Source organism: Ammospiza nelsoni, chromosome 3 (assembly GCF_027579445.1).
Source record: "Ammospiza nelsoni isolate bAmmNel1 chromosome 3, bAmmNel1.pri, whole genome shotgun sequence".
In the NCBI taxonomy this organism is placed as follows: domain Eukaryota; kingdom Metazoa; phylum Chordata; class Aves; order Passeriformes; family Passerellidae; genus Ammospiza; species Ammospiza nelsoni.
Window position 1 is genome coordinate 101548973 of NC_080635.1, and position 274973 is coordinate 101823945.

The following is a 274973-nucleotide window of genomic DNA, read 5'->3' on the forward strand; positions in this document are numbered from 1 at the left end:
AACTAGGAGTTTATGGCATTTGTATATTTTTGAACATTTAAAGGTAAGGATTTTGTACAGTAATGATTAATACCTAAACATAAATATTCTCCTACATTATATACTAGTTTTCCTTTGTACATGCGGGGGAAAAAAAGTATTTTCAACAAACATGGCACATGCTATATGCAGTTCCTCCTCAGTAGCTTGGCTACAATTACAATAGTTTGCATGAAGAGGATAAAAGCAAGACTTTGTGGCGAGTGGGCGACAGTCCATGAGCACAGTCTGAAGATGGAAGAAAGTGGAGAGAGGGAGCTGATTCCTCCTCCAGGGTTCAAGATGCTGATCTACTTGAGTGCCTCAAAAAACCACCAGCGCACACCTCTAGTGTAAACGTTAGCACAGAAGAACACATTATCACTTAGTGCTTCTGAGAAGCTGCTCTTCCCCACACTTTTTTTTTTTTTTTTTAAACAGGTGTGAACAGCTGGTCATTTTTTTTTCAGCGAGAACAAACAATATCAGCCAATAAAGCACATGGCAGTTGTCGTCGATAAAGCCACACAACCTGGCACACGTAGGGCAAAGAACCACAAAATAAAAACTCAGTACACTTAGAATAGTAATAATTATTAAAAAAAGCATTAGGAGGTTGTTCTTCTGTCTACACTGTACATACAGATGTTATGCTTGGAAAGCTGCTGTCTCACACAGTCATAACATGAGTCAACATTAAGATACAAGTCCAATACAGTTACAACTAAGCCAATTCACTGAGTAGTCTCCTTTGAGACAGCGCTCTTTTAGCTGCAGTTTGTGCTGAGGGCAATGCTGCAGGATGAGAGGATCCTGGAACACAACAATTTGATGGGTAAGTGACCAAATTGGGTGTTGGCAAACGTATGTTTTGCTCTTAGAGGATACAGTGCTAGCTGGACTTCCGTAAGGAAGCCAAAGTCAACAACTAGGGGTATGATCCTGCAACTCTGCCTACCTAGGCAGGGTCAGTAACTTCACCAGACCCAGCTCTGCAACTTGGGTCTGGTGGGGAGAACAGGTAATGTCTGAGGACAGCTGAGGTCAGGCTCTGGGGACTAGCCGGAGCAGCAGTTGCTTCCATGAGTAAAGGATGCAGAGTGGGGCTGGAGAAAAAGCCCCCAGGTATATTGACGTGATCTCTGTTTGCTTTACTTCGTGGAACATTTGATGAATTGATCCAGTTGTCAAATACACTTTTCTCTAAAGAGTGAAATATACTTTCCCCTATAAGACTCCAAAAGCATCATTAACAGCACTTAAACTTGGTTTGTGAAACAGAAAGAAGTCTAAATATAAAAATAATTCAAGCAGATTCTCTTTACAAATTGTATAGTGAATTCAGTATTTGGCAAGACTGTTTTTACTACATAATGAGCTCCTGAGTGTTTGTCTATTAGATAAAAATTTTCTATTTCCTTTAAGCCATAAAGCAAAGAAAACCATATACTCAAGTTATTCTGAAGTCATGACTTCATTTATGAAAAGAGGTTTGACCAGAAACTCAGTGCAAGTGGCAAAGTTGACCATTACTGTACAGTATCTGCAAGAAAATAAAATAACTCCACATTGCTCAAGTGGCACGAAATGGCTGTGCCAAAAAAAATTGTCTATAATAAAATCTCAAATAAGTTTCCGACATTAAAGTTTTATAAATAAGTACAAATTGAATGCTATTGCTGAACTGCGAACTGAGGAAAAAATTATCGTGTAACAAGTTACCAAACTAGTTCTAGCATCAAAGACAAAAAGGAATGTTGGAACTTGTTTGTACAATAGAAATGAAAGCTTCCAGTTTGTAGGATGAGAAAATTGAGGCATGCAGGGACTCTTGCATATGGATATATATATTTTATATATATTATATATAATATGTACAGTTTAGCTATAAAACTTTGATGTGTAAAGAAGCTGTCTTCAATGAAAAATTGAACATTCAGAGGAAATTCCTGAGTTAGGGTTTTGTGACATGGGCCACTGAGAAAAAAGCTGCGGTTGGGTCCTCAGAGGTGTTATGTCCATCCCTGTTAAGATTGAAATAACATACAAAAACAGACAGTGTTGCCACTGCTTCGTTCCCTGCCTGAGCAAGGGATAGCACCATTGTGAAGAGAACTCCTGCTTGTAGAGAGGAGGGAATACTTAAAAACAGTATTGCTGCTAAGACCACTGTAGTGTGCACCAAATACGTTCTTCTAGACAACAAATGAACACTGCCACTGGCTGACTGAAGAACACCTGACCAGGTGTAACGTTAAGGTTACGAGTCACTAGGTGTAATCTTTCCTGGGTTGTTCATCTGTTGTACATTTATCAGTCATTTCCTGACAGAAGTCTACCGTGACCGTTTGGCTGCTCTGCTCAGGTGGAAGCTCTCTCTCGGGGTAAGTACCTGCGTCGGCTCCATCCAACCCCGCGCCAGCCGAACAATTCTCCGAGATGTTGTTGGGCAGCCAGGGCGCTCCCAGCTGCACCGAGCCTTGCTCCGAGCAGCACTGCATGCTCTCCCCGACGCACTGGGAGCTCACCAGGCTCTGCTCCACACCGGCTGGGGCGGGGCTGATGGTGGTGACCGGCTGTAGATCCATGGGTCTGAGAACGGGGCAGTATCGGTGGAGGGCTTGGATCTGTTCCGGGCTCTGCATGTCTCTACACACTTCTTGGGAAAGACACGAGAAGTTGTCTAGCAATTCTCCCATGCTCGCTTTCAACTGGTTCCTTTCTGAGAGCAATTTCTCTTTCTCACACACCTGAAAAAGAAAGAAGGCATCTTAGACTGAGGAAGGGACATCCACTGCCTGCGCACTTTGGGCATATATGTGTGTCATTCACATTCTCTGAAAAATCCCTTTGCCCAGGATTTTTCTCCTGGGAAGCTGAGAAGCCTCAGCGAAAAAGGAAAACAATTCTTATCGCATTTGCTTCTCCTGTGCTTTGCTCGTCTGGAATGTGTTTGGAGATTGTTTACCCACAGGTGATTGTTTTATTGGATTCTGGCATGAGCTGTTTTGTCTCATTGGCCAATCAGTGCCAAGCTGTGTCAGGACTCTGGAGAGAGTCACGAGTTTTCATTATTATCTTTTCAGCATTGTGTACGTATCCTTTCTGTATTCTTTAGTACTGTTTAGTATAGTATTCTTTCATATAATATAGTATCGTAAAATAATGAATTAGCCTTCTGAGAACATGGAGACAGATTCATCATTCCTCTCTGCCACGAGGGTCCTTGCAACTACAATACATATGCAGCAGTACCCAAGAACACAAATGTGTCACACCTGTTTTCATATGGCCAGAGGAAAAGTCACAAAGACATCAAGTATTTGACCACCATGGCCTGTGTGGACAGGAATTTGGGAAACATCTGGAGAAAAACATTTGAACTGGAAGAGGACAGAATCCCAAGTTATTCTCACAGAACTGTTCCCTTTATAAAATAAGGCTGCCCGACAGATGATATAAAAGAACTCTGAACAAAACATTTTGAGGGAGAAGTGCCATTTCCCATCTAATCAGCAAGAAAACAGGTTAATTCCTGAAGTGAGGATGAGCTGCTGGTGTTTGGTTTGCCCTTGAACTGTCAGGTTGGCTGCTTAGGCTGGGTGCACCCCCTGGAGCTCCATTATCACTGAGAGAGGTGAGTTTATTCAGAAGAGAGGATCTAAGTGTGCTCTGTGGCCTGCACCATGGCTTGTTTTCTTATGTTCTGGTGCTTAATGGTTTGGGCTTGATCTAACAGAGATATTTTTATGAACCCAGCCTAGGGTTTCACCTCTAAAAAACGGTGTTGATTCAGTGTAGACTGGCTGGGATGGTCCTGCTGCACCTCCTGTCTCAGGCAGGTGGGCACACAGCTCAAGAGAGAAGATGAGATTTTGTAGAGTACCAGAACTATTTCCAGAGCTGAGCTGGCCCCAAAAGCAGCGCAGCCACGTATCTCACCTAGTAACACTGCTAAACCCAAGATGTCTCAGCATCTGAGGTGTGAAAGCTCCACAACTCAGATAATCCAGCTATGGGTGGTTGTTGACAGCTGATAGTATTGCCCTGGGTGCAGAGCCCACACTGGAAGCATACAGCTGTGTGAATGTGAAAGAGAGCAGTACACATGAAAAGAACTAACTGCTAAAATATTGATAAATCTATCAAGAAAGCACAAAAATAATAAAAAAATAAACAGATGCTCAAGTACATCTTGAGATGATGAATTATGGAGAAGAATATGCTGCGAGTTTGCAGGGAAAAAAGGGAATGTGAGTGGGTAGATGAATGAGTGAGAGAAAGCAGGCAAAAAAAATTACCTATCAAACTCTGAGGATACAACCATTTCACTCACTGTCTGCTGTGAAACCATCTGTGTCAAGAAGATGGGTGACTTACAGTAACTACAGGGGGAAAAGGGGTCTTTCATGAACAAGACCCAGCCAAATGAAAAACCCTTAAACCACAGCACCATTATGTAATTCATGAGACTGGAAGCTGCTGATCACAAAGTGGACAGAAGAAAACAAATCCAGTGTCCTATATTTTTGCATGGGGGATCAGCCTGCTCTTGTGCCTGCAAGATTTATTTCTTGAAGAATGTCCAACCTTCCTGAACTCCTCTCTTCAGTACTGCCTCCTAAGGGATTTTCCCAACCAGTCTTCTAAACAGGCCAAAGTCTGCATTCTGGAAATCCAAGGTGGCAGCTCTACTGACCCTCCTATTTAATTCTCCAGCAACCAAAAACTCCATCATTTTATGATCACTGTGCCCAAGAAGGCATCCAGCCATCACTTCACCCACCAGCCTTTCACTATTTGCAAACATGTCCAGTGGGGTGTCTTCCCTACTTGGCTCACTCACTGCATATTGCCACATAATCAAGTCCCTTTTGCTAAATAGAAATGTCAACTTGTTTTTGGGAAGAATCCTGCACCTCAAATGGTTTTTGATTCCTCAAATTGAGCATGGATCAAGCCCACAAGGCCACTCATATGCCCTTCATTAATTCCCCTGAGATGCGTGTTTGTGCTGGGCAGAGGACTTAAAATTTTTATTTTGTCTGTCTGCAGTTTACTATATCAGACAATAATGGCAATGTCACAGGATTGCACGAAATCAATTAACTCAAACCAATTTTCAAGTGAAGGCTACAGCTATAAGGCTGAATCACCCTGGCTGCTAGTCCAGCCCTCAGAGCGCTGCTCCTGAGGCTCTGGAGAGCGAGAGACAGGAACTCCTCCCCACCACCAGCTCAGTGCAGAGCGACAGGCACGTGCAGCCAAGACTGAATCTGCTTCTTCTGACAGCCTGATGAGGATCCATCCACTCTTTCACTGTGCAGAACCTCTGAGTCACCCTGTACACACTGTGTGTTATACTCAGTGCAGGAAGCAGTTGCTCACTATTTTGTTTATCTTTGTTGTGTTGTTTGTTTTGCATCAGTGCAGCACTACTCTGAACAATGTTTTGATTTTTCTTTTTTTTTCCCCCCAGGGCTTCAGCAGCACGGCATCTGAAGGCTTCACAAGCCTTGATGATTTAAGCCTCCCAACCAGCTTGTGAGGTCAGTGTCACCTCCCTGTTACAGACGGGAAGCAGACAGGCACAGGCAGCAAGTGAGTAACCCAAAGTCTTGTGGCTTTCTGCCATTTGTGAGGTGATGGTAACTCAGCTTCTTCAACAGATCCCTGCCTCTTTCACACGATGTTTCCTACAGCTTGAGCAGAGAACAAAGCAAAATGAAACAACAAACCCCACCTGAAGTGTCCATACCATGACTGAAAGTGAGAGGAATCTTCTGAGCAGCCCCTTGGCCTCAGTCCAGTCACCTCCCTCCCTTACATGAAAATGTGATGACACTGTCTACTGGGCATTCTGCTCATCAGTGTACAAACTGACTGAACCCCCTGAAGTCTGGACTGGAATTGCTGCTGGTGCAGGCTACAGTGTGAGGGTGAGCTGGGCTGCAGCAAAGGTACAGAACTCACCAACTTGCGGATTTCACATTCCAGGTTCTGAATGCAGTCCAGTTTCCTCTTGCGGCAGCGCTGGGCTGCGATGCGGTTCTTGCTGCGCCGGCGGACATCGTGGATGAACTCGAGCTGCTCTGAGGTTAGCTTGTGCATCTTTATCATCATCTGGAAATCATTCCTTGGAAGATCTGTGATTTGATCAACAGGAAAAGGAAGTTTCACCTAAAACAAACACAAGACAAGAGCAAAGAGTCATATTTTGCTTGCTCAATGCAAGCTGAAAAACAGTGAGCGGAAGGACGATTTTCTCTGCTGCCACCCCCTCAATAAACAACAAACCAAGTTTTACATTGAGCAAGTTCTTCCCTTGTGGCACATTGTGGAGGTCCAGATGGTAAGGATAAGACGACAATCATACTTAAATCAGCAACACATATGAATCCCAGATAAAAATTTCATCTTCCTACAAAGCCTTAATAAATGATCTCATTGCATTAATATAAGGTTCTGTCCACTCAGAGACACGGCCTTTTGGAAAGAGTGAAGTACCTTGCTGCTATTATATTCAAACTAGTTTCAAGGAAAGGGCTATTACCACAGCAGGAAATGTGCATCTGCTTGGACTGCAGGACTGAAAGTTTGATTAAGTATGAGATTAAAAATATAACCTGACACCTCAAGTGGATGAAAAATAATGTATTGCAATTAGGAAAGGTCACCTAATCAGCATTTCAACTGAACAATACACTGTGTAAGAAGAAAGGGTCAGAGGAGTGTGATGCAACACATCCTATCTTGCTAAAATATACACATTTAAAAATAAACCCATATATATTGTTCACACTCTAATATCCTTGCAGACTAAAGAACACTGAAATTTTATTTCTTGAAAAGGTCATGGTGGGACTTCAGGAATCCTAGCAATTACGCATTAAAGCAGAGCAAAACACAAAGCTCCCAGCAGTCTGAAGCAATGAACACACACTGTGTCAAAAGCTTAAGAAGGGTGGATGTGCTCAAAGGCTTTTAGGTTTTTTAGCCCAAAATCTATCAGTTTGCTCAAATCAAAGTAGCACCTCCCTTTAGAAACCTCTCTTCACTTAAAGCCTCAGACTGATAACTGTTAAAAAACTGATGTTCTTTGGCCAACTGTTGTATTTGGTGGCCAGATAAGAGTCAGCTGACAAAGCTGAAGGAGATGCAGAGTAATTTGATTGACCCCTTCTTTTTCTGAGTCATACTCAAACTGCCCAAAAGATGGCAGTAAATATTTACGTTTCTGTCCCTGTTTGGTACAATCTAACCTCTGGAACAAGGAGACTATTCTGCACACAGGCTATCAAAGAAGGTAAGTTGCTCCAGCCAAATGAAAGATATGTGCTGAAAACACTCCTTTGATATTTAAAACATGCATTGTCTTCAAATGGTACTCTTAAAAAATATTTGGAAATAAAGCAACAACATGGATTATAAGTTATCTTCTTCAGAGAGCTGAGTTGTTTGAGCAGAACAGTTTGCTGAGGACACACCAACACCAACACAGAGCAGGGGCCTCTGGCATTGACAGCCATGGACCATCAACCAGGCACCTGAACCTGCAGTAAGCAGCTCCTCACCTTGTTCAGGGGTGTTCTTGGCTGTTTTCTTGTACCCTTCTAACACTGTTCTGTGCAAACACCTACCACATTCTTTCAGATGGCTTCATGCCCTGAATGTTCATTCATGTCCCTCTGCCCCACGTGTCCAGGCACTGCTTCATAACACACTACTTGACAGGTCAATTTAAAGCAGCAAGGAATGCCAAACACTTGCTAGTACACACAAAGGCTGACCTGGGGCACAGGGATGTGAACTACCTTGTTTACAGACTGCCAGTTAATGGCATGAAACATGTTTGATTTCCCCTCCCGAGCCTTTGGATGGTTAACATAAACTCAGTGTCACCTGTTTTTTTTCTCAAGCTTCTACCAGGGTCTGAAAATGAAAAAAGCCAGTGCTTTCCTTTGAAAGACACCACAGTTTCACTGCAAAACCAGCCCTTTCATGTTCACAGTTTTTCCTTATTTTCTTAAGACCAAAATGGAAAGCAATGTTAACTTTATTTCTCCCTACCTCTCCCTTTCCAAACATATTTACTTGCAAGGAGGAGATGTGCTTGCAGCTGGAATGGGAATGAAAGAGAAGCAATTTAAATATGTCAGGGAGAAGTTGCTGAAGGGAAATGGGAAAATAAATAAAAAAAGATTCGTTAAAAAAAAAGAGATTGAAAATAAAACCATCTACACAGCAGATCAGAGACTGCTATCAGTAATCCCAGCATAATCCCACTCCTGTCACAGGCAGCACTGCACAGGATTAAAAATGTGAAAGGGAAAGTGGAAGTGAGTCAGACTCATTTCCTTCACCATTCACAGCATTTTTATTGCCTGTCTCCCTCTTCGAAATCAGCCGTCAACTGAAAAAAAAAATAAATACCAACCCACCAAGCTTTTGGCACGGCCACAGTGAATAACTGCACCGGGGCGTTGCTGCAGTGAGAGGCTAAAGTGTTTTACATCTGCACAGGGCAGGACTCTCAGCTGCTATTTACCATAACAGTGTGGTGAGTCATTTTGCTAGAGCCTGCAACTGTGCAGTGGGTGGGATCCATCTGACTCACCCAGAGCTGCCTGAAATGATGGGCTGGAACTACCTAATGTCCTGCTCCCTTCAGATGGCAATGCTGCACGGCTTCTCCCTCCTTCTGGCTGCAGAAGGAGTGGATTTAAGATTCAGAAAAGATTCTGCATCTTACAGCATCTATGAGAGGTGAGATAAAATTACCTGACGTGTCTGAAAAAGGCAGTTAATTTTTTCTAAAATATGAAAAAACCCCACGAGTTTGCTTTCTTGTAAAGTTTTCTTTCTAATTACTATGTTTTTTTGGTTCAAACTATTTCAAATTAAAAATGTAAGTGGGATCCCTGCTCCTTCCAGGAGTTACTCCAGCCAGAGCTAACCTCACAGAGCTCCAAAATCTTTCCTTATCTGCACAATTACTCTTTCCCTGCATTCTTACACCAGCAGCACACGCTTGCTTTCCATTACACAACAAATAAACTGGCACCTTCTACCACCACTGCAGACTCTACTGCCCCAACTTTGCCAATCTACTCTTGGGAAAAAGGAAATCTGGTTAGGATTTTGTGGCATCCCCCCCCCCCCCCCCCCCCCCCCCCCTTATTAGCATTAGGATGCCAGTGTAAATGTCAATGCTTTGAAGGGCTAAGTCAGAGCAGTGATGTAGGCAGAGAGGGAAAGTGACTGACTCAGCACATGGAATGCCCATATATAACCAATTAATTCCTTCAAGCTTCACTAGTTAGTGCCAGCTTGGATCCTATGCCAGTTACTGCTGTTCTGCTCATCTATTGCACCAGTCATTCCTGCTGCCCTCCCCTCTCTCTTTTTTACCTGGAATAAAGGAAAGAACCAAGGACCTGTATTCATTCCCATTAAAACATAAAATGTCAACTCTTTCGAATTTATCCTATGGGTAACCTTAGGTTCTTCATTCTTTCTTTATATCTTAATTAAGACATCATCTCACTCTAGCCAAGCGTTAGTAAAGATAATGAACTTACCAAGTGCCACATCACAGTAACTTAAAGGACAAATACATAATCCATAAGAAAAAGCAACCATTATGTAGTGGGCATGGGAAGGTGGAACTCACTGTAACAGTTGGTCAGGTGCTCCAGAGCTGTAAGAAAATATCCTGCTGCCTTAGTGCCCTCACATCCTGAAAGCCTCTGACACTCACACTTGGAAGGCTCTCAGGACCCACCCAAGCAATCCAGCCCAGGGGCTCAATCATATTAATGCCTTTTTTTTTAAATGCAGAAATGAGTACTTGGCTTCACACAAGAGAGTCCAAGGCATTAATGTTGTGTTTTCAAGTATCTTCCTTAGCATGCAAGTCTGTCTTCCACACACACTCCGGAAGAAATTCATTCCAGGACAGGAGCTGAGGGACGTCCACCTCTGATAGGGGCTGAATTGTCTACAGGGTATTTCAGGCACCACTTGTGGTCCTGCAGACTAGGGACCTATTCCTGTCCTGATCTCACCTGGACAGAGGCTATCTAAGAAGCACAAAGGTAATAGGCCATACTTTGTGTAAGGGATAGCCAAGATATATTTTCTCATCCTGCTGTCTCCTGGCACAGGTAAAGCCTTCAAAATACCTCCTTTTCCAGGTGTCAACTATACCAAGATGGCAGAGGACTGCAAAAGGGGAATAATGAGCCCAGGCAGTAAAGATCTACCATTGTGTCAACAAACCAGGGTCTAAATTGTCTGTCCCACTTCAGATCAGCAGGTTGCACTGCAGTGTGCTCCATCTGACACAAGACAGCTGATAGCCTGGGGTCCACTCCAGCCTCACCTTGTGAGGGCCATGAGAGGTGTTTGGGTCAGCAAGTGCTGCCTGAGAGGGCTCTGCTGTGGAGGCAGCCTGGGTAACCTTTTGATTTGCTACCTGCCTCACAATAGTGGAGGACCAGGCTAATCCCATCTCCCAGTAATCAAGAGATGTGGATGGGATTCTCATCCTTTAGCTCATGATTTAGACTTGTACTCAAACCACACACTGCTGGTACTTAGAATGCTGGGCTGACCTCTTCCCATTGACTGCTTGCAGTGTCCCCAGCTTCCAGCCCTTCAAAAGCACAACAGTGTGATACTCCTGCCCTTTAACAGGCTTCTCTGAGACCAGGGATAGCACAGAAACACTGATGGAAGCCACAGGTGCACTTAAGAATGGAAGGTCAGGCAGTGAAATGACAGGGGGTAAAGTACAGTATTTCTCTGAAAGAGTTGTTTTTGCAGCTCAAGAACTGGAATCCTTCAAGAGCTTGTGCAAGGTCTACAGAGCAGAGTATAAAAGAATTGGTTGTAGGGCTCCACAAAATAACATAGTGTTTAAAAGGACCCTCCTGACATTTCAAACTCTCAGTGTTGCTGTAATCCAGCAATTCTTTGCTACCGGTATGAAGACCACTCCTACTGAAGAGAGGAAAGAAAACAAAACTTCCATGAAGTTTATCTTACAAGACCAATGTTTGACAAGACACCATTTAAAAAGACATTGAGAAACAATTCCCAGTGCTCTGCTGATGCCATCCTAGTCAGGAAAACATCTATCAGATATCAATCTGGACACTAATTTTTCTCATTTTCAAATTTGCAAACCTAGCAAAATCAGGAAGGCTGGGCTGAGTGATCATCACATTCTGGGGAGGTATCACATATCACAGCAAGTTAAAGCCTTCACACGTATTTTTCTTGGTTGCCCTTCTTTCCATGTAACATTCTTCACTGAGTAGGAATATTAAGCAGTGAAGCAGTCTCAGATGAGGTAACTCAGCATAGTTACAGTAGATTTCCGGTAGAGCAGCTTTGGTTTAACTCCTCTTTTCTGGGGCTCTGACTTGCAGTATTTTGCTAAGCACCAGCAGATAACAGAGAAAGGGTGGCTGCCTGTCACTTAACATGGAGGGGTTTCGACTCTTGCTGAAAGTTATTTACCAACAATATCCTCAAAGGTCTAATTGCATTAGCTTTCCCTTTATGAAAATTTCCTTTGAAAAGTGAGTCACTAACCCAGGCGGGAAATTCTTTTGAAATACAGATGAGGAGACATTGAATGCAACTCTCTAGACAGTAATAGCTCTTGGAAAACTCCACCTCTTACCTCCTCTTACCCTTGTTTATTTTTTTCCTCAGAAAACTCACTTATCATATTAGACTGAGCTGAGATTCCTTTTTAACTGGTTTAGTAGTACAATATTTTTTACAAATTTTCTAGCAGATAAAAATTCCAAAGTACTTGCTGAAGAAAAGGAATACCAAGTAAAGTAGGTAGTGCAGAAGTTTCTGTTCCTTAAGTAGGTTAACAGATTGACAGACTACTTCCTTCTCAACAATTCATTATTTCAGGGCTTATTGTTTTGTTGTTGCTATTTTAATCAGGATTGTCAGAACCTGCCTATAAGCACTGAGCTTTAAGTCTTCTCTCTAGTGTTATATCTCAGCAATTGATTTTTCACAACCTGGGGAGACCTGAGAGAACTGAGTGAAAAGAACAACATAAACTATTAAATATTTCTGTGAAGTCCCAATAACTGAAGTTACAGCCCTGTTCCTGCAACTCTGTACCATGGGTACACCCTACACTGCACTTGCTGCTTCTGTCAGGAAGCCTTTGTAACAAAGGGAGATTGCAGAAGAGCCTTGGTGGCTCCAGGAAGGGAAGCAATAAGCAAGGACATCCTGGAGAAGATTTACCAGTGGTGTTCCAAGGACTGCCACCTCCTCTGACAGCTGTGACTGCCTTCTGCAGCCCCAATAGGATGGAGGCTCATCACAAGGTGGGGTCACCTTCACCCACGTGGCATCATGCTGAGCCCTAGCACCCCACTTCTGGCACCAAACTACTTTGGCCATGTGCTCCAGAAGGGCAGCTGTCTGTGGGAAAGCAGAATGCCTGAAAAAAGCACAGAGAAGCCTCTCACCTACTTCTCACACAATCAATACCCCAGCAAATGTTTTGCGACATCAATTCTGGAAGCACAGCACTCTGCGAGCCAAATTAAGACCAACTAGGTCCAAATTCCAGGGGAACTGAGCAGGCCCCTGAGATAACTGATGGTCAGAGTCCACCAGGCTTATTCCCATCAGGCCATCCCATTCCAATAAAAGCTGACCTGCAGCAGAGGAACCTGCATGGCCACTCTCCAGAAGGTCAAGCATGTCACCCCCAGATATCTTATCAGGTGCTTTTTGAATAGAAGCCCAGAAAACACTGTGTGTTCTGATATGGAGGGGGAAAGGGCCCTGTCTGAGAAGTCACCAGGACAGGAAGGGCAAAACAACAATTTCAGGAATGGAGAAAGATTCCCATGCAGCTTGCAGGGAGGTGAAGAACAGAGCTGTGCATTTCAGACATTTGTGAGTCTCTCCTGCTGTTTCAATCACAGCCAAACAGCTGAAAGCAGGTAGAGCAACTTATACAAGTTCCTGCTGCTTATTTTCTACTGTCTAGTTTACGATACCCTTTACTGAGGTTTCCACAGCAGCAGATCTTACATGATGCACACCCTAAGTCACTGTATTAATACAGCATTGTTTAATGAGGCTGCAAAGTCTGCTCTTGTATTGGTAACAACCTTCAAAAGATTAATTTTTAAACAAAATTTCTACCAAAGCAGTGGTGTGATCTGTTTACCCTTGGCTTGTTCAGGATAGTGCAGTGCAACCTCACGGAGCATTAATTTCCTCACCACATTTTTAATGCCCAGCAGCCCTAATCAAAATACCATGGGAAAAAAAAAAAAAAAAAGCCTTATCAGCAGTCCCAGGGAGAAAACTTGCTCAGCACAGTTCAGAAAATCTTCCCCAGAGGAAACCAGCAGCAAAACCAGGAGTGGAGCAAACCTTTCCTAGCACTGTCTCAGAGGCAGATGTCTGCCTGCCAGCAGCACACCCAGCCAGCCTCGCCATAGCTGCTTGCTCCTTGTGTCCCTCCTCTCATCCATGCTCTCCTGCACATATGCACACACCTTTTTCTAGGAAACTACCACCAGTCCCCTGTAAGCTTCTAATTTCACTCTTCCAGGCTCATTTTTGCTGCAGCATATTTCCACACAATTAGGTAATTATGACAGCTAATTAATTATCAAATCTCAAAAGGCGAACCTCTGCCCTCTGCGCTGCCTCATGCTGAGCAAGCAGCACACGTGGGTGGAAATGGATGCTCCCTGGTCCCTGCTGCCCTCTGTCCCTTGTAAAGGCAGGAATTCACTGAGTAACCCAGCTATGGCCTGGGCTGCTGTAGGGCTTCCCAAATGGGATCTCCTGCACACTATCCCAGACAGCTTCCCAAAGAGATTCCTCTGCCTTCTGCATCATGCCCATGAGGACGAAGAACTGTCCTCCCAGAATCATTGGTCCAGTGTGACCAGAGTTTAGGACACCAGAGGCTCCCCTGGCTCTTCAGCCCTTTCTGAAAGCTAAGCAGCCAACTAAAGGAAGCACCCACATCTGTCTGAAAAATAAAGCCTGGGATGTAGCTGGAATAAAGATTGAGCAATAAAGTTCACTCTTTTCATCCTCACTCCATAACTAAGCCCACATGGTTCTGAACTGGGTGCTCTCAACATATGAACCCTCCTCTCAGCATACGAGCACTTGTTGCTCCCCACACTGAAGCAAAAGCTCTCAGTGGAGTTTTTCAGCATTACTAGAGGAACCTGGTACCTGATTTCACCCAGATGTTCTCTAGGTCATGCAGATTCCTAAGGAAATTCTGTGAATAAACATCCAATCCTTTCCACTTTCTGAGCTACACAACACATCTCCTTGATTTAAGCCTGCCCTCAAAGTAGTGACTTCACACAGTTTATTTGGTCATGGTTAGCCAATTATTACTGCAGCATCTTCAGCTGACCCACCTGCAGTTTTAGAGAGGGCCCCTCTTTCTCCTCCCTCTTTTAGGAGAACTACATGGAAATTGACAGCTTGCTCTTCAGCCCCAAATCATTCTCTTGTCATTGCCCTAACAATCCTGGAAATTAAAGGATAACTTCTCTCTGAAAACATTTGTGCCATGGCTGCTAGAGCTCCGAACAAAATGTTACAGGCAGGGAACATGATCTCAAGTTGTCACATAATAGAGGCAAAACCCAGGACCTGAATGTGCAGCACACACACACATAGACACACACACAGACAGACACGTGCAAAGATGACTTGAATGCCATTCTCTCAACACAAGGTGGTCAGCTATACAATTGTTTGAGTAATTTCACAACTCTGCTGGCAGCATGCAGCCTGGGTCTTCAAGCAAGCTGCCCAACCCTTGGTGTCAGGAAAGGAACAGCTTGAGGTTTCTCAAACAAACCCGCAGCAATAACAAGTGGAGCTGGAACCACCTCAGCAAATTAGGAATAAGGAGCAGTGCTTTGTGCCACAGAAGTGGGTGAGGGAGGGAGGAAGTCAGGAACCTGCTGGCAGACTCCTAAGCACATCAATGCACTCTCATCATTCAGCAGTTTGCTGTTTTCCTATACCCAAGTTTATACAAGTGCTGAACACTTCAGAGATCAAGCAGACCTACTAATGTGAAGTCAACCGTGTGCACTCAGCTGATGAGGGAATAACCAGAAGTTACTCTTTGCCCCTACAAACAAAGAAAGTGCTGGGGAAATGCAAAGTCGTTTGAGAGAATCAAGGAGAGATTAATTGGGTCACAACAACTGTGATAGATGTACTTATCTTAAATCCCTACCTCATGCCCTCTGTCTTGCACAGGACATGATTCACTGTCTGCTTCTGAGAATGACCCAGACTCATCGCTGGAGTTTGTTCCATAGGATGGCTCACATTTAATCTGGGCTCGGACCGGGTTGTACAATCCATCGCCCACCACGCCGGGCTCCTGGTGCTCGGGCGCCAGGAACCGGGGGCCTTGGGAGCACGGGGAAGAGGAGAGCTCGCAGAGGCGCAGGCTGCAGGGAGAGCCGCCGCTGCCGTCCTCCGCGTACGAGTAGGAGGAGCACGAGCTGGAGGTCCTGGTTCTGGTTTCCAGAGGAGGAGAGCGAGGGCAAACTTTAATTGGCACCGGACAGCTGGTGTTGGGCCGCATCCGTCCCGGCAGGTGATCGGCTGTGAGTGCGCTGTGCGAATAGGTCTGGGAGCTGGGGAGGGACTGGCTGCCGCCAGCCCACAGACCCTTTGGCACAGTCTCAGTGAGGTCTTTGTCCAAGCTGCTCACACCAGAATATGAATGCACCGAAGTGTTTACTTGGTCACAAGCATTTGAAGAGAATATAACGCTCCTCCTGTCCAGTTCCCCTTCTTGCTTACAGAGAGTTTCAAAGCCGGGCCCCCTGAGTGGTGATCCCACTGTGAAGTTGGAAGCATCCTTCTGCATGGCATGGGACTGTCCATAGTTCCCTGTGAAAGGGACATAATCAGTTTTGTGGTCACCCTGAGTTGTCCCTTTTTCAAAAGGGCATGCTGGACTCCTGCCAAAGTGCTGTTGGGAAGTGCTGGGGAAGCCAACCAAATCTATGCTTTTTGTTCTGTTGAAGAAAGACCGCAAGCAAGAAGGAGAAGACCCACTTTTTGGCCTGTCGACACAAGTGAGGCTTGGCTGTTTCCTGTCCATTTCAACATCCCCTTCTTTATCCCTGATGTCAGGTTCGTCTCCAGACAGGCAAAGTGTGATGCTTTCTTCATCGTTCTCTTCATTCTGAGGCTCACTTTTTATCTGCCCCATAGCAAGTCCTGATTTGAGGCCATTTCCAGAGCTCTCTTCACTGAATGTGCTTGCAAAACCTGAGGTACTGATGTGTGATGTGTTGTAGACATTCTTGGTACAAGCAAGCTGGTATTTCTTGTATCTGGGGTACCGTGTTACTGCATCTTTATCCAAATTGTCCTTGCTATCTCTCAGCATGTCAGAGTCAGGCAGCATCCCTTCGCCTTTGTCCGCTCCAGCAACAGTGGTTTCAAAATTGAAGGGTTCTTGGTGCATCCTCTCCCTCGGGCAAGATATTTTTGACGTCTCCGATTCCATCGTCTCCTCCTCGTCTCCATCGGAGTTCTCCTCATCGTGCATGCGCTGGCAGGCGGTATCTTTTTTGCACAGGAACAGGCCATCTTCGTTGTTCAGCAGCTGTGTCTGAAGGAAGCTGAAGCAGGAGTCCTCCAGGTTGTGCATGCGCAGGAACTCGGCGCAGTGGATGACCTCCTGGATGTTTTCTCTGCTGAGTAACAGCTTAGCAGTGTAGGCGAACTGTAACAATGGACCAAATCCCCTGACAGTGACCTGCAAAAATAGAGAGGAAAATTGCCGGTGTTACCATCAGCTCTTGCTATCATCCCAAGTCCTTCATCATGTGGTTAGATAAACTAACAGATCTGGCATTCAGAAATAAATACTGCCCAGCAGCAGCTGCTCTTCTGTCACACCTGCAGTGATGCTACATCCCAGAACAAGCACTGCTCCCTTTGTGGGCCTCCTGTACATCATTGTACTGGTTGAACTGAGACAGTTTTTCCCAAGTATCTTGAAGACCTGTGAACTAAGTCTCTGGCCTAATAAAAGGTTGACAAAACTAGCCTGGACACTGCTAAGTCTTACATGGATTTCATTTTTACTGTGCTACAGCCCCCAACCATGAAAGCACCAATTTAATTTTGATTCTTCTGCTCTGATGGAAGGTTCAATGAACACGTTTCAAGCTTAAGATACCACTTATCCAAAAAGTGTTTTGATAAGGAAACACTTATTATTACAGCAAAATTCAACAGAAAATCTTTCTTCCTCTTTCAAAAGCAAACAATTTCCTTTTTTTCTTCTAAATTTTTTGCAAGCCATTGCTGAATACATGATAGGTAAGTACAGACTGCATAACTTTCCTCTATCCCATGGAGATTATTCCCCTCATACTTTTCCAAATTTTAGTGAGCCTGAGGTACAGCTAACAGAAAAGAAATTAATATTTATAGTTTAAATGGTAGAAATTATTCTGAGTCCCACCTCAGTACTTAATTTCCCACCATTTTCTTTGTAGAAAGAGTAAAAACTGTTTCCAGGAGAGTGATCTCCAGACAACTGTTCCAGGTCTGACTTATGCACTGCTACTCATCTTTTCTTTCCATACCATCTGTGTTTAACATTAATTTATGATATATTAAAAAATACACACTTCCCCCCCCACCATTTTTTATGGTTGTATCTTTACATACAGCTATCAAATAAGTTGCTAAGTCACATAGTGAACTCTAGATACTGTCTATTTTTGACAAAAATACTCTGACTGCCACCACTATCTTCTCTTACATTTTTTTCTCCCAATGGGTATGAAACAAAAGGATTGGAAATATTATTCTTCATGAAGCAGCAAAAGGCTGCTTCAGAACCACAACCCATCATCAAGGATTAAGGTTTCTGCACAAGAAAATTCAGTGCTTTGGCTACAAGTTTGAGATTTGGAAGACCACAACTTAATTTCCCACTGCACCAACCACCTACTACATGACGCTGGTAAGTCCCTTCAGTCTCAATTCCCTGAGACTGAAGTTCTTGCCTTTCTTGCAAGTAGCACTCATTTATCTGAGTTCCCTGTGCTTTGCATACCAGGCAAAGGCCTCTAGATGGGATTCAGCACAGCCAACACCTGCATGCCTGTGTGAGGTTGGGATGCACAGCCTGCAACCTCCTTCTGGATGCAGATGTCTCTGGTAGGCATCCCCAGCTCAGTTCCTTTGTTTAAAACAAATAAGAAGGGGAAGCACTGCTGTCTCAATTTTTCTTTCTTTTTTTTTTTTTTTTTGCAAAATGGCCTAAAGACAGAAGGGGAACATAGAAAGTAGACCAGGTTCCTTCTCTAGGCTGTGAGGATTGAAACTCCCATTTCCCAGCTCCTCAGAAGGGTATATTTGGGATGGTATAGGATACCCTGAAGGTGAGCTGCTTTTTACTATTCTTCCAATTGAATTAATGCCACCGAGCAAAGAAGCTGCTCAAAAGGCTGGTGGACTATCAGGCCATGAATTTGCAAAGGTCTAATTCGTGATTAGAGTGTATCTGAGTGAATAATTTGGTTCATCTCAATGAAAAGCCTATAAAGCCCCTATACTGCCTCAAGACCAGCGGCAGAGTCCACAGATTTTTACAGAAAATCCTGACTTCCACAAACAAGCCTTTGTTATTCATAGATCTGTACTTATGATGGCAGACTATGAAGACACCACAAGTGGTGCAGATTGTCATGGGGAGAAAAATATTTTAAAACACCTCTAAAATTGCTTCCAATAGCTATTCCATCCATAATAGTACTGCTCTATCTGCTATTTTAAGAAGCAGTGCATTTTCATGCACATACTTACACACTTGCACATTCCTGTCTAACAATACGCCTCTGGTACGGAATTGCCAAGATTTACAGCTGGCTATTAAACCAATCTCTGCTTTATCAGTGTTACACTTTCTGCCTATTTGTTAGATTATCAGCTCACTAAAGGCCTATCTGCATTTTATCTATGCAGCATGATTAACAAAATTGCTCGGGAACTTAATGAGCTACTCGCAGGCTGATGGTAAGATCTTCATTGTGGGGGCTTACATATTGCTGCATATCTTGTGAGCTCGGCAGCAGCGTAGGTCTGCAGGGACCGTGGAGCACAAACACAGCTCTCCTGGCAGTGGTGCCACTCGGCCACTAGGTGGAATGGCTGGAAAGCAAATTAGAATAATTTTCTGTGCTGGGCCAGGGTTCCACCTGCCTGCCTGCCGCCCCAGCACAGGCACTGTGCACAGCCTCGGGCTGACTCCCACAGCCCCACAGCAAGGCTGTCTCCCACGCTGACACAGCTTTTGCTCCAGGTAAAGCAGCACGATAACAAACAGCAGCAAGGCAGCTGGTGGAGATGCTCTGCGCCGGATGCGTCGGAAGCAGAGCACGAGACTGTGCCGCGGGCTCCCCACGGTGCCCAGCAGATGCCTCCTGTGAAGGATGATGAAAACTCCGAGCAAATGTGTGCCTTGACTTCCTTTGGAGATACTACCCACTGACACAACCTTCACTCTCACAATCCTCAGATCCAAAGGGGGGAAGTTTCTTTTCAAGCACCCGGCACTTGTCATTGCCCTCAGGCAGAAATCTCTCTAGTGCCAATTCTTGAAACTGCACAAACAATAACTTTGGAAACAAACGGGTGCAAAGCTTGCTGCCAAGTGTGAAAGCCAGCGCAAGCTCTGCCGCCTGAAGCTGTCTAAATATTGATTCGGCTCCCGTGGCAGGTTCCCTGCCTCGGCCCCACCAGTTTTGGGACTGCTTGCATCTGATGCATTCTGGCAGGAAGGCTGGAATCGAGCCACTGGAGCGTGACTATGAACACTGCACACTGGGAAAGAAAAGCCTTTGAAGCTGCATGTACTACCACCACACAGGCACTTCTCTAGGAAGAGATAAGGACAGTCTTTTAAAATCATTTGATCTGACTGATGCATCCCAGTGAAAAAATTTAGTGAAAACAAGTTGATCTACGTTTGCAGAAGGAAAGAGATAATTTCTCTGCTATAACAGTCTTCATTTACACGTGAGAGAGGCCTTTGTTAGAGGGGTAAACCCATACCAGCAACAATCCCAGGTTTTTTTTTTCTTTATTGAAAATAAGATGTCCAAGAGTTGTTTGCTTTTAAGCCTTATTTTCTGTATAAATTAATGTTTAAGCAGGCAGGTCAGTTTGTGGGAACCTCCACCAGGCACCCTCTCCAAGCTCATATGCCGAGTCACTACTTTCCTGCCTTTTAATCCTTTGCCTTATTCCAATTTCTTTTCATTTCTATTGTTTAAATGGAATTGACTGGCTACTAGAAAATCAGACAGGGAAAAGGTAAAGCATACATATAAAACAACGCTCACACAGAGAGAAAAGCAAAGATCCTAGCTTCTTGGAGGCTTGATTTCTTTCCCTTATGTTTACTTGTTTGTTTCCCTTATGTGCACTTGCAGCATGCCAAACAGCTCACCCAGACTAAGGATAAAGCACTTTATTTGTCTTGCTTCTGTCCCCAGCTGGACTTGTATGCATTAGAACTGTCTAAAGCACAGAGGACACGGGTAATGCAGCCCTGCCTAAGGCACCTGGCACACCTCCTTGCTCTACAGCAATCCAAGAGACCAAGCCCACGTGCAGCTCCTGGCTCTGCTGTGCTGCCACAGGTACACTGGGCTCAGTGTGCAGCAGGGAGGTCTGAGTCAATTCAGCATTGTGGTGATAACAAGGCTGACCACTGTTAAGGTGAGAGAAAACAACTTCTCCTGCCCTTTGTCTGCGTCTTGTCTTTCAGACTGAGCTGGGGGACGTGTTTTGTATGGCCATGCCCTTGTGACTGTGTGCTATTGAGGAACAGGCTGGAAACAATGCAATGATATGATCACCATCAAGAGATGTTAATCAGCATTAGCCATATTGAATTTACTGGCAAAACACAGACAGCAGCCCTGCAGAAAACAAGCACGCAAAGTCTATTTTAGTTGAGTTTGACATTGCTTTTCTCCTCACAGAGTCCCGGGGAGTGCGATGCTCTGGTTAGTCCTAATTGATTTAAGTGACCAGACTTCCACTACTTCCTTTGGGAGATCATTGCCAGACTCTACTTAAAACCTCCTCGTGAGGAAATATTTCCCTTATTTTCCTCCATCAGCTCTCATTGCATTTCCTTGATGCATTCCGGGTAATGCTTTTTCCTTTTGGAGAAACATCTGTATTGTTGTTAGACTCTCTGCCTTCCTTCCTTTCTTCACTGGTCATTAATGAAAAGCTGGCTAATTCAAGGAAAAGAGTATTGATCACTGTCGGATGGGAGAATAAGAAGCTGAGAGGACAGTCAGCAATAAATGCTAGTAAAGGAGGCAGCATTACAGGTGCAAATAGAGCATTTTTAGAAAAGCATTCTTCTAAATGTTCTGGGCCCGTACTATTCTAAAATTAGGAGGAGGGTTAGCTCACTTTCACATTGGGAACACCATCTTTTTGTAAGGGACTTCTAGGTCAGAAATTCTATTTTAAACCTATCTGTACACACACAGGCACCGTGGGAGACGCAGCGCTGTGGGTGAACTGGCTCTGGCTCCCTGCTGTATCCGTGCCCTCCGTGAGGGCTGATCAGGAATACCATGGAGGCCTCTGTGCTGCTCTGAACACACGGGACGTGGCCTGGGAGCACACATGGAGCGCTGACATTTCTGCCGATGGGCCGGGCGCGCTGTGCGCCGCAGAGTTCATCAGTGCACGCTCATTAGCGAGCTGCCCAGACTTCTAGATGTCTCAAAATCCCAGACAAATAGACAAAATCCTCCAATTCTGCACAGACAGTGTTTCTTATGGGGGGTGGGAAGGAAGGTTATTTCCAAAGGAAACAGGGATGTCTGGTAACCCCGCTTGGAATGGCATCTGTATGAAAAGCTGCATCTGGAGCAGGGAAGGTCAACCCCTGCGAAATGCCAGCAAAGTCTGACTTCAGTTTAAAGAGGGGAAAAGTGATTAAGGGCAAGAAAAGATCACTGTAAACATGTAGGAATGTAAACTTGGCAAGGCAGTATCTAAAATGGAGCAAGGGAATGTTTACAGTAATCTGATGCAGACTAACATCAAGAACAGAGAAGAACTGTCTGGTTTGCTATGGGGCGCTATTGGCATTTGCAGCAAAAAGAAATTAAAATGTAGGGATTTTTTCCCCTGACTCTTAACCTAACAGTCAATTCAGAGCGGTCTTGGAAGGCTTTCCAGGGAAGATGATGGATACTTTATGTCTGGGTCCTGCAAAGGAAAACTAACAAAGCGCAACCTTGTTCTGGAGAGCTGGGCTTTAATATAGTAGACTTTTCCAGGGCTAATTTCTGTGTTAATGAGGGCACAGTGCCAATGATCTGCTAGGAAAGAGCAATAAAGTTCAACAGCAAATGCACATGCAATTGTTCCTTTCCAAATAAAGCATACCTGGGGCACATGCAAAGAACAAGCTCATTGGTGGTGGCGTGAGAGGGCAGAGCCCTCTCCTCCCCTCCAGGGATACAATGAAACCTGCAGAACATTAGTTGCTAAATCCTACTGAACTGGGGGTAATTTGGGTGGTGAGACCTTCAGACCCACTGAGAATGCACAAGTCCCGACAGAGCAGCGGAGGCGCATGTTATTATCTTTACACATTGGAGTAGACTTGTTAAAACTCAATAGGAGCACTCATAGATTTGCTGTGGAGCATGCAAGCTGCTTGTAGGTTAATGGTTTATATTTTTAGTATTTTGATTTTCAGGTTAAATTCATCAGCAGGCACCTAAGAACATTTAGAAACCCCTCATCTCTAATTTCCAATCATCAATTCAATTAAGCCATTTTGTGGGGAAGGAAGAAAAGAAGATTGAATCAAACCTCACATGCTGAATATCAATTCTCAAACCAAGTATTAAAACAACTGGATAGAAAAATAGCAGAAATGTGACTGTTTCTTGCAGAACTCCAAATGAACCAGTTATTCACATATTGTTTCATATCAGGTCTGCTGTGGTACCTGTTTTACTGGCCTTTCAGCATTGTGCTGCAGTCCCAAGGCACGTGTAGAGCTTTTTAATCCATCTCAGCCCTGACGTTGTCTAATATGCCCAAGCATGTAGCCAACAAACCACCAACTTCTCACTGAGCCAGCGGGTTCCCAGCACTACAAGTTATATAATCAAACACATGCTAGAAAAATAGGAGATAAGATTAGTGACAGTTAACTGCTGCTATTTTTTTCCACAGCCTGAAGAAGGTCTCTGGGATTAAATATTAACTCTAATCTTATTTGCTAAAATTAGCACACAGTGTATTCTTTTTGTTCTACAGCCAATTGCAAGTATAGCACAGAAGTTATTTTCAGGGGGTAATCTGATAACCAAAATCAGTCACCAAAGCTGTTATTCCATTAAGAATTAAGAGACTTCCTGGTTATTTACTTGGTTATTTTTACCTGGGATGGTGAAGCCTGGATTTTTCCTAGCTTGAGCCTATTTGGTTTTGGAAAACTCTCTGAAAGATTTAAGTATATTACTAGGCTCAAATAGGTCAGTCACATGTGCAAAACCAACGGTGTTAAGACATCACGGTTTGTTCCTATATATGCACACAGGCAGGAATTGTTTTGAAACCATGATCCTTTTACATAAGGTGGGAACATGCAGGAGGCAGGAAAAAATCAGAAAGAGACGATAAACTGCAGAGTACTTTTGTAAGGCAATGCCACACTGGTATTGCATTTCCCGTCTTTAATTTAACAGCAATTAAATGTTCTGTCACCAGCAGGTTGCAGATGTATTTCCCTTATTTATTTGCTCATATGGCAGTGGAGCTCCTAAAATGAGTGATTACTCTTTAAAAATTCCACTTGGGTGAGAAGCTGGTTTTTTTGTCTTATGTAAGCTTTTAAACAACAAAGGAATGTACAAGATGCTGATGGAGAAGTTCAATAAAAAGAGGCCTTTGTTTTCACTCTAAAAACATTTTTAAAATTAAGTAAATACCCTGCCAGCCCCAGTTTTACATTCTGCCTCCTCTGGTAGGGCATACAAATTTTGTGCAGAAGAGTGACAGTGACAGCATGGCCTCTCCCACACCACATTGCAGGGCTGGGAGGCCACCACACCATCACCTTGCATTCTCTGAGCACGAACACACGCCAGGGGAACAGAGAAACTGGACACACAGCTCCTTTCTTTAGGAGGCCCATTACCCAATTATTAATATCAAAAGTCCCCCTGGAAAAACTGCCACCCGCAAAGCCACACCCTGAGCGGTCTAAGGGGTATCCTGGTGTCTTTCCAGCGCATCCTCCACTACAGCCTCTTGAGGCTGTCGGACTGAGAGCTTTAAGAAGATGCTTAACTGCCCTTAATGGTACTTTTACAGAAGATGCCACACTGGAAGTGCTTGTCCAAATTGCAATTTTGTGCTTTCCAAAGAAAAAACCCAACAAGTGCCACCCTCAGCCTACCCCGCTGAAATCCCAGCTGTTGGCCAGACAACAAATTTACACTAGAAGCCCTGACTGTGTGAGAGTAGAGTGAAACCAAGTGACTCTCTGGCGTAATGAACACATCCCGGGGCAGCACGAGCCCTTCAAAGAGCCTCCTCCCTCAGCACCCAAGAGGGAAGGAGAGACCCACATCCCTCAGTGCCCGCAGAGCATCCCAGTGTGACCGCAGGTGTGACTGCAGGAGGGGAGGTGGGGAGGAAGGAGCAGTCATTCAGCTAGGCTTGCCTGGAGGATGGGGAGCAATAATGGCAGACTGTGTCCAGGGCTCCACTGTGAGCAGTGCGTCAGCGCTGACGGCGGGGCCAGCGGCTCCGCATTGATCACCGGGCACAAGGATGGCGTCAGCAGCCACGGGATCAATGATCACATCACTGGCTATGTCAGCACTCGGCCACACACGGCTCATGGGTGCACTGCAAGAGCTGAGGCACCCACACTTAGGTTTGACTGACTCTCTGTGGCTGTAGCCCCAGCTTTGAAGCACTCTCAAAAACCCCAGTCCTTAAGTCACAGGCTAGTAATGCCAGAGGAACCAAAGGGGAAGAGAGAATCAGAAGATGTCTACGAAATTAAAAAAATAACCTAGAGCGTAGTAAAAGTAAAAATAATCTCTGATCCAACTGCAATGCTTATTTTAATCCACAACTTCTAGCTTTATTTTCTCGCAGAGTTACTGAAGCCAAATTGAAATTCCTTCAACCTTTCAAAAGCGAGACTGGTTTCAAATCAATGAAAAGAATTTACTTTTGGAAATTGTGACAGTATCCCTGCACATTTTCTGCATCTCTGAAAATTCTGAGGAAAAGGCAATTTGTTGCATTTGCCACACCTTTCAAAATATATACTGTTTATTGAGAAGGAAGGTAGAAATCATAGGCATAAGCTGCAGACACATCTCAGTGCAGGAAGCAGCAGACAACAAAGATCAATAAATACACTTGCAAAACAGAAAGGCTATAGGATGGGAAGATACAGTGCTCTTCCATAGCAGGGATGCACTGCCTGCATCACATCTACTCCAAACATCAGTCACTGCCAGATGTACCCATTGGGCAGCCCTAGGTCTTACCATTATTCACAGCAGTCTTCTGAGCAAAAGGGGACATTTGCCTGCATGGCTGCTCCTCTGGCCACAGAGAAACTCAGTCACGAGAAGTTGGGCAGCTCAGGAAGGCAGCTCTGTGCTGCACCTCTCTCTGCCACCTCAGAGCAGCACAACACCTTCAGCAAAACAGCTCTTGGACTGGAGGGGGAAACTTCTTAAACCCCTGCAAGCAAACCTGCCACATGACACTGCCAGAGCCCTTATTTTAAAATCTCACTCAGTAACCTGTTTTGAAGTCAAATACCATTTTATTATTTTTTCCTAACTAATTCTGGTGGCTTGGGGTATGTTGTTGATGTCAGGGGTTGTCCACAGCATAACAAGAACACAGAAAACTCCAAGTTATGGCCAAGAGAGTGTCTGCAGGCAAGCCTAGGAGAAAAGGCTCTGGGAGGAGGATTTTGGGGCTGCTAAGGTGAGACTCTGAGTGAAGGTGCTAAAAAGAAAATTAGAGATGAAGATGTTTCAAAGAACAGTCTCTCTAAAGGCACAATGTGGCCACAATGTTACTCAATCAACAAAGCACCCATAAAAAACAGCGGCACTAAGCAGCAGTTTAAACACCCAGACACGGACTGGAAGAGAAAGCAAAGGGAAACATGGCTGTGACACCTGGCTGTTTCAAATACTTTTGTGTTTTCCAGTGCAAGGAGCATCTTAAGAAACCTGGAACACAGTAACAAAGGATGACACAAGAAGGTGGCTCAGCAGAAATGCTGCCTTTGCTCCCTGGGTGCCTGTACAGGCCATACTGAAACCAGTGGGGAAGAAACAAGCAGAAATGAACAGATTTTAACCGAAAAGCATCATCAGAATTAAAGTGCAACTGTAATTTAAAATTAAAATTAGTCCCACATTTTTGCAAAAGGAAAATGAAACTGACCCCAAGATTAAAAAAGAAAGAAAAACAAGAGGAAGTGTTAGCAGTAAGGGGGGTGAGGAAGGAGTGGGAAAGCTTTCACAGAATATAAATTGTGAGAGGAGTCTGTGAAAGATCTGTTTAAGTGCATAACATGAGCCAAAGTGGGTAGAAAAAGGGAAAACAAAAGCAGTTTCAGAACTTTCAGAATAAAGAAAGAATCCTAGAAGCCTCCAAATTACATTAGGAAATATCAAAATAGTCAGAAAATAAAGATGCATGTAGAATTTTGCTAATTCAGAGGGGTGCTTAGAGGAGTGGTTCAGAGTTTCTGAAGCTGTAATTGATTTACAAGTAAGCACAACAACACTGAAAAAATACCAAGACTTGTAAATTCACCAAGGCTCCTCTTTCCCAGGCATGGCAGAATGTATTTATGCACATGAACTACGTAATAGCATATTAAATACACAGTGCATTAAATACATTGTAATTACTTCATAAAAACAAGGAGTACTTCACAGCAAGCCACCTCACTGCAAGCCCTCCGATTACACTCCATGCAGTGCAGGAGAGGAGGAAGCAGGCTCTGTCAGACATGATTTAAAATCTGCAAGGTTGCACTCTGAGGAGGAGAACTAAGTGGGAAGACAAAGGAGCTGGAGCAGAAGCAGGCTCAGCAGAGGGGCTGGGTAACACCCAGAGCAGCTCAGGGATGCTCCAAACCACAGGGCTGACGACACCCGTGCTTCTGGCATTCCTGTCACCCTGTGCTGGCACAGCACAGCAGGTAAAATCACTGGCATCCTTACACTGGGGCAGCAGACAGTGCTGCCCAGCAAATACCATCACATTTTAAATCCAGAGATGCTCTTGCCAGGTTGTGGATGGAAATTAATGTAAAAGGCTTTACTATTGCACTTCATGAGGTAACCAAGCAATCACACCTATTAATTGGTAGGCTGAAACCCTGTAAAACTGACCCAGCTTCCTATTTTTAAAAGAAAACCTGCCAAACGCTGCATTTGTTCCAGTTTTCCTTCTCCTCCCCTGACTTGCTGTTTAATTTCTGGTATTTGGATGTGCAATTCTTCTGCCATCACCTTGTTTTTGTTCTTGCACGGCTACAACAGATCTGAGGATTACAGTGGCTTTTGTTCCACTGCTTGGAACATTTCATCAATGACCTGCAATGCTGCTCAGCTCAGCAATGCAGATTTGCAAGGAGAACCAGCCACTGCTGAGCTGGCAAAGTTGGTTCCCTCCCATCCTCCACGAGGAGCAGTTAACTCTTCTCTCAGTGGCTCAAAAGGTTAACTAGGCTCTGTAAATCCCATCTGAAAAAAATTGTAGGTATTTGCCTTCTTGCTGAGATTTCATGTCTGCCATGAGTAAAAGGTAAATGGCTCTTTTAGTCCCTAAAGGAGTGCAGGCTTAGCAGGAGTGACCCATAGTGAAGAGGTCAAAGGCAGGGAAAGGTGGGAAGGTTGGGCAACAGCATCCCAGTGCAGCCATGACCTTGTGCCCAGCTCTGGGCTGTCCCCAAGGAAATGGCTTTCCCCTTTCTGCTTCATATATGATATTTTTAAGATCTACCCAGAAATTAAAGAGTAGAAAATGCCATGTACCCTAGAAGCCCCAGAAAGACTTCACACAGAAAAATGATGGCATTTCCAGCTTGACTTCCTCAGAGGGTAGAAGGTGGGACTTTACAGCTATTTGTGTGTGTGGATGTGACTGCATATGCTCACGTGCACCCACGCATGCTAGTGTGAGAAAGAAACTAGATAACGTGAACGTGTGTGAAAGGGATTGAATTAGCCCCATCTGCTCCGAAAAGATCGTTTTCTCTTTGGATTTCTATTACTATTGTATCATTGCCACACTGGAGTGATTCTAAAAGGCTACAGCTCTGGCAGCCAGCATCATTACAGCTGCTCAGATTATTAACAGCATAAATAAACTCTCAGAGACACTACTAAGAAAATATTAACTACAATTATCACTGTCTGATAAAATAATGAACAGCTAAGCATTACTTTGCTGCTTCAGTCACCAGCGAGTATTTATGTGTGCTGTGAGCAATGAAAACCAGTTTATGTGCACACTGAAGCACTCTGGAATTGGTTCTTCCTACTTTATTTTGTTTTACTTATATTTTTCTAAAGATCAAGCAGCACAGGCTGAAGCTCTGTATTTGCAGAATTCAGTGTACCCTGCCTCCTCTCCCGCTGTATATAATCCTATTAATTCCAAGTGAACAGAAAGCCACGCCTGTAGCCATGCACATGTCTGTTGGAGGAGGGAGATGGGCAGTGTGCAAGCTACCAGCAGCAACTCTGAAACCTCTTGATGGATTTTTACTCTTGGGCCTTCCTGGCTTTTTCCCTAGATGAGGAGCAAGGGCCCACATGACATCAATGCCGTGTTTGCTGCATGGATACTCCTTGCCTTCACCTTTTCCACTGGCCTGCACCACTTTGGCTTTGTGAGCTTGTTTTTCCTCTCATTTCTCAGTGACATTCTAAAGTCATGTTCTTTCTTGAGTGCACTGGGGAGATTTGGTTGGTTACTAATTAATATAAATTATTAATTCCCTGCAAGCACTGGGGAAAAAAGTTCCTAATCGCATAGAGAGCAGGACGTGGGAGCAGGAGCCTCTCGTGCCATGTCCCCAGGCTGGGCTCCAGCCCCAGCAACCCCCTCCTCAGCAGCCATCTCATCTTCACTGGCTGCTGGAGTTCACCACAAAGAGGAGAAAGCAGCTGCCTGGCCCTGAAGCCACTCCCTGCGGGGCAGACACGGTGCTGAAGCTCCAGCCCGGATTGATGGCTCTCAAAGCCCCAGGCAGGAGAGGCTGCCCTCCCTCCCTCCCTCCCTCCCTCCCTCCCTCCCTCCCTCCCTCCCCCTGCCGAGGGGACCCTGTGGGTCAGTGCCCACCCTGCCCTCCCACACCTCCCATGTGTTCCCAGGAAAGGAGGGTGATGCTGGCAGGGTGACACAGGAAGAACAGGCTCCTTACTGAGCTGAACATGCACACTGGGACCTTTCTGCCTGAGCAGGGGAGGCTGGTCCAGAGTGAGAGCATCTGTCAGACCCCTGGGGAAAGGGCCACATCCCTGCCAGGTATGGAGGAAAATTAGAAAGACGCTGGAGAGGGCAGCTGCTACTAAATACAGGTAGAAAGGAAGGCAAAACCACAATGCTGAGTGAGAGAAAAGAGACAGGGGCATTTTCTAAAACAGCTTCCCTCAATCTAAGCCAAAAAAATCATACACTGTATATTTAGTGTTTTTATCCCACTGCCTTTTTTGATCGTTTCTGCAGCATCTCATGCCCCCTGTCTGGTCTCTTTTTTTCCTCTGCAAGCCTTTTGTTCCACAACCCCCCCTCCAGTGCTTACTGCCGGCTTCCAGCAGCCACAGCAGGAGCACCTTTCCATTTGTGCACCCTGGGGCTCTGCCTGCCTGCACTGGTACAACAGTGACAGGTGAAGAAAAAGTGGGGTGCAGAGGCAGGAGGAAACATCTTTAAGTGTCCCCCTGTGCCAGCTGTAAGGGAAGGAAGGACAGCAAGGAGGAGGTGACCTTCTCCCTCCACAGAAACCACTGTGAGAATGAACCTCTGCTCCTGGGAGGGGAAGAGTGGAGCCACAACCCTCCTCACTGTTTTCTCTCCAGCATCCTCCCTCCTTCATTCTCAGCAATTGGCCTCTTCTGGCCACCGAAGCAGGTTAGCTGCGGCTTGGCCTGAATAAGTGACCTACATTAATTTTTCCTCTGCAATTAAAGTTGTTTTTTCTGTGAAACAATTTGCAAGAACTTTGGGAAAGAAAACAATTTATTGTTCCATACATGTTTTCAAATAATAAATTGTTCTCTTCAAATGAACTTTGTCCCCCTAAAAGCTTTTTCCCCCTCTATGGAAGGTAAAACACAGAGAATGGTAAAGGATTTGTTGAAGAAGAACCGAAGTTCATTTTAAATCAGTGTACCATGTACAAATGCTGTCTTACAAATAGGATTATTTAATTTAAACCTTAGATCTGTCAAGTTCCATTACTTCAAATGGAGCCTGTCATTTCTTGACTTCATTATAAATCAGGATTATATTACAATTTATGTTAGGTAAAGTCTCTGCTTCCACAGGAGATGGGGAAAAAAAAATTACACAGCAGTCAGTAAATAGAGCAAAGTCACCGTGCTGCTCTTGAAAGGCAAAAAGTCATCTTGCTAAATGAGGGTCCGAGCTGTCCTGTACCAAGACTGTTCCTAATAAATAAAAGACCTCTGGGAAAAGTGCTGAGCATACGCTGGATCTATTTTCAGCTTGCATCAGCAGCTGCTGCCCCTGGGATCGCATCTTTGCTCATACCCTACACCATATGTAATCACTCCAGCGCTGCAACCAGTAAGATAATGAAAGAGCATGGCATAAATCTATACTTGAGTGGAATGCTAAATGAGAAAAATAATACAAAAAAGGGGGAAATAAACCACATTTTCAAGTCATTAGGAAGAAAGACTTTGACATATGAAGTGTTGCAACCATTAATAGCACTTATCATATAGAGTGGAGACAAAGAGACAAATTAATCAAACTGACAGAACTGGGACATTTTATGCTAATGCAGGCTCCTGGGTTTTCGTTTGTATTCCTCTGTGTCTGGAAAACTGATACCATTACAGGGCAGGAAATTGCATGAATAACATGCAACAGATCATAAAAATTCGCACACCAAGTGCAGAAACACTGCCAAAAGCACTGTAAAAACAAGGCTAGAGACCTCAACAGAGGAGCTCCCAACAGCTAATGAATGCAAATAAGTACAGGAATATTTCCCATCCATGCATAACAATGAGACATAGGCTGTAACTCCAGAGTCTCCAATAGTGTAGGTAAAATAAAGCCTGGAGAGCAAACATGTAGAGAGCTGGGGGAACTGCTGGCCAAGCCAGGGTCTGAATGTGTTTGCAGTATTGCAGCCAGCAGTTCAAAGCCACCGGGGAACTGGCACAGCCAAGTGTCGCTTCTGTCTGAAAGTACTGCTATGTTAGGTTTAATTTAATATTTCAGGTACAAGAGACAGGGAAGGAGGATGTGAGAGGAAACAGAACAGTCACAAAACACCACATAATCACACAAACCAAAATCCCCCTGCCCCAGTGCAAATGCACTGCACACTGTAAAACCCCCACAGCAAAGACATTTAAAACACAGAATGTGCTTGCTGTCCAAAGTCACAGCCATGGTGTAAGGGGCAGGAAATGGTAAGAACTACAGGAATGCTGGGCAGGGCATGGTGTAATGCAGGATCTTGCCAAGGTTGGCTCATTTGCTGTTGAGGCTTCTCAAGGACCTTTAAAAGCCCCTGGCAAAACAGAGCACTGCTGAAGTGCAGAGAACTCATCAGCCATATAAACTCCAAAGAACAAATGCTTTCACTTGACAGCCAGCCATTTCTCATTGTTGTTTTCTAAAAATGTGATGTTTCCCCCCTGTAGGGTAGCTACTGCACAAACCTAAAGCAAGGAACAACTCTGGGGGGTAACAGCAGTAAAGCTGATACCTTTTGGAGCTGAGTCATTTCCAGCAGTGCTCTCACCTTCCCCAGAATAGAATGATATGCAGCTGATAGGATTGAGCAAGAGCATTTCTGTGCCAATACCATGTGCATAAAGAGGGTATGGAAATGCCAGCCTGCCCAGGGGCTGCTGCCTTCCCAGGTCCTTCCCACATTTGGTGCAGGAGAAGCCCATATTCAGAGGTGGCAGGGCAGCAGCTGGCTCACCTCAGCAGGGATGGGCGTGGGGAGCACACCAGGCAGAGCCCAGCTCTCCATCACTCTCCAGCAGATCAGTGTGGTAGTGTCACAGAGTTTTAGCCACGTGAACAGGGTTTATCCCCAAAACTCCTTCTTTCCCTTTGGTCCCTGCTAGAGTCCTAACAGAGTACTTGGTATTGTAACAAAAAAAGGGCATGCACACACCAAAGCAAGCTACTCCAAAAGCTTTCTGAGGACAATGACAGAGTAACCTCTGTTCTAATGGGAGAAATCAGAAACAGGCATTCATCTTGCAAATACACATCCATCTGACAGATGGACAAGAGTTGCAATCTGCAAATGGAATTACTTTCTCCCTTTTATGTAAAAAAAAATGATAGCACAGACAACTAATTACAGAAAGGCCTCATGAAACCCTTGGCTTTAAGAAAATAGTAGTGTTGGAATGAATTGGTCAAATAGTTACAACCACTTCTATTTCTTCTGATTTTTACAATAGAAAAGACACCTTTGGAGTCTCTTAAGAACACATAGACACCTGACCATTTTCTTTACCCAAATCAGAGCAGTTTGGGAAAAGAAAAGCCTAGATATGAGTAAAATATCCATTCCTGAAAGAGAATAGAGAGGTCTTTACTACCACCTCATCATTCAGCCAAGAGGTTGAAAGCACAAGTGACAAATTACCATAAATTCTCACAGCCTTTTAGCTAAGCAATTCCTCTGCAGAAAAACAGTTATAAAACCAAAATTTAACTTGGACAAATAATTCAGATTAAAACCGTACCTGATAACTAAAATGAGAGTGCAAGAGCAGATGATACAAACAGTCTGGTTCTCCAAGGCTGGGATTGACCTGAAACCCTCTGCAGAGCAGTTTATGTGTGCAGTGCCTGTGTGCCCCACAGAGCTGCTTGCAGAGGTCCAGTGCAGCTCCTGCTAGGATCACCATGGCTGTGTGACAAAGGTGGTGGTGTCTTCACCACCAGCTGAAGACAAAGGCCAGAAATGTAATCACATGCTTGTCTTTAAAAATTTACTTATGTATGCCCTCTCAACTGTTTTCCAATTGGAGAGCTCATGCATAATAGTGAGATAGAACTCCTAAGAGAAGGATTAGGCTCATCTTTAAAAAGGAAGCAAAACTAAACCAAGCCTGAGGTAGCCCTTACTGGGTGTTCTTCTCAGTCCTCCAACTGCAAGATACACTGGAGACAGGGAAAAAAGCAATGGAAGTCAGTGATTTAAAGGCTTCTGCCACTACTGAAAGCAATGATTTTTGCTTTTTGAATGCAGTGATGACTTTGTACATGTGAACAAGTTTCTTTGTAGAATGCCCCAGTGCTTCTGTATCTCAGGGACATCTCTCCATTCTTCACTTCCTTGGACAATGGTACAGATATTATGTGACCTCAATGGCTACTGCTTATATAAACTGGGCAAAAATGACAAGGAGAGATGGCTCTTGCAAAAGACAGGCAACTCTTCAGTTTTTGTGCCTTGCATTTGACAAATCAATTCCAACATTTAAAACATACCCATTAAAATGTGGTTTGATGTGTTCAGTCTCCTGAAAACTAGCAAAATCAAGGAATAGACAGAAACTTCTTGATTTGTTTTTATGTATAAACAAAAGTGCCATATGCAGAAAGCCATCCATGGTACAACAAGAAAATCTGTAGTCAGACAAAGATAAGGCTAAAAAATAGTTGAATTCAACACGCAGATTGAATGGCTCAGACCTATCCACCTCAAGTCCAGCTTCCCCTTCCAGAAACAGAAAGAAGCACTCGTCCTCTATGGAGATCAGAAGGGAAGTTGTCAGGTTTTGTCTCTCCACAGCTTTTTCCTGTCTTGAAAGTTTACTGGCTCCAACATTGTCCTTTGAAGGAAACAGGAAACAACTCAAACTTACTCTGTTTTTACTTGACCAGGAATCCTCTGACAGGCAAATTTTCTCTGAAGGCTGCCTGTGTATCTGAGGAAAGAGGTGGCTAGGCACGCTGTACTACTGCTCTGTGGTCAGAGATGGAAAGATATTTTGCTTTCAGAGTTGTTTAAGACTTGTTTCTTATTAGCTGCAGGCCCTTGAAACAGAGAACCACAGGTCTGAATTTCAAAGGTGAGTGAAAACCCAAGACATTTCTCAGAAGCAAAAGTTTTCTTTACACAGTCAGAAATGTAGTCTCAGCCTCCTAGATGACAGTCTCAAAAATCCAGCACCACTTGATCAAACAGATTTTTTCCAGAAACTAAGAACTGTACTGGTAAAGTCTGAATAGGCAATTCTTTTTTCTTTTGATCTACTTTCTAAAACTTGAAACATTAACACAGACTGCACTCCCATCCATTCTGGGAACCTAAAGTAGGAGGTATACGCAGAGGTGTGGGAATTTGGTCCTATCACAACTCAAAGCAAGCAAATTTCAAGCAGAGCATTACCATGTGTTTCATGTGCAATACACTGGATGCCCACATGTCTTTGAACTGTTCAGGTCCCTTTCTGGGCCAATTAATTTATTTAGATGGTCTCCTTTCTCTTTCACTATCTCCATAAACCCACCTGAGCCCTGTCTTTGGGAAGTACATCTGACACTGCAGGAACAGAAGGAAGCCCTGAGAACACTACAGCACCCATGAATCCATCCTGGCTCACCCTTGCCAAATCTCTCTGCCATCCTTACAGTAAGTCTGTACACTTCCATTTTTCTGAAGTGTTGCTCTGAAATGATGAGCAGCTGCTGCAGGGAATGATGTGGACCAGGTGCAATATAAACTCAACTAAATATGGTTCCTTCAGCACTAAAAGAAAGATGGCCTGTTTCTGGTGTCCTGAAAACCTACAGCTCCCATTTGCCAAGAATGATCAGCTCTCTTTGGAAGAGATTAAGTCTTGCTAGGAACCTGCTTGTCTGTTGTTTGGGATATAAGGGATGGTCAGCAACTGCTGTCACTTGAGCAAAATTTCCTAATTAAGCATCCTCAAAGTGCTCCTGGTCTCCTGGTGAGGGACAGGAAGCCTGTAGCAATTCACAGGCTCATCCTGATCTGCCCCATGCCTCCAACCCTACTTTCCTCTTGGATGTGTAGTTTCAGCAGCTGTGGTCAATGGCAGCACACAGGAGCTCAGGAGTGATGCGGGAAGAACGGGCAGGGAACACAGAGCAGACCCCATCTGTCACTCAGGACCAGTCACCCAGGTAAGGTGAGCACCTCCATCCTGCCCTGATCAGCCTGAGAAATGCTGCAGCTAGTCCAACAAGCTCCAGTGCCTTGTACAGAGGGAAGAAAATGAGACTGGAACTGGCTGAGGGCTGATAAGCTGGAAGCTCTGGGTGAGGTGTGTGGGCTGCTCTGGGATCAGCAGCTGTGCCAGCTGTGGGTCGCTCTGATCACCTCCACGTGAGGTAATGTGAACCAGAGCATTTAGAGAGAGGTAAACATTGCTGAGTGGTTCACACAAGGTGATTTAATCATCACTGACCCAATGCACAGACCTGTGCTGTAATTCCCATCTGATGCATCAACTTCCACTCCAGCATGTGCAGAGAGGTGATGACAGTATTTTATCTGGTCACAAGAGGCCTCAGAAATCTACTGCTGAAGGTTTTATATTGCCATTATTTAGCTTCAGAGCTGATACCTCTCAATTCCAGCTGTTTGGTGACACCTTGTTTATATCTTGGTGTTACTGAAAGTTTTAGTATTGCAGTTTTCTGCCATTCTCAGTTCACCTATGGTTATTTTGACTGTGGACCCCCAGAAAGGAGAATGGTACCATTTAACTTCCAAGTCAACTTTCTCCACAATGTCTTTTAAAGTCTTCTAAACTAAAAAAAAAAAAAAACAAACAAACAAAACAACAACAACAAAACCCCAAAACAAACAAAAAAAACCCATCTACTTTTGTGTGCAAGGAAACAGACACAGTTAAATGCACACTTTAATGCCATCAACTGTTAGAAGGTCAGATTAAGCAAAGAGAGAGACAGAAAGGTTGATTAGCAAATCTGATGTATCCTCTTTTAGGATGCTGAAGTGCACTGATCTACACCAGTACTGAGCACCAAATTTCTTAAAGGGGTGTCCAAATTTTGTCACTCTCAAAGGCCATTTGCCTTACAGTTATGAAACAATGTGCAGTCAAACACATATCATTGAAGAGTTTGTTGCTAAAAACCCATGCCAAATTTTTCAGTTTATTTTAATCTGGCTTCAAAACAATTGCCAGTGGCTTCTCTGGATATCTTTTCCCAGTAATTTACAACATGCTTACTAGAGAGATGCCTGATATTTCTTTTCATTTAAGTCTTCAAACAGCCAAACAAACCTTCTCTCAAGAGCTTTCAGAGAAAGTAAAACTCACTTTTTTAAACAAACCAAGCCTGGGCTAGATCTGTAGTTTGACCAGCTACAGCTGCTCCTATTTATTTATTTTATTAAAGTAAATAAAGTACCCAAGGACAAAGCTTTTAGCAGTGTTAGACTGCACTGGGACTCAGAGGTGTTTGCTGGCTGTCCCTTGTCAAAATGGGACAGATGAAAATTCATTACAGCACAAAAATCCTGGAATAAACCAGACATTTTGCTCTTCAGAGCTTGCATCAAATTCAACAGAACGTTTGTGTCTACTTCTTCCTCTAAAAAAATCCAACTCTGCAAAACTCACAAAAAACATCTAATTCCCAAATTCTAGTATGATTCAATTGCCTTCTGCTCACCTAAACCCCATACTTCACTTCCAAATTGAACCATACTTCTTAGGTTTAATGTTTGTTGACTGTTGCAATGCATAATTTGAATACGTAGTATATTCCATCCCATAACATGCTCAATTTCATTAGTAGCTGAGAAAAACAGTCAGTCTGACAATATTCACCAGGGAATCCTTGTCAGAAAGTGCTGTATGAAGATTAAAATCTCATTTTTTGGGGGTCTTGGGAACAAAACTTGGTACTGTAATCAGAAAGTATCTTACAGGTTGTGGTGTCTGATGTTGTGAAGCTGCCAGGTGTCTTCACTGGACCTTACCTATCAGTTCAGTCAAATGCCCAGCTCGTATTTTGGGACTCTAAGAGAGCAGATACCTGGTTTGAAGTCTTTAATGAAATTGAAAGGGGTTTTTATGTAAGAGAGAAAGCAAAGGTAAGAGAATTTAAATGGAGGGGGAGGAGAAGGAGAAATCTTTCAGTCTGCAGGGCCTGAAAGAGTGCTCAGAGCTGAGGCACAGTCATGGCTCAGCCATCTCATTTTCATTCATATATATTTGAACACAGCAAGCAAAAACGAAAAACCCAAACAAACAAACAAAACCAATCCACCTCCTGTTATGCATTCTTATTGCTTCTTCTCGTGCCCTTAACATAGGATTTACTATTCAAGCTATCTTTTACATTTTAGACCATGTTTGTTATATTTGATCAAGAAAGCTTCCACACTGCAAACTGCCTTTTCACTAGCAAGTGCAATCACAGTCCATCAGCCCAACTGACAGGATAGGGATAAAATGTTTCTAAAATACTGGAATATTCAGGGCAGTTAGAAAGGAAGGATAGGCCTGGTAGGTCCTGGGAAAATGTTAAGGTAAGCCCTAGGAAAATGTTAGGTTTTACTTGTATAATCATTTAATGACTATGATAAATTTTATGATTGTTAGATGTGATGATTGTTTGGTAACTGGATATAATTATTGTTTAATCGTAACAAGAATCATGAGAAACAATGTTGGGGAGTTTGATGAAAATTACAAACATCCATGCTTGGATGAAATCAATGTATACAATAGAACAAGATAAGTTTAATAATTTATATGTAGTTGTATAATGATAAAGGTATAAAAACAAGTTCATCCCAAACCCGTCTTGGAGTCAGATTTGGAACCCAGAGCTGTTCAATAAAAGCACCTGCCTATAATTATTCCATGATTATGTTTCCCTGAACACTAACACAACTGAACAGGAATGGGAGGCAGGAGTCTAACAGGGGCAAAAAAATTGAGTGCAGTTATTGCAATGGTGAATTTTGTTCTGTGCATTCATCTCCCAATCCCCCTCCACAGTACACTTTCATATGCCTGCTGGAATACATAAATAAATTGTACAGCTACTGCCAAAGGGAGGGAAAGGAGTTATTGCAAGATTTTCTCTACTTAACATGCATGTATACATGACTTCTGTTTTGCTTTTTGAAGCCTAAGCTCTCACCACAACATAGATGTATTTTGCTTTCCTCCACCTGAGAAGATCAGAGAATGTTATGAATAGCAAGACAGCCCTCATCAGAAAATAATGGAAGTTACACTATGCAGAATGAAAAGTATGTGGCTAGTTTCTTCATCACACTTGAAGCATGAAAAATCAAGCAGTGCTGGAAGCTTTTGCTCAAGTGCCGCACATCTTGAGCATCTCATTTCTGTTTTATTGCTCACCTACCAGAAACAAAGTACATCGTTTGCACCTTGCACTGTGCTACATAAGCAACATACATAAAACACCAGCCAATTCTGTCTCATAGTTTCTCCTGAATTGGAGTCCTGTCATGTCAGACTTCAAAGAGTACCCAAATGCTCAGTTTTACTCTCAGTACAGAGCTGCAGCCTCCAGCCATCCCTCTGTGCGGTCTGTGTCGGCACTGTGGGTCAGCATGAAAAATAACACATTCCCTGGGAGGAATTTCACAAACCAAAGACCCAAGCTTCTATCCATATGAACTGATTAAAGTGGCATTACTGAGGTAAGGTTGAAGCATAAGTGAGTTTGAAGCCTGATGGAGATAACCCTTTGCCACCACAAAAAGCTCTGCAGATGAAGGGAATAATGGCTTTCAGGTTCTTGCCACCTCCTGAGACAAAGCAGGAATAATTTCGGCCAGTGCTGCAATCCGTGAGGAACATCAATGGCCAATACAGTAATGTAAAGAGAAAGCCACATTACTGCTTTCCATTCTCTGAGAGCTAACCTTAGCTACTCCTAATATATCTCCAGGGTGCCAACGAAAAAGGGTCTTTTGTTGTTCCCTACTGTGTTAAACATCCCTCCAGCTGGGAAATAAACTTCTCGCCCTCTTGCTCCTCTCTTCCACATTTATCACCTCTTTCACTCTATGCTCCTGTGCAGAGCACTCTCAGCTCAGTCCCTACACTCTTCAAAGATATTATATTTATACATACAAAGAATACAAAGAAAGGAAAAAGACAAAGTAAGAGAACAGTGTTTATTTCTAGAGAGATTAAAAGGAATAGTAAGTGCCTTTAGCCAGCAGGGTATTCAATAGTTGACCTCCTGCATCCTGCCTTTGATTTTCTCCTCATCACAATCATCTCTCGTTGGCTAATTCCCAGCATTTTTCCCTCAGGCTGGCAGGTTGGCATGGATGGTTAGCAGCTGCCAGTATTTCTCCTCCCTGTCAGCTACGAGCCATGCTAATGTTAGATGCCTGGCTCAGTCCCACCCAGAGTGCTGCTGCCTGCCTTTGCCTTCCAACACACTCAGCTTTTGCCAGCCTTGAATCCCAAATATGAGGTCCTGTCCTGCCTTTCTCCCTGCAAAGCTTAACCCACCGTGTGAGGGAGTCAACGAAGAAGCAGATGACTATTTTTTTAAATAGTAAAAATGACTATTTTTTAAAAATTTCACAGGACTAGACCCTGTGGGGAAAAGGCAGGTTTTGCACCAACGAAGGAGAGAGAATGCGGAGGAATTCAGCCTTTACATCTATTCTTTTAACAGCAAAGGAAAGAGCGGTGTGGACAAATCCCACAGCCTCATCCTAAAAGAGATGCTGCTTCCTTTTGCGCCTTGGAAGACTTGGACACCACAGACAGCTCAGTTTAATCGTTTTGGAAGAAAACTTTCCCAGCAGACAGCTCATTGCACTAAAAAAGGTCACCACTCTGAAACAGATTCAAGAAATTTGAGGGCTACAGGTAAAACGAACCAACCTACTGGGGAAGCAAGTTTCTAAAAGAACACAAAGGCTGGTATCAGACCAGTGCTAAAGAAAGCTTGGTCTGCTGTTTCAGAAAACCTTTGTTTAGCTTCATCTGAGAGGAAGGCATTTGGCGCTCTCATGGATGGTGAAAATTTCTTTCAAGTGTAATTTCCCAAATCAAAAAAATGCAAGCAACATTGAGAATCTCTTTCTAACCTACAGGAATCAAATGCCACTGGGGACTTTTACTTGTTGCTGTTTCTATTTCTGCCTTTTCACCATTTAACTGCACCCACAGCTCACAAAAGTGAATAAGGTGTTTGCACACAAGATGCTCCCTTATCCAGTGCCCAGCTTTCACCTTGCCCATCCAGACTTGCTGTGCACTTCCATTAGCAGAGTTAGGCAGGTAATAATAGCAAATAAAAAGCCCATTTGATGAAGCACTGGCTCCTTCTCAAGTAAAGTTGAGTACCACTACAGCATGAATGACTCAATCATCTACTCGAGAGCTATTACTTGCAGTGATGAAGCAATGTTAATTGGATAAAGGCCTGCTGCCAGCTAATATTGGCATGACCTACAATACCCCTGGCTGACAGCCGTGTCTCTCTCCATCACACCTTTTTTTGTAATCTGGATGGGAAGTGGAAACCATTAAAAAACCTTGTAAGTGCCATTTAACTTCTTATCATAAATTAAAAACTTAATTAAGTGCCTTGTTAGAGGAAGGAAGACCAGTTTTTGTGATTAAATAAAACAAAACAACAGTTAGGGGTATGGAGTGAATAACCAACTTTACAGCTTCAAACTCAGTTCTTTGAAAGTACTAATTCTGGGTTGCTTTTAACAGCACCTGCTAGAGGAAAGCTGCATTAATTGCTGAAAAACACCCCGGGTAAGGTTCCAGTTGTTTGGCAAAACTGAAAATGAAGAAAAAAGCATAGAAGTTAAGAGCTAATGGGTCTGTCTTTTATTAGCTGTAGGCAGCTGAAACACTCCATTTCTCTAACTTGCTCTGAGGGCTGATAGTTCACACACCATGGCCACATCTGAGCTCTCGCTATTATGCAGCTGTTCTGCGCAGCTTGTCTACACACTGAAATATGTTGCCTTAACAAAAGGTGTGGTACAAAATCAAATTACCAAGGCCAGCACAAAAGGGTTTATGGAAACTCTTCAATCAGTGCAGAATTAGCTCCATACTGACTTTGTTTAAGTTGATTAAGGAAAGGTTTGAACTGAGGCCAGTTAAGACATGCTTGAACTAAACTGAAATGTCTAACACAAGGTTTTGCAGTGGTTTGAAACCCTCTAAATCCAACTAGTCCCAATTCTGTGTGTGCACAATGTCTCCCTACTGAAATGACTGGTGTATTGTAAAGACTGCTCTTGCTTGTAACTGGATATAAACAAGAAATAATGTGAAAAACATCTGTTCCCTGTTTAGCTAGACAACAGTTAACAATGTCTGGATGCCAGATTAACAAAATGACCCCAACATGCTATGAAGTAAAAAAAGTCTGCAGTTTAGACTTCAGAGGCGGATTTACTGCTTTGAATAATCAGAAGTAAGTTCTTTTCTTTGATGTTAAGCTTCCTCACACCAACATAACATGAACGTAAAAGCTTTATATATAAAGCTTTATTCAGCTCCAACACCAAACCTTTGACAAATGATAGTAACAACAATGCCCTTTCTCCACAACGTACTTCAGCAGTTTTTAAACTATACTCAGATTTAAAATACAGTGTTTGTGTGGCTGATTTAAAAATAGCTCTGTAAATTTATGAACAATTGTTACCTTTGGAGAAGTTTTGAATAGTGAAGACTACATTTAAAAATTCTTTTCAGTATCTGTTTTTCTGTATTCTACACCAACATAAATTGTCTCTAAGCATAAAAAGTAATTGTTCAGGATATTCACATTCAGCTTTTGTTTAAAATTTTTTCGCTGGAGGAATAACCCCCTACATGACAGAATAAGTCAGTTTTCACAGATACCTAAAGAGTACCACTGCTGCCAGAGTTCTGCAGACCACAGACTGAAAACAGTAGCCTTGGGAAGCATCCTTAGCTTGTGAACCAAAGATGACCCTGCTAGCTTCTTTAAATGCCATATAACTCTTTCCTCTGCCTTATCAGCTTTTACAAACCAGGAGTGTTTCAGTTCCTCTTGCAGGAGCTCCGATGCTGTTGGAGGCACTTCCCATATCTCTGCACAGGCACTATCAAAGCGCCCAGCGCTGAGAAGCTGACCAGCACCAGAAGCAGGGACGTGCATCTTAGCCAAGGAGTAACTGAGAAATAGTGAGATGCATCAGGCTGCTCTCCTTGTGAGTGACTAGCTTTTGTGAGGAAATTATTTAGCTGACCACCTCACACACAGCTACCTCAGAAAAGTAGCCATAAGAAAACTAAGATTCAATGTGTTTAGCAGCAATTAATTTGCATGTGGAAAATAAAATATCTGTACAAGTAAACATTGGTAACTCATTATCTCTTTTAATAGGCCAAGAGAGTTCTTTTCCAGGATGAGAAAGTCAAAGCCCTCATGCTCTAGTAGCTCTTTTAGTAGCTCTTCTGCTACTAATAGAAGCATGTAGCAAAGTAGCAGTGTTGGTCTTGGATAAGGCATGACGATTTCAAAGTTCTTGGAAAAACCTTAAGAACTAGGTTCACTACTTCTGCATCTCCATGAGCTTCACTGGAGCCATAAGAGCAGCCACTGTAAACCTAAGTCACAAAAATTTTTTGATCTTTCATTGAGATACATTCTAAAATGTAAAACTCTAATACTTCATTTATTTGAAGATGATTCACTTAAATAGAAATGATTTATGGTTGAACTGGAGGATTTTTTTCTTAGACAGCATCTCATATAAAACACATACAAAGACAAACCTTTGTATTTTAAGTCTTTAGTGTCATATTAACATAGGACTGGGTGACCAAGTGCAAGTACATCATGACCCCTCCACTGGCCTGCAGCTCAGCACCTTACTGCTGCTGGCATTAGAAATCTTCTAATTTCCAATCTACTTTTACTGAAAGCTGGTTGAAAACCAATCAGTGCTTGAGCCAACAGTGTCTTTTGGCATTGGAGAGAAATTCCTGCTCTCGGCTGTTTCAGCTCCTCCGTCTAACTAGAGCTGCAGCACATCTCAGTTGTCACACCAACAGTATGAGCCTGCCATGGTCCTTTCTTCTCCTCCTTTAGGCCAGGCTCATTGTTCTGAACATCTCAGTCACTCTTCTATGTGCTTATTTGAATGTCAATTACTTTTCTTTATGTAATAGGATCTGAATTATACACAAGAGGTTTCACTAAGACTTCATAGAAGAGCACTGCAATTTCACACTTCTGCACCCTTGGGCATGCTTTGTCCCTTCTCTGCTCCTACCCTTGCTTGTGTCAAGAAAGCCATGCAACTGACTGTGACTCGATTCTTCCACTGGAAATTATTAGTGGACACTGCAGAATCAAAGTGTGCATCCTAGCGGGTCCTCTAAACTCCTATGCAAAATGTCTGGGTGGAATGTCTTCATGAGTAATACTCAGTGTCAGGACTCATGAAGTCACAGCCAGTGACCTACTTCTAATGCTCTCCAACTTGTGCTGTGACAATATTACAACGCTGCTGAAGTCTCTGGAGAACTAAACCAGAGGGGGAAAAATGATGTGTGACATTTTGGGACCTGTCATCATTTAAAAACACACCATGACTCCTCAAGGGCGTTAAGCAAAAGATGGTGAAAAACCTTCCATATGCCAGAGCACCTTCCCACTGAGTGACTGCTGTGCTGTGCCCTGGGTACATTGACACTCTCCCCATGCCACCCTTCCCAGCTGGAGACACTGGGCAGGCAGTGCCAAGGCAGCAGAGATGCACCTCCCCTCTGTGGGCAGCAAAGCCACCAGCGTGCCCTACGGTAGCTGTGCCGTCACAGCTCTACGGCTGTGAGGAAATTACAGTGGGGGTGGAAGCCAGCCAGTGAGATTCTGTGATAAAATAAAGTAAACTTTCCAGTGAGGTAGGTGTTTTCTACGTCCCTGGGTTTCCTGCTGTGGGAGCTACGCTGCATGACAAAACCTCTGCTCTCTGACAGACTGAGTTCATGGTTTCTTGGGGGAAAACACGGTTAAATCCCAAACTCTTTATGAGGGGAGCTGTGAGGAAGCCAGACTGAATGAGGAGCAGGAAAGGGGAAAGAAGTGGAATAAAGCTATGAGCTGCCAGAGAGGGGTGGACAGCAATGAAACTCCCAACAACATGACAGCTCAAATGATTTTTCAACAATAACCTGCCATGTAGCTGTCACATCACTCCTTTCAAATTTCCTGTCTAGAAGAGCAGAGGAATATAAGGGTCTTCATACTGCCCTGAATGAGGCTACGTAATGAAATGTTTGGGAGCAATTCCTTCAGCAGCAGCGACAAAAGCGAGATGAAGCATCCTAAAGCTTTGCCTCCATAAGGCTGGCATGGTGTGAACATGTCCATCCTTCAGTGATTTGCAACCCACCCAAACACAAACAGCACATCCTGAGCCGTGCTGGGACAGCCACTGACACCTGTGCCCCCCTCCCTTTGCCACCCCAGCAGACCACAGAGGTTTTCCTCCCCAGGAGGGAGGAAGGGGTACCCTGTTACGGTGGGGGCACGGTGCCCATACTGTACCTCTTCTGGCAGGCTGACCACCAGGTCATTTTCCGTCTGCCCAACCAAGGCCTGCAAGAAGTACTCGCTGCAGGCAGCCAGCACAGCCCGGTGGGCGCGGAACTCCTTCCCCTCCACGATCAGCGTCACGTCACAGAGAATGTCCTGCTTCCGCTGGTCATTTAAGCAGAGGAGAATATTGGTACAGTGCACCGTTGACTCATACACATACATGGGGGAGTCAGTCTTCTCATCCACAGACATGCCGTTCACACCCTGCAGGGCACAAGGGAGAAGAAAGCACAAACAAGGTGGTGAGGAGCAGCACGGTCCCTGGGTGGATACGCTATGGGGAGATTCAGCTCAAGATCTGTAAACCTCAAGACCACAGCCAAGCAGCCCATTAATGCTTAAATCCAAGAATGTTCCTAGGGAAGCATACAATGAATGATACTGGTTTGATGCCACTGGATTTCACCCTGTCATGCTTGGATTACCTACTTGCTCCACCAACTTCCCCCTTCAAAACCAAAATAGGGTTTAGACAGACTGAAAAGTGCTTTTCTTCAACCACCTACTATGCATCTCCAATTTCCAGTTTAGTAATGGCAATAACATGGGGACATTGGAAATTTTAGAAGATTTTAGAAAAAAGCTAGAGTGACTGTTGGGTTTTCTAATGGTGAAAAAAAGGGCTTGGTGCTTGCTTCTGATATTTCCAGATCAAAGGGAAAAACCCCTCAAACCCCCAGGTCTATTCTCCAGCAGACAGACAGCACTACACAGTCACACTGAAGACCTCAGCTCAAGTAAAAGGTAAGGTGGAACTGTACCTGACAAAGACAAGCCACTAACTACAGCAACTTACTTTCTCAATCACAATTTTAAGCCTTAAGAGGGAGAGAAAGATATTTAGCAGCTTCAGAAGAAATCTGTTTCCATGTATGGCTAAAGCAACATGCCTTCATCAGTGGCTTAATGCCATTTAAGAAGAGTAGATCTTCCCAAATTCCAGACCCACAGACCCAAAAAATCCCTTCACCTGAATGGATGTGCAGCCCCAGGCAGCCCATGGGTGCTGAGGCTGCTCCTGCTGAGGCTCTTCTGACTGAAGAGCAGAGGTTGGAATGATGTCAGACACCCATTACACACCCATTGCTACTGTCTGAGGCAGGGAAATTCTCTGCCTGATGTTCCGCAGTTTCTGACACATGTAGAACTGGCAAAGCCTCTGAACATGGAGACTGGATTTGCAGTGGTGATGGTGGAGGGAAACAGCTCTCCCCAATACCTCACACTGCATGAACCCCCTTTGCACTTGATATACTGAATTAATTAATTTACTAAAAACTTCTTCCCCAGCATTGGACCGAATCCTTTTTGCATTATTTTCCCATTTCAACTTCTCTGAGTAGGAAGGTGTAAAAGCCTGTGACTGAGCAGACTATATATCCCAAACCAAACCCACTTGTTTTCAGGCTTATATGGGGAAAAGGATTATTGGTATGTATTACTCTACCTACTGCTGAAGGGAAAGTTGTGCAAGTGCACAAACTTGCAGCATTTTAAAGGAATTATTTTTCCTTATTTAGAATAACAACTGCCTTCTGAGAGGTAAAATTCAGAGGCATCAAGGGCTAAGGGTAAGATGATGGTATTCTGGTAGAGTATTGCTGCACTGTAAATACATGACTATTGTATCAAGTGAAAGCAAAATTCCTCCTCTGCTACTTTTTCATGTGGATTGTTGCAGCATTCTCCTCTGCTAGTGCAATATACAGGCACATCACTAGACACAACATGACTTCAAACTATTTCTCTTGCTGTGAGTTCAAACTAGGTTATCATTTTCCTACAGTGCCACTTGAAAGACACTAATCATCCAGACAAGAATGGATTTAAGAGGACAGACTTGTTACTTATATTGACTAAACTTCTCAATGGTGACTTCATCTTCCCACCTTTACATGAGTATTTTTAAGCCATCGGCTATGATGACTCTGTACAGAATAGGTATTTTTGCCAACAGAGCAAAGCTGTAATATTACTGGAAGTCTTAATGGAATGCTTACAGATTTTCTTTTACTGGCATTTTCAATCTTTATGCTGACTCATGCTACACTTTTGAGCACTCAGCTGAAATGCTTACGTGAACAGAAAAAAACCCACAACCAACGAACACAGATTAGTCCTTCAACAACTTAACATGTAGAGAGAAGATACATAGCTGCTAATTGATCTGCATACAGGCAGGGGAAGGAGACACTTTGGGGGGTGAGTTATACCAGCTGGATTTCTTAACTAGAAATAATAAAAAAAATTTCTCTGTATAAATTGAGACTAATGAGAAGAATTGACAGCAATCATGCTATTAGCACTTCACCAAGGTAAAAGAGAAAATGACACTTAGCTCATCTCACTCACAGCTTTCTGTATAACTAAACTCTGATGCTAACGATAGCACTATAATGATGTTCTAAGTGGTCACTCTTGCGTGCTATGAAATGAAAGAGTTTACAAGAACAATCTAGTGGGAAAACCTGAGAGTTGCACATGACAATGCAAAGGGGAAAGCAGTAAGTTTTTTTCCCCCCTTTATTTTCCAGGCATGTCTTATGCCTGTAATATCTCAGATGATGAAAAAAAAGGACAAGAAACCCGACACCTGGCAGATAATGAACAGCACATCAATTATATTTTCAGTGCCTTAGAAAAAACCCACCAAACCCCAGCTAGCCTGAAATTGCAATCCTCTCTTACAGTAATAGTGCAATTTGTGTGAATCAAACCCCAAATTACTTAGTTACTAATTAGTAATTTCTCACTTTTTAACTACAGCTCTCATCAAGTGTATTTTTTTTTTAAATTGCTGCATGTGCTGTGAAGTGCTGAAAATATCATGGTGTATTTCCCCACTGGTAAGCAAGTCTGTCTCCTCTGCTAGGAAACCTGAGCAGTGCAGTCCTGAGGTGCTGGGGCTGCAAATGGCACCTGTGCTCCCAGGAAGGACCTGCACCCCGTTGCCCACATCATCATACTTTCCCAAGGCTGCTGCTGTGACTCCAGGGGCTTCCTGAAGGTGGATCCATGCCAATCACCTTCCCACAGCCCCTGAGAATCCACATGGATGCCCTGTCTGGCAGCTGTGACCTCAGCCTTCCACAGACTTCCCCCTGCCCGTGCCCCTGGCTGCTCTAGGAAGCGCCCGAGTCCTGCATTGCGCACAGGGAAACCGGGGCTGGGCTATGGCTCAGGACCACCTATTTATCAGCTTTTAATGCTTCAACTCCAGTGATTTACAGTTTTTCCTTTTCCACAGTCTGCCATCGACCACATGACCTCCAGACGTGAGGTGTTTCCTCTCCAAGAGGGCTTTATCCTGCAGGAAAGGTGCAAGATGGTGAAACCCCTCACTGGGAAGTATATTGTTCATTTTCACAGGGAAAGGGTTTAGAGGGCAAAGAGAAAAGGTCACTGTAGGACTTTGGCATGTAGTAGCACGAAAATTAGAAGAATTAAACTCTTTTTTTTCCTCTATCCTTGGAATAAAAAGACCCAGGGATCTGGTATTATCTCTGAACTCTGAGGCAAGCTCGGCTGCAAGCCTTTTACACAGTGTTAATTCAAACTGCATCATTTTTTGCTGAATTCAGTATTATGCTGAGTTTGCAGAACCTTATTCATGGAAATCATTGCTACACACTTCGTATTTCTTCAAACTGAAAAGGGAATGTCTTAGCAAGCCTTTCTCTGGCTCAAAAGAACATGCTGTGCATTTGTTTGCATATAGGTCACCATGCTGCCAGAAAAAGCCTCTATGAAACAAAAGTTTCCAGAAACTGGCATGAACTATTGTGGGCAAGGAAAGCACCATTGAAACTGAGCCAAAAAAAGTTGCTGGTAAAGGCCAGCCACTGCAGTGAAGTGAAATAAAAGGTTGCTTACAAGTTCCTTCCATGGTGATGGGTGGAAGATCCCACCAAACTCTTCAGCATGGAGGAAGCCTACAAAACCTCAGGAGACTAAAAATGTTGCTCACGGAACATCCAAATCACTCTGGTTTGCAGCACATTGTCTGTACTGGCTGGTGCTCATCTAAAACTCTCCAGGAACTCATAAACACTTTGACTGAGCTGCTACCAAAAATACATTACCTATCACAAAAAACCAGTTCCTGCCTCACAAGACTGGAGCACAGGCAATGTGGTGTCTGTTTCTAAAGAGAAACAGGAGGAGAGAGAAAATCTTATCAAGACACACCAGAAAGTCCTGCATAAGAACTGGGCTAATTATGTGAAAAGGTAAATCTCTATCATGGCAGAGCTACAGAGCACTTAACCAGGCAAATTATCATCGTGACAAAGCAGCATGGCTTCTGCAAGGGGAAGTCATGTCTCTGATGGGCTCTATTAGAATTCCTGAAGTGCATCAAATTAGCAGTGAGGAACACTGGTACATGTAATTAGTGTTGACTTTCAGAAATTCTTTGACAAATTTCTTTAGAAATGCTGTTAGAGAAATTCAGTTGCCATAAACTGAGAAATTGCATCAGACTGGAAATAACTTAGGATAAACTGTATTCAACAGAGGAGGAATGCAGGGACAATTTTCAGCATATTAGCAGTGGAATTTCTTCAGAAACTGGCTCACATCTGGCTGTGGTCATGCTGCTCAACGTGTCCAAGCTTCTCTGCTCTCTGGAGCTACAGCAAGGTTGGGCACACTTAACTCTAGGATGGCAGACTGCCTGGATGTACATACAGGGTCCCCCTGCAAGGTCCATGACATGATCGAGCCAGACTCTGGGAACAATTTGAAACAACAGAGGTTTAGATTGAACAAGGAAAAACTGAGGAACAAGTTGCCTGGAGAGGCTGTGATACCTGACCATTGAAATAAACCAAAATAGTACCCCATCCTCATAGCAGGATGGTTGCTTAGTTTTTCCTTGAGAGATTTCACAGTCACTGCAATAAAGCATATGTACAACTGACCACTGCTGAATGTTACTGGGCAAAGAATTCACTCCATATGTAAAAGCATTAGTTACTCCTAATAAAAATATCTGGAGCCACATTACTGAGAGTACAATCTTACATGGGATGAATATTTACATGATGCAGCGTGTATATTCCACTGCCCAATATTCCACAGACAATATTCCACTGTCCAACAACAAATGTCCTTGTATTATCCATCCTTCCTGACCTACTAACCACTGCCAAACCCCAAATCTACTGCTTCCTAGACCTCTGCATCCCGGTCCCCAGCTGTGGGAGACAGCAATGGACATGCTGCCTGGTGTTCCCCTTTCTCAAACAGGAACTGAAGTTGTGTGGGGACCAAGTTGTTGAAGGCAAGCAGTAGAGAACATCTGTCCAAAGATTACATGTGGTGGGTGTCACTGACACCAGGAACTCCCACAACCCAGTGGCTCCGGCAGAGCAGCTGGTTTAGGACATGAGAAGCCATACAATGCTAAATTCAACTCATAAATAGGTGCATAAACTGCAGCAGAAGTGTCTTTGTAGTCTGTCCGTGGTAAACCACCAGCAAGGATGGGGGAAAAGAGGGACCTAAAGGCATCATCTCGTCTGCCTCCTTGTACCCTAAGCAATGTAAACAGGACATCACATCTATAACAGTGCACAGAGGACTCCCAACAACTTCACTGCAAAGGTCTAAAAAGGTTTATCAGTTTCTCCTCATTATGCCTGTAATGCTACATTTTAATACAGAAGCCAACATATAACACTGTGATTCCTCATTTAGGAATTGCAGTGCCTGACCTGGTGTAAAATGAACCACAGGTTTTTCTTGGAAGCATAAGCTGGAGATCACATTTTATGTCCTGCTATGCAAGGCAACTCCCAACTTTCCCCTTATTGTGTTAAGAGAGGATCAATACTGAACTGAGAGTATTTTTAGTTCCAGTTCACATTCTCTCAATCAGCTCCACTAACAGCAGAAGAATCTAAGGAACAGTTTCAAGTGGCCAACTTGAACACATCTAAGGCTCTTTGGTCAGTAGTAGCTGGAGTCTGCATTACAGATTTGCGCGTAAATGTCTCACAGTATTTCTGTTCAATGAGATTCAGGCAGAGAATGTGAAAAAATGCTCTTCTGTTCTGACATTTTCTATTGTTTTTTTTTTTCCTCCTAACAATTTAGCAAAAGGTACTCAGAAAAAAATGGGGAGAATGATGATAAAATAATGAAAAAAAGTTGAGAGCAGCTTGTACTTCTGACAATTGGCAGCAGAAGCACATCAGACTTGACAGTTTTTAGGAATAAACATGCACTGTTTTTAAGTGGCAAGTGGGAGGAAAATAATTTTCCAGGCTTCCTTCCACATCTCCTAATATTTTTTCTATGAAAAGACTCGTTCTGTGTAATCAACACTTTGTTTTTAAAGAAAGTTATCAATAACTGACACTTCAGAGCTCCTAAAATGACCATGCTTATAATTGGTTATTACGATCTCTCAATTATAGCTATAACAACAAAGGATATGATTATATTGTCACTGCTTTTCTTTAAAAAGAAACTATTGAAAGGCCTAATGATTAATTCACCATTTTTGAGAGCTCATTGTAATGACAGCAGACTATATACAAAGGTCTCTTCAGTGAGCCCATTATTCAATTAATAAATGCTGAATACTGAGCAGTCATAGTCATATGAAACTCCCAAGAATTGTGTGAATTTTTAACCAATTAATTATCAATTACAACATCATAAAACACCAGCACAAAAATAGAAACAACGAAATTTAATTATAGATTATTCTTCTTAGTTGCCGCAAATACTACACAAGACTGATTTTGATTAATAATTCATACAGCAATAAAGTATCAGGAAAGATAATTATACTGTGCCACAATTCTCACACTGATTTCTGTAATTACAGATTACAACAGTGTTAGCAATTTAAAAAGGTTAGGGAGCAGTAGTAATTTGCTATGTCATCCTTAGCAATATTAATGTCTTCTTCTCTGAGCACCCCAGATAATTGAAAATAGACTTGTGGGCCGCCAGGCTACATGGACTTCCTCCTGCCAAACACAGTGTGGGTGCCAGGGCCATTAGCAAGATTGTCTTAAGAGATGAACTTTACAAATTGACCAGGTAGCTTCTGCTGTAAAGCACAATGTACATGGACAACTGGAAAAGACACAGCAGAGCATTCCTGGCCAGCAGCTGCAGATATGCTGCTCCCGAGAGTGATGGCTGGTGCTCCTGACCGTAGTGCCTTGAAGAAGGACCTTCCCTGGACTGTGAGTGGGAAGGGGAACAGCTAAGGGACCCAGGGAGAATTTAACCATGGGCCTTCGAGACAGGCAGGTCTGGCTGGGCACACAGCAGGGCCCTGCAGATGTTTGCTAACGTCTCCCAAAGGCAAGAATTCCTGTTGCTGAGGAGGCTGCACGGCTCCAACCCACTGAGCGTCCACAGCCCAGGGAGCACCCTTGGAATTGCGGAACAGCAGAACAGCAAGTGGTTCAAGGAACACAAACTGGTCCTCCATGGGTTACACCACAGGCAGTGGGCAGAAGCATCAGTGCCTGAGCTGGCTGCAGGGCGGGGCCATGAGCCCCATTTCTCTATGGCAAGCTTCACATGGGTTCCAAATGGAGATGAGAATACTGGATACTCCTTCCTTAGCTAAACTGACAGGAACAGGGATGTATCCTGCAGACTGTGGAATGGCTGTTTTTGAACAGCTCAATTATCATCACAGTGCAGAGGCTTTGATGTTGAAATTAAGTCCCACTGCAAAGTCACTCACTGCTTTTCTAACACTAGACTTAGACCCTACAGCACAACTGGATAGATACTGCGGGAAAAAAACCAAAAAACAAACTAACAAAAAAAACCCCTAAAAAACAAAAAAAAAAAAAAAAAAAAACAAACCCAAAAGAGAGAGTCTGATCCTGCAGACCTTTAAACAGAATTGCTGAATATGACTTTAATCTGTAGCATTTTTATTCACAATGGTTTTGCTATTGGTAGAATGCACACATGAGCAAAAGTGTACCACAGCTTCATGTCTACACTGAATCTTTTTTTTTTTAAGTACTGTCAGGATGCCTGTAGTCTCCATGATGAATGCTTATTTAAACCCCAGGTGTCTACTCTAAAGAAATTGTGCTTCAGGTTGTTCAGAGATTGGTACCATAAGGAGTCAGGGATTCCCAGTGGAGGTTGCTTTGATGAGTCCAAACAGATTTATGTTCCATATAGAGATAAAACCTATTTCTCGACTTCAGAGGGTTGTGTTGCTATCGTTTCTTGAGAGAGTAACCCAGACGAACAAGGTAATGAGAGCTCACATTCTTTAGGGACCTTAGTTAACACGCAAATAATGTTTACACACAGTATATGCATTGACCTATACATTCTATACAGGCCTACTAGGCAAAGTATACACATGAATGTTTTTATGACTCAGTAAAAATTATATAATTATACTACTAATTTTCATACACTGAGTGAGTCAGGCTTAATTTAACATGAATTTTCAATGTTCTGTAAATAAACTGATGATGCCCTCAGGAAAGAGGCACGATAGATGTGTGGGGGAATGGTTTGGGTTGGAAGGGACCTTAAAAATCATCTAGTTACAATTCCTCTGCTGTTGGCAGGGATATCTGCCACATAGACCAGGTAGGAAAACAGGAGGAACAACACAAAAACAGTCCACTATCCTTATTTCTCAGAACCTGCTTGACTGACATATATGAACATGGAAAGCAAGAAACACAGAACTCTTTCTGGATAAAATCTCCTCTCACAGCTTTCACATTGCTCTTTACAGTAGCTGGCCACGGTGAAGGGGACTGGAACTAAGTCTGCTACTCAAAATAGCTTATTCAAAGCAGAATGGGGAATGCCCAACACTGAAACACTGCCAGGAAACCGCCAAGCACAACAAACAACACATTATGTTCTTCTGAGGTAGTCAATGGTTTCAGGACCTTGGTAAGACGTAACCTTTTGGATTGTTGTTGGGTGAGCTGGATTGCCAGATTAAAGAATCTGAGAGAGAAAAATGAAACAGTGGTTTGTTTTTATTTTGCCTTCCAGCATGGTAAGCTCTCTGAAAAAGTTTAAGGTCTCCACACAAACAGGGGCTGGAAATTCTGGCAAATGCCCACTGCTTTTCTTGCTTTAAATGAGTATTTGGGGGTTTTGCTTGAGGAGTGATACAGTGTTATGGCTTCCCCCTTTTCCCTAAACCTTTAAGTAATTTATGTGTACTGGTGTGAGCATGTGTGTACATATAAGTATAACTCACACTGCAGAAATGCCCTCTGAAATGATGGAAGTGCAGAAGTACAAATGGTTTGTCAAATATCCAGGTCACTTGCCAGTATGACAGTCTCTCAGGATAGTAAAGAAGGTGCTTCTGTATTTGACATCTCTTTTGCTAACATGACTGAGAACAAAGACACAGCTGATATTGCCCTAATGCCACCAAAGTTTGGAAACTACAAATTATGAACAACAGCACTGTGCAGCTCCTTTCAGCAGCCTTTGAATGTCAAAGATTACGCTAACAAGTTGTTTGTATAAAAATTATTAATTTCTTTTATGTTCTATTCTCAAGCTTAAAGTGGAATTCAGTGCTGAAGCTCTGTACTTTAAATTTTGGTTGCTATAAAATGAGTATTGTTTTCACTTTTTAAAAAAAGAAAAAATTAAAAACCAAAAAACAATCACAAAAAAAAATCCACAAATAAGCAAACAGGAAAGTTCTCTCAAATTTTTTTCCTTTTCTTCACTAAGCTGTACTAATGACTGCTTTTCCAGTCTAGTTGCAGAACCAGTGGAAGCAGTTCTATCTGCCTGAGAGGCTATAGCCAAGACCACTGTGAACACCTTTGACTACACAAATTGCAGTGGCTGGGAAAGCAACCCAACCCCATTTTCTCCTGTCATACTGCACAGTTGTTATGGGAAAAATCTGCTCTCTTTGTTTTATCCCCTAAAATGCAAGCTTTTCATCTTTGCTGCAAGTTAGCAGGTGGTCAAAACATCCTTCATCCTTCCTTGGGACACAAACTGGCATGTCCTTTGGAACGTGTCTGTGGTGATTAATGCGTGGAGAGCAGGGAAGCATGCAGTAGGTCACTGGGTTAAATTTGGGACAGACTTGTGTAGGGTGTTAACTTTGCACCTTCTGCTCTCAGGAAAGAATACAGGTGCTCCTTCTCCTAAGAACGGGCCACTGTCTGTCTGTGCAGCATTTTCCACAACCAAAGGGATATCAACTATGATGTTCTCCCTTGAAAACTGAATGAAAAAATGTTTCTTTACAGTAGATCATAGATTTTTGACTAATCTATAACAAAGTAACTAAACAAATAAATAGATTCTAATGACTACTGCATTTGGATCCACAGATTTACACTGAATCTTGGAAGTACAATCAATATACGCAAAAACCCCCTATTTTAACGTTTTTATAATGATCAAGTGATCAGAAGATGACTGAAATGACTATTTAGAAACTCAGAGCAAGTGCCAAGGGGATACCTGGATTACACCAATGCGGTTTTGATCCTGCAAAGATCTGAGAATCACTGTTTTGTTATCAGAAGGTTTAAGCAGGAGTTGCAAGCTTTCCCACTATTCTCAGAGTCTGACATATACCTAGGTGCCTACTTTAAGTCCCTTTATCCATGGACTGGCCCCGAGTCTGGAACTTGACTGCCTTTCCTGCTGTAGACAATAAATCATCCCATGGAGGAAGGTGCATGGAAAGCAATCAATTCTGCTGCCAACAGCTACCAGACTACAGCCAAGGTAAGGAGAGGATGTGAGACAAAAATGGACACTTGGACACAGTGCAAGCAACTGCAGTCTGAAGGAGCCCAGAGAAAAAGAAAAGGTTTGATGTATTTGGGTACTCGTTCTGAGGGTACGTAAAGCCAACATTGCATCTGATCTGTAGCTTCTTATAGGACTGCAAAATGAGCAGAAGGCAAACACAAGCTTTCCTTCTCCTGCAAGATCCAGAGGAGCTTATGAAATCTTCTTTGCCATGGTAAAGAACGAGGGATTAGAGCTACAAAGACTGCTATATGAAGAACTTGGATTTTATCTGTGTTTGAGAATACTTGCATTATTTGTTGAGCTTTTCATGAAGCTTTTTGAAGCTCGTTTTTTTCTTTGCCCCCTCAGAACTACAATGTACTCAAGCACACTTAAAGCTGCAAAAGCCATCAAATCAAATGAAATCAAATCAAATCAAATAGGAGATTAACACCCCAAACCCAAAACTAAGCCACACTTTATCCCAGGGAAACAGAGTGGCTTGATTATTTCTGTTTGAAACTCTGTCATGGGAGTTTTAATCTCTGGGCATTCCTTATATGGTTCACAAACCCGAAAGGCAGAAAGGACCACCTACTCTGGCCTCCTAAAGGCAAATCAACAGCTGCTTTTATCACACAGACGTGCAATCCTGACAGAGCAAAGAAATCCAGTGAGTTTTTTTGCCAGGCTCTCTCTTCAACTGTAACTGGAATTATCTGTACCTTTCACCTCCAAGTTCTCTCTTGACAGATTCTGAAATAGTTGTTCCACTATTTTACCCTGGACTGACGTCAAGTTAAACCAGCCATCAGTTCTCTGGGACATCCCTTTTATCTTTGTGAAATATCGGAAATACAGTTGGCAGCCCTCCAATTTTCTGGAATTTCCCATTTCCCAAGATTTATTATAAATTACCAGCCACTTAACAGAGCTTTTCAGCTACTTCCTTTAAAATTCCTGGATGTAAAAGTTAGTAGGATATGAAAATGTTTAATTTCAACCACTCTTGCCTCCCAGATCCTCCTTTGTTGCTGCAAACTTTCTCTTCTTTCCATATTACTGCACAGGATGGACACATCCTCTTCCACAGTTTCAAATACAAAAACCACCCGGGGAACACTTCTGCCTTTTCTATTTTCGCTTTTTGGGTATTAAACTAATAAATGTTTTATCACTACTAGTATTTCTTCATTTAACCAGAATGGCTTCTCATTAGAGTAACTTTTTTGTTATTGATGGCAGTGTAAAATCCTAATTTTGAGAGCTGGCAGAAAATTCTTCAACAATTCCCAGTGCGTTCAACGCTTTTTACTTTAAATGCAATGTTATGCCAACACAACAGATTCTAACTTTGGAAAGCATCTTTTCCAATTCTGAGTACAGCGCATGCATAAATTCATAATCTCCTAGTAGACGATGTACTCTGATTGCACAAGGTCACTGTATGGGATTTGAGATCCCATGATTCATGTTATTTAAGACTGTCCACAAATAGTAATGTCTGAAAAACTGCTTCCCTTCTTGCTTCATTTTCTCATGCAACAAGTCACAAACCTGTATTTTCCAGTCCATTTCTAAGAGGACCACTCCAACGGAGTGGAGTGGACCACTCCACTCTGAAAATCTTTTGGATTCCTGCTCATGTACCACTCTCTCCAGTGACTCTCTCATAATGCTAGAAACCTGGCTAATAAAATGTCAAACAAAGTGATTCTTGTGCAATCCTTATGGTTTAGACTTACATACACTGGTTTAGAGTTACACCAGACTTATGTAAGGCTGGTTTATGTGGTTGGGTATTCACTGCTGTCACTCTCTCCCTCTATGGTTATTTACAGCCCTTGTCTGCTCATTTATCTTCAAGGGCAATGTAATGTAGGTAGAGAAAGAGGCCACCAAAACCAGACATTCCCCACAGTCTCTGCAGACCATAGCTCAGAAACCACAAAATCCCAAGCCTTGTCCACCCTCAGCGGCATGGCGAGTGCCACCTTCTCCCTTTCCTCTCCATTCACGAGGGGACAGACACTCCAGGACACCTTGGCTGTACCATATCTGAGGACAACACAAAAGGAATTAGTGAGATCCTTGCCTGCATAGTGGCAATCACCACTGCCACACTACCTTCAGGACCATGGCAGGTTTGCTCAGGGCTGTGTTTTGGCAGCTGTGACCTGTGGAAGCTTTGCCTGGCTGATGAAATGTACACCCAAACCTACAGTCTGGACAATCTTTAAGAGAGAATGTTTTCTTTTTTACAGAGAAGAAAAAAGTCTGTATGATTTTTCTGATATGAATTGAGAAGCTATATTCTCCACAGATCTTGGAGACATGCAATTAAAGACTGTCAAATTTGCATGCATGCAGGATTCAATTGAAGGCTGAGCAGGCGATGTTATAACATTTCTCACTTGACTTGACAACCTTATATTCTTTTAACAGCTTTTGTGCATAATTTCCTTGCTTTAAACAAACTGAAGGTGCCACTGTGTAACCTGACCCCTGAGCTCACGAGGGTGAGGATGAGGGTAGGAGCCAGGAGATTCCTGCTTCCCAAGCAGAACTGGCTGACCATCACTGGTCTGCAAAATCCCACCCGAGCAATTTGCAACACCACACCAAACACAGACGATGGAGCAAGAAGAGCACAGGTCCCATTGTTTTGTTAGAAACCTAACCTTTGAGAAGAACTGAGCAGAAGCCACTAGCTGCCCTGGAATTCCCTTAGCAAAATTTCTGGTTAGTCAGCTGTATTTCCAGCAATGGCTGCAATGTCTCCCCCAGCCCACTCTCCAGCTGAGATCTCATGATTTTGCTCCACAGCATGAGGGCACCAGAGCTTTAGAAGAGCTCAAAAAATGCTGAACGTTGGGAAATCAACACATAATTTCAAGCTTTATTTTTCTTTTTCTTTCCCCCTCAGCTGAAACACTTTGGTGGTGGTTTTCCAGCAACTGTCTGGGAGAACATCACAGCAAGAAAACTGTGACTCTGTGCACCTCAAGTCTGGAAAACCTACTATGGTTCAAAATAGGACTTCATAGAGTGAAATTTCATAGAGTGAAATTGCAAGACACAAGGCAGCCAGTCCTGTTTCTGCTGCACACGTAGAGTAAGAGGCATCAGGAGGTCTTCATGCAACAAGACACAGCTGACACATTCCAGCACTTACTTTTGAGGGTGTTGAGTGCCATTAATCTATGCCCTTTAATTAGATTTGAGATCTCTTGCAACAAGCAGGATCAAGCCATAAAAGCATGAGGACAAGGAGATTATACTACAGATTAATAATTATATAGTATAGACAATCCAGGATAAAATAAAACTCTCTTGCTCCACTGGAGACTGGCATGTTTATGTATAAAGCGGGAGATCTATAAAGCTCATTGATTAGTATTTCAAATGAAACTAATCTAAAAGCATTACAAATTATTAACTGAAATATGTAATACAAACAGTGTGCTAGGAAACAATCAATACTTCTCTGTGCCTGCAAACCCCTACAGCAATTTTTGTGCTAAAAAGGAGACCAGCCTACATGGCAAACTCTAGTGCTTGCCAGGGAGTTTGTCTCATGTAAAAGAGAACAGTCCTCAATGTAAAAGCAAGCATGCTTTTTTTCTTACTTCTTCCCCCTCAACTTCTGCCTATCCTAAATGTACCTAACCTATACTGCAGACTGCAATAAAAAAATAAATTAATTAGAAAATCACTCCAAAGTCTTTCTAACTAAATCAATGAAGTTTGTTTCTTGGACTGTCGTAAGAATGCAAACATTTTTATGCAGGACCCAATCCAGTCTTTTTAGACAAACTTGACCACATAGAGACATAGCTTCAGGAAAGGAAGAGACAATTTTGAGCTATCAGACTAAATGAAGATTTTGCCATTATGATGATTGGAGTCTTGTAGGCTCAGTTAATTCATATTTATCAGAGGTCAAGATCAGGTAAGTCTATCCACAGATTCATGCCATTACCTCAAGAATTTAAAGTGCGAGTAAGACACAGTTTGATTATATGCCCAAGGGAATGTTAAAATGCTTTAAATAAATACCTGTTGCTTGATGAAATACAGGACAGCCACCACTGGATTATGAATGGTATGATGCTATTCCATCACAGCATTCCCTTCTCACATACAGTGTCTTAAAAGCAGACACATAGGTGCGTGTGCCTACAGTAATATATTTATATATAACCATACATCTATATGTACATATATATCCCCACATGTATACATATATCTATATACATGCACACACATATGCACAATGTTTAATTACTATCTCTTAAAAATATGCATTATTGTCTTTCTGTGTCTCATGTAATCTGGCACAAGTTTTTCAAACATTTAAAAATTACATGTCTCTTAATTAAGAGTCCTATCAACAGAGCAACCCATCCTTATATGAAGGAAGAAATGCTCCTTTTACTGTAGAAGTTAGGTGTCTCAGTATTATTTGTGGCCATTATTCCACACATCTCTCACCTGAAGTACATATGCACACATGCATTCTTCTCTGCTACATGTGGCAAGAATTTTTCCAGAAAGAGCAAGAGAAACAGGTGAAATTAAAATCCTGAAAAAGATGTTTGTGCCAATGTTTTTAGTAATAATAGAAGAGAGATGTGAAAAAAAACCCCCAAAACGGGAAAATCCAGAGGGAATGGTGAAAAGCTGAAAGCATGGGGAAGAGCCAGGAGCAACATCCACAAGGACACTTAGAATCGTGTTATTATGGATGTGTGGAAGGGTTCAAGAAAAAAGGAGGGAAAGGACCAGGGTTACCTTGGAGACAGAGGCTGCTGAAGAGGCTAGGGGCTCAATGGATCAAGAGCTGCTCGGAAGGAAAGGCGGAGGAGGGATGGCTGGAGAAGCTTCCAGGGAGAAAGGTCTGTAGTTAGGGGGCAGGAACCCAGTCCCAGCTCCATTGCTTCCAGAGAGGCAGAGGGGCTGGAGTAAGAACAGGGAAATGAATTGTGAGAAAGAGTGGCTATTGTCCACTGTTTTCAGTGAGCAAAAAGAAATTGAAGAAGCTGAAGAAAAAGCATCGCATACTACAGCGAGTATGTATGGCTGTTGGGAGGGAGCAGAAAAGAGGGCACAGGCAGCAGAGAGAGATGTTTCACTGCCCAGAACAGAGAAGGGAATGACTGCCAAGGAGCTTGAAAGAGCAGTGGGAATGAAGGCAATGCCGAGAAAGAAGATTCGCAGAAATTGTCTGTCCTCCCTCTGGGAGGTGGGATGATGCTGGGAGGTGAGGAGAGAGAAAAGTCACAGGCACTCAGAGAAGCAAACAGGGAGAAGTGTCAGAGTGGAGAAGAGATGAGAGGGGAGAGGTAATCACTGGTGAGAGGCTAGAGAGTGGGTGAGGACATGGTGCCAAGAGATGATAATCCAGCTGATTAGAGCATTAGGCACAAGAGATGTCAAGCAAAAAGGCAGAGAACAGAAGAGGCTATGGATGTGGCAAGAAGATCCTGAGCTTAAAATAAAACTGTCAAGCAGTCCAAATACACCAGCCATGCACTTCCCCTCTGCCTGCCCCCTCTCTCCATTGCACCATCAGGGATCAACTACCTTACTACTGCAGGGAACAAACAAAAATACAACTGCCCTCAGGCTGATCCTGAAGGAACAACAGAATAGGAATGAGGAGAAATAAAAGCAGGCTGGCAGTAGCTGCCCGTGGATAAAAAGGAGACCTTTAGCACAGCTGTGTGGCTGTATTTGATTTACGAGGGCTTCTTCATGCAAAACGAGGCAGAGCAGTGTAAATGGCTTTCTAAAGAAAGCCTGGTGAATAGCAATTCCTGCACATCAGAAAGAAAGGAAACGAGGATGTCCTGGGCCAGACCGGGATGGCTCGGGAGCTGGGGCTCCTGGCTCAGCACTCAGCACAAAGGCACTGGCACCTAGCTGTGCCCAGGCTGGAACAGCTACACCCTGCAGTGCCAGGACTCAGCTACCGAGCCCCCAGCACTTCCTTAGGCAGCTCTCACCATTCTGATTGGAGTGTGACATCCCTTTGTAACAAAGAGGCTCGGCTCCTCAGGAACAGGACTACCAAGCACTGTAAAAATCTGCTCTTTCTGACAAAGATGTCCACTTCCAATTTAAGGAACAAAACACAGTAGTCTGGATTGCACACCACATTTTAGTAAATGTTCTTTTGTAGTAGAAAGTAATTAATCTTGTGTTAGAGCCCAAGAAAGTGCCTATGAGTCTCTGAACTTGCAAACAGCTGGAAAATGCCTACTTAGGCTAGTGCGCACATCTTTGAGTAATTCCTATTTGCTAATTATCCTTTCAGAAGCTGCCAACAGCTATTCTAACATTTTGCTAACCAGGGAGGGATATCACATCTCCTAATAATGTGAACTAATAACAGGATGGTGGTGAAAAAATGGGATAAAAATCAGGTAGTTGAGAAAGAAATTAAAACTAATTGATTTGCATCAAAAAAATCCACAGTATGTAAACACCATTTCAGAAACAAAGAACATGGCTGGAAAACAAGTAAACAAAAGTGAAACCAGCATTTGCAGAAGTTGTCATAGTATATTCCTTGTCTTGGTGACAGATGAGATGAGACTTAAGCCCAGGACCCCTTACAAATGAGACTTGCTAGTACTCCAATAACCCACTGCAACTAAAGCAACATTCCCCTCTGCAACACAACAGATGTGATTCAAACTGGCAAGCCATGGCACATAAAAGCACAATGCCCTCCCCTGCTCAGCACAGTTTTTTGCAATATTCATTGCAGGGGCCCAGAGGGAATTCCAGCTCACGGTGTGCAGAAAGCTCACTGATGCTCCTGCACAGCAGAGCACAGCAGACCCCCCCATGGCTGAAGGGGCACCAAAGGGCAGCAAGCAGGGCTGCTGGAGGAACCACCTCGAGATGGAGCTGTCAATGAGCCAATGGGGCTCCCTTGGGCCTGTGTGGAGGTGGGGGGAGGCAGAGGAGGAAAATCAAAGAGGTTCCTTTAGACATGTGTGTGCACATTTAACTGCAGCAAGCTAATGCAGCATTTGCAATAGGAATGTCTGCTCTGAAAATGGCAAAGGCAAGTTATTACCAGGATGAACATCCTTATTCAGCATCTCAGGGGAAGCTCTGGCCACTTTCAATCAAATGCTTTTTCTTGGAATGCTGTTAAGCTGTGGTCATCAATCCTATTTAAGGAATGGGAGGAATGGCTTCATATCACCGCTTTCCCTCCTCACTTGATGTGACATAAAATAGCAGCACATTAGCACAGGCGAGAGAAACGGAGCTTGGCTGATAATGGCCGCACTCATGTGTTTATTAAGCAGCCCAGGGAAGGAGGCACCAGGTGCAGCAGGCACAGCTCCTTCATTGAATGAGCTGCCTAGAGCAGCAGCTTCCTGCTACAAAGAGGTTTCCTTGAAATCCCTCCAGAACCACTCTGTAACCAAAGTGTAAAAGCAGCCACTTGCTGCGCTCTGATTGCACACTTGAACTTTTCGAGAAGGTTGTGCGTATTTACCGTCGATCTTCAGCTCTGTGTTGCCAACTGGCTTGCAGTGGAAAGGCCACAAAATCTGATGGTGGCACTTGCCTGACCCACACACTGCCCTGCCCCTACAGCTCAGAAAGGCACGAAGGGACATGCAGCACCACCCTCATGTGCTCGTGGGCCACAGACAAATCCCCTGGTTTAGGAGCTTGTGCTGCCACTGCTGGGGCAGTAAGAAGAAATTATTCCCCTGACTTGGCTGCTAAACCAATTACCATCAATAGATTGGTAAAATCTATTAAAGGACAAGGTGATTTTCCTGATCATTACAGCCTAGACAGGAGCTGGAATTTGGCTCACATTGGTTGTTCAAATGCTTCACTACTGGGCACTGCTAGAGGGTTTAGCATCACTGCCTTCATTATCTCTCCCTGGCTTCATCGTGTCTGTGCTGTGTACACATAAGGACACATGGACCACGAGACTCCCAGTGAACTCTTGTAATACCAGCTGTCAGCAGCCGCCTCAGAGTCAAGAAAAACATGCTCGTGTCTATAAACATGGCAAAACTAATTATCCCAAGAAGAGTTCCCCTTCCTCTTAAAATTAGCAGTGTATACAGTCAGATAGCTCAGTGTAAACACATCACTCTGAATTTCACCAGCTTCACTATCTAGCAAGGAAAAGTATGAATCCTGTAGGAAGTCTCTGCCATAACAGATACTAACTTTGATATGTGAAGAGTTTTATTGTAGTGCTTCTATAAGAGTGAAAAGCGAGAGAAAACATCTGAAGCCTAAAAACAGCAACACACCTAAGGTTACTAGAGAACTGTTAAATGAGTATCCCTGTGAGAAATGGAGAGGATAGCTAAAGCTACTCCTGTGACTAAGGCAGTGGACAAGATCCAGTGAAGAGTAGTCCAGGAGAGAAAAGAGGGAAGTAGTCATTAGATAGGACATCCCAAGTTTGAGAATAGGAAGGTTTTCCAGAAAAGCTGCTCTAGGTAGTTTAAGAATCATTTTTAAAATACAGGACAAGGAAGAGCCCCCAGGACCAGCCATAGCCTGAGGACTATGTAAGCCACACCTGTCAAGCCAAAAGAGCTCAGAGGGTTTGAAGTAAGGATTCATTCTTCATTCATTTCAATTCTTGTGGGTATTTATAAATCTTATCTAGTTGTTCCTTTTTCCAGAGACAAAAGAAAAGTACTACATTCAGTTAAGTATGCCTGTTCCTCAGAGCAGTGAACAGGACATCTCCTGCAGTGCCCAGAGGTGCTGCACAGCTCAGCCATAGCAGGATAATGGGATGCATACACCCTTGTATTTAATGAAGGACCCTGAACAAAAGAGATGTCTTCCAGTGACCACTGCAAGATTGGAGAGCCCTCTAGCATGAAATAGGAGGGTGGAAGGAAGGGGCTGAATGAATCATGAGCAAGGAAAAAAGAGTTGTGGCACACCCCCACATTTTTCCATTTCAGGTCCGTAAAATTCAGCTACATCAAGGTGATGCTACTGGCACCACTACTCAGAGAGACAGAGCAAGCAAGTCTGAATCAATCAGAATCTGCCTAAGAATTGAGCAAAACCCAGCAGCACAACACACCATGGAAAAGTTGTAATCATTTACACAGGAATAATAAAGCAACCTTACCCTGAGCAAAGGAACCATCAGGAAAACCTTGCCCAGTGCAGCTCCTGAGAGAAAAGGTCAAGAGAAACACAGCCAGATTTCTGAGCAGAAAGTCCACTCGTCTTGCAAACCCTTTCCATGTCCTTGGGTGCAAAGGCACTGCAAGCTTCTGCAGAGGCAGCCTGCCCTGGAGCCCCACTGGAGCAGAGGGGGGGACATGACAAGTGCCACAGGCCAGTCTTTCAAGCACTTAACCAACGTGAAGCGACAGCCTCAAACGCTCGTGCAACAACGAAGCATCAGCAGAAGCCAAATGGAGATGAACAGAAACATGCTCTCGTATCCACAGCCATCTGTCCCTCTTCGCTCGTTGTTTTACAAATTGACCTACTGTTCCAAATCCCAGATTTTCAGAAATAGCTCTGGCTGAAGGTATTACCAGGAAAAACGATCAGCGTCAGCTAACCAGTGTAACAGAGGAATTCTTTCCAGGCGGCTGAGGCAGTGATGACAGAAGCTGGAAAACCAAAATCGCAGAGAGGGGGAAGCACTGGCCATTCAGATACATAGGCAAGGAGCAGCAGGAGCAGTGCTTGACAGTTCAAGTGATGTTCTCTTCTGCCAAAAGCTAATGAGAAGCTTAACAAAGACCTTTTCTGTTTTCTGGTGCAAATGATGCATTTCAGAGAACAATCAACCACACTGGCCTTGGAGTAAAGGAGACCAAAAAACCAAGGAGATTCCTAAAATCTATTACTGTACCAAATAAACAGCTAGCATTTTCCCATGGACTGAAAATCCCTTCAACTATTCCCAAACAATTATGGCCTCCCCACTCTGAAAAAAGATAAATTTATTCTCCAATATAATTTTTAATATCCTAAGTAGGCTGGGTAATGATAACCCTGTTAATTTAATATCCTCAGAGATATTTACCATTTCTCCCTGTAAGGGTTTTCTGCAAAGCACTCATCCTCATAATTTTTCAGTCTTTTGAGCCCTTTATTTCCTATTAACTTGGGATGTCTGTACTGGCCTGACCAGTTTTATTATGTGCTTTCACCAGTGGCAAGTGAATGACCCCCTTACATGGCTTTTGGGGGGATTTCCCCCCAGCACTGCCAAAGGAGCCACGACTTGCCACGTGTCCTCCCCCACCTCAGCACTCCCTCTCCCTTTGGTATGGGGAAAGATGAAAACTTGAAAACGCAACAGATGGTCTGAAATCCTCTTCCTGTGAAATCCATCACTACGGCAGCAAGCCTAGGCAATATTTCAAATATTTCCGCATGTGCCAACAGCGGTATCCATGACTGGGGATGATGAGGAGACTGCCTGTGAAACTCCCCCATAGACACTGTTTGCAACAGCCTAGTCCTCTTGTTGAAGGCTCTCTTCCCTACTCTAAATCCAATGAGAAAACTAATCTTCTCCAGATTTAAAGCTGACAGGTGGTACATGCATAATTAAAGATGACCTAACAGAGAATGCTCTCATTTCTGGCATATTATCAGACACTTAAGCAAAGCAATTATCAGTAGGCAATCTTTTCTGTCAACAGAGATTGGATGAAACATTTTGCCAGTCAGGAAGATACTGTAATGATGATACATATGTATTTGCAGATACTCCAGCAATATAATATAGACTTAAATCTCTCCCGTCTCAGACAAATGTCTTCATCACCTGTGGAGGATCACAGTAACGTCTTCTCACATTTTCATGCTCTGCTTTGCTATTTTCCACAGACTCACAAGACAAAATACATAGACTCCACCTTGCTCCTACTCATGTCAACCCTTCCATTGAATCCATCTGCACTACAAGTCCTGCCATTCCTCTCTACCTAGGGAGGGACAATCTTACTGTCCTCTCGAGCTCCTGCACTTTTTCCACTTGCACTACTTGGCAGATGGCTGATCAGTGGGCCAGGAAACCTTGCCCTTCTGCCTTTCTTACCCCCCAAAAAGCAAGCAAACCCCAGAAAATGTGTCCTCCCCCTTTCTTTCTCAAACACAAACAAAAACTCAGCTCCTCCAACAGAACCCAACCAAGCCTCTCCCGAACACCTCCTTCTTCATCCACAGGTAGCAGTCACCTGTGGCACATCAGGAGCTGAGCATTATATTGCTCTTTTACTCCTTGTCACAGCTTTTGTGACATGAACACCTGCAGGGAAGAATTAGGGACCTCACAGATCTCAATGGATTGTTCCTGTTGTGAACAACCATGTCTTACTCAGGACCACAAGCTGAGCATCTTCACCTTGGGAGCTGTGACAGCGGAAGAGATGAGTGGCCTTGATCTCCTTAGCTTATAGAGGGGGCAAACACAAGCAGAGATCAGTTGGGAATTTTATGTGGAATCAACCCAAAAACCTATACTAGAACTAGGAATATCTTCCCTGCTTTTTGGTTAACAAGCAGATGGTATGGTCTCCCAAAATAGCAGTGTCACCCATGTAGCTTGAAAGAAGAAGAAACTTTTTAACCTAAACTCTTAAAATGCTTCCTTCAAGCAGTGTTTTGCGATGAATCCAGAGAGTGTTCTGTGTCTTTTTTTTTTTTCCCTTCCTGAACAGGGATTTAAAAAAAAGAATATTTTGTGGATGAAAGACAGGGAGAACAAGAAACAATTAGGAAAAGGAAAGCCTAAAAAGGGTAGTGGTTTTCTTAATTTTGGGAAAATTAGGGCTGTGAGAAAAGTATTAGAAACCGCAATTACATACACACATGGGATTGCATTTTACCTTATGAAAGAGCTGCTCTTAGGGTATAAAATTGCTTTAATATTGCACTACGACAAACGTTTTTTTAAAAAAGGCTTGTGATAATGGATTTTCAAAGCAAAAGTAAAGCTGCTTTTCCCTGAGAACAGGGCTTTAGAGAAGGGAAACTTCACAATGCCAGTGGTGTGCGTTTTGCTGCATTTCACAAGATCTCTCATAATTTAAATTCTGATGTATTTATGTCATACATGGATAAATGATCTTATTGTTCAGAACATGTCTTTATATGAACATCTCTGCTGTTAAAACTAGCATTATTTAGCTGCTTTTTTTTTTCTCTCTCCTTACCAAGAACAAAAGTGTCTTTTATTGCAGTTTTGTGAACTTCATGCAAATGGCAGTTTTTACACATCAATCGTCAGTTTAATAACACTAATGATAAGAGGAGAATTGAAAATAATAGTCTGATTTTTTGGCAAGCAAATCAGAATTTATAGAGAAGAATCTACAATGTCAAACTTTATAGCCCTGTGTTATCAAAAGCACGAGGAGTGAGAATGAAGATTAAACCACTGACTCGTTAGCAAGCTACACTTACTAAACCGCAGCTTTCCTGCACCTAGAGTGATTATTTAGAAATCCACTGTACAAGATAAGAAGAGATAGTGATAGTCTTCTGGGACCACAGGGAGCCATTTACACAACAAAATTCATTTGCCAGGGGATACCGATCTGACTGAGCAGGCTCAATATCTCTCTCAGTTAAAGCAATACTGGTTAGTCTCCCACTCTTCCCTAAGGCACAGTTTGGTCATTCCTTCTCCTGCTTCAGCCCACTCTTGCAATCACACAACTTTGCAGCATTTAAATTCCAGTTTTGCACCTATCACTCCCCCGAGTGGCCCTGGTGACTTCACAGGTGCTGGTTATAGGCATTCGTGCTGCAGGACCAAGCATGGGAAGGGCAAAATGGCTTCATATGAGTAGTTAGAGCTGTGAGAATTAATGGACTTTCTGTGGATTAATGGATGACTACAGAGAACCGCATTTTGAAAACACAGCTTGATCATGACCAGAGAAATGACACTAAATAGAAGAAAAAAGCATTTGCTTTCCCAACATGCAAAAAACCAGATGTGTCAAAATGCCAGCTTTTGACACAAAATACCACAGGGGAAGTGAGTGACAGCAGATTTTTACTCCTACTATGAACAGGTGCTCAAGCAGGCATAGTTGTTTCCCCTGACAATGATGGTCTAAGGACAAACTTTACACCTCTAATATCTGAAATCCCTTTTTTATCCAGACAGGCAGACAGAGTCCTACACTCCAACCCAGTTGTAATGCAGGAGGTATAGATAGAAATTGCACTTTGCTTCCTCCCACTCACCTCTGGCCATGATCAGGACCCACCAATAGAGTAAATTGCTCTACTATTGAATCCCATCCCACACAGGGCAACTTCTTTTCCACAGATGCCTGACTGCTTTTCCACACAGCCTGTGGGTTTGATGCTTTGGTTTCCAGCTACAGACTGTAGGGGCTGAAGTCTTCCCATGGGAGCATTTGAACTGCTCCCTTCCTAGAGTCAGCACCCTTCAGTTTGGCCATATTTCCTGGTTAATGCTCCCACAACTTGAATCACCATTCCCATGAGGAGAAGCCTGTTCTATGGACTGCTAAAACTGTGCTGCATGTCCATCTTCCTGCCTTGTGTGGGCTTTGCCAAAAATCAACTTTTGGAAAGGAGGAACGGAGCCTGCTCCCTTATCATTACTTATAGCATGTACTTTCAGTGTTGTTTTTTATGAGTAGACAAGTGGGAAAGTACATTTTTAAGAAGGACAAAGACTGCTGAAGTTTTACAAGAAGCCCCAAGATAAGCAGAGCTTATTATGTACCACAGAATGAAATGCAGCATCTTCGGGGAACAGATGTTTAATCATCAAGCAGCAGTTTGGGAGAACTGTGGGAGCTGAGCTGTCTCACCCATGAGCAAATTAGGAAATTACAGGAGCTTGTAGGTGTTGTCTGTGTGTGAGGTCAGAGACAGAGAAGCAGTTAAACCCATCTCTAAGGTACTGTCCCTGTGCGGGTGGATGCAGTAGGTTGTGACAGAGAGCAAAATTGTGAGAAATAACTATTCTGCTCAACACCATCCCTGTGGCTGGGACTGGCCTTAGCACTGGGGTTTGGTGGGCAAAAAGCAGAACATTGTGAGGAGCACACTGTGTTACATTAGTGCATACAGGCTGAAAGGGTGAGTCGGGATTTTTGCTGCATTGTCACCATGACATCACACTCCTACCTGCTCACATCATGGACCTCACCACGCCTCTAAAGGAGACCTTAAAGTTTGTGTCCCATGACCTGCTGCTCCTCACCACAGTCCAGCCCCTCACTGCTACTGAGAACAATAACAACCCATCTCTCTCCACAAATCTATGCTAGAATTACCCCACAGGCAAAAGCCAGGCCAAAAAGGAAGTCCTCAGTGAAACGAAGCAATGCATTCAAAAACACTGCTTCAGCTGGGAACACATGACTAGATTTTTCTCACGTCCGAAGAAGTCCAAATCCTAATGAAAAAATGGGAGCTGTGCATGCTCGCACCTTTTGCTGCAGGCTGGTGTCCACTCCAAGCACCACCTCAAAAAACACTTTTGCTTCATCTATACATTTGTAATTTAACCAAAAAAGAAATTTAAACAGCATCTGAAAAGCTTTGCATGGTAAACATCAGGAAAAAACTGCTTTCCAAGCCTGCAGCCAGTTGTTCTATAATATCTTCTGCTTTGTGCTGACAACCTTTTTTCCCTCCAATCATTCAGACACAATGCCTTCAGGTCTGTCTAAGTAATGTAATTTACTGGAGTGGAATTCCCTTGATACCTTCTGCAGCACTCAGTGACAGTATCATTTATACTCTACACTGTCATGCCATGACACTGATACATTGGCTTTCATCCCTCATTCAGCACAGAGGGTGCAATTTCACCTTCCATTGTGCCCTTCTGCAGACTGTGCGTACAAATTCCCTCCATTCATCCCTAATTACAAACCTCTGCTGAAATACTCTCATTAGATTTATATTTCTCACTCCAAAGTGTCAATCTTATTTCAAAATTCCAATTTTCTGAGAGATCCATCCATTAGCAGCAACCTCCAAAGCATTCCTTAGCTGAGTGCATTAAAAGTGAAGCTGGCAGAGCAGAGACGCACTTAAAATACACCATTACAGCAAATCTCCATTGCTAATGTTTCTGCATTATTTGAGCACTGTGATAAGCAGCCTGTGACTGGCCAGCCCTGCTCCTCCAGCAGTGATGGACAGAAGCCACCAGTCAACTTCTGTGTCCAGCTCTGCTCCCACTGTGAGGCTGCACCACATCCCAAAGCATCTGCTGCTGTCACTGTCTCACAGTATAGCATGAGGTGGCTGTTCAAGGGACTCCAGATGATGAGAGCCACAGAAAGAGTTTATGACAACTGTAAAAACGCCTGACTACAGCTTGTTTTCTGTGGTAAAGTTACAAAAAAAAAAAAAGCCAAAAACAAGCTGGGGGTTTCCCAAGGTAGCAGTTCTGCTCTACAACCCAAGAGGTTGTTAGAGCTCTTTAGCTGAAAATCACAACCACATTGTTTGTGTCACTTGCACTAATCCTAATTTAGTGGCTATATGCAGGACTGTTCCCTTCAAACTGTGTACAGAACAGATAACATCACAGATTCCCCAGAGCACCTCTACAAGTAGTTAAAAAAATCAAAAAGAGATCCTACTACCTCTTCAAGAGAGAGGCAAACACCTTAAAAACCTCATCACCATACAAGGGAAAAAATGAAGAGCACAGCAGTGGGTACTGATGGTTGCACAATGCACCCAATGTGCCATCTCTATAAATAGCCTGTGTGGTGATACCCCTGGAAGAGCCCAGCGTGTCTCATCCCGCTGGAAAGAGCAGCAGCAGCAATCGGCGCGGGAGTGCCGCTGCCACATGACGCACACGGTGCACTCTCTCCTGTCATTATCTTCAAAGCCATCAGGCTTGAACTTACCTGCAGCAGGCACAGCAGTAGAAAGAGAAGGGTGGGTGGGGAGAAAAAAACCACCTCTACAACTGTACTGAAAAAGGGAAAATTCCACAGCAGAATATTACAGCAAATGATTACGCCCCTTGTCGGCATCTGGGCACCTACAGGACTAAGACATGCAGGTGATTGTAACAGAGGTAATTCCCTGCAGCAACCACTGTGGGGGAAACTAATTATTGCTGAAGTTTTGCCCGTTCCCATCTTGAATACTTGAAGTCTTGATTACTGCCTCAGCTCTCTTGCTATTTGTACTTCGTATCAGGGCAAGAGCCGGTTCAATGAGCAGGCACAAATGCAAAAGCAGAAAGGAGCATTTCAGCAAAAAGGCAAAAGTAAGGTAGCAATGACAGGCACTGAGCTCTCTTAGGAGGAGAGGGAGGACTACACCAAGCTAATTTAAAGGGATTTCATATTGTCTAATGAAAGACTCACCATTGACAGCGTGACTAGTCCATGGAACAAGCGCGTTGTACCTCTAAGTGCCCCCAGCACCTCACATCCTCCGCACCACGTGGTGTTAGTCAGAGTGAAAACCTATTGTCTTATACAGCCCAGTTCTCAAGACCAACACCTCTGCTGCCCTGCAAAGCCTGGCAAAGCTGGGAAGGTCACAAAGTGACAAGAAAGCAGAGATGCTTAAGCTGCCACACAGCAGAGAGCAAGTTTTTAACCTCTACCTTGGGTCCTGCAGCTCTTGAATGGATGCTCTCTCCTCTCATCCATCAAGAATGACATCAGACCGAGAAGCCTGACATGCACAGGCACACTCATTCTCTGGAAATGCCACAGCAACTAATGAGCAAAGCTGGGACAGCACCAAAGCTGACACCATGAAGCTACAAATTTCCCTGCATATACTGACATCTCTCTTGAATATTTCTCTTGACCACGAGCTGACATATCAATCAATGTGGTCAGAACACTTTAGTATTCAAGATACCACAACTGGTTTAGTGGATTCCTAACCAGTGCAACTACCTGGAAAAGCATCACATAGTGTATTTCAACAGTCATCCTTAAAAAGCAAACCAAAAGGATTTTATCTGCCAAAAGTTAACCCTGAAAATTTGTTTCTCAAGCTCAGCAGATTTATATAGATTTCCTTTTTTTTTCCCTCTGCTTTGCTTTTTCTTTGCCAGAAGATGAAGTTCTGGATCAACAATTCAAGGTACACCACTGAAGTTTTGAAAGTTTTGGCTTTAAAGATCTTTCAGTCCTCTCCAAAGCTGCTTTTTCCAGACAGCAGAACAATTCTGCTTCCAAAATTCTTTCATCACCACCTTTAACTTATGTACTAAGCCTAACTACTTTTTCTTTTTTTATCCAGTAAGAAGTTGATGAATTAACACAGCCAGACCACACCACAAGTAAGCTCTGAGTCTCCCTCCAATACAGACCCATTTACAAGCATTAAAACCTAGGACTCACCCACCAGACAGAGCTGAAGCTGCAGGCAAGCCAGTCATCAGATCTCAGACAAATATTATGCTTGCTCCACAAATGCTGAAGCATTTGAATCTTATTTTTAGTCGTACACAAAGGGCAATAAACGGAAAATCTTATTGTAACCACTGCTTTTTCGTGGCCACCCACACTTCCAACACCTACAGCAAAAGTATATAAATGTAGAAGCCCCAAAACTCATGGCTCATCTGAACAAGGAATGCAAACTAGCTAATTGCTGTTACTTTTTTTCCAGTTTATATCTAGAGTGCCATTATATTCTGTGAAACACTGAAGACAACTTTTCACATGCTGTGCCTATCTACTGTCCAGGATTCTGCTGTATTTTCATACATTTTTCCCAGTACCAGTGTCCCTGGTAAAGCCTTTCTCTAAGCTAGCTGACCACTGACTAATTTTCAAATGATGAAGTAGAGAAGGTGCTTCCCCCTAACTCTCAGTTTCTTCCCACACTGCCCAAAATACTGAGGTACAAGGAGTTAATGCTTCACTTACCTGTGAGAAATTATGCTGAATACTCTACCCAGAAACTGGCAATTAAAAAGAAAAAAATCCCTTCACACTCATAACAGTAGAAGAACTTCAAACAAATTGCTGTCAAGGATGATTTCATTGTGTTTAAATCCACTTTGCTCCAAGTCGCTTTGCAAATTACTCTCTAATTTTGTACCTAAAACTCTCAGGTCTACTGCGATGCCAGTTTACTCTCCTGTGTGTCCTGTGCCTGATTCTTTCCATTTACAGAAAGTAACACAAGCATAAACCTGATTATCATCTGAAAACCCACAGAAAACGAATTCAACTAACTGAGTCAAAAAGAAATAAAGGAAAAAAGGTCCATCTTAAGACCAGACCCAATACGAGGGTGATGCCATGTCTGGAGATATTGAGAGTGAGCAATCTCGTGCCATTAATCATCTTGCTGTCGCGGAAAGTGCAGGTTATTATAGCGAGAGAACGATCCAATACAGCGCTTTTACGTCTCTGCTCTTTGTACATTGTAACAGGATGCATGTCCCACCAGCTAGCAATCAATACTGAACGAAATGATCGAAGACAAAGTGCTGGCTCCGGAAAAATGCACCTTTACCGGTTTTTGCTCATCAATTGCCTGCTAGACCCAATGCACACCAGCTTCCTGCAGCTCCCGACAAGGCTGGGGCAGAGCCGCTGCTCCCCAGGCACGCCGCTGCAGTCAGGTGCGCGCTTTTCTGTCCAGGATTCAGGTCGCAGGACCTGTGTGCCGAACGCCGCAGGAGCGCGGGTATCTAAGCATTATGAAAATAAATGGGTCATACACCACTGAGCTAACAACCACACCACCCCCAAGCCGGGCACTGAATGACTGTGCAGGGCTCTGCCAGAGGGAGAGGAGAGGTTGAGCCAGCAGTGAAAACAAAACTGATGTGGTGAGATGGATTTTACTTTTCACTGGTTTAGGTTACAGAGAAAGTTGGTCTGGCTGCCACGGTCTCTCAGGCTTTTCTGTAAAAAACCAAAAAAAATGCAATGTACAGGCTGGTAAGATGACCTGTGGAGATGGGCTGGCATCTCAGCCCGCCGGGAAAGGGGAAGTGCCTCTGGCCCTGGGTGGAGGGAGGGCTGTGACTCAGTCCCTCGGGCTGACACACCACACACACCCGCGCTGTCACCTGCCACAGCAAAAAATAAAAGTCCTTGCCACAACACGGCGGCCACGCGGGGAACGCCGAGTAAACAGATCAATGATGCTGCGCGCCCACGCAGCCCGTGGCACTGCTGGGGTGACGAACAAACAAACCTGTGGTCAATGCCAGCGAGGCGAGAGGTGCCGGAGGAACTTGGGTTCGGGTGGCACACTACACTGCAACAAACCCTGCTGTCCTGTGCTGCTGTTAGCAGCTGAACACGAGCAGAGCGCTCCTCCTGGCCACACAGCCCGCGGTCACCGTGTGTGCTGGGATGGGGATGCCTCCAGCACCGGGGTCTTGGGCAGAAACCTCCAGGAAGGGACCCTGGCTCACCACCCACACGTGTGGCACCCTGCCTGAAGCCACACCAGCACCGTTCAGGACATATATTTGTCCAGATACATATTTTATTTAAAAAATCATTTACTTATATATATACCAATGTGTTTGTATCAAAAGCTGTCCCTGGCCACCAGCCTGGCTGAGGCACAGAGGCACTGACAGTGCTGAGAAGCACCTGATCACATTGAGGGACTGACACAGAGCTGCTGGCAGTGGTCAATGGACAGGATGCCATGGGAGGTTTTGAAGGTCCCTGAGGCAAGAGACACTCCATGCACTGGTGGCATGAGGTACACAGTCCTGATATGCCACTACTGTAAAATGAGTAAGAAAGTGGCTCTGCCCCTATGAAAACAGCACTCCAACAGGAAAACATACCAGAAAAATCATGAAACGTAGACATGGCCACATCTCTCATCCAGTAAGATAAACCTGCCAATGTAGTCAGGTATGGTCTTGGCACTTGAGAAGAGGGTTTGCTACTGATGGATAGGAGTGTTTGGTAAGTCAATGTACAAAGTGATACAATTTTGCCTTCAGAAATCTGCTTATCTTCTGAATTCTGTCAAGTTATCTGGCCTTTAAGAGTAGATTAAAAAAAATTACATTTTTCCCAGGCTGTGGTGGTAGGCGGGTGACAGACATTAAACTACCAATATCTGCATATTTAAAATTTTACATTATTTACATCTGCCTAGAGATGGACATAGTATAGATTTCAAGAAATCTTTAAATTTTTTTTTAAATACTCTGAAGAATTCATACCTAGCAAATATGAAATTTTTGGACAGAACTTTCTGAGTTTTGGGTTGCCTTATTTTTTTTATCCTGTTTAAACCACTTATAGGCCCTTGCTGAATTCACAACATTGGATAAGCAGTACCAATCTGGCCTTTTTATGAGCTGCAGAAGGACATTGATTGGGATGCTATTTTTGCTGCTTTTAAAGGAAATCCCACAGGGGCAAAACAAAATGAGAAATGTGAGCAGAGTATGGTCACTGCTAGGAAGAGTCACCTGCCTCTGCTTGGTTGCCAGCAGCCCTGCCCCAGCAGCTGCTCCAAGACACAGCTCTGTACATTCTCTGCCATTAGTGGCTGTTTGGGATAACAAATGGAGAGAGCCTCTCAGCAGAGAGCACAGCTTCTCCCCGACTGCTGTACTCCCACATTACAGTGCACTCAGTCTAACCTGCCCAGGATTCATTCCCAGAGAACCTGGAGAAATGGGGTTTTCTTTACTACCCTGGCACACGCACCATAACAGGGTTTTGCAATGTGCTCTGTCAGAACAAGCAAGTTCTGCTTTGAACTCACACATCACTAAGTACTATTTTTATGGAGATTTTATCCATCAGCATCCTAGTAGTATTATAGAAACAAAATAATAAATGGAAGGGGGGAAAGGCATACTTATTTATCCCACTGCACCCTGGGAAAAATAAGAAGAATGCAGTTGTTACAGCTGGGTCAACCTTGTGCAACTGCTCTTTCCAGCAGGGCTAATTAACAAGTGAAAGTCTGCTTCTTTCTATGGAAATTGCTATAATGAGGTAATTGTTACTAGCAGAGTCTGTCATCAAAATCAGCCAGACAATGGGAAATAGAGAAATCAAATAAGCAACGGGCAGCTTGCCCTCATGTCTACCTGCGCCGGTGTGGATCTGCACACACAACGGGTGCAACCCCAGCCAACAGCTGTGAGGTGATGCATGGGTTTTCTAGGGGATGGAGTACACACCATGTTTTAAAAATGATGCTGAGCAGAAGCACATAACCACAGTTAAAAGAGAAGAAAGAAAGGAAGAAAAAGGAAAGGTACATATTTGATGACAGCTCCTATATCGTCATACTGGTTTTCAAGTTAATTTGGTCCCCAGATCTGATTTTGTTCCTCAAAAGGAGACATCTGATTATTTGTAGCACAACAAAAAGCAAGACTAAACTTCCCATGCACTTATTGGAATGAGAGAGGTTTGGTCTTTCCCATTTCTGTCTGCTTTTTCAAGTCCCCCAACAAGGATGATATTTTTGAAGTTAGTTCCTCTGGAAGTGCTTTAAATAGTGAATTTGCAAGATGCCTAATGATAAGTTTTTCAAACATCATGAGAAAATCCTGCAAAAAATTGTGAATAAGGCTTCCAAACCTCATGGGAATAGTGCTAAGTAGGACTAATGAAAAACAAGCTTTTTCTGCCTGCCTAGCTGTTACAACTCATATTTTCAAGTCTTCTTCCCTTAAGACAAGCACTAAAAACAAATTTCAAGCCAGATCCAAAATTTTCCTGTAGTCAGACAATTCTTGCTAAGGGGGATTTGATTAATAACTGCACCAGAGAATGCCAGACCCTCAAGGAAATGGCAACACTCTCCCTTTTTTGGAAAACAAAATCAGACTCACACCTTGTAAGGCCTCTTTGACAGTGAATTCTGTTACTACCCAGACTTTCTCCACTGCCTATGACTTCACCATTGTTTTTGCTGATACTCATCACACTAGAAAAAAAAATTCCTCTCTTTAAAAACTGAATTTCCATATGCATTAAAGAACACAATCCTCCTTCTGCAGTAGACTTTTCTTTTTTTAGTAAATCTTTTAGTGTCACATAAGCAAATAAAGTACTTCAAATAAAGATATATTTCTAATGTAAATACTTTGGTTCCAAAACATTCATTTTTTTAGAAGTAGCATTACATACAGATCAGTTCCACATACTAAAAATGGTATTAGTTAGCATTCAAGAAAAACTGACCAGTAAGGAGTGGTCTACTTCACTGACCTGTTCTGACTAAACTGCATCATATGCATTTGTTACTGCAGTGAACAAACAAGGGTGGTAATGTGCACAGTGCCACACTGTGAACCACAGTTTTGTATTACCTCCTTTGGCCAAGCTGCTCTATAACACCATCCCAAAGATAAAAACCTCTTAACCACAAAGAAATTTGGTTTTGTTTTAAAAATTAATGAAATTAAGTTGTGCTCAAGCCTGTTCCCAAACTTGTCAGCTCTGGGGTGCCCCACCCTCCATAGAGCACAGATCATCACATCCATGACATCCTTGTAGTGGTCCAGAAGCTTCTTCTAGCTCAGAAACCAGAATTAGGGTTAGAACTGCTGACAAACTGCAAAGGGTCAAACCAATTTCTCCCCACTGATTCTATGCCAGGCTGTGCTATGGAATGTTTCAGCAGAAGACTCAGGCATTGTGGATTGTGGCATCAGGGATTGAATATGTGCACAGGATCATAAGCTGCTCCCCATCTTGGGTGAAATACCAAAGCACAACAAGCACAGGGAACTACTGCTCCAGCTGAGAAGGTAGGAAGGGATCTGCAGTCCCCTCAATCTGTCCCTAGGAGATCTATGCACAACTTTCTTTACCCTCCTACAGTCAGGTGGAGCACTGATCCACCTGGAAGGAGCAGGAGGTAGCAATGAAGACACTTCTGACGCTTACAGAGCCTTTTGGGGCAGCAGGCTGAAGGATGAAGCAGCACCAGGGCTCCTCCAAGGGAAACACTCCAGGAAAGCAAAAGGAGAAGCATATGGATTCCATTATGGGAGAAATAGAAGCGTGCCTGCAGTCCTGTAGGGCAGGTGATGGCCTCCAAAGTGACGTGGAGCACGTGCAGCTTGGCAGGGTACACCAAGGTAAGTGTGCACACACACAGCCCGTTGCAGAGAAAAACAAAGCACAGAGCAGTGGGGGAACAGAGCTATTTTAGGCACTTCTCGCTACGGTTTACCGTAGTAACAGAACACTTAGAAAAGCCGTCAAAATGACAATCACTATTTAGGTTAAAAAAGCAAGTAACTACTTCAATAACAATTTATTCACCACCTAATGTTTGCAGTTGAATTACAGCTTTTACGGTGTTTTTCTAAAGTGTGATATTTACTGCCTCTACCTTGCCTTCCCAAGATTTTTTTTTTCATTTTTTCTTTAAATAGAAAGGAATTGGAATCACGACTTACATGTAACTTTTCTAGGTTCTGTGCTGGCTAAAATGTTCTCACGATGCAGGGAACAGGATCAATGGAGAAATTAAGAGGCTGCAGCAATCCATTAAGAAGTGACCCTCCAAAGTTCTGTGGGGCAGTGTTCTGGCAACTCAGCTGGAGCAACCTAAAATAAAATAAAGGCACGATTTAAAAAAAAATCAAGCACTGAAACTTTACAAACACCTCTTTGTTTTTTCCCTCTGATTCTAAAAAACACACTGGGGCATCTTTTTTCTTTAATATAGAAGGTCTTTATGCCAAACATGACAATTACTTTATGTCCATTTCACACTTTGTCAAAGATTTAACCTGTAGATACCTTCCTACAAAGATCATGTTTTCCTTTCAGTCATACACTATGAGGCCCCTGAAAAGAATTCTAAACAGATAAGCTAACACATAAAATAACTAATAATCACATTTCTGAGATTATTCTGCCACATCACACGACAGGTACGTGCATTGTTACACATACACACTAAGGAATTCTTTACTGTGATGGTGGCGAGGCACTGGAGCAGGTTGCACAGAGAAGCTGTGGATGCTCCATCCCTGGAAGTGCTCTAGGCCAAGGTTGGATTGGGCTTTGAGTGACCTGGTCTAGTGATAGCTGTCCCTGCCCATGGCAGATGGGTTGGAACCAGATAAAAAGCTGAACCTAAATCACCCTGTGGTTCTATGAAACTGCACATCACACCAGAAAGGAGTTATCACAAAACCAGCAAATTTATTTAGTAGGCTTTAAATAATAATTAATACTGGCTTTTGTCAAAGCTTAGCATTGATTTTATCAAGGAATTTAGGTTAGGAACACAACATTTGTTCCTTTGTTTCTCCTTTACTCTGGCAAGCTTCAGAGAAGAAACACCATCAGCCTAATTTGGTACCCCTGGGTTGATGCAATGTGTGTCATAATCCTGCAGCCACCCTAAAGCAAAGCTACCTGTCATTCCAGTCCATGTCAAAAGAAAACTGGAGAGAGAATGAAATGTTCATCTGCCCACAGAAAATTCACTGTGCTGTCACCTCTGTGCAAGGGGCCCAGGGCTCAGTCCCTGGAGGGGAGGCACTCTGGGATGGGGAAGGCTGGTGAGAGCAGGGCTGGGGCCAGGGGGCTGGAGCAGGGGGGGTGAACCCCCAGCAGCCAATCCCAGCATCATCACATAGCCCAGACCCCACAGTGAGCACAATCCCAATCCCAGAAAAGGCTTCCCCCATCTCTCAAGGAAGCAGTCACACTCTGAAGTGGTTGAGGAGGAAATACTTGTAGAAGGAGAAGTAATTAGCTTTAAGCTATAGGGGTTCTCAAGTTGAGGTTTTCAAGTTGCCAGCACCCAACACTTTACTGTTTTCCTGGAAGAAAAGATTGGAATGGTTAACTACTATTTACTTGAGTGAAGTTGGCAACTGGGAGTGGAAAGGAAGATTGTTTTCTTTTGAACAGAAGGGGACAGCAGCAGTACAAGCAGTGGCATGTATCTGTCTTCACAGGATCACTGCAAAGGCTGTGTCTGCAGGATTACCACAAACCAAAGCTAGTTAAAGGGGGAGGTGAGGCAGAGGAAAATAAACCCCTAAAGTTTAGATCTTTTAAAAAACTACTCTTATTTTTTAAAAACATGCAAAATTAACTCTTCAGTAAAAAACCCTAGTTTCTCAAGAGATGTCTGCTATGTCTATTTATTATGACTAATGCCTGTTGATGACTCCATAAAAAAGTGGGGGAAAAAAAATGCAGTGTAAATGAGAGAGATTTGGTGGTTATTTTTCTAAGTATGCTGTTCCTGATAAAAAAAGTTCAAGAATTTCTGAGCAGTGACCCTATTGCATTTTACTCCAAGCCTTGTGGAGAATTGATTCACTAGTGGAAAGCAGGTTATTTCCTCTGGATGGCACCCTTCTAGATGGTTTACCAACAGATGTTCAAACTCTTGCTACCTTTAAGGATTACCTAATTAGGTACTTGAAAAGAATCATGAGGCTGTGCTAGGAACACAATGCTTGTGTCTCTTTAGTTTCCTCCAATTGGGCATAACATTCATTGACAGACTGTAAGAGTACCAAATATTTATGGTCACAAATATACATTATTTAAATTGCCGATAAACCTAAAAATATAAACTCTAAATCTGTTCAGTCATAAATCACTGGTAGAACAAAAATAACTGTCACTTACTCAATGGCCAAAGGACTAAAGCCAGGGAAGCCTCTGTGTTTTTAAGGATAACTTAGTTTCCTGGGCAAAAATTGCACGTGCCATGGTGTATTAGACGAAAAAAGAGAATAAACACAAGTTGGGAATAGGGAAACAAGAGAAAAAAAAAGGGCCACAGGGGGTGGGGGGAGAAAGAAGACTTTCAGCACCACTGAAGCTTTTCTGAGAAGGTCTGATTGATGTTCACTGCTGTAGAAAGCATGAGGCTGCATCCCAAACATTTCATTCCCTTCTGCAAATGTCTCACTCCATACCTCTCCCCATGTTCCCCAGATATTCTTGCCCTATGCAGGATGATCCAGCCAGCATCAGGTTTTACACATGATCTAAAAGACTAAAGCAGGAATCTCTCTGCCCAGGGGTCAGCTTAGGGTAGAATGAAACTTGACCCCCGCCTATGCTCAGCACGAGGGCTCCTTCATGCTTTGCATCCGACAAAAGGCTTCTCCTGAAACAGGCAAAGTATTAAAGGCAAAGCTGCTACTACAGCTGCAAACCTACAGGAATACATAAAAACTGAGCTCTAATGAAGAGCCAACAGTACACCTACTGAAGAGGAATTTCAGCAGTTTAACAGGCTGATCAGCCAGGCTTACAGCATTGGAAGAGCCGGATCTTAGGCAGGGTAAGATGTACTCTCTGCTCCAAGGCTTGCTCACATCAAGGTCTCAGCTCTCAGCACAGACCTGCACATGTGGGCCATCAGTTAACAGGGTCATGAGAGGCCACAAAATCACTGTCCTACACCAGCTTGAAGAACCAGCTCCTGCAGTCTTGGAGGTTGCAAAAAAACCTTATATTTATTCTAAAAAGAAGCATCCACCCTAAGAGCTTGAAAAGAAATCTAGAAAAATAACAATACTTCCAACTGGCCTTTGTAAATCTGCTTGATTTTTAAAAAAACTTATATTATTTAACAGCCTCTTGTACATTTTTTGAACCAGGTTACCTTCTTTCTCCCTCCTTCTGATGGCTTCCAATACCACCTGGCAGCTGAAATTAGCACTGAGGAATGCAAATGTAAAGGAAGACACACCAGACACTCTAACTGGCAGAAGAACGCATGAAGTTGAAAAACCATTTGCCTCAATAAAACACCTTCCAGTTTGGATTTCTGTTATACAGAGAGAATGTTCAAAGGAGAGGTTTTGTTTTCAACCAGGCTTTAATGCTTAAAAGGAGAAAAAGTGGCAACTACTTCTGTTTGCAACAAACCAAGAAAGGTGAATTAAGGAGGGCATGATGAATGAATCTGGGTATTACTCCACTTATCATGAAAGGTGTTTCAAACACAGAAAATTGTGTAGTTGTACCCAAAAACACTGGAGATGTTGGATGGGCCATGAGGGAAGTGAGCAACAAGTACACAAATGCAACAAATACACAGTGGGTTGTTTATCCTGATGTTCAGCATAGGCGGGTAAAATGAGGGCTAAGTAAAATGACCCACACAAGGAGACCAGTTGGTGAGCTTTTCTCAGATGTGGACAGGAGAAAAAAACATTTAAGGAAGGCTGAGCACCTGTGAGCTGGGAGCAGTGAGCACAGGTGTGCAAACAGAGCTGGTGTTTTCTGAAGCAGTATCTCACCTGGTGGGGTGCAATGATGCTACTTACACAAATATGTACAGAAATCGATCCCAGTGAAGTCAAGGATCCTGCTTTGTTACATGCAATACCATCACAGACCAGCAAATGGGTTTCCCTTACATTTTGTGTGTGATTTCTGTCTGGTTGAAGTAACTTCATGGGAACATTTGTAGCTTGAAGGGTCGCCTGAGGCTGAGAAGGCATTTGCAGTGCTCCTGACATCTAATGCCTGATGTCTCACTGAAATCTGTGAATTAAACCCAAGATGATATCGATACCTATGTCACAAAAGAGACATGGTCTGCTTCACCCTCAGTGCACCTAATTTCCTCATAATAACCTGTGGAGTTCTTCCAAAGGGAAAGAACATGCCCATCTATCACTCCTGCTTGTTCCCACATGCACTGTTTAACCAGAAGCAGCCAAAACAGGAGCCAGAAGGGCACAGCAGCTTCTTTCCCAGTGCCCAGAGATGGGATGCAGAAAACCAACAAAAGCAAGGAAGTGTGGACCACAAACAGGGAGGTACCCACCCATCCAGGGCTGTGAGCACCAGCTCTGCAGTGTGCCCCTGTCTGGGTGAGCTGTGTCAGCAGTCAGAGAAGATGAGATTGAGCTATTCCCTCAGATAATGGCAAAACAGTGTCAGGAACCACCCTAGCTGGAAACTGTGGCCCAAGTCACCAGGAGAACCCTCCAGAAAACCATTGCTGGCTGACTGGCTGCAGGGGAAGGCAGCTGCTGCTGCCCTGGAGGGCTCCAGAGTCTGAAAACTGGATTTTCACCAGCTACACATAACAAAACCAACCAGGCTTAAACAGAAAACCTCCAGAGAAGCTGGGGAATGTGCATAGGGAGAATTTTCCACCCTTCCTTGTCCTCTGGTTGCACTTAGGTCTGTGACACATCAAGCAGGCAGGGCTAGAAGGCATAAGGATGCAGTTCAAGACTACTGCCACAGGAACTTGTAAATCTTTTAATGTAAAACCCAAGTGATTTTCTCATTGGAATATACTTGACTTAAAGCCACCATCAAAAATATTTTATCTTGGGGTTATGACTCATGAAAGAATGGCTAGGTGTGAAAGGAAAGTTAATATATTTTGTGAGAAAAACCCCCTCCCCAGCAACCTTATCAGATGACATGAGTTGAATATTTATGTCCTATGCAGTAAAACCAATAGACAGCAAAAGCCACAGCCTAATACTTTGTGTCAGATCTGATGAAAATTCAGACACCTAGCTTATTTCCCCTTAAGGGTTGGAAATTATGGTTAACACATATACAAACAGGAGAAAATGAGATGGTTGAGTGATGAGGATGAAACTGCTGTCCCTGAGTCTGGCATGTTGGAAGATGACACTGAACTAGCCAGTGCTGGTTCTCTTGGATGAGAATGCTTCCAGGTCATCATGAAGTGACACAGCTCACTGGGTTAATGCTCCAAGGCTCCTGACCCAACAGATGTGACCCACAAAAACACACCCCTGCCATGCCAAAAAGATGTTTCCATGTTGAATGATTATCACAGTCAGACTCTTACTGCTGTTTTCTTTTAAAAATTGCAAATTGAGAAAACAGTTAACATAGAGAACGAAAGAACAGGCCACAGTCAACCACAAAAACTTCCCATAAGGTTCAGCATGTGGGAAACAGATAAGTAAATGCTGCAAAAGATGAACAATATTTAAGTATTAACACAAATGTTTGTTTTGGGGAGGTTTATCTGGCATCTCTACCGGTTTTCTTCCAAGCTCTAATACAAAAATAACTACGTCTCACTGCAACTGGGAAGAGATGGCAGCAGCTCAACATTGCTCCCTTTTTTCCCTCTGTACTCAGAAAAAAACCCCAACTGCCTTACAGTGTCACAAACTAATTTTAAGGTGATTTAGGATGAAGTCAGCCATATATTAGCAAGTTCAGAAAGTTCAGTCAGTGGTCTCATTTTCATCATCCTGTCAAATGAGGAGACATACATGTGCAACATAAGGGCAGGAGAAACAGCTTTTTCTCCAGCTGTACAGGTGGTCCCCCATGTTACAGCATGAAGTGAGGAAATTATCCTTTAGCTTATGTAAATTCTGGATGCAGTAGTTGCTCACCAAGCTATGAAGAGGGAGCCCATGTTGATGGATGTGCACATCTTGCCTGTGCAAGCTATGGCTGAAAGTGAGCAAATGCTCCATCTCCCATGAAGGAGCTGCCTCTCATCTTCTCTGTCTCCACCCCTCACTCCAAACAGGAGAAAGTCAAAAGACATGAAATTGCTTTGTGGGTGATCTTCAGTGGATGTTTAAAATATAAAAAAGAGAAAAGGAGAATGGTGATGGGAAAGTGGTTCAAAAATATGTTCCCTCTTGGGTGAACTCAGGTCTTTTTAACAAGAAAAGCCAGGGAGGCCATGCACAGTAATGCTGAGAAAAAGGAAATGGTACTTCATTTTAGCCAGAGTCATAAATCTTACCAGCGAGCCTCTAACGGCAAAACGGCGAGCAGGGGAATTTTTATACAGAGATAATTAGTTGCGAGCTGATATCAGCTTTACTGTGTTGTGCACTCTGTGTGTGCAACATGTTCTCAACCTGCAAAACCCCACACGAGGCTCTGGCAGCCCTGCTGCTGCTGGCTTTGCCAGAAGGCATGCAGCTGGAACTCCCAGAAACCCTTAGGAAAAAAAAGGTGAAGATGGAAATGGGTATTTTTGCTCCAGAGAAATCTTGTCTGTAGCCCAGAATGATTCTTCCAATGGGGAAAATGCACCATGTTTATAAAACCACATCCCTCCGCTACAGGGCAGATGGACCAACAGGACACCTTGTGCCATCATTAACACCCTTGTCTTCTGGGATACAGATACCACTCAGATCCTGCAGAGTAGGCAGATGGGTCAGGGAAAAGGTTTATCCATTGAAGGGAGAAGCAAAATGTGGTTGAAGGAAATTTATCAGCCAGATAAAAACAGCTGTGAAGATGCCTCACAAGCACCAAAGTCAACGGACATTCCCTGCACCTGTGCTGGGAACAGCCCATCCGCCCATGCTTGTTCCTCGACATCTTGCTCTGTTTCAGAGACCAGCCAGGGACTTGCACTGGTGATTGACACAATCAAAGACTCTAGCAGTCAGCTGTGCTAGTAGTCAGACCACACTTCCAGCCAAAGAGAAGCCACTTTTCAGTTTCTAGATGATAGGGAGTCCAGGAGACATGCCAGCAGCATGCCAGGTGTGCTAGGTGCCAGTGAGCATCCTAGCTCCTGTGAAGCTACTTTAGAGGGCACCAATTTGGTCTAGATGAGGGAGACTGGAAACCTTCATCCCCAAAAGATGCCCAAGTTAGGAAACAGCCCAGAAAGGACAGCAGCCTGCAAAGGGACAGCTGAATGAGAAAAGAGAGCCCACCCCAGCTGCACAAGGAGCTTTGAGGCTAATGGTCCCCACACGTTACCTTGGTGCTCCCTACTTACCTTCTGCCCATTCCCTATTTTCTTTTTCATCTTCAACCTAGTGCAACAGGACAGATACACCTATTGCTCAATCACACTCCTCTGCTGGCCCAAAATGGCTGGAGGCAGGTGGGGCTGGGGGCAAAGCAATTTTGTCTGCATGGGGTTAAAGCAGCATGTCTTTTGTCAAAGGCTCAGTTTGCCTGCAACCCTATGTTAAACTGAAAGACCAATCTGTATTTACTCTGCTAAACTACAATTATGGGGTTTTTTTAATCATTCAGCCTAATGGTACACAGCTGTCACAAGAATCTTTGAACACATCACTGGCTCTCTTTGATCTGATTAACCAGATAAGGAACCACAGCCAAAAGATTTGAAAGGATGAATCCAAATTTCAAACTCTCAGCTGAGCAAAGAATTTCATTCAAAGGAATGTGCAAAATAAGGAGGGAGGAGGTTCACAATGCAAATGAAGGTTTTATTTACTACTGATATAAGCAGGTGAAATACTCTCCATTGCACGGTTAAAGAATAAATGGACCCTAGCCTCAAAGTGGTGTTGACAGGTGTTACATCTGCCACACTAATCTGTGTTGATGTCAATATTTGTATCATCTTTTTTCCAGACTTAAAATGAGGGGCTTTCTTCCACAGGGATGCTTTTTACACTGAAGAAGCCTCTCTGTGATATTGAAGAGCTCAAAGGGCATGGCCCCTTCACCCAAACTGCTTCTGTTCAGCATGTTTCTTCAGATAGCATAGTATTTATTTTTTTTTAATTCAAGACAGATTTATTTGCTTTTATTTCTAGCATAATGTTTACTATTACAATCAGAACATTCTGTAATCTCATCTAAATGTTTTATTATTAATTGCTGCACCCCACACTCCACCCTTAATAACTATCCTCGGGAGAGGTAAACACTTCAACACAACTTACTCTAGTTAAATCCATAAATATGCATTATTTATTTATTTAGGTAAACAGTAATTAAGAAAAATCACCAAACCGCCTGCTCTTTGAAACGAGCTCTACTTTACCAGCCTTGCCGTGGGAATTGCAAGTCCCTTAAACACATCTATTACTTTGTCCTTCTCCACCATGACTTACATTGATGGGCCTCAGACCACACTGCACGTGCCAGAAAAGCAGTCAGTCCCTACGCTGCCTGAGGCTGAGTGACAAGTCCAAAGCTTCCAGCAAGCATAAGCAAGAGGTACCAAGATGTCAGTAGAGAAGAAAGGTGCAAGATGAGGAAAAGAATATTGCTATCTATGACTCAATATGCTGATTTTTAAAATTTTTTGCAGCAACACAACCACTACTAACATGAAAACGCTCGTGACCCCCTTCTGTCCTCTCCCTACAGATGGAGGGCTGTGTCCTGAGAGAGGGGCCTGTGACCACCAAAGCCTCTCCATGCTAAGCTGGGTAGCAGCCAGCCCCAAACTGAGGAGATTTTTGTGCCAGAACAGTCAGCCTCGTGTGCTATATATATAGATACATAAATACATATATATGTATGTACACACACAACTTGAGCATTGGGTAGTAAGTAGCTGAGTGACTTCACTCAATTCCCCTGGTTTTCTTCCTCAGTGTTACATTAACTCAAATATTAAAACATCCCATCCTGACTTACATTTCCACCAAATTGCACCACAAGCATGACAGAATATGGCAGCGCCAGAGGCAATGAAGTCACTAACAGGACACTCAATTTTTTAAACCAAAAAAGTCAGGCACACCAAAATTGTCCTCACATGGTTCGTTATCCAGCTCAAGGATCACACCAGCACTACAAGAGAGGAATCGAAATGTATCCCAAAGACAAAGGGATTTTCACAGATCTAAAATTATTAGGTAAATAGATAAAACTGCGGTTGGGGCTTTGTTTCAGTTTTCAAAGCTAATTTCCGGCCACCGTTCAGAGAAATGCTTTACATTTCCATTTCTGACTCACCCGCTTTAACAAGCGCACTCGCTGGAATTACTAAGCATGGGATCTCATCAAAACATTTCACTTTCTGAATCAAAGTGCTTTTCAATTTTACTGATGTGAACTTATCTATAAAATTTACCATGGTAACAACACTGGCGATGTGCAGGTATGAGTGCACAATGCGATGTGTCAGAGGACCCTTCTCCCACCGGGCATCCCACCAAGGTACAGGAATGCCTCCCAAATTCTGCCCAGCCACTCAGAGCACGCTGACACCAGTCTCTCACATCCCCTTCACAAAGTGATACACACTCCCAGAGACACATTTAAACATCAGGTATGAATGAAAAGCATTCCTGAAAAGAATCTGTTATGAAACCGAAAATCGGAGATCGCCGCAATGCTGTGCCTAAGTTGAGTCATCAGTTCCCTTTACAGCCTAATAATTGACACTGCCTTGATCAGAATGACTGATCCAAATGTTGCTTTGTGTTTGTGTGTTTTTGTTGGGTTTTTTTTAATTAAAAAAAAGATTTCTTATGTAAACAAGCCGTCTGTCATCTTGCAGGAGTGTTTGTATTCTTCAGATCATGGGAAACATCTGTCAAAACCAGATTTTGCTCTCCTCAATCAACTTGATACAGTCTTAATCAGACTGTACTACAAAGAACTGGTCTTGTTACAGAAATATACCCTGCCAATTCTCAGTGGAAGTGCTGATTTTATTTCACTTTCTTGGGATTAAATGCTGCAAATACTATTAAAAGAATTCCCTCCTTCCCTGCGGGATCTCTCCCCCAAAGGAAATCCTGAATTTACTTGCTGGTTTTCTCCTCTTTGTGCATGTTTCCAAAATTAACTACCTTCCAGGAAGACACAGATAGGAGAGGAATCAAGGTACAGTGAAACTTCAGAGCATGCTGATTTCCCACCTTTTGACATGGGTAATTGGATAACGGAGTGATTCCCCCTCTGATGCTGGCAACAAATAAACACTCCCACGCGTCTGCATCCCGCAGGTCACACCTCCCCTGAATGATTCATTAGGTATTTTCACATCTTCTACATAGGGAAACATCAAGTGGGGTTGCAACTGCCTCTAGCGGTGTTTTCTGAAGACAAGGTGACACAAAACAGAGTGGTTGCTACTACCAGGATAAGGGTGATGTTAGACAGACATACTCTGAGTCCCCTGCCAGGGAATCTGCCTGGGAATAGCAAAATCATTACTACAAAAGAAAAAGAAGCCAATTAGAGAAACAATGTGAGACTGAAACAGAAAGAGCAGACTACTCCATTAGCAAGTAAATGAAGAGGAGATGACTGGAGCAGGAGGACCAGGATCAATGGGTACCAGCCAGGTGTCTTAGCTGGGGCTGTATGCAGAGCCCTGTTAAATGGACCAATAATTTATAGATTAAGGGGACAGTACTGGAAACCTTCAATAGTATATACATGGTCTTAATTAGAAGAATGCCCTTGGAAGGGTGAGAAATTATTGGTCATGTCTATATTAGCTTTTACCCTTACACCTAAACTACTCCACTGGAACCATGTTGCTGATGTGACGTCCAATTTTTGTTTTTTATCTGGCAGTAACTCCAGCCCAGTGCTGCAGACTGAGCACCTACCAGCAGCTGGAGTATATCACCAGCACTGCTGGAGGCACAGCTCTCAGCATCTATCAGTAACTCATGGATTACACATCATGCCACTAATTCTTAAATACAAGGCATGAGATAGGAGGAGAACCTTGGTATGCTTTGGAGAAGATGGAGAAGGACCCATCTAAACACTGGGTATTGAGAGTAATACAACAGCAGATTTTAAAACAAGAAGACAGACAAAATCCAAAGCTGTGGAGGAGAAGAAATGAAAAAACAAATGGCATGAAAAGGGAAAAGGAAACAATCTGCTGGCTGTAGATGATGTTAGATTTTATTTCCCTAACTGTGGTAGATAGTTGGACATGAAACTAATATCATAAATATCTGCAAACATCGTACTCTTCTGAATGGAGTGGAACTTGATTTAAATGAAAGCCTAGCTTTTAAAAAAAATCTTTAGGCAAGCAATTTCTTTGAAGTAAGAAATTACTGCATAGCTAGACTTATGAAACAAACCTATGACAATACTAAACAAGATGATATCTCAACCATGCTTGACAAATAATGTCCAGAAGCATACAGATTCAGCTCTGCTCAGCACAGAATCCAATGAGTATCATTAACCTTGCAACATCTTGGGGAATCTTGTATTTTTCTGAACAACACTTTTATCAACTTCAGCTATTTTAGAGAGAAATGGACTGTCACACTCCCCAAATGTAGGTGAAATATTATTTTGGCCAAATTTGAGAGGAGACTGGACTTACCACTGGTTTCATCTGCCTGACCTAAGAAAACATGTTTTCAACTATAACTTTCATAAACTCTTTGAAGTTTCATTTTACTACTCTAAGGTCCAAGGGTGGCAATATGAAGACAGAGGAAGCAGAAAAAAAATGGATAGGAATGAAAAGCACTTTGGGCTGTCAAGCCAGCAAATGTAAGAAGTGTATTTGGCTTTGTGAGAGCATTGCCAATACTAACAAACCATTTGCCGTCTGCTGCTGCATACCAGCAGGTTGTGCACAAGCTAACATTAATACTTTGATGCATGCAAAGCAGACACATTTTGAAGTGGCCCTGTAATTGTTTTTAAGTCAATTTTGTATCAAATCTTGAGTGTCTCGATTAAAAAATAAAGGCGTGGGAAACAAAGTGAAATAGGGTTTATCACCTCATAAAGTTAACCAAAACAGCAAAGACTGTGTTCAAATGTCTATCTAGTTCTCCCTGACAGCTCAACTCAAACTGAAACCTTAGGCATGACATGAATTTCTTCTTCAGTTTCATGTCACCTGAAAACAGAAGTTCAACATCAGTATTTTAACCATCCAGTTAACGATCACCCAAAGCAGTAGTAAGAACCAGGAACCATTAGGCCACAAGCAGTGCCAACTCCATAACCAGAAAAAAAAATTATTTTCTTTTCAATCTGTCTGCTCTTAAAATGTGACTGCAGCAGCTTCAGGGACATCCTGCATGGTCCATTCTCACTGCTTGTTCCTGTGTAAGAAAGATGTCCTCTGAGTTCAGTAATTACAGGTTAACTTTGTCAGGCTGAAAGAGCCTCTTTCTACAGTTCTGATGGCTTTTGGAGATGGAGGTCTTTTTTGTTTTGTTTTTAACTTGTACAATTAAACCTACCTGTTCTGCCATTATTGTCTTGTTTTATTACTCCTCATAGTCCTGGCATTTCCCTAAAATGATGTAAAAAGCAGGCAGTTGCACAGAGAATGATTAGTACAGCATGTGCTGTAGCAAGCAATATTATGTATTTTATTGCTCATGAAGTCAGAGTACCGGAACCAGCCAAATCTGTTACTTTGGTCTGAAAGTATATTTTTCCTTTCCTGCTTGCAACAGGGTAATTAATAACTGAGAGAAATAATGAAGAAAATAAGCAGGAAGTTAGGTAAGCACTCCTAATTACACAACCTTATGTTTGGACCAAAGATTGATGTTTGGGATGTCTCTCTACAAGAGAATAACAAAGTTTGCACCTCATGTGTGTCACAAGGACGCTTGACACACCGCCTGCTCCGCCATAATCCCAAATTATTCACTACCTGTGCCAGTGTCCTGATCCCACTAAAAAGTCTGTACTTTTCCCTAAAGCTCTGCAAGTGAAAAATTAAACCTAATGCTTTCCCATTTATTCAGAGTGGCTGATGAAAAGCTCATTAATACTTGGGCAAAAAGGCTCTCTACAATTGCAGCACCCAGTCATAAAGCCAATGCATGAGGGCCAGCGAATGTTTCCAGGTAGAAATTGGCTTTACACAGGTTCCTACTTGGTAAATAGTGAGAGGAAATACTGAATAAATACTCATTCTCCCTTATTTATTTCTACACTGGGTGAGCCAAGACAAAAGGATGTTTAGGCACTGAGCTGATTTCAGGCCTTGTCCTCTGTGGATAACTTTGCCTGCAATGTTATAGGGCTTTTTATCTCACATACCTAATGGATCCTATTATCATCACCATCATAATGAAACCAGACATTGCTTACTTCCTGCTCCCCCAGCCTGACTCTGGCCAGGCACACAGAAATAAGAGCTCACTGAAGAAGTCCACCCATCATTTCACCTGCTTGGCTTCACCTCCCCATGCCAACTGATGTCACCTTAAGCTGTTCCCACCAATGGGCAGGTCATGCAGCAGTATAACCCAACCCATAAGGACCAGAAGACATTCAGCACACCTTGTTCACAGGAAAGGCACAAAACAATCCCCAGGTGTTTCTGTAATTCCTGTTGCTCTCAGCACAATTAGATTTTATTGAACTGTAATCCTAGATAAGTGCATTGAATCTTACAGCTGAAGTCAATTACACTGCGTTAAATAGCCTTCCTGATTTGCAAGATGAAGATCACTTCTGTATAAAACTAAATTAGCTCAATAACTCATTATTTGTAGCTTGGGTGAGGGTTTGAAACAGCAATGGACAACTAAGCAGTTGCTGCATTTTCAGGCACTAGTCCTTTAGAGCTGCAAGCAAACTGAATTTCCAGTTTCACTAGTTAGGAAAAGGAACAAGCACTGCAGGCACAGCGAGGATGTCTAGTGTCCACAGCACTACATCTTAAATCATCCATGTTTTCTCATGGCAAGGGACTCTGAGCTGACCAGCCTTGGATGGCACAAGACATTGGTTTTCATGTACTGAGAACTTAAAAGTTCAACAATCAACCCAAAGGAGATAAAAGGGCACATCGAAAGGAGTGTGACTTGTCATTTCTGATTCCTTACTCAGAATTAGCATCAGCACTGAGTGAGAGGATATAAAAACCCCTTAAATTAATATTTTTGCTTAGCAGGGTCTGAGTGGAGGAGCTGAGGGGCTGAGGGCCAGTGGTGGTGATGGGCCGTGTGGGCATTCTTAGCAGCCACACTGTGCCAGTGCACACCTTGGCAGGAGTCCGTGAGTGTGACATTCCCCTGGCTCACACCACCTTCCTCAGCTGCTAGGCTCACTTTTGGTACCCCTCCAACCAGCCCCAAGCACTCTTCGGTTTCTTTCTTACAAACAACCATATTTCCATGTTAGGAGATCTCCATGTAAGCTGGGAGATGACAGAAGCTGTGTTTCTGATCCCATTGGGTTGTGCTGGGTGCGCGCATTGAGCAGACAGGAGTGATTCAAAGACATAAGCTGACAGACTGAGAGGAGAAAGGTGAGAGACAGGGAATATTCCAAATGCCTGCTGCTGCACTGGGGCAGCCAAACTCCACAAAAAAAGTAGGCCTGAACGACTAGGAAAGAAGAAAATCAGCCCTTTTGAGATCTGGAAATAATTTCCTTTAGTCTTTAACACAGAAATGTGAGCAGCATGGTGACCATCTATCCCCTGTGAGGAAGCACCATCCCTTTTGCTCTGGTCTCCAGGGTGGCTCTTCCCATCGCAACATCCACATCTTTCAGCAACATCAGTAGGCTTTGTCCTCACAATGAACATGAAGAAGATGATCTCCACTGCAAAATGAGGAAGTCAGTCATGGGGCAGATGAAGGAGGTTGCCTGAGAACACACAGGAAACCTGTGACTGAGGCAGGGAACTGAACCCAGACCATGAGTTCCAGTTGGGTGCCCAGTCCAAGCTGGGTGGCTGACAGATCACCTCTTCTTCTGGGGCCTTGAAATTTAAGTTTGGTGGGTTTTACAATGAACTTATTTTTTTATTTATTTTGTCTAGTCACTACGTTTCATTACACTCACTTCTGCTTTGTGAAGGCTTTTGATCCTGCTTCTTTTCTGTTCTGGCTTAAAAAACCAACACAATGGAACATCAAACAGAATTTATCCTTCACAGTTTGGTCTCCTCCCCTACCAACATCACTCTCCCTAGTGCTCAGTGCTAAGCATCCTCTCCCTAGCGCTCAGTGTTGTGTCCTTTGTGCACCCTGTGCTCATGACTGTGGCTTCATCAAAACCCACCAGTGATATTTAGAAGGTGATTCTTCTTTGTAGCTTCACAGAGTTACAGCAACTGCTTATTTGAACAGCAGTGCTGTGAGGCAGCAGAGCAGATCTGGTGGGAAAACCAGAGAAAAGAGATGCACAAAAGGTAAGTTCCAAAGTGAATGTTCTGACACTGCTATGCATCATGTCGACATGAGCAATCATCTGAAGAACAGCTACCAGTAAGCCACAGCATCAGACTGCCTAGGATGTTTTACTGGCTTGACTAATGAATCACTGGGAAAATGTGAGCCATGTGCTCACTGCCAGGGTAGCTGTCACGGTGGGTGAAAACAATGACTCTTTCACTATCACCGTGCCTTGTGGATTAATTGATATTTTAACATTTTTAAAGATCTTTCTGTGTAAAGCACATAATGTGCACTTCTAAGACAAAATCCTTTGGTATTATACTATTTGCAAGGAGGTGCAACGAGTCAAACCACTTTTTCATGAAATAATTCACACTGGCTGAATCCCCTCACAGAATGTCTCAAGATCTTGAAAAGGAAAAAATAACTAATTTCCACATGTGTAATACCTCACACAGTGAGAAAGAAAAAGACTTCACATTTTTGTGAGAAAATGTTGCAAAACCACAAACTTTTGAAAGTGCCCAATATGCTATTTTCAGCTCATCTGGATGCAGCCCAAACTATCCACAGCTAACCAAGGTGCATCTGAAGACTGTAATCATTCCGCTCCCACCACAGGCTTTTTGTGCCCACTGTGCATCCAAGGCTGTCAGGCCCTACAAAATAACATAGGACTTTTATGCTTAAAGCAGCCAAGCAGCTGCAAAAATAACTCTGTAAAAATATTGAATACTTCGTCCCACTCAGCAGCTGGAAAAACAATTACTGACTGAAAAATTCAGTGTTTGATATTACTTAATAGTTGGGGAAAAACTATTTGTGAATCATAATTAACATTTATTTAACTATTTAAAAGCATGCATCTACTGTTTGAGGCTTCACAGAGAGCAAATATGTGGCCTTCTGGCACCATTAAACAGACTAATACAGTTAAACTGGAAGGACATGAGGCAGAAAACCACACTGGAATAGCCAATCCTTCAAGGAACTGGTGTAACTGAGATTGCCTCAGCATGCAGGCTGCAACACCAGGTTTGAACCAAATCAGTAGCAACTACCCTGGGGTAAATGAAATGAATGCACAGCTCTAGCTCCTGGTGCCAGAGCAATGCAAACATCACGACATAAACTGGACTAAAATCCATTACTAGCAGTGACAGAGAAGCTGTTCCCCTTGAAACAGCTTCAGGGGTTTATGGGCACCTCCATGGTGGCATCAGCCCAAGTGACAGTGGGGCTTTCTGTGAACAAGTGCAGCAGAGCCTGTGAGAAAGAATGAGAAGTGCTCATCTTCATGAGCAATGAAACAGGTGAGAGCTCTGGAGCACAAGCCTGATGAGCTAAGGGAGCTGGGTTTGTTCAGCCTGGAGAAAAGAAGGCTCAGGGAGGACCTTACGGCTTTCTACAATTGCCTGAAAGGAGGCTGTAGCCAGGTGGGGCTTGGTCTCTTCTCCCAAGTGATAAGATAGCCTCAAGTTGCTCCAGGAGAGATTTGCATTGGATATTAGGAAAAATTTCTTCACATAAAGGAATTGCCAAGCATTGAACAGGCAGCCCAGGGAAGTGGCTGGGTCCCCACTTCTGGAAGTATTTAAAAGCCATGTAGATGTGGCACTTAGGGATATGGCTTAGTGGTAGACTTGCCAGTGCTGGGTTAGCAGTTGGACTTGAGGATCTTGAAGGTACTTTTCAACCTAAACTCTGCTTGTATGATTCTTAATGATCTTTTAGTTCCATGAAAGCAATGGTGGCTTAGGTCAGGATATAAGTTCCAGAAGCAGACAAACCATTAACTGGCTGCTAAAAACAAACATTAGGCCTTGTTTGAAATTTCTAATTGGGAAACTGTTTGACTTTGGACTTTTCAGAGCCCTAATTTCCCCCAAACAATTCCCCCACTTGTTGTCTACACATTTGCCATAGCTAAAATGTCCCATCACTGACAGTAACCAGTCCTTTTTTCATCTCATTCAACTTCACCCATGCAGAATTGGGCTGAGTGCCTCATGGGTCCAGCAATCATGGAACAAGAACAAAACAGCAGTTACTGTATCTGGTAGATAATTGCAGGCAGAGCCAAGCCAAAGATTCCTGTCCAGCACAACCTCACCTAGAGAGTGATCCAGGTGTGTCAGTTACTGTACAGAGTAAAGATTCACAAAAAAGAAACCTACAGCAAAAAAACTGACTCAACTGCTCAACTGCTGTGTTTGAAGGACTTGGTGACAGGATTAACATTAAAAAAACCCAAAAAATTTATACCTAGTATATGTACAGCAGATTTCACCTGCGGGGAATATTCTGCAAGGTGCTGAGGAATGTGAGCAGCCTGTATAATAAATATGCTTAACTAAGTCATTTGAACTCTAAGTCACCAATTCTCCCACTACTGCTCTCTCAAGCAACTGCGTTATCAGAGGCCATTTCAAGGGAAATGCACTTATGTCAGAAATACTTCTCATATCATACTTCGCATAACCTGCAGCACCAGAAAAATGAAGACAATATAAAAAGAAATAAAAATTACAAAATTCTGGGTTACAAACATCCCTGAATGGATTATGCTTTCAAAATAAACAGTACAGATAGCACAATAAGGTTTTTGGTGTACCTATCAAAGTTTTCTAGGATGATGTTATCATTCTCAATGCAAACATGTTCTCAATGCCATATACAATGCAATTGGCTTGTGATCTGAAGTAGGGCCATTTTCATTGGGACTCACTCATCACCTAGGATGATCTAAAAAATTGTTGTGGATCCCTTTCAACTCAGGATATTCTATGATTCCATGATCAAAGAAGATGTAGCTGACCAAATTCACCTCTATTCACAGCCTGCTGAGGTTCCCTAGCAATGCCCCTTGCATGGCCAAATGGACAAAGCACTGCACTTTTTGGATCAGACAGGGCATCTATTCATGGATCATTTCAGACTGAGTTAGGCAGATCACAGTTTATGAAAACATCCACAAAAATTCACTCTAGCAGGGCTATACCAGCACAGCTAAAAGGCTGAAGTACAGGCTGGAATGAACACTCAAAAAACATGTATGTCATAGAGTTAATAACAAAATAGATCAGGATGTATTTGGCCAACTTCCTTTCTAGGCTTCTGTGTAGCTGTCTGCTCTCAGAAGTGTTCAGGTACTTTGCTGGGGAGGTCTAGAGCAAGAGAGCAAAAAGCCTTGAAAGGCCTTTGGCTTTATGCTATGCACACATATGGGGGTGCTCCAGCTCCCACATGCATTGTTAGTGTCTCACTAGATATTAGAATAAAATTGTGAAATTATAAGAAACAACCAGAACATCTCAAAATCACCCCAAAACTGAAGAAACCATTTGATGATGCTTTTGTAAAAACACTTACAACGTAGTCCTGGAAGTGATTTCCAAGCAAGCCAACTGCTGCTCTAGACAATTTACTGGATGGTGTGGCTCAGCTCTTTCATACAGGCAGCACTTACAGTTGTATCTAGAAAAGGAAATACAACCAAAATTCTTTATGAGCAAATACACAAACAAAGTCATCTTTCTCTTTAAAACCATGACCAGGTTAAAACTAGCTTTAGCAGGTCTCAACAGTTCTTGGGCCAAGCTTCACATGTGCTGCCTGCTCACAGGAGCAAGCCCCAGGGTGCAGCCAAAGCACCCTATGCTGTATAAGCCAAGAGCAACTGTGCCTGAGAAAAAACCCCGCACTGAGCGCATCAAAGCGGCAAACAAACGCGCCCAGCTGTTTTTCTCATCTAGTTCTACTTAAAACACTCGCAGGAAATGCAAGATGAATTAGTACCAAAAAATGTAGGTGATTTCAGTAAGGCCAGGAATTCCAGGCACCAACTTCTATTTTCTCTCTCTTGAGTGGGTGTTCACTTGTAAATTGTAGACATGTTAGCAATTCAACGACTGAGCGAATTAACATTCAGCTTAACAGTCATTGTTAGGTTGGGAGGTTATTACTGCTTGTTCTGCTAAAGTGACAGGTTAAAATACATTTGTATCTGAAAGTTGTTTTCTACAATACATATTCCCTGTCTTTTCACACCAAATAATTTTCTTCCATCATGTCAACTCCTATTGTATGAACCATCACTGGCAGCTCCACCACAGCAGCTGAGATAGGCAAGGAGAAACAGCAAGGGGACAGGTGAGCAGGAGAGAGCACTTGGCCCCCACCATTTCTCTTTGGGCTGCCATATTAATTTTTTTCCAGGCATTTTACATGATTGATTTGAGACTTCTCAGCAAAAGAGCACACTTGCATGTTCTGCTTTTAAAGCAAACAAGCAAAGGCAAAACCCAAGAGCAAAGAGAGGGCTCTACTTCACCAAGCCATGAGCCTGATAAGGCTGCTTGCTATCAGGCACTGCTTGGGCACAGAATGGAAAGTTGTCATTTCCCAGCCTTGTAGGTGATTACTATTAATGGAAAAAGACAAGTTTTCAAGGTTGAGTTGACATACCACTACATGTTGAATTTTTGCAGACTCAGATCCATTTTGTACTAGTAAACGAGGAGCTTGTATCCTTCCCTCTGTGCTTTTTTTTTTTTTTTAGGGTAGCTCACAAGCTGCTGACAACTCACACTGTACTAGGAGCTGTTCACACTGCACAAAGTGTTTACCACTCACAAGTGATGCTAAAAATTAATTTACAGTACCGCTACAGCAAGCTTTGACAAATTGTCATGTGTTGACACAGTCATAAGTTGTTGGTTAAAAAAAGTAACACTTCCCTCTTCTGCCACTTCATGTTTGAGACCAGGGATGGGCACATTATGCAAAGTTTGAGGGTTTGTAAGCTTCACAAATGTTTGGGCTTCACAAAACAAGCTTGGTTGTGAAAGTTTTTTCTCTTACAGTTAGGCATGTGTTTATTGCCAAAAAGACTCTAGTAAGAAAAAAAAACCCCTTTCCCATCTACCAAGATCTGTGTGTTGTGCAAAACTAGAAGAAAAGGCTGTAAAATAAATAACCTTGCAGGATACTTGTTCTAGATAAGATCACAGCAGTGACAAATAGCCTGTATCAACTCCTCAGAGCTGCAGACACCACCCTCCTGCTGTAGAAAGGAAGGAAAAAAATACAGCTACAAGTAAGAGTTTTAATTGTTCTCAGCTGTCACACAATGTTATCTTAAGTGAACGCATTTATTTCGCGATTCTCATTTGTACCTCTATAAGGAAAAGAAAGAACTCCAGCAGTGGCATTCATCAGACAAGGTCCAAATTGATTTCCATGTACTCAAGAAAGGTGTTAGTCAGCACTCATGTCCACCACAGGCAGCTCTTAAATTTTAACTCCTTCTCTTCTTCCTCAGGACAGGACAAATAACCTATCTAGTTTACACTCTGGAATCAGTAATGGACACAAAGTTGTAGTCAGCTGAGGTGAGCAGAGCTTCAGTGGCGATGCAAACTTGAACCACAAACTAGCTTAAATTCAGGAAAAGAAACAAAGCCAAGCAAAATGAGCACTCACAGCACCTGCCAAATGGGCTTAATGAGGAGCCCTTAAAAGCCACTGCTTCATGTTGTGCACAGGACATCCAGTCCTCCAGCAGCTCTCCCTGAGATCACCAAATCTCAGAGCACGGACCACACAAGAATGCAGAGTAAATTCATTCAGAATGTTAGCTGGGCAATACAAGGAATTAATTTTCTATTTTTCCCCCCCTTAACACTTGTACAAAATAGTGCTTTGAGTGTTCAGAAGTCCTGAGGGGGGGGCAACATTTTACCTTTGTAGAAGCTGCCCTATGCCTGCATCAGTGCAAGAATGACTCACCTAATTTCTCTACAAAATTCATAACATGTTACTTCAACCAAGAAGAGCTCCTGCAAAACATTAGGGAGGGATGAAATTTCATACAGACTCTTCATTTCACACACCCTGCATAGAATTTCTTCACCATGATAGATGACATACTCTTAGACAGATTTAAGCAAAGCAAAGGACATTTCCACTGTTATAGTCAGGATGGACGTTGCCTTGTGCTGTTGACTGAAATGAAATCATCCATGCCTAATCAGTGTAGATTGATCTACATTCATAAAAGCACTTAAGTGGAAACTCCCACCTTCCTCCCCTAAGTAACAAAAATTTATAAATATTTTCAATGCATCATATTAAATGCATTATTTCACTGGATTCTGTCCAAGAGTCAACAGGGCTGAAATAAAGGCAATTCAACTATTAAGTCAAAAACTTCAGCTGATGAGTTACCTAGGAAGTAAAAACAATTCTCCTCCACCTTGGAAGAAAACTAATAAAATCTTAAGTTTTACTGTAAGTTATCTCAACTGCCAAAGTATGATTTCTCCTGTACCTTTTTACTTTGCTGTATAGAAGGGAACAAACAACTTAAATTCCCTGAGTTCTTACTTTGGGATGGAAAAAGCCCAGGACACCAAAGCCACTAATCTAATTAAGAATACTATGAAGGAAAAGGTGGGACTTGGGTACTATGAAGGAAAAGGCGGGACTTGGGTTTTTCTGAAGCATTTTTTGTTTGGTTTTGTTGGTTTGTTTCGGGGATGCGATTGAAGAGTGTGAAGAAACCACCCCAAGCAGAAGAGCCGTTCCCGCCAAGTCCCTTACGCGAGTTTGAGCTTGCTGTACCCAACACAGGCCAGTGCAGGAAGGTTCAGCTTTGGGGAAATGCAGACCCAGGATCTCCTGAGGCCTCTCTGCATCACACCTCGCTGCTCTGCCCTCCAGTGTCATCACAGGGGGGATTGCAGTCTTGGCTGATCCTGCAGCCACACTCCCTCAGAACTGCTACATGCAGGGCATCAGGAGAAAGCCATAAAGGGGACATTCATCCCAGCAAGCCATTACCAAGGTTTCCAAAGCAAAAGGGAACATATGAAGGTGTCCTGCTCTTTGATGATGCATGCACACAGCTGAAGGGGTAAATTAATATACTGAATAAATATACCAAATATGCACTGGTAGTCACTGCTTGTATGGGATGTAGACTGTGAAACAATCTCCCCTGGCTAGAAATTAAAAAGAGAAGGAGGATTTCAGCTTTCTTATTCCATGGGAACTGCTTTTCCAACAAGTGAGACAGGACACTAGCCCAAAGGCAAGTGGCAGCAGTGACTGCCTACACCATGGGCAATCTCCCTGTCTCTGTTCTACACCTGTCTTCACTGCAAAGGTCACCATGTCACCTCTGTCACACAGAGCTCTGCCACCCATGAGCAACAGGGAAGCAGCTTAACTGGCCAGCCTGGCAGGAGCTCCTGTGAGCATTTGGGGGTGGGAGGAAACCTCCCAGCTCTCCACTTGGTGCTTCCAGGTCTTAAACCTTAAGAGAAGATCAAATTGCCTTGAACTAAAAGGATTTCAGTATTGGAATACTGGAGGTCTTTAAAGACATGTAGATATGGCACTTAGGGACATGGTTTTGGGCTGGACTTGGCAGTCCTAGGCTGAAGGTTGGACTTGGTGATCTTTGTAGAAAAAGATGCTGTTTCCTTCCTGACTCTCTATCCCCAGTGCAGGAGGGAGCAAAGGGAAGCAGTATCTCTGTAAGCATGAAACAGCGGGAAAAACCATCAGATCTTTGCCTTCACCTGGAGCACACCTTGCACTTCCAGCCCTTTCAAGCAGAGGAAACTTGGTGGCCCTGTGGAGAGTGTAATGACTTGGAAGCCAGCATCTGTGTCATGCACAGATCCCTCAGGAGGCAGATTGGGAACTGCCTGCCCCCCACAAGTGTACTCACACACGTGTACATGGGCACTCCTCTCCTTTGTCTGTTTTTTAAACTGCATACACTAGTGTATTCTTCACTACTTTCTCAGCATGACATCCATTGCATGGTATGTAACAATCAATGCCAACATTACCTATAGCACAGAAACATGTAATTCACTGAAACAGGACTTTCTTCTTCCCCAGCTTCTCACAGCCAGTTCTGTTATATAAATGCATCTGACTTCTTGCTTGATTTGGATCTATTCAGATCAAACCTTTACTAAAGGCAGAAGCATATTGTTTTTAACAAATATATTCCCATCCTCCCCAATCAAATCTCTACTTCTAGGTGAGACAGTGTCATCCAACTTTTATTGTAGTGTACTTCTTCTAAGGAAATGAACTTAAAAATTCAGTTAAATGGTAGTGTACAGCTAAAGGGCTATTTTATCCATCACATGGCAAAACTCATTCTCTGTACAGCATCTGTATAAAAATCCATAAGATTCTCTCAATATTTTTGAGCCACCTCAGGCCAGAAAGGTAACTAGGTAATGAAGAAAATAATGTCAAGTTTTATGAGATCTTTAGTAAAAAGGCTTAAATTGAGCCATGATGGCTAATACAGTCTGAAATCCTCCTCTATATATTCCACACAGCAGCATCTTGTCGGTGCAACCTAGTTAAAAGTCAGGAGAAGGAGACAGCTGAAAACCATGTGTGACCTTCTGATCCACAAACATTTCCACAGCAGAAATCCCTGCAGGAAAGGTACAAGTCAAAGGAGTTAACTAGTAGTGTACAGTCCACCTTCAATACCTGCTGATAGTGACAACTCAACGAAAAGATGAGCATATTCCGTGTCTTCTGAGGCAATTATTCTTTATGAGGTATTCAAGGAGCCACAACCCCATTTATATACACTTCGCTGCTTCACCCAAAATTACAAAAGCATCCCAGTTTCAGGAGTTGCTGTGCTGAAGTTAAGACATGTTCAAGGTTCTCTCTGTAGCAATGTGGACACCAACACTGGCAACGTAAAGACTAAAAAGGCACGTGGGTATAGGCAAAAATTTCATTCAGTACAAAGAAAAGCAAAGCTAGGACAGAAGGATCCTAAATTAATCCAGTTTCTGTCTTCCCACTGACTTCCCTCACCATTGGAAAGACTTTGGTTTGGATTTTAGTCAAGTCTGGTTTACAGTGCTCAACTTTGTGTGTCATAAAAAAACACCAACCCTTGCTGGAACGTCTTACTCATTACACAGCCCTGCAAAAATTATTAGCTATGATACAAGGCATTTCCCTTTGGGGACCAGAAAGGGTGAAGAAAGGGGATGTAGAGTGACAGCTTGTGGTTTCTTATGCAGCAGAAAAAAAAAAAAAAAAAAAAAAAAAAAAAAGGCAAGAGGAATACAGGATATAATGTGTTTACATTTGTCAAAACAAGTTTCCTGGAGACATGGAGGGTCCACGCTGCTGAGCTGTCACTTCTGCTTGAAACTGCTGCCTCATGCTATCGGGAGGTCAGTCACTGACCTACTTTCTGATAGGACTGAATTCATTTGCTACTTCTGTACACAAACCTTTTTTTATTTTTTTTTAAGGAATACTTAACAAACCCAGAAAAAGCTGCCTTTTATCCAACTTGGAGCTTCAACTGGTGCTGTGCAAGGCTATTACATACCCTGGCATAGGGCCCAGTGTGCTTGGGCTGCTTATTCTTTTGGAAAAATCTGTACAGAGTATTTTAATGAGTTGACACTGCAAATAACGTCTTTCCTTTTTGAACTCCCACACTACACTAATACCAGCGATTTAACCCACTACACACAATAAGGTAGGCCAGCACTCAAATAGGCTGTGCTTTGTCTAGGCTGCTCTTGAAATAGATGCCTACCACTACAGGATTAGCTCCCCAAATAGACAGATGCATGGCACAATACACTTACAGGATTAAAACATAAAGTTATTTATAGAAAACAAGATGAGTAGGTGAAACTTATGAACTAAACACCTACCAATCCAATCATGCCCTGCACAGAGCCAGCTAACCAGTGCTAACCAGGAGATGCTGGTATGCTAGGAGCCCTTAAACTAAAAAGCATTCTGCTCAGAAAGTGAAGAGGCAGAAGTAGTAGCAAAAGACATGCCACCTACTTCTGCTCTTTGCTTAATGACCACCTACATGCACATAATGTCACTACCCAAACTCCTTCATTAAAATAAATCCATAGTGCAGGGTTTTTCACACATCTTTCAACTACCTGGACCACTGAAGTGCTAGAAGTCAGCTCTTGAAATCATCCTTAACAATGCCATCCATTGAAAGCTTCATTGCTTGGGTGGACTGCTCTTCCCAGGTCTCTTGTGGGTAGCAGCACTGCTGTTTGGACACAGGACAGCCAGGTACCAATCCGTGAGAGCAGGGCCATTCCATGTTAAGGCTCTGCACTAACATTTGGAAGATGAGACCTCTTCAGCAACTTGGTCTCATATGCTCACCTCACCCTCCATCTGCCAAGCAAAGATAAGGATCTTCTCCAAATGCTTGGCTTGCTTAGTACCAAAACATCGTGGGTGAGACTCACACTTTCCTTTGCATTTCCCCAGGGCCCAATCTAATAATAGAGGAGGTAGTACTGCCTACCGTAATACAAGACGACTATCAGCATCACAACAGATTTATGATCACTCCAGTTCCTGGACTTGATTAGGTTCATGTTGCCAAAGATAACTATGCCAAACCTAGCGCTTGCAACTGCAAATGCATTCCTGTCAACCTTTTTAGCTTTCATCTGTGCATATTTACAAGCCCTGAATCTGAAGTTCAAATAAATCCAGCAATTCACTCAAACCCACCAGGATTTGAAAACATTAGGGAAGTGTCAAGATGTCATTGAGCTTGTTCTGCAGAAAAGAGTGCTTTATAGTTTCAGAAAGAAATAGACAAGGGAGCTATTTAACGAGATGGTGGCATATTGAAACATGGATAGATAAGTAATTAATAGCTACCTTCTCTAAGTGAAAACTTTTCTGAGTGAAAAATCAGCTTATATGAAAAACTACAACTCAACTGCTGCCATTTTTGGATGGATAAGAACTGTCATGCATGTTAGCATCTTCATTACCATGAAGGATTTTACTCCTTTAAGCAATTCACAAAGAGTTTCACACAGAACAGCATGTGGGAAGCAAGGAACTAACAGAAGGAGACACCAAAGAAATGTTGATATTTGCAACTAGAATTCTAATGAAAAATGTTATCAGGGATACATGAACACAGGAGAGAACCTCTACCATGAGAAGCTGAAGCTTTAGTCCCTTAAAATCAAGACTAACTACACTACACAGCGTAGGTGCTATTATTAGAGTACAAAATATTGGCCAAATAATCTTTTCATGTTGGTAGTTCACAATATTTAATTATTTCAAAAGTCAAATATTCAAGCAGCAGATCACCTAGTTAAGAACTCTCTTAACCCTGATGTGCAGGTTTCTTTAGCAAATTTCTATACAGCTTCAAGTGGAACATATGGCACCTTAAAGTAAACAAACAGGAGAGGGAAAAATAGTCATGCTTCAAGAAATAGGAAGTATAAACCTATTAATTAAGCATTTAATTCCTTTTATCCCTCATGTCTGTCTTCACAGGCTCTCTCGGCAATCAACCAATTTTGGGATTCACTGCTGTCATGCCAATTGTGGCAGTACTTCAACTAAAAAGGCACTGTCAAACAAAATGAAATTTCCCTTCAGCTTGTTCCCACACTGGCTCTGTGTAAAACACACACACTGCCTGGCGAGGGGAGTGGGGCTGAGGCTTCATCTGCCCTACTTCCAGAACTGCAGCCCCGCCCCAGCTGGCAATGGCACAACTGAATCACACCAATGGTCGAGACTTTGTGCTATAGAAACTACCTCACATCCTCCTATACAACACATAAATAGAACCCAGTGGTGCATTTTTGTCCAGCTCAGTGGTGGATTTGGCAGTGTTAGGTTAAAAGTTGGACTCGATGATCGTAAAGGTCTTTTCCAACCTAAACAGTTCTATGACTCTTTTCCAACCTGCACATGCCTTGGACTGAGGCATAATATAAACATGAAAAAATTTCCCAGCATTTCACTGTTACAGCTCAGCCTCTCACTGGAATCCATGGACATCATCCCCTGTACTTCACCCAGCGATGCTGCGCACAGAGCACAAGGAAGGATGTGGCAGACAGATTCCCTGCTGTGAAGGAGAATATACATCTCTCTGATTCTGAAAACAAAACAGTTTGTTTTCACAGTGGTCCTGTGTTCCTGTGGGAACTGATGTTGGCAGAGATCAAATTCTAGGTCTGGGCTTATATGGCTTTGAAATATAGAAGGATAGTTACTGACAATGAGCTGTGCATTTGTATCTGCTGACTTGGGCAAAGAGGGCACTACTGATGTCCTGACTGTAAATTGCATTTAAAATGCATGTTTGGCTGCCTCACCTGAACTATCCCTGCTTTCTGTCCTTAGTATGCTCTGGCCTGGCAGCTGATACTCCCAAGCAGCTTGTGGCAGTGGCCATCTGAAGCCAGTGACCCAGGCTACTGGCTCCTGGGGCAGGGACTGTCACCCTGCTGTCACCCAGCACACTGCACAGCAGGGCCCTGACTCACCCAGCCCCTGAGCACCACTGCAGCATAAATGAGGGTAACCTAAATGCCAACGAAGGGCAGATGCTCAGCCCTGCAACAAGAGCACACTTTACTGCAAACACCTTGTATCCCAGGGCTTAAAATAGAAATCTCTGTGACAAAAACTTCACAACATGAAACTCTGTATTAAAAAACCAGCAAGCTGCACTGTTTGGCATCTTGTATTCCAACCCTTGTGAGAAGTCCAAATAGCTCAAATACAAATCTGTAACATTGCTCTCTGAGTAGCAGCTATTTTAAACCAATTTTGGCAGACACTAAGAGTCGTAAGCAGGGTGCCAGCTGCATGGTTCCTTGAGTCCTTCTCCTGGAGCCATCCAGCCAGCAGCAGTGACAGAATACCCTCCTGCTCTGCTAAGGAAGCTCTGACACCTTCACCTTCCTTCCAAATGTGCCAGGTTCCTGCAGCAAGGAGAGCTTGCTTTCACTGCTCCAAGGATAGAGGAATATCACCAATAAAAATCAGAATCTTCCAAGTTTCCAAAGTTCCCTTTCCATAAAACAAGGCTTAAAAAGAGAATAGACAATGAGCCACACAACATTTTTACAGGCACTCATTTGAGATGACCCACATAATTAATTCACTTGACCATTTCGCATTTCCTAAGTTATAGCAACAAGCAGTACAAAAGCTTTTACAATCATGAACAATTTTTGCTTTATGTATAAAAGTGCCTAGTGTAGTTTGTCATTTACCAGCAAAAATTAACATCTCCACACAATACACGGACCATGATATTAATTTACAGATACCTGAGCATCAAACACTTGCTGATCCTGGTAATTTCCCTGCACATCTTTACCCTTCACAGCAGCCTCCTGTGAAATCTCTGTGTTCCCTAGCTTTCCAAGCACCAGAAACCCAGAAGTGTGGCTGGTACACAACTTGCCATTTGGTAGTTTCCTTTCCCTGGATCTCCAGGCTACACAAAGATCCCATCCCCGACTCCTATCTGGCACTTCATGATGGGAGGCTAAGATTATGCTTTGTTACCCCACAGCACAAGTTACAGTGCATTAAACTAAATATAACAAAATATAAGGAAAAATAAGGAAAGGTCTATAATAAGTAGATTCCACTTTTTCAATGCACACCACAGAAGCACACATATCCACAAAAGGGATTAGGTACTATGTCCTTGTTGGATGGAGGGAGGTGGAGAGGTCAAGCCAGAAAACCTGAGAAGTAAAAGCAGAATTATTCAACATAGTGATGGCACTGCAGAAAGAAGGAATTTTTATTTTTGCACAACTGCAGCAAGGCCTGCAGGGACAGGGGGAAGTGGAGGGGGTGGGAAGGGATGATGTTCAAACAGCAGTGCTGGCAGAGCATGAGGTCAGTGAAAGGAGGTCATGTCATTCCAGCAGAAAACCCTGCTGGAATTATCCTACTGGGCAAGAATGATCATACTCACAGAAAGACTGCAATGTGCAGTCTTGGTCAAACCAAGTAACCCAGGGCTCCAGCTATGGAAAAACAAATCTTAGGAAGCAAGGCCATTCCCAACAAACTGGACACAAACAGACTGCAGCTGCTGAAACACATAACTGCAGTGACATATTATTAGAACACATTTTTATGCTTACTAAGACAACAACAAACCCAAGCCTGAAGTTGTATTTTGGGCACACTAGCTCAAACTATCTTTAGACAGGAAAAGAGTGTGTGTGTACAGATGTTCCAGCAGGCACGGAGACCACAGAGCTGGAAACAGCACTCGCTCACTTCCGAACCTTATAAAAATCGTCTGTTGCAAATAAGGGTGGGGATAAATACACCAGGCAATGTGAAACAAAATAAAAACAAAAAGCAGGCAAGAAGCCAGTCGTTGGTCAGGGATTGGTGAGGCATAGTGGCTCCATGCCTTCTCCAGCTTTACTTCTCCCAACAGATGTTTCCAGGTGTTATCCCCTCCTGCAGTCCCCCTGCTGTTTCACTTTTCCAGCCAGCTCTTTCATCCAGCTTTCTATCTCACTTTCACAGCTGCTCTCTTGGAAGCATGATTGAAGCTATAAATTCACGTCCACACATCTGTAATAAAAATAGTTTTTGTAAAAGCTATTCTTCTTCCCTATCGATGGCGACACAGATGATACAGAATCGCTGGCAATTCAGGGGCCTCACTGCAGCTTGAATCACTGATCAAGACAGGGAGCGATCCTCTGTCCCACAAGGAAATAGTAATAATGAAATGTTATATATATATATATATATATATATATCTTGGAATTACTTCTATTTGTGAAGAACTGAAAGATACAAGAAATGGCTTCAAAGCTCTTTTTCCATGGAACACCTGTTATTTTTTAAGTAAAACATAATTATCACCTGGTTCCAGAAAACACAACTACATGCCTTCTCCTTTGCCCTCTTGGATGTAAGGAAATCCCTAGGGCCACAACTGAAGCAAGCAATGCTTTCAAGGTCTCTAAAATGATTCAAGTGAGCCAACAGAAGTCTCTGCTCACCTCATAAGCTCCACATCTTTCCTGATCTTCAGCCTGTGGCAAAGCACAAATACGAAAGCTTGTGCTTTGGGCATGACAAAGAAGTGACCATTCCTCCAAGCACTGCTTGTACAAGAAAACTGATTTGCATGGAGGCACATCTCATTTGGGTTCAATTTGTCTTTATGGCAAATAAATCAGCCATGGGCAAGCATTGGGTTAATACTGACAGGGCAAATTCCAGGCATGAAGCCCTAGGAGAAAAACCATAGTTTTGGGTGATGGAGATTGGCCACCAGCCTGCTGTTGGTAGGGTAATGGAGGAGCCAAATAAAGAAACACAAAATTGCACCGACAGGAGCAAAAAGAGATTGCAAAGAGACTGATTAAAAAACCAAGAAAGAGCTAAAGCAGGGAAGTTTGACAAACAGGGACAGTGCTTGTGGAAGGAGCTGACGTGGCATTTCTATAACAAGGGCAGAGGAGCAGGAGCAGAGTTCAGCACTGGACTGGAAAGGACTGGTCCATCCCAGTGACTGCCTCTGCCTCCAGGAGAGGCTGGGAGCTCTCCTAAGCCCCTTGGCTCTATGTGTGAGCAGCACCAGAGGGCTCTGCCTGCAATGGGTGTGCCAAGCCACTGCTACTACAGCGGGACAGCAGCTTCCCAACATGTAAGGGGATGCTCATGATTCCAGAGCTGCAGGGGTATTTGCTGCAATTTTTGTTAGGGTTTTCATAGTTAGCTAAGCCACTATTGTTTTTTATTGAAATTCACACATGCACACAGATCTGAGAGAAGGGGGGTGAAAACAGAAGCTGAATTTAAAGTTCAGCTTCTTTTAACTTAATTTGTTAGCAGGTTCATCATCTTTTTTGACAGAATAATCTTTCCATGGTGAATTATTTTCACTGGAGAAAAAGAGGAGACCAACAAATTGCTGGATAAAATTTGTGCTTTAAATAATAAAGCAATTAATGGCATTTTAGCAAGCACACATTCTTCTCTCCAGAAATAAAATCCCTATTTCATCTCATCTAAATTGCTTGGTCAGCTTCAAATAAGTGCAATATAAATCTCCTTCCCATACTGCTGCTGTTATCTGTGATAAAGGGAAGAGACAGAAGGTAATCCTGTGTTCTGTATTCACTGACACATCATTTTCATGCTACACTACACTGTAATTTATTTCTAATGGGATAAACCTCTTGTAGTCTTCCTGCATTGTTCAGCCACACACACATCCCCAACTGGTACCAAGATTGTAGGACTGGCAGGTGCAACACACAGGGACCCTGCTTGGTGGATTTAGGATGTCTGCTGCACATTTCAGCAAAGCTACAGCTGTGAAAATAAACAGAGAGACTGTATAATTAAGGTACGCTTTTATTCCTTCCCACCCACTGCCTCCTGCAAGCAAGGCAGTCAAAGAGTATGACACTTTTCAGTACTTGCAATTTCCAAGTAAACTTTTCATTTTTTTATCTAATCAGTTTGAGATGATGCAAAAAGACATGTGGAGTTGTGAGAGATTAAAGGACATAGAAACCAGTTGAAAGTGAGAAGTCCTTATGGTCTTAGCCACAGCAGAGGTATAGTTTCATACAAAGGAAAATATCTTTGATGCTCTTTCTCCTGTCCTCATCAAGAGGAATACAAGAAGTAAGTGAACCAATGTATGAAAATCAAGCAGGGGCCACGAAAAGCTACAGTTTTGTTTACAATATTTTCATATCATTTTACAGAAGATAAAATCTATAGCTCAAGGCTTATAAAAACTTTCTTCAAATTAGAAGTTTGAACTGAATATCTAGTTATTCCTGATGCAATCCTGAAAAGGATCGGTGCAAACAGAAGGCTAACTATGATATTCCTGCAGAAATTAATATATTTTAGAGAATATCCCCATTAATTTGTACAACACTTTTTTCTGTCAAAATGTGCAAGACCACCACAGATACTTAAGCTTCTGCCAGTTAATAAACACTATTATCAAGCATCATGAGTTAAAGAGACAAGAATCTCAGTTTTACCATGCTTTTCACACCCACCTCTCCAGCTCTGCTGATAGCTACACTCAGATACAGAGGACATCTTACAAAGTAAAATATTGTCTAATTTGCTGTCTACTATCTGGCTACTTCTAGGGCTCAATCACTCCAGCTGCTTACAAAAGGATTAATTCCTCTGATTCAGATGCAAGGTAGCAACTTTTAGCTGTGACAGTCAGCTCTGCAGATTCCCTTTACTGTCCATGCAAAGTGACAGTCCCTTCCAGGGCACAAGTCCCACCACTGCAGGTACCATCTCTGAGGTGGTGAATGAACCCCTGGCTGCCTCGGGAAGGGGCTGAGAGCTCCACTGTGGCCACCTGCACATGGACAAACCCCAGCTCAAAGGGGCCTGGCATCAGGAGTCTGATCTCCTGGGCACAGGTCACTCACAGCAGTGCTTCAGCTGCTGCTTTGCCATCTCCAGCTGGACTGGGGTCCCCAGTGCACCCCAAGAGGGAGGGTGACAGCAACAGCCAGTCTGCAGAGAACAGGGAGGAGAAATACAACACCAGGCACCAGCAGCAGGGCTGCAGCTGCTTTATATTGCTTCTTGCTGCAGATTAGGAATGTTAGCTCTGGTTTACCAACAATTCATGCTTCAAAAATTTGATAAAATACCCCAAAGGCTAATTCCTCCTGAACTCTATCCCTGCTGCCACAATCCATTTGTATTATGACTTTGTTCTGGAGACGTATCTGCAGCCACTTATGTGAGGGGCTCAAATGACCTGATCCAGCCCAGCCTGGGCAGGCAGTGCTGCCCACATCCACACTGGGTCACACTGGGTGAAGGCAAGTGGTCCCAATGAGGCTGGCTACTACTTTAGCAGGGACTCCAGCTGAGATCCTGCGAGTGAAGCTCCCTGCAGAAACCACCAAGCAGCCTTGCCAGATGCTCCTGGGGCTCCACAGAGCACTGGCCAAGGAAGCCCTTGGGCAATCAGATCTGCTCCCACAGCAAGGCCCAAGCTCTGGCAACAGATCTCTGCTGCATCCCAACCTACCTACAGGGTTTGCTGCCAGTCTGATGTCTGCTGATGTCAAAATTTCAAATACAGCAGATCCTGTGCTCATTTAGGTTTTACTCATCTGAAACTCCCTATGCAATCCAGATGAGCTCCTTGGCATGGATAGCAGCTGCCCTTACTGTCTACAGCCTCACTTAGGAGTCTATTTTCAAAAGGGAGCAGAATAATTTTAGATAGACTGCCTTTCACTGTGGTTGGAAAGGAGATGCTTGATCAGGCTCCCAAGGTCATACCCTGCTTTCTGAGCATCTCTGGGGAGAGATGGCAGCATAACTCATACCACCAGCTCAGGAAAGCACTGTGGGTGTCTACTGAGCTGCTTGTGTTGCCTACCAGTTCTCAAAGGCAAAATACATGGCTTAGCTCCCCTTTGCAAACAGGTGACTTTGTACTTTGTCACCTGGCTACAGACACAGAAAGATGGCACCATGTGAAGCGTGCAGGTGTGTCTGCACCTACTGCCACAGCTCACCCTGTTGCTGCAGAGGGGGGCAGCTGCATGAAACAGAGTAGGCTAAAAGCAAACCCTCAAAAGAGATGCTTGGTCCCAGATTTGTAGTGTCCAGGAGCCACAGCTATCCTACAAGTCTACAGGGGAAGAACCAAAAGGGCTAAACCTGGCTGGATACCATCTGGTTGTGGTAAATGGCAATAAATGCCTTTGAGGCATATGCAAGTAAAAAAACAAGCTTAAATATGGGAGAAAGACATTGGGATTCTCACTCCAAACACAGCAGAAAGCTTTGGTTTGGGTGCTAGAACAGTCTCCCTAGGCACTGGGCTTGGATCTTCTCACCTCAACCTTTCAAAGCCAGGCTGAATGAGAAAGAGTAAGAGCTTGGCTGGAAAAGCAAGAGCAGATGACAGAATCAGTCAGAATCTTTACTGCCTTAAATTTTTAACTCTCTGAAAAATCAGCTTCTTATCCAATAGGCAGGTGACACCACCACTAGGAATTTGATGGCTGTGCCCCAGCGTAGATGTCAAAAGAGAAGCAGCAGAAGGGAGGTAGCACAACTGGCCTAGCAAGAGGGGTGCAAACTGCTTCAGCCCTGCCACACAAGGTGCTAAGATGCAGTGATAAAAGCAAGAGGAATTAATAGGGTCTGGTAATTTTTCTAAGAAAGCAGGGTTTGCATACAGGAACCAGAATTATAAAGAACAAATAATTGAAGAATCTATTTGTACTATTGATTAAAAAACAGCATGGCATGTTATTTTTGTCCCTATGTTCTACAAACTGGACTAAAATTGCGGAATCTAAACATTTTTTTTACTATAGTAACAGCCATAATCTAAAACATCAGCTGAACTAATCTCACAAAATTGTATTAAGTATAATATACAAGCACTTTGTATGTACAGTACAAAGCTTAGGGATATCCTTCACCTCTGAAGACAATTTGTAGCTACACTTACACCATGTAAATACTTATTTATAAATAAAGCTAGAAGCAACTTCTTTATTCTCAATGCAGTGTGTGAAACACGTGGGGTTTTTCCACTTCCACAGAAACTTACTACAGTTACTAGCCCCTCAGGACAGCTTGTGAAACTAGAAAAAGTGGTGTACTGTCCACTGCTTCTAATTAAAATCTTACAGTACTGTGGTCAGAGAGCTCTGGAGAACTGGTGGGGTCGCGTGATTTCCTTGAGGTCAGACAGCAAAAGCACACTAGACCAGGGATGACAGATTTCTTGGCTTGTCCATGCAATGCAGCCCTCTGCAGCCTGAGCCAGCAATGCCGTCACTGGAAGCTCTGGTTCCTCTCAGTAACCTAACTTTAAATAGTCTGGATCTTTAAAGGAGAAAATCCCACATAAGCACACCCTCCCTCCCACCATTCCCCCGAGGTACCAAGAGTAACTTTTTCCCCTAAAGCCTTCTTGCACCTGCAGATGTTGCTCTGGGAGCCAATGTGGCTCCAAAGTCTGTGCCAATCCTCAGCCACTCTCTGCAGTTTTTCTGTATCGCTGAGTGCCAGTAAGTGTTCACAACACTCCAAGCAATATCTGGTCTGACCATTTGTATGTTCCTCCAGCTGCTTGGGAGCCCATCTGCTCAGTCAGCATTGCTGGCTCCACTCACTGCACACGACCCAGTGTTTCCATTGCTTACCCTGGAGAACTTGGGGGACACACTGGTGAGAAAGTGGCAGATCTTTGCATTTGTGACACATTCACTCCATCTGTTACCTAGTATTTTCCCCAGGTATTTACATCTGGAGGCATGAGACGTCTTTGCCTCTGGTGAGTTTCCAATACTCACATCCACATGTTAAGATGGAAATAACATCTGAGTGGAAGACTCCTAGTTTGGTCTTTACATTTGTATTTTCAATGACTAATTTTGTTTAAGTTGGTAAACGCAGCTGTTGCCTTGCCAGTTGGTGACATTTCCTTTTGGACTTCCCCCCTGGTTGGTGTGTCTCTGCCAAGACATGTAAATTGATTCATTCCTTCTATTTCTCTGCCTTTTTATACAATGCTTCAGTAGGAATTTGCAAAAGATCTCTTGAGATTTGTTTCCTTAAATAATTATTAGCCCTGCAATGCCAGACAGTCTTTTCTTACATGATTTTTGAACCGCCACTTAAGCTCCCATGCTCAGGATGCTGGATCTAACTGATGTAACAGCTCACTACACTACATCCAGCTGCACTTTTTCTTATGGTGACTTGGCCATGTCACTGTCCACTCAACTGCAACCTTTAAGTGGTGACAGAATGCACACTGGTTTTACAGCAGCATTATCCATGATGAACCACTCATGCAGCTCCCTACTTGCTTCAATGGTTTGAGCTTGTCAGTGACTTCACAGCCATTATAAATACATACAGGAAAATAAAAGATTAGTCTCCTGAGAAAGGTAATAAACATATTCTCACCAAGAGCTCCAAACAAACAACCACATCAAACTGGCAGGTGATCTGCCTCAAGCCAGGAAGGAGGAGGCTATCCAAAATCTGGATAGCAGAGGCCATCCAAAAACCTGGCCATTGCTTTATCTTCCTGATTGAAATGTCTGAGCTGCAGCTGTAAGAGAAAGAAATTAGAACCTCTGTTCTTCATTTTTGTTTGGATTTTTTCATTTTTGATGCTTGTATCAGTGAAAGGAACAGAACTTCTCTTCAACTTTTGCAATCACTTGCATCACCTTTCTGAAATACTTTATCTGAAATGCAATTTCTTTGTATCAGTTGGATTATGTTAATTTTTTTTATATTCCTGTATTTCTTGACGAACTCAGCAACTACTCATTCAACCATTTTTCAGCAATGATTGCTACCTCCAGCTACTCCAAATTGTGGTTTCAGATAGCTTTTCACATCTGCCTTTGTGCTATGAGACAGCATCTCTACTTTGGGATTTTCAGTTCCTTTGGCAAAGTCACAGTGCTCCTCCCACCACCACCATCTTTCTCCTGTCAATAAATAGCTTTCACTTGCTAACCTCAGACAGGCCTATTGGCTGGTAGAACCTGGCCTGTTGAGCAAAGGGAATAGCTTTTTCAGGAGCTATACCAGCTTCTTGAGCAATGCTATCTTCCTATTTGTCTTGAGTCCTCTATTCTTGTTCTGACACTGATTTTGCTGGATGCATTCAAATGTCCAATGTTGGTTTTGGTATTTGCATCCTTGGAAAGTCCACTACCTGGGATTGCTCAGCTGCAAACCAGTTACATTTTTAACAACATATGGCATGTTCACTTAAGTAGTAATACTAATTTACTAATTCTTCTTACTAATTCTCCTGTAATTTTTTTAAATTTATTTTTTGTACTGTCACAAAAAAATAATCACTTCTATTGCATGCTAAGATGTGCTGAAGATAAACACTGTATTTGTCCAATATACTCAGACCACAACAATTCCACCAACTGCTGTGGGGACACCTCTACACTATGTCCAGGCATCACCAAGGGCACAAAGAGCAGGCAGACTTCTGCCAGGCCCCACATGATTGCTTTGGAGACAGACGATGACATTTGGCCATTAATTCCTCTGTTTTGTCACTGGCCCTAACCCCAAGAAAGAAGTCTCCCTTTTAGTAAGCAGATGTCAGCTAAGGAATTTGGTCCAAATCTGCTGACAGCTCTTATCTCATCGCAGTAGTTGTCTGTTGGTAACACTGTGTAATTGTCATTTCATGTACTGTGTTTGAAATCTAGTTCAGAGCAATCGACCACTAATTGGTTCCCAGTCTACAAGCTATTTTTCTGCTGTGGAAGTCATAATTAATGCTACTCCCTCTGAGTTATCCTCATCATGCTTCATGAATATATTATAGCTTTGTTTTCATTCTTAAGATTGCTCTTCATCAATTCCTGGTCACAGACAGTTTGCTTACTCAAAGGATTTTACTTCATTCCTCCATTTCCTTCACCTGCATTTCTTTTGTTGTTGCAGCCTTTATTTCACTGTTCCAGAAACCTACTTTCTGTGGTTAGGTTTTTTTCCAAACCTTTCCCTAAAGAACTCTTCAGAAGCTTGCCTGGCTCACAGCTTTCACCAAAGCAGGTCACAGCATTTCACCTCAGACAGAATCTGCCATTTACCTGGCAAGAACTTTGCTGGAACAGCTACCTTGCCATCTTCCTATGACTTGCCTCTTTTCCAAGGACAAATTCTTTGCCTGTAGCTGAAGCCCAAACACAGTGTTGTATCCTGCTTTTCATCACAACCATGATGTTTGACCCATTCAGTTTGGGCCATGAGACTCTAAAATCTTGCCCACAGCAAGGTCAGTTGAAGCCTTGATTTGGCCTCTGGGTTCAGGTGGTAGCCATGCACTGCCAGCTGCTAAAGAAGCACAGCAGTTTTCCTGTCACCTACATTCTACTTGATAAGGATGCTGTGTGATAAAAAGATTCCGGATACTCTCATTTTACAGTAACAGCAGCCATTTCAATACCTGCCTTAAAAAAGAAACCACATCTTACATCTCAGAAATGGCTGTGTTCTGTCTCCAGAGCTGATGTAAACTGTTCATACCTTCTTCTGCATGGCAGTGCCTCTCTCCCTCACACCCAGCACACTAATAGGTTAGTAGTTATCACCACCTGAATCTTACGCAGGTTCACATTAGGACTCCCTAAATATGGTGAAACACAGAAACTTCACACCTACCAGAGCCCAAGAGAAATTTTTTTTTTTTTTTTTTTTTTTTTTTTTTTGGCTACTGAACTAGCTCATATTCTTCCACACTTACGGTACTATTTGGTTCAGCAGATGGAGAATTAAAAGAATTTTGCCAATCATTTTTACTGCCTTGCATGAGAGATGTAGCTACACTTTAGCCCCATGTGACACAGTAATTTTGAACCTGACTTTGGTACAGTTTGGGTACCCTAAACTGTAAGGCAAGAGCAGACTTTGCACTCAAATGGTCAAGCCCCAGACCTGAAATAGTAACATTCAAAAGTCAGGTTTGAGGGAGAGCCAAAATGGGCCAGCAGTGTTGAAAAGAACAGCTGCTCATCCTTGCAAAAAGCCTGGTCTTTCAGGGAGACACATTCTACAGAGAGGAAGGAAATTTAACCCAGGGGCCAGTACCTGGGACCTGCTAAATCACTTTTCCACAGCAAAACTGTAGTGGGTAACTATTGACCAAATGAGAGATGAAGAAGCCAAATGAGGATGTTAGGGACTGCTCTGAAAATCTACAGGATGGACAATGGATTAGGTCAGTGCATGGAGGTCATCTGCACTGAGGCTGTCATCTTTGGCACCAGCCAAATGGGGTGGGAGCTGGGGATGGGGAGAGGGAAGAACGAAAAACTGCGGTTTGGGGTAAAATAGAGTTTTCTGGTTAAAGAATGAGACCAAAAAATGCTATTTCTGAGATATGGGGAAGTGAGTGGCAGTCTTTTAATCATAACATGAGACAGAAACAGGGAAGACAAAGAAGGTATGTTCAGAAGAACATAAAAACCAGAGATGTCTTAATGGTATTTGCAGATAACAAGCTCTCAAGTAGTATAAATACAGTCTGAGCAAGTGTAACTAATATATAGCGCGCTTTAAAAAAGACAAAGCATCTGCATTTTACCTCTTCATGTTTAACACACTGTAATAAACAAACAGCTATGGAAAGCAAACAACAAGGGACCTGGGCTGTGTTAAAAACTTTCTTGTATAACCCCAAGCAACTACTTTGTGCTTCAGCTTATATACACATAAAAGCTGTATATACTACAATTAGTGTCTGTAAGGTGATTTTAATTAAAATTTGGTGGTTGAAGTACTGTTTCACTGTATAACTTCGAGAAAAAATATGCAATTTTTGCCATCTATGGTTATCTGGTACATAATTTCTCCCTAGAAAATACACTTTTTTTGAAAGTACAAAGCATAAAAAAATGACTTGTGTTTCTGAAACAGAAAGAGGCTGGAATCCACTTGTTCAAATCCAGACTTTAAAATGACATAAGTGACACCCCAAGACAGCCTGGGCCATCACATTGTGGAGTTACCTCCTGTTGAGAAAGAGTGACCAGCAGGATGATACAGGACATGGCTGGTACCTGTCTGCACTAACTCCCTACACCAAGTGTCCAGGAAAGAACTTCCAGTGTAGTTTTTTACAAGCCAAAGGCAGGTGTCTGAGTATATACAGGTGTGTGAAAAATCTGTGGCTAGTTGGTCTCAAAGGAAGCAAGGAGAAATCTGAAGGAAGACTGAAATGACTCTTTCAGATTCCCAAGAGGACAGCTAGCTTCTGTTGCCCCAAGTAATGACAATATTGCTTCATTTGCTTTGATTATGAATTTCAGTTTTGTGATACCTGATTTTCTTTGCTTAGCCTCCTAATGGCTAGACAACAATTCTGTGCATGACTGCAGCAGTTTTGTTTCTATATCCTGATAATTACACCTCTTTGATGGAGTGTGTTTTAATAATATTTGTAGATAAGCGGAGCTGCCGTCAAACCCATCAAGACTGGGTTTGTTCTCAGCTTTTGATTTTATTAAGTGCAGGCATGGAAAGGCAAGAACTGAAGCATCAGCTCAAACAGGAATGAGCTCCAATCCCTGTTCCCAAAAGCCAGAATTTTGAGACATGTGACAACCCCAGGGAGCACACAGGGCCACCTTCACCTTAGTTAAACTCCTCCACCTCTGTAACTCTCTTGTAATCCATTTTAGCACCTGTTGAGCAGGCAGAAGAAGAGATACTTGGGGAAAGAATGCCAAGGGAAGACTTCCTTGCAGAACATTTTTGTTTCGTTGTTCATTAGCAGGTAGGCGACAGCCGTACATATCAACGTGGGTGAGCACATGGGGCTTTCATGGAAGACAGAGCGCCAACGTGAAATCCCAGGAGACTCATCTCACTTACGAGACGCCCACGTGCACACCACAATCACAGCTGCACCAGCTACAGTCGGCTTGGAGCCTCTGCTCCCAAGATGCTGGTTAAAGATATCCTAAATTGCAATGCCATCTCCCATTATCCCAACTCCTCTGTCAGCAGACTCAAAATCAGGATCCTTTATAATAATGGAGAGGTTTACCAACACATTTACCACTAATATCATCTGCCAGGAAAGAACTTTTCATCACCTGTTTTAAAATATATATTAGTCTGATCACTTATTCCTAATCAACTTCATAAAACAACAGCACTGAAGATCAGCTGTACAGGAGCTCCTGATGTTTGTAATTTGCTTACAGGACCCAAATTTAAGACACAGCATCACTGCATTTAGAAATCTCACATCAAGGTTTCCAGTAGCTTCAACATTTCCCATTTCATTAAATGAAAGAAGGGGTGGAGAAAGGAGGAAACCGTATTTCTGCTCCACTTACTTGACAAATGCAAGAAACTGCATATAGATCAACTGACACAACCTCTCTGAATCTTGCTGAAACACACAAACAAAGCAAGATCAACCCAAGCAACTAGAATTTGCTGCTATGGTTTGGGAAAATGGTTTAAAACTCACAAGGTTTTGGATACCTAGGTTGAATGCTTCCAAATGAATAACTGTGCACAAGCACACAGTGAACAGCAGATTTCAGAATTCAGTGCCTATCAATCTTACCACTTCAGTGGTAATCAACAGATTATCTTGGTATGACAATTTAGCTACAAGTCTCAGCCTGGAAGCACTTCCCTCCCCCCTACACCTAAATCACAGTCAGAAACGCTCCAAAGGAGATTAGGGAGACGACTTTGCCAAGCACAAAACGCTGACCTAAACGTGTTCCTGTTTAAGTAGGTGGAGGTTCTAAATTTGACTGAAATGGCAATGATAAGTCCAGCCCTTTTGTGTCTTTCAAGATTTGTATAAGCTTTTAAAGCCTCTCATTTCTTTTAAAGCAGGTTTTACTATGCCTAGAAATATTTTCTGCTCTTAGCCTTTTTGCTATAAACATACTGGCAAACTGCACATAACATATTCGGCTGAATCTAGAGAAATGACAGAGTTTGTGCTTCACCTGCTACATCTGAAAAAAGCAACAGCTGCAGGTGATGCTCTGGCTTGTGCCAGCACTTGGTAGCAGTGTTCTAGTGTACAAGAGGGAGGGCTGCTTCATCCATGCTTCATCCATGTGCTCTGTAAGCTTTTACACTGTAAGCAAGGAGATCCCAAAATATAGGCTGCAGCATTTCTTATTTTCATCCATACAACACTGTTCAACCAAAGGGATTTACATTTACATGGATTAGTGAAGGGCAAAATTGGCCTATTTTAGTCATTGTAAAATGACATTAAGATTATAACCCATCTCACACTCCCAAGATTAATTACTTCCCCACTCAATATTTCAAAAGGTTCCTTCCGTCTAACAGTCATGCCAAATGAAAATAAAATAGTGGGGACATTTTCCTTTTTTATTTTTGTCTTTAGACACGACATATTTTAAAACTGAAATAATTATTTGTTTAATTTTCTTTAAAGAATTAAAAAGGAGCACAGGTTATGATGCTTGGTTAGAAACATCAGACAGTGGCTGCTGACAACTCGCTGAACCCTGAACTGTGACATCACAGCTGGTCACAATGTAATTCTTTTTGGAAGATGGAGCTCTCTTACACACCAGTGAGGTTGCTGTTCCCCCCCACCCAGCTGCTCCTGAGATTCTCACACGTGAATAACTGCGCCTGTATGGGAACATTCAGAGAAAATGTCACAAAGGTTTTGAAATGATAACCAGAAAACACACTGTGGTATTAGTTCTGTTTAACTTTATAAGAGCTTGAATTTTACTTTTATTAGCTTCTGCAAGGCTGAATTTCCCAGAATGATGTAACTGCTGTCTCAAAATAATCTGAAAATGTTTTTTTCTGTCCTCACACTACAGCTCTGCATCTCCCCTCTGCTGAGCTATGTCTAGAATAGCTTATCTGAGATCAACTCACACATTGGTTTCTAAGGGACACAAACATAAAACAGGCTGAAGGATACCTAGGATGACGCAGAGAAACGTGTTTTGCACACACAGGGACACAAGCACTGTGGCATCATGTCAGGAATCCTCGGCCACCAAGGGACAGTGGCAGCGGCCTGCCCGCACGCTCCGCAAGGCAACCGCGCCCAGCCCGGCCTGCGGCTGCAGAGCTCCATCCTGGCTGCTGACAAACAAAGGAGCTACCTGCTGTTAGTCCTCTGGAGAGTGCTAAAGGCAACAAGTTCTTAACACAGAGCCCGTGAGGACACTTGCTCAAATATCCAGCCTCAAGTGCTGGTCGGGGGCTGCACCTGAGGCTGTGACAAAACCCACGGCAACTCAGGCTGAGGGGGTCCCGGTCCATACACAGCATTGTGATCCCAGGGGGGCACCTCTGACAGCATCCCGAGCTGGGCTCCCAGGAGCTGTAAACCTAAACATGGCATTTTCCCCAGGCAGGCAGTTTATTCTGGCTACTTTGCTTGAAGCTGTTTGCACCCATCCCTCCATCAGCAAATGCAGGGGCTGGTTTACAGCCCCTGTCCTGAGAACTGCATCTCCACAGGGCTGCATGTGTGCACGACAGTTTAAGCACTTTGGGACTGCTCACAGTGAAATGCATAAAATGCTAATGTATTACTAGACTCCTACAATATTTTTAAATAGCATCTCTGGTATATAGAACTATTTTACAAGCAAGTCAGTGTTCCATGACACCAAAGATTTTTATTTTATCTTTTAAAGTTTAAATATCAGTGAAAAGTGGGTGTTGATAGGATCTGCCAGCAGCACAAACAAAATGTACGAATCCAGACTAGAAATGAAACGATGTCTCCACAACAGGGAAAGTAAGGCAGCACAACAGAAAAATATTCTACAACACGCAGCACCTTGAAAGTATTGAACAAGCAAGTAGAACAAAGATTTCAAAGCACATTTGGACATGTGCTTCTTCAAGCAACATGTCAAAACCACTACCTTCTCCTCCCCTTCTTCTTGACAGATGGTCTGACTGGGCCCAAGGCCACACCACCAAGCTGTGATCTTGGCAAAACCCACCAGGTAAATAAGGCTGGGCACAAAGTACAACTGGATGGGAGGCATGTGAGTGCTGAAGGATGAGATCCTGGTGATTCAGGCAGCAGCACAAGCTCATCTGAAACAATGCTCCGGCACAGTGCCAAGAGTGCTCTAGAGGTAAACACTACTTAGCGAGGGCTGTGTCCATCTCCAGTTGAGGAGCTGTTTAAAAGGTTAAACACTTCAAGTTTCCTGGGCAAATCCCAACTATCCTTATTTTATTTCAAGCTACTACAAAAAAAAAAAAAAAAAAAAAAAAAAAAAAAAAACCACACCAAAATCTCAACAATTATTGATTTTTGCTTTCTCCTGTGCTGCTAGAGTGGTGTGAAGATGCAAGAAAACACTACCATGCTGTTTTGCAAGACAGGATGTGCTTCGTGTGTTCCAAACCATCTCTATATGGGCTTTGTAAGATCAGCTGATTCCCTCTGAGCAAAAAACCACCGAGGAGATGCCAAGTCACATTGTTTAGGCAATTTTTTTTTGTTAATTGTTGTGCAATGGAACCATCTGCCTGAGTACCAATCAGTAATCAAAGCCAACCACGGCCAGATGAAAAATCCCTCTGCTTCTGCAGGTTTGAATGTCAAATTACCAGTACCATTCAAATTCTGATTTGTTTTTAACTTCTGATCAAAGCTAACATAGCTGGGAAGACAATGTTTTCCACACTCCACCTTCCCCCCTCCTCACTGCTCTGAAATCATCTGTCTCAAAGCCAGAAGTCTAAATGGAGTGTAGGGCAAGTTCAAAACAGGGAGGGTTGCTGGGAGTCTACTGCCAATTCCACTCTGCAGTCACAGCTTGCTCCCACAGCTCCATTAGCTGCCTGCAATCAAGGGCAGACAACTCAGCCCTGCTTGCTGTCCAGGTTTAATAGGTTCAGCTAGTTAATGAGCAATGGCTAGATTGCATTCCAAGACTTCACAACATTTGCAAAGCAATTAAGTGTACACTTTTTGGGCCCCTCCAAGAGAACTGCCTTGCTCGGCTGAGAGGATAACTGGAAGGCACAATTTTCAAAACAGAATAGTTTGACACAATGGGAAACTGTCAGAAAATTCACCTTCTCCAAGTATCATGCTGAATGCATCGTTCCTTTTCCACAAACCTCTCAAGAGCTCACTTACCTGTACACCCCTGGATTACAGATTGCTCTTGCTAAATGAAACCAAGAGCTGTAAGCCAGCTGGAGGCTGGAAGCATCTCAGTGCATGTTCAGTGCTGACAAAGCAGGCTAAGGAGCCATTGAGTCAACAAAGCAGATCTTTAATCTGAAAGCCACTGCAAAGGAAGGGGTACTTTTCACATGTATACCTTTTACACATATTCCCACCAGAGAACTGGAAGGCTCCTTGCAAACAACAGCACATTTATACCTAGATTTACAAAGCTCAGAAGCTAAGTGACTTGAGCCCTCAGGCATTCCTCACAAAAGCCGGACCATGTCCTTAGAGAACGAAGCTACCTCAGAAGGCAGAACTGGGGGAAAAGCAAACATTTCTATTTGACTCACACATGCATTCACCCCCTGCACTCTAGCACTACTGTTCTAACATATGTACTGCTGCAGTGCCCCTCCTGCATGATTGTGTGTTTTTAAACTCTCACATCCAAGGCAAAGATCCTTTCGTTTGTTACAGGGAGGCAACTTCTCTGGCAGTACAGAGGATCCTCAGCCTTAAATGGCTGATTCACAGTTGGGCCAAAGTTGGATCTTCCAGGGACTCTGAAAGGACAACTTCTACAGCTGCAGGCTGTCTTTCCCATGCTCTTCAGCTGAACCTGAGGGAGAAATGAGTCCTGCTGGCAAGGACCTGTCTAAAAGATATGCTACTTCTACATTACACCAAGTGTTGCGAGCCATGACCACTAAGCAAGTTAGCAGATGGCAGCCACACTGAGAGAGCATCCTCCTCTTCACGTGTGAGACTTACAAAAGTCTGGATACTTACTGGTTTATAACATCTTTACTAAAAAGGAAAGAAAAACAAGAAAATCTCCAAACACTCAAGGTCCCTTCACAATCCATTTCTGCAAAATCAGAAATCAGATTCCATTTCTCTGAGCACATCCACTATCTAAACTGGAGATAAGTTTCAGGAGTAAGAAATCCCCCCCTTACTCATTCACCAAAAGAACTCTTTGCTGAACTTTCAAAAAGACTTCTGCAACAACACAAGACTGGTCTTTTTACCTAAAAGGCAAAACCTTGGTATGGAAAAGAAGCACAGCTGAAGTGTTATATAATTTTTTTCTTCTATTATTCTCCATTTCCTTTGCACATGCCAGTCAAAACTATAAAATACTTGTGGGAGAAATGCAGAAGGCATGGCTTCACATTCCAGAAGATCCATTTCCATGTGCTGCATACGAGCCAGTCGACCACCCAGGAAAGCCAGGCAAACACACTTTGGCCCACCAGTGCTGCAGTTGCTGACGAGCAGCCCTTCTCTATCACGGCTTTGCCCTGTATTTCCTATGAGAAAGAAGCATCAAGCCTGGGGCTGCATCACCTCTAAATCTGCCCTGAAACAGTACTGACAAGCGGACCAGCACTTTCTCCTCTTGAGAAGTGGTGCCAAGTGCTAAATATTTTTAATAAACTGGCCACAAAAAAGGAAATAAAAAAGGACAGAAGCCTGTCATACTATCACCTGCTTATTTGTCAAATCCTTCCATCCTATCCCTTTGCCCTCCATCACAGCACTTTCAGTCCAGTTTTGTTAGAGAAATGAGAGCAAGGTTGAGTCATATGTAGTTTTGAGAAAAGGTATGACCAGCTATTTTCTCTTCCTAAGAACCCTGGACAATGTTACTTTCTTTTCATACATCAATCACAGAAAGGATTGGTAACTGTTTCAGAGTCACTAAAAATTAATCAGTCCCTGAGAGGCCAAGCTGGTTGAGCAACTGCTGGCAGGAGCAACAGAAGTAGGCATGACTTGCCTTTAACAAAGCATAAGGCATTTGGTTTTAGTTAAAGGGGTAAAGGGTACTAAAACTTGGCCAAGTATTTATTTATTGGACCAGAGTGCCTGCAGCAAGAGAGGAGGGTGAGATGGTGTAAAGTTTTTGTAATCCCAACCTTGGAAGAGAGGCAATTGAACTCTGGTTTCACTGTTGGAATAAGACAGCACTGAAAATCTTTGGTATGTGCTGTAGAAATGATGATTTATAGAAGCAATAGGGTGTCAGTGTGTGTGTAAAACCAAAAAAGATCTAAAAGCTCTAAAAGCCCTAAAGCTTTCCCAAGACAATACCTTTTCTTTAACCTGCTGGCCATAACTTTCTGCCAGTTCAAGACAGTCAGGAGCATGAGGAAGCAATAAGCCACCAGTGAGATTGTTGCTTTGCAGAATGATGCTTTCAGTTCAGCAGTGGGGAATGCTGACTGGGCATCACTGAAGCATAGCCTTGGATCTCTGCAGCATTAAACAAATAAATTAAATAAAAATTACAAGTATTAATGGAGCTTTATGCTGTCCTGACCCAAATGTACACTCAATGGTATGGCTTCTTGATAATACTTCAGTATGGGCTATTATGTGGTAGATGTGAATTTTTTGGCCCTCAGTGATGTCCCCCCACTTGGTGTGAGAGTAACATAACAGGGGTGGGCAATGAGAGACCCCCAACTCTGGATTCATTTCAACTCTGGTGAACACAACTGATTTTTGGTTCATGGCAAAGCACAAAAAACATGGAGGTCCATCTGAGGATGCTGCAGAGGCTCATTGGATGTGTGGCAGAGAGCAAGACAAACAATGAAGAGGAAAAGTGGGATAACTATGCAGTCCTTAGCTGGGACTGTCAGGCAACAGTTAATGCTGAGGAATCTTATAATTCTGTTTATGTTCTTTCAGCACAAGCAGGTGTTGGGAAGCCCAGGATGGGAGGGGCATGCAGATAAAAAAAAGAAAGAGGAACCACTTTTTTTTGTTGTGTGCGTGATCTATTCGTATGAATCTTTTTTACCGACAGGCTCTCTTCCTGGAATCAGCACGGATGCCCAAGTGACACTTCTGTGGCTCTCTGATAAACACACAGCGTACCTCAAATGTCTAGGTTATGTTGCCTGTTTGTAGTGGAGTCTTTGATGGGAGTTCTGGGGTTATTAAGTAATTTTTAACAGAGACATTATTAAAACCTTCCAGCTTTTTAAAATTTAGATTTATCTTGTTGAAGTTTTTTTTATTTTCATACTATTATAGTCATGTGCTGTAACGCTTACCATCTGAAAAGTGAGACCGAAAGGACACATATCTATTGACACACATCTCATTTCTTCCCTTGACACTTTGAATACAACTGTGCACACGACGTTTACAGTGACAAATTTTGTACAGAGGAATGCTCTAACGTGCAGATTTCCCTCCAACTGCTGCTGCTCCTTGTCCAGTGCCAGAGCCACCTCTCTCCCTTTTGCGGCAGCCTTTTGTTACTGAACATCAGTGTGACTGGCTGACACGGTTAGTGTGGCTGACATTATGCCACTGCTCTAAAGGAAACAGGCAGAGGGCAAAGCAAAAAAAACCAAAAAAACCCCAAAAAAACAAACAACCAAAACCAACAACACCCAACCCAAAACCTCTACCCATCTTAGACAAAAGAAATCAGGCTCAAAGACTTATGGCCAACCTCCCTCTTCCCAGTTATAAAGAAGGTCCTTGCACTGCAACAGACATGGCATTTCAATCAACTCCTATACTGGGAAAATGGGTGCACTTCTGCCTGCCCCAATACATATCCTGGAGTGCTTCAGTTCCCAGACATTAAAGGCAAAGGTGGACTGGTGAGGGGAAGGGGAGGGAACAGGAAATAAAATTGTTAAAACCAAAGAAACAAACCAACACGAACAAAATAAAAATAAACCACCAAAAATGCTACCCAGCATCAGACAGGAGATAAAGCCTGGCCTGTGATTCAGCAGATTCAAATGCTCAGGAATACAACAGCCTGTGTGCACTACTAAAAAACAGCAGCAGTCCATTACAGTATGGATTTGCAGCACTTTGTCAGCACTAATGATGTTACCTCATTAAAAGAGATAAATGCCTTACTGTACTACCAAAAGCATCTGCTCCTTCCTTCTCACCTGTTCTCCATCAGGGCCATCAGCAGCAGTGCAGTGAAAAGAAATCAAAATACAACACTAAACTCACTTAGAGCCACTTGCTAAAGTTGCTTTGTGTTGTTCTAATGTCAATGTTTTGATGTATTTTTTTAATGGGGTTATGCTATGCTTCCTACCAGGTACCTCTTCTCTTGACACTAAATCAGCATAACAAAGAAAACAAAGCCCTGTGAACCACCACGGCCCACCAGCTTTCAAAGGACTTCTAAAAAAATAAACTAATGTCTACTTCAAATAATTCATTCACTGTTGAATAAAATGATGCAACTTCAACCACAGCAGGTGAATTAGGTAAGGGGGTGACAATGACTTCTCTCTGCTAACACCCTCTGACACATTGCCACGCTCAACACAACAATCAATTTCTTCCAACAGATTCCCCTCTACATGCAAAGGTAGCAGTTTACAATAATGAATGTTTTATGCATTATTCCTTTGTGTATAGGGTCTCCCAAGTACACATTATTGAAGTCTATTAAACTCTCTATTTAGCAGAATTACCAATGTGCCTTTGGGGAAATTATTACAATGAAGCTGTACTGGTATTTAAACTCCAGTTGTTTAACAATCTTTTCCTAATCACCAATCCAGGTATCAACATTAAAGTGCAGTCAGACTTCTTTCAGTGCAGCATAAACCTGTCTATGAGCTGCTTATGGAAATTCATTTAAAAGAATGAGTATTTCAACTTGGCATGTTTTTCATAATTAGCCTCAAACGGCTTGTGATTTAAAATAATAGGAACTCCTTCCTGATCCTATTCACCAAGCAGAGCCCTCTACAGTTAAACCTGGTTACAGAACCAATTAACTATTTGCAGCCACAGTGTTTTTGTCAGCATACTAATATCTGCAAGATACTAGCCCATTCAAGGAAAATTTGGCCAAGAAGGTCCCATTCTTTAGAAATGGCTTTTCTGTGAGAAAAAACCTGTCCTGGGTGCAAAGGATGGAGCAGTCCAAAAGCTGCCTAAACGCAGTGCATGCCCAGGTCCCTCCTCTGGTCCAGATACAACTCAGAGAGTTGGGCAAAGCCACAACAGAGCAGTTACTAACTGGTTTTTGTGCCCCTCAGGCCATTTCCCCTGTTCATTTTGCACAATACAGCTTTGGCTAGCTACTCTCTAAATGTGCTTGGTTTTGTGGCAATGAGTCAAACTTGGTTCTAAATTTGTAATGTGTGTCTGTACCTGCCGTGACAAGAACAAATATTTTTCCAATGGGAAGAGTCTCACATTCTCAGGGGAAGAGGAAGTAAACTTCACCCTTCTAGAAATCACAGAATTCAGCTTCCTGGGGTGGGGTAGAAGAGACCTAGGTCTCAACCTTTCGGGTTTCCTCCATGACCTTCAATAAATCACCGTGTTCCTGCCCTCATTTTTCATCAGTATGAAGTGCTCAGGTTCTTTCTATGGGGCAGTCAGGCTCTCCAGCAAACACAAAAGATATCTTGTTCTTGCTAGTATGTTACACTAACAGTTTTACAGCTTCAAACCCAGTTCAATGTTCAGTCAACCTTCAATGAAAAAATCAGCATTAATTTACTGAAAAAACACTGAGAACAATCTTACAAAACCAGTGGTCACAGAAACAGAATATAAGTAATGGAGCTGAGCAAAAGGGCTTGACATCTTATGAACATCTTATGAAGACATCTTCATTTATGAAGATGCAAAATTTAGGCCATCATACATGCATGTTTTGATATGCCAGAATTCAAATTTTATGTCAAAATACAGATAAAGGGAGGACTAAAGCCATCACTGGAAGTTTGTATGTATACTAAAGATTCTTCTGACAAGTATGAGTCATATACTATGGGCTCTTCTTGGCTCTAAGGCAGGGCTGCACAATGAAGTTACTTCCACCAGGACCAGAAGTCCTTCAGGGAACAATCCTCAGGAAAAAAGCACAGCAAACAGGTGGGCATATTTTAGCCATGCACTAATTTCCCTATAAATCAATGGACAAAAGCTCTTCCTTTCTCCAGTTACAAACCCAGAGCCAAATCACCTTCTCTGTTTTACAATCTCATTGACATTGCTTAAGTTACACATGCACCAGAGCAGATTTTGTCCTTGGGGGCACTGGGAGACCAAACCTCCCATAAATAAGAAAGGAAACAATCTGTTCACCTTCACTGAAGTGGCATGAGGAATGTCCCTTTCACCTAAAGAAGGAGACATATGTCTAAGAGACAAACGGGAAATGCCACTAATTTCACTTCAGCTTGCCTCACCATTAGGAAAGACTTTTATGTACTCAAAAAGTTTTTCAGGCATTTAAGGCTATTTTATGCAACAGCAGATCAGAAGCCCTGAAGTCTATCAGCTGTTGGCTTAGAGAAGTTGCTGGTGTCTACTTCACTGTCATCCATCCTGTTTGATAGGGGGGATCAAGGGTGCACTCCATTGCCTGAATTTGTCAGTCCCTTTTCCTATTGCTTACTTCTTTACCTCAACACTGTTTTCACAACCATGAGGTGAAATGCTTCTGCTGAGCTGTACAAAGTCCAGCCCTGTCTTTAGCTTAGTTTGCTGATGACTGGCTTTACCCCACCAAGCAGATTATGGTCAGCTTCATCAGCACCACCACTGGCACAAGAGGGAATGGGGCAAGTCCTGGCCAAGGACAAGGTAGGAAGAGAAAGACAATGAGTGGTTGTAACTGGGACTGGCATAGGCTGCCACAAAACCTCTGGTCCCTGACGTGTGCCAGAAGACATTGTACAAAAACACGACAAGTACACGTTGTGGCATTTAACACAGGGACATTGCAATATCCAATGTTCCTGTCTTGTTATGGCATTGTGTTGATCACAGCAGAGGACAGACCTCACAAAAGCACCTGGCAATACAATGCCACATTTATTCCACAGTACTGGGCGTAGATCATCATTTGTTACGATGGCAGGTGGACCAGCAGCCACCCCAGCCAAACTGTGACTTTGTCTCTCCTGCCACCTACTGTACTGAAAACCAAAATATGTGTCACCAACTCACGAGTATTTCCACTTGTGTTTGGAAATACTAACCTTTAGTTCTCATAAAAATGCCACTGCATGCATATGGGAACTCCCTGCTATCATCACTCCTTCAGCAATGCTATCCAGTGTTTCCTGTTGAAGGCTAACTCCAGCACTTGGAGCTCTACTTAATTCACTAATGCTTCAGGGTTAAAATTAGCATTAAATACTAAAAATTCTCCAGAGTTTAGAGTGCAAACCCCTCTCTCCTTTTGCCCCACAGAGAATTAATCACAGAAGATTTATTTTAAATGGTGAACAGGCTATAATACCCCACAAACCTCTGCCCCTTAATTTTCTGTTATGTCCAATGACAACACTCACTGGGGCCAAAACCCAGCAGAAAAGTAACTTCCCATTGAGCGTGTGATTGTCAGCCTGTGCGCAGGGGTGAAACTCCTGCTGCACTTGAGCTGCACAACCAAATGAGTGTCACCCAAGAACAGACCTGCCCCATGCAAGAGTCTGTTTCAGACCGTGGTTTACCCTTGTCCTTTTAACCTCTCGCTCTCACAAAGCCATCGGAGCGGGTCTGGCTGTGCCACCCGTACCCTCAGCAGTGCAGTGCTACCCACGGCGTCCTCCCACGCAGTCCCACTGCCGACGACATCACTGCTGCAAAAAGGGCTGCACTGATGCTTGTGTCTAAGCAGGGCATCCCAGGAGGAGAATTCTTTATTCATAACTATCTGGGTTCTGCCATTCTTCTGGACACCGTTAACCACAGTGAACAGCATGGAGAAGGGCAGCAATGAGTCTGAGCTGGTCCAGACTAGTCCAAGCCCACCACAAGGGCTTCAAATCCATTCATGGTACTAGAATGTGGAAACCAATTAGCAATCAACTCAAAACCAAATAGACAGATATCCCATGTTAATTATCCCATGCCATTCTCCCAGAATGCACAACAAGTTTATTTTTCAGTATTTTATTATTAATTTTTAAAAGTATTCAAATAGAAAACAAGCTGAATTTTGTAATAGAAATCTCATTACTTTGTAGTAAGAAGCTACCTTGTGGGTGCTGGTTTATTTTCCCATGTATGGTATTCCCTTTTACCTACTCAACAGCTTGGGACTTTATGACAGCAGTTATCTTTGATCCAAGGACTATTGTGATGAGGGAGGAAGGCATCCAACACTTGCATGATCCAGTAAGCAATCAAATGTATTTATTTATGCTGTGACCACAGTAATCAAGAGGTATTAAAATGTGGAACGGAGGATCAGTTAAGTGCATTTTAAATCTGATTTTTCCCTGGTTGTGGTTAGGAAATTGTTGACTAGCAGGACTCTTTAGGGTCTTTACAGGCTGCAATTAGTGAAGCAGATACAGAAGATAAATTGCTCCACTCCTGCAAAAGCAAGTCTTATTTTTGCAAGTAAGAGTGGGCCTTTCATCTTGGCACTTAAAATTTGATCAAGTGAGAAAAAAACATTAATATAATTCCACTCACTCCCAGATAAACTTCTCTGAAAAATGAGGACATTTCTTCTCCTTAAACAAATCCGACAAGGCTATAACTAAAAATATTTTTGTAACACACAGAGTTCAGTACGAACACTGGAAAACAATTGGCAAGAGCAATTGGAATGTCTAATCCCAGCTATTTAGCCACCAAAATGCTTCAAGAGCTGTGATACATCCACTTAAAAGCCAAATATGGCTCACAAATAGCTATTAAACATGAATGAACTTATCAAGAAACAACAGTATGTTCCCATTAATTGTACAAAAGCTGCAAAGAGGTTAAAAAAAAGACATTTCTACAGCATCTGATCAGAAGTGACTTTCACTGACACCAATTTAATTTATAACAAAATCAGGGCAATAAACTAAAGGATCACATTAGCAGTTAGTAATGCTACAGGAGCTATCAGTGAAAAGCTAATGAAATGAACAGAGCCTTAAAACAACTTTGTATTTTTTAACACAGACTTGAAAACCAGATACTGCAAAGGCACTCAGAGGGTGCTTGAGCATACTCGCTAGCAACTTTCAGACAACTTTTAAGGTTCCCTAAGGATGCTCCAAGGAAATTCAAGAAGGCAATTTTGTACACAAATGCTATCTAGATTGATGTATCACTTAACAAACCTTTACCTTAAACCAAAAATTTAATCTCCAAAAGAACTTTTACCTCCGCTGTGCTTGATCATATGGAAGGCAAAGAGATTTAAGCTTGTTTGGTCTATGGCCGATGGAGACTTTCTAACAGAAATGGAAACTGGATGATAAGCAGATAATAAGCTGCTCCCAGAGTTTCCCTTGCTTTGAGCAGAGTGAAGCCACTGGGAGATTTTGGAGCAGATTCTACAAACAAGCTGTTAAGAAAAGCCACTATCCAGAAGGCTCAACAGGAGGAAAAAGGAAGCAGGGAAATCGCAGTTAATGGGATTGGGCTGCATCCAGAAAACAGCTAGGTTTCAAATACATTACAAACAATCCTGCACTTCACTGCTGCATCAATTCATTGCTGGATGAGAAAAATTTACTTAGATTGAACTGTTTAGAATAAATCTTGTCTCTCCCCTGAAATGTCCTTTGAATGAACACATGACAAAGAGGAAATTGCCACCACTACACTATAACTTCTATAATTTTCTGTTAGGGGGAAGGAAGGCTAGGGATTTATTTATTTTGAGGTTATTTCCTAAGTCCCATAAATGGACGCTTGGGCCATTCACCTTAGATATCACTGCACAGTACTATAAAGTTTGCCTAAGTTTTCCAAGGGAGAGAATCACTATCCTGTCCCATCGAAAGGATAATGTGACATCAAACATAGAGGGTTACCTCTCTCCTAGCACCTCTCTCCTTGTCACAACATAAGGAAGTTGAGCCACCTCAGCAGGAGGTTCTCAGTGCCTCCCTTCCCAAGCCTTGGTGTGGACATCCTGCTCATCCTCCAACGTAGGAGAAAGAGACTTGGTAGTTTAAATCAACTAATTGAAAGAAAAATTGCCATAGACAATGTCCTCTACCTTTGCAAACTGATGCCAACCACAAGACATGATTCAACACGTATGAACTCCATACTCATCCCTCTCAGATCCCAAAGGAGGCAGCGCCACAGTACGTGCCAGGAGGGAAGAGGCCAGCAGCAGCAGAGAAATTTCTAGTCTAATCATGAGACAGACAGAGAATGGAAATGATAGGAGAAGTGAGATAAAAGAATTAGGGGGCTGATAGCATCAACACACTTTTAGAAGAAGGAGAGGAAGTTGAGCGGCTGTGAAAGAGGGGGAAGGAAGAGCAAGGCTGATTTTCCCGATAGACAGGTCATAAACAGTTCCCGAAACCTGCCTAGTCGGGCTGCTTGTCTGACGTACAGATGCAAAAAGCAACACATGTGGCATCTTTGAAGCGGAAAAAGGAGACGTTGAGGACTGGGGCACTCCGTAGGGGGAATGAAAGACCTACCAGTCTTCTAAGTGCCATAAATAGAGACGAAGCTAGAGCTTTCAACCAATAATGAATGTGAATAGTTTAAAATAGTTTAGAATGGTCACTAAGACAAAAATCTTAAAAACTAGCTCTTCACAAATGCATTTTCTTCTGGAAATCCCACACCCACTGCTGAGAGATTAGCTTTACAAAGTGAGAATTTAACTGGAATTGCAGCTCTGGGTAACAACAGGAAATGTTGCTCACAGCAACAGAAAATGTAGGATGATTAGGTTTTTGGGGAAAAAGGGAAAGAAAGTTACAGTAACTATGCAAACAGAATAAATAACAGTGCTGTTCTTCTCCAGAACCTTTCCAAGGATCTCAGAGCAATCGACAGCCATTCCCTATTAAAGGCTGCTCTGCTACGGCCACAGCTTACTGCACCATCTAGGTCCCAAGCCTGGCTGTACTGCTCATCTTCACAGCTCTGTCCCTCTGCTGATCCTCACACCAGACATCAGCTGATGGGGGGTTTGTGCCCTGCAGGACCCCAGCTGGGACTTGGGATGTTGCCAAGAGCTCCTTGTACATAAGTAACGAGGTGGCCTCATCAAGGGACAGACAAGACAAAAGGTTTCCACCGAGTGAGAAAGCTCCAAGCCCAGAAGGGAAGGCCCTCCCCACACTGAATGTGCTGTGCTCAGCGGCTCAGCCCAGCAGAGCGAGCGGGCTGGGAAAGCCAGCCGTCTTTCAGACACAAGTGTAAAAAAGCAGCAGGAGGAGAAAAAGGGAAAGACAAGGTCAAGTTAGAGGGAGGCAAGCTCCAGACAAACCCTCCCCTCCCCAGAGGAAAGCACCTCAACAGACATTACTGTGGAGTCAGCAATGCAGAAGATACTACTCAGCAGGAGAACACGTCATGTTAAAATACAAATCGTTGTTTACATGCTCCCCCAAGTTCCTTAACTGTTGCTGAGAATTTTAGGAAATACTTTGCATTGGACTTGTTTTATTGCATGTTTCCCACCAATTTCCAGTTCCAGTTTCTACTTCTATTCTTAATTTTTAATCACCACTGGGACAAAACAGTAACATTTAGACACTGGCTTGCTAAGAAAACTGGAGTAACTGGGAGTTATATTAACAATACTTAAATACAGTCTATTTAAAGGTTTGAACGCATCTTGTTAGAACACTGCATAAATTAACCCAACCTAATTCTCTAGGATGTAACAAGATCTGAAAAGCTCCAAGTTTCATGTTCTCTCTTACCACCCACTTAAAAAACCAAAACCCAACATGCTGGGGTTAGCTTAGGTTGCAAGCGAAAACAAAATTCACATTCAACTGAATAAATGCAATTTACTCCTTGGTGCAACAAAGATGATGCCACAACCAGCTCAAAACCAAAGCAAGAAGAGGTTCTCTCCCACCCCCTCCATGCATACCCCCCTCATTTTTGCTGTTAATGATGCCCCCCCAGCCTGACTGCTCAGGATCCCTAACTGCTCGCTCCATCCCTCCCCGCTGTCTGAAACCATCCCTGGATGGAGCAAAGCGTGCCCTGCTGCTGCTGGGCTCGCAGTCTCCCCTGCACTGGCGGCCAGACAAAGCAAACTCCAGTTGCATCACGGAGCAAACTCATTTTCCAGCAACCTCCCAGCCCGGAGTTTACCGCTACTGTAATCCGGTGCTGTCAACAACGCCGCCTTTGTTGCGCGCCCGTGTGCGCCGCTCGCGTTGTTGTTTTGCGTGTTTTATTATTTCTTTTTTATTATTATCATTTATTTTAAGGAGAATTTTTGTTTTAAATGAGTAATCTGTTTTCGAAAGATTTCTCCTCCGTGCTGACTCCACCCTGTACTGTAAACGAGACATTACCTTATACAAGAATGAATCTGCTGCATTCCTCTGTCTAGCTGCCTCGCAGCACATTTCCTACGCTCACAGCAGCCCCGGCAGTGCATGCTCTCCCACCCCTTCCCCCCCCCACCTTTTTCTCTTTTTTCTTTCCCTTTTTTTTTTCCTTTTCACTGCCTCGCTGTGTTTTTGTGTAAATGATCTCACATGACTCAACAAATCCATCTGCCTGGAGCAGGCCAAGTTTGGAGCCTTCCCAGGAGGGAGGAGAAGAATTGCTTTGTGGAAAGGACCTGGAGCTTTGCCCTTTCTCTGGCTCAAATTACCCGCCTGTCAGGCCTGACGGATTTGGCTAAAAATAAAAGGAAGCGGGCCGTGAAAAGGAGATGAATGAGCTCAGCAGTTCCTTAGATAACATGGGGTCTGGTGTCGCCCAAAGATCCCAGAGCAGGAACTTCGGATGCCGGACATGTAAGTGTGGTACTGCAGCCTCAGTGAACTCGGCTGCTTGAGGACCAAAAAAAAAAAAAAAAAAAAAAAACGCACAAAAAAAGGCAAAAATAACCACACGCTGTTGGATATAAATGCCTTAAAGACACTCAGAGCAGGAAAACTGCCTGCTGTAGATTTGGGCTTGTAAATGGGGAGATTACTGGGGTTTCCAGAGGGGAAAGGGGGTGTGGGGGGTGTGGCAGGGGGCCGTACGTGATGTCAGCCTCCCGCCCTGACCAGGGAGCCTCTGCATCCTTCCTGCAAATGCCTGCCCAGCGCCCGCAGCGGGTATTAAGCACTTAGTTTGGCAATGTAATGACACACTGCAACAATCTGTAATGTGAGGCAGTCAGCAAAGCCCTGGCTCGAAAAGCTCTTTCTCCTAACCATTAACCATATGTTTGGCTCCGCCGCCGCCCAAGCGAGCGGGTGTTCCAGCGCACCATCTGGTTTCTATCCACACAAGCAACTGCAAAGCACAGAGTATTTCCCTCTGGAGCTGTGTCTTCCTCCCTGGCCCCTGGTCCCCACCCGGCTCCCCACTCCTCTGCTCCCCATCTTCCTCCTTCCACCCCTTTCCAGCAGCAACTTCACCTTCCTGTCCCACTAATGGCTCGAAGCAGTGGAGACCACAACCACCCCACCAAAGGTGCAGCAGAAGAGCTGTCTCGTGCTTCCCTCTGAGATCTCACACGCCTACACACGTGTGTGAACACACACACTCAGAGGGACTGCATCCCCCATCACCGATGTATCACATTAAAACATCAGTGTGCTCTCGAGTGGCCCAGGAGCCGCTGCAGTGTCCATCACGTCTCGCTCACGCACACATGCGCACAGCGAGTGCTCAGTTTGGATTACATCAACTCTGTGCCGACACTGCAAAAGGACTTCAAGGATGTACCTAACAACAGGAGGACCAATAGCAGTTTTATCTCCTGTTCTCATGCAGGGCTTTCTATGGACATCAGGTGTTGGTCCCCATCCCACCAAAATAAGAACGCTCTGGGGGGACAAAAAAGAAGTACAAAAGGAAAAAGAGAAAGATAAATGGAATGAGAGTGTGCTGAAGAAAAAGGAATGAAAATATTTACTTTTCCTGTGATAACTAAACAAGCTCTTTCTGAAACGATAAAAAAAGCTTTCAAGTGTTGTATTTTAGAAGGCCTTGTACCATATGTTTGTTTTACGACTTTATGAATTCTAACTACTATTTATGTTTTTAAAGCACTTCCATCATTCCGTTTGTTTCTGAAGTACCTATGGGACATCAGCAGTAATTTTCCCCTCAGGCTGGCCAATTTAAGATTAATCATGACCTATTGCAAGAAAGTATTCAGGGATGCAAGCAATAGGATATTCAGCAAATCCAACACTTGCTCCTTTAAAGTAAGTTTATATTCTGCAATGAGTCACACATACTGTGTTTATCCAAGTTACCAGTGCTACAAGGGAAAAAAAAAGCCCATTACATTTGCAAATACATACAAATCACAGCTGTAAGCACCCAACTGCTTACACCAGGACTTGTTTCTATGACTGGATATTGATTTTTTAAAATAATGTGTCATTATACCAATGTTGATACAGCAACTAGCTTCCTGGAATATGCAATTTAATACTAAAAAAAGCTGGTTTTAGGAAATATTAAATCCACACCCATTCATATGCTTTTTAAATGTCCTTCTTGGTCATGACTACAGCAATGCAAAGCCACAACTGCTTTTTTCCTCACCTTGCACCTAATGAAGAAAATGCACTTGCCAGTTAGAAACAGCTCAGTCTAAAGCAATAAAAGCTTTGCTGATCTCAATAAAATACTGCAGAACTTCTTCAACAACTTCTTCAACTGTTGCTAGAAACCTACATTGGAAAAGATGATGCATATTTTTCAAACTTCCTCCGTATGAGAAATCAGTGAAAGAAAAAGCACACCGTAGGCCCTTATCCCAGAATCAAACAGGCGTGGGGAAAACCATATGCTTGTGAAAAGCCTGATGACTTCACTAGGATTGCCTAAGAAGATTGAGGATAGGATCTGCTCCCAATTACAAATGTGGAGTGCAATTAGCACTGTACACTCCCCCTGCCTTCATTCTGCACTCCTCTTCAGTGAGGGAAATAATTAAAATGATTTAAACTATAAGAGATGCATTTTAGCTAGGAATTTACTTTTCCTACAAAAGGGGATTTAAATATGTTAAAGTCCATTAATTCAAGATAATATGTTGCAAACATTAGTATGCTTAAATATCACACATTAGGTTTCCTACAACCATGCAATGAGAAATTGTCTTCTCACACAGAAAACAATTGGCAGTCGTTCTCTAAAGCAGTAAAGGTCTAGGTGTGGGTCTTTCAGCAGATAATGATCTGCTCTCATCCAGAAATCCTTTTAAAGGGGGAATTCAAGGGAAATATTTGCAGATTCAGGGTTCTGCAGTCTGAAGGGACTGCTGATCATTTGACCTTCTTCCATGAAACAGACATGGAGCTTCCCCGCCTACATCGACGAAGCTGTAAGAGGTTGAAGGAGAGAATCTCCTAGGGTTAAAAAAAGCCCGTAAAAAACCCCAACAAAACAAAAAACCCAGTCTCAGATACAACAGCCTGACATAAAGCAGGAAGCTACTGCAGCCCCAGCATCACTCCCCAGCACTGTGGGATTACCCACACCCTCTCCTCTGGTCTGAATGAATTAACAGCCAGCTACTGGGGCTTGTTATACCTTCCTCTTCTCCTTGTCACCTTCCTCTACTCCTCAGCCCCTGAACAAAGGGCCACTGGCAGCCTGAAACCCAGCCAGTTTTTAAAGCATAATAAAAAGTGGTGTCACATTATTACCTGAATCCACTGAGTCCTCCTGCCAACAACGATGTTTATGCAATCACATTTTTCTGTTTTTAAAAACTTCTCTCTTGCCTCATTGCTCTGTGTGAAAAACAAAACAAAAGAGATAATTGATTAACTGCAAGCAATTATCTATTATTTGCATTATAGCAGTTTTGCAGTAGATATTCAGGTCTTTTGTTTTCTGCCTCATCTCATAAAAATATTAAACAAGAAAAAGTTTTTTCCCCAAAATTACTCATCGATCAAACAGAAGCAACAGATACCAGTTTGGAGAGGCAGATGAGATACCACAGCCCTCCACTTGTAGAGCTACACAGAAGAACACAACTCTCCTATGTCCAAATCCTCTGCCCTCTTCCCAGGCCATCCTGCCTGGCAGCACCGGGACCAATGCCAAGCAGACAGTGCCACCAAAAGCAGAAATACAGAGGGAGAGAAAGCTCATTAAATTTCTTTCAGTATCAACAGCAAATACTTGCCACTAATAACCACAGCAGTGATGTAAAAATAAATAAAACTTGCAAAATTGCACAGACAGTAGATTACTTAATCATAAAGTTTCTCCATACTCTGTACCTACAACATGATTTAAGTAGCGATTCCACCTAAAATTCTCAAAAGGGTCTTTTAGTCTGTGTTTACTCCTTGCTTCCCATATTAGTAGCTTTAAGCTTTAGTGTCAAATTCTCCTGCCAATATACTTCATAGAAGATATTTAAATAAGGAAGAAAAAAGCCCATATGGTAGAAATCCAGCTGAAGACACAACCTCAGTCCCCCCACCCACAACCTCTCTGAATGGACAGAAGACACATGCTCAGTAAAGGAAACTGGATTTTCAGTACTGGAAATGCCATTAGTATTTCATTGCTTTCTCTGAAAAAAGAGATGCAACTCAACCATGTGTTCATGGTCCCTTGCCTACCTTCACAAGGGCATACACAATTAAACCCAAACAGAGAGCACAGGCTGGGGGATATGGCTGCCATACCCTTCCTGCATTTCAGGGCTCAGGCTTTTGGCATACTCTACCCATTGTTGACATGGATGACTGACAGAAAGTTTTGCTGCAAGATTTTGGTCACAGCAGTGTGACTGAGACATTCTCAAAAAATCAGCTGGAAAGACAAAATTCTCGCAATCTCTGGAACAGAGTTTAAACCTGGGTTTGGCCTGATGCCACACAACACAATGAACACAGTCTAGTGCAGGGCAGAGCAGAATAGAAGTGACCATTGCCTCTGGCATCTGCTGCCAATGAGGGTAGGGCCCCCTCCCAAGCAAGGAGGGTCTCCTGATCCAGGTGACCTCCCCACTGCATCCTGGAGTCATCTATGCTCAAAACGGAGCAGCCAAGATCTGGGCCAGAGGATGGCAGGGAAAAACATGTCAGAACAAGAAAATTCATTTAATGGGGACAGAAAATTGGAGGGTTGGATGGGGAGAGAGCAAGAACTGGGGTTAGGCATGGAGAACTAACTGCCTGCTGGCTGTACAGCTGCAGCACTGCTGAAGAACCATGTCCAAGACTGTATTATGCCAGAGCACAATTTGTTTGCTTCCTGCAAAGTCTTGGTGCACCACAGGTATGTTGAGGAGAGAAGGCTGATGAGTTCAAGCACTCACCCCTGAGGAGGGAGGGAGGGAAATGTGGCAGGCGAGCGCTGCGTGCTGCAGCTGCCTTCACTCTTGGCACAAGGGATGTACCTGAGCTGTGCACCAGGCTTCAGGGCAAGAGTGCATGACAACTCTAACAGCTGTTGGCAGCAAGGATGGCAGCCACCCTGACACTCCCTGCCACCCTCTCAGCATCCAGGCAGATGAGCTGTGCCTTGGAGAGCTGCCACACAGCTCCAATGAAGCTCCACACCAGTCATTTAAACTCAGTATCCCTCAAGTGGCCATTAACAGTGAATTCCTAACCAACCTGAAAACCTGGCTTCTCTCAACTAAATGTAATGAACAGTCACAGCAGAAGGGAACTGTATTTCCAGTATACGAAACACTAGGGAGTATAGAGACATCTCAGCAGCAAGGCTGCAACATCCTCAGGATCCTTTGTCCTCTTAAGTCTCTTCCTGCAAAGTGGGGCTTCCCAAATCATCTGTCAAATCCTGAAGCCTGACACTGGTAAATGGAGTAAGATAGTGAGGAAATTACAAACTTCTTCAGTAGGCTTTGAGTACCATGCCATAAATAAAAATATGGGCCAAATATGGGACAGCAGGGAAAAAACAAGATGCTGAATAGGGAGTTTGCCCAGGGTTTGCAGCTACAGCTGGCAGCATGCAGGCGACTTGCAGAAAGAGAAGAGTGTGATGAAATACTCAAAAACTGTCCATGCATTTACAAGATTTGCACAAATCCATTTTATACCAGAGTGTCACTCTGAACTTAGAGACTCATAGAATGCTTTGGATCAGAAGGGACCTTAAAGATCAGCTGTAATGTTGCAATGTATTTATGTATGAAAATAAAATTACCAGTAAATAGCTGAAACTTCCTTGGATATTATGCTACCTTAGACATTAATAGCTTATAGCAGAGCACAGGTCCACAGTCAACCAAATGCACAACACAGAAAGACAGATCTTAAAGGTAAATAATTCAGGACTTGAATTCTTTAAGGTAAATAATTCAGGCGCTAATGAATTCACTGACTGTAAATAGGGAGTGCCACTGTGAGGAACCCTCCAAACTGCCCTACATCCAATCCTCAGGAGTGCAGAGCAGAAAACTGTCAGCAGAAGCATGTCTCAAACACTCCTGGCTACAGCAAGACTCTAACACAAAAGAAGTCCTGGACAGGAAGAGATAGCTTCATAGACTGGTTCCAGCGCTCCGTACTGTGACCATGGGCTGCTGAAAAGGATGTGCACTTTCAGAAACACCACTTGGGCAAACAGTGAGGTGGCTGTGATGCAAGGAAGCTGACCCATGTTGCATTCAACGGAAGCATTGGGGAAACCCTTCAAGCGTAGCCAACATGGCAGTTTGGTCTAGCAGTGCTAAAAACACACAAGACTACGGGTGAAGCTGTAAGTCCTTGTTAAATATGACACCTTGTAAATAAAAAGAAGCCAGACAACTCCCCATGTCCTCCTCACTTCACAATCTTTCTTCTCTATCCTCTTTGATTGAATATCGCCAAGTGTTTTTATCCACACCTGAGAATTCCTGTGCATCCATCAAAAAGCATTTCAGCCAACCGAATCCCATCAACAAACCACAGGATAAATCCTCATAAATTCTTAAACTACCAGCAAGTGTCAGTCTTCCCAGCCTGCACCCTCTAGTACCAAGGAGCTGTTTTGCAAGCAGCAATTATTCCTGACCAAGCAAAGAAACTCTACCAAAGTCAAGATGCAGACAGCTGTCAGTAATACAATGGTTTTGCTGCAAAAAAAAAAAAAACCCAAACAAACCTACCAGGATTTTTATGCTGTCTCATACTCTAAAAGTAGTATTTAAAACCACCCTAAAGTTGCCTCACACCCTCTTATGAGACCTACATGAAACCAGACTGTGGAATAAAATCCTGCCTTTTGCCGGCAGACAAGGGCATGTCAGCAACAATAGCCAAGGCATTGCAAGGCTGCTGACGAGCCTGTAAACACTGTATGGGAACATGCCCGTGGATCTGCAGTGGTAAACACAACTGCTGTTCTTGCTCTGTGCCCAGCAGAGATAGAGATCTCATCACCAGCAGAGATCTGGGTCACCACAAGGAAGCTGGAGTTATCCCAGCACCATCATCTTTTAGGTAATGCTCCCAGGAGGGGAAACAGGTATGTGGCAAGGTTTCATCTGATGAGGTGCTGGTTGTAAACAAAAACAGTGACTGGGGGTTTCCTTGCTCCTGGGTGATATCATCCAAATGGAAAAAAACCCCAATGAATTTCATCTGATGTCTTGTATCCAAAGTGCTTTGCAGAATGAGTTTGCTGCAAATGCAAGGTTCAGATTGCAGTTTCTCAAATGCTTGTAAATGCACCTCGACTGGCAAAGTCTTCCTCGTAAACACCAGGCTAAAAAGTATTTGTTTGCTTATCTTGTACTTCAAAACTGAAAACCCAAACCTAAGGAAGGAAAACCCTAGAAAGACAATGTTTAAATTGAAGTATAGCTTTAAACATATGATGATTGCGAAAAACAAATGTTCTGAGTCTCCACACAATCAAGAAGCTGACTATCCAGGCACCTGACTGAAAATGAGATCACCTTTCCAGTCTCTGCTAAGCAAAACTTTTGCAACCTTCCCGTATGCCATTTCCTTGTTTACATCTCATGGTTCGGGAGTTCAACTTTTGGGGAAACATGAATGGTAAACCTAGAAAGTGAAATGTGATATTATTTACAGAATAGGAGAGCACGCTGTTCACAAGAATTTGTAGGCGCACACATCCCAGCCCTGTTCCTCAGTTCAACACCCACTCCTGAAATCCTGCACCAACCAGATTAACTGATGTACACATGCCTGCACTCTTGGAGAAACAATAGTCTCTTTCAGTCCATACAGTCTTCTGAAGAACCAGGCAAAAACGTCATGGGAGAAGTTAGGAAATATCTGCAGAAAGCAGCACACAAGATGAAAGGCAGAACAAGCCTTTTAACTTGCACAAAGTACATAACATGGAGGATAAGCACAGAACTTAGTTACCTAGCCTCTCTTCCAAAGGGATATTTTTTATTTTCCCCAGGATGGAAAAGAGGATTGTTGAAACAACTTAAAAAAACCCCAAAAAACAACAACTGGGATAGTGGAACAGCTCCCTTACAGACAGGCCATTACAAGCAAAATTCAGCTCCAGGAGCTGTGGCAGACCTGGGAGAAAATGCACACTGCCCTGAAGTGCCAGGATGTCCAGCAGACAGCTGGGATCCTGGCTGGTGTGATGAGCCCTCCTGTCCCCAGTGCACAGCACTCCTTCCTCCATTCCCCTCCCAAACACTGTTGCTACAGAAGGCACAGAACTATTTTTTAATTAATCCAGCACAAAGTTTGAGCTGCCTCAGGGTTAAGCTAAACATTTTCTGTCTTTAACCACTACAGCAGAACTAACTATAGTGAAAAACACTTCACCATAAGGCCAGGGAATTGAGGACAGAAAAGAAGCTGCAACAGTCACCCCTGACCTCTCAAAATTTCGCCTCCAGAACATGCAAAAATAAGAAACTGAATTTTTAATCAGCTGAGAAACGGGGCAGGGAGACACTCTTGGTAAAATTATTGTTGTGAATATCACATAAAAAGCCTTATGGAATTTTACCATCCACCTTCTGTTCCAAACTGTAGGTCTCCAAATAGCCTATCAGACAAAATCCAACTACACACACTTTCAGGAAAGCACTCAGCACTCAGAGACATTTAAAAAGCATGTAGTTCTACAAATCCTTTTCTCCTCTCACAAGGGGCTGTAACTCCTGCAGGAAACACATGCTCCTGTAACAAAGCAGGTATTCTCTGCATGTACTCACACTGCCTATTATTTTTTTAATTATCTGGTATACATCTTCCTAGGCATGCTTATGTTAGAGGAAATACTAGCATTAGGTCTGCAAAAGAACACTGACTACCTGTTCTGCATGAACACCCTGAAGGTTAATAGTGGAAATCGTGGCTTGAACTCTGCCTTGTCCATACAACCACTGGCATTCTACCACATGTGCTTCCCCCCACCCCAGCTCATGTTCACTCTCTGCAGGATTTTACTATGCAGTCCACCAGTACAGTATTTTTCGGATGTAGGAGCAAGTCAAAGCATATTTTGATGTGTCTAGATTGCACAGAGAAAAATTGAAAGTTGATCACAGAAAGTTGATCACAGAAGAATACAAGTTGCTTTTTCATTTCACAGCTCCAAGAGTCAGAAAGGGTGAGTAGAACTCTGATATGTACCAGATGTTTTAAAGTAAGGTGGAAGAGCTGGTGTCATGAAAGCTTCCTGACAGCTACCAACTGGCCTTGTAATAGTGAGCAGGCTTCTTCTGCCTGTGGAAGATTACAGTCTAATGGAAAGGGAATATTCACAGCCTTCATGCACACATATAATCCTACTCTCTTTTATTGAAAATAAATTTGACAAGTCCATCACTACTAAATGAAAAAGTCTCAAAACTGCATCATTTTGTTACATATACAAAAAAAGTTGGGTCTGGAGTATATCCATGGTTTTGAAGCACCACACTTAACCCAAGAAATGAAAAGGCAATTTTTTTCATTTGTTACTGTTTCTAGTAAGTCTTCAGTCAGTTTCCTCTATTTTCTTCTGAATTTGTGTTTGGATATTAAAAGCAGCAAATAAAAAAGGCACTGCGTTCTCTACAAATACATATGGAGACTTCACATCCTAAAAAGATAAGTCTCACCGTGTTGTTACAAAATTTGAGGTTTTTTTCTATCTCAATAAAAGGGAAATTTCATCATTAAAACAAAAAGAAAAGAGGAAGAAAAAAAAATCAGCCCTGCAGAAAATCATAATTTCAGAGTTAACAGGAATATGCATCTATCACTTAAATTGGCCCCTTGGGTGAAGCCCACTGCAGAGATCAAAAGTCTTTCCACAGACTTGGGATAAAGCCTGGAGAGTTCAAAGTATTGATGAGAGTGGACATCACTGCTCTTGACTGCATGGTGTAGGGGTGCATGAAGGCAAAACTCCCACAATAGCACTAACGCCTCCCAGCATGAGAAACCTCAGGCACTCTGGGTACCACAAAAGCACACCCTCTGGAGAGCATTTCAGACAGCGATACAGCTCACTGATGACACAGGGAGACTGGTAACATTTTTTGTTGGTGACTCTGCAGCTCCTATTTCCACAGCCCACGCTTGTTCAAAAAACACCACAGGACACGTGTGACGAAAAAAGGAGTATCTCAGGCCAGGGTGAGATAAATACACACCAAGGTGAAGCAAGATGACAGCTGGCATTGCTAAGGAATACATTCAGGACAGGTAGCTTAGTCTGAAAGCTGCAGGTTGTGCCCTGGGTTGCAAGAGCACCAGGCAAGAGGCCACAAACTGGTGCCGTGGATGCCTTGCACGACAGAAGGCACAGGGACCAGTGGTGCCAGCCAGGTGACTGGACACTTGGAGACACAGCAGGAGCCAGTGAATCAGCAGGAAGACCCTAGACTACCTTGCACACAGACTGGAAGTGTAGGAAAGCCCAGGGTTTCCTTTGTTTCTGTGGGGCTCCTGTTTCTGTGTTACTGCACCATGATTCAACTGCTTTAAAGATGCAGATGTCTGGTAAGGCAGGTTGCTGGTAAGGCAGCCTCATTGGACTGTGTGAGTGTGGTGTGTATAGGGAGGTGTGCAGGGCACAGCTCAGGTCACTGGAGCTGCCTGCTGCCACGGTGCTTGGTCCCAGCACTGGAAGTGGTGGTGGGACTGTGCCTGCCAACAGCTCACCCTGAATTATCCCACAGGAGTGTCTCTCACACCTTCCATATCCAACCTAAAGCAACTTCTTCACTGAACATCACCTGAATTATTTTTCTACATATTGTTTATGGTAATAAAAAGAGGTTTTGGAGATTTACCTAGGGCTTGTGAGGTGAAGGGATATTTTTCTCACAATACAGTTGATATCTGTTGTTTTCTTCTCATGTTCCTTTGTGCACATACACTGGCCCCTTCTTGCAGCCTGGCTTTGCCTGAGGTGTAGGTAAGAATTGTCAGCTCCTCCAGTACTAGGAGGAAGTCACTGCCTCAGGCTCACACTGAAATCATTCTTTTTCACACAGGATTGTGGACATAATCCTTTGCCCAATAAATAGCCCATGTTCTTCCTTATTGCTCCAGATGGATATGAATGAATGAACTGCACTTTTTCTGAACACCATCTTCTGCTTTTATTGAGTACTTCAGTCACTGCCAACTGCACCTCCTTGCCCTACAAGGCATCAGTTAAGGTTGCTGGGTCTGATTTCCAAGACCCCTGCTCTAAGTCTCTTTAAGAGGAAAAAAGGTTGGATGCTATTAGCCCTCTGAGAAACCATGCTTTTAGTCCATAACCACGGGCTCCTGAAACACAGCTGTTAAGTGCAAATCTCAGTCTCTGAAATTTTCTTTCTGCTGCCTCATTATCTTTACTACTTGCCAGCAAAAACCAGAGTCCCCCCACAGGCTGAGGGAGGAAGTCTTTATGTTTCCAGCTGCATCTAACTCTGGCTAGTCAACCACATGCAAAATATTGCATCAACCTGATGTTGACTTCAAAGTTTCAAAATTTTCCTGTTACAGCTGGGACTAGGTGCTTGTGGTTTCAGTTACCACAAGGGAAATGGAATCTCACAGCCAACACTTAGATTACTTCCCAACACTGCTGGGCTACCCTCAAAAGAAAAACAACCAAAAGATGTCAAACACAAAATGGCTTAAATCAGACACTTAGAAAATGCTCTGTAATACACAAAAGGTGCAATTAATTGAAATAAATATTGAAGCTCCCTGTAAATCATCATTTTAATCTTAAGAGTAGGATAGGATCCCCTAAAGGTAGCTCTGGCTACTTTAGTTCTGACCACTAAACTAAAGCCTGCAGGTGGCTGACCTCATACCATTGCTGTCTTCCAGCCAGATTGCTCCAGTTAAGCAGCCTTCCATATTTTCGTCAGAATCTATAGACTGAAACTCCATTTTTTCAGTAGTCATGCACAGAAAAAAAAAATTCAACTTGCCAATGAAGAACAAAAATACCAGATCAATGCACATACAGTCTTAGAATAAAACTCTAATCCTTCACTTGCTAAGAAGTCTCTTTCAAAGAAATGTTTATGTTAAAATTTAGAGTTGTGTTCAACATTAATCTTAGAGAATTTTACAACAGAATGTACCAATTTTAAAAGGTTTCTACAGCCTTAATGAATTCCTAGAACCCATAGACAGAAATTAAATAGGGGGAACCTACAGTGTTGGCTAGACATATTTCAATATTTGTTACCATAGAAACAAGCCAGTAGATTTAGGGTTTGGAGTTATCCTTGCTATAAAATATTAAACTTCTTACAGTTTTTGCATATGTATATTGTGGCAAGAACACTGTCAATCCTGATAGAGCCCAAAGCATCTTAATTATTTAACAGGATTTTAGCTTTTTTTTCCCCCTTTTTCTTAACAGAGGATCTTTTAATTTATTTTTTCCTTGATAGACTTTTTTTAACATCTTCCAATAGGAAACACTTCTGGCTGACAGAATGATATACAGGAAATGAAGATGTGTTTTTCCTCAATGTTGTGCTGAAGTGGTAAATAAAAGGAGCACACATATAGTCTAATAAACAAGATTCACCAGTAACTATCAAAATTACACCAGTAAGCACTTGTGATGATTTTACCAGCTAAAAGTACATTAAATGTTATACTTCATTTGAAAGACAGATCAACTTCAAATTTGGTGGTTTTGTTTTCAATCCTAGCAACGGAGAAATGCTCAAGAACGAAAGTGATTGAGATAACATCTTGATGCTTCAACAGTATCAAACACTTCTGGCAGATACCTGAGAAATGAAACAAAGCATTGTCCTTTCATGCTTCAGAGGAGCATCAACACCTGCATTCAAGTCACAGCACAACTGGCGAGCAAAAGGATCAGCGATTCCAAGAAAGAGGAAGGACAGATGCTTCCTCCAGCAACACTCCTTCAAACAGTAAGGAGACCACGCTTGTTTAGACAATTTCAGTGGTGGAGGGGACCCACAGCTCAAGATACCATCCAGGCAAGAGCTCAGCTGGGAGCAGTGGGGAAGGTCAACACCTGGCCAAGCCCAAGCCCACTGCCCCTGGGACTGGATGTAAGCAAGGGATTTTGACCCTGATGATTTCACAGCCAAAACTGGCCACAGATCTCAGCCCTTGCTTTTTGTTTGGATTCAAGAAAATCTGTTTACAGAAGGCTCAACACAATGAAAAATGAAAAACTTTGGAGTAAAAGCCATAAACCACACAGTTGTTTCAATACTATATTCCAGCACTGAAGTTGACAAGGAAAAACACCAAAAAAAGCAAAGCAAATCAGAACAAAGACCAAAACTGAACAAGACTGAAACACCCTCTTCTTCCAAGAATTAAACAATACTTTTTATGAACTGTAAAGATAAGCAGTGGAACTGCTATTTCCTAAAGTTTCTGAGGTCAATCTTCTAGCACAGCTTCTCAAATAGCCAATTAAATGCACACAGTTCTCACACTCACATGCATTCTATCATTTTAAAAAAGACCTACAGCTCACACCTCTAAAAAATAATGGAAAAACTTATTCTTGAAGACCTGCACGACAACCCTTTAACTAATGGAAAATCTGCAACACTTCTGAAGAGGAAAATAGTAAGATGGCTTAATTTTAAATGAGTAAGAATTTAAATGTCACTTCCTGCATGTGACCTCGATCTGAATAACCTCGCATTTTTGTTTTCTTTGGTGTGGTTAACAGTGGAATCTTTGTGGAGTACATTTCTATGGCATTTACAGTTGCATGTTTACGTTCAGCAACTCCTTTGCATAATTCTGAACACAAAAAAAACCAGAAAGTGACTTTTCCTCTGTAAAGAAAGAGAGAGATCTAAAAAGCAGCATGCAACTAGGACTTTCAAAGAAGGAAGGGCTGGAGAAAAATAATCCCAAAACTCAGGGGAAAAATGCACAACTTCCTTTAACTGACACCTGCAGTGAGGTACTATGAGTTTGTTTTATCTGAGCAGTTATGTACACACACCAAAGGCAAAGCAACACTATGTACTCTAAAGGAGTTCACACAAGTCCACAAAGGGCACCACTATCAACCTGCAGTCGAGAAGCGGGAAGTTATTCACATGTCTGAGTAAGTCATGGAATGGTAAGAGATGTTGGCAGCACATGTTGCCAAAAATAAGGCATTGCATGCATGCATTCAAATCCAGAGCTATGAAACCCCTTGTCACCCTCTTGTAGGCTCTACAGGCCAGGTTTGTTCCATGGGAAGCCCTACTGCACTGGATACGAGAGCCTCAGGTCTTTCCAATTGATGCTGCAGGTGTCAACACCTCAGCACACCCTCTCATCCTTCCCATGAAAAGCTTTTAACCCAGGGGCTCGTTGGGAGAATGGCTTGGGAGACATGATGTGGCTTTATAAAGTTTTCTGTAGAATTCATAGATCTAAGTAAAATAAAGCAGTCTATATATGTGCTGCAGCTGCATCTTGGAACAAAAGAGCTCTTATTCATAGATCATAGAATGGCTTGGGTTGGAAGAGACCTTAAAGACCACCTACTTCCAAGTCTCCTCCCAAGGACACTTTTCACTAGACCAAGTTGCTCAAAGCCCTATCCAACCTGGCCTTGGACACTCCCAGGGATGGGGCATCCACAGATTCTCTGGACAACCTGTTCCAGTGCTTCACGAAACTCAAAGTGAAGAATTTCTTCCAATATCTAATCTAAATTCATCCTCTTTCAGTTTAAAGCCATTACCCCTTGTCCTATCTACATTCAAGAAGGCCACTCAGCTAATATCTCCACCTTGTTTTGTCAAAAAAACCAAAAAGGCCCACCAAAAAACCAAACGAGAAATGCATTCATACAGTGGTGGCCTTTAAGTCATTTGACAAACACCTCTCCAGTTAAAGCGGTGCCACCAGGGATGGCTTGGGTTGCCCTCCTGTGGTGGGAGGACAGCACAGGACCAGTGCCTGCCCAGCCCATAACTGGCACTCCAGCAATGGGTGACCCCCCCCAAAAAAAAAAGGGAGACAGCAAAACCTTTGCCCTAGTGTTGCTGAGAGGAAAGAAGGTGTGCTCCAGTTCTGGATAACATGCTCCATTTGGTCTGCTTAAAATACCTGTTTTAGAAAATAAACTTAGATGATAAAGCAGGAGATTGTGTTTCTTGTAACTCAAGAAGAAAATAAATTTCACACAAATAAAACATCGCTATGCGTAAAACAAAATACTCTATACAACACGTAATTTACCCAAAAATAATTCATTTCCCTTTATACCAGGCAGGCCAAGAGTCCATTTGGATTAAAAAAGTGAATGGATATGAGTTTCCCATCTCAGCAAAACATTGGAAAAGAACACAAACATCTCACATCTGTCCAGTCTTGACCCAATTACTAAAGGGTGAAGATACCACTGGCTGTCAGGATGTTGTATTTGCCATTCGAGGTGGGGCAGGAGTACTGCTCCTTCCTCTGGAGCATCTTGTTTCTGGTCACCCAAACAAAGAGAGGAAATTGGGATACACGGACAGGGATGTGAACTGGCACAGGAATGCATGCATCTCTTCCAATATTGGAAGATTAACGAGTGAGAGAGTTGATGAATGGGAAGGATTAAATATAGAACCAAAAAATAAGCGAAATGATTAATTGCTAGAAAAGGAAACTCATGATTTATAGAAGAAAAAAATCAGTAAGGCTTGGGAAACTGAAGGGAATAAGCAGCAAGTGAGCTGCAGGGTGGGACCATCTGGTGCATAGTGCCACGGCAGCACAGAGCACATAGCACAGCTTCAGCGCCCCCCTTGCCTTCTCCCAGCCTCAGCGATGCAGGGCAGACAAAGCAGAAACAGATAGAGTTCAGAGGTTACTGGATGAAAGTAACTGATTTTAAAAACAAGCTGAAGTTGGTTTTAAATCATATCCTATAATCTGAAAAGAAAACGGTCTCTTAATTAAATGTTTCCATGTGGCCTTGTAGTGGGCTGGTAACTGTCACACTCATGTCCTTGCATTCTAAGCTTTCTAGAAATTTCTAAAAATAACTGGATACTTGTGTAACACTGTTTTCATTTATTTTATGAAGAAATTAAAGGCATTTTTAGCCTATTTATTTTTCATTCTGAGTTATAACATCTCAATGGTAATCCATTATGTTGGTCCTGCACTTCTTTGTTTTGCAACTATTAAGATAAACAAACTCTTCTGCAGTCAGCATGCAATCAACAGGCATCCCAAAGCAGCATAAACCTAAGGAATAATCCAGCACCTTAAAGGTTATTATGATCAGTCATTTGCTTGGTGTCTAAAATTCACTTTTGTGGGGAACAATAGTATAGAGGAAGAAAACAGATATGCCGTGAAACTGTAAATGCACTACATGTTTTAGCATGGCACCTGCTTGTTTTGGTTTTTTTAACTTAATGCCATTTTAAAATAACTTACAAAAATACTTTTTTCAGTTAAAAAAAAAAATAAGGTACAACCAACTACATCCTCTTTGGGTTATGCCCACGAATGAGCTACTGTCTGCATTAGAAACAAGCACCTGGACCAACTCATGGGCATCCAGCAAAGTCCACTGGTTTCCTTTCAAAACACTAATTTACAAAAGACAATGTCAAATCCCAGCCTGCGAGTGGCCTTGTTATTAAATACAGCATCTCAAAGAGTGGAAGGGATGAGGTGCAGGATTCAGAGGGGCTGCTCACCACAACGGAGCCCAGAGCAGCTGTGCATGGGCAGGAGACCAGCCCCTGCTCTGGAGAGGATATACAGACACTGAGGCAAATAACTTTTCATACTTTTCTGACAGTCCATTATGACATACTGTACTACAACCCCAATTAAGAAAGAATTCTGTGCTATCTTTGGGAGATCTTGCATTTCCTCACACGAGTCTTTATGTGCACATCCCCTTTATGCCAAATACTTTCTGTATGGAGTAAATGGCAGGACCTGGATCTGCACAGCCAGCCAGGAAAGAAGTGGTCTGAGACTGTGGGGAAGCACCGGCACTTCTCAGTCCCAGCACAGTCATCTTATTAAACAAAATATCCCAACACTGCAGCAGGGACCCTTCCTGCCACCCTTCATTTCATCTGGTGTAGATCCCACAAATCCTAGGAAAAGGTTTCTCATCCTTCACTACCCAGAGGGAAAGGACATGCTCGGAAGAGCTGCCACTCTGTCACCAACAGATCCAAGGGGAATTCAAGCTTTTGCAAGAGGGCTGAGATAAAACCCATCACCATCTATGCAGCTTTCTTTGCCAGTCACTCCCTTCTCAGTCCCCTGCAACTTCTGAACTTCGCACCATCCTCTTTCCACTACATCTTCCAAGAGTTGTCTTTGGGATGAGGATACTCAGCAGTGTTTCTGAAGGATTCCAGCAGCTCCTCCTTCCATCAAGAAAGAGCCACATAAAATTCAGAGTCAGGGACACACTACCTTGATGCATTTTTCTTGCTGAGGTCCAGTTCCCCTCATTAGCCTTTTGAAAGAGCACCTTTTCATGCAACACAAAGACAATATGAAGAAGATTCTGTACACTTTTCCCTGCACAAAGGCTAAGGTCTAGGGGAACAGCACATGTCATTTCTTGTAGTAAAATTCTGCATGAAGAGCAGTAATAAGATTTTTGAGAACCTGATGTATATATATAAAAAGAATCAACACACAAACTTCTATTTTCAAAAACCACACCATTCTCAGTTTAATGCTGCAGGCTACAACAGTCTGTTTTACAGTCAGTAATGCAACAGAGTCTCCCTATTAACTAAATAAATTCCCATATTTGATTCAGTGGGAATCTGTTGTTCTAAACAAAAAATATGAGGCAAGAAGGTTTACTTAAAATGCCAAGTATTTAAATGGAACTGACAAGAAAAATAAGAACAGACATCACACATTTCACAAAAGGGCAGCTATAACAATAACTTACACTGAAGTGGCCAAAAGATGAAGCAATAGAAAATTGGAAGCAATTAACATGTAACATTCAAGAAATATTAAATACATACTGAAGACTCAACACAGCATTCACACAAAAAGATGTAGTGATGAAAAGCAGATACTTTACATAATAAGTAACAAGATATTTCAAACGTGGCCATAAAAACAGAGGAGACTTGTACTGCCACACTTAGAAGAGCTGGCTGCAGAACTGCAGTGCTGATAATGTCAGTAGGGAGGGATGAGGCACATCACCCTCACCATCAGAAGACGAGCTAACAGCCCTACTCAAGCACCAACAGCATCTGCTTGCTGCCAGCCCAGGGGGTTCTTATGGCTTTGGTAAGTCCTATTCCTCTCGAGAAACAGCTCTGGTAAAACCAGGAGAACCACAGCACGTGATTCATGCCCACTCTTGCTGCTCTGGGAAGGCAACTTCACCCTCTAGGTCTGTCCTGACCCAAGTAAGTATCAACACTGGTGTCTCTTCTGGCACCTTCTGAGGTCACGCTCTCCAATGGCTTCCCTCTAAACAGGACATCACAATGCAGTTTCCCTCCACACATCAGCACCATCCTCTCAGGCTGCCAGCAGGTTTAAGCATACAAATGTTTAGCCAGAGTTCAGACTAATTCCATGTCCACAGGCTTAGTTTGTCCAAGGCACAGAAAAGGGACTCAGGCATATGAGTGGATTTCATGCAGGCTCTAGAAACCAACTTTTACTTCAATGAGTATGAGACCTGTGTGTAGCCAAGCAAACCAGCAGTTCTCTGCATGCTCTAGCCTTTCTTTCAGCTGATGCAGAGGAGGACACAGTAAGCACCCTAAGGGATTATTTGCTTGTCCAGAATCACAGTGCTCATTCTCTCTACCAGGAACAAACACCATCTACCCTCCAAGCCGTGCTTCTTGCTGCAACAATCCCCCAGGCCTAAGTGACCCCATTTATAACAGAATCACACCTCACAGCTCCTCTACGCCCCTATATAGCTCCTTGTGCATTCTCCCAGGGCTTCTGAGAGCTGGAGGTTCCCTGTTCATGCTGCATGGGGAAAGTCAGGAGCCTGCCAACCGCTTCAAAGAGACAGCAAGAAGCCTAATGATAATGAAGTGCCAGGTTTTCTGTCGCAAGTTTAGGTAGAACTTCAAAATGACAAAGGAATTATCCACCCATCACAGATGCAGATGCCAAGAGAGGCTTCTTCTTTGTTTTTCTCCTATGCTAATATTTCAAGAGGATGACACATTATTTAATTTTTTTTTAAACTGAACTGTCATGGTCTTTGAAGTACCACCACACTTACAATGTGGGGCCTGGCAAACTCAGATGAAAATAGATAATGAATTTCAGATTTTTTGTTTTGTTGCTCTTGTGTTTGATGTTGAAACCTAAAAATGTTGGAATGCGATTGTTATTCTTGCATGATAAAGGCTGTTTCTATCACAGCCCTGAAATACTGCAGGGGTTACACACAAAATGCAGAATTTTATTACTTTATCATATCAAGACCATGAAGTTGTTACCTGCAGAAAATCAATTCCTACACAGTAGTTATTACAGACCACTAATTTGTACAAGGAGAAGTGTGTTCTCCCTGGATTTATAATTTTTTTTCTAATATTACAGCCTTTTGTCTACTTGGAAAGGATGAGGAGCATTAAAAAAACAACAACACAAAGTTGAGTTAATGGGAGAAGCCAGCTAATTTTTAACATACAGATCTGAAGTCCTCTGGAAGGCAGGGATGTACTTGGGCATGCCTTTGTTCTTCACATTGTGGGAGCTCATTGCACCCCAGTTTCAGACACTGCTTTATCTGTTGGGGATTATCCAGCCCAATCACATGGAGTTAAATCCCCAAGGATGCTGAAGGGAATGAGCAGGAAGGAAAACCAGTCATGGCAGGGAGGTAAAACCACCAGGATCTTTAAGTAGATTATGGGGAAGCTACTGATGGGGAGAGCAAGTGGCATGGAGCTGCATCCCCCCAACAGAGCTCCCCTGTGCTTGGCGTGCCACACCTTGTGTGTCGCATCCATTTCTGGGCCCCTCATGACAAGACAGACACTGAGGAGCAGAAACAGGTCCAGAGAAGGGCAACAAAGCTGGTGAAGGGTCTGGAGTGCAAGTCCTATGAGGAGTGGCTGAGAGTTCAGATTGTTTAGCTTGGAGGAAAGGAGGCTGAGGGGTGACCTTATCACCCTCTACACAGCCTGAAGGAGACTGCAGCTGGGTATGGGTCAGTCTCCTCCCAGGCACCCAGCGACAGGATGAGAGGACATAGTCTTAAGCTGTGCCAGGGAAGGTCTGGGCTAGACATTATGAAGAAATTCTTCACAGAAAACGTAATTAGATATTGGAATGGGCTGCCCAGGGATGTGGTGAAGTCACCGTTTCTGAGGTATTTAAGGAAAGACTTGGACACAGCACTTAGTACTATGGCTGGGTTGACTAGGCGGTGCTTGGTCACAGTCTGGACTCAGTCTCGGAAGTCTCTTTCAACCTAATTGATTCTGTGAACACAGAGACAACAGGGACTAGCAGGAATGGCACAGAGCTCAAGAGGAAAGAAACACACTCAGCTGGGTGGGAAGAGCCAGGTGAACATTTGCTCTCCTAATGCTGCTACGTAAGGTTAACTTGTCACGAAGCAGGTTTTGACTTAGTCAAGCAGAACCCAAGCATGGTTTTCCAGGTAAACACCAGATTTGTGCTGGATCATGACAAGTAATGTGGCTTTCCTTTCCTGGTATGCTTTCTGGGGGAGGCCTGGGGCAGGGTGATGGAGCCTAAAGGCAGCAACCCTCAGCCCAGGGAAGGTGCAGGGACCTGCGCACACCCATGCCAGAACCTGAGCTCACCCAGCAAGCCCAGCACGTGCAAGTCCCAGGTACAGTTCATTTTGCATAAGCTGATTAAATCCAACAGGTTTGTGCTCGTAAGTACCCAAATGCTGTGGGTATTTTGCCTCTGCCTGTCCCACTCTGCGTGCTTTAAAGAGCAGGCTGCATATTCCCGGCAGGGCCAGCCAGCCCCAAGCAGCTGCAGCGTCCCTGTGGCCACCAGTGGCCTTCCCTTCACCCCCATGTGCCCACGCAGGGACTCTCCTGACCTTGTCCTCACCGGCTGATGCTCCTCCCTCTCCAGGAGCACCCTGGTGCCTTTCTGTCCCCATCTCCACTGGAGCAGTCATACGTTACACCGCTCTGCTTGGTGCTTCTCCCCTCCAAAGCCGGCCGTAAGGAGTAAATAATCCTCTCTAAGCCCGGGGAAGGCAGGCAGTCTCCATTTTACACATATAGAAACGGAAGAAGGGGTGAAGAGGTTCAGCCTGTTTCTATCAGAAGATCCCTGAAGATCAAGCACACCACTAGTAAGCATTTTAACTTAAGCTCTTAGGCAACACAGGGTAACCTAACAAACAAACCTAACAAGCAGGCGCTGAATGTTTATGATCTGTTTGTTTACGTGACACACAAAAAATTTACTCTGGGCAATTTCCCTGGGTATGTTCATTGTTCTGCAAGCTTGTGTGTGCACGTTTGTGGCTGTATCCTCTCCTCTAATCTTCAAGCTAATTTCAGCCAAAGAATTGACTGGAGGCAACAGGAACAATCCATGAGCTTCCTCCAGAAACATTTGTGTGGACTGCACAAGCCATATTCCCCATTCTTCCAGCCTAACTGCTATACAAGAAAGCCAAGAGGAGAAATGAAAGCTGAAGCAACCACAAGTTAGTGTCAGTTGCAAACCTCTCCAGCACAAGAAGTCGCCAGCCCACTGTCAGCATCACATTGGGCATCCCACGGATTACCCACCCTTTGGTTTCTCACGTGTGTGGTTATTATGTAAGGTCATATGGTCTGACACGTGTTCCTCGAAGTGATGGGCTTCCTGGACTCCATCCAGAGGATCAATGAGGATTCTATGATCAACAAGAGCTTTGAGAGAACACCGCTGTTCAGTCAGTTGTACCCTGCTTGGACAGTTAAAGGGGATGACTCTACTTTCCTGGGAGCTTCAAGACCTCAGTGGAATTCATTAATGTGGTGGAACTCTACACCAACACTACATGTTACAGACTGATCTCCAGTACCAACATTGATAGACATTACCCAGATGGAATATAAAAGTTCCTTTAAAAAGACAAGAGCCTCTTAAAACCACTTCATAATGTTAAGATTTAAAAGTCACTGAAATAAATGCTATCCGCTAACAACAACATTTAAAGTGGGTGGCAATCCTGGTTCCAGCATACTTAGGCTTTGCATCAGAACAAAACTATCATAAATTGGTTAAAAACCGCAGTGATATGCAGTTGACACCCACGTATGTTACACTGGTTCCCAAGAACAAATGATATGTGTATAATATCTCAGTATGTTCCATGTGTTATCGCTCTTAAGAATAATGCAAAGTACTTAAAATCTAAAAAAAAAATTTATAATGCAGTTGGAAAAAACATGTAAACTTCTCTTGTGCACATAATACACATTCCTCTACATTCTCTATCAAATCAATATTGTTTACTAAAGCATTCTTTGTACAGCTAGCAAAAGATCAACAAGAGATCAAAATGTGGTATATAAATAAAATAATAGTTTTAACTATGATGTCTCCAGTCCTTTCCCCTGTATATTCTTATTGTAATACATATACTAAAAAATCACAAGAATCATTATTTATAATTATTGTACAAGGATATAAAAATGCCACCTGAAACACAAAGTATTAAGCTGACAGATGTGGTCTCTGAATAGTGATTCCTTTGGCCATTCCAAGTAATTGTGGTAACAGGAAATCAGCTAATAAAACCACCTTGGTCAGGAGCTATTGTCCTAAATGGCATTAAATACTACTAATGTGAGAGTGGTACATCATATCAAATCTTTCCTCTATTTTTACAAAGAATGGAGTGGCCTCTGACTACTCACCTGAAGCTCCACAGTACAGTAACTCTGACTGACAAACTCATGTGATTTCCAATCTAAAGTTTGTTTTATCTCGATCTGAGGAGCTGAACAGATGCTTCTCCCATGAAAAATGACAGCCAGCCTGCTGCTGACATGTCGCTAGTAATCCCAAAACCAAGAAATATGGACTTGCTGCAGTTTTAAAAAAATGGTGCTTTTCTGCTAAATCCCAAGTATCTGTTCTGACAAAGTCCTACATGCAATCATCCACTGTGCTCAAGGAAGAGAAGCTCTGCAGGCTTTACCCAGCGCACACCTCACAGAGCAGCTGAACAGCTGCTCACCTGCTGGTGCAGGGAACTGCTCAGGGAAGGGTTCCCTGCTCTCACCTGCCTGCCAAGAGCTGGCAGAACACCACTTGCTTCCTCAGTACTGGAGAACAGCCTCCCAGCAGAAGGTGCAAATAAACCCTAAACCCCCTTCATTATTTGTTTTTCTTTTGTAAAACACACTCCAGCAGGTGATGCTGCTGCTAAATTTCTCAGGATTTGAATTATCTGAAAACACATTAGCAAAATAAATGAAGGTGAAATGGCACTTCATGTACCGGTTTCCCTGGGTTTTATTCTGCCTCAGAGGAAAATTTCACTAGAGAAAAAAGGCTGCATCAGTTTTGGAACTAAATATTTGGACTAAAGCTTGGGAAAAAACTTGGACATGAAGAAACTAATCTTTTCATTTATGAAGGGAATTGATTATTAACTTGCATAATCCCAAATTCTCCTCTGGGTAAACAAGACATTCAAGACAGAGCATAGACAAAAACCAGACACCTACATGGATAAATAAAAGCACAGGCAAGAAAAAGAACCTTTTAGGAAGACCATATTAAATGCATACAAACCCCTTTTTCTCAAAGCCTAGCACTTATTTTCCCTGCATTTATTTTCCCACACTTAGCAGATAATTTCCCTAACACCCCTGGAAAATACCAACACTGATTCTAGGCATTATTAATGAGCACAGGCTCCATCTCCTAACTGCAATAATTCTAGGCTGAACCTCATGTAGTAAACATCACATTGCACAGACTGATGAGCCAGCTCTCAGATAAACATGCTTGCTTAAGTATCAAGTATTAACACCCTATGGCAATCCAAGTCCATGCACAGTGACTCAGTGCAATTATTCTGAGTGTAACAATAAGTGGGCAGTCATGCAGATTTGTAACTTATTGGTTTAAGCACAAAATTAAACAAGCAAGAAAAATTAATGAAAACTATTCAATTTTAGGCCAGACTAGGGACAAAATATGAGTAAGTATTATAAACATGACATAATCTCATTTAAGGAGACTGTGTAACACGTAAGTTTTACAAATAGTTACAGACATTAATCTTGTTACATTTATTTCCAGAGTTTTATTCAGTAACAGGATTGATTGGCTGGAGAAACACAGGCTCAGACAAAAAACTAGCTGAAAGCTCTATTTTTGTCAGAGTGACAGATTCTTTTCTTAAGTAACTTGTTTTGTTGTCTTTTGTTCCAGGGCTATAAACATTATTAGCAATTCTCCAACTGGCAAGAGAGGCTGAGATGTTTTGTCTTCACCATCCTGGACTGCTTTTTTTCTCTAACACAATCCAGGCATTGGGAAGAGGCAGCAATTTTGACTTCCCTGCCCTGTAAGATCACTTTTCTTTTGCTCACAACTGGGTTTTTCTGCTGAAGCAGTGAGGAGAGAACTGCTCCATGGCTCGCCCTTGCTCCGGGAAGAGATGAGTTGCAGATCCTGATAAGTGGAACTATTGCAACCTATGAGCTTACGTATCGGACAACCAACATTACCATCCAGTTCCCCGTCATTAATTTGCTTCCTATCATCACTGACTCCCTACAGCCAAGCTTCTGCATGGCTTTCATGTGGCTGCAGTTATTTCTGTTTGCACCAAGAGGTCATTTCATAGGTTGCTAGCAGAAGGGATACTGCTTTCTTCTGTGACTTCAGGCAGCTTTTAGGAAACAAAGATTTCCTGCCCCCTTTCCAACTAGAGGCAAAGGTCAGGGAGTCTAACAATGAAGCACAGTGTTGCAGCTCGATATTTTAGCACTAAAAAATTTACCCACAAAAGCAAAGAGGACAATTGCTATATAAAACCCCATGCACAAACACATCCCATCCAAAACACATGTTTGCAGCCCAAGCAAGGAATTGTGCCCACTCAAACAATGTGTAGTAACATACCATCTTTCTCAGGAAATGTATACATAATAGCAAAGGCCCAACACTTTAAAAGTGGTACATCTGGGGTTTTGTAAGAACTGAAAAGTACAATCCCTGAGCACAAAACAGGATACCTTCCTTGCTGGACTCAATTGCTAATGGTCATATCCACACTTTACTTCCATGCTGTGACCTGTTTCAGAGTCTCTGCCATCCCCTTGACCTACCGAGAGCATTTACACCCAAGGGGTGATTTCTTTAAATCAACATTATCTTCCACTTTTCACTAACAATGCTACGTGTGATCTACCATTCTCCTTCTGTGGTATTCATCATATTCAGGATCCAAGAGGAAACGTATTGGAATAGCTTGCCATACATTTTCCAGAGCAATATAATACTGCTCGAAGCACCAAGACCTCACTACATATTTATGAGCTCTGATTTTCAAACAATACCCTTCCCAGACAAAGGCAATAATAACCAAAACCCCACAGTGAAAATTGTTTCATTATTTGGACCACAGTTTGTAAGCATGGTCTTTGCTGTCCCATACAGGGAATGGCTGCTTTGTGTTAACGTTCACAATAGCTCTTCCACTCCATTTGGAGGAGATGAGACCCTAAATCAGCACAGGTCAATGCAGTGTCTCCATCCCTTTATCTGTTTCACTGGATGCTGGATAGTGGTCTGCTGGATGTAATACACGGCATTTCATTTTGTTAATTTTCATTTCTGCAGAAGATAAGTGTTCCCCACAGAGTAGTACTTTTTGTTTACATTTTTTACAAGACTCCCAAATGCATCATTCAGAGGAAACACTGTCAATATAATAGTTTATACTGTACACAAGAAAATGCCTTCTCAGATCCCACTCATAATCCAGCCCACCATCAGCTTCAGGAAGTAAACCTACAGAAGCTTCAGGGCATAAAGCTACAGAAGCTTCAGAGAAAGGTGCAAAAAGACTAACACCAGTCAATCACAAGAAAACCTACTCTGTCCTGTCTCTTCTGTTCCCCTTACCCTGCTGGAAACCAAGCTCTGAGAAGGATGCCTTTGCCCTGGATGCCTTTGCCCCAAAGCACTAGGCTGTCAGCTAGCAACTTTTCCCAACAGCTTCTACCCTGGAAAGCTTCACTCTTTTGGGTTACTCACCAGGATGGAAAAAAAGCACATTCAAACCTCTAAGGCTTCCTCCATAAAAAATGAAGCTGAGCCACTTTCTCTGCCCCAGACATTCAGGCACACCTTCTTCTGCAGCCTCTGCGATGATCAGCCAGCCACTCATACAGGTGACTGAACTCACCATGTAAGGTGCTCACCACAGCACTTCCCGAACTAGTCAAGCATGGGTTGGAATAAGGACATATGCAGAATAGAAATCCAGCTGCTTTTCCTGAATGACTTCAAAGAAATTAAAATCCTCCATCTACTTGCTGACTTCCTCCATTTAAGACAATTAGTTGAATCAACACACATCTATCCCTGCAAAAACCAGGTGTGTTGTATCCAGGGTTTGGAGAAACACAGAAAATATTTACTATGTAGATAGACTAGCTATATATGAGCAAAACAAACTGAACTCCCTCATGCATCCACAGCCAAGAAAAAAAAAGAAAACTTATGGTTGCCTCTTCAGCTGGGCAGAAGGAAAAAGCAGGGCTTTTAACAAGTTGATTAGATGATTTTTTGTTAACTACTCTCCGAGTAGGAGAGAGGCAGGAAAGGAACTCTAAGTCCCACTGACAGAGAAGCAAAAGCATGCTATTGCCTGACCTCCAGTACCTGTATTTTTCAGTAGTCCTCCATCTCCCTGCTCTTGCTCTACAGAGACCCTGGCACATACTCCAGCCCTCTGTCCCCACATTTCCTGCTCCTCCCCTCCATACCTTGGTCAAAGTGGTGAAGGAAATGACATGGACAGTTGAGAGTGGCTGTAAAGCATGCAGGACTTATTCAGTGGGACCTGACAACCAGGAGTGCCTTCTCCAGCCCAGGTGAGTCACCATGGAGTAGTGGCATGGGTTCCCTGAAACACTGGAGGGCCTGCCAAACTCAGCCTCTGCTCCAGCACAACGTTCCTCAGCCCAAGGGAAATAATTTCCCCTACAGTGATTCACTGACTTACAGCTGGCTAGCTACTACCCCCACCTCCTTGGTGAATGCAACATACACAAGCACATGGTCTGCAGCTGCAGAGACAAACCCCAGGGGAGGCAGAGTGATTGATGTGCCATATACAGCCTGCCACCAGTTGAGAAAGTTCTCATCTGAAAGGATAAATTGCTTATCTTCAGTGCCAGAAGTTCCTCACACTGTTTTAGGTGAAGAATCAGTCCCATGTCTAAGCCAAACCCTCCCCTATCGATAAAATTCACACAGATCCATACAGGAAAAATTAATTTCTCACATGAGTACAAGGAACCATGTGCTTTTACCTGGTGCTTCTCCTTTTCCGAGCACAGAGAAAGGCTGGTGAAGGGTGCTCCTTCCTCTGGCCAGAGTTCCAGTGTGGGACAGGCTCTGCTGCCATCACACAGCTGCAGTGACTGGGACCACCAGCCTGGTGTGCATGGGGACCATCCTGGTGTGCAATTGCAAACCTGACTCCCCTGAGCAGTAAGGATTGTGGGCAGACTCCTGGTACCCAAATTAACCTTTCTTGGTTAGGCCAAAATCTCCAGTATAATGCTGCTTGCCTTCTTAAGCACATCTGTTTTCAAGGTGAGGATGTTGGCTTTATGTGTCACAGGAATTGTTTTGTACCAAAGCAGGGAACAAAATGAGTGGTGGTGGGAATGGGACAGAAAAGCTACATGAGTAGTGGAATGCATCCTTGCAGCCAAGGAGCTGGTTGAGGATAGATTCTTGCATCTCACGAGAGACTACTGATGACAATGCCAACAAGACAGAAATGAAGCAAAAAGCTAGGTCACTGAGACTACTAAATGCCAAGAGGCACAAAAAAACATATGCAGAAAAGCTCATTAATCATAAAATACCCTCCCGTGCCTTGCATTGAGGATCCAAAATAAACACTGGGAGTTTTAAACTCTTTTCAAGAAATTAAACCAAGCGATGTGAATTCTGGATGTGTCCATGTTTGGGTTTCTAGGCAATAAGACTTCAGTATAACTCTATTCCATGCCAGGTACTAGTTTTAAAATGGAAGTCAGACCTCCTTGACATGTGATGGTGGGAGGTCTGAGATACTGCACATGACCAAATAAGTCTACGTCTCTGAAGAGAGTGTGGGATTCCCCCCCACACTTATATGAGAAGCAGCTGGTTCTTTTTGGTGGTAGTGTTTGCGTGTTTTTAATGTAAATGCATTTCCCCTTCTCCAGAAAATGTTCCCAGGGTATTGTGGCACCCTGAGGGTAAGTTTTGCGTGGCATCTTGCTTTAAAGGAAAGCTGAAGTTTTCTCCTGCAGAGCACTGTGGAGACTCCACAGCCAGGGTCCTCCCAGAGGAGAGGAGCAACACATTGCCAGAGGAAAGCAGAGGCCAGGAGCTCAGAACTGACCTCAGGACTTCCAAACTTCTTACCTAGTAACAATGCTACCCTAGCACAACACATGTCTGCAGGCTTGAGATGTGAAAACAAGGCCCCTACAACTAAATGTTAAAGTAAGCTATTGGTGAACAATCTGAAAATGAGGACCCACTTACATCAGACTTTGGGAAAACTGCTCAACAAGGACTGTTCATTACATAAGATTCAGTTTTAGGACTGACTGTCATATAAGGGTGTGAGAACAGTTTTCTCTTTCACTTTTGCCATTAATGGAGACTCTGTGGGGAAGGTCATTTTTGCTGAGGAGCAAACGACATTGCTGCAGACTGAGAAGAGTAAACAAAACTGGAGGTGGAAACCCTACTGTGTGTACCTGCAGCAACTCCAGCCCAACACGTCTATCCTCCTCTGCCTCCCTGACCTTCTCTACTGCAATACATTGACCCCTTACTTTTACCACTTACGAGAGTCATGGCTAAATGACTGAGTTTGAAACATCATTGAAGAAAGTGGTCTCTTTATTCTTCTCTAACATGAACATTTCATTGACAGGGGTTTTACTAGAATCACAGAACTGCTTAGGTTGGAAAAGACCTCTAAGATCATCAAGTCCAAACATTAACCCAGCACTGACAAGTCTAACAGTAAATAATCATGTCCCCAAATGGCACACATACATGGTTTTTAAATACCTCAAGGGACAGAGCCCACCACTGCCCTGGGCAGCCTGTTCCAAGTCTTCCAATTTCTTCTTCCATTAAGAAATTTTTCCTAATATCCCATCTACACCTTCTCTGAGGCAATTTGAGGCCATTTCCTCTTGTACTACTACTTTTTACTTGGGAGAAGAGACTGACCCTCCCACCAGTCTACAATCTCCTTTCAAGTAGGTGTAGATAGCAATAAGGTCCCTCCTGAGCCTCCAGGCTGAACAACCTCAGCTGCTCCTCCTAAGATGTGTATTTCAGACCAGCTTTCTTGTCTTTCTGTGGATGCACTTCAGCACCTCAAACAAGGTGTCACGAGGATTCCAAAATGAAATGCAATATTCAAGGTGTGTCCTCACCCATGCCAAACACAGGGAGACAATCACTTCCCCAGGCCTGCCTTTGGCAACTATTCTGATCCAAGTGGATGTATAGTAAATGGCTGCAGAGAGAAGAGGGTAAGCCAGGAGCCTTGAGGTAAAAACTTGGCAGTCCTCTGGAGCAGCCCCATGTGAATCCACACTTTCAGCTCAAGTTGCCAGCTATACCTGACTGCAGAGCCATGAGATTTTGGCTTAGCCAAACGGGAGTACAGCTGCCCTATCTTGCTTTACAGCAGCAGGAATGATGGTGACACAGTCTAACACAAAGTGTGCCACAGTGCCAGCAGAAGAGCAATGTGTGTGATGCTCTTTCCTCCAGCTGCTGCGTAAGGCATGTCCTCAGTGTCCTCTGACCGAAGCAGCACAGTGATAAAGGTGGATGGGCTTTTCTTTTCTTGCTGGAAACCTTTAAGAACAATACCCACCTCACAAAGGGCACCACAGAACTTAGCATGCTCATTGCTGATGTCTGCAGTGCCACAGTTCTGGCTCCTAGTGCCTTGTCCATGCGTATTTCAGAGTGGGCAACTCTTATTTTAAGTGACTAATTCAATTACCATAACAGGCATGTTCTCTGTTCACTATAAACCTCCTTTGTATCTGGTGAGTGCATCTCAGAGGAGAGGGAGTCAAGGGAGGAAGACATTCTGCATTTATGTTTCCATTAATTCAGCATGAGAAAGAGATCACATTTATTCCGTGTTCCAGGACACTTCTTCCAGACACTATAGTTTCTCAGATACCAGCATCTCCCTCACCTACATATTCACACTAATCCATATAAAACTATGAGTCATTACACAAAGTTCCATCCAGAAGAGTAAGCCATTCATCCTTTGGGGGAGGAGGAGGAGAGGGAAAATTAAGAGCTGTTTCCAATTTAATTGGCAGACTTTACATTTTTGTTCTGCTTCCATTGGAAAGTGTGGTACTAATTTTTCTGCCACAGCTTGCAACCACGGAGAGATCTCAATCTGCTTCATTTATGTCTACCAGCAGGACTGCTAAAAAAATAAAATAAATCAGAGCTGTGTTTGCCGTGCCTCTGGTCAGTGTGCAAGCTCCATGTGCCGAACTAACGCTTGTTTTATTTCTGGGAGTCAAGCGTTTTGGAGCTCCCTGCAACTGCTATGTGCCTTTTTCAGCTGCTCAAGCCTTGGTGTGGTATTCTTGAGAGCACAATACCTTCTGAACTCTTTTTGAAAAAGAAAGGTGCCATGGATTCACACACACTGCTCTGCAGCATACCCTTGACTTTGACTTTTTTTAAGCCACAGAGCACAATTATGCCCCACCCTGTCTTTTTACTGTACCTTCTAGTAAAAAACATAGTTTCCTGTAAGCAAGCAGCTTTTTTGGGGGCTAATTTTGAAGTGAGGATACTTAGGAAGCAGCTAATTAGAACAGTATGGGTTTTAGTTCCTACAGGAGTTTTAATGATGTCTTTCCCTTTCCAGTGTGACAGAGTACTGGACTTTGACTGTCTTCTCATTTTTACTCTTTGTACAATTCCTAATTTTTTTTCTCAGATGCTTCTTGGCTTTGCACCTTTTTCTCCCTCATTTTCTAACCCAATAACTCCAGCCTGGCAGCTGCACATAACATTTATGACTATTTCAACTCAACCTCCCTCGTCTTGCTCCTTTTTTCACACAGCTCTTAAATCACAATCTTTCCCTCATGAGCAATTCAGGGGCCATTCCCACTGACTGTGTCACCCGAGAGGCATGAGTGGTCCATTGGTGCACATCCATCAGCCTGCAGTGCTGAGCTGGGCTAACTCCACAGCCACTGCTGAGCTCCCAGGAGCACTGGCAGGCAGCACTCAGCAGGCAAATCCTCTGGTGCAGGACTGGAATCATCTACTTGAGCTGCTCCTGGAGCTCTTGCAGTGCTCACAGAGGGACATTTGGGACACCTGATCTATACCTAGATTTTGGTAAATGGATTGCAGGGTTACAAAGAACAGCTACCCGAAGTCCAAAGCAAATAATACACAAAAGACACCAAATCAGCATTCTTTCTGCAGGAGATAAGCTAAAGCCAAGCTGCCATGAGAACTTCAGCACCTTTTCCCAAATTAAATCAGTTTAATTCTGTGTGACTTTGCTAATGATTCATGGATCTTTTAATGATGCACAGATTCATTGATCTTTGAGGAACATCAGATTTCCCTGCACTTACTCCCTTTCAAAAAATGCATCAAGCCTTAAGGCTTCCACAATGGTTGAGTATCAACATTTTCTAAAGTGTCAAACATGCAGAGGAGAACTCTGGGTCCTTTGGTAGCCATCTCAGTTGACAAGGAGATAGGAGGTGGCACACACATCAGAAAGACTGCTCTGCACCTCTGATATCTAACAGCTACAACTGACAGTTCAACTTGCTCAAGCTCCCCTGGAGCAGAGCATCTGGAGCTCCTGTCAATTGAGTGATGCCAAATATTCCAGGTACCTTCATGTGCAAACCACACTTTTCTTCATTAAAAAAAAAAAAAAAAAAAAAAAAAAAAAAAAAAAAAAGAGGAGTACGTAAACTATATCCTGCTCCATGGCAGTTCATGACATGAAGAAAAAAAAAAAGAGAGAAAAAAAAGGAATCACAGGCACAAAAGCAGCACAACTGGCTAAGAAAGAAGTGTTACATCAAGCAAGGTGTGTATGTGTAGGTCTGCCCCCTTCCATTTCTACCTCCTTCCTAACATAGCACGTGCAATTTCATCCAGTGTAGCTGGCTGTGTGATAGCATTTCATCTGAAATGTCAGGGAATACAAGCCACATGCAATACATTCAACAAATATTCAAGGCATTAAGAAGCACCTGAACAGTTCAGAAAAATTACAAGCCCTCAAGTAAAGACTTCGAAATCACAAGGAACAAATCTGTACTTGCAAATGTTAACACCAAGTTTTGTGGGGTACGGCTGCAGAAGGAAGGCATCTCATCTAATGAGAGAGCATTTCCTCACAAAATCCAGGTATTGAAGCTTTCTTTTTATTTTCTTTTAAGGCTGTCCAACAGTTTGTATCAGATACTTTAAACTTACAAGCCAATTATTTAGTCTCAAAAAACGATCCTTGAAAGGCAAAAATGCATACTTTTAGCTGATGAGTAATCAGGGAAAACTTTTTCTCTTTTAAAAACGAACTTATCCTTCTTGCCCTCTAAAAATTATGGAAACTTTTAAAGGCAGAAAATGCCATCGGTGGGGAAAAAAAAAAGAAAAAAGAAGAAACGCAGCACTAGATAATTTTAAACCCTTCACATACCTAAAAAGGGCATATTAAACCACAACCTTAGTCATAAACCTCCAGTAAGCGCAAAGACGAAGTACCGCGGGCGCGACTTGCAGCCGCTTGGCTTGGAGCACACCGCACACGCCAAAGGAAATGGGTGTCGTACCTCGCCTGCCTCCAGCATCTCCTCCTGCAGCCCCCACCCTCCCAACCACCTGTAGCAGCCTCAGAGGAAGCAGACATGCTCCCACATACTTTCCAGCTATGCCGTGCCAGCCGCAAAGTCCGCATGCAGCCAGCAACACGTGTGAAAATGCATACGTGGGGAGCCAGCATCGGGTCTCTCTGCAATGATTAACCTCGTCTGCGAGCAAGCCAGAATTACTTTCTCACTTTGTAATTTAAAAAACAAACCAGAAAAGCAGCCCAAGGAGCAAAACAGAACCCCTCCATCGCATTTGTGCCCCTTTCTCCCCCTCATGCACACCTACCCACACCTACACTGTGCTGGAAAAAGGCTGTAAGCATGGCATTACCACTATTGTGTCCTGGGTACAGGGAGTTGTGGTTTTGAGATTAAACACCCAGCAAAGAAATTTTACCCTTTTTACCAGAATTTTCCATAAGCAATTGAATATTGGTTAGGAAAATAAAATAGAGAAATGTCTAAATTTCCTCTCATGCTCAGATGAGGCAATACGGTTGAGATCACTTCCCCGTGATAACCTAAAATTAGGGCAAAAAGGACACACACCAAGTGCCAGAGAGAAGATGCCCGGCCATTGGGACCATGGTACTGGGGACACTGGGAACTGGTGCCAGGGCAGCATGACCTGGTTTGGGAGCTTTCCTTGCTGGTGCCAGAAGGGCACCCTAACTCTACCAGATTCAAATACACTGCTATAGGTATCTTTTTGTCAGTGGTCAGTCTTCAAGGGAAAGAAAAAAGCAAAACTAAACTGAGGGGAAAAAAATAAATCATTACACCCCTACACCCCTGAAAAACCCTGCAGCCACAGAGAAAGAAGTTTTAACCCTGTAAAGCCCAAAGAAAAAAGGACCAGAAAGAAGACCCAGGGAAAGTAATTTGTTTTCCAAAGGATGTCTGGAAACTCTTGGGGTGCTTTGCCTATTCTGCAACAATGATCCTCTCTCTGTGAGCTATTTCACCTTTGCCGATATACCGGGGGAGGGACCCATGGGTGGGGAGGGAGTTAAAAATGAAAACAAACACTGAAAAGCTATTTGTAAACTGTTTCACCCCAGCGAACCCTTCAAGTTGTGGTTTCTCTAACCGACTGCACAGCACACCTGCAGAGTGGGCTGGGGCAGGAGACACCCCTCCATAAATACCCGGGAGATCCCTGCTGGGCTGCACCTCCTGGGTGCAGGATCCGTGCAGGATGAGAGTGCCATGTTCCTGGCAATAGCCTAAACTTTACAGCCAAGTAATAAATGGAAGGTGGGCAGGGGACAAGACCACATAAATACAGATATCTATTTCCTCAGATAAAAATGCCCTGAATACAATTTCAGCTTTGCAACAGTCAACACTGCCCTTTTCTGGGCTTCAGCACATACAAGATCTCAGGCACCTGGTCATCCCTCCTTCACGCCACAATCTCTGACTAGCTAAAGAAAGCAGCTGTGCCAGGTGTTACCAAGTAGAGCTATAAATCCTACAGCCTTCTCAGCCCCATCCAGGTGACCTGCAACCTGAAGTGCCAAATCCAGCAATTAAGCTATCCCTCAAACCCTGCACAGTCCCAGGAAAGCTGATCTCCTCCAACATCAGCTCAGCACTCCGGGTCTGTGGCCCAGCATTTGGAGCAATAGGCTGGGAGCAAAGACATTTCTCACAGTTCTGCTTTACTCATAGTCCAACAAAAGGGCACTAACTTTCATCTCTGGACGGATTACTACTTTACAAACAAAAAAACACCAAGCAAATCCCAAACCACCTTCAGGTGGTGAATCACCCATTGCTTGAGTCACACATGCACAGAGTGCACCAAACTCAACTGAGAGCTGCACCACCGACCTCAGCCTTTGTTCTTCTCTGCCTGCTCACCCCACCTTCACCCCAAAACTAGCAAGGAACTTCTTCACAATGCTCTGAAGGTTTAAATCAGAAATATGCAAGCAATGATAGTGTGGGCATAGACGTCCCAGAACGCAGAGGGGGGAGGGTGGATTGCATTAACTAACATTGCTAATGCTGGAAAATGTGCAGGTAACCAGGAGGGGCAAATCCCAAAGGCTGGTGATCAAATAAGCATCCCTGGTATGGCTGTTTGTCCAAAGCTTCACCAAACTATTGAAACATACTGAGGTGCAAAGTAAGACTGGAAGGGAAAACCTTTCAGAAGCCCTAATTCTTCACACTGGAACATGGTTACCAGGATATTTTTTTACATGGAATGGAACTGGATTCTAGGAATGGATCTTCTACCTTTTCCTCAAGACCAAATCAAGTTTTTATTCTGACAACAGCTGAGCACAACGGAACTCTGCTATAGCCCCATCATGCTACAGACCCTATAACCAAAGGTTATTCTTTCCTCTCTATCAGCCTTTGCCTTGCTTGTTTACAGAACTGTGGCATCAGGAAACCCTAAAACCACCTGTACCAAAGGACAATCATAGGGAAGACAACTTCACTGCAAGAAGCAGACTGCAAGTGGGGGGGAAGGACAACAGGCACTTGGGGAAGGAACAAGGAAATGTGTGGGGCCAAGCAAACCACTTCTGGCATTCATGTTTACCACTGCCCTACCCTTCTGCACATGCACACCCTCTCCAGAGCACTCAAGTCCCATCTGCACTTTGAATTCCTTTGCTGCTCAGTGTAATAGTCAGCTCTTTCGTGTCATTTTAGAGCAGACTGCAAAGATTTCGCTCCTATAAAGTTCTCCTACGACATTACTGACCTTGTGGCTCTTTACGCTACTCCAGTCTTTATAAGAAAGAAAAAAGTAGTAATGTTCTCAAGTGATTCAATCAAGTACTGTGTTCATCTTCAGAAATAACTGGCATCATTTTGAAATCAAAATATCTGCCCCACTGATATAGAAAGACTTCATAGCTGGAAGTTCTATACAGATAACACTTAACAGAGCAGTATTTTTTTTCTACCGAAACTCATCATGAAAAGCACCAGAAATATTTGTAGCAGGCAGCTAATAACAATTACTACTTTCCTTGCAAGCTATTTTCACTAAATTAGCCTTGATAGCATCACAATTTGTTGAGGTAGGAAACAACAGAAATTAACAAGCCATGGCAATCTTGGGAGGGAAAAAGAACTATGCAGGCAGCATTTACCCCTTGAAAGTAGTACTTGGGAAGAAAAACAAGAAGCATTACACTGGTTAAATAACATGTGGGTCTTTTGTACTTGTGCACTCCATTTGCAACCCTGTGTTTTGCTTTAGTAACTGGGGCTAGACAAAACAACTGGACTGTAGCTGTACAACACTGCATGTCAGACCTTTACTTTGATCTTACAAAATGGGAAAATTTTTCAGAGAAAGTTTAGAGATGCTCTGAATGATACTCACAGCTTTTTAAGCTTGGAATTTGCTGGTTGGTGCATTAAGCATTACTCACTTTCTGAACAAAGTGGAAAGTTAACACAAATTGGCAGATGACTAACTGTCCAAGAAAGAGATTACTGAATGAATCACTGACTCTACTTTTAGTCTAATAATAAGACAAATGAAGAGGACCAAGAAGGGGAAAAAGACAAACAAAAAAATTTCCTTGCAAAGTGTTCAAATTTGCATTGCCCATGAATTTCCAGCTATGACAAACTATGCATACATTTCATAATTTACCATGAGTTTTACATTGGGGTTAGCTTACCGGCATGCCCCATGATTACTTCACAGCCTCACTTAATTTGGATTTCTGTAAGAACTCAGCTCCACACTTTCCCTTGGTACACATTTAATAAGTTACAGGAACAAATTAAGGGATTGGAAATTAAGTTAAATTGTTGAGTTGAGTCACAAGCACTTGGCAGGGTAAAGAACACACAAAAGTACCTCAGGCACAGCAGATACCTGAAGCTGATCTGAAGCAGAATTTTTGTTTCCCAGCTCAAGAAGAGAACCTAACAAAAGGTTCCATTTTCATTTTTGCTACCCAGGGTCTGGTAAAAAGTTTGCCTAATGCACAACCAGCATTCAGCTTTGCAGAAATCATCCCAGGGTGCTGCTCAAGAACACAGGAAAGGGGCAGCAGTGCTGTCCCCCTCCCAAACAACAGCCACCCAGCCCCAGCAGCCTGGTGGGGTGAAGCTACAGACAGCAAATCTAGGAGATCTGGGTTTGCCCCTCAGCAACCTGCACACCCACTGCTCCTCCCTGACTTTCCCACATTAGCCCAGCTGCTCTTTGGACTTGTGGTCTTACTCATCAAATTGCCTGGGAAAATTAGCCAGGGTTAAGAAAATGGTAAAGTGATGTGTACTAGGTCGAAAAGCTGAATCAGCTCAGCAAAGCACAACAAGCAGATGGCCAAGCAGGACCTCATGCTCCCACCCAGTGGCACAAGGCACTACCAGCTCTCAATTTCACCCTCTCATTTTGAAGGATGACATTAGACTGACTCCCTCCCTCACCTGAGTAAATTCAAGTCACTCGGGTCATCTGCTGAACCTGTTACTCAACATTGCTCACCATCATCCCCAGAGTGATAAAAGGTTGTGAGAAGACCCAAGAGTTTAGGAATGCAGCCACATGGTTCAAAAAATTCTCCATAGTCAGCAAGTCTGCTCATTCTCAAGTAAACATCCTCAAGAGCTCATCACATCTGGGAGATCAGTGACATGACCTGGTTGCATGAGGCCAGAAGCCAGAATCAGGCAGGAATTAGAACAGCTGTTGCAGAATCACAGCATAGCTTGGCTTGGAAGGACTTTCTGGATCATCTAGTTCCAAACCCCCTGTCATGGGTAGGGATGCCTTCCAGTGGCCCAGGTTGCTCTAAGTTCCATCCAACTTGGCCTTGAACACTTCCAGGTTTGGGGCATCCACAACTTCTCTGGGCAACCTGTTCCAGTACCTCACTATCCTCACAGTAAAAATTTCTTTCCAACATCTAATTTAAACCTACCCTCTTCCAGTTATTTGAATATTTTCAGGAGATAGTACTTCTGCATTTTGTTAACACTGAAGACTCATTTGATTGAGTTCGGCTTTCCTCTAACTATTTCTTCAATTGTTTGTTGCACATACAACCTGGAAATATATCCCTAACCTCTCATGGGCTAGGAAGCAAGTTCCTACAGCCAAGCTACAGGTTAGGCTAGGCACAGGCTGCTACTGGTTTTCTGCAGAGCCACCACATTGCCAGAGCAAGACAAGAACAATCTTCAGGAGATGGGGCATGATGCAGTGACAGTGCACTTTGGAGACCAGATGTCCCATGGCCAGCTCTAAGCCTTTTAACAAGTTTTGGTTTAATTTGATGCATTATCCAAGTTCTTGACAGACTCCACAGCAAATGTAACATGCACCAAACTAACCCTACACACAGAGTAATTTCCTGCCAATTTAGTTCTCAGGGTTGGCCCACTGTGGGATGAGACAGGTGCCAGGGCAAGCAAAGGCAAGGAGAGAAGATGCCAAGCAGAATCACAGCCCCAAATTTGGCAGCAACACTATCATCTGCCCTTCACAGGTCCTGCCCTCAGTGATTTTGGACACAAATCCCATTTCAGAGTCAAGAGCCCAAAACATCAGTGAGATCTAGACCCATTATTCATTTGCCATGATCCAACCTTCACGGCACTTCTGATGGCAGGGTTTTCTAAAGACATGCCAAACTCAGAGTGCTGAACCTGTGTCCTCGAACTCTGAATGACCACTGACACCTTATTTTGCAGGCTTTACCGATTATTCTTCTGTGAACTTCAGTAAGAACTGTCCCTAAATAAATCCCTTAAGTTGGAATTTGGCCTTTTATGCTATATCCATCTGAAAATAATAAAACCTGCCTTGTTGTTGCCATGTAATGAACAACTGGATTTCCACATGTTGCAAAGTTTAATTTCCACAGGCTTCTGTACCTCTATTTTTAGTGCACTTCTCCCAGTACGAGGCTACAAGATAAAGATTCTCCATCAGAGTCTGGTCACACAAGAAACTGACAAATACATCCAAGGTATTTCAGCACAACCAAAACCAACTACATTAATATATATAAATATTTAGTGGCAAAAAATGCCCGCTGACAATGTGGAAGCTCACACTCTGCTTTTAAAATAGAATAAGAAGAAACAAAGAACCATCATATCCTTATAAGGATTAACTTACTAGTATAAATATTGCAACAACAGAGAAAGTTAACATGGCGGCTTCATAAATGTGGGAATTTTCACTCCAACGGGGAAGGAAATACTAGCACTGCCTCATGTACAGCCTTTAAACCTTGTAACAACACAGGCAACTTGAAAACAGATAGCAACACTAAATATTAATGCAGCAGATCAGGAGCCACTGATTGGACTAAAATTCAAAGTACAACACCTTGAAAAAAATAATTAAAATTTTATATACTGTAACACCATGAAGGGCATGGTCTGCTTACATGAAAACAAAATAACCTCGCAACCTACAAGTAACACTTTCAAACAAAAAGCAGAATGTGCTAGAGGTTACTCCACTGCATTGAACAAAGCGCAGAATCTTTACAAAAAGGTAAACAGCTAAAAGTATTTGAAAACTATTACTTTTTAAGAGAGAGAGAAAAATAAAATCATTTAACAGATCACTTTCTGATTTGCACTTTTCTCAGTATCACTTTCAGTACTGGAAGATGCGCGCTTCCTTCCAGGTAGTGACAGACACATCCTACAGTTGTCATTTATGTTTCAACTCCTATTTTCTGTTTATCTTCCTCTCCACATCCTCTAACCCCCAACCAAAACAGCAACACAGGTCACTCGTCAGCCTTACTGTGCCTCTCCTGACCAGACTGGAGAAGGGGTAGAGAACAGCACCTCAGCAAGATGAGGTAGTGTGCCAAGCCTTCCCCCAGTCGACACAAATACTTTATATTTTCCAGATCTCTGACATCAAGGCTAAGCATCGGCAATACTCTACAGTCAAATGTAAATCATTAAAAGAAGACAGGAGAGGGGAAGACTTTTGCACTGCAAGCAGTGGTATAAGTAGGTTTTCTTTGGAGGGTACAAGATCTTTCACTGCTGCATAGCAAATCACTAAATCTCCCAAAAGTTAAAAAAAAAATCCCAAAGTAATACTTTCCAACCTTTCACTAAGAGTAGGGGCGAAAACCACACGTTTTAAAGGTCTTCCACAGTTTTATTATTAGAAGTAGAAACCCTACTGATACTGATGAGTCATTTGTATTGGCAGAAACCAAGAACACCCATTTTCTTCATGTGTTATAAAGCTCTCAGTGTGGTTTTCTATTAATTACTGGTCTAAGTAGTTGACTAAAAACAAAACAAGTGATATGAACTCACCTTGTTTTTAAACCCTGCTCTATAGCAGCTGATTTTCTTTATCACACTTTCAAAGACTGCTTATTTTTCACCCCATTCCACAAGAAGAAGAAAAATACACAAAAGACAACTACAAATCTAAACTCCCTCACAGTAAATCCAGAACTGCAGATGGCTAATTCACACCACTTCTGCAAAGGCTTTTGTGATCAGCTAAAAAAGAAAGAAGAAAGGAGGGAAGAAAAACACCCAAAAACCACAACAAGAAGATCAGTTAAAAATCATCAGTCAGCAGCAGCTATCATTTTAGAATCCTTATGAGTAATCAGAATAGAGTCTGTAAATAAAGAAGCAGTTGTACAAGAGCGTGAGCAGATGAAGGAATCCTTTCATGCCAGCAGCCAGTGAAATTGCCACACATGAGGTAAAAATGAGACTAAGAAATAGCAAAATTTTGAAAATTAAAGACAGCTAAAACCGGTTTTTTTAAAGTTTAATCATAATTCCTTGCTGGCTTTAAAGAAGATTTATGCCATAAAAAGGGGTGGAGGGCAGGAGACTCCACAGCACAGCTTGCATTTGGAAAGGAAAAACACAATTCTAGGCTAGACTTGCCATACCCAAATTTGAAACTATGCTCAGGGGGAATTTTGGGTAACACCCCAGTCACAAAAAAAATACAAAAAACCCAAACAAACCCAAACCCTATGTAAACAAAAAAAAACCCAACACCAACAAAAACACCTAAACCCCAGAGGCTGAGCTTGCATATCAGCAGCATCAGAACGCACTTGGGGCACAACCTCTGCAGCGGCACAATGAACTTCCACTCTACCCCCGGCACCTAGAGGAATGGCAGCCTGGCACAGTGACAGTGTGTTTTGATGTTGCTGGGGAAGAAAACCACAGCAAAGCAGTGACCGGAGAACCGAAAATAACCTTTGAACAGCGGCTCGGCACTGCCGGTCCGTGTGCCCGCGCCTCCCATTGTGGATGGTTTACAGCCAGGGCAGCTCCGAGCTGCACCAGACACGTGAGTCAGCAAGAGCGGCTCGTAGCGAACTGCTGACACGTTCAATTGCACCCGCACACACACCGAACACACCTACCCGCCAAATAAAAAACAGCCTGCATGCAAATCGGGCTGAAGGAACACCTCCACACCTACAGTTCCTGTTTTCCTAGTTCAGGTTAAAATTTTAAAGCGATCACTCAAGAAAGAAGGAAAAAAAAAAAAAGGAAAAAAAAGTACTCAGTGAATGTCAGCTATAATAAGTAGCTGTGATTAAGTCGCAGGGGTCATTTTGTTGATTTAAGCTGCTTTTCCTCTTTTCAAAAAACAAAATTGCTGCTCCACAGCCCAGAAGCCCCGCGTGGTGACAGGCAGCAAATAGTTCCTGTTTTTCTTAGTGGGGAGACTCCTTTTGAACCTGTGCACCAAACCCCATCTACCCATCACAGCCCGGCTGATTTGGTTTCAACATTCAGGAGGAGAAAAGAAAAAAAAAAAAAAAAAGCTTCAAGCTTCTGTTTCAGCTCTTACTAGGGATAAACTGGAAATTCCCTTGCTTTTTGTTCCTAATAGCCTTTCAAACATCTTGTTCAGCTGAGACAGCAGAGACAGTTGTATGCAAATGATAGGTCTCAGGAATAAATCTGGGAGGATCTGACCATTTCAGGTCACCCTTTCAAAGTAAAAAGAAGAAAAAGGCATAGCTCAGGTCCCCGTGTCTCTTGCCCCTGCAACCACCACCTGCACCACGTCCTCCTCCTCCGTCTCCTTTGAGGCACTGAATCCGAAATGTCCCGGCTGGCTCTGGGGGCAGGTTTGCACCAGCAGGTGTAAACAGCAAAGGGGGAGCAGACACAGAAGTCAGCGAGGGCTGAGGGGGTACACACAGGAGCTGCGATTCAGCCCCCACTGTATCAGGACTTTTACAGACAGTTTTTTTCAAGCTCAACAGGGACACATCTATTGATCTGCTGAGATGCCAGTGCAGCACAGGTGGTGTTCTTCAGATTGTTGCTGCGGCTCCTTCTGCATGAAGATCAATACCATCGAGCAGAGGAGTCTTCTGAGCCCAATTTTTGACAGATCAAAGTTCTGCCACACATGTAAACTTTTAGCATAAGGGCTTTCCCCAACTTATTCCCTCGTTCCTTTTCTTTAGCCTGTTCTGAACATGTGCTTGCTCTTTGATCATTAGTTCTAGTAACTCACAAGATGCAAGTCCATCATTGGTCATAGAGGCAGCATTTGTACACATTCCTCTGCTTGCCTGCTTTAAAATTGTAATTCATAGTCTAAGAGTGGCATAGTATGCAGTGCTCTTTTCAATCCACTACAAAGATGTTTCTGCCTATCTAAAAAGAAAGATGAGCACATTGCAACTCAGCTGGCTATATTCATACATTCTACATCTTCTTGATGCAAGCTTCAAATAAATGTGGAATATTCAGACAGCTGCCAAGGTTAGTATCGTTTGGCTGAATTTAAAGGCATGATGACCATTTTTTGTAACAACCTGAATGAGTACTTTGAGCACTATTCCGGAAATCCTGCAGGAGTTACTGGGAGTAGAACTCCACTGTCCATTCATCTACGACAACAAAATCATTTGGGCACCTGCTCAAATATCAGCAAAGAACCGCAGTATCAGAACAACACTTTTTACACATTCTTTTAAAGCATTCTGTAGTCTGCAGGAACACTGAAAGCAGCAGGAGTAACTCAGAGAAAGCATGAAGTTTAAACCTGAATTTTCTTCAGCACATCAATGGAATGAGTGTATTTTCCCTAACAGCTCAACTCAGAAAACCCTTATATACAAGCATCACACCCAAAATGAACTGAGCTGGAAATTCAGACCCAGAGGTGAAAGAAGCATGCATGCTTTCAAATTTAAGCCAGACCTGCTCAACACTGCAGGTACATTCTTAGAGTAAACTAAGAAACCATTCACAAAGTATTCCTTTGAGTAAAAAGGCATACACATTTTGATTTGAATATATAAACCATGTTCATAGCACTTAGATTAAAACCACAAGAGACACTGTTCATGTCACACAATAAATACTATTCAATTTTACCAAGTTTATTACATAAAAACGCCATTACTACTGAAAAGATTATTTTGCATATGTTAATGTTACACATCTCATTTTTCAGCTTAGTGCCATAAACCTCTCTTTGCTATGGTCCGAGAAGTCTCTTTATCTGTGCATATGTGACACCCTACCCAAAAAAGAATGTCACGGGTGTCACAGGCACACAATGAAAAAACATCTAATTCTATTCTTAAAAAAAACCCCAAACACTGATTTTTTTTTTTACACTAACCCTTTAGAGAAAACCTAAAATAACTGGCAATCACACTGCAGCCTCATTAAGAAAAAAATGGCACATCAGCCTGAAAAATCAAGCAACAAAAGTTTTAAAATAAGCAAAGGGGAGCAACTTCTGTCACATATTCCACACTACACATCATCTACACAGGGTTTTATTTTCAGCTCTCTTTGTCTTTTACTGTGCACTTGCAGAAAGAGATATGTACGATTGCTATCTATTATGGAGACTTTACTATTTCAATGAGTATCTAAAGACTTCTCCAATGTCAAAGATTTACCAAAATCTCCTTATAAACTCAGGTTTTATGCCTAACTTCCCTTCCTGCCCAACACAAAAGAGCAAACAGCCAATGTTTTCTTGCTGTAAAATGAATGACTGAAAGGCAAGAGGAAAAGAGACGAAGGCATCCCACCTACATCACCAGAGCAATCTGCCAGCATGCACATTACCACCAACAGATGCTCCAGATGTGCCTCTGGGTCAGAAAAAGACCAGGAGTACCTGTCCTAGAACTGTTTCCCAGAGTGAGATACCTGAGCATAAACAATTGCTGTTGATTAGCAGATCTGTCAGCATGTGCATTAGTCATCTATTCACTGCCTGCATCTTCCCCATCTACTCTCCACAATGGTAAAAGTTTAAAAAAATTTTAGCTGTTCAACCTCAAGTCTCAAAGCAGAGTTGCCCAGCACTGCACACTCTGCTCCTCTGGAGCATTTCTCAAAAGATCCCTAAATATCTTGAGAACCATCCTATCTCCAGAATCACTGGGGACCTTTCCTGCCCGCTTGGCAGCTCTGTGCTGGCGTACATCTGTTTGAGCGGCTCGCCCGGCGATACAGAGGAAACTAACAAGACAACTAGACCTATGATCCTGATTTTTCAGTTCTCTACTTTTCCAATTAGTCACGGCTTCCTTCCATTCCTTGTAGAGCACCTTCAGAGCAGCCTTTGAAGCTGAAGGGTCAAATGTGAAAAGCAATGCTGAAAACTCAGGTTCAGTACACTGCAGGGAAGTACAACGCCGATCCATTTTGCTGCACAGCTGCCCAGATCCCAGTGACAGGGGCAGGAGGGTGGACACAAAAGGCAACAAGGCTTTTAAAAGAGCAAACCCGCATGTGAGGTGGAATTTTATTTCTATTTGTCAGAGGTAGAGCTCCTAGAACACTGGTTTAAAGCTGTTGTCTATGGGGCGGTTGCAGCAAAAACCTAAGACACCACCTTATCGTTTTACTGTGCCCATCTCATCTCAGCAGTTATCTCAAATTTCACTATTTACATACCTGAAAAAGTCAATTTACCCAAGCATCACCACCCTCCCCGAACTGCAGAGCATTCCACCAGCTACAGCAGAATCTCAGACAATTCCCAGCTCAAAAAAAAAAAAAAAGCAACAAAAACCCAACTTGTTTTCAGCTCGAGGCTCATAAGAAAAAAAAATAAAATATGCACAAGTTTAGGGACAGTTCCAAAGTCTCTGAAAACAGGCTTTCATCACGAAAACACTGACACGGCTTCAACAAGAGCAAACAGGAACGCTGTAATTTCCCAGTCTCTCCAACATCTTAAGGAGTATTTCTAATCAGATGTCGTCCCTGCCTCACGTTTATCAGTAAAGACCGAAACCCGGGGTTTACTCCGGAGCTTCAACAACAAGGGCACTATGATCTCACGGCAACTGAAGCGATTTCAGCAAGACACCCGCTGCACGACCAAAATAGCCCGCTCCACAAAAGGAGAGGCACGGTTTCACACTCAGCCTCTTTCATGACAGCCAGCGGCTCCGCGGCGCGCTGCCGCCGTGCCCGCACGCCGCGCCTCAGCGATCCCGGCACTCCCGTGCCCGGAGTTCGCCCCGCTCCGAACCCGCGGCACCGGGGGGCGCGCTGCCCCGGGAGGCTGCAGGTGCCCGCGGCGGCGGAGGGGCGGCCCGGGCACCCCCGGGGCTCCGCGGCAGCGCGGAGGGGAGCGGCAGAGCACGGACGGACGGACGGACACACGCGCGCCCGCCGCGCACTCCCCGTTACGCAACGCGTGTATTTCCCACTTTAAGGAATAAGCGCCGAGCGCGCCTGCACAGCCCGCGGAGCTCCGGGGGCGGGGGTGCAGGCCCCCGCCTGACCCCGCGCAACAGCTGCTGCGCCTGGGAGGAGGAGGAGAATGAGGATGAGGAGGGGAGAAGCCACGCTGCCCCCCGCACGGCCGGCCTCCCCCCAAAGTTCGCCCCCCTGCCGCCCGCTCCCCGTCCCCGGCGGGGCTGCCGAGCCGCGGAACAGGCGCACTCACCTCGCCTCCGCGCAACTTTCGGGGGTCGCCCCTGTCGCTGCAGCCTGGGCGGGAGCGGGGGGAGGCAGCGGGGCGGGGTGCAGCGGGCCCGGGGCTGGGGGGGCTGTTACGGCTGAGGAGGTTTGGGGAAGGGGGAGGTTGCTCTTGTTGTTGCTGCTGCTGTTGTTTCGGAAATTCTTATTAGTATTTCTCTGCGGTCAGAAACCTGCACCCTCCCCCCCCCAAATGAAAAAAAAAAACCCCGACCCAGACGATCATCACATGGCGATTGCTTTGAACCAGCTGTTTCCAGAGCCAAAGTCTTGCGGAGAAAAATAAAGGGGGAAGGGAGGGAAGGAGGGGAGGGCTGGCAGGGGGGCCGGAGGAGGAGAGAAAGCCGCAGCGGAGGGAGGGCGGGTGGAGAGAGGGCGGGCGGGGGGGGGGAGGGGAGGGGGAGCAGCACCGCGGCGGCTGTGTCGCTGCCGGAGCGGCACCCGGGGCCGGCGGCGGTGGCAGCCCGGCCGGTGAAGGCGGAGGAGAGAAGGCGGCGCTGCTGTGCTGCTGCTGCCGCGGCCGCTGCTGCTGCCCGGCTCTGCCGCCCGCCGCCGCCTCCCGCGCCCCGGCCCAGCGCCGCCCCCGCCCCTCAATCGCTACATTGTTGACATTCGCAGGCTGACGTCACCCTCCCCGCCCCGCCGCGCGCTCCATTCACAACAACGCTACGCCAGCGGCGCAGTGCCCGCCGCCGCGCCTACGCCCGCCGCGGCCCCTCCGCGCGGGGAGCGGCGTACGGCCGCTCCGAGAATAGCCGCGGCGCTCCGCCCGCCCCGCCCCTCCGCGAGCGGCCAGCGCATGCGCGGCACGGGCTCGCTCCCTCCCTCGCGGCAGTGTGTATGTGTGTGTGTGTGTGTGTGTGCGCGCGCGAGAAGGGGGTGCGTGCGTGCGTGCGCGCGTGCCGCCAGACCCCGCGCCGGGGCTCGCGCCGGCGGCCGCGGGGGGCTCTGGGAGACGTAGTCCGCCGCGAGGGGCCGCCATGGCGGCGGGGGCGGCCTGAGGGGGCCCCGCTACGGCGGCTGTGGCGGTGGGGAGGCGCCGGGCAGGGTGCGACGGGCAGGGCAAAGAGCACCCACCCCGGTCAGTCCTGGCTGCCAGCGGGGCCGCCTCGGTGTCGATGCCTGCGTTATTTTGCGCGCTCCGCCCCCCCGGAGAAACCTCATCGTACTTATAGTGGCGACCGCAAGCGCCCAGCAGTCATGAGTCAGCCGTGCCCAGCATCGCACGGGGAGGTGAGCGCTCCGGGACTGAAAACAAAAACACAACCCCGACAAGTGCTCCCGACGCGCGAGCGCTGATTGTTCTGTTCTTCACCTCCCCTCGGGGGTGTGTGTATGTGCGTCTGTCTGTGTGTGTGTGAAGCGCCCGAATCCGAGCCCCTTCCCCACCCCGAGGCTTGGCGCCATGGTTCCTTTTGCCAAGTGGAGAGCTGTGATTCCTGCAAATTATCCCGGTGCCGGCAGCCAGTGCTTCTGAGCGAGACCCCAAATGTCAATGGACATGAAATGCACTTGGGAGAACCGGTAAATGAATAAGCCGCATTCTGCAAGCCCGAGTTACTCAGCCGGGCTCGGACGGAAAAACATAAAGATGAAAGACAGCTGATAAAAAGGAAAGTTGGGGAATAAATGATTCACAATAGGGGCCGTGAGTGAGATTATCTCTGGAGACATCTCTAATTAAAGGGCGTTGGATAACTAGAGGGTTACATTTTCCTGGGTCAGTGATCTTGAAAAAGAAATTGCAGTTGCAGTAAATGTCAATAAAGAATGATGGTGACCTACTGCTAACAAAAGCACGTTCAGTAATTAACATGTGCATGTTTGTTGTTTTTTCTGCGTTTGTCAGTTTTCGTTGTACATTTTCATCCTCTGTTTCCCCCTTTCACTACAGCCAGATGATATACTGTGTTTTCTGTATCTTTTAGACAGGAGCCATTCCTGTGAAGTTTTCTCAGTGATGTCTTCTGAAATTGCATCAGCTACCTGCATGTTTCAAAGTCTGCTCAACTCCAGAAAACTATGTTGTCAACCTAGATTCAACCCTTTGTGTGTCAGGGCAAGCATATAGTCACTTTTCAAAAATGTGATTCTCCCAGTTTGCATTTTGCACTATTGTCCACTTGTGTAAAGTGGAAAGCCTTCAGTTCCTCACAGCATTTTTGCCCCTATTCTTCCTAGCTACATGTAGCTGCAGAATAGCACCCCACTGGAGATGTTGACTCATAAACTTCACTTTCCCTTTCCAAGTAATGTTCATATGAAGCCTTGCTCACCAGTGCCATTTAGGTTCTGCAGACGTATATGGTGTAAAGCACACAAAAAGTCCCACAGGGTGAAGGAGACTCATCGTGTTTATACACCAGCAGGGCTGAGTCTTCGTGTTGCCTTGTTTTTCCCTGAGACACAAAAATAATTTTGTATTGGCACGGGAGATAAAAATACTATAATGAGAAGGACAGAGAGATAAAAATAAGCCATGCAGCATTTGTAATGCTTTAGTTAGCATGCTACCTGCCCCTGCATTCAGAGTGCACCTATTCTGTTATTTACAGCACACTACAGGAGATACAGCTCCCGGTAGTCAAAGCCATCCAAACTGGAAACAAAGCACACCGTGTGTGCTCTGCCCATAGCACAGTGATTGCCATTTATCTTATTGGCTGATGCTTTAGAATAAATGCTACCATTTGGCTAAAAGGAGGAGTAATGTGAGAATGTCCCTTCTGGGTTTTATTGTTCAATCTATGCTGTGATAAAATTTTGCAGTGGCTTCAGTGTGAATCAGGTCATGCTTGTGCAGGACAGAGATACCAGTACAGAGTGAAAGAAGGTAGAGCTAAGCAGGGGCGCTGCCCAGAGGCTTTTTGAAAACTCACCAAGGAGCTCTATGCAGCTTTTGGTACCCAAATGCTATTAATCATTTTTTGTGATCAACTCATAATTCAAAGCAGAGTTCACATTCCCGTAAGTCACTCAGATCATGATTTTGTTATGGCTGTTGTATCTCCATGTAACAGTAGAAAACTGAGGAAAAGCTGACAGTTGTTTTCCAAATACAGAAGGAATATTATGTTAACCAAAAGGAATATTATACTAACCAAATGAAGCCTACAGTTTCAAAATGCTATTTTAGATCACATATTTTACATTTTAATGCTTTGGCTTTCTAATTCATTCCCAAACTGTTTATATTCCAGCAACAAATCTGGTCTGATACTGTTTCCATTGCAATCAACTATCTTCATGCCTAAATTTTTGTATATGTAACTATTTCTGGACCACTTTTCTTGCAGTGCAGCCAAACATATATTCCAGACAAATATGAGTTATTTGAAGAGGTGTCATGTATGGTGTCTCAAAACAATACCCAGTTTGTCAAGCAATAACAACAAAATAAGGTAAGAATGAAGGTGAAGAGGTACAATTTAGAAGTTGACCCAAGAATACTTTAAGAGATAACCTGCCATGAATGCTGCAACTCATCCTCCAGAAAAGGCTGCATGCACACATTCAACAACATGTGTTGGCTCAGAGCTATGGGCAAATTTCCTGGTTGCATGTTACCTTTACTAACATATTAATTAGGTGGTTTCTGCACACTGCCATGACTTCATCTCTTTCAGGAGGTCTGCCTGGTTGAGCTTATGGCACTTGACCTACTTTTCAATGGTTCCTTTTTGGATAGCACAAAACTTTCCAGAGTAACTGAATTATGAATGTATATTTCAATCATATTTCATATGTAAATTTAAAAGATTTTAAAGTGAATCCAATATTGTAAAACATGTCCCAACATCCCTTTCTGAGATCTCATTTGCATATCAATCTTGTAACTTGAATAGTCTTAATAGTGCCACTTGTTGGAGAGCTCTGTGTATTGCAAGGTATTTCAGTCACGTATTTATAAAAACAAATGTCTTTTTCCTAGTGAGAGGCAATTCCTAATTTAAAGTGCTATGGAAAGACAAGTACTGCAGTCTTGGCTTCAACCACGCTGACTCAAAGACTATGAATGAGCAACACGTTAGTGGGTCTTATGCAATTTGATCTTTACAATGGTAATGAAGGAGTGAAAAGGGAAAAATAAGGACAAATTTTGCAAGTTTTAATTCAGGAAGTTGTCATTTCCTTCCGAAGCACATTTTGCCCTGCAGCATTTGGGTTGAAAAATACCAGTTTTCCTGTGTAAACCCTGGTCCTGTGCTGAGATCTAAGTCATTATTGGTAATTATGCACATATTCTTCTGTGTTATGCAGGTAGATTTAATGACATTGCATCATTTTCTTCTCCGTGATTAAGAAATTCACAGTTGATTATTGATTATACTAAAGGCACCACATGTCTTTTCACAAGCAGGTCCTAACACACCCCAGGTGCATTACATTTCCTGGAGCTCTGACAGTACTAACAGCACACCCTGAGTCAGTGACAGTGACAGCTACGAAGGAGACATTGTCATGGTGTGCCATATCAAAGATCCACAGTGTAGCGTCTCCGGAGCAAGGCTTGACATCACATCAAAAGCTCCACAAAGGAGCATTTGTCATGCACAGAGCTTCAGATCCCTGGCATGGCATTTTGAGAATCTGGTGAGATACAATATTGGAATTATATTGAAGTATCAGCATTGTTGCTGGGACTAAAGTTACAGTGTCAGGAAGCAAGGCAGGAAAACACGGCAGGCGCTGACCTTTAAAAAAAATTGATGCAGGTAACATAATAAAAAAGGAATATAAGGAACTCTTTGTATGTCAAGAAACAGAGGGCCAGGAATCACTAAGGTTTACACACTATTTCCAAAAAGTATTTTGTGGTCACTAAGTGGATTCACTGTTTTACATCTTTTTCCAAAAAAAAAAAAAAAAAAAGAGAGATGTAAACCATTCACATCGCCTGCTTGCTGGGGTCACCCAACTTAGGTTTGACATGGTTTAATTTGGCAAAAGTAGTTGCAACACCTATGCTAGACAGGTAGGATGAATGAGCTAAACATTATTCTTTCCAATGGTTTTGCAGGAGATGAGAATTTGTTAGCCCCAAAGCAAACACAGCCCTAGCAGCCTGCTGGTGCTTTGAAGTTAAGTTGAGTGAAAAGCAGCATAAATACAGCCCCCAGCAAGTCCTGGAGATGGCTAGCCAGGTTAGGCTTTGTCCTTCCTCATTTTGTTTTAAGTCAGTGCCATCTTCTGAGAATTTCCTCAACTCTTTTACTGCATTTAGCTTTTTTTTTACTCAGTGTGCTCATTATTATTTACAAATTGTGAGTTACTTTCTAGAATTTGCATTTAGAATAGTATTTTAAAATATAACATATAACTTCTTTTTTAAAGAGTTCTGAAGGTCAAGTCTGTCAAATTCCATGATTTCGCAGGTCAGGGTGATCCCAGAGTGTGTTTCTAAAAGCAAGAACATCTGAAATTACTTATTTAAATCTTGGTTCACATGTTCTCCTATCACTAAGAATCAGCACAGTCAAATGGTTTGAGGGCAGTTGTGGGCAAAACCTTGTTTTTGCTCAGCTTGTAATCCATCTTTTCAACAACACGTGGCCTTTAGAGTTATTGTATTAAGAGTATAGAAATCTGGGAGAAATTAAGCCCCCTTGCTTTCCAGCTAGCCCTGAGATCAGAGGGGCTGGGTGGGGCTGAGCTTTATTTCTGTTTACAACTAATTTGACACTGTAAGTCCATTTGCATTCAATAAGATCCCAGATGCACAGATAGTCTGGGTTACACTGTAGGTCTAGTCTCCTTCACAATCACAGATTCACAAATAGTGCAGTGTGCAATTCAGCACCGTCAGTCTGGTCACGTTCAGCAGGAACTTTCACAAACACAGATTTACAAATAGTGCTGTTTATTGGAGCAACATCTTATATATTCTCTCTGGATTGCTGGTGATAAGTTCACTAGACCTGCAAAATACTAGCATGTAGCACTATGTACAAATGTTCCAGAGTATGCTCTGATGCAGTCAGAGGTCTAAATCTTACCAAAAATGTGTCACTGGCTTTGGGGAAGAGAGCAAGTCCATTGACTTGTCTGCAATGTGAGAGATTTACAATGCTGGTTCCACTTTGGGGGAGACATGGAGGCAGTCAAATATTCTATTAGTGCTGTCATAAGTGGGGAAGGGGGTAACCCCTTCATATGTAAATGGACAATTCCAGAGAGGGTACAAAGACTCTGGGTCTTGTGCAAGGCCAGCACAGAACCATGGCACCTTGCCACCACTCCCTCTCCCACCTGGCCAATTGGTAAGGGTCATCCATCCTCCTGATAACTTACTGCCCCATCAGCAGACCATCATGTCCATGGTAATTCCTTCACCACTGTCTCATGGAAATCCCTTCACCATACCAGTTATGGCATAGCTCATGGCTGTAGGCCTCATTCCTAACCGAGTTGTCCAGAAAAGTGAAAATATCTGCAGCAAACTGTGAGATGAGACAAAACATCTGCTTTGTCTAGGCTGTCCTTCTGCAAATCAAGGGATGCACAAGAGGATTAGAAAAATGCTTTTTTTCTCTTGAACAGTGCTGAGGGAGGGAAAACATCTGGGACTGGAGAACAAAGAGGGCACACAGAGGTTAATCTAGATATGACAGAGTGGTGTTTGCATTCTAGATATTAAATGTCAGGCTGGAGACTTTTTTCCATTCAAGAGCTCAGAGATATTTCTGAGCAATCTAGGTTGCAGTTCTGACATGCCAAGGACACCAGTTATTTGGCAAGATTTAATTCAAAGCCATTATTTTGGGAAGGAGCAGATAGGGAGGAAGAATATCACTATTCTGTGGAGAGAATTTGCTGTTTCTAAGGACCCTTTTACTCCACAGTCTTCAACATCAATGAGAGTTTATACACATGTGCCAATGGCTGAATAGACTTAAATCCACTTATTAAGAGTAAAAGCCTAGATGTAAGTATTACTCACAGAGGTACTGAGTTGGTAACAGTTGTGAGCTTCTAGCACCCATGATTCTGCTTTCAGTACATACTGTAATAGAGGCTTTTTCTCTTTCCTGGATGCACTGGGCAGCCACAGCAGAGGACATCTGGCTGTTGTTTTATGGAAGTCAGAAGGAGTTTCTTCATAACTGGCAGTTCTGGTGGGATGTCTGACTGGATGCCTGGCTGCCTCTTGTGCCTCTGGCACTGTCTCTCTCAGTGCTGTCTGGGGTGGTGTCATGGTGGCTGTGTGCTTGCTCCCTTTGCCTCTGCAGGAGGAGGAATACTGAGCACTCTGCTGCCTAAGCCTTACCTGGAGAGGTGTTTCAGGTGATGAGTCATGCAGGATGGAGCAGATGGAGCCATGGAGACAATGCAGTGCTGGTGTGGCTGGGAGAGAAGCCTGGAGTGCTGGGGTTGGGCAGTGGAGATGGAGGGGAGGACAAAGCAGAGTGCAAAGCCACCAGCTCTGTCACAGCCCAGCAGCAGTACACACCACTGTGTTGTGGGGGACGTCCAAGGTGTCCAGTGTGCCTTCAGAGGGAGGGGTGGGAACTGATGCACAGCAACACTTGGGAAGGTAAAATTTAAAAGGCAAGTCTGATTGTTGTGTAGTTTAATAATAACATGTGCTTCATGAAGCTGAAACATGGCTGGAGCATAAGGAGGCTTGTGCTGGTTGAGGATGGCTTCTGGCTGAGCAGAGGCTGGAGAAGGACTGGTGGGAGTGCTTGGGGGGAACATGGAGGGTGCAGATGTACTGGCACTCAGTGGGCACACGCTGGCCCTGCTGGCATGGTGGTTCTGATGGCCTTAGAGAAGCTTTCGGAGTGTTTTGGACTTGTTATTAAAGGCTAAATGCCTGACATGCTGCAGTGCTGAGAGAGTGTGGGGGCTTGGAGTGCTTCAGTGCTACACTGCAGACTTTGGCTTTGCAGGGGTAATTCATTTTGCTTTTAGTTCTAATAGCAAAGACTTGGGACCCCAGTGAAACTGGCTTTCGACTGATACATTTAATTATCTGTTTGATTAATTTACTTCTCACATCCACTTCTTTTGCTTTTTTCAAGAAGACACCTTAAGCAAGGACCAGGGCAGAAAATGTATTTCTGTAAGGATGAAGATGGCTCTTTCCATGCAGAGGGATTTATAAGCCGCCTTCAACTATTTTTTGATTAATAGATAGTGTTACTGAAGTGTTAACACATAAGGCAGAAGTCAAGCCTCTGTTATTTTTCTCCCTTAGAGGTGAAAGCAGAGTGCATTGGCTTGCAGCGTGTGGTGTTTTTGTGGGGTTTATTTGGGAGCTGCAGCAAATAATGGTGACCTCTGATTAGAGGAGTGATTTAAAACTGCTCTTTGCTATGTTAACTTGAAGTTGTGAACTACAAAGGTTTGCAGTGAATAGCTTATGAATAGAAAAGGGACTCTGTTGGAACTCGCTATTATGTTTGAAGTTGGTAGAAACTAGAGATTGAAAAGACCCACTGGTTCACTGAATTAATTCACTGCACATGCAAGACAGAAAGTCCTGGCACACTGATATCTTTCCTATGTTTCTCAGGAAAAAGAAAATATGTTGAGATGTTTCTGGACAAAATTCTTTGACACAAGGCAATCCATTAGGATGTCTACATTTTGGCCCAGTCTGCCGTCTACTTAATTTTTACATTAAATTTTCAGTGTCAGTTGCAGAATGACTAAAAAATTAAAGCTTCATGTAGAAGAAAGATGATTTATTATGTATTTCTCTTTCTTGCAGTGAAAGGAAATGTTATTCCATAGCTGTTTCTGTTCTGGTTTTCTCTGAAGAATAGTCAGTTTCGTCTAGATGTTGTGACAACATAAATGAAAAACAAGGCTGATAATGTTTTTATTTTTGTTTGGTTTTTTGTTTGTGGGTTTTTTTTTAAATATAAGTCAGAAAATAATTTTTAAAACTGGCAACCCATGGCTTTTGAAATCCAGTAATGACACAGTAAAATCTTGTAAGCAGTAAGGAAACAAAATATTGGTGATATTTGGTGATTATGCCAAGTGAAAAGAAGAAAATAAACAAAGTCTGTAAAGAGTGATGAGCAAATTCCATGTGAAGAAATTTCACTTGTCTAATAATTGAACTTAATTTAATTTAACTAGATGTGTAGGCCAAGAAATCTTTTCCTTGTTCCTTTTATTTTTTAATGGACTTTCATAGGAAGTTGATAGAGTTCCTCAAAGGAATAGACTTGCTAGCTTCAATTTGTGAATGGTGCAGCCTACTTTTGTCTTTAGCTTATGAAATTTGGTCTATTTTGTCACGACTACTTTCTTTGTTAAAAGGTAAAATGCACATTGGGCAAGTGCTCTATGGCAATTTGCATAAAAAGTGATGACAAAGAACAATTAATTCCTCATTATTATGCAGTGAAATGCTACTTTCCTCCTAAGTGACTGTAGAGGAAGGTTTCTTCCCTGCGTGTAAATCTGTTGCGGCATTGTTCTAAAAATAGTACTTAAGAGCCCTCTGCACTCTTTGTAAATCAGGGTCTTTGACACTCCAGTCGGTTCTCAGCAGAGAGATTTTTGTCACACATGCTGAACACCACAAGTATCACCCCAAATATTCATCACAATAATAAGCATCAGAATTTTGTTAGATAAGGCAAGATAGAGTAATTTAGTAGTTTGTCAAATTAGATCTCTATCCTTTTTATCTGGAGATCAGTTTTCAAAGTACACTCAGATCACACACAAATAGAAACATATTCCTGCCACACACAGCTAGTCTGTACAGAACAAAGAGTCAAGATATCGTTGTCTATGAAGGCTTGATTCTGAGTACAGATTTCATTACCAGCTCACCATAGGATAATGAAATTCCTTCGGGGCAAAGATGAGGTACATCAAAGAGGCAGCATGGAGAGGCAGACTTTGTTAGTGCATGCTCTGTCACCTGCATTACTGGTCCTTGCCTGCCTTTAATTTGTAAGGAAATGCTAGTAATTCAAACCCTTTTATTGGACCAACTTATATTTATATATATCTATGTGCATAAATGTATGTGCATACACAGAGAAATATTTATTTTTTAACATACAAAACCTTCTGGAAGTTGTTTGCAGCTGAAATGGAATACAGAAAATAATTAATTTCATGCAAGCAAAAAATTGCCCATACAGGTCCTAAAAGCATCTTTGTATTTACTAAATAAATGCTGTCTGCACCATGTAGATAAATAACCCTTCCTGCAACTTTCCCTTTTTTTTCTGTGGCAATTCAGAGTGACTTTAGTGCCTATGGAAATGAGAGGACAATGTTCAGCAAGACCAGGAGCTGCTGAAGACATGAATCACTAAAGCTTTCCCACAAAGCTTTGCCAATATGGGAACAAAAGGGCTGCCCTACAGAAACACATCACGGGTCTATCTAGTCCAGCATCCTGCCTCTGGCAGCAGCCAGTAACTGATGCTGCAGAGCAAATCAAAACCACAGCAAGCACCTAGCTAATTATGAGATGCGATGCGTAGAGGAAAAAAAAGGGTTGGTCTTGACTCACAAGAGAGCAGTTTATGCCCTGAAGCGTGAGGTTTGATTTCCCTTGTATCCGTTTGCTTAACTCTCACAGTTGCAAATACTATTTATGCTTAAAAGAGTTTCTAATCCTCTCTTGGATTCTAATCAACAATCTGCCTCAATAACCCGAGAGTTACCAGGAAGTTCTCGGGGCTGAGCACACTCTGCATGAAAGCTTTGTGCTTTGCTAGTTTAGGGAAAGTTTTCCAGCCTTGGCCTAACACCCACTGCCCCGAGGATCATACCTAATTGTCTAGATGAAAAATACCCAAGCTACCACTCCCTTCCCCCTGAGCCCTGCCTAACTGAAGCAGTCCCAGCCCCCACTTGTGAAATGATTGCTTTGGAGAGATTTCTTTTGCTGGCACTGGGCAGTGGCTCCCCCTTTCTATCCTTCCAGGAGGTTTGGACAGGTTCCTCTGTGTGAGAGGTCTGCCAGCAGTCAGAGGATGCTGCCTGGCCTCGCTGCCTCCCTCCCAGTGTTGCAAAGGAGAGAGCAGTGGCAGGGAGAGGAACAGGGCATAGGGAAGATTCACAGAGGGCAGCAGTGGTATCAGCTTCTTTCTGTCCTTTCAGTATTTCCTCATGAAATAGCAAGCAGGAGTTCCACTTGGACTGCTCTGTGAAAACAGAGTCTACAATGCCTGTGAGACTCTCTCTTCTTACCAGCTTAGTCCACATTTTCTTCTCTCCTTGCAACAATGCAAGCAATGCTTTCAAATCATCTTTTGATGACCTTGCATGACCTTGAGGATCATTGCAGAGTGATCCTGGTTCCATTACAGCAGAGTGATAATCCTCTCTGCACTCTCTCCATTGCATGTGGTTTTCTACTATGTACATGGCAAAATGGTTATTCAAATGCAGCATATGGACCTTAACAGCAATATCAGAAGGTAAAGGAGATCAAAAAAGGCTTAACTACTCCCCATGGGGCCTAAGTGCTCAAGCCTAGGGGTGTGAGCCTGAGCTCCTGAAAAGAGAGGTGGCTTCTAAACAAGGAGGTGCCCAACTCTGAAGGTTTTAATCTCAAAGTTTTGCCTTCACTGCCTGAGGCTGTCATTGCTGCACAGGTGAAGGAAGACAAACTTCAGTATTGAGGTGGCCAGCAGACTGATCCCAACTTCTGAGACTGCTCCAAACAGCTCGCGCAGCACTGCTGCCATGGCATCCTCGCCTCTGGCCATGTTTTCACATCCCTTCCCTGCTACTTGCCCCTAAGGCAGGCAGTGGTGTTGCAGCACACCGGTTTGGGATATCAAGTGGCTGCACACTTCTTTGCAGAATTAGTTTTCTGCCAGCACAATTTCCTGAACCAGCTGACCAAAGCATATAAGAGCAGGACATGTGCAAAGGGAGGAGTGGGAATGGGAGTCTGGGGACAGGGCAGAGCACTCCATCTTGATGTGGATCCTCTGCGTGGAGAGTCCAGCAAAGAGGCACCCCTGGCTCAGCCTGGCACCCCACAAGAGGCTGATCTGCCTGCTTGGTGCTCCCCTGTGAGCTTTCATCACTTTTGTGCTTTAGTGAGGGACAGTACTGCGGGTCCAAGAAGAAAGGCAGGTTGGTGCAGTGGGGAAGGGAGGAGGGGAGGGGACATGGGGGTCCGGTAGTGGGCTCAGACAGTGAAGAAAAAGTGATGAGTCTGCTGGCTTACTGCAGGCTTAGAATGGGGAATTCTTGAACCTTGTGTGCCCTTCTGTGTGAGGCAGAGACACAGGGCATATTGGGAGTGCAGCGAGGGCTGGGAGCAAGCTGCCTGCATGAGCAGTGAGGGTGGGCATATTTGTGTTTTCCTGCCTGATGTCCTTTTCCCTTCATGTTTTCTCTGTACCTAAAGGCAGCCATGCTTCTGTTTCTACCAGCCTTCCCAGGATCTCTTCAGCTGCTGCTTCAGCTACGGCAAACAACAGAACAAATCCCAAATCAGAGCCCTTGTTCAGCAAAGATCTACAGACAGAAGAAACAGTCTGCCAAATACAGAGGTCTGAAACTGCCTGCAGTGTGTTGGTCTGTTTACCTAGCATGGCTCATGCTATTCTATTTGCTTAAGTGTCATTACATACATCCTGGGAGAGGCGAGAGGTATGCCTTCTGCAACCTATGCTGAGTTTTTCTGAAACCATGATGTGAAAAGAATGCCATTTCATGTCAAGGAACTGTTATTTCACCTAGCAGCATGTTATTTTGTATTCCTCAGACTACATTTTACCTGCCTGGGGTGTGTATGTGTGATCTACTGAAATCACTCGCCATCTTCCGTAATTTATGCTGCTCTTCAGTCTTAGCAGCGTGCATAAACTTCAGTGACACTTTGTCATTCCTCTCTAAATCATTTTGAAAAATCATTTGAGGAACAGCACCAGATCCATGGTGTTCTGTGTTTCTCCTGCTTCACTTTCCAGACCAGGTTCTGAAGTGGCAGGATGACACAGCAGAAGAAAAATCACAGCCAGGAAGGTGTGCATTGTCCCAGTAGCAAGAAATTGGAATGTATAATGTGGTAGCATGAACCTTGGCATACCTATTCAGCCTGGCAGTGTCATCCCATCGTGATGGAGGCAAGGAGAATCCAGCTGAAAGAAAATGTTCACCTTTTTATTCAGGCAATCTCTTCATAAAATCACACAGTGAGCAAATAAACATAGTGGAAGAGGGGAGGTGTGAGGGGTAATCTTTAAGACACTAGGGACTTAGCATTTACTATTGTCACGCAGGACTGTACCCAGATTGTTTCCTATGCTTAATCCATTTATAACGCAGTGTACTAATCCACAGTTTGTCATTTGACCCAGTGCCCTGCTGTGTGGAGCTCTGTCAAAGGAATTTGAAAACGACCCAGTGCCCTGCTGTGTGGAGCTCTGTCAAAGGAATTTGAAAACCTGCTGACACTTTCTGCTTCCTTAAATCAATGGGACTCTTTTGTGGGTTTGAGGGAGAGAGCTGCAGCTCAGCTGGCCTGATCCCGCACCCCAAATTAACAATGTCTGTGGTTGCACATAGTGAGCAACCTCAGTGCTGGAGTTGACCCTGCCTACCTTCCTTTCCGTCTCATATTTTGGAAGAGAGAAATTCTTTAGTCTTGGAAAACATCCTTGTTTTTCCACACTGCATGCTCTTGCCAGTCTTTCTGTTCTGAAGTTTAGCTTCTGAACACTCCTGAATTCTTTTAACTTCATCAGCTTAGGTTTTCTTAACTTGCTCCATTGCCTCCTCTTCAGAAATGTTTATCTTCATAACAGCACAATCAGCATTTCAATAAATTTCAAAATCCCCCACTACAGTGAGAACAAATGTAAATAAGAAATTCAGCTTCTTGAAAATGTCTTAATCCTTGTTAATTGTGTCCTTAGTTCCGTAATGACCTGGAGGGCTTACAGAGACACACATGCAGCTTTATTTATGTTTAGTCTATTTGAATAATTATATATTGTTTATCTTATTATCTTTGGCTTTTCACTCCCTCTCCTCCCTCTGAATTACTGTCTATTTACAGTTTACTTGTGCTGAGCTGGTTTGGTCAGAATTTCTAACATGTCTGTGTGAAAGCTCCCTCAGTACTGTCCTGGAGGCAATGTCTCTGAAGTTCACAGCACCACATTCTACTACAGCAGTTCCTGCCTTGAAAGAGCCTTCAAGGCTCTGAATTTTTTTATAAAGGTTTGTTTGCCTCAGTTCAGTGTGATAAAGAAGTACAATGTGATATTTCAGTGAGGCATTTGATTTTTTAAAATATAGTAATCATTAACAAAGATATTAGCCAGAAGAGCAACTTTAACTTAAGGTTGTCAGATACTTTCCTCCTGTCAGCTGCTTATAATTCCCTCATTTTAACCATTGCAGGTGATTTCTTTTAGTCTCTGGGTCCCTCTCATCAATTAAAACTGTCTTTTTTTGAGAAGAGGAGTGGGCATTTTTGGAAGCAAGGTGGGCCAGGAGGTGAGGGAGGCAGTGAGAGTGGAGCTGAATGAGAAGCTGGTAGGAAACACTGAGACTACCCAAGGACCAGGGCTGAAACTCAGCACCTGCACCCATCCACCTCCCTTGGCTGCCTGTGGGGGTGATTTACAGCACTGCCCTTTTGGAGTGTGTGATTTGTACAAATGAGGCCCTGGACGGGACCGCAAACTTAATTTGTTCGTCTGATGTAAACTGGCAGTGAGGCAAACCTGTAAAGATGCACAGGTAATTCACTACCTTAGCCAGCCTTTAATTCCAAGTCATTTCCATTTCTCCTCATCACTGAGAAGGTCATGACAGAAAAATTTTTGACCAAGTAATCTTTGCCTTCTTTTTACAGCTTTGGTACGAAACGGATTAATTAAAAAGGAGAGGAAAATAATCTGTTCCTTTCTCTTGTCATGAGAACCACATGTGCTGTGTAAAGTAGAGAGTGAAAAGAAGCAAGTGCTCTAAGTAGAGGATTATTTTATGTATTTCATGGGAAAAAGTTGTTCAGCTCTTTTCAAAGCAAACTATGCCTACAGTACTTTAGAGGGAAGTAGGAGGAAATGACAATAATTATATCTGAACTGGCTTAGGGCTAAATTCTGCAGATGAATATGGGTGTGACTGGGCAAAATGTTGCCTTGATGTTAACCTGAAGGGAAAATGAACTTATCAAACCCAGATCCATTTGCAAAAAGTGTTACATGTGTTTTTGTCTATTCACACAAGTATATTTGATTTTTTTTTTCTTATCTGAATGTGCAAATTAGCCTATTCTTTATTCACCTTTGTAGGAGCATATTCACATGCAAAAGTATGACAACTTAGTTTCAGTATCTCAGTCTTAAAGATCCCAAATAGCCAATGTAAATATTAGTGGAGAATATAAAATTTAAAAGAAAATCAACGACAACTTGAGTATTTGTGGATTTTGCTCAGAAGTAGATGGGAAAGTGAGTAAAGACCAAGGAAGCAAAAGACCCATAAGCTTACCTGTGGAATTAGGGATATCTGTAGGACAGATGGGATTATGTTATTGGTCAAGGCCAATAGCCATGTTCATAAAGAGTAAGAAATAAGAAAATTATTAAAGGGAGCTTATGAATGTAAAACTTTAATACGTGGGACATCATAGACAAATCAAAGAAGCACTAAAGGATAAAAGAGTCTAGTCCTATGTGGTGGAAAAGAGAGCTCTGCTAAAAAGGGTCCAGTCCCATGTGGTGGAACAGAGAGCTCTGCTGCAGCTCTTAAGTGCAGCAGTCCTGGTGTTAATGAAAAGCAAGGTTTTTTTCAACATCCAGAATTGTATGGGTTAAAGGTTCTTTCTCAACTGATGAGAGCTCAGCTAAACAGATCAAAAAGAGAAAGAAAACCAAAACACAAGCTCAGAAGTTGCCTTTGCCTTGTACCAGGAGTCAGAAAGTGTCAAAAGATGTGTCATATCTTAAAAGGCTAAATGAAAAGTTATAGTTCCTCAGTACATGAAGAAAGAAAAGCTTTATTGAAATAGTTTCTTTGTCGCATCCTATAAAAATATTTTGAGGACAGCATGTATAAAAGAGTAAGAAAAACAGAGGTTACTGGAAATTCATGTAAAGACAAGTTTCTCTATCTTACAGCATAACAAGAGAAAGCCATCACTCCCAATACAAGTGTTTCTAATTATATGGAGGTTTGGGGTTTTTAAAAGTTTCTGGACTTTTCTGCTAAAAACCTATGGCACTTGCTGAAAACTGACTGCTACAGATGTTACCAGAGTAGCTGGAAAGCCCATCCACCTTTCTGAACTCTGATTAACAAACAAGATAAACATAATTTATGTTCTCCAGAAATGTGTTTTTTGAAGAGAATGGCCAAGGTTTTCACTGCTGAATTTTGCCATAGCATCCACAAGTAGTGCCATACCAGGGGCTGTTCCTTCAGCAGTGCTGTGCAAAACACCCTCCCCTGCCATGCAACGTGGCTGTGTTTGCAGAGCTGTGGGGATATGCATCCTCAGTGGGGCTGCCACTGCTAATTCTGGGCCAGTTTTCTGTAGTCAGACTTTGAAAAAGGCTGGAGAAAACAGGTTGCCTCTAGCACATACTGAAGTTTCAGTAGTTCCAGCATTTTGTTCTTAGGTCCCACTCATTGTGCTGACTCCTCTTGCCAGGTCTGGATGAAAGCAGTTGATAGAGTTGACCTTGTCCTAGTTTAGGGCAAATTTGGGAGGAAACCTCCAAATGGGGTCCCTCTAGAAGGCAAATTCAAGCAGCTCCAACCCCCACTGGTTTGGGAAAGGTTTCCTTTTAGAAAGGTGGAAAAAATGTTTATTGAACAAGCAAAGTATTCACAAGTATTAAAAAAAATGAATAATATTATACAATAAAACCTCTTGCTGTTCTGAAGAGATGGCAAATTCAGAAAGTCCTGCAGTTCAGAGGGAGTCCTTTGTGGGTGTTTCTCAGCTCACTGAGGTCTCTCAGCCCCTCTGGTGCTGGAATGCAGCGTCGTGGGCCCCGGTGGGGGCATGAGCTCCTGGAGTTTTTCTGGGTTTTTGTCCTGAGTGGTTTTGAACAGTTCCAGAGAAAGAAAAAGCCACAGTCCAGGGAACTTCTCTGCCTCAGCTAGCTAAAAAACTAACTAAAAGCAGAGGAGAGTTCTCTCCTGCTCCCTGCTTTGCTGCAGACAATATGCACCAAGAGAGAGAGAGATGAAGCTCTTATCACTGATTTTGAATACAGCTGTGAGAAAATTCTACCCTTTTTCCTTGCCCCCACTTTGCTCTCAGATCTAGTTTTAAAGGTACAAAGCTTATTTCTAGGCTAAACAGACAAATGGGGATACAATTCAGCATCATAAAGTCACCCCAGGAGAGACCTGTACACCGTTTCTGTAAATCTGAGAGATTTCTACTCCTTGTTCCACTGGAAATACATGAGTGGGACTGAGAGCCAAATGAAACTACTACTTTTCTCAGGAGCAAGCACTGAAATATTTCCCCCTGAGACGCAAGTCGTAGGTGGGAGCTATAACATTTACCTGCAGCTGATTTGAAACTTAGCAGAACTTTGAATGTGTTCTAAACAAAGTAAGTGGGAGCCATTTAATTCTAAATATTCCAGCTGAGTCTAGGCCTTCCTTCAAGACAATTTTGGATGCTACTTGAGGCTTAAGTTGCTGGAAAGCCCTGTTGTTCACCCTGAAAATTGTGGTGAGATGAAGACTAGGTAAAGGGAGGGAATACTCAGGTGGGTTTCTGAGCCTGTTCAGGGCTGCACTAATGGTGGTGAGGAGAATGACCATTATCTTTGTGCCTGGTGTGACAGACTCCCCCCTGCCAGCAGCCTCCACAGCCATGTGCACAGTCAGAGCTGGCTGGATTAGAAGATTTACAGTGTTTCTTAGAAAGAGCCCAAGATTGCTACTAGAAGGGCTTGCAGAGTTTGTAAGTTGCTGCAGCCTAAATTCAGATTGAATGCAAACACAATAAGGATTTGGGGGAGTTAGGATGTGGGCATTCTCAAGAATCCCAGATACAAAATAGACCCTTTCCCTGACCTATAATCAAGTTGTAAGATAAACAAGGAGAAATTCCACCTTCAATTAGATAAATTCTCACTTCAAATTTTTCATGGCTTTTTGCATGCTTACTCACTGATACCAGCATAAATCAGTTGCTAGGTCACTTCTGAAACAGGAATGATTTGTATCATCCATGAACTGGAGAAATGGCTTTGCAGCCCACTGGGTACCCTGTCCCACTGCCTTCACCAGGAGATACATGACTGTAACTGGGACTGTTGCTGACTCCAGAGACCTTGATGAACACCATCTATTCCTCATCAACTATTAAGCTTTTTTGCAGTGAGACTAGAAAAGGGCATAGGCACCTATAAAGATGTATCCAAAATGCTGCGTTTCTCCTCTTTCTCTAAGTGCTGCAAGCTCTCCTCCTTGTCTTCTTCCCAGCCAAGGAAATAGTGCATAACTGAAACCACGTATTTCTGACATCTTTAGGCTGCTGACAGGTACTCTGGGAGGAATTGCTACATGTCTTTCTCCCAGCTGAAAACCAAGTAAAAGCAAACACTAGCCATAATACTGATTAATAACTAGCTGTGGTTTCTGTTAACAAAGCTCTTTTACACACACAGTGGAGAAGCAGCAGACTGTGTGTTGTTAGCAATATATTGTCTTCTCACTATTGTTAGAGTGGCATTTCATCACCTCATTTTATTTGTTCCATCTGTTTCATACTGACTTTGCTATAATGCTACTTTGAGAATACTGTGATAGTTTGTTTGTACTGATATCAGAAATAAATATAAAATGTTTCTGAAAGCACCATAAGGATGGAGGGTTTGATGGGATTATGGTGAAAGCGAGCAAGCTGTGAACAGAGACACAGACTGCTGCAAGAATCCCTGGAAGAAATGAGTTAGAGGTTATTAAGGGAGAAAGGAGAAGAAAGATGTTCTTGTGACTAAGGCACTGGACTGATATTAAAGAGGTCTGGTCTCTGTTCCTGGATACATTATTGGATTCCTTTGTGACCTGTGACAAGTCACTTAGTCTCTCATTGCCTCAGTTCTTCACCACTAAAATGAAAGTAAATAAAATTTCTTTACCTCACCAATCTATTTCAGAGACAAATCATTCAAAAGTTATGAAATGCTCAGCTGTTAAAGTGATGAGCACAGGGGAAAATGAGTAAATCAATGAATTCTAACTCTGCTTGTGATGAGTTTAGTGAGACATTTCTCCAGCCAGTGAACCTGCTATAAGGACAAACACTGGCTTTTTCCTAGTCAGAGAAATGTCAATGACCAGTTTTTTTGTGAAGTCATAACAAAGTCTGAGATATTTTTAAGGATAATATATCAGTAAAGGAAAAAAAAATGAAACCCCATTTTTTCTTATCACATCAAGGAAGAAAAGACCCAAGAGAGGGAAAGATAGATGTCCTAACTGTATAAAATGAAAGCTTGAATAGAGAAAATGTACAACTTTTCTATCACTGGGAATCTTTTAAAGATTAAAACATACATGAGCTTGACTTTTTACTGCCAGGTACCTTACACAGTCAATTACACTCACTAATGGTGTGAATAAAGTGCTTCACATATAACTGGTTGCATTTTATATTCCCCTTGCACCATAAATGACCACACAAGGCTATAGGCATGGAGAATCCATTTCCCATAGATTTCCAGCGTATCACAACCTGAGAATGTTGCTTTATTCTTCAGTGCCATGTTTGTCACCAAAGCTGGAGAGATATGAGGTAAATTCTATCTGCAACTCACGCCCAGAAAGCTTCCTAATCCGAGATAACTACTACCTGATGTCATATGTGTTTGGAACTGATAAGGAAATCTTTTAAATTTCCTATTATCTTTGATTAGATATGGGTTTCGGTTTTGATTTAGTGTTAGGCACCTACTGTGAGGAACAAAGGAGGTGTCACAGATAACAGAGAGGTAATTGTTTTTGAAAGTGAGATCCCTAAGAGAATAAAAAGCAGGTTGTTGAATTTCTTCTCATTTTATTGATTATCCTTTCACTATGATTATCCAGCTGCGGAAACATATGCTTTCAAAGGAGATAATCTTATCTGTGAGATGACTAACATGCATCTAAATTTTCCATTGTTACATACCACTGACATGTCTTTAAACTAGATCCTTCTCCTGAATGTGTCCAACACCAATGAGACTGACTGGTTTTCCTTTAGGATGAGGACAAGCAATTTTCTTTGAATCACTGTGCTCTTCCTGCTTGGCTCACGTGTTTGAAAATTATTTGCAGGCAGATGCTGACAATTTCCCAAAGAAACTTCATGGTTCATTACCTCCCTTTATGATAGCAGCAAAATAAATTGCTGTAAAGTCAGTTAATGTGATAGAAAATGTTCACATTTCCAATAATAATAATAATAAAATCTCAATCCTGCTTTCTAAACTCTCCCAAAATACTTTCCAAATCACCTCCCCTTCTGCTTTTGCACGCAGATACTGAGCACTACTTTGTGCTGAGTAGAACAAAGGTTGTCTCGGCGATGCAAACACCGCTGGTTTATGGTGCTGCTTAAACAGATTCCTCAGGAAAAACAACGTGCATAATTTAGTGCGGCTGCTGGGTGAGCAGGGGAGGAACAAGGAACAGGGCTTGTTGCTTCTGCTGTGTGCTGCTTGCTAAGTCACTCTCGTGAACTGGAATTACAGCAGGCAATAGAATATTGGTTAAATACGTGCTCACATTTTCCCTAGAGAGGGACAGATGTAATATAATAAGCGTATAACTACTGTGTGTATTCTGGGGATTCTAATATGAGGACTGGAGGTACAGTAAGTAAGAATGAGCAGACAATCAGGCTTTGCCAAGATCCAGTGTCTTTGCTATACTTGATATTAGCACTATTTGGACATAGCTGTGCTGATTTCTATTTTCCTGAATGGTCTGATGGCCACGTTTTCAGAGAGGCTTGAACGGAGCTGACTCTCATGTTAAGAGGGAAATAATATAGGAGTGCTTTGGAGTTTGCTCCTACCAGTCAGGAGAGGGATTTTCTCCAGGGTAAGCCTGGATTCCGGACTGTGTTGGCCCAGCCTTTGTGTATTATCATGTCTCATGGGCAAAATGCAAGGAGGTGGATAAAAATATTTGCTGCAAGTGGGGGTGGGTGGGAGAGGGTGGAGAACATTAACTAGAGTGGATTCTCTTGATCAGCAAAGAAGATACTGCCCAAACAAAAGGACAAAAGTGGACCTGACCCAATAAAGGAAAACTATTTTGAAAAATCAGTGCTGAAGAGCTTGCATGGCAGTGAAACAGATGATATCCCTCTGTTTTAAATAGTAAAGCAGCAGATTCTATAACGGTGGCCACACCCAGGGTGGGCAGGTAGTTATGACCTCGGCAATGTGTTTGTGTGTGGGCAAAGCATGCAGGTAGCAAATCATAATCTCATAGTGGGCAAATCATTCTAAAGAGGAGATTTGCATCCTAAAAGCATGCCCTAAGAAAGAAGATAAGTCTTCTAAAGCTTGTATTTATCACACGTAGCACATGTTTAACCCTGGGTGATGTGACTTCACTTAGCAGTTGAGGCTACTAGCACAGCTCAGACTCCAGGGGTACGCAGAAATGAGCAGCGCTTCAAAGTGTGGATTGCTGGACTGGCTGGCCATCTCAGATGTAAGAAAGAAATAGGGTTTCTGGGGATTGGAGCCAGGGCTTGTGTCCTGTTTCCTATTTTTTCCATTAAGCCTGATCAGTGCATAAAGGAATAGAATTGAAATGCAAGTTCATTGCTGAGATGAAAGAAGACACTCAGCATGAAGGCACAAAGGCACAAGAAAGAAAGACAGGGAAGTAAAAGAGGAAGCAAAAGGCAAAACTTCAGTAGAAAAATCCAAAGCATCAGAATGGCTGATTTCAGCTTCATAGAGTCGCCCTGAGCATACATTAAACTGGGTTCAGCTGCTGTATGTACCATCAAATATTTCATATTAATAATTAACTAGTCACCGGCTGTCAGAGCAAGATTCAAATGGATGGAAGGGGAGTTTGGGTCACCTTCCCTAGGACTGAGAGTTTTAATGAAGGGATAGCTTTACAGCACTGTTGAGGAATGATGAAATACTAGGCAGAAGGATTAAGGGATATACATCTTGAAGGATCCTTCCATGCTTGCTCCCCCATAGGACAGTATTTAATTTTCTCTTTTTATTCTTCTCCTTGATACACTGCCAGTGTGTACACACAAAGGGCTTGGTCTCGACTGCCAAAGTGTGATGTACCCCAATATACATGTCTGGAAAATCAGCTTACATATATGCAAAGTCAACAGCAAAGGCACTGTGTATCAGGAACATGACTGCATGCAATGACTGTTATAAATCAGAGTGCTTGGTGTGTCTTTGCTGGACACATTCTCATTTATCAAGGTGATTTTTAAACCTGTGCCTAATTCCCATGCGTGAGAAATGGGAATTCACTGAAATCTCTTGCAATGCCTTGTTCTGGCTTTAGATTTTCTCCCCAACACCCCTGTTCACCTTCAAACCTACTTGAACATGAACATAAATGATAGACTACGAGGCACTGGGTTTATTGCCTTCCCATCGATCACTGACGGGCGGTTACAACTCATGCCATCACATGAGCAGCTCGAAATGGCACAGTCAAACCCCAGGCTTTCCTTGTTCCTCTCATCAATGGGAGAACAAGTCCCAAGAGACACCAAAAGTCCTTTGCAGCCACAGCTGCAGGACCCAAAGTGACCACAGCTTCAGGGAATTGCTCCAGGGGAAGCAGCAAGCAGGACTTCAGAGAAAAAACTGAGGAAACAACAATTTCTTCATAATCAACTGGAAATGTTTATGAAGTCAGGCTGCCATTTGCATGTCTGGCTTAGGGTGAGAAATGAGCACAAAAGCTATGCCGAATTACCTTTCTTCTAGTCCTACAGAAGGACAGACAGACACAATGACAAACTCTGAAAGCCCAGAAGAAAAAGTGGCACATTTCAAAGAGCTAATTACAATTTCTTTCCCTTAGAGATTAATCCACTGACTGTAATTAAGCTCCCTATATTTTTGAGATCTTGGCAAGATCTAAGAAAAGCGTGAGCAAACGAGAGAATGCCCTTGCTAGCCAAGCAGATTTTTTTACTAAGCTCTATCAGCCCTAATTAATAGACCTTTGTGTAAAACCAACGAGAAATCAGATTTCCAATAGAGCTGAATCAAATGGTCTTGGCTACCTCCGCACGCACAGTTTGTTAGGAGCTTGGCCACAGCCAGGATTTACACATTCAGAGGATGAAAAGGAGGCATGGCGGGGAGGCAGGATGAACGAGCTCCCTCTGCCCCTACTCCTTCTTCTCTTTTGCTGCTGCTTTGTTCTGTTTGTAATCTTACCAGATGGCTAAGGCAACCTAGAGAAGAGGTTGCCTGAAACAGGCAGGTGATGAGGCCAGCAGCAGGGACTCCGTCAGTGATTGAAGAAACTGATACAGCTCTCTAACCCTTGCTGCTAACAAAAACCTTTGTTATTCTTTATGTTGCATTTTGTGCCTTTATGACAGACGAGAAGGATGCCAGAAGCCAGATCCTCAGTTGGCACAGGCAGGGTAGCATCACTAACACCCCTAGAGCAGGGCTGATCTGTGCTAGCTGCAGCTTTAGCCCTTAATTGCTGCAGAGCCCAGCTCTACTCCTCTCCTTACGGCCTCTCCTGTAAGTATGCATGCATGCTCCTCTCAGAGCAGGGAGGGCCTGGCCCTTTCCAACAGCTGTACCTGGCAGACAACATGTTTTTCTTTCCACCCACACCAGGGTAATGCTATGGGCAAACAGCGGTGCAACAGAAACTGAACTGGGTCACAGGGAGCACTCAGAGATGCCCAGAAATCTCTAGAGACAATATTGACTATGCCAACACCACCCTCAAGAGCAGACTTGACTGTTTTCCATACTGGGAGTCTGTGAGCACAGTGTCTGCCTGGGCTCAAGGTGTGCTCTCCACAGCAGCTGCAGGGATCGTGCTTGCCTGAGCCTGCTCTGTGGGCTAGGATGCTCCCAGGTGCATCCAAACAGTCCAAGAGTAAACTGTTTGTGAGGCAGCTGTATGGACTGAGAGTGGGTGGGATGCGGGGCAAAATATGTTCACAGCCACTCTGAGGCTGGTTTCCAAAGCCACCAGGCCTCTTCATGTTCAGTGATCCTTTGTAATACAGATCAAAACCACGGCACTGCCAGTAAAGGTTGGAGCAACTCATTCTCCATTTCCACTGTAGCTCCCAGCAATTCAGTGTGAAGAATTAGCCCTTTAAGAAAAAAAAAAAAAGAAAAAAGAAAACACCTGACCTGTCAGGTATTTAATTCCATGCAATATATTTTCTGACCTTACTCTCATAAAAGTTAACAGTGAAAATCCAGTTGACTTGAATGGGAGCAGAATTAGATCCTATTACTGCACTGATTAAGCTGTAAGAGCAGAACAGGGCCCACAAAGCTTTCCAGTTATTGTACAAAGATCCAGCTTTGTCAGTTCTTTGGTTTGTGGATCATAATGACATAAAGTACATTTATGTGCTAAACAACAATAGAAAGCTTGTCTGTGTAGTTAAAAAAACAAACTGAAACCTCCAGAACAAAAGCTGAAATACCATTAAAATAAGGTAGGAATATTTTTCATAGCTAAGCTTATATATAGTATAAATGTCTTTTGTCTGTATTTTTTATTCTTTCTGGAAAACTAGGCATTGAATTTTTAAAAAGAAGAAAAAAATACTATTTATTTTCTTAATCCTCATTGTAATTATCTTTTAATCCCTTACAAAACTTTTCTCTAATAGAACCTTAATAGTATCAGTTTCTCACTCTATATTATTGCCAAACGCTGCTTAGACTTCTTGTATATCTTTCAGAAATAGAAGCACTTATACTCAAAATGTGGAAGTGTCTATTTGAAACAACAACCCTTGAAAAATGATAAAGTTTGGACAGGGACATCTCATATAGGAGGTTTTAGGTATAGGTATAGGTTTTAGAGTATTGGCAGTTTGAGAGCTCTCTTCTATAAATGCAGTGATCAGGATGGGAAGAGCACTACCAGCTCTTTTTATCTCTACCACATCATATTTGTTTCTTACCTGTGGTCATCTTGAAGTGAGAGTGACAAGATCTACAGAGAGAAGTTAAAGAAAAAGCTGATGATCTCACAAAAGATCAGAAATATGAACACTGTGTTGAAGTTTCCTTGATCTGGCTGGTATTATGGCAAATCTTTCAAGCTTTGGCAATGGAGATAGGTTGCCCAGGGAACACAAGAAACAAAGAAAGAGGCTGGCAATTTGTCATGATCAGAAGCAGGAGAACCGGAATGCTATCGTCACATCTGGCAGTATTGAGTCACCCCCAGGTGCTGAATCAGACATTTGAACCAAGAACCTGCAAGACCCAAATGGAAGAGGGGACACACAGGGGGTGGCGTGGCAAACTGAGAGATCCTGCTTGTCTAAATCCAGAGAAACCTCAGGAAAGCCCATAAGGGCCTCCCAGCTGGTCCCAGTCAAGACAGAAGATGCAGAGAGCCATCAATCCGAAGTGCATATGGCTCTTGGAGGAATAGGTGTATCCCACAGCAGTTTTCTGCTTTCCAGAAGTGATTGGAGGAATAGGTGTATCCCACAGTAGTTTTCTGCTTTCCAGAAGTGAAGGACAACATCACAATAGTAAAGAACACTGATGCTGGGCTGATCTTCCAGGTTGATACATGTGGTGGGGATCTGCACCAGTGACATCATCTTCACCCAAGGCACTGTCCATTAAGAGCACTGATACTTTTTAAACCATTACAGATCCTATCCAGCCTCTCTGAAAGGTTATAGGCTACACTTTCAAGCAATGAATTAAAGACATGTTGGTGTTAGTGAGCATTTATTAAAGTGCATCTTATCTTTCATGCTCTTAATCTTTCTTTATAATGTGCAGTAAAACTTCACTATCACACACCCCTTTCTCTTAGTACACACTGACTAGACTCCCTTGGCCAGCAGCAGCATTTCCTGAGTTTCCAGAAATGACGAATGATTTCTTAATGCAGAAGTGCTGTGGCTTCACTGCAGTCACAAAAGCAGATTAAATTAGTATTGACCTTGGTGCTGCAGTAGCCGTGCGGGTATCAGGAGAACATATGACAACTCTGCATACTGGTTCTCATTCTGCTTGAAGAAGATGAGATCATCACTGACCTAAAAATTGGCAGCTGTGCCTGCACCAATGAAATCAGTCTGGTTTCATTGACCTTGTAAAGAAAGTACCAACATCTATCACACGTATTTCAAACTTCAAAAGGGAGAGTTTTCCAGAAACTCAAGCTTCTTGGTGACATGACCGATTTGTAATATGGGAGCCATTACCTCAAACTGAGGATTTTTTTTTGTGCTGCCCTACTGGCATCTCTCAGCCTTGGTTCTGCAGTCACATGGGGAAGATGTACTGCTGGAAAGATTTCCAGGCTGAAAGGGTGGATGGACAGTGAATCTAAAAACTGTAAATAATGCCCAGTGATGGGGGGATCTGAAGGAGTCACTTGCATAGCTTGGGACTAAATGGCTAAAGGCAATAAGAAGGTGTCTTTGTCATATTAAGGAAAAAGTTTGTGGGTCACCTAAAGCTCCACTACTGCTTGCAGGTGTGTGAATTTGATCTCAAAAAGGCAGACATTTTCAAAGACATTTTTGTGTTGTAGGTGGGGTGGAGCAGGAGGATATATCCAGCTCAGATGAAGTTAGAGCCGGGAGTAGAAACCTCTGAAGTACAGAAAAAGGTGCATGAAGCAGCATCTGCTAAAGATCAAAAATTTAAATCAGCCTTTTCAGATTACCCATAGCCAAGAGGATGAAAGGAGTGAGTCAAGGTGCTCAGAGCTTGAAAAAGCTGGATATGTAGACAGGGGGCAAGCAGTGTCATTCAGGGAAGTATGAGACCCTGGTCAAAGTATTAGAGGACTGAATTCAGGACTCTATAAACAATAAACCAAGTTACATCCAAAATTATAGCAAACTACAGTAGTATAATTTCAGGTGTGGCATGTCTCATCACACAAACCTCTTGCCCTTTTTTGATATGACTACTGGTCCACAGAGCTGCATAAATATCTATGCTTATACTTTTCAAAACCATTTGACTTCATACCACATTATCTTCTGATAGAAAAATTTGCACGAAATGAAGAGCCCTTTCTTGGAAAGTGGTATTGAACAGAAGGACATGGGGGTCATTGCAAATAATTGCCAAACCACAAGCACATGAGGCAGTGTGGAGGGAAAAATTGGCCAATGCAACCCATAGATGTATAATAAAGGAATATGAAGTAAAAGAAGGAAAGTGATTTTGAATTAATGACAGCTATTACTATACTTTGTCCACTTCTCATTTTCATGCTTCAAGGAAGATGTGAAATACTGCAGGAAATTCAAAGGACAGCTACAGAGATGACCCAATGGCTGGAAGGCAAGCCCCAAAGACAAGGCTTATGCAGGCAGAGAGGTGACATGATCTGTATTTATAGATATTTACACAGAGAAATGAGACCTAGGGTGATATTTTAATGCCATATATAAAAACATAACAAGATCCAATATCTGTAAGCTGAAGTTAAATGAATTCAACCTTGAAATAGAAGCACTTTCCTAGCAGTGGTGGTAAATAGATATTGAAACAGCTTACCACAATGGTGATGGCTTTGACGCTGCTTCGTGTCATTAGAATGAGATCAGTTGCTTTTCTGAATGATGCATCTTTAGCAAACTGCTGTCAGATTTTCTATGGTGATGCAATTGTTTCTGGCTTTGGGAGGGAGGAGGCTGAGCCCCACACCTGAGATCAACCACAGCTGTGATGGAGGCAGGGTTAGAAAGGATGCAGCTCTTGGGTGGCATGGAGGGTTGGGAGCCAGGTTGGTAATTCAGGGCTCTGCATCAGGGGCAGAAGTTTGCTGTTGGGAACCTTGCAACATTACCACCAGATTGCTTTCTGTCTGCAGTGGTGGCCACGGACATTGCAGGAAATTGGTATTTCTCCTGCACTGGGCCTGTGCCTGAGAGTCCAAGGCTTAAAGTAAGTTTTTAGACCTTGTATTCCTCACATTATTGAGGCTTCCTAAGGTTTATATACAGGACAAAAATTCTTCTTGTTACAAGGAATGCTAAGGAGCAAAACTAAGATAACTTTTAAGTGGTGATAAACTTCACGCATGGAAGTTTAGGTAAATTTAAGAGAAGGTTTGACAACTATCTGTAAAGCATGGACATCTCTGATTCAGACCAGGAAGCACAGTGGTTTTCACAATGGTTTTCACAGGCTGACCTGAGGGACATCCATGCAAGCCAAAGCTCAGTTTTATAATAACCAAACTGATAGAGTCAATGTCTTTGAAAAGCCCTGTTGTCTCTGGCTCTTCGTGGTTCCACAGCTTCCTTCACTGCTACCATCTCTGTTTGGCTGGCCTGACCCTACTGTGACGTGGCCAGGGCAGAAAGCCATGGGCAAACTAACCCCAGAAGAAAAGGTGGGCTGCTCCCTGCTTGTTCAGCTCCTGTACTGAAGAATCATAGGAATGCCAGCACCCTGGAGGAAAAAGAACATGAGCAATGCATGGGGATGATGATGAGGTGAAGGACTGCTCATTTTGGTGATGGTTTGCCCTAGGTATGATGTCAGGTTTACTCAAAAGCCACATGGGTTCACCCATGCCACCTCCTAACCTCAGAAGACCTTGCCACCACAGGAAACATTTAAAGGCCCACAGTTCAAGGAATCAGAGTATAGATAAGGTTTGAAGAGACCATAGTGGGACATCTGGTTTAACCTCGCTGCTCACTCAGGGTCATCCTAGAGCACATGGCATAGGATTGCATCCAGATTGCTCTTGAATATCTCCAGTGAGGGAAACTCCACAATGTCTCAGGCCAATCTGTTCCAGTATGTGATCTTCTTGTTCCAGTGTGAAGTTCTTCCTCATGTTCAGATGGAACTTGCTGTCCATCAGTTTCTGCCTGTTGACTCTTGTCCTATTGCTCGGCGTCACCAAGAAAAGCCTGGCTTCAACCTCTGACACCCTCCCTTCAGATACCTACAGACACTGGTGAGGTCCCATTTCAGTTGTCTCCTCTCATGTACTGAGATGAGGCTGAACAGGCCCAGCTCTCTCAGCCTTTCCTCATACAAAAGATGCTTCAGTGTCTCAATCACCTTTGTAGCCCCTGCTGGACCTGCTTCAGGAGCTCCAGGTCTCGTACTCAGGAATTCAGAGCTGGACACAGCACTCCAGATGTGCCTCACCAGGGCTGAGTAGAGGGGCAGAATCACCTTCCTCCACGTGCTGGCAGTGCTCTTCCTAATGCACCCAAGACTGAGAAGAATTGGAGTAGGTGATATCATCCTGTCCTTTCCAGTCCAATTTGCTGTGCTTCTACAGTAATGATGGAAAAATGTCAGCTGACAGGAGGACAATGAGAGCAGAGACAGCAACATGCCATGCTGGTCTCGCATCAAACATGGAAACACCTAGTCCCTAGGAAAACTCTAGGAAAAGGTACAAAATAGATTTTTTCTTGGGCTCCATTGACTGGCATGTTGTGGAGAGTGCTGACACAGCCAGGGTTCTTCAGGGGTGTTTTCAACAGCTCTGTTTTCTTCTAGTAATTCTGTGTTCATATAAATCAGGTCAGGAGAGAATCAAATGGTTCTAGCAGACATACAGGCTATCAGACATAGCCACAGTTGGATCTGCTCTGTTTGTCAGCAGTGCTTATATGTACATAAATGCACAAAGACATCTTACCCTGAGATTTTTATACTGGGATCATAAATTTATATTAGAGTACTTTTATTATAGTCTGCTTTTCTTGTCATGAAAATATTAGAGTATAACTTAATCCTCCCTTCTTGCTGCCTCTCTTTTCTTTTCCTCCCCTGAAGAGAAAAAGCTTTCAGTAAATAGTGGCCAGAAGATGCCCTGAGGAAAGCATGGGCCCCCATAAATAGGAAATGAAACAGAAAGCTGCAAACATGAAAGAAAAGGCTAGAAAAGATTTTATTAACATTCTTCAAAAGGTGTCTTGTGAACACTCACCACAATATAATTCTTGAGCATTTAAGTTCTCCTGAAACATTGCATTTTCTAAAGGTGAAAAGAAGTATTTTTCTCCCGTAGTGTTTCTAAACCAGTGTGATTTTTTTAGCAGTATATTTTCTTACAAAGCTAGTACATGAGGAAGGGAAAACAGGTCAGAAGCCTTGCAAAAGCTGGTACCAACACCAGCTGCTATGGTTTGCACCAACACCATCCCATGCAGTTGTTGTTCACATTCCCTTCCTAAAGTCAGTGGGATCAGCCCTCAGGCACTGCTCTGGTCCGAGGGGCTGGCTGGGACACTGGCACAAGGCAAATGTTGCAGGTTTGGCTGTTTTACAATCTGCTGGCAAAGCTGCATTGAACCATATGATACCTCCAGCTATGACCGGAGCTGCTGATAAAGTCCCTCTGTCTTAAAAATTACCTTCCAAGCCTGAGGTTGCCACTCTCCCAGGACAGCACAGGCTGGATTTGAGGTGGGGGAGGCCAGTGGGCCACAGTGCCTTTCTCAGCCCTGAGGCAGCCAGGGATCTGCAGCAGGAATTGCCCTGGAAGCTGAACTCTGAGCTCCTCTGGTCTCCCAAACCTGGAATGCTGGGCACTGCAGGAAGGAAAATCCCTGAACAAAGGCACAGGTTAAAATATCCTAGTGAAGAAAGATATTCTGCGGCACAGGAAGCAAGCATGTACTGGTCAAAGAATTAGATTACTCAAGGCAGTGACTCACCCAATAACTATTCAGTATTTGTGGTTGAAAGGGAAACCTTTGCCAGAAAATGACTAAAATCCATTGGCACAGGCTCTAAGGGAATCATGACTGGGCCTAAATGACTGTGTACGCAAGTGAGTTATTTTTCCACCCCTTTCCACTGAAGCAAGGCGGAGGATGAAAAAAAAGAAAAGAACACCATCCCTGTTTACGTAGGTTATTACAGAGCTGGAGCTGCCTCCAGGGGCCTTTCCAGCAGCCGCTGTCGCTGGGGCCAGGTTCAGCCTTACATTTCCCTGTTCAGGCTGGGCTGTGATTTTTGTGTTCATTTTAAAGGCTTGAGTTGGCAGTGTACAGCTAGCTCCAGGGCATTAATTCTTGCTTCACTGAATGGTATATAGGAGGAGAAAGAACAAATTCCAGGATCTTGCAGTTTTGCCACAGAAATGAAAAACAGAATGACTGGCTTTCGCAGGCTGCACCAAGATAATCTGGGACTAATCTCGGCTCCATCTCTGCAAACTGCTGAGTGTGGCTGTGGCTTGTTGCTCAGCATCTGGCAGGATCAAACCAAAGTCATCTCAAGTAACCTGGAGAAAGTACCGCAAATATATGCAAAAAAACAAAGGCATGGTGTGATCAAGAGATAAATGAGATGCCTATTTTTCTTCCTACTGATCTCCAAAGTTGTTTTCGTGTTACCCTTTCCTTTGTTTAACTCTGAGATCCCCAATGCCCTGATTTTTTTCCTCCCTACAGCCTAGCAAACCTTATTTACTGTCTTTGTCAAAGGTCAGTGAAATATTTCGGTGGCAAGGGCTGTCAGCAAACATGCTTGGAAAAACTTGAGTGTGTTTGTTTGCTTTTGTCAGGTTTTTGTAACTGTAAGGGAACTATGCAGTAAGGCAATAGCCTGGCATGCATAGATGTGTGTTTGCCTCCTGTAAAGGTTAAAGCATAGCCCTGGCATCATTTAGAGAAGCCTTCCCACACCTGCTTTTGATTTCCTTTTGCAATTTCTGGTAATGAAAATTGGAAGTGTTGCCATAGATTTGGGATCTAGAAGGCCTGCAACACGTTTTCTTGTTCCTTAAAGGCAAGCCTGGAATTAAATCAATGTTTAAGACTTAAAAGGATGAAACCAGGGAATTTCTGGAAGGAGAAGAAAAGGGAAAAAATCTTGGTCTCTGCTTATTATTATTTTTTACTATAGCTGGGAAACTCAAATTGCCTTTCGTTCTTTTCAAACCTCCACTGGTTTTGCACCAGACAATCCCCTGTGTGCTGGAGCTGCCCCTTTCTAGGGTTTAACATGGAAACAACAGAACTGCAGTCTGTTTTATGACAAACCATTGAGCTTCCTGCAGCAACAAATTCCTTTCCAGCACTTTCTTCCCCTGCTCACCAGTCTGCCTTTTGTTCTCTGTCTTTCAAAGCTTGGCTGTGCCGCTTGAAGGAAAGGGGCTGGCCCAGCCAGATGCACTTTTCTGCTGCCTCCACACTTCCCCCACCCCAACTGCTGCTGAGACATCCCCGCAGATTCTGGCTGCAATTTGGGTGCTCAGATTCCTCAGGGAGAACCTTGAGCATGTCTTCCCCTCCACTATCGTCACCTGGCTTGGCAGGATCTTTGGGTGTGTTCTGTTTTCCTGGGTGGGATTTCTCAACCCCTTAAGGGAGAGAAGTACCAGATTCCCACCAGCCCTGGCAAAAGAAACTGCTGCTTTAATGTCTCTGTAAACAGAGCAGACAAAACCCTCAGAGCAGCCCTGCATGTAAGTTCCTATCTCACCTGAGTGTTCGGAGTATTTCCCCAGCACACACAAGGCCCAAGCTGAACTCTTGTGCTGCCTGGTTTGGAGAAACCACCCAGAAAACTTGAATTCCGTGGGGTCCTGACTCCCCCAGCAGGGCATGGGCCATTACAGCTGGAATGTCCTCAAAAGAGGAAGAATCATTCAAATTGTTGATAACTGGGCAGCCTGTGTAGATGGTGAGTGTCCTGCACTCACAACCTGCTCATGTCAAATGCACAGGGCTGTCAGCACTGGTGCATTCCCAGCTGGTGATATGGCTGTGCACTGATGGGCAGACCAAGCTGGGACATAGCAGGAAGGCTCTTTGCATCCTATACAAAGTGACTCGGCAAGTTTTGGCATCCAGTGCCAAGTGAGAATTCCGAAAGGAGCAAAGAACATAGCTGTCTTAGAGGGGCTTTGTCCAGTCTGCTCTGGGTGCTAATGGCCACCTACTTTCACTCCCTGCTCACCCTGCCAGTGTTTCAAGAGCTCATGTTTGGCTTTCCATGCTCTGCACTCAGCCTGTGGGGAATGTGGGTTCCTGCCCTGCGGCTGTGATTCCTATAGATCCGAACCACTAAGTCAGGCAGCACTGAGACTGGAGCAGATTTAGCCTCGGGTACGGCAGCACTCTCAGACATGTTTGCAGATCTCATCCCATCCTATGATTCCAACCTCCTCTTTCCCTGACACGCTTTTGGCCCTCCACAGTTGGTCAAATGATAGCAATGTGATGTCTGTGTCACATTTTGAGTGAATGTGAATGTGGAGATCAGAGTGTTTCATTTTAAGACACTGATGAGACAATCTCCAGAGGTTTCTGCCTACCTCAGCACCTCTGTTATTTGGGGTGTGAGATTTTATGTACGAAGTGACATTACTGCTCTTCCCGCTCTCTCTGCTTTTAAATCCCTTTTGGTGCCTCTCTATGCTTTTGCACTCCATTAAGGTTATTAGCAGACACTTAGGAAGAGCATAGTTTGGCTTATCCACTCTGAGAGCATCTCAGCTAAATGAGAACTTTATAGGCAGGTTTCAAACCCCGCAGGTCAGTGTAGTGTTTTCCAGACACGGCACGCTCTCTTTTAGCATTCATAAAGCAGACTCCACCACTATCTCACAGCTTGGGAAGGGATTCTCTCTGCTAGCTAATATCCTTATTTTAACATGTAGGGTAGAATCCCAATTGCTGTATACAAAGAGTGAAACTGAAGATGACAGGCCTTGAAAAAATGAACAGGATCTGGTCCCAGTTAAGTGCAGCACTGTGCTTAGCTCTGGGGAAAGCAGGAATGATGCAGAAAAGTGATCTCCACTGAGACATTCCTTTACTATGGGTTTTGTAGCTCATCTTTATTTTCTGTCAGGGCTTCCTCCACCTTCTTTAAACCACAGTGGATTGTAAGTACTCCTTTGAAATAAACATGCAATTGTTAATAAGTATTTCTGATGTGTAAAGGAATGTAACAGCAGAAGGTTTTGACTTCAGCAGTATCAAATTGTCCTGATTTGCTTGTGGCTTTTTTTTTTTTTTTTTTTTTTTTGGTAATATGTGCTGAAAGTGCTCTCCATCACTGAAAGGATTCAGACTTAAAACAACAACCCCATCCTTTCTGCTTTTGTCACTTTTTGCTTCTTAACCATCTACTGTCACCAAAGTCGTGCTGAGAATCGTGTGCTCTGCAGTGCTGACTGAGCAGGTGACATTTGGCATTACCAAGCCACAGAAATACTCAAAGCAGTGTCTGTGCAAAGCCCAGGGTCCCAGAGACCCTGTCTATTGCACGCTGGGCAGAAAGCTGAGGGAAGCACCAGGAGCCCCAGGTGCTGTGAAGGGCTCTGGTGCTGGGTTGTGCCACTGTCCACCTTGTCTGTGCTTCAGAGATGAAATTATTTCCTCATGAAGTGCCCCATGTGATTAGTCTTGCTTTGGTTCAAATGTCTTCAAGTATTACTGGAATATGACATCATTTTCTGTGTTCAGCCTTTCAAACAAATGACATTCCCAGGAAATAATTGCTGTGAATATAAGTGATGTGGTTTTTTTACCAAAATTTTTAGGAGGGAAGATTACAGAGTAAATGGCACTTGGTCAAGAACACTCATTTGTGCCAATCAAGAGGCAAAAGTTTGAAAAAGCAGTGCTTGAAAGAGAGCTGACCTTCTGCAGCAGAGTGTTGCAGCAGCTCCTCTGCTTCAGGTGCTTGTTGATTTTCATTTGCTGTGGTGCTCTTAACTCATAATTTTCTAGAAGAAAATAACTGCCATTGACCTAATGATGCTACTCTAGACATAATAATAATAATAATAATAATAATAATAATAATAATAATAATAATAATAGTAGTAGTAGTAGTAGTAGTAGTAGTAGTAGTAGTAGTAGTAGTAGTAGTATAATACACAGCACACCACAATGCTAGATTACATAAAGACAGTCCATCCAAAAAGACCCTAAATGAGAACATCTACTTGCTGCTTTTTTTCCCAGATTAAATACCACGTGCAACTTTGAAGAGTGCATCTGAGGATGAGACGTGGATGTTTCACTTGGACACATGCATTGGCTCATAGATAAGGAGGGCAGGAATCTGGTCTGTGCTGCTCTGGCAGAGTGCAGAGGACACCAGCACCTCCCGACTCTGAGCAGGAAAAGATTTTTTTCCAATCCCAAATACATGGCAAGAACATGGACCATGCCTAGGTAGGGCTCCATTTCAACCATCCCCTCTGATGCCAATGGTCTCTCCTGCTGCAGGAGAGCTTACCAGGGCAGCTCGTTTAAACCCCCATACCTCAAGACTAAAGGCCCTCCACCACTTTCTGCATGAGGCTGACTCAGGATGCAACCGGCTTTGGATGAAATAGTGGCAGAGGTGTAATTATGTGCAGAAAAACAATGTAACAAACTGGGTCAGGAAGGGAACACTTTTCCCACACTTGAAATTACCACAAGGACTTCAGGACGAAGAGTATCACCTTGTCCTTGGAAATCTGACTCATCTCAGCCTTTAAGTCCCCCACTGAAAGTGTATCTGATGGCCCTTTCTCTTTCTTTTCAGCTCTTAACAAGATGCTTTCGGCACTCAGGTCTCTACCTAGGTGATCAAGATATTATGATAAAAACAAGAAAACAGAAAGAAAAGAAACCAACATACAATTCCAATAGGTGGAGAACCTAAACAAATCTCCATGAAGTTTTTAGCTGGAGACAGAGCCCCAGAACACATGATGGAATGAGCAATTGCATGATAAAAACTTAACACATCCCTGAAGCTCAAGAAACAGGCTCACAAACTTTGAACAATCCTCCAGTACCTCCAGTGCTCCTGTTTAGGATCAGTGCATTCTTTTGCATTCTGGTTAAAACCCAGGCATGGCTGGGTAACTGAAAAGAAGCCAAGCAGCAGAGACAGCTCTGATGTTACTGTACAAAGTAGTTATTGCCATTAGGAGATAAAGGAACACAGCAATTGCCCTTAATTTAGGAACAGAGAGCAGAGGGATGACTAGCAGCTGAGGGAGTCCACATGCACGTGCACTAACACAGAATCTATAGCATGGGGGCAAGAGGATGCATTTTCAAGATGACATGGAAAGAACCCATTTTGAAGTTTCCAGACTGAGTAAAATCAATATCTAAATGTTTCAGTGAAATGTGTTTGATGTTGTCTACATGTAGAAACCCAATAGAGGCCACTTATTATTGAATAGTACTAGACTGAGCAAAGTAGGTCATATTACAGCTTTGTTGGAGAGGCAGCATTGTACCTGCCAGAACAGCACCCTTAATGCATTGTATCTGGCACTGGAGAATAGGGAGGATACGCACCCAAACCACCTGCAAGAATGACTACAAAGATGAGCAGATCTCTTCTGTGCTTGTTTTCTGAAATAATCATTGGTCAAATTGCCAGAGTCTGTCAAGTGGCTACTTGAACCCATCTCACATACCAAGCATTTGCAGTCTATTTATAGAGGGGCTGTGAGTGCCGTGGTGCTGAAGGTCTGTCAGCATTTCCATTACAGGCTCTTATAATCTGGCAGTACGATACCCACTCCAGGCTACAGCCTGAATGTGAAGGATGGGCTCTTGTTTTAAAACAAACAGTACTTCTCCTTACCTTTGGGCTTACTTCCCTAAATGCATTAAAAATTGTTGGTCTCTGTTAGACTCTTTTGTTCCTGTTCCTTGAAAAAAAAAAAGAAGATTAAAAAGAAAAAAAGAATATATATATAAGTCCCTGATTTTTTAAACAGACCAGAGACCAAACTATGTTTTCCTGTAGGGAAAACAGAGATGTCTAGAGAATTGGAAATGGCAAGTGGCTGCCCCTGTGCATTATTAACACGGTCACTGGCTGATGGCTGAATGTGACACGGGGATGTTGTGCTCCTGCAGAATGTGTGTGACACTCTCCTCTAGCAGGGCAGAGGACTGTCAGGTGCTCCTCACAAGCTGTGGAAAACTGCTTCACTGTTCTGCTCGACACCCTCTAACACCATCATGTGTTTTGAGGCAGAGTTTTCCAAGCATACGCGAGTCTGGGCATGGACCCTGCCTGCATGGACACATCTGAATTGAAGTAAAAGTCTTGTCATTGTTTCTGTCATTCCTCAAGATCTTGGATCTCACCTCAGGGAGAGCCTGGAACAAAGACACTCCAGCCAGTTTGCACTGGGTATCTCCACCCACGTGTGCTGCCTGAATTGTGGGTGAGCCCAGCTGAGTGCTGTGCTCACAGCCACGCTGCACGTGTGTCAGTACATCAGGTGTGTCTGGAGGGCCCCTCTTTGCAAACAGGAGGTAGAATGATGGGGCAGAGTGTGCAGGGCCCAGGGCATTGCTTGTTTCCACAGGAGGTGTTTTGCTGTGTTTTTGCCTTTCCTCGCTCTCTGCCTTGCTCTTGTTGTCTGGCCCAAGAGGGATTGCAGTGCCTGGCAGCCCCAGCTCCTCGCCTCTCTCGTGTGGAGTCTGGATGTGTATTGATTTTTCTGCTTTTCTCAGACTGCACTCATCCGTCATTTTATATTACTGGAGATACCATTAACAATAAAATAAAGGATGAAAGGTACAGAACCCATTAGAGTGTGTTTACTTCATGTGCATGAGAGAGTGAGTGAAACAATTAAAAGCATATCATCTTTAACATGCTGATACAGTTATTAGCACAGTGAATAACACTCAGAGAGCCTGATACCAGGGGATTGAGATGAAATCACCCCTTTCCTTTCTCTTTCCTTTCTTGGGAAGAAGAGAGAATGATCTGATATTTCATAGCCATGCTGAAAGTATGCATCCATGGATATTGTACATGAGCAAGATGAAAAGAAGATAAAATAATAAAATAAAAGGACATTACACAAGCACCAGTCCACAGTTGGCTTCCACATGAATGGATTTCAGACCCACCGTGGCAAAACTAGAGTGACAGGAAGGTTAAATGTAAAAGGAATACATAGCAATACTGTCCTGGAACTAGTTCCTAGTAAGCAGGGAAAAGCTTTGGCAAAAAATAACAAGCTTGATTATTCCCATTCATGGAATGATTTAACCAAAATCCTTCTAAGAGCCCGATACCTTGAAAAGATGATACAAGTGAAAATAACATGTGTGAAAATATTAGATAATAAGCAGACACTCTGTTTTCCTGACTACTCCAACATCATTTGCAAGGAAAAACATCTGCTCTGTGTGTGTTGTGGCTTTTGCTTTTATTGTCTGCCCTTTTCTCTTAGCAACCTCAGGTGACACATGTGGCATCTGGAGCCCCAGGTAACATCACTCCAATCACTAGGAGTGAGCACACCATGGTGGCCCCACACCCTGGGGTTTAGACCCTCTTACTCCAAAGGGTTGGTATATGTTTGATGTCTCTGTGGGCCAGTGGCCCCACTGCCAATAGTCTGGCACTTCTGGATATTGTCACAGATGGTTGGACCAGGTTAAGACCAGGCCATTTTCCAGGCTGACAGTGCTTGAGAACTTGTGTGGAACAGAAAGTTATCAAAGTGTTTCACTGCTATTTGGGATGGCAGGGTTTTTTTGAATTTTTTTATTAGGTCAGTGTTGAAAAAGCATGGACTTTCTGTATTTTTATGTTCCTCTTCATCTTCTCTTTTTAGTCTGTGAACTGTGTGGAAAAGAGCTCCTGCTGTGATAATGTCCTGGATGATAAAGTGTGGCTGTGAGCTGGGTGAGTCAGGCATGACAGGGGTGCAGAGGTGACACAGTTGGCCCAGCTGCCTGCCCCATGTGGTGGGTGACCCTGCCCAGAGCCACTGATGCACCCTCACCTTTCACACTTTCCCTGCCCTGGGGCACGCTCTCCTTGGTCAGAGCCTGCAGCCCTTGGTCCTGCTGATCTCTGTGTCCAGGTTCTTGTGGTTCAGAGCTCATAAGTGCTGGCAAGCCAGCTGAACTCAGTAAAACATGAGATTACAAGTTATGTGGGCAGACATCGGTGTCCACAAAGTGCTCTTAGGGGCAACTACCTTCAGTCTCTCTAGAAAAGGATACATATGAATATGGATCTCAGCTCTGCAGAAAGTTGGTTGGTAGCAATTAAGGAGTTTGTGCACACCCAAACCTCCATGAGTTCAGTTGCATCAGTGCAAATCTCTCTGGACTGATTTAGGATGTGGTTATATCCATTTACCTTGCTGTTTGTGGAGAAGCCTGAGTGAAGGCCTGTAAAGAATACCCATGTACAAAAATCTACCCCAGGCTCAGTGGGATGTATTCATACTGACCAAAACCTGCTTAGTATCTCACCTATAAGCTAAATGGAAACAACAGTGTGTTTACATCAGGCTTAATAGCTCCCTGTGGAGTAAAGCCACAGTGTCCCAATGCTTGAGCTTCTGCTTGACAAGGGTATGCATGGCAGAAGTTAAAGGGGAAATATAAGAACAAAAATGCCCTTAAAGTTTAAAAGTTTGGTAAAGGGAGATCTGATAAAACCCAAACTTGTGTAGTGCTTTAATTCTGCTTTGAACAACAAACACTGCAATCTTCTAGCCTCTGATTCAACAACATTTGGAGCAGAGCAAGGAAGACAATATAGGTCCTGCAAGCCTGAGCGTGTTTTGAGAAGACGCCCAGTGTCAGGACATTTCCATGGCCCTGGGGCAGATGGCAGGGTTGCAGCACACTAGGAGTGGCAGGAAGGCTCTGTCCTTCCCAGGTGAGCAGGAGAGAAGAGTGCACAGGGAAGGCAAATCTCAGCCCTGGTACACACATACCTCGGTTCCTGCTGAGGGATCAGGAAGGAAATGCTGACTAACAGAGGAGCTCTCGACAGCGTGGTTTTTGTCACTGATCCCCCAGCATTAAGCAACAGTGACTTTTGATAGACTGACTCATTTCAGATATCCCAAGAATGGAAAAGTAACTGAAAGATCCTAAATCTGTCAGAAACCTCCTTTTGATTCAGGTATTTGCCTACCCAAATATTTATAAAGATCACATCAGAACAGATTCATGCCTTGGTTTTTGTTCTCAGGGAAACTGCCAAATGCAACAATAACTTCCCTTTCTTGTGTGAAGAGACGGCGCCCAAGTTTTTGGGTCATTAGGCCATGTGGTTTACCATCGTGTCAGACAGAGATGTGCTGTGCAATGCCTCCAGTGGTGTATGGCTCTGCCAAAGTCCTGGAGGTGCTAAGTGTGTGTCCCAGGGGAAGGGGCTTTGGGAGCCAGCAGGGCTTGCCCAGAGAACTCGTACAGCAAGATCTGAAACAGCTGCTTCACTGGGTGAGCAACTGGGTGCTGGGCTGAGTCAGGTAATTTGGGATGACAAGTATCTTTCCTGTCTCCTTGGGATGTTGGGATCCCTCTCTGCTCCAATGCCATACAGTGTTACCCCATGGCTGTGCAAGGGCTGTGCACTCATGGGAAAGGGGTGGTAGCAGCTGGCTGCTCTCGTTGACACTGGATTTGGCCTGCTCCTTCAGATATCTGGGAAAGGGAGTGACTGGGCCATAGGATGTGTGACGAGGCTGGGCCATGTGGTGTGTGAGGAGTGCAGATTCTCAGAGAGGATTTCTGTGGTGCCTAACTCCCAAGGGCTGAAATACCTTGTTTAACTGAAAAGAGACTTTATTTACATCATTTTATTTTTCTTCAGAACAAGTAAGATAGTTGGAAATAGACAACTGCTGAAAATAAAATCTTGTCAGTGAGAAAATACAGAATAAGAAACAATGAGAAGTACAAGAATAAGCCAAAGCCACTCAGCTCTTTGCTTTGCCACAATTATTTCCTGACCTGTTTATTGCAGTAAGTGCCTATTAATGGGCTGACTCCAGCTCTCAGATGTGTGAGTTCCTACCCCAATAGTTATGTTGAGGTAAAACCAAAGTGCGAACAACAACCCCAAACCCTCCACAACCAGTTCTTGCCATTCAAAGAGTTAGCAAGTGCTAATGTAGTAATTAAATGTACCCAATGCTTTCTGACTTCACAGATGACATTCTGTGGTTTGCCTGCCCACCCAAAATGTGTGGGAGGGCAAACCCAAGTCTTAGAGCTCTAGCTGCACTAAGTGTCTCATCACTTTCCTTATCAAGATTTTCACAGTCACTGGGAAAGGGTTGCACCCATCAGCAGGAGACATTCCAGTGCAGGAGACAAAATGACTTTCCTACCATTCAAGTTGCACAGGATTCCTGCATAATCATAATCCCTATCTCATCTTTTTCTCCTGCGCACCTTTTCCCTCCAAAGAAATTTTGCATCACTTCTGCATCTGAATATAAAGGAAACTCACAGGAGAAAGCAAAAGTTTAAAGCAAAAATAAAACACTACAGCTCCATGGACTACTTAGAGGCATGGTTGGGGCTCATCTACAGTGATCCTGAGTACCTGCACTTTCAGGAAGCCTTTGACAAAATCCCTGTTTAAAACTTCATAGAGGAAGTAGTTACAGACCAGGGGTGCTGTATTCGATGGCTGGGAAGTGCAGGGCAGAAGTAGACTGGCAATTCTCAGTGTGGCTAAGAGCTAACAAGGAGAAGCTCCCAACACCTTATCTAGAGCAAGTGTCTGAAGTACGTCACTCCGGAGAGGAGGGGAAACCACTGCAGCCACAGATGTACAAACCTGCCACGGGTTGGTGACTCAAGAGAGGGCAGCGAAGAGCAGCAAAGAGGGCTGAGACGATAGAGTGAGATGGCTGCTGGCAACACTGCTGTAATTAAGTCCCTTTTAGAATATTTCAGTACAATTTTGGAGGCTTGGCATTGCTGGAATGCTTGCCTGGCAGCTGTATGGAAAAGTGAACTTTTCTTCTGCATGCCCTTAGTTTTTAGCAGTCACGTAGTTTAAGCAGTATTTCCGTCTTTGGATATGTGCATTTTGGAGCAGATGCATCACAAACATCTTCCTGTGTTCTTGCTGGGGGTGCTCTGTTGGCTTGGTGCTGCTGACAGATGACATCTCACTCTCCTTCTCTCTCCTTGCTCCTGCTCTTGCTGCTGCTGTCAAGCAGGACTCTCACCCTCTTTCTGACATTGTTTTCCAGGCTGACTGTGGAGCTGATCCAGCTATCTGATCCACTGGAATATGCCCTTTATTCCTGATGTTCATTTCCCTCTCATTTCAGGAGCTGGTTCAGCTCAGTGAGAGTTCCAAGAAACACTGGTGCTGCAGGGTGGCAATAAGTGCATCTGCAGGGTGGGAATGTAGAGGTGTTGTGAGGATGAAGGGGAGCATCACCTCCTGGCAGCAGTGATCCTGTCAGGGTGCCCCACCAGAGCTCAACCTCCTCGGTGGCCAGGGAGAGGCTGGGTTGAGTGTTCTGGTCACCGAGTGTACTGCTCTAACCTGGAATTACAAAAAAACCAAAACCAAAACCAAAAACAAACCCAAAACCCAAAAAATCAAAAACAACCAATCCAGAAGGACTTGGGAGTATTTTTGTAAACAGGAGCATCAACACACTGCATGCTATACCATGGCTATCAGAAAACAAGCAATGTGCCTCAGACAATTAAAAAATGAGTGAGGTGATATGATACCATCTACATCTGCAAAATCATTATAAATCTGTCATGTAAGGTATGCTCACTGGGAGGTGGGCCAGTCTTTCTAGAAAGGACACCGAAATCTGGTGATTAAACAACTGAAGTGATGGGAGACTTCTTAATGAATGGTTGACCAAAAGGGTTTGCTCTTGGACAGGAGGTGAATAGAAAGGGACAGAGCATCCTATGGCACATAAACATTGCATATAACATCACCTGAGATAAAACCAAAGTGAAACTGAAAGATAACCATTTCCAGTAAAAGGTAAATACTTTTTCAGCAATCTATCATGTTCATTGCTACAAGATATGAGGAAAGTAAAGGGACTATTAGGCATCTAGACATTTACATCAATAAAAGAATATGTACTGTTAGTCTGTGTAAGATATCTGGAAAAATTAAGGAGATAAATATCCACATCACTGATGACAAACTACTTTCTCTCCCTGGTGCAGGTAAATTGGAAACTGTTTTGAATATCACACTACTCCACAGCTGCTTAATAAGGTCCTGATATCACACTACTCCACCACTGCTTAATCAGATCCTGGCACCTTTTTCCAAAACATCTGGAAATGGCCAGTTTCATGCAGGACACAAAATACTTTAACCTTCTATGGAAATCCTCCTATTCCTAGCACAATAGTAAAATCCCATGTGAGCACAAGCACAGAGGATGTTGGGAGCTCATTTTTTTGACACTAGGAACCAGGAATGTTTGAAGGAATGGGTAATGTTGTGACCCCAGATGCTTATCTTTGTCTCCAGAGCAGTGATTATGAGGTGCTGTGGCAGCCTCTGAGCAGCCATATAAGGGCATTCAAGGCAGAGTGCAAGACCCATCCCCTCCTCTTCTCAGCTTTAACTCAAGAAATGTTCAGCAAATGGTGTAACCCAGAATTATAACAGATTTTCTCAACAAATGGCACTGTAGGCCTGTGTGATGTGAGGGTCTTCTTGCCACTGAGGCTAAGAGAAGAACAGCACCCACCCTTGAACAGCATGTGCCAGGAAACTCAAATTAAAAAGCCTGTTCCATGTTAGATTAACAGCTCTTAATGGCTTTTTGATCTGCCAGTCCATATGAATTTATAGCAAAAAAACCTTGGTTTGGATCCATAAATAATCATAAACAAATGTTGGCCCAGATAATCTTGCTCCTCCGTACAGAGGAGGATTTTGCAAACCTTTCAAAAACATTGTGTCTTGTTGAATTTGGGTAGAGAAGTTAAAAGTTGCCTTGAGGCAGCTTTAACTTGTGTGACCGACACTTACAAAGTGAATCACAGTAGGTTTTGCTGACCTTGGCAAAATCAGAGGTCATATTTTCACAGATATGCCCTTTTAGACATATTCCCCTGACATAGTCACTGAGAAAAGGTGGGTTTTTTGTACATCTACAGAATGTAATACATGTCCTCACTTTCATTTTTCTCTCTTCAGAGTATTATTGAGGCTATCGAGAAGGAAATTAAGTCCCTTTTAGAATATTTCAGTACAATTATTCAGGGAGGATTCTCGGCCACGCTCTTGGGTAGTTTTATATTTATGAGTTCTCTTTAAGGTTTTAATGGGACAGCAGCCACAGTAAGATGAACCACATAGGACTCTTAAAGAAGGACTTGGTACATTAGGGGCAGATTCTCATTCTTATTAGCCTTGTAATTTTTAATCCTCTAAGCAGTGACAGTGATCGCGATGTGGCTTGTATTTGAGTGAGGTGCAACTTAGGGTGAACCTAGTCTTCAGAGTCTGGCCCTTCCTTATTCCATGAGAAAAGCTCAGACCAAATAGTAATTCCCTGCTGAAAAAGAGCTGATGGATGAGGGAGGTTATTGGATCAAGATCTTCATTTTCTCTATGACATTTCAGGTAAAATAGAGATGAAAACAAAGCACAGAAAAAGAATAAGGTCCAGAGGGCTTGTAGAAGCCTAATACAAAATATTCTGCTTCCCTTCATGCTTTCTGTGGGTTGCCCCTTTTAGTTTGAAGTAAGAGAGCACACGATGCCAAGGCAGGAGGGAGTAGTACCCTAACTGTGTGTGCTCTTGTAAATTTATGGTAAATCTGAATCAGCTGATGGAGATTGGCTTTCAGTCAAAAGCACTAAGCTGGGTCACGTTTAGCACAGCCTGAGATCAGTTCCTACAACTCAGATGATGCAGTATGAGGGGACTGTGACCAAAGCCCCAGCTAACTCAGTATCCTGTCTCTGACGCTAACTGATAGTCTTTGGGGTGCCAGTGATACAGGAGTATTCCCATTTTCTGACCCAGTCTCTAACGCAGAATCTTCCTGAGCTGGAGGTGGCACCTTTATGCACAGTAGCTTAGGATGGTCTTTTTCTATGACTTTGTCCAACTGCTTTTTGAAACCTATGCAGACTTTTGGCAGCTACAGCATCCTGTGGAAATCAATTCCTCATTGTATCCTTAGTGCTGTGAAAAAATGCAAGCTTTGCTTTGGAACTACCACTTTGTAGGCTCAAGATGTGAAGTTGTGTACTTCCCACTGTATCGAAAGCGTGAATAATGATTCCCCATCCAACTAGTCCATGCCATTCAAGGTTACCTTTCATTTCCCTACTGACCTTTCTAGGTGCAAGACTCCTCCTCGGCTTTTTACTTGCTTCTTGAATATTTTCTTTAATATTTTTAATCACTGGTGGTGTGTATTAATCTTCTTTTTAATTGTAACTGTTATTTTTCCCCCACCAAGATTGATGAAGTAGTGGAACTCCATAGATGCTTCAAAATACAGGAATAAACAAGGATTTTGGGTTCTGTTCCTTTCTTTAGTTCCAGCTAAAACAGTTGTCTCTTTGGTAAAGGGCTGCTAAACCCTGACCTAAAGTGTTTGTAGAAAAAGTTGTTGTAAGACCAGTATTACTTTCCAAAGGGTTAATAGGCACCTCCAAACTGATCACTTCTCTCTGGATTTAGGGTTGTTTTTTTCATATATGCATAAATGTTGTGTTCATAGACACCAAATTTTGCATGGCATCTTAGTGCCCTGTTGCTTTGTATCATAGCACTGGATTGTGATTCTGCAGAGTCATCACTCATTTTTACAGCTTCAGTGGCTTAGTATCATCAATAAACCTCATTAGCTTACTGTCCATTGCCTTTTTTTGGTGGTTAGTGAACATGCCTAATGACTAGCAGAACAGATCTCCACAGGACTTTCAGGTTTATTCCTCTTTGTTTCTTTTAACTTTAATTCATGAGAGAACTTTCCCCCTAGTTTAGCATCTTTATGAGCCCGTGGTAAGGGATATTGTGAAACCTTGTTTTAAATCTGGTCCTACTTTATCAATCAAATGAGCTACCCCTACATGTTTATTAACTCATTTAGGAAACACTGCTAAATTTGTAAGACACAGCTTCCTTCCACAACATCCTTCATTATCCTTCTCTATCACATTTTTCCATGTATCTGCTTGTTTTATGCTTTTTAAAAGTTCGTACTGTTTGCCTTTTTCTTTTTTAATACAGCTGACTTTGACACTGATTAGACAGCTCCCAGTTTGCCCTGTCTTTGCTTCGTGAAGCTACACGCCAAGCAGTGATGCCAGAAACATCATGAAGAGCAGCCTGGAAGACAGAGTCATTCTGAAATGTCCAAGGGATGCAATTATTGATACAAAGACATTTTCAGGCCTCCTTCCTGGAACTGCCATCTGCTAGAAGATATGTGAGCATCAGTTGCTATGGTAGCACACAAAATACCATGTCCAAACCCTGGAAACATGGAGTATAAGTCTAGAGCTGGGCTGTGGACCAAGAATCTCTGCAAGGTCTGGAGGGTGAGCATTTTATCCCTTTCCTGGCCTATGCAAAGAAATGTTTTTACTGTTGTAGAGTCTCACAGCTGCCCTGAATTCAGTGGCAGACTTTGTCATCCTGGTTGGGAATGACAATATATGGAACTCCTTGTAAAACAAGCCTTGCTTTTGTTCTGCAAATCTCCCAGTGGAGAGGCCCATAAGGAGCAGCACTGGGCTGCAGTGAGACATTTTGGTGGCTGTTTCCCACTAAACTTATGCAACATCCATTGTGCTTGTGCAGCCTGTTGCAAAAAAATGGATGCCATCTCCAGAATGTTGGCTGAATATTGATTTAGCAAATGGTGAGAAAAAGGGAATGAAATAAAAGGCTATTGTAGCTGGTACTGCATATAAATAGCTGGGAGTTTAATTTATGTTATTTATGGAAATCTGGAATAGTGGGAATGCTCTAATGCTTATCCCAGCTAGACTATTAGTGCTGCTCTTATATGCATGCATCACCATGTTATCTAAATGTCGCTAAGCCTTCTTTAAAAGCAGTCAGGCAAGGCTTTAAGCAGACTAGAAAGGGGACTGTGAAAAAAGTATCATTCTGTGTAACTATTTATAAACCTAAAGGGATGCATGTAATACACATTACACAGAAATACTTTTATTTACCAAACAGTAGATAAAAGCTGCAACAAAAGAAGAAGAAAAGAGTCTACCTCTCCCAAAAGAATGACAGCTCAGGGTGATTTTTTAAAAAATAAAACTTATATATCTATTTGGCTTGCTTTAAAAAAATCTGCTGAAAGGGTGCACATATGACTAGTGGAATCTCTCAGAACAAAAGAAAACCCTTCAGACCAAACTGTGTTCAATGTGGATTTGTCTTGTACAAAACACAGACTCCTCACTCCTTTGGCTATGCAAATAACATAAATTAAGGAAAATGCAAATGGAATATGTATCTCCCCCCCTTACTGGAATGATAACCACAGCACTTCTATGATAGGCACTTTGTTTTGCTCTCAAGCCTTCTCTTTTAAAGGCTTGTGGAAGAGGTGTGACAAGGAGATCCAATGGTGAAATCACTGTTCTACATCAGCTAAAAATACTTGCTGGCCCAAGCAAAGAGTGGATGGGAATGTGCCAGAGGTGCGGAGGGAGGCAAGCCCACAATGTGTATAAACAAATGCCCCAGCGACAACTGGAATGCACACAAAGCCATTGTTGGAGATTTCCTACACCTTCAGGGGTTCATTCTTCTGCTGACATGCACAAACACAGATGCTTTTCTGACAGGTATCTCAAAGAGTGTAAAAGCAAAAGCCACCTCTAAATATAGAAGGCTGTCACATGCTGCTTTAGTCACATTTCAATTTATTGTAAACTGCAGCATGCCTCACACCACGGTTCTTTTAACCTTGGCGACGTGTTTGAAGGCATTTTTCATTTGGGCACATCCCTTTTGCCCCTCTAATTTGGAAATGCAAATGTAGATGTGCTGTCGATAATCAGGCAGTCTGGATGGTTCTGTAGAGATTTAAAATGTACAGGCATGTTTGAAACAACATGGGAAGTGGTGGAGAAAGGGGGAGCGAGTGGATGAGTCACTTTTAAAGCAAAGCAGGCAAACTGGGGAAAAAATAAAATAAAAGAAAAAGATCTGTGTCTTGACTCAGTGCCCAGACTCTTAAGATGATGCTTCACTGCAGACTCTGAAGTTCAGCTTATTTTTCCTCTCATTTGTTCTTTTATTTTTATGTCTTACATAATGGAGCTTTGATTCATAGAAATCTATTTATATAGTCTAGGATTTGGGCCAAACTCTGAAGTCCTAGCTCTGTCTTTCCTCAGGCAAAATGGCCATTGTGGTTAGTGATATGAATGAGGTTTGCTAGGACTGTGTGTTCAGGGCTGGACTCCTGGGGGGTTTTTCTTGTTCACCCTGTAATTTCTTGTATCTTCACTGGAAGAGTGATTTCATGTAAGGAACTCTAGGCTGTGTTGCAGCTGGAGGACAAATTTCCTGAAGCAGACAAAATATCCCAGCTCTCACTGGTGAGGCCAATACGAGCCTTTGCTCTCTCTGAATGCCCAAAGGCTGCCAGCCAGCACTTCAGGTCCCAGCTTTTTGCCTTCTTCCCCTCTCTTCACATCAGTCCTGTAAGAACACAGATGTGGAAGCCACATGCCAGCTGTTTGCTGGGAAAACCCTGACAGGATGGGGTGTTGTCCTCCTTCTTGGGGCTCCATCATGGGATATTTGCTGTGGAGGAGGAACGGCTGGACCAGGAGGCGCTGGCACGGCCCTGCTGCAGTGTGTGTGTGTGAGGACTGCACTTGGCTGGTGAAATTGAGGACAGGAAGCTGAATGGGATCTAATGGGATCTTGGAAGCAGAGAGCAGGAGCTGGCTTCCTTCAGGGCAGCTTTGCTTGGGGCAGTTGGGTGTAAGCAGAGCCCCCACAGGGTGGGTCTGTCCGAGGAGCTGGCAGAGCCGGCTGACCTTTTATCTGACAAGCTGGCAGCAAGGAGACGGCTGCCAGAGAGAGAGCCTCCCACTGACATCAGAGTTATTCTTGGGGCTAGATGGAAAACAGCGAGAGATAATGCTCTTTGCTGTAATGATGAGGCTGTTTTCTAATACTTTGCATGAAAATAGCAGCCCAAGCCCAACTAAGTAGGTCAGAGGAGCAGAACTGAGGGAGATTGCTTCGCTGTGGCACCATGACCAGGGGCTGGAGGTTTTCTTTAACAAAGTACAAACCCTAAAAGAAGCTCCTTCAGGGGACAGATATGTCCAGGAATATTCTTAGCACTCTGCTAATGCCTCAGCTCATCATCCAGGATTTCTTGCAGTGTAAATGCTCTCATAGTCTTGTTTTTTTACTGGGGTTTCCTGGTTTGTTTTTCAGTTTGTTTGTTTGTCTATGGCTGCTGGTAAGAATGCAATTTCTATGATAGTGCTACCTCTTGGCCATATTTGATGACACAATGTTCATATTTTCAGCCAAACTAAAAGAGATCACTGTAATGATTCAGGGAGAATCAAGGAAAATATTTTCAGCATACGTTGGAATACACACACACACACACATTTATAAATAGCTCTCTCTCTATAGATGAAGATTTTTGTCTTTTGACTGATTTGTCACAGTCCAGAATGCAAGAGCCATAGAGATAAGTATGCCAGTTTTTGACAGTACCAGAGTAATGAAATAGCCAAACAAGCACTCCTTAGTTCTTCACTTCCTCAGCTATTATTCTTTAAATGCTGGAGATAAATGTCATTTGTAAATCCCACTCCTTGCTAACATTATTACTATGCATATGCACTTCCTTTGACAAGTAACCCTGCCAGTGAAATCTGTAAGACAGCAAACTTTAAAGTTTTCTTTTAAACATGGATAATTACTGATTGGGGGCATCTGTCTCTGCTGAACACCCACACTCACTCTTCTTTAAGTGTTCCAGCTTGGTGACTTACAGTCAAAGAGCCTTGAAATGTTTGACGTCCTTTCTCCTAATTATGAACTTCGTTATCAACTTTCTCTACTGGAGTTGCTTTTCTCTCCTTTCTTTTTCTCTTTCTTTTTGGAGCACTAGCAAAGGCTATGGCCCTTGGCCATGCTCCTTTTCACACACAACCCACACAACTGAGCTGACCCACAGGGTACAGGACAACTCTGACAGACCCAAGCCTGTTGGCGCAGCCACTGCTTGGGCTCCTGCCAGCTCTCCAGCAGCACCACGCAGCACAGAGCAGAGCCACTCTTGTACAAGCAGAGAGCAGAGCCACTCTTGTACAGTGCTGGCTCATGTCAGGAAACCTGAGGACCTCACTTGTGTATGGGAAAGCATCGCTTCTTCACAAGAAAGGTGCTGTTCCTCAGAAACCTGTTTTCTCCAGGTAGAAGTTTGTGTCTGGTTTTGTTGCGCCAGCAGGCATCTTGAGGGGTACAGCCCATGGAGATAAATCATTCAGTCCAGTGGGCAGACATAGTCTGTCCCTCAGCCCAGAGACAAGAGCTGAATTTTCCCCTGTGGTTCTCTCCCTGGCTTTACCATGTCAAGAGGGGGGCTGATAAGTTGTCTCAAGCCAGTGTCACTTCTCTGCTGCTGTGCTGGAGTGAAAGGGCTCTGAGGATATTGCAGATCTGAAGTCTCTTGAAGTCCCATGAATTGTCTTCTGGAGTTGCCTGCCTTTCTCTGCTGACTCCTGTATAAACAGGTCCTTGGGAAGCTGGCCTCTGAACCAGCCCTAGAGAGGAGGCCAACCCTGGTATTTGGGAAGATTTCTGTCCCTTGTCCTTCCCAGCTATCCTGCCTTAAAGCCACTGATATTGAGGAACGGATGGAGCCAGAGTTTTTTGTGAAGATGTGAATTATTTTCTTACTCTATATGCTTTGGTCTCTATCTTCCACTGCTGTTGCATTTTTGGTTTGCCCTGCTGTATTTGCTGAAAGCTCATCTGTGTTCCCGGTCATTTTTTCCTAGCAAGAAGTTGTTGGTACTACTAGGAGGAGGCAAAGTTCTGTGTTGCTTTTGGGGTAGATAGAGAAATCCCTGCTGGGTATTTAACCTACATTTGTTTTCAATTTACAGAAGTATTCAGGTTCCGAGTCTGCTGTTAAAGATGAAATGATGTAGTTCAAGTAGTTCAATAGGATTTAGCTGAATTACTGTAAGAGCTATGCTAACAAAATTTGTAGTATCTTTTCACAGAGGTCATGAAGTCTTGAAGTAGGGAGGAGATTACTGGACAAGTTAAATTTCCTTGGAGCTGACAGCCCTACCTTTCCCCAGAGAACAGCTCATTTTAATTGCAAAGGAAGATACTCTCTGCTCAAAGCTCAGCATTTGACTGATGTATCCAACACCACACTGGAAACATTAGTCCCTGGCAGCCCTAGGCAGGTTGATGAGAGAAGCAAATTCTACAAAACAGGGAAACAAAGGCAAGTGGGAAGCCACACAATGCATTTCTTGTCTGCATGTATGTGAAGTTCATTGTCAGAGGCCATCCTTTCCTCCAACAGTCAGAGAAGGCTGCAATTGTGGAAATTCCCAACAATGGTTTTGAAGTAACAGAGGCTCTAGGGCATTGAGGCAGAAGTACTGCATGTTCAAAGGGACAAAAGGGAAGGGCCATTAGAGCCCAAGAAACTGTAGCAAGGAAGGATATACACATAGTTTCTTATATAAAGCCGGTGATTGAACAGCTTCCCTTGTAATTCCCAGCACTCTTCTGGCAGACCCACTACATCTTAGATTCAGTGCTGTATCTCATAGCATAGAATTAGTTAAAAGCAGGGCAATCTTTTAAAGTTCTACTAAAGGATTTTGATTAGAATTTGTCTGATTAGGAAATCTTTTCCTGACACAGTGCTGTCTGTGCTTTTGATGTGAATCTGTAGTTTGACATCTAGACTGCAAGAAGAGAATGTCTGTAGGGCCATGTATAAACAGTCACAGTCTATAAATAGCTGGCAGTGGACAAAGGAATCACTTTGTTGAAACAGGTAATTGATGGGCAGGGTACCCTAAGGAAAAGCTGATTCCCCTTTCCTGAGAAAGGCATAACAGGCCTTCTGGCATAAGGATTTTTAGACATTAGTGGACGTATTTTTTTCTTCCAACCTAAATAATTAGTATTTTCTCTTAAAAAACCATGCCAAGTTTATGCCTCCAAGATTTCTTGTTCATACTTCATCTACATATAATGTTTCCTGGCTGGCTGGCTTCATAACCTCTCAGCTATGAAGAGCTGAGAGGCATCTTAACATTTTTATTGCAGCAGGAACTTTGCTGCAGTGGTCATTTCCTTTGCCCATTGCTTAGACTACCCAATCATCACTTTTTCTTTGCTGGCTCCTTTCTCTCTGTGTGATCCCATCCCTGTGCTAGCTCTCATCTCTTTGTGATATCAGGCAGAAATAATTTCTCTTTGCTTGCAAGCTCTAATGGAGGCTGTCCCCACCCTGCCCATAAACCTTTCAGTCAGGAGACTGACTTCCACCTTCATCAGCCACAAGCAAGCACCTCTGCTGTTTCCTCCTCAGGCTTGGGTGGAGCTCCTGATTAAAAATGTGTAATGCTCTCTCCCTTTCTTCCAGCTCCTGCTTTTAGAAAGGTTCTCATATGAACACTGCAGGCCAAAATCCTGTCTGTAGTTTGCTGGACCTGCAGGATGGCTGAGATTGTCCTGTGGTTTGTTGTGTCTCTGGATCTAGTTTTTCATGTTTATGTTGTAAGCAAGGACTGTGTTCATGTGTACTGAGTAGTACAGTGGGGATCCCAAGCCTGTGACAACCCCCAGTGACTCATTGCATGGGAGCAAGCTTGGGCAGAGAGAGATGAAGGGAGGGGATGGTACACAGAGGTTTTAAGAAGCTCCTTTCCCTCCCTTTAAATGCTTTCTTTGATACACCTCAGCACTGTCCCTTGGGGGAATGATGCACAAACCTCACAGAGCTTTACTCCAGCCTCCAGCTCCGGCCTGGCTTTCTCCAGGAATGCAGGGAGCTACACAGAATGCTTTCAGATATTGCATTACAGTGTGAAACCAAGGCAGTGCTTTCGAGTGGAAAGCCCAAGTCAGCCTCAAAGAATTGGGAATTTGGTCAGTAGATAACTCCTTCTATGTAACTCTGTTTTTCACATCACCCTGCTCTCCCTTTTCCTTTAGGCTTAGTCCTGGGGAGAGTTAGGCTCTCGCTTTCTCCAGGAGTTTTGCTATTCTGAACAGTGCAGAATTTTACTGTCAGGTGCATCCTCCCTGTGTAGCCATCCCTGTGAGGAGAAGCAGCACACGCTAGAGAGAAAAGAGTGTTGTGAAGGACTGTTTATAAATTACTTCAGTGAGGCAGAGTGATGTGTCATTCTGGCAGAGAGCCCATTAAAGAGGAAGCACTACTCTTGAATGCATTCAGCTGGGGTTTCTGAGAACTCCTTTATACCCACTCATTATTCATTTCACATTCTGGAAGTGGATGGTCATGTTTGCCTATGTGACGCAGATCTTAATAGTTTTCTGCAGTACTACATCATTTAGCTCTCAGCTAATACAAACCCAAGCTAGTAATTAACATTAAATACTGAGAAATGGATCTGATGTGATGAACACTCAGCACATAATGAGAATGCTGTGATTTCTTACTTGGAAGCCATCGTGGTCTTACAACATAACCAGTTGTTACAGATGCCCAAACAGAATTGGGATTAACAATAGGATCTGGTTACACTTGCAAACCTAATTGCTGCTAGTCTGGTAGAAATTGCACTCCCAGGCTCCACTTTGACAGATAACAGCCCTGGCATCTCTTGTCATTTCATAATGGGGTAATGCTGTTTGTGCCACACAAATCCCAGCTGAGCCATGAATTACAGGTAGATCAGCCACACCACAGAAAATGCAGCTGTGTTGGGGGACAGGACTTGCAAGCAAATGCTCTGAATGGCCAAAGTACACCGTGGAATGGGACAATGTAAGTTAACCATAATAATTATCAACAAAATTATTAAAGTGCCAGCAAAACTGCAACCTGAGCATGACAGACACTGGAAAAAAAGCAGCTGGTTTCTGCTGGACAGAGAGACAGCCAGGAAAAAAAAAAGAAGCCTTAACAATGGGTAGGCTGGAGACTTTTTCCTTGATTACCCCTAGGAAGACAGGTGACAGGAAGAGGTAAATATGCTGCAGCCCTTCTGTGTTCTGATGCTGCTGGGATACTGGTGGTGGTAGTGACTGTGAGGGCTCCTGTGGGACTGTAGTCTCCTCAGGGTTAAGGATGAGGGTATCAAATGTTCTGGGATGGGCCCTGAATACAAGGGCATGTTCCCAGCATCCCAGTTTTACAGTTTAAGATGTAGAAGGGAGAGGCCCCTCCAGTTTCTTGCCCCATGCAACACAGCTGCAAAGCTCCAAGCTCTCCACACTCTGGGGTCCAGGCCCTGAAAAGCCACGCAGGGAAGAGTTGTGACAGAGAAGTGCAGAGAAAAGCTGTCCCTCACTGTAAGAGGTGACTTTACACAGAGTCCTCACCTTCCCTGATTTAGCTGCCTCTGCTGCTGGATTTCTCTGCAAGAGGGGAGAAACTCACTGGGGCAGAGGCAATGAGGGGACACGGCCCCCAGCCCATGGATGGCCCCATTGCCCTGTGTTTCTCCAGCCTGGATGCTCAGTGTTTGTGGGAAGAGAAGGGACACAAAGCAGTGCTTAAAAAGAAAAAGAGAGTAGGGTGGCCTCAGCTGCCAAATGTCTTAATCTAGTTCTCAATCCAGGAAGAAATAGGATGCTATGTTTAAGCACAGCAGATATTGTGATGGCAGCAAATACAAGACTAACTGCATGGTTCTTGTGGGATTTGTGTCTTGGTTTAGGTTTTGGGGGAGATTCCTCTGTAGGACTGTATTTCCAGTTGGAAAGGTAAAATGCAAGTGGAAATAAAAGACAAGTGTGAGAAGGGATAATGAATGAGAATATGGGAGAAACCAGATGAAAGCAGAGGGTGAACCCAAAGTGAAGAGATCACAAATGGTTTGCAAAGACTTGAAATAAAGGTTGATCAACCCATGCCAGAGGAAAGCCAGCCTGTACTGTGGAAAATTTTGAGTGCACTCTATCAGACTTTAGCTTCACCCTGACCAAAATATTCCACATTCATGTCAGGCAGATAACAAAGAAAGTTCTCATGAAAGTTCACACACAGTAGCAGCTTGGAAAATAGAGTGATGTGAATCCTAATGGTGTAAATACAGATAGAAGTCTGACAGAAATTCACTGACTTTACCCTGGAAAAATTAGGCACTGAATGGATTCTACTAAAATTGGAGCTTGTCTCAAGCCCAAAGGCTGCATCACAAAACTTGCCTTCCTGGTGAGTGCAAAGCAATTCCTTGCATATGGTCATTAACCATGTGGCTTACCATGAAATATGTTATTTTTCTTTTCCTTTCCTGTGGAAAAAATATTGTTTAAACTGTTGTAAACTGAGCTGAATAGAAACTTTTGTACCAGATACAGGGTGATCGAAAATACTACTTCAAAGCCATCTCTCTTGGGCTTAAGGCTTTACTTTGTGTATTTTTAAGATTTTGTGTGTTTTTAAGATTTTGTTTGCTTAGAATAGCCTTTATTTGAAACAGCAGGCATTATAATGTATCCACAGTCCCCTCCTTGACTAAATTAATCCCAAAAGACACAGAAACAGGTTCTCAAGGGGAAATTCCTCATGTACCCTTTCAGTCAGTCCTTCTTTTCTCTGTGCTTTTATTTTTCAGTTTTCAGTGTAGAAATGTCACAGTCATGATCTGTCTTGTTTTTAGGCTTGTAATTCTATTTCCCAGCTTTGTTCAGTTTTCCTTGAGCTGTTGGATCCAAAATGCACAAAGGAAAAAATAAAAATGTTTGAGTCCAGTGGGGAAGCTAAGGTCAGCTTTGGGCCCACAGTATGAGTGGGGAAAGGACAATCTCTTGCAATGTGCCTTTATGCACATTCTACAATGGCATATATTAATTTTTAATCTATTAATTTTCTAAATTATTCATGTCAGAGAAATGGAATAAAAGGAGGAAAAGAAATGGCAGACAGTAACTAAAACCAGCATTCCTGTGCAGCCAATGATATATTTTCTCTCTTGGTATGCCCTAATTCTCCTTCTGTCCCCTGATGCTCTTGTGGACACAGCTGTGAATGGACATGTGCTACCTGGCAGCTCTGGGGGTACCCAGACCTGGTGCTCCTGGGGCTGAGCTTTGCAGACACCCCAGTGATGGTGCCAAATCAGGGACCTCCACCTCACCCTCAGCCTCTCTTTTCCCCCCTGCAGGGATTCTTTCCCATACCTGTGCTGACAACGTTCCTTGTGTGTGCCCGCTGTAAATTAGGTCAGGCATCTCTTCTGTGTGAAGAAAGATGCAAACGTATATTTTTGAAGTTCCTAGGCCAAAATCCATTTAAAATCACTCTCAGAATGGATACAGTGCATGGGTAGGTCTATGATTTGATGAATCAGGCAGCTTTTCTTTAACACCACCTTGGTTAATAGTGTCAGTGCACATGCCTGCAGATGACACTGTACAGACCTGACCTCTGGCTCCTTCAGCCTCTGCTCATCTGTCTAGTGGGAGCTGCTGCTGCCCCATGGTGCTACACACATCAAAAGCAGCTACTTAAATATGCCTACAGATTTTCAGACCTGCCTCTACATCTCTCTGTGTATCTGGGTGACACACAGCACGACTGATGCTGATCTCAGTTGCACCTTTTCTGCATTACCGTCAAACAAACCATGAAGGAGCCAGGGGTGGAATCCTCTAAGGCATTGCTGTCTGCATGCCATCTCCCTGCTTGAGTTCCTCAGGTTGGGAAGACTGCGAGAGCAATCCTCTGCAGGAGCTTTTATTTTAAATTAAAGATGCTACAAGACTATTATGTCACGAGGCATCATGAAAAATACCCTTCCAGGAGATCAGATTGACGCTTCCACCCTGCAAGTGCACAGTGCAGCAGCTACACACATTGCTAATGTTTGTGTAGGCACAGTGCAAGGTCCTGGAGGGCAGGCAGAGGCACTGCTTTGTTCTCTCACCTGAGCTGAGTAAAGAGCGCTGTTGGTGCGCTGACAAATCCTGCCACAGACCTTTGTTGTGCTTGGAAGGAACACAATGCCATGTGGTACAAAGCCCCGTAGGTGATAAGGAAAAGTTTGCTTTGTTTTGTTTTAAATAGGGGTTGATTTGTGCATATGCACCTGCATAAGGGGGTACAGAGCTATGAGGACAGCCAGATGAGATTGACAGCTGCATTTAGAAGACCTGAATTTCAGCATCTGACTCTGTGCTCTTCTCCTGAGCCATGTCAGCATCTATCCAGCACAATCTAACAAAAGTGGCCCTGCTGGAAAATTCAAGGCTGATTTTTTTCATTGCCTGGGTGCCCAGCTGCCAAAGCAGTGGGCACTTCAGTCAACGTCTCTAGGCATGAAATCTGTAAGAAACTTGGCCTTCTGTTTGCCCTCCACAGCATCCACTTTTGGAAAGATAAATAGTGTTCAGCAATACCCTCTCTGGAGTTTGCTCTGAGCCCTGCATGGAGCCCTGAAGTTGTGAGAAAACTGGCAAGACTGCACCTTCCTGCATTTGGCCTCCACAGAACCACTGGGGCATGGACGCAAGGTGCATCCCTGTGTATGGCCTGTCTGGAATCTTGGTGCTCCTTTTCATGCTGAAAGAGTAAGTGCAGGATTGCTGCTTTGGAAAAGCCACCACTGCAAGGAGAAGGGAAGACCCTGAGGAGCAGCAATGCAAGTAATCCTGAAGATGCTTGAAGGAGGAATTTGGTAGGGTAGGGTAAACTGTCTTACCTGTGTTCTTTCATAGATGATGGAAAAAATTCCACTTTACCAAGAAGATGGATGGATAGATCATAATCTGGATTTGATACCTCACACAGTAAGTCAGAAAGGGCTAGTGGCTCATTCTTCATCTGTTGAACTTCTTCAGACTCCAAAAAAGTGCTGAAAGGGCAGACTATATTTCTTACTTATTTTTAAGCTTTAGATCGCATTACAATTTTATGCTTTCTGTTCTTCTTCAATGGCCTATTCCAGCCATAAACCAGTGATGGCCTGGGCACATTTAGTCTGAGGGGATTCCAGATGGCTGTCATAACTGAGAGTGACCAGGCTTTTAGTGTGTGGTCTGTGCTTTATCTGAGCTGGCAAAAATTTTAAAAAGTTATATGAAAATACTTCTATTATCTGTGCATTCCCCAGTGAGGAAGTCTGAAACTTCTGTAAAAGTTTAGTGTTGCTTTTAGTCATTAATGGTGCAAAGCTATTAAATGTGGACTGGTTTTGGGCTTACCCCTTGGCAGTAACTTCTCTGCAGGGGATCATTATAATTTTCTTCCATTAGAGAACAGAGATTTTTGCTTTTGACAATTGCAGAATAGTTTTGCACTCTACATTTGCTTATTAGTTTGATTTAGAGCCTTGGGCAAACTCTTAGTTCATGCACTGTCTTCTTTCCCCTCTGTGCAAACAGAAGTGAGGGTCGTGGTCATGCCCTGAGCTTGTCAGATCTGAATGTGGCAGGAAAAGCTTCTAGAAATTTTCAGAGCTCCTGGTGTAGGGGAGGGCAGTCTACCTGGGGCTCTCTGTGCTTGATCCCAACATGGGTGATGGTATTATACCCTTTTCCAAAATGTTCCTTTCTGCTCACCCATATCAGTTTATCATAGCACCGTGGTCAGTGGGAAGCTGGAAGCCTGCAGGGATTCGGATACTGAATGCATCTGTACTTACAGGGATTGGGATCAGAGGATTTAAGCATGTCAGCTGAGGGGGTAGTGTGACAATGACAATCCCTTTCAGCTGAGATGCGTGATCAACCATATCCCTGATCTGATGGCAGATGGGGGCTGCTAACAGCTTGGGCCATGGTGGTGGCCATCAAGAGGAACCTCAACAAACTGTGTGGACATTGCCTGAATGTTCTGGGCCTCTGTTGTGAGCATAATGGAAGATAACAGCTCTTCCCTATCTCACAGAGACATTGCATTTGTATTTTTAAGGTTTTCTACAATGACAGATAAGTAATTATCTAAGTAAGGGAAACTAAGTTCCTAACATAATGGCATGAATCTTCTCATTTGCTTTGACTCATCTTTAGCTGGACAGACTCCAATCACCAATTGTAATTCCCCCTCTCCTCATAAAATCAATATTCCACTAAATCATTTTCTTTTTCAACTCCAAACATGAACATTTTATTGCACAATGACATCTATCTCAAATGCAGGCAATCTGTCACCCTGAATGCCCATAAATTTTAGGGACAAATATTTGATGATGTTGAGCATAAGGTAAATGAGCTACATTAGATATTTTGGTCTATGGGTTCTGAAAAACACTGATAAACTTGTAAGAAATATTCTGTTAAATGTAGCACAGAGGGTGCTCCAATATGGCATGAGCACACCATCTACTCTCCCTGGAAATATTATGTGATAATTTACTAGTCAAGTATGAGGTCCCTGCACACAACTGGTCAGCCTGCACCATATGGGAGTCACCTGCCCGTGCCTTAATTACACCTCATAGTCTGGCACCAGAGCTCCCCTCACCAGGCACCAGCAGGCAGCCCACACTCTAGCACTGCCAGACCTTACCTGCAGAAAGGGGAGGAAGCCTTGGGAAGCAATAGCTGTGTTCTGGCAGAAAGGCTGTAAAGCGGGGATGGGCACTTGTGGGTTTATGGCTGGCAGGTTTGCAGTGCTCAGAGTGGATGTACCCAAGTGTGCTCCCTCCATGCCATGGGACAGGGTGGGACACTGCAGTGTTGGTGTGAGCACCAGAAATGCATCAGAGCTTCGTCTGGGCTGTCACCTGCTCCTGTGGGGCCACCACAGCTGCTTACAGCAGAGTGATCTGAGACTCACTGCAGGACTGCCACGACTACAGGTTTAGGCTCAGCAGCACTGATCAGTGCCAGCCCTGGGCTGGTGGCCTGCCTAGAGGCTGAGCAAAGCGTCCTGCCCAAGAGCTATGTGACGTGTCAGGACAATGCCTTGTTTGCATCTTTATCCATTTCTTTATGTGAAGATGACAAGTTTATTGAGTCAAACTGTGAAGCTTTTGTCCAGAGTGGTGGTGTCTCTGCTTGACTTGAGGGAGCTTTGCCAGAACAAATTCTAAATGAAAAAGGAGGCCGGGCTTCAGGTTTTGTGAAGTGCTTTAACTGACATTTTAAGTTGAAACACATTTGCAAGGGGACTCTGACTGAAACAAAGTTTTTGTGGTAAATACAGCAATTTGGTAATCAAAAGAATTTGCACAATTGTTGCCATGTGTGCTGAATCTTGTTCCATGCAGGAATCCTTCAGATAGGCTTTGACTAGTAGAATGGTGAGACTAATAAGGATTTGAATAATTTGTGTCACAGAAATATTTTTTGTGGGGGTTTTGCTCTTCCTAAAGATGTCTCAGTTGGACTTGTAGACACAATGTCTAACAATTTTGAATACATGATTACAAATACTTAAACTTATAAAAAGTATGCAAGGCTTTTGCAAGCTATTCTCCCATTTCTAGACACCCAAAATAATAAAACCTGACCAGGGCACAAGACAGCCTTTCTTGAGATCTCCCATGCCAGCATCTTCTGAAAACAAAGGCATAATGAAAGTATAATTGTTTTCACATCACTTGCACATGTCACAGAGATGGAAAGAAGGAAATTTTACCAAGTAAGGAGGAAAGAAAAGGTTTTAAGAGGGTCCTGAGTGGGATTCTTTTCTAAATGGAACTTATTTGTCAAGGCCTTAACACAGAAGGAGAGCAAAGACAGGATCTTGGGGCAGCCTCTAGGCATGTGGCAAATCAGAACTTCCACACTACAGCTTTGTGACAATGTGTACAGTGACAGGGGTGAACAATGTGGCACCTGCAAGACATGGCCTGGAAAGGCAAGGAGAAAGCCTGAGTCAGCTGCTGACACTGTGCGATATCCGCTGATAACCCACTTGGTAGCATCACATCGGTGCTGTGGGTCACACCCTCTCTTCTCTGGCCTCCTGCTCACAGGAAACTGCCACTGTCTGCATCCTCACATGCCTGCCATGTTCACGTTACTGCCCATCAGATCTCTGAAAGAAGGGTCTTTTGTTTGCTGCTGCAGGGGTGTAGTGTCTCATCATATTATGCCTGGTTCTCATTGATGCTTATAAATTTAGCTGTAATATTAGGAAATCTTCCTGCTGCTGTCAATGAGAACACTACCCCTGAATCTGGAATTGAAAAGGCAAAGGTGCACAAGTGATGTTTCAGACATCAGAGAAGACCTAGATGAGAAGCCTCCTGCATCCTTGTGAGAGAGCCCTTGTTCCTTGCCATCATAGCTGTGTCTTGGCAGGACCACAAGAAAGAGCTGAGTGAAAATGAGCAGACATTATTAAAATTATCCAGTGGACCTCAGTAAAAATGTACTGAGTGGTCTTGACTGAGAGAAACATTTTTCACACCGTAATGGCCACATGGCTCCCTAAGTGGGAGAAGGAAGGTCATTTACTTCACAGAAGAAAAAAAAAAATCTATGAGATCATTTATAACATTACTCACAACCATTATCTATCCCAGATCATTCTTATGCCTTGTCTGTGATATTGGCTGCCTTGCAGTGCTCTGAGTTGCTCTTTACATAAAACCCTTTCTTATTCCTTAATGGCATACCAGCTGAAATATTTAAAGCATTTGCAGACAAATGGATCTAATTGTATCCTAGATGCAGGAAGGCCCTGGGGAATGCTAACTGCTGCCACAGTCACATTTACCTGCCCTGGGGGAGGCTGTTGTTTCAGTAAAAACCTTGTCAAAAACTGGTTAGTTAATAAGAAAACGCTTTTCCACATATAGAGCATCTTTAGGCTAATATTCTGCACTGACACATTCCTCTGAGTGATAAAATCTTCCCGATCTGTCCCATAGCCTGCTGGTCCATGATAGCCTGGTCAGAGGGCTTCAGTGGCTGGAGGGCTGTCAGCACCTGCCTCACCTCCCACCCACACCAAAGCCCTCCTTCAGCTGAAGGAAAGGGAGTTGTGCACTGGGTTGGAGGTTTTTGCATTCAAAACTGGATGTGAGAGTGGGATTAAATACAAGTGCAGAAAGAAAGAACAAGAAACTCATTCAGGGAAAGGAAAGTTTCTTGCTTGATTTGTGTTCCAGTCCTGTTTCCCATCCCCTTGTGAGATCTGGTCTGTGTGGCAATGGTTCTTCTGCATGACCCTAGCAGATACTTCTGAGCTGCAGCCCACTGTGATGGCTGATCTAGTAATTATCTTGATATTTCTTGTATGGTTTTTAGTGTCTTCTTTGCTTAGTAACAATTAGTGAAGGACTGGTAAGGATCATTCACAATCTCCTGACTTTTTTTCTTGCTCACTGTCTTTATTTGTCTGTGAGTCCCACCCTGCACTTTCCAAAAACACATGTTTTGACTCTCCATGCTGCAGAGCTGCATTGTTGCATTGCTGGACCCTGGGGGAGTCTCTGGGTCCTCCCTCCAAATCATCATCATGTTTTCTTTAAGGATGCAGTGCAGGTTTTTTTTCTCTGCCTGGGGCTAGTGAATGGGTCCTATTTACTGTTGCCAGAAAAGTTAGAAATGGTGATGTGCCTTTGTGAGGCAGGCTGGTAGGTCATCCAAAAAGGAAAGCACTCTTTGACTACCCCAATGCTGAAGAAATCCCAGCCATTGCTAAAGATATCTGCAAACAACCCACTAACCCTGCTTATTCCCTAACACAATGAAAATTACCACCCCTCTAATAAGAAACTATTTGAATAGCAGACAACTGTGGAAACATTTGGCAAGAAAGTGTGTGGGAAATAACAAAGCAGTTGTAAACTTGGACTGTTGTGGAGTGTTTGAAAATCCTGCCCAGAATGTCCTGAAGGGAAAATGTTACACGTGGTGTCCCAGATTATTTGGTATGATACATTAATATTTGTGCTGGTAATGACTATCACTTTTCCCATGCTACTGGTGGTGCCCTAAGCCAAATTCAGGGCAAAAATAAATTGCCCTGCCCAGATCTTATACTGCAAAAAAGCATGCCCTATTTCCCAGAGTAAAAGTGGTTGAATGATCTGCTCTGAGAAACGTGACTCCAGCCATTTAGTGGCTTCTACCTCAGGTCTCCGTGGTGAAGCTCCAGTGAAAAAAAGAGAAGTTGAGAGGTGGGTGGAGAGCAGCTGAGAACACTGTGAATGAGCATGGATTAGTCCTAAACCTGGGTTAAGACTTTCAGCTGAAGAATAAAAGAGCTGGTGAGACAGGGAACATGCTGTTCTCATTATCTGCCAGTGGTGCACATCTGCACTAAAAGTCAACAAAAGGGCATTTTTTTTTTATACAATTGTACATTGTGTAATAAGATAAGAATAAAACTAATTCGCATTTATCTAGAATTTCTCAGAATGGTTGTAGTCCCGGTAGACATAACTGACTTTATAAAATGTGAAGGTCTGAGTCACACCAGCAGATTGTACATGGCAGGGAAACTAATCTGATGTAATAGAAATGTTTACAAGCCCAGTAACCCTTCTCCCTCCACCCTCCTCCGCTTTAAAAAGCCACGTAAGGCCACGGATCAAAGCGGTGCAGCAGCAGCAGCATGCTGAACACTGAAACAATAACAGCCCTGACTTCCTCAGACGTCAATTGTACCAGTTACCAGTGGATTTTTGCATTCACTGAAGAAGGAGGTAATATAATCATATGCATCAAAGGCTGGAAGTGGAGCTATCACTTATCACTAAAATATTGTTAAACATGATTAAACACAGTTCAGTGGAAATATCAGAAGCCGACTACCCAGTGGGATCAAAAAAGCAGCAAACAGTTCAGAAATGTGTGCTCAGTTAATGCTTACCAGATGCAATCAATTTAGGTAGTCAGTTCCAGTAGTTAATTCATATCTTTACAGAATGAGTGCAGATACACTCCTCCCATGTCTAATAGTTTTCCAGCCTTTACATTTCTCTTTCTATTCTGAGAGACACACCAGCTTTTGTTTCTCAAACTCTCTGCCACTCCCTAAGAAAGCTGTAGGTTCCTTCCAGATAGCAGGTTTGCTATTGCTTCCTGAGCAGATCTCAGGTTTGGTAAGGGTAAATGCGATGACACAACACATTTAGGGTTTTGTAAGATGTGATTTCACTGAGCAGGGTGCTGTGAAAATAAATGAGATCTGCAAAGTCAAAAGAGCCCATCCTGAATAGATTAAATGTTGCACGTAAATGAGAGTTTGTTCCCCTGGGGGCTGTTCCTTGCAGGGTCCCACAGGTTTTCTTTCTGGTCCTGGCTGAAGATCTGGAGATTAAAAAAAATAGTGAAGAAGCATTAGGGATAGGTCAGCTAGAAAAATTGATCTGGATTACTTGTTAAAGGAAGGTCAGTTAAACAGCACACGTTTTGACGGCCAAATGAAAGACCATGAAGCTAGGGATAAATAAAGGCAGCTTACCTACAGGAATAGGGGCTTTATCCTAGAAAGTGGTGGTTTAGCAAAGGATTTAGGTGAATAGGCTGCTAACCAAGCCTATGGGAGCTCTGGGGATAATTCATAGCATAAAGACCGATTTGAATCTCAAAGAAGAGCAGTGATATATTTAGCTGCCCTACTAACATGCTGGAAAAAGCTCAGACAAAAGCAACAAGAGTGATTAGAGGTCTAGTAAATGTGAACTCGGGGGAAAAATTGAAAAATGAGAGTGTATCTACTCTGGAAAAGAGAAGGAAACAGTCTTCAAATATGTAAAATGCAGGTGCGATGGAGACTGTGATAAAATGTTGTCCATATCTAGTGGCAATAGCACAACATGATTTATTTTAGCCATCAGAAGCATTTTCCAATGATAAGGACCATGGAGCACTGGAACATATTGCAAACTACCACAGGATTAAGAACTGGTTATGCTAGTGGTTTCCAATATTTATTTTGCACCAAACTTCAGCTGAGAAAACTGACAGGGTTCTGCCTCCCTTTGTAAAATGGCAAAACTGTTTTGGCATAAAGCAAAGAGCCTTAAAGGCTTTTGAATACTGGGAGGAATGATGGAGATGATGATGATACACGCAGAAGTTACCACACAGGAAACTCACCATCTCTCTTAAAAACAAAGGAAAAGGAAAAGTTGGTTTGGGAGTTACTCATCTGTTTGTAATAATCTTTAGGAGTGGGAGAGTGCTGGGGAACTGATGGGATGTGACTGGGGTGTGAAGAAAATGGCACAGTGGTAAAACTTGGGGAGCTGTGCAAGAGGAGTCATTATAGACAACTGTGGTGAGTCTGTCTTCAAGCAAGCAAGAAATAAATGGGTTTGGGATGAGTAGTGATGAAGGGACACTAAGGACTTTCATGGGTGCCCATGGGGTAACTGGCATGACACAGGGCTGGGAGGAGAGAGACCATTGTGAGAGAGATGATAGGACAACAAAGCAAAGGGCACAGCTGGGGGGCATTTGTGGCTGGGGTTGCAGCAGCTTTTCCACAGCTGCTGTGACCCCATGGTGCACACCTCACTGGAGAGATTCCCAGCAGAAGCAGCTGTGCATCTCTGAGGGAGGCTCAGACCCAGTCTCGAGGTGACGTTATTCAAGCAGACCTTGTTATGATTGCAAGTACTGTCTGAGCAGACTTTGTCAGATATGTTGCCCTTGCCAAGCACACAGCTTTGACAGCAGAGCTGCTGTCAAAGGAAAGGGGGGCATCTTTCTGCTTTTCTGTGCTTCTTGTGCTGTTTGAACCGTATCTTTCCAAAGCCTACGGAAATATATACTGATGTAAATGTGCACTTGAAAATGCAGCGGTCCTGCTCTGCTGGCCACTGAGGGTCTGAGCAGATGGTGCCTTCAGTTATCCCTTTCCTGATGTGTTCTTGCACTGCTTCACTCCTACCTCCCCAGCTGAAATCCCATATTGCTCATGTTTGGGAACTGGAGTCACGATCTCAAATGTCGTCACTGTAGCTGAACAGAGAAATGCCAAGCCTCCCACTATGTTCGTGTGGGTAGAGCCTTTTCTTTGATTAGCTCAGAATACTTTCTAATAGGAGTTAACCTTCATGACATCCTTGAGGGACTGGCCCACTGTGATTAATCTTAAGATTTCTATCTTACAAATAGGAAAATTAGTACCAAAACTTGCCTAACATCATCCTCTAAGTCGTTGCTTAAGCCTGGGAAAGACTCTGCTATCTCTCCTTTATTTATTTATTTTTCTTCTCCATTAGTTGCTTTAGCAATTAAAATGCAGTACTGGATATAGGGAAGAAGCCAGTCTGGTAATGCAACTCCTTAACAACATCTGTACATTAAAGAAGGTCTTACTGCTGCTGCAAGCCCTGTCTGGGTGGATCTCTACATCCTCTCAGTTCCTGACCAACAAGGACTTGAAATGAGTCTGGCTGAAGCCACAAACCCCCAGTGATGTCTCAGCACTGTATATACTCTGATTCTTATTGCAGGGAGTCCCAGCCCATGCTCAGCATCCCGGGAATAAGAAATGCTCAGAACTGCAAAAACACAAATCACAAAACAAGTTTGGTGAAGTTTGAAGAGAAGTTTTTGAATACCCCAGCATGGACGGTAAACCACAACAACAGTAACAGGAAAAGCAGCACCACAAACGAAAACCCAGCACTCCATTTGAAACTAAATTAATTTAATAAACTAAAAGAAATTGCTCAGAAATGAAAATCTCCAGCACCACCACCCTGACCACATAAGATACATGAGAATAAACAGACTTGTGGGCACACCTCAAGCAAGCTTAAAACAGCAACCTCCTCCAAAACAGTCTCCACACCCGCAAGGTGATCTCACTGTCTGGTAGAAATAATTCTTGTTGGCTAACTGTAATCAATCTATTTCACAGGAGTGCTTGCTATATATAAAGATTGCGGTTGGTAACATGGGCAGGACGTTTGTACCAGACCACTATTTTCAGACCTCAATGAAGAACCAAACTGAAAGTATTTCTCACAGAAACCAGTTTTAGGTTACAGATCAGGTAACAATTTGGGAACTTCAGCAAAGAATAAGTCATAACTCAGCTAAGTCTTCAGAAAACATTTGCAGTTATTTTAGATTTGGTAGGAGAACACCACCTGAGGTATGCTTTTGTAGAGGTTTCCAAGAAATTAGTTTTATTCTTGCACTGGCCAAAAACCCCAGCTTTGGAGAGTGGGTGGTCAATCTGCAGAGCCAGGTTATGAAGGGCATGAATGTTTACTTGTTGTAGCAGATGGCTGGTAACCAGGAGACTCTCTGTGATGCTCAGGCACAGGACCAGAGGATTGAGCAGGGTAAACATCAAATTTCTCTGATCACGAGCAAGACCGTTCATGTAGACGCACAAGTGTTGTATGAGAAAAAGGTAAAAGACAACGTTTCTTAGAACTAATAGTTCCATTATTAGTGTCAAGGAGTTGGTGGGTGGAAGTGGAAAATCAATAAAAAGTATGCAAATCAGACATTTAACCAACAATTTCTATTAATAAACAAAACCCCAACTGCTTCAAATGTGCCTGGTGTTTTGTGGGAAAGATTGGCTAGACAAAGCATCAAAACAAGTTTTGTACCTGCATCTAATGGATGTGTTAAACAAGGGAAGTAGTGAGTGTGCTTAGTGAATGGACAAGCTGCTACTGGTCACTGTGAACTAGATACTTAAAGACATCCAAGTCCTTGAAGATAGAGGTGAGCTCTCTGTGGCATTTTCCAAAGCATCTCACTGGAAATTAGTGACAGTTGTGTGAAGTGGGAACCATACCTGCTTGAGCTGCAGTTTGGAAAGTCTCAACCACATCCTTTATGTTTCTAAAATGAGCAGGTCTTGACCTTGCCCACCTGTTTCTAGTCACAGGCTGGAAGAGGAAACGAGCTCTACTGCTTCTTCCACTCCCAACTGATTTCTTAACTGTGAATGAATGAGTCCAAATGAAGAAAGTGGTCTTTTTCACACCCTTTAGCTAAACTGAAACCAAAAGTCACTCCACTAAACATGTTTCTGCATAACAGAAAACTAAAATCTTTGCATTTAAAAAGGGCAAATACAAAAAAAATATTATCAATGATACATGATGGTTTAAAACAATCTTAAGAATTAAAATTAGGCTCTTTTTACCCTGTGCCTTTGCATATTGATATGAAACTGGCAAATCAAGGGCAACAACTGGCAGAAACCTTTTCTCTGCATGACCTCTTCCACTGGGCAGCCTGGACCATCTCCACAAAAGAGCAGGGCCTGATCTCCCAGTGTGCAAGGTGTAATGGAGATTGCATGTGGAAAGGACAAAAAGCGATGGGGAAAAGGAATGTGGTGGGAGCCTGGGTGCATTGTCTGAGGCCACACAAGAAATTTGTGGTGTTCAGGTGAGCCAGCCACTGGCACCTGTGGAGGGGGTATGCTGATTTCAGTGACTCTGCCCCAAGAAGCCAACTCAATGATACATGAATTATCAGCTGTCACCCAAGTGTCCCTTCACAGTGACATTATCATTCATCAGCTCCTGGTAGAGTTCATCCACACTGACTTTGCAGGGAAAACAACCCTATCTTTTGTGCTAAATGACATTCTGGTGCACTTTGCACAAAGCAGGAGGTACCAGAACCATCTAGCAAAAAAGGGAAGTGATGGAAAACCACTCAGTAATACTGTCAGGATACACTTGATACCTAGCAAACCCCATTTCTCTCAGATTATTTACTAATTCAGCCCAGCCAAAGCACACACAGGCTGCTGGGCTGCATCAGCAGGGTTGGGGTTGGCACTTGCCAGGGTAGGAAATTTGGCCTTCACAGTGGAGGTAATTTGGCAGGAGATTGTAAACTACTGCATCTCATGGCAGCCAGTGAGGAGGGATTCTCTATTTTGACAGCAGCTCTGCTACCAAGAGAGGACTCTACAATTACCAATGTGAGCACAGATTACAACAAATAAATTGTCCTGAAGGAGTTCCACTTTTTATTATTATCGGTACCTGGGGAAAACGAGAAGGAGAGTTACCTGCCTTTGCTAAAGGGCACAGAGGTAGGTACCAGCCTGACCAAATTCCTGTGATTTGTTTGCAGAGATTCCCCTGGGTCTCTTTGCATCCTCTTCACATGTACCCCACAGCACTGAGGCTGGGGACTGGATGGATCCTAGAGGTGAACTCTGCAAAACAGTGAGCATCAGGTGTTACTAAAATTCTTTCAGGCTGGGGAAGGAGAAACGGGGAATGGAAGAAAAACACTACATACTTTCCTCAAGAGCAGTAGGGCAGTGGCTGCAAATGGAAAATGGTGAATTTTCCTCTGCAACTTCCATAAATCTGGACTCCCTTCCTTTACTCCCCACACCCTCCTGGGAGCGTCTGCTGAATTGTAGCTCCCTTGACACGGCCTTCAGAGCAGTGTGTGGCTTTCAGCCACAGTGTTTCCAGCTCTCTTTGGGATACAAAGTTTGGGCTTCATTCAAGAAAGCACTTAGGCATGTGTAATTCTTTAAATTTCAATGTGACTATTCATGAGCATAGAGTTAGCACATATTTAATTGCCTTCCTGAATATGAGCCAAAATAGAGAGAATCCCAGGAGTGCAGTGGAAAAAAACTTAGTTTTCATTGCTTTAATAGAGATAGTTGCTCCACTTAGAAGCATTTGCAAATGGTTTGGGAAGATTTGGGACTTCTAGCAGGCACATCTCTAGAGGGTAAAGCAGGCAACCAACCCTACCACAAAAGTGATGAGGATTGCTCGTGTCTGCAACCACCCCAAAGAGGATGACTCACGTGAAAATTGATGCCGTTTCTCATTTTTTTGTATGGCTGCCCAACAAGTGCTCATGTCCAATGCTCTCTCTATCTATTTTTGAATTTGTCAGTTTTTATTAATGTCCTTTTGGAAAAAGCTCTGGATTTAAAGTATTCAATTGTGCAAGTAAAAATAGAAGAGAAAACCTTTTAAGTGCCTCATTTTAATCTTTAGTGTTTAGCACCAGCTCTTGGCCAAATACCCCTTCTACTTTTCAAAAGCTGCTCTAAAACCTGATGTGAGTTGTTGGTGAGTAGCAGGAGTTTCCATTTGGCTTTTCAATTCTAAATAGTGAACATCTGAAACAGGGATGAAATTTAAAAGATGAAGCACTTTTATCAAGATCTGCATTCATCTGTCCACCTATAACTCCACATCTACAGTGAGGATCCTCTGGCCTTAGAACAGATGTCTCTTAGGTGACTAATTGAGGCTGAGAGGTCATTGCCTAATTTTCAGACTCCAGTTTGCAGCACTGGCAGCAGGCAAGGAAATCTCCTTTCCTCGGGATCCCTTTGAGTGGTGGCTTGGGCCAGGCCGGCCGTGACCCACATGGGCACAGGGATCAGCACAGGGACTGCACCTGCAGGCTCACAGGGTTTGGGCTGGAGTCACACGTGGCAAGGCTCCCCCTCACCACCAGTGCTGTTTTCTCTGGCTCCAGTGAGAGGGGATGCAGGAAGGAGAGAACCAGGACACAGAGTGTGCATGTCCTGCTTGTGGCAGCATCAGATGTGCCTGCTCAGCACTCTGGGTGGGTGTCTGGCCTCTGCTGTGGGCTGGAGAGGGCATGTGGTTGATGCCTTGATAGCATGAGACTCCAAGGAGGCAAAGTCCTCTTTGTGGAGAGAGGCACAGCCTGGGATAGGCCTCTTCCTCTCCTGGGGCACTGCAGAGTACTGCAGGGGACATGTGGGATGGCTGGGAAGTGATGGAGTCTTGGCTCAGGGCCTGTGTGTCCCCCTCCCCTGTCCTCTCTGCAGACGTGCTGCTCTCCATAGTGTCCAGGCTCCTTCACCTGAGGCTCCTGGGCCATTCCCAGTTTTGCAGTGGGCAGGGCTCTGTGGGATGCAGGAGCCAAAGCCAATTGAGGCACGGCCCTTCTCTGTCCTGCAGGAAATGGGGTCAGTGTGCACAGGAGCGTGAGGAGCTGATGGTCTGCAGCAAAGCACACTGCTGATGGTGCAACGCCTGAGGTGACACGGGAACGTCTCCCTGACGGAGGCCAGAGGAGTCCTTTTGAAAGACACGTGAGAGAATGCCAAAGGTAATTTCTACTTTAGCTGTTTCTGAGGAGGATGGCCCAGAAAGGCAAAACACAAAGGCCTGCTCACATCTACACACAAGAACATTTTGTTATGTTGTACGTTAGGATGGTGACTGTGGTGGAGAGAGGTAACAGAAAGTCTGCTCAGGAAAATGGCAATTATAAGCAAAGCTGTCCTGTACAAAGGAAATGCACTACAAGTGAAAGGACTATTTTCCAATTAGAAAACCTTGATGGTTAACTTTGTTTTTTTAGGGGAAAAAATAAAATCTTATTTCTAAATATAAAGCTGTGCTTATAGTGGCACCTAGTGGCTATTCTGCTTATGGAGTTCTCTACAGGATGGCTGCAAGGATAGGGCTGCTGGCAACAACAACTTTTGTGTCCAAGGTTCACTTTCCAGCATTTTTCTTGTGCTGACACTTTTGATTAGAATATTGTTTGATGGACCAATGCAAAGTTCAACACTGAAGTCAGAGGAGTTCCAGACTTCGAGGTGAATGTTGGGTTAAAACACCTTAAAAAAAATAGGTGAAGTTCCTGACTCAGATTTTCACTTTATTTCAGAATTACAGAGGACAACTCTAGAAAGACAAAAATTTAGGGTGGTTCATCTTGCTGAAAGGTGGTGGCAGCTCAGATCCAAGTTCCTATTTCATGTGAACTTTCAATGTGTCAGAAAAGGGAAATCCACAGGGACAGGTTTGCTAAAGGACATGTGAGCCAGGTTCTGGCTGCACCCCTGCTCACATTCCCTCAGTGGGACAGAGTCAGGGCATTTGGTGAGAGATGGGCTGTGCCTTCTCCTGCTAGTGAGCACCCTTAGCAGGACTCTTACAGCCAGGCTGCTGACAAAACAACCCAGTAAATGCCCTCAAGAGACTAATCTTGTAGGAGAAGTCTTCCCACAAGACAGAGGGAAGGAAGAGACGTCAGTGTGAGCCCATGCCTGTGGCCTGGCTGCCTGTCTCCTGCTCCTGCCCCCCATCTGCAGCCACCTGACAGGGAGGGGACACTCTCCTGCCTCCTCTTGGCTGTCTGCTGGCTCTGCCTCCAGGGCAGCCTGCTCCTGACACAGCTTCCCTGCTCCTGACCCAGCTTCCCTGCCCCTGTCACCCCAGCTCCTCACTGCTCACAGCTCCTGGCATTTCCTGACCCCCTCTCTCAACCTGCTCCCAAACTGTGTTTGTCTCTTTCCAGTTCTGTGGACATCACCAATAGAACTATTAGGGTTATGCTGAGTTTTCCCAGTTTCCCCAGTGCAGGCCCCTATTCTGGTTTATCTGTCTTTGCACTAGCTGGTCTCTCCACCTGCACTGAGACCTACACCAGGAATTTCAGCTCCTCCTTTGGCCCAAGCTTGTCTCTTCCCCTGTGGCACCTCCTGCTGTCCCTTTCTCAGAGCTCAGCAGGTTTTGCTAAGAGAACCAGTGAGCTCTGCTGTGAGCTGCCATCTCTCCTGTTTGACCCACTCTTCCTTTTACATGAGCACAGCTTTGACTAACACAGATATTCTGGGGAGTCCAACCTCTCCCTGTGAAGGGCAGACACAGCAGCCGTGCCTCTGCTGCAAAGCTCCAGTGGCCAAGGAGCAGAGCCTTGAGCAGGGGCAGGCCATGCTCTGCATGGTTAATTAGCAAGGTCTTGACACACTAGAGCTCTCTCCTCAGAGCTGAGGCACACTCCAGGAGTATTCCTAGCAGACAGCAACAATTGGCCAAGGTTACCCAGGTGCTGTGAGAGGATGGGTGTTGGACTCCAAAAGCAGTCTCAGGCACATTTTATTTAGTAAGGTAGCTGTAATTAGCCTGATCAATGGTGTTATGATGAATGACTCACCCATCAGCCAGAAGATGAAACAATTCCTCAGTGAACAGCTCTCTGCTCCTTTCCTCTCAGCAGACAAGGGCTGTACTGGCACGGCTGTGCACCCCCCATGAGTCCTGCCCTTCCCTGACATGCCTACCAAAAAGGTGCCACACATTAGGGGAAGCACTGGGATAAACTCACACCAGAAACACCCACCAAAGAGATTGAGACCCTTCATTCTCTCTTCAGAGATTCCCAGGTGACTGTGAGGTGAGAGGAGGAGCACCTCACACCTGCTCTGTTTCTGGCATGTTCCCCAAGCATCCCCCACTGGCCAGACACAGAGAGTGGATGTGCCCCCGATGGCTTTGCTTGCCCTGTATGCAGCCACAAAAGCAAGTCCAAGGACAAGAGCACTAAGGGGGAGTTTTCTTTAGTGTGAGGGCAGATAGAATTACACACAATAAATGTTAATGTTAAAACAAGTCAGGCAACAGCACTGGGGAAGACTCAGAGAGCTCATATGCTGCAAAAGCCCAAGGGACCTTTTTCTTATGTGCATACCTTATATTGTAAAGTATGAAATATTGTAGCTAATGAGTCCCATTTACCTGAGATGTTAATACATCCACATCCTGTGCCACTTTATCTTTTGACATTTTACGGCTTCATTTTTTTTTTAATGGAAGCCATAATTTTCTTGGGTATATTATCATGAATTCATTTCAACACCTAAAAGCTCAGCTATACTTTAATTGTGACACAGATATTGGCAATATGAAATCTGATTTTGCAATGCAAATGCCTGTCTATTAGCAGAATATTGTAAATTTGATCTGGACTCTGGAACAGCAGCTGTTTATTCAGTTCGCAGGTTTCTTGCGGTTTGTGGTTTCTTGTGGTTTAAACATTTGCAGGGTGTAGACACTAATGAGAGCACTGAATTGTTTATGGTGATCTTTGAAGCAGAATTGCAGATTTGTTATGAATTTTTGCCAGGCCAGCAGAAACCTATTAACCTCTCCTTATGCAAAGTCCTACATGCAGAGGAACCTCTCCAACCCAGCACTGTGGGACCATGACATCATGCAGGTCAGGGAGAGTTTATGCTGCTACTGTACAGCAGTTGGTCAAGTCCTTCCTTCTGATCTCTTATCTGGAGGATGGGCTTTTCACCAGAATACACCATCCTGGCATTAAGCAAAAAAACCCAACAAACCAACAACTCCCCAAAATGTTTGCAGCGCTCACGGCAGAAGCCCATGTAAGAGCACTGGATAAGGCAGCAGGTTAGTGGTCATCTCAGCAACTCGTGATCTAGCTTTGTAAAGCCAGCTCTGCCCTGGGAGTGATTGAAGGGATCCTCCTCATGGGAAACATGTAACTGTCAAAACAATACTGCCCTACAGAGGAACAGGAAAATTATTCTCACAATAGTCTCTCTTTTCTACCTAATTCTTGATGACATGCCTTCTTCCTCTAGGTACATAGCAAGAGGGAGCCCTCTAGAGTAAGTGTCATATAGAAAGATCTTGGTTTCCAGACGCTTTGCAGTTGGTTTCATTTTGTACTTCAGCAGCTGTGAAGGTTCATGGAACATGGTGATTTATGTTTCGACCTCCAGCTCAAGGGAGGCACAAGCTGCTCACATGGGCCTGGGACATGCTGCCAGAAGAAAGATCTCATCATCTGTGCCCTGTTTCTCTAAGCATTCATCAAAGGCTTCATCCATCAAAGGAAGAAAGAGTTGGGAAACCATTGTACTGGCTCAGACTGGCCATTCTCATACTCCCTAAAATGAACAGGGGAATGAAGGCTAGGGAGCAGACACCCCTCTCACCATGCTAGCTTTCACCTTTTAACACTTCTCTGAATCTTTCACAGCTGCTGAAGTCCCATGTAAGTGCAATGCTTCTCCTTTTCCCATTGTTATCCATCATGGTGCATTGCTCCCAGTCCCACTTACCTATGTGCTGCCAGTGCTGCAGCACAGTGGGTGACATGAGTAAGTGTCATGTCCTGTTTATTTCCTTTGTCTGTAATGACCATGCCTTTTCCTCCCCCTGCTTTCAGACTTGTGAAGCAAACCAGCAAACCCAACCTGCTCAGCTTGTGTTAGCTACAGTGGGGGGAAGGAGCAGAAGGGCAGGAAGAGAAGAGTCATCATGGTATCAGTGGTGGGCCAAGGAGAGAGATAAAGGAGATAAAGGAGGATAAAGGGACAGCTAAAAGGAGTGGGATGAAAATTGAAAGCAGAACTTTGGCCCTAGCAAATCAAGGAGCCTCTGGTGTTTGTATGGTCTCTTCCTTGCAGGTGACTGAATGCCAGACTCAGACCTGCTCTGTGCCTGTGACAGCAGCCCCAAGGACAGGAGGGTGCAACAAGCCTCTCAGTGCCCATGGACATCCTTCAAAGGGGACATGGCAGACCTTGGTCAGCTGCAGCCCTCCTGAGCTGCCTCACCATCCCACATCTGATGGGCCCCATGGCCTCCTGACGTCTCCTCATACAGAATTACTGCCGTGCCAAGGCTAACAATTCATAACTGCCTCCATTCCCCATGCCATTTTGGCTAAAGCACAGAGCAATAGCTCAGGTAAATTACAGGCCTGCACCAGAAATTACTGGGTGTAACTCCCTGGCCTGAGTTGAAAGGATGATAGACCTGGGGATTGCAGATCTTCCTTGTGAGCCTGGGAAACCATGAATCGCCTTGTGGAGCCTGTGGCTTTACTCAGTATTGCAAAGTTGTCTCCTTTTCCAGCCCCTTTTGTTTACAACCCCAGAGGCAGTGCTTGCACCATCTTGGGCAGCTGCATAGCTCCAGGGTTTCACATCTGTGTGTTCCCTGGTCTTTCCTTCTAACCCAGAAACACCATGGAGAGTAAGAAATTCTTGCTCAGAAATGACTGTCTGGGAGGCAATGTAATGCATTTTGATTTTGATGGGATTTCCCATTTCTTCTTTTTCAGCTCTCACATCAAAGTAACAGAAACAAGCAATTTTTCCTTGGGTGCCAGCCTGTGGTGGCTTTTCCATCATGTGGCAGCTTGGCCTTAGGCTTCCACCAGGACTGAATACTCTGCACAGTGCCCGACTGCAGGCAATGAAATATGTGAGAGAGTGAAGTTGTTTGGGTGAGAAAGACACAACTTTTGTTATTGCTGTCATTTTTAATATTGGACTAGAACAAGGGTAGCAACAGCAAAATTAATTTCCATTTCTTTCCTAATCAGATGCCATAGAAGAATCAGAGATAATTATGTGAAAACTTCCTCTCAGACTTCACTGCTGCCCTGGAGTGGGCTTTAGATTTCAATGTTTTAATTTTTGTAAAATTTCTGTCCAGTTTTGTACTGACTTAACGTGGGAGACATCCCTGTGCCAATGTGTCCCTCTGCTCTCTGCTGGGGTGCCTGGTGGGTGCTGTGGGCCAAGCCCATGATGCTTCTCCCTCTGCAGGGATGCATCTCCTGTCACTCCTCACTCTCCCATCTGACTGCATCTCTGAGCTGCATCCTGCTTAGCACACAAACACAGAGGGGCTCCAGGCATGGGAACACAGCTCACAGGAGCTGGAAGTGCTCCACTGGTACAGCTTATAATGAGATCCATCTGGGAGAAAAGGCAAAGGGAGCACTGGCTGGCAGGGCAAAACATTTTCAGGAGTTGTCATCTGGCACAGTGCCCTTACCTTCCCCTGATGGGAACAGCCTGTCTTCATCAGAGAGGCATGAAGGCTTCGTCTTGAGTCACCAGCAGCATCAGTCTCCAAAAATACCTTCCTGCTTCTGGCACAGCCCTGGTTATTAGGTCAAGCACATTCAATACCCAGTAAGTAATACAGGAGTTTGGCTGTGACACATGCTGATTGCAAAAGGCTTCACCTGATGAAGAATTGCTCAATTAGTTAATGAGTTCCTCTGAAGGAACAGAGAATGGCAAAAGATCAGATTTTGAGGTATTGGCTGCTGCTTCTGGAGTGACAAAAATCAGAGTGTAAAATGGTGTACACAGAAAAGTCAGACTGTTTCCAACCAGTGTACTTGTCTCTGAATCAGAATGGGGGGGATTAGGTATGACTGTCTTTTCTTTCAAAAAGCTCTTTCCATCCCAGCAGGCTCCATGTTCCCAACACTTATGCTCCTTTTTATCCAAACACTCCTTCTCTGGAGAAAAACACTTTAAAAAAGATTTGGCAAAAACCCATCCAAGAACAATACACCAGCAAGTAGAAACTTTGGGACCTCCCTCAGGACAACATTTCTACTGCTTCTTGTATTTGTGAATCTTGAATTTGTGAGGCTTGTTTCCCATGGCAGTGGGGCAGCACCATAATGCCTAGCTAGGCAGGGATCAGGCCACTTGCAAATTAGCATCAACAACTGTACTACAAAAATTGGTTTGTCAGATGCTCATACAGATGTTGTAGCTCCAGAGCATTTAAAGAGGCAAAGTGTAACTGAACAGCTCCAAATTGGCTTTTAGAGGAGGAAGGACTGTGCTTAAGGTTCACCAAGAAAAGCAGCATAAGCAACTCTTCTGAGCGAGCAATGCTGCTACACCTCGTGATGCTTTAGCCTCCTGTGGTGCCAGATGTAGCTAGTGTTTTACTATTTCTTTCTTCAAATAGCAGTGCTCAGGGGGGATAAACTTTACTTAACCTAATTAATTTTAATCACAGCTTTCAAATCTCATACTGTGCAAAGAATTACAAATTGGAATACATTAATAGAAGCTGTGGTTTGTGCTGCAAGCTAATCGGAAAGTATGCATTTACATTTTCTGCATGAGTTTGCAATTACCATTAAAATAAAATTCAGTTATGTCCTTTTAAATTACTAAAATGTGAAGAACAGATTGAGCTGGTGCCATTTGTTGTAGAAAATTACTTGAAAATGGACTAGATTTCAAAGAATTAAATGATTCTTAGTGAATAAGAGGCTTTAGAAAATGATTTCCAGTCATCTAGAGTTAAGGTGCTTCCAGGCATTCTGGTTTATACGATCTTTCTTTAAAAATAAGAGGTTGCCTACCTACCTGCTTCAGTATAGGTTCATGGAGGGAACAGAGAGAGCTCTCCCATGAAGCCTTGGCTATATCTTCCTTTAGGAGTAAAGCAGAGAAACATCTCAGCTGACCACATGCAAACTCTAACTCCAAAATACCACAGTACTGAGCACTAGGTTAGGAAATTTTCTTCCCCGTGGGGAGGTTCCTTTTCATGTTATGAAAGAGGGGTGGGTTGGGAATAAAAATACCTCCAAGTACTAAAATGAATCAGCTCTGGATTGTTGTTACAACCATACAACTCCTCCATGTGTCTTTGAAATTGTAATTCTGGTATGACCAGGCAAAAAGTTTTACACACACTCAGTGATTTAAGAGTCTTTGTGCCATTTAAAAAGAATAAATGCATGTACTTGGAAGACTGGGGGATCCCTCTGGCCACTGCTGGTGACTGGGGCCCATTCCCAGTGCCTGGCTGTGAGATCACTGGGCTACTTCTCAGCAATACCCACTCTTGTATCTGGAGAGTCAGGTGTCAAATTCCTGTGCTCTGTGTCACCTCGAGGCCAAGGCCACCAATGACCACAGAAGAAGTAATAATAATAATGAGGCCTTGGCTTTTGCTGATACATTTGCCAAAAGACCTGAATTTTTTTATGCGATTGTTACTCCAGATAAAAATGGTTTGACCAACTGGCATTCATCTTCAAAAGCAACTTGATCTTTTAGGAATGCCAGTCCCATCCACTTCAGTGAAATGTAGGTTTCAGGGCGCCAAACACTCTGCTGAGCATGGATCTCACATCCCTAAGTCATTCAGTTCTTTGAGAAAGTGTTATCTCCTTAGAAATGGTCTCATTTGCTAGAAAAGCTGAATTGCTCTGACAGGAACATTGTCCTGAGGAAAGTATAGGGGTGCAGTCTGACAGTGTGCAAAGCTGGTTTTAATTTAAACCTTTACATCATAGCGACAATGTTCAAGAGAGTACAGCAGTGTTTGTATTTAATTTGTGGCATAAACATGCTGCTGCAATTTTCTTTTTCTTTAAATTCAAAATCATGTAAAACGAGCAGTGCAAACTCTAGAGGGAAAACCACAGTGTCATCGTGGTTTGTACAGACACAGAAACAGTTTATTCTTTTGTATAGCAAAAAGGTCAAAAAGCATGACTGAGGAAAACACAAGCAGATGTATCTATTATAGATGATAACCTTTAGCTAAGTTGTAAGCTCCATGCTTATTAAATAATTGATATTACATCAGAACTTCAGGAAAGCCTTGTTTAACATGCTGAGTTTAAAAAAAAAGGTTTGTCATAATACTTTTTTCTAGAACATAATATAAAGAACAAACACAGACACAGAGACCAACAGGATGGAACATTTCCATGTTATTAAACAGATCACTCTATGTAAAATAGCACTAAACCTCCCTGGAAGAGGGAAATTAACCATGTTTTCATGGTGAAATATCACTTCAAACTTGTATTTGCAAGTGGAAACTTGCCAAGGGTTTATACTCTTTAAAAAGGCAGCCTAAATGCTCTGTAGAGTGCTCATAACCACAGAATGATATAAGTAGCTTTAAAGGAAATGATGAGCTGATTCTTAACTGATGTAAATCACCAGAGCTCTGCTAGAGTAAATGGAAATTTATTCAATGGACAATTTTAATTTTAAATAAGGTAGAGATTGCAGATCCACCAAACCAGTTTCCATATACTTTCTTTAAATTGCAATGAGAAAAGGAAAATTCACTTTTCCACCCTTCCAGTTTCTGTAGGTGACTGTGAGACGGTGTTCTCATTTGGCAGAAGGAAATGTAAAAACACACCTCATTTTCCTCTCTGTCACACTCCAGTAAATCGCTGGTAAGTTTAAAAAGGTTGCAGTGCTGCGAAAAGGTAGTCAGAGGCAGCATGTAGCTAAATGCAGAGATGCTTCACCTCCAAGGGATTCATCTGCATCTTTTATGCCAGGTAGAAGGATGAGAGTGGTACAAAAATCCCACTGCTTCCCTCTGAAGAGCCCTGCCCACTGCTGAAACAGAAGCTGGACTCCAGCAAGTGCTTTTTCAGCTTCTCAGGGTTAAAGGTAAGTGGCCACTGTGGATATGGAGGTTTACACCAGGGCTTGGAGCAGGAGAGCCCTGCAGTTGTCCTGCTGCTTTTTGCCAGCTGCTGCAAGTATTGCAAGCATCCTCTGGTTGAGGCTACTCTAGTGATTCATCTTTGGGCCTTAGGTATTATGCTGTGGTTTGGTTGAGTTTGTTTAAATGTGGAATTTTCTAAATCAAAAGAAACACAAAAGGTATTTATGAAAATAAATACAGGTTAATTTCAGATACCTCTGAGATTAATGCTTCTTAATGGCTATAATCCAACTTGTTTTTGCATTCAAGCCTGTCCAGCTACAATCAAGATCAGCCTAGATTGTAAGTAGGCTCTTGGTAGCAGCTGCAAAGCCCAGCCTCTCCCCAAGAGCACATTTTCCTTGTTCTTACGTTATTAACAATGTCTGATTTTAGACACAAAAAAACCCCAAACCATTTTGCACCCATTAGAGATGCTTTGTGCATTGACTAGGCTCTCCATGTGATGTTCCTTCCCAACAATTCCAGACCATAAGGAGGAAACCACTGCAATTCCCATTTCCAAGTGGTAAAACAGCTCTCGGCACCACCAGCTGACTACTTACTGCATTTTAATTAGCTCGAGAATGTTCCCAGGCCACTGCCTTGAAATGAAATGTGCACACAATTGAAGACTTGCTCATTGGCAATCAAATTTTTAAGTTACCAAGCCTGCCGGGTTCTCTTTGCAGAGCAAAGCCACTTCTTCAGAAGCAGTGATATTCCTCTGGGGGCAAGGGGGAGAAAAAAAGGCCCTGTTTTTGCATAACCACAGTTTTCAGTAGTACAAAATTCACTGCTCTTTGGGAAATGGAAAGACAAAAAGTCCTAGTAAATATGAAGTCGTCAGTGCTCTGGCATGTTAATGCAAGGGAAAAGTTGCCTTGCACAAAAGAGATTATGAGGGCTATTTGGCACAATTTCTCTGTCCCCAGGTCATTTCTCAGGGTTTCATCACTGTTACAGAGCAGAATGCCATGGTTTGAAGGGCTCTGTGAGCAGCATAGCTCAGAAAAAGGGGTTTTGTCCTGCTGCTCAGCTCTCCTTCTGCAGAAGTCTCTCACCTCCAGGAAATCCAGGTTATAGCATGATGTAATTCAGCCCCTGCTGGCAGTCTCAGTATTGGCTAATTAATTTTTTCAAATTTATTGCAGTTTCTTGCAGACCCAGCGTAAATGCTCTGTCTTGGCTACTGCAAAGCTGACACCAAAGAATTTTGCAGAAAAACCACTTGCACTTATGATCACTTACATAGTGAAAAAATACTGCTTTTGTGTACTAGTGTGCTCAATTAAAAAGGAATAGCACATTTTTCTTTTCCACTTTGCCTGAATTGAAAGGCTTATGTGTGTCTATGATATATTTATCTCTATGTTTTGGCAAATAAGTTCAATGATTAGGTAGTTTAAAACTCATGTGTGCCCATATCCAGTCTTACAATAAAGATTACAGGTAGAGTGTGACCTAAGGCCTCTGTACTCAGCTAAGCTTCAATGACAGAAGAATATGGAGAAAAAAGAAACCAGAGCTGGGCACAAAGAAGACATTGATCAAAACACTGACTGATCCTTTCAATCACAGTGTAGGGTATAGGTGGCACAGGCTGTGGGCAGTTCCTCCGGACAGACATTGGCCTTGGCTGGCTCTCTGGCCAGGATGGGTAACAGAGCCCCAAGATGAGCACGCACAGAAATTTCTGCAGGACTCTAAGAGGTTCTCCAGGAGAGGTCAACTCTCCTGGCAAGAGATGATAAATCAGATCTTCACTAACACAGCAATGATACGCTGAGAGTAAGCACAGAACAGTGCCATTCTGTGGTGTGCTGGATTCTGGTGTGTGCTTTGGATTACTGCAAGAAACGCTGGCATTATGTTGGAATTTATAAAGTTAGAGGGTTTTTAGGAAATGGTTAAAAAAAGTATGTAGGTTTTAGACTGGAGTTCTGTTAGTATTGCAGAAATAGTAGAAAAGTTTCTACTATTTCTGTAGAATTGGCTTTAAGATGGCAACAAAGTTATTTAATGTATATCTTTAGAAGGTTAGCATGAATAGAACTCTGTTCTTTGTCTCTTATAAACTAGTCTTTGTTTTAGCTACTATTACGTGTGTTTTATAAGATTAGATAGAATGCTTGTCAATATGTGTTTTCTATGTATGATTAGCTGAAATTTAGACTGAGATGATTTTATGTCTTTCTGTATTATCCCACCCTCAGCAGACATTTTGTGTAGATCAGTGAGCTGTTAACATCATGTCTTGGTTGTTTTGAGACTGATGTTCTGAAAATAAAAGTAAATATCTCTTCACTAGTCTAGTTCAAATGTTATTCATATTTAGACATTTTGCCACAGCATAGTGAGTTCCTTTTTTAAAACGTGAGTTCCTGACACAATTAGACTTATATCTACCCTTCCCCCGCAATAACTGGTGCCTGCCGTGTGAGGATAACCCCGTCCGAAGATGTAGAATAGAAGAAAAAAAAAAAGAAAAATCGTGGATGTCCCAGCCACAGAGACCCAAGTGTTAACAAGGATCTTTAGGCACTTTTCAAATAACACACAGGAAAAACTGAAAGAACATCCACCTGTTCTAATTAGAAACCCTGACTCTGGACAGATAGAAAGTCCGTTCCAATTAATAATGTGGAGCAAAGGGTATGCTTCTGTCTCCACAGGTGCTAGAATTAAGTAGGTTCCTGCCAAAAACGTCAAACCGTATCGCACTTCAGAACCTGTTGTCGAGCCCAGAACCGAGGAAGCAAGTACGCAGACGTGAACCAAATCGAAGGATCCCGGATCTCGCCTGACGCCTCTTGTGCCTGACGTCCTTGTGCATCAGTAGAACCCGTGAACTCTGATTTTGTGCCAATGTTATTTATTAGTATGCTAATTGAATGCTGAATGTTTGTTTAACAAAGCTAATTTTTGGTAAAAACTTAGGTTATTGTTTTTGTGTAGAAAGAATTCTGCAAAAACTTAGTTCCTGAAAGAGATGGGGCAAATTCAAATAGTATACTTGTTTTGCTTGATTTTAATTGTTTTTTTGTCGTGCAGATTTGCCTGTAGATCAACTGAAAACGAATGTTTGGGTGACCTTAGCCAAGGCTACCAGATCAGATACTATATGTCTGTCTAATTTAGAAGCAGAAAAGCCTTTTTCAACCTGTTTAGTTGGTGTGCCAGTAAAAGAGTTGCCTTTGGTCAAAAAACAATCCAATAGTAAACCAGGTGAAACTGACAATAGAAACAGTCCTTCCTTCAATTACAACATTTAATCCAAAAAACTTCTCAGAGCAGCATCTGAACCTCAAGAATTAGAAATCCTTGATTCTTTGACCATAGATTTTTGTTTTACTTTCATGACTCGTACCTAGCGAAAAAGTGATCCCCCAAAGTACAGTGTTACTCCTCATTATTTTGCATATAAAAATTTGAGTTTTTAGTGTAATGTTTCAAACAGTTGAGATGTGTTTCCAGAGACAGATCAATATCCACGGCAATTGCCGAAAGAGTATTAGTTCATTTGCAGAGACAGAGCTTGGCAAGGCATTCCAGCTCACCTTGAAAGTAGCCCTTGTAGCATTGGTATGCTCACCATAATTGCCCCCACTGCCAAAGCAGTGATGAAAAAAAACCAAAAGAGAGCGAGAGCTGTTCCTCATTATGATGAGAACTGTCAGAGTGATTTTATGCCTTGGAATGCCGCCAAAAAAGTTTCAGCAAGTATATTTTTACCCCAATTAACTTCAGCAGTGGCATTGAGACAATTAGATCGAATTAGATGTTAGCTGAGCAAACAAGCTAATGCCACATCCTCCGCAATCAGTGATATGTTGACCGATGTTGATAGTATTAGACATGCTACTCTTCAAAACAGAGCAGCCACTGATTTTCTTTTACTAGCACAAAAACACAGTTGTGAAGAATTTAAAAGATTGTGTTGTATGAATTTGTCTGATCATTCTGAATCCATTCACAAAAGCATTCAAAAATTAAAAGATCTGACAGCCCAAATTAAAGAAGATAGAAGTTCCTAGCTAGATGATTTGTTTCAAAATTAGAGTTTTGCACCTTGGCTAAAGCAACTTTGCAAAATAAGTCTTTACGTATTAGGTGTTCTAATACTGATATTGATAGTAGTACCTTGTATACTCTGTTGTGTTCAGCGAATGATGAACAAAACAATCCGAGAAGTTTTTGTCATACAAGCAAGAGAGTTAAGAAGTAGAAGCACAGAGAGTGTACGAAATCTCACGAAAGCAGTAAATGAAAGTATTAACATGAACGAAGGTTTTAAATTAAAGCCTTAAAATCGACCCGAGTTTTTCGAACGATGACTTGTGACTGTTGCCAAACGTGAATCATATCTCTTTCAGAAATTAAGTCTTCACAGCATTAAGTTGCTGTGCCATAATATAGCAATGCTTCAGTCTAGTGCAAATAAGTCTCTAACAAATAATAAGCAAAAATTTTGCAATAGAGCTATGAAACGCAAGTAGCAAGCGACAAAAAAATAAAAGCTTCTGAATCAAACAGAGAGGGGGAAATGTTGGAATCCATAAAGTTAGAGGATTTCTAGGAAATGGTTAAAAAAAGTATGTAGGCCTTAGACTGGAGTTCTGTTAGCATTGCAGAAAGAGTAGAAAAGTTTCCCATGCAAGCAGAAAAGTTTCCCAAGCAGTAGACCTGACAAATAACAATAGGCCTCTGTAGAATTGGCTTTAAGATGGCAACAAAGTTATTTAATGTATATCTTTAGAAGGTTAGCATGAATAGAACTCTGTTCTTTGTCTCTTATAAACTAGTCTTTGTTTTAGCTACTATTACATGTGTTTTATAAGATTAGATAGAATGCTTGTCAATATGTGTTTTCTATGTATGATTAGCTGAAATTTAGACTGAGATGATTTTATGTCTTTCTGTATTATCCCACCCTCAGCAGACATTTTGTGTAGATCAGTGAGCTGTTAACATCATGTCTTGGTTGTTTTGAGACTGATGTTCTGAAAATAAAAGTAAATATCTCTTCACTAGTCTAGTTTGAATGTTATCCATATTTAGACGTTTTGCCATAGCATAGTTGTTGTGGTGTGCTGTAATGTTCCTTTTTTAAAACGTGAGTTCCTGACACAATTAGACTTATATCTACCCTTCCCCCACAATAGCATTAATATTTTATTTTTACTTTTTTCCAAGTAAAGGGAGCTTGACCTGGTTTCTCAAGCCAAGTAGGCCACGGTGCTTTCAAAATGATGGGCCTCCAGGGAGCCAAGTGTAACTGAGCTAAGTCAAGAGACTCCCACAATTTACTCTTCCATAGAGCCCTAAAGGTTTTCTGCAGATGGAAGGGAAACATTTATTTATTTAATTCTATTTGCTCACTCACAGGCATCACAAGAAAGAATTGTATTTTTATTTACAGCTTTGCAATCACTGCTAGATTCATAAAAGAAAGATGGTATTATGTTTCCTGTGTTCTAAATAGCAGAGAAGGTAGGATTTGAGGTTGGTGAGAAATTGTTTCTTCCTATGAGCACTGCATGTGGAGATACAGCTTTTGGCACATTCTTTGCTAACTGCACAGCATTTAAATGTAATTAAGCACAGTCACTTGTACCAACAAACATCATGAAGTGTATAATGTAAATAGATCTCTGTTAACCTCTTCCATCAACAAAAAATGATACCTTAATTTTAAAATTATTTTGCAGAATTTTTAACAAGTAATAATGTGTTTGGTTTAGAATATTTTACTCTCTCCTTGAACTATAAAGTTCTTTGAGGCATTACCAAAAAGTTGTCTCTTAGGGTTTTTATTTCTTTAACAGTTATGATCCTGAACAAGATTAGGCACAGTCAGCTAGTTTGCAGCAAGCCCAAAATTCATGGGCTTTTATTAAAGCCTTTTATATGTAGGAGACACCTTATCTCATAATAAGATGTAGTTTCATCACCCACCCTGCTATGCATACCCAAAATATGTACCCATTCATTCACTCATTTACTGCCATCCCACTTTCACAACAAGAGCTGACCTGGTATGTAATTGGTTTATTTCCATTTGCATCAGCTTAATCAACTCAGACAGCTGAGAAATTAAAAATGTACCAAGTCCTCACTAGCTAAAAGGATGTTTCTTGGACCTGGCTTAGCTAGATCCAGCTGAACTCTGCTGCTTAACTGATAATTATTCAGTGACAGAATCACTGGAGCCCCCCACATACATTAATGGAAGAATAGGCAGGAAACATGAAACTTACTCCAAAATTCTTATTCCTTTCTGGAAGGTCAGCTGTGCTCCCTTGGGCCTCTATTTTCCTGTAATCATGCATTTTGGAAAGTGATTTGAAGCCTTCAGGTGAGAAATGCTCTGCAAGTGCTATATATCAGTAATAAAATAGGCCTAATGACCTCATCTTTTTCCTTAAAGGCTTCCCATGGAGCCATCATCAGCCATGGAGAGGGTTCTGCAGGATTTTGTTGGTTTTTTACCCTAGGAATTATTGCAAGATGGGCTCCAGTTATGAGTTTATCGTCATAAGCCTGTGCTGAGACTTGTACATCTAAATACTGCTGAAAATTCAATCACCAATGTAAATTTCCCTATTACTTATGCTCTGTGCATTTCCAAACAAGCTTTTGCCTCCTGCTTGTTGCAATGACATTTTTTACAAGGCACTGCTGCCTGTGAGACCAGATGACAGTGCTAATGACCCATGTCCTTGTTCTCCGCTTTCCTTGCTTACGCCTCTTGTTTCTCCACACTCAATTAAGGAAAAGGAATTGAGGTTAATATTCCCGTCCTTGAAATTAAATCTACCCTTGCCCCACAGTGCAATTAATGAAAACAACTTGGATACAGAGCCTTTCATCTCTAGTTCACTGGTTTATTTAGTAGGAGTTGACAATGACTCACACCATTAATTTGTCTGCTGAGTGGCAACCACAGAGTGAATTAGTGACGTTAGCTGGGATTGTAGGCACAAACCTTGCAAAATCAGTGCCACGAGTTAACAACCCTGCTGCTCTTTGAGGTGAGGTGTTGTGGTGAATCTCAGACTTCTCCTTGTGTCACAGGTCCTCCTGCAGCCTGCCTGCAGACACACAAAGGATGAACATGGCCTGTGCTGCTCTTGGTAATGCTAATTCTAGGGATAATTACATAAAAATGGCTATTATACATAAACATTAGCCTTGGTTCAAATAACAGGGCAAGCTATGCTATGCACTCATACTACGAGAAGTGTTATTCAAGTATATATTTGGCTATTAAAAGATCTTAAAGTCCAAAATAATGTTCAGCAACAGAAACACAACAGATGGGTCAAAATGAGGGCAGGTATAATCTCTGATTTTCCTCACGGGCAGATGCTGATGAGTTCTTGAGGTATTCACAAATGCTAAAGGCATCTGAGAGTAATCTCTCCTGTATGCACCTGTGTAGCCTCACTTGTAAGGCAGAGAGAGTTATTTTCTGCACCATCCATTTCAGGACTCTGAATTAGCCTCACAGCTTGATTTACCATGGGGGAATCCGTGTCTCCCTTGCCTGAAGCAAGTGGAAGTATCTTTGTGAATACTTCTAGCAGCCCTCCAGCTACCTGTTGCAAGGCTGAGCTCTGAGAAAGTGGTTGGTATGGGAAGACTAGCCACATACTGACTAGAGACAGCACCATCCTCCTGTGACAACAGTGAAAGGGTCTTGGCCAGCCCTGGTTCTCTGGGAGAGTAACAATATCTCAGACCAACTGAAAGAGCAGGACAAAAGCAAATGTTTTGCAACACCATCTTTCTGTGCAGGTGTGAGGGTAATATGTGATTTTCTTCCTTGCCAGCCAGTTTTAGACATCTGGATGAACATGCCAAAATGACTGCAAATTCATTTTCCTCATTGGTATTTTCTTCCATTTTTCTTGTCAATTTTGGAGATTTCAGATTTTTGCTTGATTTCAGAAATGAACTAAGTAGGTTTATTCTCTATGATCCCAAAGTTCTGATTTTTCCCAGCAGATAATTTCAATGTCCAGACTAGAAGTAACTGTTCAGGCCTGGGAAGCCACAGTGCTGGTTAAAAACTTGCAATATCAACACCAGCCATGAGACTGGTGCTCTACCTGATAAAGATATTCTGAAAATCACTCACTTGTGAAATCTGCCCCCAAATAAATCAAGTAAGGGCTAAACCTCAGTAGAATCATCTTTAAATTTATATTTTGCTACTTTCCTTAGCAACAGTCTAAACTGTACATAGAATCACAGAATCATGGAATCATTTAAATTGGAAAAGACCTCAAAGATCAAGACCAACCACTAACACAGCACTGCAAAGCCCAACATCAAACCACATCCCTAAGTGCCACATCTACACAGCTTTTAAACACCCCAGAGATGGGGACCCAGCCACTTTTCTGGGCAGCCTGTTCAACACTTGACAGCCCTTCCGGTGAAGAAATTTTCAATCTAAACCTCCCCCAGCAAAACTGGAGGGCATTTTCTCTTATTACTTGTAAGAAGAGGCTGAACCCCACCTGGCTACACCTTCCTTTTCAGGGAGCTGTAGAGAGTGACAAGGTTCCCCATGAGCCTCCTTTTCTTCAGGCTAAGCACCCACAGCTCCCTCAGCTGCTCCTCACGGGACTTGTGCTGCAGACCCCTCACTGAACCTCACTGACAGAAACTAAACTTGTAGAAGCTGGATACAGTACAGAAAAGCTGTGTGCAATTGGTTATATTTGCATCTTTTCTCACTCTGGGACTGGGCACCAGGGAAGAAAAAGAAAAATCACCAAAATCTGAGTTTTCAGATGATTAAACCCAAGTTAGATTCTTAATGTTCATCACTGCACCTTTTGTGATTTGCCACAATAGGATTTTATTAAAGAGATATCTTTACCTGATGTCTGCTCCAGGAATATTTAGATAAAAACTTCTGCTTTACAGAGGAGCAAATACAGCTCTGAAGGCCAGGTGGAGGCTGAGGTTTATCCAGGAGGTGCAGATTACTTGGTCCTAAAACCACTGAATTAAAGCAGCTGAGACTGGAAACTCAGTTCCACCTCTAGCTCTTTTTAGGGAGATCATGGCATAATATGCAAAATTATTAATAAACCAGCCACATTCATCTCCCTAGCTGTGTTGTTATGGCTTTTCCTTTTTTTTCCTCTTCTTCCATCCAGGTTTGAGAACTCAGAGCCCTCAGGGAAGCAGCCATGAAAGCCTTTACCACTTGTTTCACCACATGGTTCTTTTGGTAGCACACTCAGAGAAGGGCTTGTACCAAGGCTACAGGTGTACTTCCCTGATCCAGAGGTGTGGGATACAGTGCTCTCAGTGACCCTCACCCCAATTTTTTTTTCTAACCCAAAACAAATACACAAAATCCCTCCTTAGCCATCTCTTTGGAACGAGGGTTTTTGATAAGCATACAGCTATTACCCTAAATCTCACACTTCACAGCAGCCTTGGTGTCTGCCAGCACCCAAGGACACCCAGAGGGGTGGCTAAAGGTTACTGATGAAAAGCAGCAGCCCTGCTCTCACCACCAGCCCTGTAACCTCAGCCATGGCACTGTGCTCTGGTGCAAAGCACAGCAGCACTGACCAAAGGGGCTCCTGGTGCAGACTCTTCTGAGGTCCCATTTAAGCACACCCTTGACAGTTTGCTCCCAACAGCCCCACAGGCCCCAGACAGCCCTCAGAGGATGAGCTGAATTATCTACACCTCCTACCTCATGAACAATTCCTGGCTGTGCCAGGAATTCGCTAATGATGAAGATGATCTAAGAAATGTGAATAAGAATCTGATTCACACGCGGTAGCTTTGCAAATATGTATATCCTCACATGATAGGATGATTTACTCTCTCTTTTAGTCTAATCTTTGTAACTTTGCCTGGTTTTGGAAGGAGTCTGAGTAGTCTAAAGCATCTACTGTATAGATACAGTAGCAAAGCTGATTGAGCTCCATTTCTTAAGCAGCTTTTTGGCCACCCCTCTTTCCACACTGCAGGAGCTACCAGCTCAGTCATGTGGCTTTGCACATCACTCAAAGGCAGCCACAGCTGTGACATCCACACTGCTACTCTTAATGAGAAAGAAGGGGAACAGACCCAGGCAGAGCCCTTCACATATCCACCTCATCATAGAATGGTTTGGGTTGGAAGGGGCTTTAAAGATCATGAAGTTGCAACCCCCTTGACATGGGCAGGGACACTCTTCACTAGACTAGGATCTCAGAGCTCCATCCAGCCTGACATTGAGCACTGCCGGGAATGGGGCATCCACAACTTCTCTGGGCAACCTGCTCCAGTGCCTCAGCAACCTCTGAGCGGAAAAAAATGTAAAGATTATATAATCTCCAAGCTGCCTACAGATAGGAATTTTTTTCTAATTTTCTGGTATAAACTAAGATTTTGTTCCACAGCACATGTTAAACCCATATGAATGCAAGTCACCACTTGGTCTTTTGCCCCATTACCACAGGAGAGCAGTCTGTGTGCAGCTGGTCCATTGCTGTTCCTGTTCAGTATCACTGGGGGGGAAAGCATGACCAGGCAAAGGGAAGACCAGTGCATTTCCACCAGGCTGCACATCACTGTTAACTGATTCACAGAATGTGTAAGGTTGGAAGGGATGACAGTGGATCATCTGGTCCAGGCTCCAAAGGTTTTCTAGATCATGCTACTCATTATTGTATTCAAACATCTTTTGAATACCTCCAGTGAAGGAGACTCCACACTCTCCCTGGGCAGTCTGTTCCAGTGCTCAGTCAGCCACACAGTAAAGTTCTTCCTCATGTTCAGGTGGAAATTCCTGTGCATCAGTTTCTGTGCATTGCCTCTCATCTTATTGCTTGGCACCACCAAGAAGAGGCTGGAAACACTCTCTTGTCAACCTCCTTCAGATAGCAATACACATTGATGAGATCCATTCTGTCACCTTTTCTCCAGGCTAAATAGGCCCACCTACCTCAGCCTTCCCTCATGAGAGAGATGCTCCAGTCCCACCATCATCTTCACTGCCCTCCACTGGACCTGCTCCAGTAGCTCCATGTCTCTTCTGTACTAGGAGCCCAGAACTGGACACAGCAGCTCACCAGGACTGAGCACAGAGGAAGAATCACTTCCATAAACCTGCAATGCTTTTTCCAACACCATGCGCCTTCTTGGCCACAAGGGCATTGCTGGCTCACAGACAGCTTGTTGTTCACCATGTCTTTTCCAACCTTAATGATTCTGTGAGTCTATGTGCTCCTCTCTATCCACTTGTAAAAAGAAATGTTTCCCAAGTGCATGGCTGTCTTTATTCCAGTTAGAAGGGGACTACTGACAAACTATGTGGTATTATGCACACACAAGCCTATTGTATCCTTTGGACTATCTCAAATTTTTAGCTACTTAGTGTAAAGCACACAGCTATGAACAAAAATTTTTTCTTCATTAATGCTTGTTTAGGCTAAAGCCCTAGGATTAGTAGTGCTACAAGTATTTTAAGACAGTATTTTATTAATAATTAAAAATGAAAACTACTTAGTCTAAATTCCTATTTGCCCTTTCATTAAGTACTGCTCCATGACCAGACAGATGTAGGTTCAAAGTCAAAACATTTGCAGCAAACCTCTCCAAGTTTAGTGGAAGATGTGAATTGCCCCTGCAAGAAGCAGGAAACTGCTACACTGGCACAGAAAATAAATGATGCACTCTCACACCTCTATTTATCTGCCTCTAAAGAACATGATCTTTACAGGCATAGAATATCACCAATCTAGTGACATTACCAAAATAAATAAAAACTAAAGAAAGCTCTAATTTTGGAAAAATAAAGAGATATCTATCAATTCTGATTTGATATATGCAGCTGTCTACAGAATCACAGAATCAATGAGGTTGGAAAAGACCTCTGAGATCATCAAGTCCAACCTATGACTGAAACCACCACGTCAACCAGACCATGGCACCAAGTGCCACCTTCAGCCTTTCCTTAGGCATCTTCAGGGACAGTGACTCTGCCACCTCCCTGGGCAGCCCATTCCAAAGTCTAATCACTCCTTCTGTGAAAAAGTTCCTCCTAATGTCCAACCTCAATCTCCCCTGGCATATCTCAAGGCTGTGTCCTCTCTTGTTGGTGGTTGCCTGTGAGCAGAGGCTGACCCCCATCTGGCTGCATCCCCTTTCAGGTAGGTAAGAACACACAAACAGGTAACCCCGTGTTTATACTTGAATATATATCTACACAGGTTTGCTTTTCTAACATCCTCCTTGCCAACCAGCTCACCAGGGATATCTTTATTCTGAGGGGTTGGGTGTGCCACACCTTTTTTCTTTCCCCTTGTTTTTTCAAACTTTCCTGGCAAGTTACAGCAGGGCACCTGAAATCAAGCTGTTCAGAACAGATCTGAAGCACAATTTTGTGATCTTCACAGGCAATGAGACACTTTTGGGGGTTATCTCTGTCTCTGGTATGGCAATGGAACCTCTCAAACTGTA

The 274973-nt window shown here is 43.2% G+C and overlaps 1 protein-coding gene across 1 annotated transcript; it reads right to left on the reverse strand.

Annotated features, from left to right (window-relative positions):
- Window positions 1-1854: 1854 nt before the first annotated feature.
- BACH2 (BTB domain and CNC homolog 2) lies at window positions 1855-182784 on the reverse strand. The gene is made up of 9 exons (XM_059469637.1): window positions 182720-182784; window positions 182474-182629; window positions 139709-139795; window positions 97919-98023; window positions 79166-79316; window positions 44965-45219; window positions 15305-16849; window positions 5992-6198; window positions 1855-2768 (listed from the first exon to the last, which is right to left on the reverse strand). Exons 6-9 carry the CDS (start codon window positions 45205-45207, stop codon window positions 2289-2291), a joined length of 2475 nt encoding a protein of 824 aa, XP_059325620.1. The 5' UTR covers window positions 45208-45219; window positions 79166-79316; window positions 97919-98023; window positions 139709-139795; window positions 182474-182629; window positions 182720-182784; the 3' UTR covers window positions 1855-2288.
- Between the last annotated feature and the right edge of the window lie 92189 nt (window positions 182785-274973).

Excerpts from the sequence above, each read along its gene's own strand:
- BACH2 (XM_059469637.1), bottom strand. The coding sequence starts at position 45,207 with ATGTCTGTGGATGAGAAGACTGACTCCCCCATGTATGTGTATGAGTCA. Across the intron at positions 16,850-44,964 it reads TGGTCAGCCTGCCAGAAGAG|GTCACTGTCAGGGGATTTGG; the intron begins GTACAGTATGGG and ends CTATTTTTGCAG. Across the intron at positions 6,199-15,304 it reads TGCAAGACAGAGGGCATGAG|GTGAAACTTCCTTTTCCTGT; the intron begins GTAGGGATTTAA and ends TGTTTGTTTTAG.